This window comes from Haliotis asinina, chromosome 12 (assembly GCF_037392515.1).
Source record: "Haliotis asinina isolate JCU_RB_2024 chromosome 12, JCU_Hal_asi_v2, whole genome shotgun sequence".
NCBI lineage: Eukaryota > Metazoa > Mollusca > Gastropoda > Lepetellida > Haliotidae > Haliotis > Haliotis asinina.
Window position 1 is genome coordinate 2,447,449 of NC_090291.1, and position 288,358 is coordinate 2,735,806.

Below are 288,358 nucleotides of genomic sequence, written 5' to 3' on the forward strand. Positions count from 1 at the left end.
GCGATATGCTGTCTATACATCCACCACAGATGAGTTCACGCTGCAAGATCCGATGATCAAAAGGGGGATTCAGTAAATACTGTTGTACGCCGCATCTCCAAAATGGGCATCCTCCGATCGGCACTAAGCCTTGCACACTGTGGTTACCCAAAGAATGGTTCCTATGTCTTAGTGTCTGTTATGGACAAATAACGTTGTGAAAAGATTTTTGCAAACTTTAATTGCAAGAACAATTACAATTTATACGTTTAAGTACAAAAGAACAGGTAAATAAACATGAACTTGTACACACATAGTGAATGAATAACACCATATGTGTTCAGATAAAAGACACAACAAAAGGGACATTGGAATGAGATGAGTGTTTACACGATGAATTATAACAAATATCTACATACGTATAACAACAACGAAAGGCTGATAGCATGCCAGATCTCGAGTCATCACGTTACATCAAGGTATGGGTCGGTAACCATGGAGACGGACTGGTCGAGTGACTTAATAAAATCGAGTTGGGAGTCTTTGTTCTGACAGTGTTACATCAGTACGTGGGGCCATCGCTCTGGCTTACTCCGCCACAACGGGTGCTTGACAAACCTTGTCGGTGTCACATGGCAGCATTTCAGCTTCCATATGAGGTATTGAACAAATTAACATGTGATGAAATGTTTGTGGAATGGCACGCCATTGTCACATCAGTCCATACAGGTCTCAACATAAATACTATCCAGTTGGTCATCCCTGAGCTTCTGGACATTATCACAGATACATGTTTCTGGCTACTTCCGTCACTAAAGGTTCACCGCCTCTGGCTCTGTTTGTAATCTTTCACCAGTCTGGACATTTCCTCCAATCCTTCGAAAAGACCCTCCCCGGTCGTTGCGCATGTCCCCTGGATATACCACTTCCGGTCCGTCATCTTCTGAAGGTGAAGGGCGTCCACAACCTCCGATAACTTGGCGGCACCTTGAAGAAACAAATGTTGAGGTTAGCAGTTTTCTCGTCATATCTATATCAAACTTCTAAATGCCTATAAAGTATTTCATAATCGCCCGTTCCATCATAGTTACCGTCACAGCAACAGTAGTATCACCATAGCATCGGCACGGAAACCCCGCCCCTGAAAGCGTCTATGCTGCTAGTACAAGGATGGCTAGATATATCTTCGGTCATGTCCCTACCTGGCAAGTCTTGCTTGTTAGCCAGGACGACCACAGGAACGGATCTCATCTCGTCGCTGTCGATGACGTTCTTCAGTTCTTCCCGTGACTCGACAAACCTCTCCCTGTCGTTGGTGTCAACCACGTATAGGATGCCTGTAATATGCAAGATGATATTCAGAATGAAAATAACGGCCGAACACTTCTCCACCTGGAGGCTCAGCCACTTTCACAATAAATATAGCTATGTAAGACCATAGGTGGTATAATATAGAAAATATCAGGGTTCTAGTACATTGACTCTATATTTACTTTACTGACAAATCACACAGGAACACATTGTCGGTCATTCATCAATACTAAACAAAGCCTCCTCAGCCATGTGAACAAGAAAACGAAAAATAACAGAAAAAACACGCTCCAACAAATAAACAACAAATCTCACCACTGCAGTTTTGGAAGTAGTGTCTCCACAGGGGTCTGATCTTGTCCTGACCCCCTACGTCCCACACGGTGAAACTGACCCCCTTGCAGGGGCTGACGGTCTCCACGTTGAAGCCGATGGTGGGGATGGTGGAGACTACCTCATTTAGCTTCAGCTTGTACAGGATTGTTGTCTTCCCTACAACATACATCCATACATTCACTATTGCTGTAACTTACTGTATGGTGCAAGTTCGTTGAACGAGAACAAACACTCTCTCTTTTTAGTCTTAGCCATATAAACAGTGATAAATATCTCCGGTTAGTAACATTTAAATAACCAGTTAATATAAAAATAGGTGTATTTGTAATAACTTGTCAATGCATTAAGATACGCACATCTCTGTTTGAAAACTTGAACAAACTATTCGAGAAACGTAAAATTTTGTTCAAATAGGTTACGTAAATTTTCGAAATGTATCATACAAAATTTCACAGAAATATGAAATCTATGTGACATAACAATTGGTGAAATAAGCAATGCATAAAACATTAATGAAATGCCAAGTTTGTAATTTAAAATGTGTATGATACATATCGTTCTAACAAGTTGTGCAAACATACCGGCAGCATCGAGTCCAACCATCAGAATTCTAGCTGGGTCTCTGGAAAACCCGGAGAACAGACCTGTAAAGTCAGCAAGTTTATCCAGGATAACACCCATGATTTGAGCAGGTTTGACACGAGAAGTCAATATTCAATATGTGAGACAGTGCTCTGTGGTAAAGATAGTTCGCGTTAATGTGGTCTTGTTTTGTGACTCGATCACAGCTTGAATGATGCGGTATTATTAAACCTGGTTTATATAGTGGACGAGGTTCCAGCGTGGAGAGATATGTTTATGTTTCGGGTCGTGATGCAACATGGTTTCCGCGCTGTCATATTCTACACGCACACCTGCTGACGAAACTCCAAACACCTAGCACAGAACACGCTGGAGAAAATGACGTCACGGGAAACCGGTCGCGGGTCACGTGACGGGGAATCCCTTCTAAATATAGCTGTCTGCGCTGACGGTTACTGTTTTGATTTGCCGATGTAGGTTAGTTGATTGTTTCCAACTGTCTCTGATGATGTGTGATTGGATTTGACGAACGTGATGCTGATTACTGTACCTACGGGTCACAACGCAACCCAGGCGTGTCAGTTTCTAGTTCACGCTGTCAGTTCTCCAATAACCTTCACCTTACAAATGATACCGTTCCATTCGTCACCACTCGTTAATTTCCGTAATCTCCGAGACCGATGAATGGTTTCTGATTGATGTGAGCTACGTCAAACCGGTCAGAGTTAGCGGAAGGGTCCGAGGTACTTTCATAAGAATAATTCTGAGAATATTAATCGGTTATGGCAGTATGTGTTTGTCCAGAAAATCGGGGGAAATATGCAGCGTAATTCTGACACAACAAATAATGATATAACTAGAAGAATTGTTTGGCATGATTTGAAGCGCCAGAGCCATAAACAGCGAAACATTCAACTACGCACGCGGGTGTTTGTTCACACAGAGAGACTATAATTATATAGATTATCCCTGGTTCACATAACTGTTCATGTATTTTCACTTATTGCCATGGAGTGTTTTCTGTTGAGATTCTATTTGCGCTTGCTGACATGATGCTTGTTGATCTGATTGTTTTGAAAGTTTATCTAACTAATATACTCACTTCCATATGTTTCAAGAGGTGATAAATATTTCTAAGTAGATGTGATTGTGTTGGGGACTTTTTGATAATGCAGTTATTTTTCTATTACAATTGCACATTTGTACAAACATCCAATTTAGTTTTACCGTCTTAATATATGCACCTAGAAATGTAAAGTGAACGGCTGGTAAAAATTGTGTTTTATGCATGCATTTCTCTGAACTTGTCTGAAGACGGTTTATGAATTGTAAATGGGGTTATTTTCTTGACTGCTGAATATTGACTACCGGGCATAATTCTTGTACATCACTCCCTTAGTCATAAATGAAGATCAGTCCCTATCATCAAAGTGCCTCAACCCTCATGCGCATTCTGACACACGGGCAGTATTGCTGAAAATGATACGTCCTGGGTCCAACAAACCTACACTGATATCCATATACATATAAAGAATGAAAGGCACACAAAATGAATGAAACGCGCACAAAATTGTCAAACACCCCACTCTCGATTATCGGCGAATTCTGAGTGGAAAAGTTGTGGAATATACAGCCGCGATTCTTACTGAAATAAGGCCAGATAAATTCCCTTTCGAATAAATCCAAAATTATCAAAATCGGTGCGCTATATACCGAGTAATTTTGCTTGGAACTCGGGAAAAGACAACTTTTTTCATTTGTACGCCAGAAACCTGCGTACGAAAAACTCATCGCCTCTCGGAGAAGAAATATAAAATGTATTTCACTTTAAAACACCCGATCGGCGAAAAAACATAACCTTTTCGTAATCGCTAGATGTTCCGTTTTCGTTCTTCAACCTCTCAAATGAAATAGGTTATTCTATTACGTGCAATTGATGACTTCATTCATTCATTAGCCATATCGAGTGATCAAGTCCACCCAGGATCCAGGACAATATTTTCAGCAATACAAGTCCTGTGCAATCTGACAGGAACGTTGTAGTTTCGAATATCCGTAGAGGGAATTTGAGTTCACAGAAAACTGGGAGTGGTGATGCCTGACGTCAGAAGCCATTGCGCTCCTGAGCTATTTTTGGAACTCCACGTGACCAGAACTTGACAATTGCATATTACGCCGACTAGGTTCCTGAATGTGACGTGTGTATTAATCACAGAACGTGGTGTATGTGGTCATTATGACAAGGGTCAAGCGGACTGACTAGACTGGGGATAACAACTGGTGTTAATACAGAGTAGAAAGGTACAGTAGTGTTACAACCTACCAGGTTCTGTGTGGACAATTTTGAGGAATATTTATCGTATTGAAGGACTTTTACGACATCGTCATGGGCTGGTCACTCTCAAGGATAAAGAGAATCCCGCATGAATTTTCATCGGCAAAAGCTCGTATCCTGATGCTTGGGTTGGATGGGGCAGGTAGGCACTTGGATGTTTGTAGGTTTGTTTGTTTGTCTGTCTGTTACTCGACGCACTAATCACAATCCCAGCTATATGACAGCGTTCCTTGAATCATTCTCCGTCTCATCGCCGGATCCATTTAACCTTAACTATAGGTTTGGCTGATGAAGATCAAAGTGGAATGCGGATTTTCTAGAGACATGGTTTTAAAGTATGATTATTTCTTTATGGTCTAAAAGCAGTATTAAGCGTTCATTGTTTACTGATCAATGTACCACTGTTGTTGAAAACCTATTATACAATTCAACGCTGTCGTTCTCCCAGGTAAGACGACGATCCTGTACAAGCTGACGCTGGACAAGGACGTCCCCACCATCCCCACCATCGGCTTCAACGTGGAGACCGTCAGTCCCGAGGGTTGCAACGGGGTCACCTTCACCGTGTGGGACGTGGGGGGTCAAGAGAAGATCCGACAGCTATGGAAACACTACTACCCCAACACACAGGGTAGGTCTACATATTCATAGCACTACTACCTCCACACACAAGGCAGGTCAACATATCCATAACACTACTACCTCAACACAAGGTAGGTCAACATATTCATAACACTACTATCTCAACACACAAGATAGGTCAACATATTCATAACACTACTACCTCAACACAAGGTAGGTCAACATATTCATAACACTACTACCTCAACACACAAGATAGGTCAACATATTCATAACACTACTACCTCCACGCACAAGGCAGGTCAACATATTCATAACACTACTACCTCCACTCACAAGGCAGGTCAACATATCCATAACACTACTACCTCAACACAAGGTAGGTCAACATATTCATAACACTACTACCTCCACACACAAGGTAGGTCAACATATTCATAACACTACTACCTCCACACACAAGGTAGGTCATCATATTCATAACACTACTACCTCAACACAAGGTAGGTCAACATATTCATAACACTACTACCTCCACACACAAGGTAGGTCAACATATCCATAACACTACTACCTCAACACACAAGGTAGGTCAACATATTCATAACACTACTACCTCAACACAAGATAGGTCAACATATTTATAACACTACTACCTCCACACACAAGGTAGGTCAACATATCCATAACACTACTACCTCCACACAAGGTAGGTCAACATATTCATAATAGTATTACTACCTCCACACTACCTCCGGTTTAGACAGCGTCCACTCTACTTGAATGAATACCTACGATTTAGGTTAGGGACACTGAATAAATACCGCCAAGAGATAGTCCAACCAATTAAACGTGATTTAGACATTTTTTTTTATTTTCCCCAAAGGTCGAACCCATTCACTGTCCACTAAACCCTGATTTGATGACAAAAGGATAATCGTGTCACATAGTGTGTGTTTGTGTCAAACTTTATCTCCAAACATGCTGAAGTAAATTTATAAATTATCTCCAGGTCTGATCTACGTGGTGGACAGCGCAGATCGTCTGCGCATGAAGGAAGCTAGGGCGGAGTTCCATGGGATCTTCACTTCGCCGGAGATGGAGGGGGTGCCTGTGGTAGTGATTGCCAACAAGCAGGACCTGCCAGGTGAGTAGATCAGAAAAGTTCATAACGACCGATAGGGCAGAATCAGACCTACAGCAGGTAAACTAGTGGTTGATTCTATAAACAGTGCGACAGGGAGAAATTGTTCCAGGGCGTTGGGAAAACTTAATTACCAATGGGTTTAACGACATGTCCACATTTATAAACATGTCTACGTGAAGGGTTTTGTAGTAGTATAAGTCATATTCCTCTCATAGGCTAGCATACGGTACAGAAGGGGACCCTGAGGAAATCAAATCAGCTTCATCTGTGAGAAGCTAACACATGCACCACATGGCCACCCTGCCGCCACTCTTTTCACTATATTAAAGATCAGTTGTATACAGTCTCGGGACCACTTTTATTACACTGTTGCAGGACATTGGTATGAATGCAGTAATTTGTAAACTATATTTGTGTTTGTGGACATAGGTGCCTTAAAGCCCTCCGAGGTTGCTGAGGAACTTGCCATGAGCGATCTCAAAAACCGGAAATGGCACATACACGGCGCATGCGCACCAAATGGAGAAGGGTTGTTCGAATCGATGCAGGAAATGTCACGCCTTGTGAAGAAGAATGGTCGATGATGAGTATGGTTGCTGCACACTATCTAGTATACTTAGGATTGCCTCCTGGGCAATACTGTCAACAGTACCCTAGTACTAATACATATTGTATGGCTATCTTCACTTGAACAGTTTCTTTGGATGCCATCTGGACCGTTCATCACAGTGTTTCAGAGACTGGCACTTTTTCAATGCTGCTGATACAACACAAAACTGCAGAAAAGCAAACAGGAAGTCAAATATACCAACTACTGGAAAGATGAGACGGTGACAATTCCAGAATGCTATTTGTTTTGACTGTAGACCCTGAGAACAACGAAGCTACAGCCTCTTAAATAATCGACTATTTCCTTGGACACTGGAAAACCAGGAAGTGGGCACTGTTGCTAGATTTCACTGGTGGTTCCTTCAGTTTTCTCACAGTGAAAACATGCGACCATCCTAATGCCCCTCCTCCCTTGCGGCGTAATTGTGGCGTAATTATTGACTTTTACATAACCATAACGTTAAGCAAACATTTTTCCATTCACTTTTCTACAGTGTTAGTACCTTGAAATGTGAAATCCGTTGTGTTTTCGCAAAGCTGTGACATTATTATGAACCTTATAGTAGGCTTTTTTACAAAACTGACCGATTGCGTTAACTCCTAAACTGTTCAGGATATCACCATGTCCTGAGCAGTCTATGTAGTCCAGAGAATGGGCTTTTACAACGATGTATCAAACACGATGGTACCCTTCCATGAGACGTCTAAACACTGGCACCGTCAAAACTTGCGGACATGTGAAAAATTGTACAGTTTGTGTTTGTGTCGTAATAGTGACGTCAGTATTGAATTTTGCATAACCATGTACCATACGGTGAAGCAAAAATGTTTCCCATTCAAATATCTAGTTTGAAATCCTAAACGGTTAAATTTATTGTGTTTACGCAGACATACGATATTTCTATGAACCCCGTGAAAACGCGTCATGAAAAAAATTACCAATTTTCAAGGGCAGTAACTCCAAAACTGTTCAAGATATCGATATTCCTTCAAGACATTAAGCTTTCCTGAGTATGGAATTTCAAACGGCGTACAGAACACGACTATACTATAATACCGTTCTAGAGAAGAAGATTTTCAAAGACAGGCACCATTAAAACGCGAAAATCGGCAAGCTTTTCAGGGTTTTTTTTTCAAATTGCGGGAAAATCAGTCATGGCGGCCAACTTCCGCTATGCGTTGAATCAATAGACAGTGATGTCTACACTGAGTATTTTTGGGCATGTTCAGGTCGAAGGATTTTCACTTTTTGGGGTATATACCCTTACCGGAAGTCGGGATTTATTGTTCATTGTATACCTTTCAGCATACAAGCTATCATCCTTGAAAGTTTTATCGAAATATCCCAGTGGTTTGATCATGAGAGCTGGTTTAAAATTTGTCGAAATAATAATAAGAATATTCGGATAACAACAGTAGGTTTTGCAGATTTTCGTCTGAAGACCTAATAAACCAGTCAACGCCGCCTAATGGACAATTATGACGGGCACGGGGACCAGCTCTCCCGTCGGATGTAGTGCGAGGCTTCCTTTACGTCTGGATCTGACACAGATGATGACGTCATAGCTGTACCGGGGTCTGTCAGGATGCCCACCATCACATATGTGACTTCCTACGACAGGTCGAGACACGTGATGCTGTTGTTGTTCAGGTATCTAACAACGCACACTGAATAGATGGTGAAACCAACGACATGTTCTTGTGAGTGAGTGAGTGAGTGATGTGAGTGAGTACGATGCGTTCGACGCTATTCATATGTACCCTACTGACTAGAATCTTTATTAATTTGTTGTATAATTGTAAATATTATGTAAGTATTGTTTGTTTGTTTGTTTTATATAATAAACACGTTTTGCAAAACCTGGTACCCATGGTTTTCTGGACACACAAATATCTAGTGGTGTTAGCTCATGAGTCAGTGTGGACTCTTAATCACGTTCAGGATGGATTGAACATCGTGCTTAAGTTTGTTGGATTGCCTGGTCCAGATTGGATTATTTACAGAACGCCGCCATGTACCCGGCATGCTGTGGCATAAAACACAAATAAACTCACTCACTTAAGTGGAACTGGAACATATGTTCAGTGAAGGTTTGGCTGTGGCCTCATAACCAAGGCGTTATAATGGTGGGCAATCCGTTTGGCGTTATTACCTGGGAAGATGGACTCTCTTCAGGTTTTATAATGTCACAATCCAATCTCCATCGAAGTAGATTATGAATATTAGGAAAAGCGTCAAATTTTGCCGTTGAAGTTACAATATATCAACAATTTGTGCTGATTTGTGCAGCAAACAGTTTAGTTCAGTTAAGTTTTATGCTCTCATTCAGTTAAGCAATACTTGGACAAGTTATAAAGGGACAGATGTCTCCATTTTCAGTGAACGCTGTTCGTACTGTCGCATTGGGTATATCCGGTTACATCACGTAGTGTCACCTGGAGGTGCTGATATATACCCTTTACATCAGGGTATGTCACCTGGAGGTGCTGATATATACCCTTTACATGACGGTGTGTCACCTGGAGGTGCTGATATGTACCCTTTACATCAGGGTGTGTCACCTGGAGGTGCTGATATGTACCCTTTACATGACAGTGTGTCACCTGGAGGTGCTGATATATACCCTTTACATGACGGTGTGTCACCTGGAGGTGCTGATATATACCCTTTACATGACAGTGTGTCACCTGGAGGTGCTGATATATACCCTTTACATGACGGTGTGTCACCTGGAGGTGCTGATATATACCCTTTACATGACGGTGTGTCACCTGGAGGTGCTCATATATACCCTTTACATCAGGGTGTGTCACCTGGAGGTGCTGATATATACCCTTTACATGACGGTGTGTCACCTGGAGGTGCTGATATATACCCTTTACATGATGGTGTGTCACCTGGAGGTGCTGATATATACCCTTTACATGACGGTGTGTCACCTGGAGGTGCTGATATGTACCCTTTACATGACGGTGTGTCACCTGGAGGTGCTGATATGTACCCTTTACATCAGGGTGTGTCACCTGGAGGTGCTGATATATACCCTTTACATGACGGTGTGTCACCTGGAGGTGCTGATATATACCCTTTACATGATGGTGTGTCACCTGGAGGTGCTCATATATACCCTTTACAACAGGGTGTGTCACCTGGAGGTGCTGATATATACCCTTTACATGAAGGTGTGTCACCTGGAGGTGCTGATATATACCCTTTACATGACGGTGTGTCACATGGAGGTGCTCGTATGTACCCTTTACATCAGGGTGTGTCACCTGGAGGTGCTGATATATACCCTTTACATGACGGTGTGTCACCTGGAGGTGCGGATATATACCCTTTACATGACGGTGTGTCACCTGGAGGTGCTGATATATAGTATTCCCAGAAATTATTGAGAATCATGTTGCGTCATGTAACTCATTACGTTTATTAACTTCTGGCGTTTTACTTACATAAACATGTTAAAACAGCATCCTTTTACAGTCTCAGTCTTGTTTTAGTACTTTGTTAGACCTCCTCGCTCAGCAATGCATGCCTGAATACGCCTAGGCACACTACCCATCAAAGTTTGTAGGTAATCGTGTGACAGGGTATCCCAATATTGGACCACCTCGGCCTTCATATCTTCAATATTTCTCAGTCCCTTTTGGTTTATTCTGTCCTTCATGACTCCCCACACATTCTCAATTGGGTTTAGGTCTGGGCTGTAACTGGGCCAGTCTAAAACTTGAACATTTTCGCCCGACAACCACTATTTGTGTAGCGCGCAGTGTGTTTTGGGTCATTATTATGCTGGAAAATCCAATCATCTTCATACAATGTTTGTGCTGTCGGAAGAAGGTGACCATTTAGAATGTCAACGTATCTTTCTTTTGTCAAGTTTCCCGTGAAAACACACAATGGCGTCACTCCGCGAGTCGATATGCCACCCCACATGTGAAACTTCGGGCTATGTTTTGGTCGCTGGTAGATAGGTTTGACAGTATCTTTGGTCCAAATTTTCACACAATTAGGGAAAAGTCAAACAGAACTTTCATCCAAAAAGAAAGCATTATCCCAATCTTGATTTTCATGAGCCCGACACCAGTTTAAACGTTTTTCCTTTTGTGCATCTTTCATCAACGGCGAGGGAATTCCACGTTTTTTCACCCAATTAAGTCTCTGTAATTCTTGCCTAACTGTTTCATTGCATACCTGAGGACTTCCTCTGCTAATCATTTCATTTCTGATGTTCTCAACACTTTTCAATTTGCCCCTACTCACAATCTGCCCAAGTCTTCGGCGATCCACAACACTGAATTTCCTAGGTCGACCTGCCCCTGCTTTGTGCTCTATCCCGGTTCCTGTTTGAATATTCTTCAAAGTTCTGTATACTGTAGACAGAGGAATACCATGTCTACAAGCTAACACTTTAGCATCAGCCTCACCCCTTTCAAAATCATCTAGAATGAGCTTTCTTTTCTCTCTTGCTGTAAATTCTGCCATGTCAACACAGGAAGCCGTCTGCTCAGACAAGGGAGATAACTCTTGACGTAATGAGCTGCCTTCTAAGCCTTCAAGAGTTGTCTCCCTTATTTAGTATGCTTAGTGCATAGTGAAAGCCCTTTTTCCAATCTTAGCATCATTAGAAAAAAAACAAAGATTTTCTCAATAATTTCTGGGAACACTGTATACCCTTTACATGACGGTGTGTCACCTGGAGGTGCTCATATGTACAGGTACATCACGGTGTGGTACCTAGAGGTGCTCATATATACTCTTTACATCACAGTTTGTCACCTGGAGGTGCTCATATATACCCTTTACATCACGGTATGGCACCTAGAGGTGCTAATATATACCCTTTACATCACGATGTGGCACCTGGAGGTGCTCATATATACCGTTTACATCACAGTGTGGCACCTGAAGGTGTTCATATATACCCTTTACATCAGTGGCACCTGGAAGTGCTAATATATACCCTTTACATCACAGTGTGTCAACTGGAGGTGCTCATATATACCCTTTATATCATCACAGTGTGTCATCTGGAGGTGCTCATATATACCCTTTACATCACAGTGTGTCATCCTGAGGTGCTAATATATACCCTTTATATCACAGTGTGTCAAATGCAGGTGCTCAAAGTGCTAACTTTCACATATATAGAAAACATGTTCATAATGCATTGCTATTGAACAGGTAGGGTTATGGATGCTGAGATAGAGTTGGAGCTGATTTCAGTCTGTGGCGGTATTGTATTCTAAGATCTTCCACCACAAGTCTTGAGCTTGATGTTGGGATCTTAAGGAGCACTTGATGTCTGGAAAGAGAGTTCTTGTAGGGACAAGGCCTTAAGGTACAATGGAGTCTATCTTGTGACCATCAAATCATACACTGAACAATGTTAAGTAGTGAACATATTTATTGGTAGAAATGTTCAAGACATAGTATACTTGATAACCAGCATAACAGTGGTTTTGTAAAAATGTAATAAACAAGAGTAAGAGGAAAATAGATATAAAACAACACAGAACTAACCCAAAAGTGACAATATAGAAACCTGATACGTCGCTATGAGATGAGACAGGCACCTTGGCACATGGACATGTATTGCTTAGAAACAGTATTAGAAAGCCACATACGTGTATGTGTATTGATTCTTTCCTAGGGTAGAGTCTCCACACCTATGGCCACACATAACATGTGCACCTTGGAATCTGGAAAGGTCACAGACATGAGATAATCAGGCCCCCTACTACAGTCTGTGGTCAAACCTGCTGGCAACATATATGTTGCCGGGGCAGGTATAGCTTTGTTGAGAGAGTGGGTCTCTGTGGTCATTAAATATGCTTTCAGGACAAAAGTGGAGCGCGCACCCCTGCACCACACCTATGTGTTGCATAGTTGCACCTCACCTGATGGCATAAGACAACATTTGCATAACACATTAAGTTCCACCCTATCACTTGGTGATGGAGGAAATACTTAGTAGTTGTAAAGAATTAAAAACAAGAATCTACTATACATAAAAAGTGTCATGCAATCATATTCTTCCAGCTTCTAAATACCCTTCAAAGACTGCCAGTTTTATCCTAGCTGACAGCAAGGAATAAGGCTTGCTGTTACAGAGACACAATCGGTTGCATAGGTGGATCCTGAGGGGGTGCAGAGGTTCCCCCTCTAACACTTTTTGTCCTGAAACTTTGTTAAATGACCACTGAAGCTTGAATGAAATTGAAGTGAGAACCTCCTCCCTTCTTTCTCAGTAGTGTGCACCCTCCAACCCCTTTTCTCAAACAGCTGAATCCCTCCCCTGGGTTATGAACACTTCACTCAGTAATACCACAGATATCAAACCTACATCTGTGTTGCCAAGGCAGAATTGTCCTCCATCGTTAAATAGATGAATGACTTTGGTAGGCACTTCTATGAAAAAAGATATTTATATAAAATGTTTCGAAATGTTTTTTACTAGGATATGACATCCTTGCAGGAAGAGGAAAATCTGAAGTAAGTGATGAGTGAATTAAGGACACAATGATTTTTGTCTGTGTGTGTGCAATCGATCAAAACATTGTAAACTGAAGGGATTAATTTTTCAGTAAAATATTTACTTCAAAACAAATTACACAATGACCAATGTCCACATTCTGTAATATTTACGCCATTTATGTAAAGTCTAAAGTTCTAAATTCTTTTTTCCTTAGAGCTCCTCATAAGTGCAACACCAACAAAAATATTTGCAGCAAATTGAGGCACCTTAGACACCCCGTGGCCAATGTGTCCCTGTAGACATCACAGATTGCTAGGGTCTGACTCATTTGCTGGATCAAATACAAACACACATAAAAAGACCCACCAGAGGGTCTATCTTCAACAACATATCAACACTTTAACAAAACATGCATTTCCATAAAATAACACTGATATTTAAGCTGCTTTACACTCAGTAAAACATGTTCCATGCAACAGTAATCAAAATAGATGCCAAAATATTGTTCAACAAATTATTAAAGCTTAAATGTTACACATAATTTGAAGTCAGAATGTCTGTCAAGTTTAATAACAAATAGCTTAGAGCCATTTTCAACAATGTCCCTGAAAATACCAAAACCATTCACAAGCTTTAACGAAACACAAGATATTCTTATACAACCTAGAGCAGAGTGGTAGCCTAGTGGGTAAAGCATTTGTTTGTCATGCAGAATTCCTGGGTTCAAGTCCCCACAGGGGTAAAATATGTCAAGCCCATTCACATTCACACTTACAAAACCACGTATGCCCTGAGGCTGATAAAAAAACATATACTGGCACAGTGACAAAATAACCTAGAACACTCTCAAATATCACAGCAATAGACTATATAGACCCTTGACAGGAATCAAACCCAGACTGGCTGTATGACAAGCAAACACTGTGTTACTCTCAATAATTCTTGAAAAATAAAAATGTAAAACAGTAGAGGGAGTAGAAAAGGAATTGAGTTTCATTCCTCTACCAATCTCATTATGGGCTGGACATGAGTGATATGTAGGTCTGTACATTCAAGTCACTAGGGATTCAGCAGACGTCAGGAGGGCTTCTCGTGCAACTTCCTGTTGAGCTCACACAGCTGTTTTAGAAAACCATCATTGGGGAAGATCTCTCGCTTGGCTCGAACTAACTTAACCGCCTCCTTCAGAGGCATATCTCGCTTCAACATGAGAAAAGCCAATACTGTTGACCCTGAGCGGCTTATGCCCTGCATGCAATGGATGTACACCTTCCCTGGAAACAGAACACAGACAGACTGAAGAACACAGTGATTTGGGTGGACATCGGTCTTATCATAATTTCACTTCAAATGATTTATCCAGATCTGCTCCATGTCTCCAGTGAAAGTTCCAGATAAAAAAATCCCAATGCATCAAAAGGTTAGGAAGTATGACCATGAAATTCTTTTTTATCCCAGTCACAATTTTTATCTATGGGTCCTTAGGTTTGGATCCTGTATAATTTCCTGGTTATGTCAATTGATGCAGGTCTTTGATGCCAACCACTTTCATGGAGTCACAAGGAAAGCATTCGATTTGACCTCATGATGTTTGGAACCAGGCATGTCTAAGGAAGATCACTTCTAAAACTGCCTCCAGACCCACAGTCTTAAACTATATCGAAAACTGCAGCAATTGTTATCAGTAACTACTCCATGTTATTGCTGAAACTGAATCTAAGAAATCCTTTTTCAAGTAAGTATAGTCCTAATCATTCAGGGAGACTTGTGTTCCTCTGATAACAGGATCATTACAGATGAAGAACATCAAGTTAATATCACTTCATTGAATAACATGTCATGATGAATGAAAACATGAATGAAAAACACAATAAAAAAAACATTTTTAGGAATTTACCTGCTGTAGGTGCTTGGTTAGAAATCCCAAAAGTAATGCCTGACACAGTACAACCCAAACTATGTTCATATTCACTGAAAACTCACCATTGTCTTTAAGAGCTTCATCAATGAAATCTGCTGCCTTCTCAAAGTGCTGACTCAGGTTGTATGTAAAAATGTCCTTCCCAGGGAAACCAAAAAACTTGATTCCAACATCACGAAAATATTCAGCACTTGTGTCAATCATATTGAACTTGGCTCCCATGCAGGTGTTGACTACATGTGTTATGCCCATTTCAATCAAGTCTTCCTTGCTCCGAGCTGCCGAGCTACAACACATCACAGAAAAATACGACCATAAGCATTATTTTTGTGTTTGTCCTCTTGTGTAAAACATTCTAAATCATTTGTGGAAGCCAGAGTTGAAGAGTGGGATAGGTGGCTGACTTTGTGTGCAGGTGATTAGGTGCCTGACTGTGCCTGTTCTGGTGTGGGTTCAAATCCCAGATGGGACTCAACCCAACAAAAGTTGTAGAATCTGTAGTTTACTGGGACAGTGTAATCCCAAACATATGTGTTTCATCATAGGCAGGTAATTTTTCTTACCAAGAATTCCCATCAGAGAGGAGACAAAGACACTGAAACATGAACACAAGTTTACTGTGACTTACTGGTCACCGAGGACAATCCCTGGGTACACTTCATCGTACTTGTGTTTGGGGGTGGCAGGGAAACTGAACAGACTATAGGCTCCCTGGGGGATCGGCTTGGAGGTCATAGCATCGTTGTTGGAATGAAGATACTCTCGCACCTCTCGCAACAAGTCTGGATCATGTGACGCCATTGCAAGGCAAACTGGAAGTATATGTAACAATACTATATATGGGTGGTGGACACATCTTTTACTTAGTTGTCATACATCACCCTGGTCAGGAAGAGGGAATGGTAGATGGTAAACACCTACTTTGGTCTAAATACCCTCAACAATATTTGACCATGGAAAACCAAATCCATTCAGAAAATGGAGAATAGTTACACTATTTAAAGGTACATAACTGCAATTGGTATACTGCAAGTTTAATGCAGTCAGTTTAGCTATTCAGTTTAAAATTAGGATCAGTTATGACAATCAATCACCAAAATATTCATTGAATGGAAAGTGAAACCTATCAGTCAGCAATAATTTGATTAACTGCCCTTAATACTGACATTTTCACCATTTTCAAAGCAGTTGGAATGTCCATATTTCATTTGTACTCACAACATAGCTTCTCAGGACTTGGCAGCTGAACATATATAATAACACTTTTTGTGTTCAATATCTAATCACACTGAAGGCAATTAATATTTATCTCTGTAAGTATACAGTTACTGGTAAACTGACTCAAGGCCTTGAGAAAAAGAGGGTCTCAGCTGTATGCCTAGCTAAGATACATAGCGTTCACTACATGTATCCCCAACGCACCCACACATCACCAACACCACATCCTCACTCATAGGGGCATGTCACGTGTAGAAACAGCATTAGAGAGATAAACAGGCATATAGACCCTACTGTATTACTATATTAAACATGAGAAATAGTTAATAGGATAGGGTCTATAAGCCTAGGTATCTTTTTAAAGTTGTAAGCCTTAATGCCCCTTGTGCACACAGGTACAGGTAAATACTGGAAAACCGAGTGATATATACCTTACAATATCATCATAATATGCTTATATAACATTATCATTACAGCAAACAAGCTAATCCTTAGTGATGAATGTTTGTGGACAATGGGCCACATATATTCCATAACAACACACAGAGCTCATTAAGGGGTTTGTTAATTGCTGCAGAATCGTTGGATGTGGTTCTGTGGTGAGTCAGGTACTGTTTGGTACACAAAACTGGATAAATTATGAATGTCATGTCAATGTTCCAATGAATATCGATTCCTTTACATGTAAGTAACTGAGTGAAGACAGTAGAGCCCACACGGTACCTCCAGACTGTACTTTAAAAACACTCCCCCAATCTGTAAACATTCAAATGTTAACATTCGGCTGAAAGTCGCTCTTAGCCCTACCTGGGTTTACACCGGTTTAGCATTTATGATAAACTTTATCTTTAGATGAAACATTCAAGGATCTGTTCACAACGCTGTCCTACCTGGCGAGTCGTTTGTTAGTGGGCTATATATAGCCGCGGCTTCGGCTGACTGCTGAGCGATGCTGCTCTTCTTCACGATGAGATTCCTGCAAGTCTTCTCTGTTTACTTTCTAAAACTGTACATATTCTCGCCGCTGCCGGTCTCTTTATACTTCATACGCATTTGTCACAGTAGTAACCGTTGCTAAATATAGAACACACCTGGATAGTTCTGTAGTTATCGCGCCATACATGGTCAATAACAATCTACCTTCGAGTGATAACACATACCAAGGTAAAGTTATTGCACCACTAATGACTCAGTGTAACTAGAGTTACGCCCCTTAGATCTTAACAGTCACCAAACCTGACTTACAGATAAAAATAGAGCACAGTGGCTACTAACTAAGCTTCCTTTGGGACTACCCCTTTTCTTTCTTCTCACTGGCGACGTAACTGAATATTATCGGTTTCCTCTTTGTTATTATGCTCTCCAAATACGTGTGATATTTCTAATGAGCGATTCTCAGCCTCAGTATTTACCAAACATTTAGTGGAAAAAGCATAGTAAATAGTGGCAAAGTTGTAGTAGCAGACGCCATCGCCGCAACTGCAGCAGCAGTAGTAGCAGCAGCAGCAGCAGCAGAAGTAGTAGCAATAGTAACAGCGGCAATAGTAGTATAGTAGCAGACGATATCGCCGCAACTGCAAAGCAGCAAGAGCAGCAGTAGTAGCAGTAGCAGTAGCAGTAGCAGTAGCAGCAGTAGCAGTAGCAGTAGCAGTAGCAGCAGCAGTAGCAGCAGTAGCAGCAGCAGCAGCAGTAGTAGCAGTAGCAGCAGCAGTAGCAGAAGTAGCAGCAGCAGTAGCAGTAGCAGTAGCAGCAGTAGCAGCAGCAGCAGCAGTAGCAGCAGTAGCAGCAGTAGCAGTAGCAGTAGCAGTAGCAGTAGCAGCAGTAGCAGTAGTAGCAGTAGTAGCAGTAGCAGCAGCAGTAGCAGCAGCAGTAGCAGCAGTAGCAGCAGCAGCAGCAGCAGTAGCAGTAGCAGCAGTAGCAGCAGCAGTAGCAGCAGTAGCAGCAGCAGTAGCAGTAGCAGCAGCAGCAGCAGTAGCAGCAGTAGCAGCAGTAGTAGTAGCAGTAGCAGTAGCAGCAGTAGCAGCAGCAGCAGCAGCAGTAGCAGCAGTAGCAGTAGCAGTAGCAGTAGCAGTAGCAGTAGCAGTAGCAGTAGCAGTAGCAGTAGCAGCAGCAGCAGCAGTAGTAGCAGTAGCAGTAGCAGTAGCAGTAGCAGCAGCAGCAGCAGCAGCAGCAGCAGCAGTAGCAGTAGCAGTAGCAGTAGCAGTAGCAGCAGCAGCAGCAGCAGCAGCAGCAGCAGTAGCAGTAGCAGTAGCAGCAGCAGCAGCAGCAGCAGTAGCAGCAGTAGCAGTAGCACTAGCAGCAGCAGTAGCAGCAGCAGCAGCAGTAGCAGTAGCAGTAGTAGCAGTAGCAGTAGCATTAGCAGCAGCAGTAGCAGCAGCAGCAGCAGCAGCAGTAGTAGCAGCAGCAGTAGTAGCAGCAGTAGCAGCAGCAGTAGCAGTAGTAGCAGTGGCAGCAGCAGTAGCAGTAGCAGCAGCAGTAGCAGTAGCAGTAGCAGTAGCAGTAGTAGCAGTAGCAGTAGCAGTAGTAGCAGTAGCAGCAGCAGTAGCAGCAGCAGTAGCAGCAGTAGCAGCAGCAGCAGCAGCAGCAGTAGCAGTAGCAGTAGCAGCAGCAGCAGCAGTAGCAGTAGCAGTAGCAGTAGCAGTAGCAGTAGTAGCAGCAGCAGCAGTAGCAGCAGTAGCAGCAGCAGCAGCAGTAGTAGCAGTAGCAGTAGCAGTAGCAGCAGCAGTAGCAGCAGTAGCAGCAGCAGCAGTAGCAGTAGCAGCAGCAGCCGTAGCAGTAGCAGCAGCAGCCGTAGCAGTGGGAGTAGCAGCAGTAGCAGCAGCAGTAGTAGCAGTGGCAGTAGCAGCAACAGTAGCACTAGCAGCAGTAGCAGTATCTATCTATCTATCTATCTATCTATCTATCTATCTATCTATCTATCTATCTATCTATCTATGTAATACTAGCTTACTGAGAGACCATGCCACAGCTGAGCATCAATACCCTACTCCGACATAATTATCCGAGCCGACCAGTCATTGTAGCCATGAATGCCGAGCGACAGACAGGTACCAAAAAGTAGTATTAACAGTAGTAGGAGCAGCAGCAGCAGCAGCAGCAGCAGCAGCAGTAGTAGTAGTAGTAGTAGTAGTAGTAGTAGTAGTAGAAAAGGTGGTTCATAAATACAAATTCTTTTATGCTTTTACCATAAACTTCATATATATAGTGGTTAAAGCCCTGCTGATGTCCTGAGTTCGATTCCCCACATGGGTACAATGTATGAAGAACATTTCTGGGTTATGGGGTGGATTGGCCGTGATATTGCTGGAATATTGCTGGACTATTGCTGGAATATTTTCAACCAATGGATATACTTGTGAAAACATCTATTGTACATATCCTGTATCCCAAACGTCTTTGAATCTTTAGAAATTACTGACACATATCCACGATGCCATGGGATATCCTGGAAGATTGACACAAGAACACTCTATTTTCCTCCGGATGGTATCATAGATACCACAAGATTGACACAAGAACACTCTATTTTCCTCCGGATGGTCCATGATACCATGGGATATCCTGGAAGATTGACACAAGAACACTCTATTTTCCTCCGGATGGTCCATGATAGCATGGGCATATCCTGGAAGATTGACACAAGAACACTCTATTTTCCTCCGGATGGTCCATGATACCATGGGCATATCCTGGAAAATTGGCACAAGAACACTCTATTTTCCTCCGGATGGTATCATAGATACCACAAGATTGACACAAGAACACTCTATTTTCCTCCGGATGGTCCATGATACCATGGGCATATCCTGGAAGATTGACACAAGAACACTCTATTTTCCTAAAGGATGGTCCATGATACGATGGGCATATCCTGGAAAATTGGCACAAGAACACTCTATTTTCCTCCGGATGGTATCATAGATACCACAAGATTGACACAAGAACACTCTATTTTCCTCCGGATGGTCCATGATACCATGGGATATCCTGGAAGATTGACACAAGAACACTCTATTTTCCTCCGGATGGTCCATGATACCATGGGATATCCTGGAAGATTGACACAAGAACACTCTATTTTCCTCCGGATGGTATCATAGATACCACAAGATTGACACAAGAACACTCTATTTTCCTCCGGGTGGTCCATGATACCATGGGATATCCTGGAAGATTGACACAAGAACACTCTATTTTCCTCCGGATGGTATCATAGATACCACAAGATTGACACAAGAACACTCTATTTTCCTCCGGATGGTCCATGATACCATGGGCATATCCTGGAAAATTGGCACAAGAACACTGTATGATCCAGCAGATGGTCCACGATACCATGGACTACAAGAACCCTGTATGATCCTGCAGGTAGTCCCCGATACCATGGACTACAAGAACTCTGTATGATCCTGCAGGTGGTCCACGATACCATGGACTACAAGAACTCTGTATGATCCTGCAGGTGGTCCCCGATACCATGGACTACAAGAGCTCTGTATGATCCTGCAGGTGGTCCCCGATACCATGGACTACAAGAACTCTGTATGATCCTGCAGGTAGTCCCCGATACCATGGACTACAAGAACTCTGTATGATCCTGCAGGTGGTCCACGATACCATGGACTACAAGAACTCTGTATGATCCTGCAGGTGGTCCCCGATACCATGGACTACAAGAGTTCTGTATGATCCTGCAGGTGGTCCCCGATACCATGGACTACAAGAACAATATACAGTTCGTTTGTTGACAGTCACCATGCATTGTCAGTTGCTTGAATCGGCACCCACCTACCGATATTTGAAGCCTGGGGCTAAATCAGTACAGTGGCGCATGACATGTGCAATATTACGGGTTGTATCAAAAGGACCGAAAAAAGGTCCAAAGGGCAGAGGCTAAATGTCAAATAGACCGAAATGAAAAGTCAAAAAGACCGAAGAAATGGCCGAAAAATAACATTTTGATAAATTACATAGTAAAATAGTGATGGTTGATGTGGTTTTTAGCTGGAATTTGAACATGACTATTCCGGATGAGATGTTTGTTTTGGTTGTTGTTGTTTTTTGTTTTTGGTGTTGTTGTTGTAAGTTTTTTTAATCCAAATCTAAGTTAAACATAACCATAGCCACTCAGAACAGGCAGGCAATCTTGTTTCTGTCCAAGTAAGAGGTGAGTAGTACATCATATTGATTGATGCCTCATTAGAAGTTAGTTAAATTGTTAATTGAACCTCTTTAATTGTTGTTTGAAGATGTTAACGGATAGAATTGATTCTTAATTAGATCAATCATCTTTGTTGTTATAGGTTATAGGTTATAGGTTGTTATAGGTTATAGGTTGTTTTAGGTTATAGGTTGTTATAGGTCAGGAAGACCGCAACTCAAGTCTGCAAAGTCCGACATATCATTATGAATGAAGAATGAAGTAGTGTAAATTATAATTGAATGAAGTTGTGTATGAACGAGTTCTCTAAATCAGGAACTTGTATACATCATGAACGAATGAATTTATATAAATTATGAACGCATGAACTTACATAAATTAATTGTTAATAATGAAAGCTTGTGTTAAGTGAGTGAGTTTTAGTTTTACGCCACTTTTAGCAATATTCCAGCAATATCACGGCGGGGGACACCAGAAAATGGGCTTCACACATTGTACCCATGTGGGGAATCGAACGCGGGTCTTCGGCGTGACGAGCGAACGCTTTAACCACTAGGCTACCCCACCGCCCTTGTGTTAAGTAAATTATGAACTGTATGTATTGCCTTCACATGAAATTTGGCTACATGTCTGGTCATTACCGCCAATACTATCTTATTGATACTATGATGATATTATATTTTAATGCTATGTGTGTCAATAAATAATGTAAAACCTTTCTAAACCCTTTTCTGTTCGGCATAGTTCCCTTTAGACTTTTTGTCACGGCCCAATTGATTGTCACCTCGGCCCTTTTGGCTTTTTCCTTCAGCTCTGTTGACTTGTCACTTCTCGGCCCTTGTGTCCTTCGGTCCATTAGTTCTTCATTCTACAGTACGTAAAATGCATGGTCACGCCACAGTATGTTTTTTTCATACTGTGTAGCGAGATACACTGCCGCATGTAATCTGGTAACACATCTGGTGGAACTGTGATCAGATGAAGATGTTTTATGTATTTATCCAAATTATACAAATACTATGTATAAATGTGATTACAAACATGACTAAAGTTTGTATTGGTTCAGAGGTATTCAAGTACATTGTTTGGATATCTACATTCAGCTTCAGGAAACTGATAATATGTTTTGGTGACTATTGGTATTTACATGTGCAAGGAAAAGAGGTGGTGTTCAGTAAGGTGTTGGTTTTTCTTGTGTTCCAGTCTCTGTGTGATCCAGTCTCTGATTGGGTTTAATATTTGTCGTGCATATTTATTAATATTAGTGTCTAAACGCGTGACACTTTGCACCAAACCTCATCTGTCAACACTGCACCTCTAACGTACTACACAGAATGCAGTAAGTTTAAGCCTTTTCCATAAAACAGTAAACTGAGGCTAAAGGCTATTCAGATTAATATTGTAATAGATGAACAAAATGTATGCAATATCATAAATAATCAGTCCATCAGTTATTTACACGGTAACATTTTAACAGGTTTAAATATGTATGCACCTCCGAAATAGAAAGGGACTTTGCATTTCTTAAACATACACTAAAAAGTGTTGGAAACACATTGTCTGCTGGAATCCACCCTCCCAATTGAGACACCAAAGTGTATTAGAAGTTGTACTTTACAAAGTCAGTATACTCCCAAATACTGGGCAATTTGACACTTCCGGTAATGGTGCGGGTACTGACTTTGGGATAGAAACGGCTACTCAAATTATTGCTACTCACGAACAGACATAACAGTTGTCAGTAATACACAAGATATTTTTCCGAATTGTCATGTACAGTTTTACCTTGACACCAAAAATCGAGACACACACAGTTTATTATTAGCTCATACAAATTCGGTTTTTATGAGGATTTGTCAAGTAGTTAACATCGGGAGGAGGTATATATATGGCGTTACATTATAGTAACAAGTACCGACCAGTAAGTTACCAGTATTGCAGGTATCTGGCGTGAGGACCATGACAATTTGTACCCTGAAGTCAATGCAACTCCTTCGTCCGTTCTCCCAAAACCAACAGCCAGTTGCATTTCAGTGCGATATGTTTCGGGTAAAGAGCCGTAAATGTTTATGTTTACGACTCTATAAAGTTTTGATATTAAAAACACCACTGAAAATTGCATTAGATGTAAATACCAACTTTGTGTGCTATTTTAATATTTTAGAGATGTTTTATGGTGCCATTTTGCTGAAAATTGCTTGTACCAAGGTGAGTTTTCATATTTTTTCTCATCATTTCTTAGATATGAGTTAACAGGAACTGTTTAATAATGCAGGTTTTCTTGAATGATTATACTGCCATAAAGTGAAAAATACACTGAAATTGGAATCTTATTTATTTTTAAGATTTTATCCTCACTTACACCTGTCCCACAGACAAAATGTCCTTATTGTTACCAGAAGGAAAAACAATTTAAAAATGATACATCCCCAGGTTAGGTAGTAAAGCCACTTGCTCTCCTCAACCTTCCACTTCATATCTTTAAAATGGCATGTAACATGTTTTGTGTCCTCTGAACACTTAGTCATATTTTGATCTCACGTAAATGAGAGTTGATTTATGAAAAAGATCAATTTGCATGTAAACTAATTCGTTCTTTAGTCCCTGTTAACATGTGCCTTTAGGTATTTGAAGGGAGCATTCATCAATTCTTGAATAATTTCTTAAACTGGCCCTTACTGTTACTGTCCTTGCTGTTACTGTCCTTACTGTTACCGTCCTTACTGTTACCGTCCTTACTGTTACCGACCTTACTGTTACCGTCCTTACCGTTACTATCCTTACTGCTACCGCCCTTACTGTTACTATCCTTACTGTTACCGACCTTACTGTTACTGACCTTACTGTTACCGTCCTTACCGTTACTGTCCTTACTGCTACCGCCCTTACTGTTACTATCCTTACTGCTACCGCCCTTACCGTTACTATCCTTACTGCTACCGCCCTTACTGTTACTATCCTTACTGTTACCGACCTTACTGTTACTGTCCTTACTGTTACCGTCCTTACCGTTACTGTCCTTACTGCTACCGCCCTTACTGTTACTATCCTTACTGCTACCGCCCTTACTGTTACTATCCTTACTGTTACCAAACTTACTGTCACGATCCTTACTGTTACTGACCTTACTGTTACTATCCTTAATGTTACCGATCTTACTGTCACGGTCCTTACTGCTACCGCCCTTACTGTTCCTGTCCTTACTGTTACCGACCTGAATGTTACTGTCCTTACTGTTACTGACCTTACTGCTACCGCCCTTACTGTTACTATCCTTACTCTTACCGACCTTACTGTTACTGTCCTTACTGTTACTATCCTCACTGTTACTATCCTTACTGTTACCGACCTTACTGTTACTGACCTTACTGTTACTATCCTTACTGTTACCGACCTTACTGTTACCGTCCTTACTGTTACTGTCCTTACTGTTATTGACCTTACTGCTACCGCCCTTACTGTTACTATCCTTACTGTTACCGACCTCACTGTTACTGTCCTTACTGTTACTGTCCTTACTGTTACCGACCTTACTGTTACCGTCCTTACTGTTACTGTCCTTACTGTTACTATCCTTACTGTTACCGACCTTACTGTTACCGTCCTTACTGTTACTGTCCTTACTGTTACTGACCTTACTGCTACCGCCCTTACTGTTACTATCCCTACTCTTACCGACCTTACTTTTACTGTCCTTACTGTTACTGTCCTTACTGCTACTGTCCTTACTGCTACCGCTTTTACTGTTACTGTCCTCACTGTTACCGACCTTACTGTTACTGTCCTTACTGCTGCTGTCCTTACTGTTACTGACCTTACTGCTACCGCCCTTACTGTTACCATCCTTATTCTTACCCAACTCACTGTTACTGTCCTTACTGTTACCGTCCTTACTGTTACTGTCCTTACTGTTACTGACCTTACTGCTACCGCCCTTACTGTTACTATCCTTACTCTTACCGACCTCACTGTTACTGTCCTTACTGTTACTGTCCTTACTGTTATCGACCTTACTGTTACCGTCCTTACTGTTACTATCCTCACTGTTACTATCCTTACTGTTACTATCCTTACTCTTACCGACCTTACTGTTACTGACCTTACTGTTACTGTCCTTACTGTTACCGACCTAACTGTTACTGACCTTACTGTTACCGTCCTTACTGTTACTATCCTTACTGCTACCGCCCTTACTGTTACTATCCTTACTCTTACCGCCCTTACTGATACTGTCCTTACTGTTACCGTCCTTACTGTTACTGTCCTTACTGCTACCGTCCTTACTGTTACTGACCTTACTGTTACTGTCCTTACTGTTACTGACCTTACTGTGACCGACCTTACTGTTACTGTCCTTACTGTTACTGACCTTACTCTTACCGTCCTTACTGTTACTACCCTTACTGTTACTGTCCTTACTCTTACCGTCCTTACTGTTACTGTCCTTACTGTTACTGTCCTTACTCTTACCATCCTTACTGTTACTGTCCTTACTCTTACCGTCCTTACTCTTACCGTCCTTACTGTTACTGTCCTTACTGTTACTGTCCTTACTCTTACTGTCCTTACTCTTACTGTCCTTACTCTTACCGTCCTTACTCTTACCATCCTTACTGTTACTGACCTTACTGTTACTGTCCTTACTCTTACTGTCCTTACTCTTACTGTCCTTACTGTTAACGACCTTACTGTTGCTGTCCTTACTCTTACCGTCCTTACTGTTACCATGTACACAATTAACAGCAAGGACAACTTCAGCAGCTCTACGGAATTAATCTTTTTAAAAAAGGATCTTAAAGACAGATTTGTCACTGTGTTTTGAATTCTTCACTGTTATTACTTTATTACATTTGAAAAAACTTGATTATTGGTATTTTTAAACGCATGGTAACTGTATGGACAAACTCGGTAACAGTATAGACAAATGTCTACAAAAAAACACAATCATTGCTATTTTTTACATTCAAGCTATGTATGATTCTTTGTATAATCTTTCATATGCCGTTACCTTACAAATTAAATCCAAACTTTTTACTAACTTTCATTTATTTATCTACATATGACTTGAGACTCTAAAAGATAATGGACCATGAAAAATATATTTTAGAGAACATAATCGTTAACTTCCCTGGCAGATTTGCTATCTATTCATATGCTAAACCCAGCTGTTGCCTAGAATTCCATGTTTACGACAAATTCCAGAATAAATGATTTTTGGTCTTACATGCTGCAAACTGGAAATTGAAATTATTCACTGAATATTGCATTCCAACAAATGTAAACCGTCCAGTGATAAAACAATCATGGGTGTTGCATTGGTTTGCTCTAAGGTTCATGTGGACATGGTTATGTTTTGATGGCGTTGTTCTGCAAATTGGTATTGACATCTCGAGATCGGAGAAGTCTTAAGTTCATACCAATGAATACCGGACGGGAATGGTTGTCAAAATGTGGCACGACGGTGGTATTCAGTAACACCTGCTGATAACGTTGAATCAGTGTCTCAGATACTGTAATCCAATGTAGTCATATCAAACACATGCCCACACAATCACTAATCCAAACAGCACAGCTGCCTGGATCATCTCCTCGTTTCACACGGGTCATATGTTCTTAGTACATCAGCACTATATGATGTAGTTCATATATGATGTATATATACATACACTGTACCCAGTGTCCACACAGTATTGTACAGTGTTCCTTTGCCCTGTAAACTAGTGCCGTTAATAATGGACATAAATTAAGGAACTAATACATAAAGACTTCTTCACACACTTACGTTGAATATGGATGATATGGGATGATTGTCCATCTGAGGCTCAGTATTACTGAAATGATATTGGAGTGAGTGGGGCTAGTTTAGGGTCACTTTAACCAAGATGACCACAATGGACATCACACACACTCATCACGTCATGTGGGGAATTGAACCTGGGTCTTCAGCATGGTGACTGAACACTCTAGCCACCAGGCCACAACTGCAACATTGCCCCTCTTATATAAGAACTTGCAGAGTAGGTGCATTTGTGTGCATGCAACGGTTCACCATGGATACCCTAATCAGGCGTAGTATGTTGACTCTCGGCCGACTGGTTGGCCCTATGCTGATTCTCAGCCGACTGGTCCTTATTTTCAAACGTGAAAGGCAGAGTACTAAGAGGTATCACCCTTTACACATTTCTGCTGTTTTCCTGCCAGATGCCGAATAATGTAATTAGTGTAGTATTAACTGCATTACCAAAACAAAAGGCACAATGAAGAAATATTATTTATTGCCTATTGGGTTTACAAAATGCATTAAAAACATGATATCAAAGAGATCTAAATAAATATAGTTTCACTGTATACAGAAGTCAAGTGATCTGTGAATACCATCTCCCATCCAACTACTTATGTATCAATATTATGACAAGTGGCACTCAGACAGACAATCCATAGGAGTCTATAACAAAGACATGGAGTTCAACTAGCATTTTCTGTGAAATAAATCAAAAATATATTTATTTCAACCATTCTTTCCGGACTACAAGTCAGCATGCAGGATCTATATACCAGACCCAGTGCTCCCAGCCTGGCAATACAGATTTACAAGCAGTAAGTAACAATCCACAAGCTCAAAGACACTTGTCAGGGGAGTTGAAGCCACTTCCTTCCCAAAGGGGTGTGTATATTTGAAGTGTTGTGAATGAAGGCTTTAGGAAGGACATATAACATGATTTCATGAGAAAAGGGAGAAGTGTGGCCACTGAAATAAACAGCAGCAGCCACGATAGATGGATGCGTGAGCAAAGACAGGGGGAATGTGGGGGCGTGATTGACAATGTGATGATTGACACCATGACGGCTGACAGAGGTATGATTGACAGTGAAAACAGACTCAGGGGTGACTGGCTGGCAATAGATACAAATAACTGACTGTGACAACTGACACTGATGATTGGCTATGACAACTGACACATGATTGATGGTGACAACAGACAGTTGGTTGACTGCAACAACTGACACTGATGATTGACTGTGACAACTGGCATGTTTGCCTGTGACACCTGACACATGATTGACTGAAACAATGGACATAGATGATTGACTGTGGCAACTGACACTGGTGATTGCATGTGACAACTGACACATGATTGACTGCAACAGCAGACAGATGACTGATTGTGACAACTGACACTGGTGATTGATAGTCATGTCTGAAACAGGCATGATGGACAATGGCGATTAACTGTGACAGTCAGTACAACAATGGCTGACAGTTACAAATGACATTTTAGCTGTGTTTAAATGCACAAAGATTCAACTAGCGTTATATTTGTACCCTGGGTATATGCAGATGACTTACACATGAATGTTTGACAATGATGATTGACTGTGACAATCAACACACTGACAACTGACACCATGGTAGACAGTGACAAATGCAATTGACAATCAACACTGAGACAACTGAATGAGGAGATTGAGAACTTCAGCAAGAACACGGTACTGTAGTTGCTTCCTTCAATGTAAACATACCTCAATGTTCAGACTCATGTAAGAGTGTTGTCATTTTTCAATACTTCACAGAATTAATACCTCCACTGATAAATTTAAAGACATTTCCAAATACCAAAACACTACTCCACTTTCGATTATGTTGTAATTCCTGAATCAATTAACTGACTGTCAAAGGTCAAGTGTATATTTACAGTTATCTTTGTTGTCTCAAACAAAAAGTATGTAATAGGTTATATTTCTAAATGCATATCTATGAGTATATGAATGCATGTTTAAAAATATAATCCAAAAACGTGTCTTCCATCTCTCATTAATTCTCACTGCAATAGATCATGTAGTTTTACCTGATACATAAAGGGAAACTGTGCTGTACAACAAAAAATATTTGAAGTGTGGTATTTAGCAGTCAAATTAAAAACTGTTGAATAATTAATTTCCGAGATAAAATTATATTTTACACATAAAACAATGATTTAGCCAATAACCTAAAAACATTTTCAAATGAAAAACATCTATTTTATAAAAATGAAGCAGGCTGGAGATGAACAACAAAGATACATCATGTCACACATTTATTGATTTATCCAACAGGTGTCTATTGATTATCATAAGCTGACAGCAAGTATTATTACTTTCCTCATTAATGACACTAGGACATCGTTTCTACAGAGTCACGCTTGACACAATATGTTCTGATTGTGTTGCCATAACAGCCAGTCAACTGGCAGCCTGTTATTTATTTGCTGGTATCACGCTGTATCAATCACCTACAGCACTGAGATCAAAGTGAGTATGGTTCCATGCTGCGTTTAGCAATATTCCAGCAATATCAAGGTGGGGGACATCAGAAATGGGCTGCACACATAGTACCCATGTCAGAAAGTAAACCCGGGTCTTTGGCATAATAAGCAAACGCCTAAACCACTGTGCTACCCCATCTCCACTGAGATCAAAGAAATGATTGAGCAAAGACTGAATAAGTAGCATGTTCCGCAGGTTTTAGCAACGTTCCAGCAACGTTCCAGCAACGTTCCAGCACCATCATGGCAGAGAAGTAACAACTGGGCTTCACACAATGTACTTATCTGGGGAAGTGAACTCGGCATGACAAGTAAACGGTTCTACACCACTTCTAGCAACATTCTAGCAATTGTACCTATGTGGGGATCCAACCTGCTCTGATTAAGGTAAGACAGCAGTTTTGTCGGGGTCAGAGTACTCAGGTTGTCACTTCATATTCCAGGCCCCATATCCATATGCCTTGTAGCAATACAACCTTGAACAACAAACTTTCTACGGATATGGGCCGAGCACATACTGACAGTGAGTAAGTGAGTGAGCTTGAGCCTCTCACCAGTCCTACAACCCAATCTATATAATTTGGAGGAATGCATCGCCTTCATGTTGATGTAAAACCATGCAAGTAAGGTTCCCATTAACAGCAAAACAATCTCCTCCCTGTACAATTTGTATCTATGCTGGTTAAATGAAGCTGAGAAACAATCAAGGCAAATCTTGAATTCGACCCCATGATAACAAGATCCTGGCACACAAAGAGAAGCAACTCTAAAGGGTAATCACTTTAGTTTTCAGTCATTGCTGCCAATATAGTGGATCATACAGATCAGCCATTATGTACATACTTGTTTGACATGTTCTCAAACTCAAAATAACTCAAGTGTCAAGACCCAGCCTTTCTAAGGACACAACAACATATCAAACAGCAGTACTTGAGATCACTTTGTTCATGAAGATATAAATAGAGTGGGCAATGATGACACATGATGGCAACAATCCAGTGCAACGGCACTGAAAGCATATTTTTAACTGACAAGTTAAGTCTCCGAGAACAAAATTACTCCAACATTCAAAGAGGGAACACAATCATTGGCGGCTTTGACAGGTAAAAAATACCTCTCCTGAGTAAACAGGTAACAAATACCTGTTTGGGGATATCAGTTGGTTCACATAGGTAACAAACACCTCTCTTTGGATAATGGGTTCACACAGGTAACAAATACCTGTCTGTGGATAATGGGTTCACACAGGTAACAAATACCACCATGTGGATAATGGGTTCACACAGGTAACAAATATCTGTCTGTGGATAATGGGTTCACACAGGTAACAAATATCTGTCTGTGGATAATGGGTTCACACAGGTAACAAATATCTGTCTGTGGATAATGGGTTCACACAGTAACAAATACCTGTCTGTGGATAATGGGTTCACACAGGTAACAAATACCTGTCCGTGGATAATGCATTCACACAGTAACAAATACCTGTCTGTGGATAATGGGTTCACACAGTAACAAATACCTGTCTGTGGATAATGGGTTCACACAGGTAACAAATATCTGTCTGTGGATAATGGGTTCACACAGTAACAAATACCTCTCTGTGGATAATGGGTTCACACAATAACAAATACCTGTCTGGGGATACTAATTACACAAGTCTCAATTACCTGTTTGAAGCTGATATACATTGAAGGGTTTGGGACTGCAAAACTTGTCATAATTATATATGGGTCCAGGAAATCATGTTTTCAACACAACAAAGACAATAATGCATGCTTTCTGGCTGTTTTGCTTCAATGGTCCCAGTACCAGTGGTCCCCAAACAGGGCCTGACGTATTGCACAAATGGCCCCTGTGAGCAGCAGTGATGAATATTAGACTTCATGTCATACAGGGAACACACTCACTCAGTGTTTGCAATACTTCTATTTGACATCTGACCATCAGGGCCTGCAGGCTTTAAAATCTACCGGCCCTGAATGAAATCTGCAGGAAAAATTTGTTTACGTCAAAACAAATTGTGTCTAAACAAATATTATTTGATATAAACAAATGATTTCTCATAAAGGATCCCAGTGAGATGTGAGATTCAGAACCTGAGGAAATCTTGAAATACTTTGATTAGGACTTTAGCATTAATGGGTGGGTGGATGAGAAAGTAACGTGGTTCAGGGACAGAGTAAGATTCCTGTAACCAGTCATTAAGATGTACCAGACATACACACACATGACTACAGCACATCATCAGAGGAATTTACAATCCTCTTTCTGACAAATCTGAAGTTCTACAGCTCTGTATTTAGTGCCTAGTTTTCATACAGCCAAATGTTATGTTAAATAAAGAGAAGTGCAACTACTTCAACCAAAGTCTAAACTTGGTAACGATGCTGAAAATCAATCTAGATTTCTAGTGACACTACTTTTACGAGAACGCAGTGAAATCTTGACAACGTAACAATCTTACTTGCCATCTAAAACAGATTGCCTTTAGTCTTCATATCTAATCTGAGAACATGTGCTAGTGCCAAAGAATCACTTTGCCAAAAAAAAAGAAAACATTTAACCAGCATTCGAAATACCTGCCTACCTGACCACCTGGGATGGGCAACTTTTAACACAGACTGCCAGATTCTCAACTTCATCTGCCTGATGGTCGGACAAGTTTACATCTAACCAGCCCTATGGTCTGGCTGAATTTGGGGGGAGTTTCATAGCCTGATTTAGCGCATGGTGGTAGACACACATACAGTCAAGTCTCGTTTATCTGACCTCCCTTTACCTGACAATTGGCCTTATCTGACGCTTTTGTTGGTAACAAATTGAATAAACGTAATTTAGTCTCATTTGTTTAGTCTGACATCCTTGTTAATCTAACAATTTGCTGTCAGATTAATGACACCTGACTCTGCTCCTGTTTAAATGTTTTTCAAGTATGAATGAAAAGCAGGCATGTTTCAACTTTCATATCAGCAGTCAATCAGTATTCAGAATTCTGACTTCATATTGGTCCAGTTGAACTGCACCGCGCAGGTTCATTGCCATTATTGGTAGGTATTCAAATGTTGCCATGGCTACATTATTCAGTGATGAGTAACATGGCAACAGACGGCACCATCTGTTACTATGGTGTCAGTAAAAGCTGAGGAAGTGGGACTGTTGGAGATGACAAGACACCTGTAAGTCAACACAGAAGACTATTTTAAGTTAACTATCTTCAGGAAACCAAGAAATACATCCATTTGGCACTATGTTAGGATAATTGAATTTGAAACTAACTGGGACACAAGTTGACAGTACAAGTAACATTGGGCAAAATCATGTTTCAGTGAAACACTACAATCACCTGCCAGTGAATATTCTTTAGAAATTTGAACATATTGAACAGACCATGACATAATGACATTACTCCATTGTACAAACATTAACATAAAAACCTTATTTTATTCTTACTAAATGCAAATTGATGATGGTTTGAACAATGCGCAGCAGTATCTTGGGAAATATTTTCAATGAATACAATGTATTATCTTTATGTTTCATTTCACTGACTGGGGCAATTTTTGAAACTATCACCTGGCATTAGTCCTATGTTAGAGTCAAACATGTATGCTAATATACAAGTGTACATGACATGACACACTAAATACAAATTCAACAGCTTCAATCAGTTTATTAATTCTGAACTGTGAAGCAGCTGTTCCCCAGACTGAACCACACAACCAAACAATGTCCTGGTTCCAAAAGAATCATTCATAGAGTCATTACATTCATAAACCAATGGTAACTGTTAAGTATTCTTTGTGGATCAGGACCCTGAATAATATAAGCCAGATATGTTTTGGCACATTGCCAAATATTCCAAATCTCAAGTCTTCCAATTTGCCCGAAGCAGTGAGCATGATTAATTTTTCAACCACTGTTTTGTGCTTCATAAAATCAATACATATGCTTTGGAGTCATTAAAATTGAAAAATGTTCTGGGAATTGCCTGACTTATCGAACACACATTTCTCAAAGCTGGATCTCTGAATCTAATTAGTACCTTAAAAACACCATGTAGTCTAAGACAGTGACATCACTGGAAATTCATCCAACAAATCACAGAAACTCAATAAAATATGAACTTTTCATACTACAGCAGAAGATTAATAAACTGATTGTTACCATGGTTACGACAACCATTTTCAAAATGCCCAGAATCATCCATGTCATTTTCATCACACAAATCAATAAACAAATATCAATGATTAACCATGGACAACAAAACAGATAAGAAAATAAGTGATACAATGCATCAACAGTATCTAGTCTATCCATTCTGTAAAAATATAACAATCATTCCTCAATTACACACTCTCTGTTTTCCGCCATTTCCTTAAGTAGTTAACAATGCCAAGAGCTCCTCCGATGCCAAAACGAACAAAGTTGTCACTGACAAGCGGTCCAAGGGCAAAAAGTCCTGGTTCATAGACCGATTCATATGTGAAGGGGTTGATTTGAAACGGGTTGTGTTTACTGTCAATTTGCCAGTTCTGAACCACCCCCAGATTGCGTCCTCCATTCGGCAAGAATGACAGGTCTGACCTTGATCCGATCATTACAGCAACCATCGAGGTGTCAAACGAGGAAATTGTGTCACCCTGTACTGACTGAATCAGAACTCTCTTGTCATACTTAATTTCCACAACTTTGTGTTTGGAATACGGTTTGTATAACTCAGTCTGTGTTTTGCCCCGCATCATGGAGTGCACCCGGTGATATTCGGGATACATGGATGCTGGCAGTTTCCTGAAGATCAGAGACGGATCATTAGACCCACGACGGAATACATGAATCACAGGGATATTGTACTCAGTTGCCATGAGAATAGTGTCTGCTGCACTTAAACCGGCACCAATCACCAACACAGGGTCACATGACCCAGTAAGCTCCCCTGATTTCATGATCTTCTCGAAGTCTGGTAGGGAATGTACCACATGGGGCAAGGTCTCTCCTGTAATTCCAAGACGGTTTGGAATGTCGTATGTCCCAGTGGCTAGTATAACATAATGAGACACAAAACAGAACTCCTCCCTAATTGTGTTGCCATTTTCAAAGTCACTATCTTCAGCAATTAGTCTGTAGCCTCGAACCTCCCACAGGTAGCCATGATTCTTCTTGACGTTCTTACAACATGGTTCTATCTCACCACTCTCGCTGTCGGCACAGGCTCGAACCTGGAACACCTTCTGCACAGATGTTACAGTGTGATAGTCATAGAAGTGGCGTTGCAGATTCTTTTCCTTCACGAACTCGGCGTAATAATCTTTCACGTCTCCAACGGTGGCTCTCCTTGAGTGATTACCCATATGTACAGATGAACTCTTGCGATTGGCCAGCCACTCTCGGAAGGGAACTGTGGGTAATTCCATCCAGTTGTTCTGGCTCACTGTTTGCATGCTGCCATCCATTCGCTGGAGGATAGAAATTATCTGTACTAAAACTTTTCAAACATTTCAATGACAAATTTCAACACAAGACAGAAATATTTGCTTCTTCTCATTATAAACTACAGAATGCTGCAATTGAAACCAGACCATAATCTTTACCAGTCAGCAAGAGAGTGAGTGAATTTAGTTTTATGCCACTTTCAGCAATATTCATGCAATATATCAGTGGGGGACACTAGATATGGGTTTCTGAAATTGTACCCATGTGGGAAATCACACGCTTAGCAGGACTAAACAAGTCAGATTATATATTTTCAGTTTAAAGGACAGAAAACAAGGCAAAGAATATGTACCCCAAACTGGCAGACTAAGTATGTTTATTTGAGAAACTGGAAGATGTTTGGAGTTGTACATATGGATATGTCCAGGCATACCTGCCATGATCCCCCTGGACGGGTTTTGCCAAGCACTGCATGGGGTACTTCATACTGCTCCTCATGCTTCCAGTCCAAGACAGTGGAGTTATCTGCCCCTAGATCTGCTTCTGGGTGAGACAGGGCATCGAAGAGTAAGGCCACAGGGTTGGGGGATCTGCCCTCCAGACCCTCGGAAAGAAACTCCAGGTCCTGGAAAACAGAGGAATACGTTCACACAGAAAAAGTAAAGATATGACCTCTTGGCATTAAGCCGTCAAAAAGAGTTTCTTGATTGGATGATCTTATAATGGGCACACAGGTGAAAATGCAGGGTAATGCATGCTCTCAATACTTAAATATACAAGAGCAGTACTATGTTGTACTTGAGCCATGAGATGAGCCGCTATACCTGATCTACAATGGAGATGTCCTTAGATTTCTGCAGCTTTTTGGTGAGAATGTCATTTGGATGTATTGCGCCATTGAAGTAAGGCCGGTTCCCAGAAAGCATGAATGACAGACTGATGGCTGACGGGCCATTTCCTGTAAGAAAGAAAATATCATGAGTGAAACCATACACTGATGTACAGTACAGTGCTCACAGTGTAAGAAGCACATGGCTTGCAGTTGATGCCGCTCACAGTGTAAGAAGCACATGGCTCATAGCTGATGCCGCTCACAGTGTAAGAAGCACATGGCTCATAGCTGATGCCGCTCACAGTGTAAGAAGCACATGGCTTGCAGTCGATGCCGCTCACAGTGTCACAAGCACATGGCTTGTAGCTGATGCCACTCATAGTGTCAGAAGCACATGGCTTGTAGCTGATGCCGTTCACAGTGTCAGAAGCACATGGCTTGTAGCTGATGCCGCTCACAGTGCCAGAAGCACATGGCTCATAGCTGATGCTGCTCACAGTGTCACAAGCACATGGCTTGTAGCTGATGCCGCTCACAGTGTCACAAGCACATGGCTTGTAGCAGATGCCGCTCACAGTGTCAGAAGCACATGGCTTGTAGCAGATGCCGCTCACAGTGTCAGAAGCACATGGCTTGTAGTTGATGCCGCTCACAGTGTCAGAAGCACATGGCTTGTAGTTGATACTGCTCACAGTGTCAGAAGCACATGGCATGTAGTTGATGCCTCTCACAGTGTAAGAAGCATGTGGCTTGTAGGTGATGCCACTCATGTGCTTCTGACACTGTGAGCGGCATCTACTACAAGCCATGTGCTTCTGATGCTGTGAACTGAGATCTGAGTCTGCCACACAAATTCTGCCCTCTCAAGTTAACACTTCCACATACATTAAACCCCCTGTTTTAGTTTTGGCCTCTGCTGCTACACATACAGTAAAGTTCACTTATAACATACATGCTTTCAACGAATTGCTGGTTACAACAAACAAATTCAGAAGTCCCGACTGCTTTCCTATATATTGTTATGAATTAACTACCGTATACACCGAACACTGATACTACGAATTATCTGTTACAACAAACAAATTGACAGGTCCCTCTGTTCTATTTCACACATTGATTGACATGTTTACAACGAACAGCTGATCTGAATCCACTTGCATGTCATCTCACATGTCACCAATTAGCTTGTGAAATCAAACAGGTTTCCTCACATGGTATCAAGCTGATAATAAAATAAACTTACCTGTGAACTTTTATCATTTATTTAATCTTGTTTATCTTGTTAACATTTCAAGGCATAAAAAGTGATGCATAATAAAATACATGATCGATGATGAAATGAATGATCCATGACAATTATATGTTCGTTGGTTTTGTCTTATTTTATTTCTGTGTGAACATGATCTTGTCTGAAACCAGTGACGTGGTGACGATTGTTCGTAATTTCCAAATATTCCCGAACATTCCCGAACCGCTTAGAACAAACTTCGCTTACAACGAACTGAAAACAACAGTCCGTTTGAGTTCATTATAAAGGAATATTACTTTATTCTAACCTTCATTTTCACTGTGATTTTCCTCCCCTCTCTGACAAAGGTCAGTGAGTGAGTTAGTATTTAACGTCACATCGGCAATATTTCAGAAGAAAAACCAGTAAAACAACTAGAATATCACTATTTAAATTGAAACTAGCATGAAAAGTTAAAAACTAATATCACTATTTGGACAATGCAACATAATCAGCTCAAGGGAAAGAGATGCCAGTAGTGACTAAGCATAAAGTAGGGCTGGAACCTGAGTAAGGACATAACCTGACACTGATGCAGTCTATTGAATTTAACCTAGTGCAGAGGACATAGTGCCAACTAAATACCACGTATACAGCATTGCAGGGAAACTAGTGCAAAGTTATGCCATGTATGCTGCATTGCACGGAAGCTAGAGCACATATAGGCAGGTGACAATTCTAAGACTGAGCCCAGGTAGGGCAAATATACCAATAACACACCGATGTTCATAGTTCTAAAGAATTGGGTGGTGTGTATATTTGAAAATAACACTGCCATGGAAATAAAAGATTATACGAATTCCTCACTCATATGACTAAGCACATTCTTGCACAGCATTTTTCCACTACGTGTAGTGAATAACTAGAACATTCTTGATGACTCAGTACAAACAACCATATTTACATCCACCCTCCTTCCATCTAGCCATAGATGACCCAGGTTTGTCTTGCATCATTAAACAGGACATTGCAATAGGTCACACCATGGCAGATGACAAGCGGTGCCAACTAAATGGGTGTTCCAGTGGATGGCTTTCATAAATGCTCATGTTTTTTTTTTCCATGGCAAGGTTTCTGGCCTGTAAAGATAAGCATGTACTTTAATGTTATCAAATACAGACATCTCCATGCTGTGTCGTACTATAGAACATTGCAAGAGCTAGCAACTCATAATCACATGCAAATTACTGGCTAAAAGCATGCAAATCCATGTACAGCCATTTCAAATGACAGTTTTTTAATGGACAAGGAAAGATGGTAAATTTACATGTTTTCATTTTTGAACAGCTGAGTCAGAATGACTTGCATCTGCAGCATTACACAGCATTCCACTGACATCCTGGGAGGTCATTAAACACAGCCCAATGTTACACGCTGGGTAGTCAAGCACATATCTGTGTCACTCACTACAATTACTTCCACAAAGAAAGAAGATACCTTTCACTGAGGATGGGTGTCTCAAACTTTACATGTCTTATATTGAAATCTCTGCACCAGCTAAGCTGGTTATACTTTCTCATATCATTGTTAACAGGTATTTCAGCTAAGGTGAAGAAAACAAGGAAAAGAAAAAAAATAGAAAAAGACAAATATACTTGTTTAGGCTCACACATTCAGCAGTTTAGGGTGTGCATTCAGTTGTATAAGCAAAACAACACCTTTAGAAAGTTGACTTTATTTCCAGTACACAGAATACTATAACTTAAAAGTACAAATACAGGGATTTATTCATGAATCCATACTGAGGTCTTTAGCTGGCGATGTATAAAAATACTATCATTACACTCAACTTGGTCATTAACAATCAGTGACCTGTACAAAGCTATATCAAGATGAATGGTAAAATTTGTAATTCCCATTTGGAAGTAATTATTGACATTTACAGCAGACTGACAATCCCTGGTATACATGTTAATTTCACACAGTTCTGTGTACGACTATATGATGATCAGTTTGGTAAGACTTGATTACTTCCCCGTGTTTGTCATTTTGACATTAAACCACACACAAACTCATGATACAGTAGCAGCCACCAAATTTCCGAGTCCTGTGCTGGGATTCAAACAATGGGCCTTCCGATCCGAATTCAGATGCCTTGTCCACATGACCAAAGAGGTAAACCCTGTCCACAAGCTGACAAGATAAGGATGTCATCTGTGCAATGATTCCACGCCCTGCTACAATACTTTCAATACTGCCACATCATGATGTAACTCCACCAGCCCATTGGAAGAATGTGGATTTACTCATAGTTCAGATGAGTGGTGTGCTCTTGAAACGTATAGCTAATACACACTGACGAAGAATGATTTCATCAAGAATGTTGTTCTTAAGCTGCCCAATTTCCCAGGTTTACATGCAAATCATTTACTACACTGTGGAAGTGGCCTCGCAGTTTCTCAGTTGCCATGGAAACCCTAATTACGGCATAATTTTCCAATCCATTACCACAACAGCTGGTAGGGGTTTTCTTTCATGTTGTTTCCAATTCTCATAGATCTGATGTTGAAACATAACGTTGGTTTTGCACCTTTTCTCCAGTTATATGCTAGGTTCCACAGCTCCCAATCCATGTGAAGATCTGGACTCCACTTCACAAGGCAATTCCTAGACTTACGACAGCTGTAGCGCTAAAATCGCTTTATGAAATGGGTCCCGGCGTTAGGGCCAGGTGGTCAGATACCTTGACTTGATTGATGCATAGAATAGCAATCAGTTCCATTCTGGATCATTCACAGCACTAGTCAACAAACTGACATAACCGAAACTCGCATTGTTCTGTCTGGTTCTTACAGTTTACAATGAATGAACATGCAAACAAATCTAAAACTACTATACTGATGGTGACATATGGTATAGGCTATACTAACCCAGGTCATGTTAACCCAAGCTAGGTGGTACAGGCTATACTAACCCAGGTCATGTTAACCCAAGCTAGGTGGTACATGCTATACTAACCCAGGTCATGTTAACCCAAGCTAGGTGGTACAGGCTATACTAACCCAGGTCATGTTAACCCAAACTAGGTGGTACATGCTATACTAACCCAGGTCATGTTAACCCAAGCTAGGTGGTACAAGCTATACTAACCCAGGTCATGTTAACCCAAGCTAGGTGATACAGGCCATACTAACCCAGGTCATGGTATCCCTTGCTAGGTGGAACAGGCCACACTAACCCAAACCGTGTTAACCCAAGCTACGTGGAACAGGTCATGTTAACCCAAGCTAGGTGCTACAGCCTAAAGGCCATACTAACCCAGGTCAGGTTATCCCATGCTTGGTGGTACAGGCTATACTAACCCAAACCCTGTCAACCCAAGCTAGGTGGTCCAGACCATGTTAACCCATGCTTGGTGGTACAGACTATACTAACCCAAGCCATGTTAACCCAAGCTAGGTAGGTCCAGACCATGTTAACCCATGCTTGGTGGTACAGGCTATACTAACCCAGGCCATGTTATCCCATGCAGAATGGTACAGACTATAGTAACCAACAACATATTATCCCATGCTGGGTAGCATAGGCTATATACTAACCCAGGCCATGTTATCCCATGCTGGGTAGCATAGGCTATATACTAACCCAAGCCATGTTATCCCATGCTGGGTGGTACAGTGTTTAATAATTTACTCTGTACCATAAGTACTACACAACAATAAGCTAAACATTCTCAAGCCTGAACCAGCTAGTGCAGTGAATTGAATGACTGAATTAATATGTCTGTATATGCAAAAAATGTCAACATCCCCAAACATATCCATCCTAAAAATATATATTTGTTTGACTATGCACACCTGAATTGGAAAATTAATACACATATCCTTGACTTGAAAACTACAAAGTGCTGAAGCTCATTGCTACTGCATGAAAAGGTAAATAAAACAGATCTTATGGCAGGAAGTGTTTATCATCGTGTCAGTGATCGTGGGCTTGCAATGAGAATCAATACTATCAGAAATCAATAATGCAGTACATACCGACAATGACAACATCTGTGTGCACAGACCCGCTGACGTAGCAAGGCGAGGTTGAGGTCATCTTGGTGCACGACTACCCACGATGCAGTACCAGCAGCACCTCACCACGTAGCACCTACACTGTGGGCCCAACGGCAGCTGAAACAACCCAAACTGGCATAAGTTATTGCAGAGAGTTCTAATGAGCACAGCACAAACTAATGAAACATTACAGGCAATGAGGATCCAACAGCGTGACCCATCTTAAACTGAGCTGCAATTTCAAAATGTTTTTTTTTTTTTAAAAAAAAGTGGGACACACTGTTAGTGAAGAAAATGCAAAGAAAACATAAAATATTTATCAAATTAGAAAGTATGTCTGCAGTAGCTTTCCAACAGGGCTGTGGTGTCACCAAAACCTTTCAAGACATATAATGTAACTTGGTGGTAAGAAAAGATGAAGATCTTTCATCAAAGACAGAAACGTTTTACAGCACATTACATCCTTCCAGTAGGAAAATGTTTTGCCACACCCAAACCATAACAACTTCGAAAGTATCAGATTCTGAAAGATGCAACACTACTTGGCAAAGAATGCCAGAACCATTTTTCACAATAACCTCTACAATGACCTTGACCCATAGAAAGACAAGACCACATGTAAAGTTTCAAGTTAGTTAAGGGAGTCATACTTGCTTAAACCAACAATAACATGCATTTTTTATTTTATATATATATATATATATATACTGGCCACGACCTTTGACCTACATATTCTAAGGACCATCCTCTAAGTGGTGGAAACCATGTCTAACAACAATCTGAAACTTTCGGAAAAGTCAACACAAAAATGTTGGTGCGTTTGTCAACAGCTTGTGACCTTGACTTTTGCTCAGTGATTGGTTTCAGTATGTATGGTGAACTTTAATACGCATTAATGGAATATAACCTCCTTTGCTACACAAACAATTTTGTCTTGTTTTTCTCTTCAGCAGAGCTGCCTATGGTGGCCACTCTTATATGAACACACAAGAATATATTGTGTATCAAACAGCACTGACTCAAGTCAAGCCACTAAAATCATCACAGGTACAGTAATGAGGACCAAGTCAAGCCACTAAAATCATCACAGGTACAGTAATGAGGACCAAGTCAAGCCACTAAAATCATCACAGGTAGACGGATCAGGACCAAGTCAAACCACTAAAATCATCACAGGTAGACGGATCAGGACCAAGTCAAACCACTAAAATCATCACAGGTAGATGGATGAGGCTTTGTGTTTGCTTTGTTTGCTGTTGCATGCTTCAAGGACCATACATTCCAGTGAATCATTTTCTAAAAAGCATTCATGTCACTGTAGTATTAGAATGCTTTCACTCAAGTAAACAACTCCAGCCAACTACATATTTTTTATCACCTGTTACAACCAGTAAACATTATTGGGGACCAATCGTACATGTTGTATCCTATAAGGCCCACAGATAGACATACTGTTGTAGATCTGTGAAAATACAATGACTTATTGCGCATAAGGTGATTGAGTTTAGTCTTTATCCACCTGAAGCAATATCCCAGCAATACCATAATGGAGGACACCAGAAATGGCTGCACACACCATACACATGATCAGGGAATCAAACCAGGTCTTCAGAATGAAGAACTAATGCTTCAACCACTCAGCTAGCCCAATGGCCCAATCAAGTCACAGATGGTTAATGGGACTAAGAGTTTAGTTTTACACAGCACTTGGAAATATTCCAGCTGCAGTGGAGTCTGGACCAGACGATCCAGTGATCAACAGCGGGATGTCAGTCAACCTAGTCAGCGAGCCTGATCATCTGATCCCATTCGTTGCATATTACAACAAGCATGGGTTACTGAAGACCAATTCTAACCTGGACCTTTACCGTTTGAGGCTAACACAGCTGATATATTTACAAATGTCCTGAGATTCTAACTTTGATTAACAAGAAGAAATTGGGGTACTATCAACAATAGCTGCAAAAACTCCATATTTCCTGTCCACTGTGACATTAGTGCCAATTTCACAATTTCATGGAAATAACATAATTAATTCACTTGGATCAGAAATGTGATCTTCTTGAAGTTTCTAGGTTATTCTCAGAGTACCTATCTTTTGGTTGTCGGCATTTAGATAGGAATATATGAAGAATTTAAAAACACTGAGTAGTCTTCCAAACTAAAATATCTTGCATGAATAGAATACAAATAGCATATAATTATAGCATTACTTAAGTTTGCATTTGACTATAAAAACATTATGTGCATTTCAGCTATCAATTTGTTATACGGTATAATTAAATAAACACCAAATGTGACTTTAGGATATGTTTAATTCAAAATCTAACAATTTAGCGCAGCTTTAAACCAGCTGCATAGTTGTCATGTTTATCCCTATCACGGTCAGCATTATGACCCGGTCAACCCCTTATCACACCCAGCTGTCCTGACGCTGACAAATCCCATACAAGAGTCTGTCTTAGATCTCAGACCAAGGACAGATACCATTGTGGGAGTGGATGACGTGAGCAGTATTCCAGACACTGGGTGACTAGAGCATGTACTGACATGTAAAAATAAATATGCACTTACTTTTACCACACCTAGTAACTTTCCACTGAAGTAATTGTCCATAAACTAACACTTGCAATTACTGTCCATATAGTAACACAGAGAATAATTGTCTGTCTACTAACACACTGGGAATAATTGTAATAGTTGTCCATATACTAACACAGGTAATAACTGCCCATACAGTAACACAGGTGATAACTGTCCATATACTAACACAGGTAATAACTGTCCATATACTATCACAGGGAATAACTGTCCATATAGTAATACAGGGAATAATTGTCCACATAGTAACACTGGTAATAATTATCCATACAGTAACAGTGGTATTAACTGTCCATAACTAACACAGGGAATAACTGTCCACATAGTAACAGTAGTAATAACTGTCAATATACTAACACATTAATAACTGTCCATATACTAAATGGGGAATAATTGTCCACATAGTAACAGTGGTAATAATTGTCAATATACTAACATAGGTAACAACTGTCCATATACTGACACAGGTAATAGTTGTCCATATAGTAACACAGGGAATAATTGTCCATTTAGTAACACAGGTAATAACAGCCCATACAGTAACACAGGTGATAACTGTCCATATACTAACACAGTGAATAATTGTCCACATAGTAACACTGGTATTAACTGTCCACATATTAACACTGTTAATAACTGTCCATATAGTAAGAGCCGTAACTGACCTTAAACTAACACAGTGAATAACTGTGCACATATACTCTTTAAAAACATTTAGGGGATCTTCATTTTCTTATTTATTTACAATTAATAATATTTAGGAGATTTATCAGAGTCAATCAATGTTGATGTGATATTATTGAATGTTTTGAGTGTGCATCACAATTTGCACTTCCTTACAACCATAGTTATTTGGAATGTAGTCGCCTTTGAAAAATGATTGGTGTTTGGCATGTAATTTGCATGTATTTTTATAACATTAACAAACAACTAGAAACAAACACTAACAAATGTGTGATGCAAGATGAATGTCAAAATTAATGTTCTCAGTGATTTCTCGACCTTCTTGAAAGAACATCAACATCAAGAATGCACGTGTGTGGGGATACTGCGTTATGCACGTGCATAGCATGCGTTTAGGGGTCGTAATAGAGGGAAATGGTGGTGCGTTCATAAGATTCTGTCCTTGAAACAATTCTTGATGATTGCACATCCTATCCAAACTGAAAGTTCATTATCCCTTTTTCTTTTTAGGAGTATAATAACACTGGTAATAAATTTCCATATACTAACACAGGTAGTGATTGTCCATATACTAACACAGGTAACAATTGTCCAAATACTGACACAAGTTATCACTGTCCATATAGTAACACAGGTAATAACTGTCCACATACTTACAGTGCTAAGGACAGTCTGGGTGGCAAAACCAATATCAATGTACCAGAATTTTCAATCATGAGTCATCTTGACTGGTAGATTGATAAGGCACAGACGGCAGCTGTACAACTGGGATTAACAAATAATTAATGTGCTTGAATCAAAAGAATTTAACAGATGACAAAGTATATACAGTTGTACGGAAAACAACATCTTCATGCTTAATCTTTGCCCCTTGATGATTGGTCCCTGTCTCTTTTCAATTCTTACTGGCTCTTTTGTGAGTGGTTCCAGCCTGAGACAGGTTGCTAAGGATAAGGCACTGTCTTAGGACAGTCACATACTGAAAGATATTACCTCCTACCTGTCAACTCTCATCCACCTTACCTCAATGTCACACACTCAGGCATTACCCCTCTAAAACCATGCATTAGTGAAAACATTTATAAGCTCACACCAAGTGATATAAAATCATCCTCAAATAACCTAAAACAAAAACATTTTTCTTTGGGGGTGGTGGCTGTTTGGGTTTTTGCCCCTTGGGCCCCCAGCTTCTCAATATTACTGACTGGAACTGTTGACCAGGGGCAGACAGCTATGATGACCTTCCAGACAGTCAAGATTGTATGAAATACAATTATTTGCACAACACATTTTATAAATACATGACAGTCAGCTGAAGTGATATGACATGACAATGTTTCAGTACTGAAATAATATCATATGACTTAATGTTCATGACGTTACAAATTGTTAAAACAACATCACCATAACAACAGCCTGACTTCAGGTCTATTGGGTAAATCTTGTAAATCTTGGTAAAAAGTGTTTCTTATCATTTTATTGAGTAATACATAACATCAAGTACATGAAACTGAGATTGACTGTCAATGAAAGCATTGTTCATGTGGGCATATATTAAATGACAATAAATATGTCAAATCTAAAATAATAATACAGATTTGAATAATCATGCACATCTGCCTTCTCACAAAAAATCAATGATTTTAATTAACATCATCAGGTATTGTCGGAATCCTCTGCCTCACATCACACTTCAGCGAACCCATTCAGTCAAGAAACCTAAGACCACAACACATTTGAACGCTTTTCCTATTTTTGTGAAAATGTCATCACGTGTAAGCCCAAACCACAAACCATGCATGGAATAAATAGTGGCATTTACCTGCGATTAAGCACATGATAAATCAAGCTATACCCAGGACTACTGTCCAAACAAACAAAACACTGTCTATTAATACGTTACAAAACAAACCTCTTAACTTCTACTTGAACATTAATTCAAGCCAATACCAATTCATATTTAACTTCTGTTGAATCTTCAACCAAGCCAATACAGCTAAAGGTTTGTCTGGAGTGCAATTGCTTATGCATTCAATGCAGCACAAATTTCTGGTTAAATTTCCCCTTAAAAATGTCATGCTCATTTAAAAATTAAATCGTACAATAATGAGTTACCATGTTGCTGACAAACAAACAATATAATTAAAATGTACTATTAATATGTATGTCAGATATTCTTTACATACATCTGGATATTAATAAGTGCTGGTATCATTTATCAAATAGATACCTTACCTCCGACACAAGTGGCGTTGCGTATCTTGTCAGACAAGACACACAATCACAAACTGAAGACAAGTTGCCTGCACATGAGGAATATATTCTGGGTTAATTATCATGTACACAACTCCCTCTGCTCTCACAGGAATGCTGTCTGCCAATCAATAGCTGATGCCAAGCAACAAACCCCGCCTTCAATAGTGATTGACATAACCGATCCTCCTTTCAAATCTGCTTACTCATGTTTTACCACTACACCTAGTTCACAGTGAACATTAAACACAGATAAGCCAATCTAAGAGGGGGTTTGAATTAATTTGCCAGGGAGGTTTAGGCTCAGGCACTAATCACTGTAGCATAAACATTAAACTCTATAAAATTGTAAAACAGCTGCCTTTCTCACAACATTTTTATGTCGCAAAAAAGGTCAAAATCAATCTGCAGCAGTTGGCTGTAAATCACTGGACCTACCAGTGTAAAATATACATTTAGACAGTAGGTTAATTTTCGCACAAACAATGTACCATAGAGGATTCCTTAAACCTCCTTTCAGATTGGATTGGGTACATCAACCCATGGGCCCCTGGGAACCGGTGAACAATGTATTTATCTTACTGAACATCTCAATGTCAATTTTTAACTGTTTATAGCATAAATATCCGATCGTCCACCTCACCCATCCTGTGTGAATCAAACGATTCGAATCTTGCATCTTGCTCATTTTCCTGCGGGTATTGTCATTGTAAAATCACAATGGTGTAACTCCTCTTCTTAATATTCACAGTGATAATTTTAACGTTTCGACAAAATATATTTATTGGAATATGAGGCAAATCTTTTCATAGCCATCACTAGATTTTGTAGATGACACAAGAAAATAAAATTTAGAGTTATCTCTCTTTCAAGCAGGGTATATTGAAAGTACCAGAAAAGCACTCAGGCAATCACAAAATGAAATTTAATTGAGAGGTAAGAAGATTGACCATACAGAATAACTTGTCTCTATAATTAGTCTCTGAAATGAACATACATTACAGAACATATGAACATACATGACAAAAATACAATTTTGAAATTATGAATAGTGTGACCTATTCATTCAGTGACACACTGATGAAATAGCAATCATAAATACACCAATATCTCTAACATAAATGGTCCAGTTTATAATGAATAGGAGCTCTGAGCCTTTCTTCATTTTAATCTAGACTTGGCAAATTTTCTTGACTTGCATGGGCATTCTTGGAAGTATCTGCTTCAAGGTCTGTAATGACAGTCTAAAGTTGATTATACTTACTATGATTAAAAAAGTTGGGTTACCATGTGCTGTCTAACCAAGTTAACTGTAAAATGGTTTCTATTTGAGAATCTAAAGTTGTTAGAATTATTGTACAAATCTATACTTCTCTATTGCTTGGTCTTGAACTGTTTTCAATCTAATTACTAGTTTTACATTTTCAGTGATATTCTAGTTGGTTTTACTGTCCTTCGCTGACAGGTTTTTATAATGTGCCGTTGACTAATGTGTAGTTTTGTATCTAATCGTTCTTGTCACAATATGGCAGGAATATTGCCAATGTGACGATAAATTTTAACTCACTCACTCACCCACCCAACCACCCACACACACCCCCCACTCTCTCTCTCACTCACTCTTGCTTGGTGACTGTTGATTACTTCATTGTTCATTGATTGGCTTTCTCTGTTGGCTTTCATAACATGATGTCACATCCTACTTTAACACTCTCCTTCCCCTTGTGAACCTTTCATAGCCATAATCTCAGAACACACTACCACTAGTAATGTCATCACTACATACAACAACCTCCTCAACTGTGTCAACTCAATTATCCTTTCTGTATCGACTGTCCTTGATCATAATCATCTATATCATATGCTTGATAACAGTGAGTGAGTGAGTGAGTGAGTTTAGTTTTACGTCACACTTAGCAATATTCCAGCTATATGGCGACGGTCTGTAAATAATCGAGTCTGGACCAGACAATCCAGTGATCAACAACATGAGCATCGATCTGCGCAATTGGGAACCGATGACATGTGTCAACCAAGTCAGCTAGTCTGCCCACCCGATCCCGTTAGTTGCCTCTTACGACATAGTCACCTTTTATGGCAAGCATGGGTTGCTGAAGGCCTATTCTACCCCGGGACCTTCACGGGTCCTTGATAACAGTGTTGGCATGTACACTGAAACAAGGCATCTGTTACAACAAAGAACTTGACTGTCCATATAAGTTGTTCCTCTTCAACAAATTTCAAAATCAGAGCTACAAGGTGCTGTCCTAGAACAACCTTAATCGTGATGACATAATGGTAGGTATGTTTGAAGCCTGACTGGAATTCTCTGTGCAACATCTGAAAACACCATTAAAGTTTCATCTCGATACCAAGCAAAACTAGAAAAACTTGGTTACTTCAAAATCAGAAGTTATTGCTTGATAAAAACTCAAAATATACGCAAAAACATGCATCAAATATTTTCACATTTACAGCTGACTCATTGGCAAAACTGAAATTTTCAAGATCGTAGTTCCTTTGCAGCCATACAAGTCAGGTCAGCTGGAATAATTAATAATGAGCAAGAATGATTTCATGTCACTATCAGCAACATTCCAGCAATATCACAGCGAATGAAACTGGCAAAGGGCTTCACACAGGGTTTTCAGCATGATGTTGAACGCTTTAACCACTAGGCTACCCTCCCACCCCAAGTTAAAGTAAGTATGACAGACAGACATATACACAAAATATTTTACAGCATGTGTGTCCTGAAATGTCGAAGATCTTTTCAAGGGTTGATTTTAGTTCATTTTTCCAGACTTCTATAGAGCCAAATTATCCATGATATCACAATAATGCTCCAAGAATTTGAATCTGTGCCCACACTACCCCTATATATAAACTAAAAAGGGCGCGGCCCAAACCAGAGCAAGAATTCAGGCTCTTTAGGTATGAATACTACATTCAAAACCTATTCAGTCTGAAAATGCTTATTGAGTCCTACACTACCTACTGCCTATTTCCCCGAAAAACAACTTAACCTCTATCATTTCGTCCGCTACATGGGCACACCAATACAAGTATGAAACTCTCATTCACCAGCATTAAATGCGGACTTCTCAATAGTGTTAATTTTCAACCATCGATATGCTGTTATTATGTCAAAGAAAGACACAGTTCTCTGAAACATTCACTTGTAAACATTAATGTTTTGTTATGGAACTCCACCAGGAAGAAATATTCCTCGTATATTGCTTACATAACACAGAACCTAGACGCTCCAGTTTGGCTGAATCATTGTTTGAACAATTATCCTTGGCGGGTAGAATGTAAACATGTGCAAAACTTCACGACCCACTTGTGTAGGTTTATATTTACTCAACTGGGTCACTTGCTATCTCCCCTATTCTTGACACATTTCTAGGAAACGTTGGGCAGCATGTATTTAAAGATGCAATGTCAATATCTCTACACGTAACGATCAAAGGTCTTGGCAAATAATTACATCATGTGAGGGCAGGTGTTGCAAGTAACAAATGTACTGACACACTTAGATAAATGAGTACTGCAGGTGATTTAACTGCCCATGAAATTTCTGGATGTTCCTAAGACAAGAAGCACTCTGAACTGAGGCACCAATGAAACTCACAGTGGGACATGTTAAAAATGTTCCAGTATTTTTCTGTCTGTTGAGTACAATTTTCAAGCAAGAGGGTATTGTTTCATGCCATTTTTAGCACTATTCCAGCAATATCAAGGCATGTCATATCGATGATCATGATATCAGTCACTGGATTGCTTCACATTGTTGCTTAAAGACAGTTGTGGTACAGCCACAATAGTACTTTGTGTGGTGTTAAACAATAAACAAAATATTGACATAGTTTAATGCCACTATATGCAGTATTCCAGCAATAAAACCAGAGGACACCAGAAATGGGCTTAACACATTGTACCCTGGTGGGGAATCGAACACAGGCCTTTGGTGTGAACAACAAATGTGCTAACCACTAGACTACCAAACTGCCCCTTTAAAAAGAAAGACTACTGCAAACTACTACAATGATTCACAATGCTCAAGTTATACAATACAACTTACAAACACAAGTACACGGGAAACAAAACCCTTTCATATTCATTTTAAAATATACTTGAGAATTACCATGTAACCAGTCTTAACTTTTCATTTGGCATAAATGAGAAAAGACAGTGAAACTTACAGATAGGTCTATAAAAATCAGACCCCAAAAGTTGGTGAAAAGGTGAGCATGTCCTGTGTGACTGCTTGCACCAAATACTCACTGCAACCTCATACCAAAATCAGCCCCACAGTGTACAAGACCATGTCTAACATGGTGCTGAAATTTCAGAATTTACGAACAATAATTCAGTTAAATGTTATTCATAATCATGAGTTACTTACCAAACGAAAGTGTACTGTGTTTGAGTGTTGCAATGATACAGGACACTGACACCATCAGTGTAACTGAAGACTTTGAACCTTCCTACCTGGTCCTTTACAGCTCTAGACACAAAATAACAATGGATCACTGTCTGACCAAGGGCCCCTTTTAATAGTCCCTGACCTCAATGTATGAGCCATCATGACATGATCTAGTTATTATTAATGTCCTGCCTCAGTAAAGCAAATCTGTGGTGTTTATTCACAGACATCTCCAGCAGACATTAAGCTTGTATGTTTCGTTCATTACCCATCGTCTCCTTTATTACAGGTTGACCCTCAAGGATGACCTGGGTTGAATGTGTCACTGTGTGTGTGTGTGTGTTATAGTGAGGGGGAACCTGCTGGAAGGACCTGTTGTAGAGGCTAAGCATGCTCTGTCCACACTGTGAAGAAGTGACCATGATTCAACAGCTCAAATGAGGTCACAGGACAGGTCCAAAACTACTTCAGGTGTGACATCTCTCTGGCAAACAAGATCTGTTCTAGATTCTGTGACTGAGAAAAAATGTGGGTGTGACTGAGTCTGAAACTAATTGTGAAAGCCAATGAGAGAGTGTCAGCTTTATGTTGGAGAATTTGAGGCAGCTTTCAGATACTTTCCACTTTGGTTAAATCCACAAGCATCAATGTGGAACTGAACATCTAAACATGTAATCAAGTGGCATTTTTCATCCACAATCAGAGGTTCCAGTAACGTCTAGGGGATGTAACTCTGCACAGCCTCCAGTGCCACTTGAAGAAGAAGGATATGATGCAGTGTGAAAACAACTTTGATTTCTTCCAAAATCTGGAAGTCTTTTTGTGGTATTGTAGCACTGCTTTCAAAGTGATTTAAACTCCGTGTTTTGCATGTTATCAGTGAAATAACTTATCCTTGCAAAAGGAAAACATTACTTATAAATACATGAAGAAGTTATCAAAACCTAAATTCAAACCAGTTTACACTGTAGACCTGGGTGAGAGTGAATGAATTGGATTTTGTGCTGAATTTAGCAATATTCCAGCAATATCATCACAGGGCTGAAATGGGCTTCACCCATGTGGCTAATCAAACCCAAGTCTTTGGCAAGACAAGTTCACGCTTTAACCACTAGACCACCCCACTGTCCCCCTAGACCTGAGGCTGAATATTGGCCTTGATAAATGCTAAGAAAAACAAATGTGTCAGACATGAGGTTTACGTGAGATGAAGGTAGGACAAGGATACAAACGAATGAATGGTGTTTTATGCCACAAAGTCAACAATTCTACAGCTGTGTAACAGCTTCATGTAAGCAATCAAGTTTGGACCAGACACACCACTGACAGGAACCTCATACAAAAATGACAAATATCAGTCCCAAATCCTGATAGCCTAATTCAAGAAAGATTCTGGATGACAAATATGATCTCATCTTCATGTCAGTGAACTCGCTATCTTGCAAATCAATACCAGTACAGCACCCTGATCAATGCCATCTCCTGACTCACCAACACATACAAAACACTGTGACATACTGTGCACTTTACAGTGAATAAATTTCACCACTAAGGAGGGAAACAAAATTCAAATCAATATTCAGGTGAGGGCATGTATGCAGCTAAGCATGCTGGACAAGGTATTTCTCACACCTTGTAAATTAGTACATAAGATCAGGCTTAAGTTTATTATAAACAGTTTTTTGCTAAAGCAACAGGTTCACATGATTATTTCAATTAATTCCTGCTCAGTGCACAAAATTAATACTCAAAAACACATCCTGCATATTCATGGACATACGTATTTTTGTACATAATAACAGGAGATAATGACTATCTAAAATATATTTCATATCACACAGACGATGGAGTCTATTACTGGCCTGCATATCAGGTTTTACTGTTATATGATTGAAGGACCTGTATGTTTGATTTCACTCACACTGGTTTTCTCAACAGCTTTCTCCAGCTGTATGTGTGACAAGAAACAGGCAATACCAAACCATGATCTACAGACTTATTCACCTGGGTCTAGGGCTAGAACGGGTAACCCAGATATCAGTGACAAGGAGGGAATGTGTTGGAACCTTGTACCCGCCTCAATACCTGGGCCTGTTATGATCATGAGGCTAACAGACTGAACAATGTAATATCTTATTCTTCCATGATCGAACGCATGTATTGCCTTTGATGATGCCGACATGATTTAGCAACATCTGTTTTGAATATAATACTTGGCTAAGATGTTGAACAAGTTGAAATTTTAGCCTAGGAGCTGAAGAGTATGTTGACATTTCTTACAAATTTGATGTCAGGAATTGACATAACGGATATGTTTGACGCAAGTGAGTAAACTTGCAGGACAGCGTTTAGTCCCTTAGCTCCAAAGCTCAACTGTCACACATCCACATCCAACATTAAACCTGAAGACAATCCTTGTTTTGTCACTGCCATGGCCATAACAGGTTAAAATATATTAAACAGAGAGGGTAATCAATTCTTAACTTACTTTTTTTTTTATAGTATCTTTGTCTGACGTAACATATTGTACTAGCTTCTGGTGACAACACTAGATATGGGCTTCACACATTGTATCAAACCAGAGTCTTCAGCGTGATCAGCGAACACTTTAACCCAAGGCTAACCTACTGCCCCACCATGTTTGAGAAAGGAGACTAAGGGAATATGGATGTAACATATTGTACTAGCTTCTGGGGACAACACTAGATATGGGCTTCACACATTGTATCAAACCAGAGTCTTCAGCGTGATCAGCGAACACTTTAACCCAAGGCTAACCTACTGCCCCACCATGTTTGAGAAAGGAGACTAAGGGAATATGGATGTAACATATTGTACTAGCTTCTGGGGACAACACTAGATATGGGCTTCACACATTGTATCAAACCAGAGTCTTCAGCGTGATCAGCAAACACTTTTACCCAAGGCTAACCCACTGCCCCACCATGTTTGAGAAAGGAGACTAAGGGAATATGGATGTAACATATTGTACTAGCTTCTGGGGACAACACTAGATATGGGCTTCACACATTGTATCAAAACAGAGTCTTCAGCGTGATCAGCGAACACTTTAACCCAAGGCTAACCTACTGCCCCACCATGTTTGAGAAATTAGACTAAGGGAATATGGTCATAGACTGCTTCACCTTCATAACCACACATCACGACCCTGTGAGGTGAATCATCAGTCATCCTTTATCAAGAATCCCAAGAATCAGGCACAGCTCAGTCGAATTTGGGCACCTACTACAACTGTTGTTAGATTATTTAACAATAATTCTTGTTTCGTTTGATAGTATACATCAACAACAGGTTTATGGAGTCAGTTTTCTACTTCAAGGTTACTAATCTTTAGAATCCCTTCAGTTTGACAGAAAAAGAAGGAATAAGAATCGCTGGGCAAGAAAAGGGTGATACTGCAGGTGAAGTTGAATACTTCCTAGTGGATATAAGTATATTCTTCTCCAAGAATATTCAAAGGTGCAGGAAATAGAAATGTGAAAGTTATAAAAAAATTCAAGAAACATCATGTAGGGTATGGGAATTGCATATACAGGATTTTTTTGCAAGATCTTGTAAGATAATGTTTGTGTCTTTAAAGTCAAGGTATCTCCACATCAATCAGAAAACGACTGTCATGTTTCTTGGTGTTTCTTTGTACACCATCATCAACTCATTTAGTCTCTAACAAGCACGAACGATAATTATGGTGTCTTGTAGAACCATGATGTACGACTAAGACCAGTATTAGAAATATGACTATAAACAGTGACTGATCACCGATCTGGCAAAAAAAATAATACATTTCACGTCACAAAACCATCGATGATCGATGGTCTGAGTAGACCGTTAATTCCTTGTCAAGCACCCAGAGACTTCAGAGAATCAAAAGTCGTAGAGATCCAGTTTGACGTCATGCTTGACAATACGATGAATTACCTATGTTCACTGATTCAAACTCCTTCAATACCAACACATGCCGTGGTACATAAAAGTGAAGTGTGATATTACACGGCGACATCACTCGAGCAACCATCTCTGTCAGTCAGTGATAACTCTAACCTCACCGCTTGAAATGTCAGTGAACCACACGTGTGTGTCCATGTGTGGAAGCCCTTATACATATCTCATAACGTACGCAGCAGCATAAACCTTACCAGCGAGTCACTCGAACCCTTTGTGTCTGTACGCGTCACATTATGCCGGATACTCCCTTCCACCCGACCAGAAAAGACACGCCGTACCATCGGAACATTGCCAAAGTATATGACTCTGCAGTATTTATAACTATCGTGTGCGATGATTGGTCAGTTTTTCACTGCCTGGTTGTATCGGCGTAGTTGATTGGCTGATACATAGTGCCTATACTCTCATATCGCCCAGCGTGCAGCTCTTGCACAAGTTGCCAGCACAAATTGTTTCCACTCCAGTGAATGTAATTACAGTCACATCTGCCAGTTGGTGTAGTTAGTTAAAATTCAGACATGTTTTGTATGGATTTATGATACCATGGAATCGTAACTTGAAACCGAAATGAAAGTTAGAACGATTTGATATTGCCATACAAATTGCTATTTCATCACATTCTAAAATTCGAATTCCGTCACTTGCCAAAACCCTTGCCTCAACTTTTGATTTACACATCCAATAAGTCGTAAACCAAAGTAAATACAGTTCATAATTTCTGCTTATGATGCTAAGGTTAAAATGGAATAAAATTGCTACATTTGTCGTCTTGACCTCTTTAGTTGGTATATATTTACATAAAATTCAGATTCTTTAGTTGCCAAACTCTACGTCCAGATCTGAACCTTTAAGATGTGTACTTACTTAATTACTGGATAGTAAACGTGGAGGAAATGTTACACTAGATTATTTAGATAAAGCCTCGCCTGGGTAAACAACGATGTGTGATATTGTTGCTATATCGTATATTGACATATATTGAGAATAAGATTGATCATTGAGACAACGCGTTACTGCAGGGCTAATATTTGTCACTATTTGCAATTTTGGTTCTTACTTGATGAATTATGCTTTTTGCTTGCCCTGCTCGTGAACCGTATCTTTCACCCACCGGCCCTATACGGTCTGTACGAAATGTGGCCCTATACGGTCTGTACGAAATGTGGCCCTATACGGTCTGTACGAAATGTGGCCACATACGGTCTGTACGAAATGTGGCTCTATACGGTCTGTACGAAATGTGGCTCTATACGGTCTGTACGAAATGTGGCCCTAAACGCGGTCTGTACGAAATGTGGCCCTATACGGTCTGTACGAAATGTGGCCATATACGGTCTGTACGAAATGTGGCCCTATGCGGTCTGTACGAAATGTGGCCATATATACGGTCTGTACGAAATGGATGGCTCTAATAGTTGCAAGTCTTTGTTGTTTTGGGTTTTGTCTCTCAGAGTTTTGAATTTCAAGAAAATAATTAAGCGCTAATCTAGTTGTATGAGCAGTATGCGTTGATGGGGTGAGGTCGCCTTGATTTCTCTGCGACACTTTATAGACTGCGCATAAACTACTTGCATGCAGTTCTCAATTGTGGTTATATGAATATTAAATAATGTAAATTAGTGCAAAACGTGCCTGTTGGAATCCTGCATAATAACTTATACGTCATAAACACGTGAGCGACACCGGTTGCGTAGGCTCTCTTGAGACGGGTGGCGGAGTAGCTCAGTGGTGAACGTGCTCGCTCGCTCGTCATGTCGAAGACCCGGGTTGGGCTCAGTGTGTGAAGCCCATATCTGGTGCCCCCCGCCCTGACATTGCTGGAATATTGCTAAACGCGGCGTACTTTGGTCATTTTGCACCTGTATTGATGCCATTTGCTAAATAATATAGACTTGCTCGGGCTTTTTGGATTACATTTGTATGAATGACAGACAAAAGTACGATGTAAGAATATTTTGTAGCATGCTTGCTGAGAGCGCCTTCTGAGGGGCGTGGCATTGTTGCACCACAGCTGGAAATAGACGCCAATCCTCGCCCTGACCTGCAGGTAGATACAGGTGCTCTTACCGTATAAAGCATAACAACAGGTGCAATACCCATTAAGTAACTCCTTCACAACTTGTCCGAGTACAATGTACGTTCCATTACCTCCAAACGTTTCACTAGGTTAAATAAACTGCTTCATGTCATTCGGGAGAGAGAAAACATACATACTCTCTTGGATGTTGAATAAATAGGAACAGGCACATAAATATTTCCTTTAATTAAATGAAATCTTTTACCATTCAGGCACTGAATAATCATGTTATAAAGAATATGGCAAATACTTTGCTTCCAAAATGAACGGGAACTACAGGATTTGTGAAATGTTATTAACCTGAACTCCAGCCATTAATATACCCAATAATGGTCCCTATGTACATCCATTCATTAAACCATGTCACTTAATTAAACACTGTCAGTTCAATTAAACACTGTCTTCTCAATATATCCACTCAACAATGTTACTTCAGTGTTTCGATATATTCACTGCAAAGTATTGCCTCACATGATATACACATCTCGATTGAGTTCAACATCTCAATATTTCATTCACAACGCAGGGTGTCAGTATGACGTGGGAGACTGCCCATGCGAATCGCTGTGCTGACTGTCCAACCAACAAACCCTGGCTTTAGAAACTTTAGGCAGCGGATCCTGGGGCGATATTACGGTGAACTTGTTCACAGAGTTTTATTTATGTATACATACGTTCGTTCATTCATATCTTTATCTATTTGGTTTAATTTTTACTGTAGTTTTTCAGTTGGTGGTGGTGGGGGAAGAGGGGTCTAAGGTCTAATCCTAGGATTCATTATAATAGGTAGCGGTAGATCTCATTATTGGTATACTACTGAGCCGCTGGCCTATGCAACGGTACATGCCTGACAAGGGTACACGCTGACAAGGGTACATGCCTGACAAGGGTACATGCCTGACATCGGTACATGCCTGACAACGGTACATGCGTACACGCTGACAAGGGTACATGCCTGACAAGTGTACATGCCTGACAAGTGTACATGCCTGACAAGGGTACATGCCTGACAACGGTACATACCTGACAACGGTACATGCCTGACAACGGTACATGCGTACACGCTGACAAGGGTACAAGAATCTATTTCGAAGCGTCGTACTCAGGAAACGAACGACGTTGTTATTGTACATCTCACTTCTAAAACGGCGGTCAGGGATGTTGTCTGATGGATGTTAGCAACCATTTCATTGGTCGTTTCAGCTTGATTTTGTGAAGCCTGGCTTCGGTTCACTCCATATTGTAATCTCGTCGTTCATACAGAACCCCTGACCAGGATCTTTTGTCAACAGTTGGGGTTTGTTGATACCCGTTCCAAAGTTGGACAATCGCACACTGTGAAACGTTGAACACATATCGGCCACGAAACGCTGACTTCTACAAGTTATTAGCATGGCAACAGTCCATAGACACCTGGAGCGTTCCGGACGCCTTATCAGTAGTGCAAGCAGAACAATGGACGAAATCAAGTAAATTGTAACTGGATGATAAGCAAATATCAGCTAGGGGCATAGAAATAATGGTCCTCAGAGATTAATCGCACATCCTTGTGAAATCAGGAATGCTAGCTACTGTCGCTTGTGGCGTATAACTGCATGCGTGCGGCTCGTCGAAAGCAAACGGTGTTGTTTTGGTGTTAGCAAATGAGTTTAGCCTTATGCCCCTTTTAGGAATATCCCAGCAATAACATGGCGGGGGACACCAGAGACGGGGGTTATGCATTGTGTCCATGTCGGGACTTAAACACGGATCTTCGGGGTGACGAGCGAAACCATGTTCCACTAGGCTACCCCATCCTGTTTTAGTGTTACATTTCGCTGAGTGAAACGGTCTTGTAAAGGTCAACAAGTATCTTCGTTTTAGTATGTGATACCAACAATTATGTTAAATTATCCCGTACTTAAAGAGTATAGTATGTAATGTATACTACCGCATCGGTAAACTAATCACATGTACTTGGCATCACGATCTGAATCATTAGAAATAAGTTTATTAGGAAAAGTGCAGTTGGGTGGCCTAATGATTAAAGCGTTCGCTCGTCACTTGGTATACTCGGGTTCGATTCAATACATGGTCACAATAGGAGAAGCGCATATCTCGTTTCACGCGCTATGGTATTGCTGGAATAAGGACAAAAGCGGCGTAAAACTAAACTCACTCAGCAATCAAGGACTACTTTCATACTCTCGTTTCAATTTGCTTAGTAATATACATACCAACTTTCCCAAACTAATGAAGGGTCTTACGATATTGGGTTATAATGCAGACAAACTAACACGGCCCTTAAAGCTTCTTGTTGAATAGTCGACTGCCGAGTGCGACCCTGTGATCGAGAACTGCATGTTGTTGACAAAGTCCAAGGATTTGTCTTCCTGCTAATGAGCATTACATCCACCTTGCACAACCGTCGTGAAGTATCATCCGCTATTTGCACAAACATGTGTCTTTCCTCGAATACGCCATGGTTTTCCTGGATAATTTACAAACCAGGGATTTGTGTTGGACATTATGCCACCAGACGATAATAAGCATTGTCTCAGATTGGAGGATTTTAAGAAAACACACCGCCTCAATCGAATAAACGCTATATTGACCAGAGCGTTACTGGAAACTAATAAACTCTTTCAAAATAACGTTACTTTGATCAGTGCGCCCTTGTGCGATATAACATCTCATTCCATAAAATGTTACTCTCTTTGACCATTGCAGGACATCATAACAGTCTTAATGCTTACACGCTAGTTTGACCAGAACGTTACTGGGCTATATACTGCCTTATTACCATTAACGCTACCTTGACCGTGGAATAGATTTGCGAATAAACCACCTGACCCGAAATATTGCACTCTTATGGGGGAATAATGGAACAATATTCTCGGGTACTACAATAAATACACTTTCATATGTGAGTGAGTATGGTTTTACGCCGCCTTTGACAATATTCTAGCAATGCCACGCCTGGGGACACCAGAATGGACCTTGCAACTATCACTCACTCATCATTTGTGTACAACAAACTCTTTAACATCTTGGCCAGTCCCAAACTCTTTAAGGTAGGATAATAGGGGTAGAGTACACCCATGGAATCGGAAGATGATAAATGAGGGTGTTTTCAAACTTATTATCACTTTAGCAAATCTCAAAAATGAAAGCATGAATATATATCAAGATGTATACACTGGAGCCTGTTAGACACTTTGAGTGACAAACGACAGCTGTTATATTTTACCATGAAAAATTCCAATAATGAATTCTGTAATTCTGACAAATGATATGACGGAAAGAGACACCAAAAAGGCAGGATTAACTACACCAGCATGTGATGATCAACGTGAAATACACTCCAGTTTGACCTACCTCAACAGAGAACGGTGTCCGAGTGTCAGGGTGTTAAGGTGTTCAGCAGTTCAAGTGCCTAACGGTGGTTCCTACTGGGGCACAGCATAAGAACATTCTAGCAACAGTTCGGAAACAATAGCGCTTTCACCTCTACCGGTAAGAAATTGCACGCGACGTCGCAAGGGCGCTATTACACCTCTCATTTCTGAGAATGTGATCCGGATATGTACGACAAGAGCCGGAGGTAGTTTGGTTTATAGCCCAGGAAAAGGGGATTTCCATTAAGTGGGTGACGTAAGCTGTTGACGATGCCTATAAATAAAACATACATACTATGATTGGTTACAGTACACCTGTTGTTATTTATCATAGTATATCTGAAGCGTACCCGCCATTCGGCGCTTTAGGCACGTGTCTACACTTAGTTCAAGACGAAACTTCCACCCACCATGGATGATGTCCCCATATCAACACTTGTACTTACCCATGACCACAAAGACATGACAGTAAACGCAGACTTTGTCATTAAGCAATTTGCTGCTCAGAAGTCAAATGCTTCGATTTCACTTTAAAAAGTACAAAACATGCCGACAACAATGTTTACTCCTCAGAGTACTGGCGTTTTCTTACTGATCCACTCGAATGTCATTTGTTCAAATTATGTTATGTATGATAAAGTAATCAGGAGCAGGCATTTTAGTATCCAGTGTGTATTAACTACACGCAACACTAGATATAACAATTAACTTCAGCCGATATAACAAGCACTGGGCTACATTCTTTTCCATATACACATAAAGTAGGTACTGACTACTGTTTCACCCCCACCCCTCCACCCCCCGCTAACCTACACACGCACACGCACACGCACACGCACACGCACACGTCCCCCAGAAAACGCATGGAAAGCTGTCGCTTGTTTTTTTAAGCACATGTATATAATATTATATAGCCAAATAGAATAATGACTTTTGCTGAAAGAGCAGTTTTGTCGTTGCTTAAGTATGTTATAAAATATTTGTTAAAATACTAAATTTATGAGTTGTATTTCTTGTAATACTTTTTTTACTTTTTTTCAGGAACATATAGCAGCAAACGCTGTTAAAGCAACCATTATTTCACAAATTGAAGGGCGGGATATGCGGACAACCCCCTACTTGAAGTCTTGTTTGCTACCATGTATACCAGACACTTCCAGTTGTGTCTTCTTTTCTTTCCAGGGTACCCCCCTGTATATACCTAATGCTTGTGGTATGTAGTAATGCTTGTGATTCAGGAAGTGCGTGTGTCTGCATGCCTGTGCGTGCGAGTGTGTAGGAAGGAGAGAGATAGAGAGAGAGGGAGTGTGTGTGTGTGTGTGTGTGTGTGTGTGTGTGTGTGTGTGTGTGTGTGTGTGTGTGTGTGTGTGTGTGTGTGTGTGTGTGTGTGTGTGTGTGTGTGTGTGTGTGTGTGTGTGTGTGTAAGAAGGGGTGCGCGCGCGTGTGATACTAAATATTAACAATGGGTTCTTCCAGCGTTCACGGCCCGTGCTGATCGTTGGCCCGGCGCCTGCATTCCTGAGTGTCAAGTAAACCAGTAACAATGTGAAACGGCCGCTAATAATTACGTAATTACTGCATACATGAATGGATTACTTGAGACCGATTTCGGACTATTATTCACCGACTGGCACACCGTCCTATGTCAAGCGAGGTACTGTTAGTCTGACGTAACGCGATAAGTGTTCAGGTAGCAGGCCAATGCAGATATGTAATCATGCATGGTTCGTGATAATGCATGTTATCCAGGTATTACTGATATATCAGCTTCATGTTGACATAGCAGACACTAGGATTCTGTTCGCGAAGCTTGTTGGGTCTCCGAAACCGGAGATAATACTGAAAAATCGTCTCGTGTGTTCACAAATAGGGCTAGCTTGAAACTTATGGTAGCTACATTGACCTGCATTTCTTCAGGGCAGTCATTGTCGTAGTCTTCTATATGCATGTTTGCCAGTCCTTAGATAAACTGTACACAAAATGCCTTGTAGTTTATTTTACAACAAGATTACCATTCCCATATCTCCCCCCAGGACCCATGTATCCGACAGGTTGCTCGGTTTGATGTTTGCCACCGCATTTAGACACAAACCAGCTATATATCGGCGTTCTGTAAATAATCCACTCTGGACCAGTAAACCAATGATCAACAGCATGAGCATCAATCTACGTAACTGGGATACGACATGTGTCAACCAAGTGAGCGAGCCCGTTAGTCGCCTCCTACTACAAGTGTGGGCTACTGAAGATCAGTTTTACCCCAGATCTTCAGGGGTTTGTAGCTGACAGTGGACATGGGACCTGTTATTCTGGAATGTGCATGTGCAGGCGATGTATAGCACCAGGTGCCATGAACATGCAAATGCTGGTCCCTTCAGGTTTGGACCTCTTAGTACCCTAGGGCAGGAATAATGTACAATCTGTTAGAGTCCCCCTATGTCATAGGACTGGAATAATGTACAATCTGTTACAGTCCCCCTGTACCCTAGGACAGGGATAATGTACAATCTGTTAGCGTCCCCCTATACCCTAGGGCAGGGATAATGTACAATCAGGAGTCCCCTATACCCTAGGGCAGGGTTAATGTACAATCTGTTAGAGTCCCCCTGTACCCTAGGGCAGGGATAATGTAAATCTGTTAGAGTCTCCCTGTACCCTAGGGCAGGGATAATGTACAATCTGTTAGAGTCTCCCTGTACCCTAGGGCAGGGATAATGTACAATCTGGAACCTGTTACAGTCTGTTAGAGTACCCCTGTACAGTCTGATAGAGTCCCCCTGTTACCGTCTGATAGAGTCCTCCTGTTACAGTCTGTTAGAGTTCCCCTGTTACAGTCTGTTAGAGTTCTCCTGTTACAGTCTGTTAGAGTTTCCCTGTTAGATTTCTCCTGTTACAGTCTGTTAGAGTTCCCCTGTTACAGTCTGTTAGAATTCCCCTGTTACAGTCTGTTAGAGTTCCCCTGTTATAGTCTGTTAGAGTTCCCCTGTTATAGTCTGTTAGAGTCCCCCTGTTACAGCCTGTTAGAGTCCCCATGTTACAGCCTGTTAGAGTCCCCCTGTTACAGCCTGTTAGAGTCCCCCTGTTACAATCTGTTAGAGTCCCCCTGTTACAGCCTGTTAGAGTACCCCTGTTACAGTCTGTTAGAGTTCCCCTGTTACAGTCTGTTAGAGTCCCCCTGTTACAGCCTGTTAGAGTCCCCCTGTTACAGCCTGATAGAGTCCCCCTGTTACAGCCTGTTAGAGTACCCCTGTTACAGTCTGTTAGAGTTCCCCTGTTACAGTCTGTTAGAGTCCCCCTGTTACAGCCTGATAGAGTCCCCCTGTTACAGCCTGTTAGAGTCCCCATGTTACAGCCTGTTAGAGTCCCCCTGTTACAGCCTGATAGAGTCCCCCTGTTACAGCCTGTTAGAGTCCCCCTGTTACAGCCTGTTAGAGTCCCCCTGTTACAGCCTGTTAGAGTCCCCCTGTTACAATCTTTTAGAGTTCCCCTGTTACAGTCTGCTAGAGTTCCCCTGTTACAGTCTGTTAGAGTACCCCAGTTTAGGGAAACTGAACCAGGGCAGTTGGTGAGAAGAGTCATTCATTCCAGTATCGCCACTCTGAGTCACTGAGTGAGTGAATGTTGGGTTTCGCCACTTTTGTTGGGGACAAAGCTGGGCTTCAAATGTTGTATCCCAAGGGAACGAGAGACGTGCCGGTGTTTTGCCACTGGGGTGCCTAAAAATTGTACCTTTGTGGGAAATGGCACACGTTAAGCTATGGTGTGAGCGGACATTGCCCAATTAGCATCTTGCACAGCTGACCAGCACAAGTGACTCGCAGTGAGGTGCTTCATATATGTGTACCTTATCATTTCATGGCAATGAGCTGGGAATGACCTGTCAAGGTCAAGGCCAAGGCCAAATGTCGACGTCAAACGACATAACTGGACTGGTACTGATAATGAGAATTTTATCAGTAGAAAATACACACACCCTGTGTATGTACGTACATTTTGTACTCCATGATGATTTTCATGATAATCAATTTCATTCTCACATCGCCGGAAACACAGCTGTAAATAAGAAAATCCACTGCTTTAAACAGCCAAAAAATAACCAGTAACGCATGCTGGAATTTATTGCTTCGTAATTTCAAATTATTTGCTTGGAAATTCTATCCTTGGGAGTGAGTGAGTGAGTAAGTTTAGTTTGGTGATAAACCACAAGTAAAGTGTTACCTTGACTATCCGTATCACAGTCTGTCTCGAAGTTCAGTTTAACGGACAAGGTGGCTGGGCTGGGCGGCTTGGGTTTTGCGTGGCATCGTGCTTCCCGTCAGTCAGTCTTGGTGTGATGAATACACACATATTCTGGTTGTCCGGCCCAGACTCCATCAATCACAGACCGCCGTAAAACAGCTGGTGCAGTGTTGACCACAAAGAAAGAAGGAAAGGCCTTATCTTCCTCTGGAACCGAAAGTTCTTTTGCAGGCATTCAACATGTCACCCGGAGTTGCAGGGAAACAGGCTGGATTAAAACGCAATGATTTTGAAACAACCCCCTTAACAGTAACATGTATCATGGAAGATTATCTCCCACGAATCAAAATGGGAAACAAATATGCAGTGCAACAACGTGTGAACCATTCCTCTGCTGCAAGTAATACAAAGCTTTAGATAATACAAAAAACTTTTCGAGGTCCCTCCTCGGGAATATCGATGAAAATAGTACGCTGAAAATGCCACCAAGTGTATACTGGCACAGATCTACCATACAAGAGATCGTCCCGTCATGGTTCACATATCTGAGCACTCTAAAATTAGACCGCGTCTGTACAGCGGTTGCGCCCCGCTGTTTATAGGACGGGCACCCACTCGTTATACTCCAACGTTATCTATAGTATGGGGGCAAATGAAAACAAGGAACTCCATTTAGTTCATGCCCCATCTAGGCGTGTCACATATTTACGTTGGACATCCTTTAAAAACCACATCGTCAAGAACACGACCTCTGAAACCTCTACCTCCTCAAGTTTAGTTTAATGATGGAGTAGACAGTCGAGTAAAGAAAATCAGTGGATTATGAATACTTATTTCTAAATTTGTTTCTAGCAACATTCCAAGAACATCCCGACGGGGGACGTCAGAAAAAAGGGCTTCACAAATTGTACCCATGTGAGGCATCGAACCCGGCTAGACAAGCATAAGCTTCAGCCACTAGGATATCCCATCGTCCCATGCTGATTATTAACGCTGTCGGGAGCGTTATTATTAATACTTGTTTGAACTATATCTATGACACGTATTAATTCATAACTTGAGGAGGGGGGGGGGGGGGGGGAAGATACGTTAGGAGCGCTTATATCTGCAGATGTATTCATACTGTGGATTGTTGTTACAGTACTAAACCGCCGTATATGAATCGATATCGTACACCAACAACGGAGGTCGGAGATCTTAACACATTACACATTGCTACAAATATGTGATGTATGTTTCTAAAACAGATTAACAACTGTTTTGATGCGACCACTGGAATTGGATTTTAATATTTTAATCAGTCTCTATTGAAAAACAATCATCTTGGTGCGAGTGATTTGTGAGAAATATAATCATTTCGGTGCGAGTGATTTATGAGAGAGCGTGTAAAACATGCTATTAGACACCCATCAATCGACAGTTTCTATGGAAGTGATTGCAAACAAGGTGTACGAGAAGAATGAAAATGTCCTCGACGATTGACCCATAAGAAGTTGAGTGAAGTTTTCCGAGGATGAAAATAACAAAGTTTCAACCATCAGTGAAATTTAAGTAAGGTTCTAAAAAGAACTGGTAAATATTTCACGAAATTCTGATAATGAACCCAGTACTGACAATCATTTAAAGAAATACGAATCTTGTAAATACGAATCACTAACTGGGTCCTGTGATATCAGTTGAAGTGGTTCAGCGTAACAGAAGCGGACACAAATATTATTTAGTATTGCATAAGTGAGAGACATGTTGTTCGTTAAAATAATGTTATGATTTTTCTTGTGAAGCTATTCGGGGACAAATACAAAATAATACAAATGTATCCCATTAATAAGAATGCATGGTGATAATGAAATAATTTACTTATTCGGGTATGTCTATGACTTTATATTGCTTTCACAGATTTTCAAAAATAACTTTTTATTCAGTGCATCGCCTATGCTTCGACATCGCTTGCATTCAGCTGGTGTAAATAAAAAATGTTTAAGTTATTATTTATGTAAATACGAAAAAATATCACGAAAACCCTTAGTTTTCACAGTGGCACCTATGTTGCCGTCAAATAGCAATAAAATGTACACCTAAATCAGTTTAGCTTACGCTATGGATAAATTTAATCTCCGTCAATAATTTAATAGCAAATCTCACTTTTAAAAAGACTGAAAACCGGTTTATTCATGGACGCAACATGGCGAAAACGTTTACTTATTCTGTAATACTGTTAACTATGGCTGTGGGACTTAAAAATGGCGGCCATTTACAAGATTCTGGCATACACCCCTCAAGAAATTAATCAGCCGACCACAATGTCAGTAGTACGTGGTGTGCCTCCACCAACTGCAACAACGTCCCTGACACCCGTTGACTGTATCAGTCGATGTATTCCATATTTGGTGGAGTGCTTGACCTAATACATCAAGACCTCTGAGGGGTATTCTGCGACCAATAATGTCAGAGACATGCACTTTGGGATTGAGATCTACTGGCTGGCCAAGGTTGAATTACTAACACCTCTTGGCGTGAGAAACCCTGATGTCGCCCAAGAGCAACTGACCTTGTTGTTCAGAGGATGGTCACAAAGATGAGGAACACTGTCTAGGATGGGAGTTGTGTACCCTTGTCCATTCTGAATTTTTCTGATCGAGAAAGGCACATGACCACCATCAAAGAACCCCTGCTAACAAGTACCTGTTCCAAGATATTCCGTTGTGCGCATACCGTGTTTCTGCAGAGCGAACCAGGCACGAGCTCGTACTTCACCGACGAACAAACGAAATTGACTCGACCAGTGACGTGTGTTAGGGACACTTCCCCATGGATGACGTCAAATTGACTCGACCAGTGACGTGTGTTAGGGACACTTCCCCATGGATGACGTCAAATTCCAGTGACGTCGAGCTGGACACAAAGGTAGTTATCCTGCTCTGTGCTCGTGCACAACATGAATGTCTGATAGGTGGTCGAACTTATACCCAGGCCGATTTTAGGCCACTTTGGACTATTCAGAGTGGCTGTATCCGATGACGTTTCAAGCTATCGATCTGTAAGAACAGTTAACTGAAACTTGATATTTGCTTTTGTGCGGTTACACGTATTGCACACATTCCTCAACCTGAAACGCTTGTCTAATAATCAATGTATGGTGCTCCCGAAGGTTTTAAATAATCATAAAAACAAACATAATAAAGATATGAAAATAAATGGCTGTGTAGAAATTCAATATAATGGGTGTTGTGATAATTGTAAAAGCATGTGAGAGAGGTATGTTAGATTACTGTTAGTGTCTAAGTGGATTAAGGCAAGCTGCAATGGTATTTCCACGTTCAGTCAACACACTCCCATGGAAAACTTTAACAAACGGAAAACATGCAATGCAATTGTGTCTGGACATATGATAAAATCTTACTTTTGCTTGCTGGCGATGTCAATGTGTCACACGTGTTATATTTCGGATTCCACTTTCTTAGCAAAGCGCAGATTCTAGTACTTTTAGTGTTGGGTTGAATCCCATGCGAACCCACACCCTCAGCGTTAGGCACTTAATCGCCAGCACACAAAGTCAGACAGAAAGCTATGAATGCACAGTGCCATTTAGGGTTGAGTTGGGTTTTGCGTCACATCGGCATTATCCCAATCATAAAGACATTTAGAAAGCCAATTTACATTTATCATAGGGGTACACAAGGTCCGTGGTATAGACTGCCAGTTGTCTGACTTCCATTAATGTTGAAGCCCCTGTGGCTGGTGGGTAGGCGTCTGACTTTGACGGCGTGGGTTCGAATCCCTGATTTCTTATCAACCAAACAAAAGTACCTGTGTTGCATTTCACCACTTTCTGAATGGCATTGTGCATTCGATGCCAATATGGCATCTCACGCAATGTGAGAATTACAGATACAACGTCGCACTGTAGAACTGCATGAAGATCTCGGGGGTACAAGACAGACAGAATTGTTGCCTTCAGAAGTAGGTGACGCTTATCAGCAAAGAAATGTCGTTTTATAAAATGAACACAACACCCTGTTTTTACTTTCGCCCTACCCTTATCGAACAATTGTTTGATTGTTGTTTATGAAGCAAGTCAAGTATTTTCCACAAATCGACACAGACACGGAATCTATCACTATGGGCACTTGTTCAGTGATGTTTGTGTTTCTATCGAGATTATATAGTCGTAGAGAAAATGTTAGTCTTCGGTTGATACCCGAAAGAAACATTCTCGAAATTTGTTAGTTTGGTGCTGTGTAGTGCTGTGTAAGAAAAACTCATTCATTTCCACACCAACGTTTGTAAGGTAAACAGCTGCCCTGCCCTTGCATATGTTTGTGACGCGTGCCATAAGCGAAGCAGGATACGCCCGTTTTCACGAACACCTGGTGTCATCACTGTCACTGAAAAAGTCTGCTTTACGTATATATATGTTTATGGGAAAAAGTTTACATTTCATAACTGTATTTCTTTATCATTACTCTTTGCTAATGCTGATTCCTCTGTTTGGTTACTTATAACTGTACTCTCCATCCAGTCAACCGTGCGCACCTCAGAAACCACCCAACCGTAACCACAGAATATAAAATGACAATATTCATTACGACACATCGTTTCTAAAAGGTCAGATACAACAGAGAGAGAGAGAGAGAGAAAGAAAGAAAGAAAGAAAGAAATGCGTGTACAGAGGTAATCAGGTAATCAGGTACCTTCGTGCAGGCAGAACGGACTCTCGACGACGATTCGGCCGGACAGTCGCGCTCGTCTGGTTGGCACTCGCCTTGCCAGCTGCCATGTCTTGGGTCAATGGCAGCCAAGTACACTATTAGGTCACTGACATGTGGCACTCCCGATATATTTACAGCATGATGCAAGACCACACTACACACACGCTTGAGACCTTGGCCGTGCGTAGCTTTATCGACTAACAGTTGTTACAATAGTCACTCCGGTCACTACACATGCATTGATCGAACACGTGATCTCACTTTGAATGGCCTTTGAACTTTCACAGTACTGTCATTTTCAAGCGTCGGACAATATTTCCATAGCTTTTGTGCCATTTGAGATAAAATGACTGAATTTGAGTATATACGCTGGTCTATCTATCTATCTATCTATCTATCTATCTATCTATCTATCTATCTATCTATCCAAGAAGACCTGTGGAGGTGCGGGTTATGAGATCCATATTTATCGTAAGTCGCGTGAGATCGTACCCTATTTACGTAGATCGATGCACATGCTGTTGATCACTGGATTGCCTGATCCACTGTGGATTATGTGCAGACTGCCACCATACAGCTTTAAAACACCAAACAAGCAAAACATATCGATCATGAGTGGGTGTGTTTAGTTTTACGGCACTTGTTAGCAATATTCTAGCAATATTACGGCGGAGGAACATCAGAAATGGGCTTCACACATCGTGCCCATGAAGGGAATCGAACCCGGAGCTTCGGCATGGCGAGAGGCCATCAGGCCATCCCCCCCCCCCCCCCCCCACACACACACACACACACACACCACACACCACCCCACTTTCCCCTCTCACTTAAATAGTGATCTAAAGATTATACACTGGTACACCACTTAATATAGGCGGTGACATGGGCACTCAAAATGTAACGTGTTTCAAGTCTTTTGTAGCGGAAGTCACTCAATGTGCCGTTACTAAACTTTCAAAAGTACCTATCTGTAGTTTAGATGTGTGACTTGTATTGAACCCATGTTCCAAGGCACTTCGTACGCTATGTTAACAGACCTTGTCGCTATGTCCAATGCATATTGCGATGGCACTTTCGTAGTTAGTTTTCACGATTCACAGTGTGCACTGACCCTACCGAGGTTATATTTATAAGATCTATTTTAATATCTTTCAGGATACCTGGTGAGGCACTATATTGGGCATGTTGATTAGGAATCTTGATGCAGTTTCTTTCCAAGTGCAAGACTATATACCTACACTACAGTCTGTGTAACGGTATCCGTGCGAAAGAAAGATCTAAAACAAGCGAGACTGTAATAGATAATCGGTCTGTCTGACTGTCTGCGACCGAGCGATCATCCGACCGACAGTAAATTGACCTCCCACTCTATAATATGAAAAAAAAATATCAAATTCCCCGGAATCAACCTCAGGCCGTATCAGCGAAGTCAATTGCTTCCTTCCTGTGTCAGTGGGATGAAGGTGTTACGAGATTTGAGTTGTTATTATTATTGTGGTAGTTGTAATTGGGTCACAATATTTAAGGTTTTAGTGTTAGTTATTATGAGTCACATTTCCTACAGAGAAATATTTAAGCGGCACGCCTCTAAGGCAGTACTTCAGAGTTACCTCCCATTCAAAATGTAAACACGAGTCCTCTACTGTCTAGAGCCAGTCTAAGTAAACTTATCGTCAGTACTTTTCGTTACACTCCACTACTGAGTCTAACAAAACCATATGGGAGGTCGTGTCAGGTAACCTTTGAGATTGGCCAATCAGAGCACAGCTTACCAAATCGCGAAAGTGCACATTCGCACATACCTTTAGAACTTTTTATCTCGAAAAGGTTCGTACCCGAACGCTTCCGAATGCTATTTAGCCTTCCGGGTGATGGACACGGCGTACGTACAACTATGACAACGGTGATCGAACAGTCGCTGAAAATGGTGTTTTTGGTAACATTCAAGGATGTTATCTTGCGGAAATATTAGCTAATGGTAACCATGTCAACAGAAACCCCAAAGCGTATATACTACAGGTCAAATAACTGTGTTATATGCGGATTTTTGTTTGTGGAGAGATCTATGTCAGGGAGCTCAATATTTTGGAAAAACCTCCGATCTTTTTAACTGTCTCGCGTTTGATTCGACGGTCTTTGGTCGCTCAAAGGTTACCTGACGCGACCTTCTACTAGGTTTTGTTAGACTTAGTGGTGGAGTGTAACGAAATACACGAGACTAAGTTTACTTAGACTGGTCTAGAGCATTCCACGTTAGTGGCGATGGTTGTATGTGCTCGAACTTTCAGGAAATGACTGAATGTATATACAAATGCTAGATGCCGTGTTGTCGACGGACACGGACACGGACACGGACACTGACTCTGGGGTATATAGTCCTAGGCCAAATATTAGAAAAGTCCCTATCTTTTAGGATCTCTCAGCAGCAGTAAACGTGTTATTCAGTAATTAGTATGACACCTCCCACCCTCCAAAAATTCTTGTTGATGTGGAACTAGCAACAGGAGATATCAGGTTACTAAAAACTAACTGGGTTCAGTCCACTGTTGAAACAGTGTCCACATGTTCATAAACAAACTGCTTGAGAATTGATCACATTGTCTAATGTGTGGTGACAAGCACTGGTGTTCAACATGGTCAAGATATGCAGTATGGGTGATAAGGCTAGGTGTATCATATTACCTGATTTTCATGATATTTCTACATTTGGCCTAGGAGTATATAGGCCTACATCTTCAATATCCGTCAACGTAGTCGCTGCCAGACCGCTCGTTCTCAGTAACTGTCTCTCTCTCACACTAAGACTTTGGTGAGTTTGCTATATATTTTGTGACCCATTGCGTTAGATTTTGTCTCATTTGTATTGTATTTGAAATCGGTATTATGAAATTGACTTGTGACTTTGTATAACTTGCTCTGTTTACTTATTAATACAATATTTGAATATTTTAGACTTGTCTTTGTTCTGTTTTGCTGGTTCGCAGGGGATTTCTTACACCTTTTGTCACGGCAAATTGGGGGGGTCGCGGTGGGCGAGTTGTCTAAGGCGCCAGGCTACTAATCCAGCGAGCTTGGAGGTGCTAGGATCGAGCCCACCTGTGACCGGGTGTAAAAAACCTTGGGGTCAACTTTGTGTGCAGACTCACACAAAGCAGTGTTGTCACAACCCCTAGTGTGCACTTAAAAGAACCCACGAATCCGTTGGTAGATGACCAGATGGTGGCCACATGAATACGTACAAACACCTAGTTGCGGGTACAGCAACGTGCAGTAGACATGGACAAAGTATCGTGACTATGTGTCCCAGTCCACCCAGCTGTGAATGGGTACCTCGTAATGATGGGAAAGCCACATTTACTCGGTGCGCCTGGTAACTCTGCAAGAGTTGTATGATCCTCAGGGAGTTGAAATTGGAAATACGATGTCCGTTGTTATGGACATCCAATAATCGAGGGAAAAAAGCGCCCTTGAGCAGTTGAACTAACTGGATATCGGCGCTATACAAATATCTAGTTGTATAGTTGTATTGTAACAAAGGCTTCAGGTAGCGGACAAGCGAAAAATAACAAGCAACCTAAGCACTTGGTATCAACATTCCCCTTTCTAACGTACCATTTGTTCATACACTATTACACTTTAAAGAAAAAAGTGTTTAATGACCGATGTGTCTAACTTTGTGACAACAACACTAGATTCAGTCTATTTTTATGTTCTGCTGATTTTGCTTGCAGTGCAATCTGTGTAAGAGGTTCTAAATCTCAAATTTGACAACTAATGATTTTTGCTCCATGTATTTCACAATTCCTGAATACCCAAACAGAATAAATAATTAAGCAGAATCCGATTTACAGATGTGTGTTGTTTGTTTTTTTTGGTATTCTGTTCTGATGCAGTTATAATTACTTTATTTATTGTAAACCGACCGACTTAAATTTAGATTAGGATTGCCTTGTGAAACGCATAAAATGCTGCCCTAATATATGTCATATGTTAGAACTTTCTCCACGTGCACCATTACTGGCGGATACGACCGCACTCAGGCCGGAACAACGATGACTTGACATTATTACAAAAATAATTTACATATCACGTGACCTTTTAACGTACATCGCCAAGGCTTGGATGTCTCTGTGGAGCTGAACAGTCACCGTCCAAAATGAATAAATACGTAAACAAAATATGTTCTGTTTTGTTTTAATATATTTTTTCAAAGAATATTAAACGTTTCGTGAATATGGTTTCCCAAATGTTCAGAAAGGTAAAACTCATTGTAATCTGTTTAACTGACTTTATGAGCTACAGTGGTATGAGCCGCGACAAACGGAATCTGTGATAGATGAGGTATCAGATGGTCTGTAAACGTGGGGAAGACACGCACCCGGACGGGTATTAGAGCGGGAACACACACAGTCTGGTGGGCGAATGGCGACACACACAATCGGATGGGAGAATTGCGACCCCCACAATCGAATAGGAGAATGGCGACCCACACTGAGTGGCCAATGATTCCGATGTGGAGACCAGCTCTGTCACTTACACACATTCAGAAGTTCGACGGCGATTCTTCATCGTCGACGTAGTCGTAGGTGGAGCGACGGCCTTGGCCGAAACCCCGACTAGTCGCACAATCCGTCCACTTCTCGTTTCTCTGACAGGTCTCCTTGGTTGGCCTCCCTGGTTGGTCTCGTCGGTTGGTCTCGCTGGTTGGTCTCGCTAGTTGGTCTCGCTAGTTGGTCTCGCTGGTTGGTCTCGCTGGTTGGTCTCACTAGTTGGTCTCGCTAGTTGGTCTCGCTAGTTGGTCTCGCTGGTTGGTCTCACTAGTTGTTCTCGCTGGTTGGTCTCACTAGTTGGTCTCGCTAGTTGGTCTCGCTAGTTGGTCTCACTAGTTGGTCTCTCTAGTTGTTCTCGTTAGTTGGTCTCACTAGTTGGTCTCACTAGTTGGTCTCGCTAGTTGGTCTCACTAGTTGGTCTCACTAATTGGTCTCGCTGGTTGTTCTCGTTAGTTGGTCTCACTAGTTGGTCTCGTTAGTTGGTCTCACTAGTTGGTATCACTAGTTGGTCTCACTAGTTGGTCTCGTTAGTTGGTCTCGCTGGTTGGTCTCGCTGGTTGGTCTCACTAGTTGGTCTCACTAGTTGTTCTTCCCCACTGACTATATCAGTCAGGGTTTTATACACAGGGCCATTACGCCACATTGTGCAAGGTCTCTGACCCATGCACATGTACATACGTAAGATTTGGCAACTTAAGGGGTGTTAATTGACATGTATTGATAGCGTTTGAGAATTAAGGGTCCTGCCCGGAGGGTTTTATGATAAGAGGGGATACACCGTCTGTTTGGTGAATACATTACATAGACGAAGGAGATAGAATTTCGGTGCATTTTGGACATAAATGGAAACAAATAGATCATTTGAATAAATGAACTTTCAGGAAACTGAAATGGCATAGTCTATGATACAATCGAATAGGAGAATGGCGAGACACAAATAGACGTGGCAACAAATACACTCGGATATTCAGTTCAGTTTATATGTTATTAACCTTAAGTTGTTCAAAGTATCCATGGTATTCGAAGGGCGACAAACACAATCGGGGGAAAGTGAGCCAGCAAGCAATTATCAAAAGTATTTGTACTTGATCTGACAATAATCTCTTGCCAGAGATAATGTATTTTCCTGTTTCGAAAAAAGTTGAAAGGTCACTGAACTGAAATGGATGCTGTCATGCTGATTACTGCCGGCCCCGTCACCCCGCACTGAATGCATGTATCCGCAGGAAGCTGCAGCAGCCACGAGATCACCCCTGCTTTGTGTGTATGCTGTACTGTTGCCCGGCAGCCACGAGAGATCACCCCTGCTTTGTGTGTATGCTGTACTGTTGCCCGGCAGCCACGAGAGATCACCCCTGCTTTGTGTGTATGCTGTACTGCTGCCCGGCAGCCACGAGAGATCACCCCTGCTTTGTGTGTATGCTGTACTGTTGCCCAGCAGCCACGAGAGATCATCCCTGCTTTGTGTGTATGCTGTACTGTTGCCCGGCAGCCACGAGAGATCACCCCTGCTTTGTGTGTATGCTGTACTGTTGCCCAGCAGCCATGAGAGATCATCCCTGCTTTGTGTGTATGCTGTACCGTTCCCATCGTCGTATAAAACTCACATACACACAATCAGGTATGAGAGCGGCAAAACACACAATCAGGTGTGAGAGAGGCAACACACACAATCAGGTGTGAAAGCGGCAACACACACAATCAGGTGTGAAAGCGGCAACACACACAATCAGGTATGAAAGCGGCAACACACGCAATCGGGTGTGAGAGAGGCAACACACACAATCAGGTGTGAAAGCGGCAACACACACAATCAGGTGTGAGAGAGGCAACACACACAATCGGGTGTGAAAGCGGCAACACACACAATCGGGTGTGAGAGAGGCAACACACACAATCAGGTATGAAAGCGGCAACACACGCAATCGGGTGTGAGAGAGGCAACACACACAATCAGGTGTGAAAGCGGCAACACACACAATCAGGTATGAAAGCGGCAACACACACAATCAGGTATGAAAGCGGCAACACACACAATCGGGTGTGAAAGCGGCAACACACACAATCAGGTGTGAAAGCGGCAACACACGCAATCGGGTGTGAAAGCGGCAACACACGCAATCGGGTGTGAGAGAGGCAACACACACAATCAGGTGTGAAAGTGGCAACACACACAATCGGGTGTGAAAGCGGCAACACACGCAATCGGGTGTGAGAGAGGCAACACACACAATCAGGTATGAAAGCGGCAACACACGCAATCGGGTGTGAAAGCGGCAACACACGCAATCGGGTGTGAGAGAGGCAACACACACAATCAGGTATGAAAGCGGCAACACACGCAATCGGGTGTGAAAGCGGCAACACACGCAATCGGGTGTGAGAGAGGCAACCCACACAATCAGGTGTGAAAGCGGCAACACACGCAATCGGGTGTGAGAGAGGCAACACACACAATCAGGTGTGAGAGAGGCAACACACACAATCAGGTGTGAGAGAGGCAACACACACAATCAGGTATGAAAGCGGCAACACACGCAATCGGGTGTGAGAGAGGCAACACACACAATCGGGTGTGAGAGAGGCAACACACACAATCAGGTGTGAAAGCGGCAACACACACAATCAGGTATGAAAGCGGCATCAGACACAATCAGGTGTGAAAGCGGCAACACACACAATCGGGTGTGAGAGAGGCAACACACACAATCAGGTATGAAAGCGGCAACACACGCAATCGGGTGTGAGAGAGGCAACACACACAATCAGGTGTGAGAGAGGCAACACACACAATCAGGTGTGAGAGAGGCAACACACACAATCAGGTATGAAAGCGGCAACACACGCAATCGGGTGTGAGAGAGGCAACACACACAATCGTTGTGTGAGAGCTGCGACACACACAATCAGGTATGAAAGCGGCAACACACACAATCGGGTATGAAAGCGGCAACACACACAATCGGGTATGAAAGCGGCAACACACACAATCGGGTGTGAAAGCGGCAACACACACAATCAGGTATGAGAGCGTCAACACACACACGATAAGTCTGAGTCATATTAGTTGTAATAAACATATGTTTTTACAGTTGTTACTCCCTGGGTGTTCATCTGTTTATATGGGTTCACTGGAGTGTGGCGAGGTTTCGGTTGATATCAAATCATATTCAGATTTGAGGTCGTGGTCATTGTCAGTGAATATAGCTTTACGCCGCATCAGCTGTATTACACAAATATGACTGGGAGACACACTACAAATATGCTTCACTCACGCACCGATGTAGGCAGTCATATCCGGGTCGTTGACGTTACTAATGAATGCTTCAAGGTCACATGCAACGTAAAACACAACTTTGCAGATTCTTATACCTCCCGGTATGCACTTACAGAAAGAAATCATCACGCATGCGCAGTGTATAGGTTCGCGGACCTTGAAATAGTATGTCTGCCCGGAGTATGAGGTCGTCAACAGTCGTCTAATCTTGGTTGTGTACGAAAGCAAGTAAATAATCTTCTCGTTGCATAAAAAACACGAAAAGAACAAACAATGCAAACAAACATGTTGATTGTGATAAGCTGACTATGTCAGAGGGAAAACACAATCTCTGGTTTATTGACACCTATATGTCTGCCTGTCTTCTGCTACTGACAATATGCAAAATACACATCTTCAGTCATTGATTGCGATTTGGAATTAACGCCCATCGGGCTTGTAAGCCGTAAACAAATAGCCGGCTCAGCCTATTGGAAAATGAGCGCACACCCACCCATTCTGCCCGGATTCTGTCTCTCGGGAGCTTCGTTTTGACGGAAGTTAACCCAAGTACAAATATTGCATTTTTGATTTGCGATTATACGCTTATATTTTTGTTTTTGTTTCTTAATCAGCAATACCTTTTTTGTCATGAATAACCGGTGAATGTGTTTAATTACGTTTGATATTTGGGTTGCATGTGACCTTTAACTCTACCGCCCCAGTACGAATAACACTGGTTTTAAAATCAATCAAATTGTTTCTTCTCCCATATGATGCAGACAGGTGGATGCGGTATCGTGTTATGATGTCTGACTTGGATGAGATTGTTTGAATACTGACGCGTGGCGACCCGGGGTAGAATACGCCTTAAGCAAACCGTGCTTGCCTCAAAAGGCGACTATGCTTGTTGTAAGAGGCGACTAACGGAATGGAACAGTCAGGCTTGCTGATTTGGTTGACATCGGTTCCCAACTGCGCAGATCGATGCTCATGCTGTTGGTTGTCTGGTCCAAAATCGATTATTTACAGACCGCCGCCATATTGCTTGAGTATTGTCGAGTGCTCACTCACTGACTCACTAAAATAATTTTATTATCATTCAGTTACTGCATAATTCATCCGTGGAGGATTCTGTGTCACCCGATCACATAAACCAGTTTTCCGTTAACGTTCAGCTCAATGTATAACAGTGGACAGTCGAGACTGGTTATTTTCGGATCTTGGCGTTTTAAAACGAGTGAATGATTTGGTTTTATGCCGCTTTTACACTGCTCCAGCAGTACCATGATGGGGAACACCATAGGGGACACCATGGGGACATGAAGGGAATCAAACCCGGATCTTCAGTGTGACGAGTGAAAGCTTCAACCTAAACCAATGCAAACTTTGGTCAAACAGGGTTAATCTAGGATAACAATACCCAAACTAACAACCATAGAATTTAACCACTATAATAATGCAAAGTGGGCGATAGGAGGAGTAACAATCCCATTTACAGTCAAAAGGAGCCCCAGTCAGTTGGGAGATTCAGGAGAAATCTAGACTTGCTTCATTTAAGACTCTAGCATTTTATTGCAGAGAGGGCTAAACAGGGACAAAAGTATGGTTTAGGGATTGTGAGACAGACTAAGCAGTCACGTGCATGACTAGGCAGTCACGTGTATGATCGCTTTACGGTATAGCGATCGTATTTTACTGCTTGACAAAGCTCCGATTATATATTCAATGCATGTTTATAGGGCAGATCGAGCTTCAATAACGCACAGAGTGTGAACGAAGCTATCCGAAAGGGATATTTATTAAAATACGTATTCGCTATCGATAGCTAAATAATAACACTGATCGGTATTCATAACTGAATGAAAACTGTAACGCCCTTTAACGATGACGTCACATATATAAGGTCACGTGTACTGAGGGTTCAGAAACTGTGGACAACTGAGGTCAACTGAGCTATAACATATTACAGTACCATGTGCATACACTGGTCAGCTTGAGTTATACCAGGGTCAACACGAGGTCAACTCGGTATTTAAAAGAGAACACAGTGACTGTACTCATTGCGCAATATAAAGCAGGGACGTAGGCTGGGCACGTCACAGCACTACCCCAGCTAGAAGCCTTGACCTAGCTATGAGTACACAGTGACTAGGCTGTTTGGCGTACACATACCTACTCTGTAAACACCCTGCTATAGTAACTGCACTGGGATTTGTTGACGCTACACTCCTTACGCTCGTATCTTAAAGAGGTTAATGTACGGACATCCTCTATATCACTAAGGATAACATGTCGGCAAACATACAATAACGTACGAACGAAGGTGGACTGATCAGGTGTGCTGTATATAACTCAATTCTCGATGTTAACTTCGAGTCGCTGTCTACCCTATGTATGTATGTATGTATGTATGTATGTATGTATGTATGTATGTATGTATGTATGTATGTATGTATGTGTGTATGTATGTATGTATGTATGCATGCATGCATGCATGGATGGAGGATGGATGGAGGATGGATGGATGAATGGATGGATGGATGGATGGACGGATGATGGATGGAGGATGGATGTGTACCGCACGTAGTTTCACACAAGATGGCATTTTAAACAGAGAGGTCGATTAATCTCTACGAAGCATTATTTCTGTTGACCTTACTGATTCTGTTTATCGTGTAGTTGTTACTTATTGGATGATGTGCGTCTACGGGTTACACTATCAAAAGTCAAGGTTACACAATCTGAATATAGCAACCAGGTGTATACAGACCAAACGTGTTAAAAATCGACCCAGTTAATGACGTCACACGAGTACAGCGTCGACTGACATAAACAGAGGCTGTATGATATCCAGCTAAAAGGGCGGATCAAATTGCTGAATAAAGTTTCACCAGTCGCCTTGAGTAAGTGTGACGGGTGGATCGTCCACTTGTAATGCATGGCCATGGTCATGCAGGTGTTGTATTACAACCTGACATACTGGCATAGTGGCATACTGGCACTAGGCGTAGAGGATGTGCGGCCAAACTTAGTCATTACATACGCCATGTTTTCAGACGAGTCCAGATTTCGCTTGCGCTTCATTCGTGGCGACGTCGGAATGATCTTCTAGCCAACGTCAGCCCCTGGACTGAGACCTCATTGCAAAGGTGTTTGTAGAACGAATATGCTGTGGTATAGATACCTTTCGTGCAAGATTTGTGTGTTTGTTGGTTGGTTGGTTTAACACCATACTCAGCAGCCTTATAGTTGTATGATAGATGTTTGTAAATAATACAGTCTTGACCAGACAATCCAATGATTGCCATTATGCGCCTCGAAATGAGTAATTAAGATGCGATTACATGCACCAGCAGAGTGAGAAGGGGATCCATATCTCGTAAGTCGTATGGGTTTGGGAATCTCAAACCTGATGATGATCGTCAAGAGTATTATTATTGGAAGTCAGCCGTAGAGTCACACGCACAGGCAGTAATCGGCGTAGGCATTGGTGAGCCGATGGCTTTGACCAACACCCCGACGAAGCTCAAAGTCCGTTCGCTTCTGTCTATGATCTAGGTCCGTCTTGTCTCCCGACTGGTCTCCGTGATCGATCTCCCTGACTGAAAATACCAATCAGGTTTTGTACACAAGGCCATTACGCCACGTTGTGTAAGGTCACTGACCCAGGCACTGACATGAACATACGTAAGATCCACCGACGTAGGGAGGAGTTAACTGACATCTTTTGATAGCGTTGGGAATTAAGAGTCCTGTCCGGAGGGGGCGTTTTGATAAGAGGGGATACACGGAATGTTTGCTGAATACATTAAACGGACAAGGGGCTACGTTATAGACAGCTAGATGGGCGGGCTACTATGTGAATACATGGGAAGGGTCACAGCAGAGTTCTATCGACAATACATACTGTTGTCCCGTTTCCAAAGCATGAGGATCGTCTTTAATCGACAGATCAGTTCCAGGGTTGTGGTTGAGCCGTGCATTGAATCTACGACCAGTGGATCCTGATATGAATATACACATGCACAGCAGTTAAGCGCCACTATTTTCGTAGTGTCTTGATTTCACCACTGGACATCAGAAATACAAACTATAATTGTTTATGACTGAATTAGCCTTCCATGGATTCTTGAACCCAAGATTGTCAAGACATGACACGGAAAACATACTGCAAGTGCAACTCCATTTCCCTACCATCTGAATCTTGAAAATCAAGTTTCACACACTTGGTTTCACGGGTCTGTTGTGAGATTCTCCTTTGACTTTAGAGTTAGAAAATCAGTCATGATGAGAAGAAAGTTAACTACCGCTGAGAGATGGCATGTGATAGGCATGAAAACTCTGGCATGTCATGCAGGGCCATTGCAACGGAAATGGGTCGTCATCACAGCGTCATCACCCGTTTAGTTGCCAAACATCATCAAACCAGTGACGTCAATGACAGTCACAGATCTCGTCATGATAGTTACCAGTGAGTGTCCAAAGCAGCAGAACACAAAAATAGTGGGTGGCGCTTAACGTTTGTGCAGGTGTATATAAGGGACGCAACTCTAGCATAGGGTTGCGACGTTTCTATGGATGTCTAATTCTACGGTTCCTTGGGTTGAAAAAAACGTGTTTTTCGTAGTTTCAAAATGTGTTTAAAATAACGCTGCAAACAACATCCCTCCACGTTCACTTACTTACTCACACACTCACGCACTCTGAAGTGATACAACCACTACGTACAGTTTGGTATAAATTTTCTTCTTTGTTGTGTTCATTACCACCCTAAATAATATTGTGGGTATATGGCGGTGATCTGTACATACACGAATCTGGGTCAGATAATCCAGAGAAGGACATCGATCAACACATCGGTGGTACGTTGACATGCAATCGCTGATTACTTAACTGTATCTTCACATATGGGTGATAGTTTTGTTAGCCTTTTCATTATCAGGAACACAACGTTTGGCAGTATATTCTTGCTTCTTCGCCATGCAGGTGTTCACGTACTTTGTGGAATCAGGCGTCCAGGTCATACAAGTCACAGCGCCTGGTTTACCAATTCAGTGTGTGGTCTCACACGGAAACCATCTTTATCCCCTAAGCCCACTTAATATGTTGTAAGCAGACAAATGCATTTGGTATCAGCAATAATAGCTCACTCTTGGTTTGCGGTCAGTCCTATATTTTACACGGCTAAAACAATCGCTAGACAGCACGCTGACAGGTTGATGCAGGTCAAGGCCAGGTGCCCAAAGCGCCAGCGCCACAGCACGTGCCTGGGACATTTTACAAAGGGTATTGTATTTATACATTCTGCATGTGAATAATTAGACTTACAGGAAGAGCCAACGGATTGTCGTAAGTTCTTCTTTAAAGAAGGAATATTTCGCCGACAACGTAACTTCAGTGTGACCTTCAATTTCACAGAGGCACGCCACAGAGGCTGCGTAGATTGGAGTTCATGCTGTTAATCCCTGGATTGTCTGGTCCAGATCGATTATTTACAGGCCGCCGCCATATAGCTGGACTATTGCTGAGTGCGGTGTAAAACTAAATTCACCCACTCACTATCCATTACATTACCTCTACTTCTTTCATGTATTTTACGTTGTTTCTCATTACAAACAGTTAGCTCAACATACTTTTGGATATTATGTACGTGCCGCCAAGTTGCTGTGGGATTCAAGGCGTGACATGATCAGGAAAAAAGGTACATAATACCTACTTATTGTTATTGAAAACCATATGAGTAATAGCCAACTCGATGTTGCGAACAGTTGAATTCCAGTGTTTGCACATGCATGTATAGAAACACATGCCATTTACCAGTGTACTGCAGTACCTGTGTAACAGCTGGCATGTAGACACATATGTATCATCATCCAAAGGTGTGTTGGTATTTTCATAATTTTTCGCAGCACTTCGTTCGGTCATCATCAACTGTAACTTAGGCTAATAAGGCTATTTGTTCATCGATTATTCACTTTATCGATTATTCAGTTTATCGTTTAATCATAATGTCTCATGATGTGAAAGTCGGTTTAATTGACTGGATCGGGTAAACATGAGTCTTGTCTCTGAAAAAATAACAGTTGTTAAATTAGCTAAATGTAATAAAAAAACAACCGACAGCGAGGCTAGCTGAGTGTTTTGGTAGTTAACTAGTAATTGTAGGTTACTGTCACAAGCCCTTGAACCTGCCGTTTATTTACGACAATGATATTTGTTACCTGCATTTATTTATGCACTGGTGATTATTTACCTTGAGTGACATGCCTTGGCTGTTGTCTTTGTCGGTAAGAATATTTCTAGGAATACGTGTTCTAACGTCAGTTGAAACGTCTGTTGGAACGTGTGTTGTTGGAACGTCAGTTGAAACGTCTGTTGGAACGTGTGTTGTTGGAACGTCAGTTGAAACGTCTGTTGGAACGTGTGTTGTTGGAACGTCAGTTGAAACGTCTGTTGGAACGTGTGTTGTTGGAACGTCAGTTGAAACGTCTGTTGGAACGTGTGTTGTTGGAACGTCAGTTGAAACGTCTGTTGGAACATGTGTTGTTGGAACGTCAGTTGAAACGTCTGTTGGAATATGTGTTGTTGGAACGTCAGTTGAAACGCCTGTTGGAACGTCAGTTGGCTCATGTGTCGAAACGTCTGTTGGAACGTCTGATGAAAAGTCAGTTGGAATGTCTGTTAAAACGTCTCTTGGAACGTCTGATGAAAAGTCAGTTGGAATGTCTGTTAAAGAGTCTGTTGGAACGTCTGATAAAAACTCAGTTGGAATGTCTGTTAAAACGTCTGTTGCAACGTCTGATGAAAAGTCAGTTGGAATGTCTGTTAAAGAGTCTGTTGGAACGTCTGATAAAAACTCAGTTGGAATGTCTGTTAAAACGTCTGTTGCAACGTCTGATGAAAATTCAGTTGGAATGTCTGTTAAAGAGTCTGTTGGAACGTCTGGGGTGTTGGGTGGGGTGGGGGTGGGGGGTGGGGTGTCGTTAATGGCACCGACCTCACACACACGAATCAACATTACATTAAGATGGTGGTCAATAGCAAATTGAATGCATCTCACTGGTTTGTCCAAGACGTATAGTTACATGCATCAGTAGTTTATGTGTAGATCTGGTATACCACTGCGAGAGAACTCCCTCCCACCGCAACCTGAACATCGGATAATCATCCCTCCCTCCCACCGCAACCTGAACATTGGATAATCAACCCTCCCTCCCACCGCAACCTGAACATCGGATAATCATATTTAATCTAATTGTTGTCAAAATCCTTGCTAAAAAGACAAGAATCAAATCTGGGACAAAGGTTGATATGATGAGCATCGCCAACGGGATACGATGTCACCCTAAGCTCCAAGTCGGACTTCCCGAGCTTGCGGTGATCATACTGAGTGTGAGAAAATTATAGTTTTACGCCGCACTCAGTAATATTCCAGCTATATGGGTGCGCGCGGTCTGTGAATAATCGAGTCTGCATTGAACCTAACGTATCCTTGTATTTAATAACTGATCAGTCCTATTGTACTGAACGTATTCTGACGTACAATGTTGTCCCGGCCTTATCAGCAATCCCAAAGGAACAGGTACCGCATCTAATTAAGTGTGATGCATAATCAATTGCCATCTCTATCCAATGACCCAAGGTCTCGTGGCTGTGTTCTTGCCGATATGGCGAGGCCTTATGTAATTTTGTAAAGCTGATTGAGAACAATATAGCGAGGTTGGGAGAGAGGGTAGGTGAAACGGGATTTAGTGTGAGTGTATGTGCACGTGTGTATGTTTTTCTGTGTCTTCGTGTGTGCGCACATGCGTCTGCCCGCACTGGGCCCGACAATTACCGGTTTTATTGCTATATTGTTTGTTCAAGAGCCATGACACCCGCTCTTATTTTATCCGTTTTCATGGTATAACGTTACGCGATACCCCTTTTCGTCTTCCGGTATGACGCGACTGTGAATCGAACACCGACCTTCTCCACTCCAGACAGGCACTCTATCCACTACACACAGATGTGTCCCCGGACACTGACCCAACAGACCACGTGGGTCAGCCGGAACCAGTGGATAGCCAGATGGTGGAGCAGTTCATACAACATGAAAACGAAATATTCTTCCCAGCCTGGTTCCCCGACACTGTCGGAACGTAGCGCAGACGCAATAGACCCAGGGAACCAGACAGTATTCTACCATGACATCAGTAAACACTGACTTGTGATTGGTTGATAAATGTCATTGGTTTTCATGTTTTAAATCGTAATAACGTGGTTATGGCAGAATAGAGATAAACATACAGTGTTTGAAAATCAGTGGTATATAACGAAATTATAATAGCTCTATTTAAAACCTGATTTTCAAACATAGTGTGTTATTCTCCTAAATTATGTTGTCTCATAGTCAATATCACAGGAGGAGACGAATATGTTTTAGAAAATGATTGGTTTGGTAGCCGGGTCAAGGTTACACTCCTATTTCGGTTGGGCACGATGAAAAGGAATATTAAAAAAATTGACAACATATTCTTATCATGTTAACTACACAAGACTTTTTTTCAAAAAGTATAAATGTCTGTGTTGGTATTTGCACATATCAAGTCAGCAACAGCAATGTCTGTCTGCGGTAATATCCACTTGAGTTTTTCAACTGTCTTTTTCCAGCTTTGTAAACGTCCAACTTCCCGGCATAGTAACTTTTTAAGGCTTCGCAAATATTGGCCCCCAGTTTAGTTTGTTGAATCAAGGAGTTATTAATACATTTGTGTATATACACACGCATGTATAGTGTGATTCAGTTGTCATTGCTGAACCTCAATACTCTCAGTTCAAGGGCGGAACTGAAAATAGAACTTCGATAGGTACGCAAACACTGGATATATTATCCAGAGCTCGCATTTAGGTAAACGTTCAACCATTAAGCTGCCACAGGAACCCTCAGACTTTAGAAACACTGTGGAACCCTCAGACTTTAGAAACCCTGAGGAACCCTCAGATTTTAGAAACCCCGCGGAACCTTCACACTTTAGAAACCCCGTGGAACCCTCAGACTTTAGAAATCCTGAGGAACCCTCAGATTTTAGAAACCCTGAGGAACCCTCAGACTTTAGAAACCCCGTGGAACCCTCAGACTTTAGAAACCCCATGGAACCCTCAGATTTTAGAAACCCCGTGGAACCCTCAGACTTTAGAAACCACAGGTCCTGATCAAAACATTCAAGGTCATAACGACCCAAGCATATTTGAAACTACTGGTCCGACAAGAGATTGGCGTGCCATGGGCCCACGGGCAAGTATTTATTTCGAGCTCTGGGTAACGGTCCTCACTGACCAGAAGCTTGGTTATTTTATGCACAGAATTTGTTGCACCTCTGGTTTAGACATACACCCTATGTCAACAGATATCCTCTAGATCTCATGTGTTTAGATAAACCTGCAGCTCTATAAGCTGGAGATTTAGAAGTAGTCTGACATGGGCGGGTATATTACTGCATACAGCATCTACATCTCCAGAGCTCCCATATTGTAAACATACAATGACGGGTGTTACACATATAGGTTGTATTGTATACATAGTTTCTCAATTCTCAATGCTAACTTCGAGTCGGTGTTTACCTCAGCGAATTCATTCACTATAAAGGGTTAATTACAATTAAAAGTTATATGACAAACACCGTAATGTGTTATATGTTTTCAACAGTAGGGTGGAAGTCATGTGCAGTTGTCCCAGGCACTTCCCAGGATTACTATGCAGAGTTGCGTGCCTTGTCACAATATTCCATAATACTGCATGGTTCTGTGCCTCAGTTACGGCCCTTGATATATCAGCAGCATACTGGCACGAAGATCACAGACAGGACATGAAACAGATACGTGATGCGGGCACACCAATTAATTCTGGGGTCGATCCCCCCCCCCCCCCCACCCCCCACCACCACCTTGATGGGTTCAATTCCAAGTCGAGTCATACCAAAACATGTTTGAGTGATCGAAGTCTTTTAATATTCCACGGCGGGGAACACCAGAAACGGGTTTTACACGTTGTGCCCATGTGAGGAATCGAACCTGGATCCTTGGCGTGGACAAACGCTTTCAAATCGGGCTACCCTACCTATACTGTGTGTGAGTGAGGTAACCATGTTTAACTATGACATATGTCAATGGACATACTTTTTAGAGACAAGAACCACTATTCAGCCATGGGGTCATTCAGTACAGCATTGGAGCACGGCTAGCTGAGGGACCGATTTCACGTGACAAACTTCAGTTTTCACTCAAAGCTCAAACTGAATTTCTTAATTTCAAACAGCTAAATTTATAACTCAATTGCATTTTTCAAATAGAAAAGCCGAAACAACTTGTGTAATCTATCCACCAAGCTCAAATTGTCTACTATAGTTGAGTTTCATACCCAGTACAGTTCTTTCTGTGAAGTGCATTTTCCTGCGGTTCTCAAATTTGAGTCAAACTTCAGACTTCAGTTTGTTTCGAGAAATGGGGGCCAGGTCCTGTAAACACAATATGTTAATAATTACGTATTTGTAATGATGTAGTCAAGCTTATGTTGAAACAACAAGGCATCAACGTCACACTCGTCAGCATCGTTATCTCCCGTCGTGCAAATGAATGGCTGTTTGCTGATTCACCATAAAATCCCAACATTATCGATCATTATCCATAGTTTTAATTTTCACATCACGCATTACATCTAAGTGACAAACGCGATATTCACCCACACCCTGCTTTAAGTTTGGACGACAGGTCGTGAATGTTGACGCTGTCTGCGCGTGGTATTGACTGCTGGAATGTGTGTGATCTGAGGTAAGCACATCTCTGCCAACCATGCCTGTTAACAATCTTCAACCCTAGTTACCCTTTTGTTTTATCAATAAGACCTGTGAACAGTATTCTACATAATACATATAAGAGCAACTTCGCATATATCGAACATTTAAAAGTTTGGAATCTGACCGTTGAATTGAGTAGGTCGATGCTGATGCTGATAATCACTGGATTGTCTGGTACAGTTATTTACAGTCCACCATCATCAATCAGTAATATTCCGACTGCGGTGTTCAGCAACAAACAAACATGTTCCACAATCTTTTATATTATTACCACCATTAAGCTAACCAACCATTAACCCACATGCAGCTGAAAGTGAATGATCATTGTTTCATGTCACTTATGCCAACCTCCACCAACAACGGTCTGTCTGGCAGCTCAGTCTTTAAACACAGCCCCGATCTACAATACGGCCAGAGAATCGCGTGGACCGTAAACCTATGTTTATCACTGTAGCTTCGATCGCTTTCTGAAACCGTGCCCAACCTATTATATTTTAACTATCACATAAATCAAATGCGACGGAACGTATACCTGTAAGGAAGCCGTTTAGGGCCACGTTGCGCTATTATTCGAATTTTTATATCTTGAAAATTCGACATTCTTTCTTGAAAATTCAACTTAGTATCTTCAAAATTCCTTCACCATTCTAGCGTGGCTCCAACAGGCTTCTGTATATCTGAGATAAAATTGATGTTATGTACATTTCGCTGCTTAATTTTCTGTATGTGACCGTACGTCACGGTCAGAGAAACACGACAACCATATGTGTATTCAGGGAACAGTACAATCCGTTCAAGTGTCCGTGGGTATAGATCGTCCAGAACCCAGTATTGTATAACACACAACTATGAAAGCTAGCAAGTGTTTAGTGACTGACAAACCTGCAATGACACTATTTCCATTTACTGAATATTAACCGAATTGCTTCATATCTCTTATGTCGCCCATGCCAACTAAACCCTCGAGACTGGTAACCATGGCTAGCAGACTCTAGTTGACGTCTTCGCTATTAGTTGTATTTATTCATTGAATCATGAGTAAACGCATGGTAATAGCTTTTTTCGTCTCTGCAGCCCACCAGCAACCTTCCGGGAGTGCAAAGGATGACTTTCATGGAACTGCGTTTTGATGCTCTACCACTCCGTCAGGAACCTTCCTCTATCATTTGAGCCGGTCATAAAACCTTTGGCTTCGTTTCCCCTTTTCGCGTCTTTGCACCCCCTGATGTACCCGCCAGCACCCTTCCGGGGGTGAAAAAAAAATGACTTTCACGGAACTGCACTTTGACGACCTAGCACGTCCTCTATCATTTGAACCGGTCATAAAACCTCCAGCTCCGTTTCACCTTAATTGAATAGAAGGCATCGAGAAAGCCGTGATCTCAGAACACAATATAAGTTAGTAGGGGGATGTATATTTTTGAGGCGCTTCTATCGTTCAACTCATGTTCCCCATGTCCTTTCACGATGGTTTCCTGAATTGTGTCTAAATTCCTAATTCTGACATACACAGATGAGAAAATTCCTCCTCTCATTTACGGCGGGGAAGTGAGGTAGCCTAATGGTAAAGCGTCACGTTGAAGACCCAGGTTCGATTCCCCACATGGGTACAAAGTGGGAAGCCTACTCCTGGTATCTCCCGCCGTGATATTGCTGGAATATTGCTTAAGTGGCACAACCAATTGATGTAAAAGAGAATCACTCAGGCACGTATCCGGCCAACCGAGTTGTCAATGGTAACATCAGGTTACCTCTAGAGAGTACATCATTCTGAAACATACAGACGGAAGTGTGTGCCTTATGTACAAGCAGGGAGACTGTATGAAGATTATGTTGTAGATTATCCTCGGTACAAGAATATAAGGCTGGTGTATTTCTACTGTATTCAGGCAGTCTCGTCCTATGACGAAACTATAGTTTCACATCATTAGCGAACTGTAATATTCGGCACGCATTCATTTAGAATATTCCAGTCGAGTCTGTGCATATTCGACAGCATGACAACGTGACGAATAGACTTTGTGTCTAAATATAGATAAACGTGATAGAACAAACAATTTCTTTGAAAGTGAAAAGAAGCCCAAGTGAAAGGGAGACCGGGGAAAGTCTGAATTTGCCTCAATTTGGGCTTTAGAATTTAAACATTGCAGAAAGGGCTGGCCCGGGCCAGGCACACACCGCGACAACAGCTCCAAATAAGTACCTTGCTGATTCACTGTACTTACATTTTTCTTTGTTGATTTTTAGGTAAATGCAACAACAACCAAAACAAAAACATCACCGATTAAGTTTCGCACACAAGATGTGAAGGCTGGCATTCGCAAATTTTCTAGCGGCTGTAGTATCATAAAGCAACAGGTTGAAGAGAGTGGTCTCCCTTAGGACGATGCCCGATTGACAGTAATCATTTGGGGTATGTTTTTTGAGGCGGTTACAACGTTATCTCTTGAATGAAAGTGATAATGACGAGCGGACCCTGTTACAGTCTCAGGGGGTCCAAAAGTCAAAACGATTCACGTGGAGTCGGCAGGGCGGCTGTTGACAGCGTGATCAAGTCTTGAAGACTTGACTGTTGAACCCTCTCAGTTTGAGAGATTGATTAGCCTTATTGTTTGTGTTGAGAACACGACTTAGTTATGTAATATGACTGGTCAAATACTTTTGAACAGACAACACTGACCACATGGTAAAATATTCGTGGTGTAGTTAGGCGATCACAGAGTGCGAACGGCAGTGTTTATTCGTGTTAAAACGAGGGGTATTTCCCCAGGGAGCCTACCAGCGATGTTGTAGATAATCCCTGCTCAGACAGACATTATAAATCCTCAGTGATAGTGTGTGTACGGGACAATGTTAAATTTCATGGACTAATGGCATGTTTTATAATTTTTAACCGTGTGATTAGAAAGAGGGAAAAGACGAAACCTATCAAAAGTGTCCAAAATCTCACATTTCAAGGATTTTTGTGGGAAATGAAGACGGCCCTTTATGAGGAGAATGTGTGCGTGGTTACTGTTTACTGTGTGTTAAACAATGGTAACTATTGAAAGATGAGTTAGTTTGATTGCAAAAAAATACACAACAGAAAAAATGGACATATCCAAGCAGTTTAACAAAAGCAGAAGCTGATCTTATTTCTCTGTAAATCTGCCAATCCACATTTAAATGGACTTTATTTATTTCCCACTTTACTTACTCAGCTGATTGACAGCATATCCACTAACAAGGAGGGTTTTGGACTCACTGAAAATAGTGACTATCTGCTAAAGGATGCATATTTCTTGACAGTTGATTTGTAACCCCCCAAAATGGAAGTCTGCCAACTGGTAGTGTAGATCACTTACAGCGGTACCGCTCTGACAAGCGTGAACTGACACAGCTTCTGTGGTCAAAGCTATGGATGTATATTTGTGGGTCAGTTAAGTCACTTTGTGTGCTGGTGATTAGGTGCCTCACCCTGAGAGTCTGGGTTTGAATCCTGGATGGGACTCCTCATAAAAAGGCACTAGAACTTGTACTTAGTATGTAATGGAATTATCAGCTGAAGAATATGTTAATGCCACTGACATTATGATTGACACTTCCATTAAATTGGAAAACTTTGGGGTTATTTTAGAAACAGCTAAAAGTACAGAACTGAATATGAGGGGAAAATCTACCCAAACACATGCCTAATGATATGGTTTCATAGTTAAATAGTGGGGTAGTCGCTCATCACACTGAAAACCTTGGTCTGATTCTCCTCATGGACACAATGAAGCCCATTTCTGGGGTTCCCTACTGTGATGTTGCTGGATTATTGCTGAAACCAGTGGAAACCTCAATTCACTCACTCGTAGTTAGACATGACTATAATGAAGCTTACAGTATTTTTCTTGTCTTTCAGGATTTGGACATGGAAGTTTTGCATAGGGCTATATGTGCAGGGCAGATTGATGAAGTAAAGAAGCTGATTGAGTCAGGTGTTGATTTCAACCATGTGCACGGCATGCAAGGAACAGCACTGTGTAATGCCATCGCTTCACATCAACCACACATCGCAGAGTATTTGGTTGGAGCTGGCTGTGACGTTAATGCTGTTGATTATGATGGTGAACCACCATTGTTGCTGGCCTTAAGGAAAGAAAACTTAGCAGTTGCAAATATTTTAATTGATGACAAACTTTGTAATCTTGACAATGTTGACCCTGTGACAAAACAGACTGCTCTCTGCTTTGCTTCATCAAACGGGCTGGTTGACACTGTAGTGAAGTTGGTTGAAAGTGGTCACTGTGACGTGATGAAGTCTGATGCTGACAATAACACTGCGATGCATCTCGCAGTGCTCAAACAGCATCATGATGTTCTGAAAATTTTGTCAAGAATCCCAGCCCTGAAGAATCTGCGGAATAAGGCTGGACTCGCGCCACTCCACATTGCTGCACTGAATGGTGACCTTGAAACCTTGGAGCTACTGTATCCAAGCAACAAAGGAGCACAACATACTCTGATGGAGCCATTGTTTGGAAAGGTGGATTTTGAGACCAGTAAAAATCCAACAAAAGATCTCAGCATAAGAACTCGCTACACCAATGATACCCCATTGCACTATGCCGTGAGAGAGAGTCATCAAGAAATGGTTGAAGCTCTCATCAAAAGAGGTGTTGACATCAATGCTCAGAACAACGTGGCACAGACACCATTGCTGATTGCATGTGGGAACAATGACCTTGACATTGTCCTGCACCTGTTGGAAAACAGTGCCGAACCAAACACACCCGGCACACTCAGCAACATCACAGACTCTGTAAAAATCCTTTTAATGAGAGATCGACAGATCACCCCACTGGGTGCTGCAGCATACTGTGATAACCTGCCTCTGGCCGAAACTCTTGTTCATCATGGAGCGGACATGAACAAGAAAGATGATCGAGGGCAGACACCTCTCTTTGTTGCTTTCATACAGAATTCTCCTGACACAGCCATGTTCTTGCTGTGCACGGCACTGGAACAAGCTTTTGACATCTCAACTCACAGTTACTGTGGTGACACTCTACTCCATGCAGTCGTCCGGTGCACAGAGAAAGCTTATGAGCTGGCATGTTTCCTCATCGGATTGGGATGCCCAAAAGATGTCCGGAATCGTCTAGGTAACCTGCCAATCCATGAAGCTATTGCCCATGAGAATGAAGATGTTGTGCGGGCTATTGTCGATGAAGGTGGAGACATAACAGAACTTGACAGGAGTGGGACTTCACCCATGCACTTAGCAGCCTTAGTAGGAAATGTAGAAATTGCTAAAATTCTCTTATCTCATGGAGCAGACATCAATGAACTGTCAGACTGTGGCAAGACCCCTCTGTTCATGGCTCTTGAATCAGAAATGGTGAAATTTGCACAGTTCCTTGTCCGGAGTGGATGTAGACTGAGCATGGAGAGGTATCTGTACGAGGATTTTGATTTTGATTACAGTGATGACGAGGACATTCCAATGATTCTTCTGGAAGATGAGGGCCTCCATGAATGGCTGAAGGTACAAGCCCGAACACCACAGAGCCTACTGACTCTGAGTCTGGAGAGAATCAGGGATGTGTACAGGAAAAATCCAAACACCTTCATCAACATATTATCACTGCCACTCCCAGCAAAGCTGGTTGACAAATTATTGTACCGAGATGTTTTGGTGGAGGAGGATGTGTAGATCTGATATCATTTCTGAAGTTCAAGCTAAGCTGAGTGACAAATTGTTGTGCAGAGGATCTTGTACAGCACATGAAGATCTGATATCACTCACTTTAATGCTGGTTTACAATCTGTTATACACAAACCGTGTTGTAATGACGAAATATAATTCTGATATCAGTTCCTCCATGTTGAATTTTGCTTAAGAGTTCTATTTTCATTGGGTTTCTGACTTTGAATGATTCTTCACAATCATTTTGTTACAAGTGTGATATTGTTTGTGTTGACTGGTTTTGATGCTTTTATTACGTTTACCTTGTTGGATATTTACAATTGATGTGCTGTGATTTTAAGACCAGCATGCCTTATTTGGACTTCTCGATCTGTGATTTATTATCATGTTAACTTCAGATGCCAAGGCCCATCATTTGGTAAAGAATATCAGTCCATTGTCCTGTTTGTTACCGCAATTGTTACCAGTGGGATCTATTGGAATCATGGCAACATGGTGCTTCCATATGTTTCTGTCGCACTGAGTCTTCCTACTTCCTGACTTAGTTTTTAACATCTGCCTGTTTATAAGTGTATTATTGTAATGCACTCATTGGTCATGCTAGTCACTATGGCCTTCGCCTCCTCAGTCATGACTTTGCATTATGTGACTGCCACAGGCTAATTTGCATAATTTGTGACAAGCCCTTTCCCTTTTTGTCAAACATGAGCTTATCCTGAAATCTGATTCACAGATTGTTTTGATCAGAAAGATACATGTGAGTGCAGCAGCAAAAGTTTGAGCATGTGGAGCTGTTTATCCAGTTTGTAGAAAGGGTATTTCATGAATGGAAATACATCTTTATTTTCTAGTACATTTTGTGTGAAAAGTAACCATTTCATAACATGTTATCTATGTTATCTATAACATGTTATCTATCTTGTATGTTATCTAAATAGTTTGTCAACAAAGACTAATGGGTTACAACTTGTTGAATAGACTGTGTATTTGTCTACTTGTTGTTTGAAACCACACTCAGCAATATTCCCACTATATGATGGCAGTCTGTAAATAATCAAGTCTGGACTAGATAATCCAATGATCAACATCATGGGCGTCAGTCTACATAACTGGAACAGGATGCCATGTCCACCAAGTCAGCGAGTCTGACCACCCAATCCCGTTAGTTGCCTCTTTTGATGGCCAGTGGCAGGGATACCAGGTTCATAGCTCGACAATCTGAGTAGGAGAGTCTGTATCTTCTTCTCAAGTCATGAATGATGTTTTGTATTGTGATTGTATAGTCAGCAAATTATACAGAATACATGTACATGCATGATAAAGAGATGCCAACCATCCCGAATTTATCAGAATCATCCCGAAAATGCATGTTGACTCTGCCATCCAAACAAAGTGAATTCACTCCGATTTTTTAAAATTATAACAAATATATAGATAGTCTTAGGTAGGATTGTCTTTGACTATAGTTAATGATAATTAAATAAATGCAACACTATATTTACAGAAGGTCTCAAATTGTTTACAAATAGAAAGTAATCTGAAAGTTGAGCAGGCTTTCTGATAAATTCCATGCACTGTTTATTACATTCACTTACCATTCGCAAACACTGCTTCCGAGTACTGCAAAGCGGCTTTAGTTGTAAAAGGATCTCTACATGTACAGGCATTGAAAAGTTCATTGAGTGCAATTAGTTATATGGATCCCTAATTTGTTGAGGACGTTACTAATTTTTTCAATCTTTGGGATCTCGGATTCCTACTTGGGGTTGGCATCTCTGATGATGCATGTGCATTTCAATATCAATGTTGTGTTTGTGCAAATTCTTTCAGAAGCAAAACATTTCTAACAGTCACAACCTATACTTTATTGGGCAAAACAGGCTAAATGACCATGCTTAGTGTTTTCCCCAAAGTTGATAAAAATGCTCAGCTGATACTTAAATGTGATATCCCAAATAATGAAATTTCTTAGTTTTACCTTTCAGTACACTTTGAACATTGCCCTTGTGTCTTAACTAATGTATGTCATAGGTAGGTTATATTCAGGCTTTTGGAAATGTGTTGACTTTGTCCTATCTGATGTCAGCAAATGTTACATGAGAAACGGATTTGACATGGCCTGTTACAAGATTTGAATTCTTTAAACTCCGTCCTTTTCTGTGTCCTCATCAGCACAAGAGGATAGACATGTACCTCAGCAGCATTTACATGTTGTGTGGCTAGCATATTTTACTTTTGTTGTGTTTTGCGGTGCTGCATTGACATATGTGTACCAAATGTTTATTTTATAAAACTTGGAATTATTTTTGGAAATTATCAACACATTTCCTGTGTGTGTGTCCGGACATGAGGTGTTGCCATGGTTATAATCCACCTGGAGCCATTGTGTGGGAGAATGTGGGGTTGCCATGGTTATAATCCACCTGGAGCCATTGTGTGGGAGAATGCGGGGTTGCCATGGTTATAATCCACCTGGAGCCATTGAGTGGGAGAATGTGGGGTTGCCATGGTTATAATCCACCTGGAGCCATTGAGTGGGAGAATGTGGGGTTGCCATGGTTATAATCCACCTGGAGCCATTGTGTGGGAGAATGTGGGGTTGCCATGGTTATGATCCACCTGGAGCCATTGAGTGGGAGAATGTGGGGTTGCCATGGTTATAATCCACCTGGAGCCATTGTGTGGGAGAATGTGGGGTTGCCATGGTTATAATCCACCTGGAGTCATTGAGTGGGAGAATGTGGGGTTGCCATGGTTATAATCCACCTGGAGCCACTGTGTGGGTGAATGTGGTGTTGCCATGGTCATATTAACGTATAATCCACCTGGAGCCCCTGTGTGGGAGAATGTGGTGTTGCCATTTTCGTACCCCCGGCATGTAATGCAGCATGTCAATACAGTTGACGCCTCGTCTGTCTCTCTGTCCACCCGCCCGTCCATACGTAGTCATTTTGTTTCCAGAGCATAAGACAAAAACTCTTCAATTTTTTTAGACCAAAATTGATGGACTGAATAATCTGAACCTATGATTGTGCCTGTTGCTATTTACAGATTTTTGTAATTTTTAAATTTTTTTTTGTTTTTGCACGGAAGTGATTCGGACCTAGTCTCAAAAGGGTTGAATGAGCTCAAAAAAAAACTTCGGAATATCTTTCAGCAAAACTTGCCCGATATGTGAGGTAGACCTTAAAGTGGTGCCTTTTGCTATCTGCAGATTTTTGTGATATATCATTTTCCCATTTTCCATAGCAACAATTCTGACTTAGTCTCAAAATGGAGGGATGGGCTTCGTTTCCAGTGCACAACTTGAAAACCATTTCATATCTTTCAACAGATCTCGGCAGATGTATGAGACAGATCTTGAAGTGGTGCCTTTTGCTTTTTACAGATATATGGCATTTATATTTTTCATGATTTCCATGGAAACGATTCAAGCTTAGTCTAACAAGAAGACACAGTCATCGATATCCCCCGCATTACCTCAGATTTCAGTCATACTTGTTGCCATGGAAACACCAAAAATATTTTATTCAGAATTCCAAAACTATCAAAAGGCACAAGTACACCACTAGACTAATCTATGTGTCAAGTTTGGTGAAGAAATATTGAATGGTTTTAGAGTTCTGCTCCGGAAAAGATAAATGTGCACGGACGGATGGATGGACGGATGCACGGACGAACTAGATGCATTTTAACACCCCGTGCAAGACGTGTTGCGGGGGATAAAAAAACATTAAGTAACTGTCAGATGATTTGTTATGTGGGGGTTGGGGGGATATGTCATCTTCTGATGACTCTTGTCATTATCCACCTGGAGAAACTGTGTGGGAGAATGTGATGTTGCCATGGTTATAATCCACATGGAGCCACTGTGTGGGAGAATGTGATGTTGCCATGGTTATAATCCACATGGAGCCACTGTTTGGGAGAATGTGATGTTGCCATGGTTATAATCCACATGGAGCCACTGTGTGGGAGAATGTGATGTTGCCATGGTTATAATCCACATGGAGCTACTGTGTGGGAGAATGTGATGTTGCCATGGTTATAATCCACCTGGAGCCACTGTTTAGGAGAATCTGGGGTTACCATGGTTATAATCCACTTGGAACCACTGTTTGGGAGAATGTGATGTTGCCATGGTTATAATCCACCTGGAGCCACTGTTTAGGAGAATCTGGGGTTACCATGGTTATAATCCACTTGGAACCACTGTTTGGGAGAATGTGGCGTTGCCATGGTTAAAATCCACCTGGAGCCACTGTTTGGGAGAATGTGATGTTGCCATGGTTATAATCCACCTGGAGCCACTGTGTGGGAGAATTTGGAGTTGCCATGGTTATAATCCACCTGGAGCCACTGTGTGGGAGAATTTGGAGTTGCCATGGTTAAAATCCACATGGAGCCACTCAGATCAAAACAGACAACACAGTGAATATCTTTTATTTTATTGCAGTGTCTGTCACCTCTGATACCCAAATATCCTTTATCTAAGGTAATGGCATCTCACATACTGAATGAAGGAGCAGTACATTTTCTATCAGTGAAATATACCTTACATGGAGCTGTGTCAGTTGAACATACATCAAGATTTAATACATGTGGCTTGTGGAATGCTGAGAGTGAAGTTTGGAATCACAGATTTGTGAAAAACAAAGATTCATTGATACTGACATGATAAAACCACAAATATCACAGATAATGGTCACTTCAAATGACGCTAAGCCTCTGGCTCAGTAATCTCCAGCCAGGTTTTGCCAGGGTCTTGGAGTCTACAGAACACACACAGAGTCAGATCACGGAAGTTGTCCAGCTGAGCTATTGAGAAGGGCTTACCGCATGAAGAACACTGAAACATAATAACAATGTCATTCATATTGTCACTGACAATTACTATTTCCTGCCAAGAGTTGCTAGCTTCTTTCTTTGTATGTCTCTGATAGCATGTCTCTTGAGTTATTAAAATATCTCTGCACAGAAACCAAGGCAACCATCTCACGTGAAGCATCCTTCTTGGTACCCAACAATCACCAGGTTACACCATTATGATTGTTTAGAGTACCAAACCATTTACAATTTCCCAAATTTCACATTGACGAAATGATGGTAGACCTGTTACTGAATTTAGACATTATATTCATCAATTACTCCTTATTTCTTTTGCTATTTTCTTTACATTTTGAGAAAGAAATCATATATTTCTTGTTTTTAAAGGATTTAGTATGAAATGAAATGTTTTTGGATATCATGACCAAGAGTGCCATATTACCTTAATGACCTTGAGACCTATGGACCTTCTGTTCTCAAGGACAACGGGGATCTTGTCTGTGTTCTCAACATTCCACAGGCGGACAGTCTCATCCTACAAATCATACATTGGAGTCAGTGACACTGCGCTAGTGTAGAGGGGAGTAACACTTTAATCTGAATACCTAAGTGACCATTAATAATTTATGGCTAGGGGGTGATGATGACTTGTATGGAGAAGTATGTACAATGTGACTAACCGCCACAAAACATAACCACAAAGTGACTCCTCCCTACATGTCATGTAGTAAATCAATTACCCCATCCCTCATCCATTATTTTAAGCATAATTTTAAAATATTTTTATGGACAACATGTGTACAGAATTGATGACTACCCCTCCCTCTCCTAAACAATATGGGTGACCCTCTTAAAACCATCATCATCCCTCCCCAGCCATAAATTATGAATGGTCCCTTGAGGTGTTCTTGTGGTCCCATTTCATCAAAGGCTGATTGGTAGTGCTTCTGTCAAACACCATTTCCAAAGATGTTGTTTTGCATCAGACAAGCACAGAAGAACATCACATCTGCAGTTTCTACAAATACCTTTGAGCAAGAAAGAAGCCACTTCTGGTCATCGCTGAAGCAGACGTCATTCACCCAGTCTGTGTGTCCCTGTTGAGTTGACAAGTATGCATTTCAGCTTTGTTATGTTGATTAAACTATTTTGTGTGATAGAGAACAGGAAGAGGAAGTGTGAGAGATGGGTTTAATGCTGGTTTGAACAGTATATCAGTGAATTACATGTCATCAATTTATTATTAGGCCAAGAATATGTATACAACAATAGTGAAACCCAATAACACTGGTATGTGCTGACAAAGACCTTTCATCAGGGCCAGTACTGGGTACACGCACACACTTTTCTGCTGATCCTGTCCCTGCCAAGGGATGTGACTCTGCAGAGCAAATTAAGGTACTGACCCCTCACACAGATAAGAACACAACATTTTTCTAAATGTATCCCAGGAACTTAATGCATTTTTGTTCATTTTTAAATATGCTGTGACATACTCCAGATAAGAATGCTGAGCTCATTTGATTTCCTCATTCATATAATGCTCCTTCATTAACTGTGAGCAGTACAACTGCCCTGAGATGCGACACAACTTTGATAGCTTAGTTCCAGAGAGAGGGAAGTCAGCAGTGGTCATGCACCGTGTTCAGCACATTTGATATTTGATTTGAGTGAGTGAGTAAGTGAGTGAGTGAGAGAGAGAGAGAGAGAGAGAGAGAGGGAGATGTAAGTTAGCACTGAGTGTGTGATAGTGTTTATAGTGTGTTATAGATTCCTCCCTGGTTGGGGTAAATGCTGCTTTGCACACCTAAATTTCAATCAGTGCACATCAAACCTGTTGTGAGTTTGCAGACATTATTTCAAAACAATGACTGTGAACAGGACAAATCGTGGCTCTGCCCGATGTTGTACTGTGGTACTGTACCTGTAACTTGATCTTCTGTACGTGGTTGTCTGTGTCCCACACGACCACACTCTGATCATACGAACCTGTCACCAGCATCAGCCCTGAAAACATCAAGCCATTCAACCACAGGATAAAACAACTATTTTTAATTAAGGTCTGTTTTTCCAATGAAATGTGAAAAATATTCAACTTCTGTCTATTGTTAAGTCTGGGCAAGACGATCTTGTGACTGATGTTGGGAACACTGATCTCCAGCATCAGTATACAATAACACACTATTAACTAAATCATCAATCCTGTTGTTTTCAATTTCAGATGTTGTTGTTGTTGTTTAAAAGGTTTATGATAATGTAGCAATCACTGCGCACCACTTGGAAATTACAGCTCTTCATATAAACACAAATCAAGTTTCAGGCACATGACCTCACAATTTTCACACAACAAAACTCTACACTGACCAAAATAGAAGCATCAAAAGGGAGTTTCTCACCATCTTTGCTGAAATTGCAGCAGCTGACTGACCCCTCATGCTGGCCCTTCATACACACAGGACCCTTGGACCTGGAAGTATACTCACAAACGTAAGTGTCATTGTGACTGACTGGCAATATCATTACCACTACATGGCTAGGGCAATGATACTTACTGTACATGTGGTAATGTCATCACTAGTACATCACCGTGGCAATGTCATCACCAGTACATCCCTGTGGCAATGTCATTACCTGTACATCCCTGTGGCAATGTCATTACCTGTACATCCCTGTGGCAATGTCATTACCTGTACATCCCGGTGGCAATGTCATTACCTGTACATCCCTGTGGCAATGTCATTACCTGTACATCCCTGTGGCAATGTCATTACCTGTACATCCCTGTGCTAATGTCATTACCTGTACATCCCTGTAGCAATTTCATTACCTGTACACCCCTTTGGCAATGTCATTACCTGTTCATCCCTGTGGCAGTATTATTACCTGTACATCCCTGTGACAATGTCATTACCTGTACATCCCTGTGGCAATGTCATTACCTGTACATCCCTGTGGCAATGTCATCACCAGTACATCCCTGTGGCAGTGTCATCACCAGTACATCCCTGTGGCAATGTCATTACCTGTACATCCCTGTGGCAATGTCATCACCAGTACATCCCTGTGGCAGTGTCATCACCAGTACATCCCTGTGGCAATGTCATTACCTGTACATCCCTGTGGCAGTATTACTACCTGTACATCCCTGTTGCAATGTCATTACCTGTACATCCCTGTGGCAATGTCATTACCTGCACATCCCTGTGGCAATGTCATTACCTGTACATCCCTGTGGCAATGTCATTACCTGTACATCCCTGTGGCAATGTCATTACCTGTACATCCCTGTGGCAGTATTACTACCTGTACATCCCTGTGGCAATGTCATTACCTGTACATCCCTGTGGCAATGTCATTACCTGTACATCCCTGTGGCAATGTCATTACCTGCACATCCCTGTGGCAATGTCATTACCTGTACATCCCTGTGGTAATGTCATTACCTGTACATCCCTGTGGTAATGTCATTACCTGTACATCCCTGTGGCAATGTCATTACCTGTACATTCCTGAGGCAATATCATTATTACCTGTACATCCCTGTCGCAATGTCCCACTGCTGTACTGTTTTGTCCCACGATGTTGTGGCAAATTTGCGCTCATCATACGAGATAGCACAGCTTGACACAATGTTGAAGTGGCCCCTGTTACACAAGAGAATGGACTGTGAAGTAGTTTACTCTGTAAATTATTATCTACAATGTCTAATTTATGGTTTCAAGGGTTCTTCGAATGACATGTAGACATAATACACATAAAAGTTAAAATGCATGATGTCAACTTCTGTCATATGAGGAACATGTTTTCAGAGCACATTCTTACTCCTTCATCACTACAAAGTAGATATAATGTAACATATGTCATATTTGGGATTACACATTCTAAGTAAAGTACAAATTCTAGCGCTTTTTCGGTTGAGTCTCATCCGGATTTGAACCAGCACCCTCAGAGTCAGGCACCTAATTGCCAGCACACAAAGCAGATAGCTTTGTAAGTACATGAGAGCAAGAACATTGCTAGACTGGCTATGGTGTGCACTTAACAAGGGAAGCCAACAGTTAACTGGTGCTGAATGACAATGGCAATGAACTAGTAGGATCCTGGAGTTTATTCCATGGTAATTAGTCTGGATAGGACAAAGGGTCAATAAAAACACATACAATGTTTTATGTAACGTCAGTATGTCAGTTTGTTTCTTCCCTGCTTCAGTCATCTTGAATTCTTTATAGGTTTGTAGATGCTTATTAATGCCCTCCCATCACCAGTAGTGAGGCAGGTCTATTTTTAATCGAGTGTTGCGACAAGTCAATTAACATAAGTTACATGAATCCTGAACAGAACAGACAGTCATGAAGCTGCTCCACAGAAAGTTATTGCTGTTGTGATTTATATGCTCACTGATCATAGCACTCACAGGTTTTCTTACACAGTAGAACAAAGTTTTCTGGCACAAAAGAACTAGGTCTTCTACACACTAGAACATTCCTTCAATCACTGGCTCAAAACACTGACTTCTATAAAACTGCCCTATGCAATAAAAGGTGACGAGCAACATAGAGTTTACAAATGATGTATTAAGATGGGCTTCAGCCAACAAACACTTTCTCACTCTGCCCCAACTCACTCCAGCTGAATAGTAGTTGTACAAGTTCTGAGATCGAAGAACTTGGTTGATCTGTCCATGGACGTTGTGATGACTTTATCATCCTTGGGGGCAAAGATACAGCTGGTGATAGTGCTGGAATGGTGATCTGGAATAAGCAAGGAACTGATGCAGAGTTCAGACTCCAAGACATTTGTCCAGTGCTATCTCCTACTGGTTCCACAAACACATTATTAATATATTCTTAGTCTTATCAACTCAACAGGTATTAAGGTTCAAACATTGTGGTGTTATTGTCAACAATATGAAATATAATTTAATCATCTAAAGTTGTCATTATACAGCCTGAGTTGGTGATGTTTTCATCGAAAATCAATTGAGTAGATCTATTCTCATGCTGTTGATCACTGGATTGTCTGTCCAAACTTGATTATGTACAGATCGTTACCATAAAGCTGTAACATTGCTCAGTGCAGTGTCAAACTGGAAACTAACAAACAAAATGGTGAATTAAATTTGTTGAACACTGCTTTTAACAATATTCCCATTTTCACAGCATGTGAGCTTGCTGTAGGATGGAAGCCTGAAGTAATGAACTATTCACACGTGAACCACTTTGGTAAAACCCATCCATCGTTATGGTATTGACAAGCCTGACAGTGATCTGGGATTCAATTAGATGACACTAGTTTCTGGTGCATCTAAGGGATGCAACTATGAAGTATCAGAACATCTGAGATGACTGCCTCTCTTTCATTCCGATTTCTAATCGTTCACAAGTTGAACATTTATACACATGAAGAGGAACACCTTATGGATAGACAACTTCTTTATTGTTACATATGTTTCCGTGTACATGCTTAAGCAATGGTCTATTCATAAGAAGTGTTTGTCTACATTATACCAAGTTCTAATGCCACTTAAAGATTTATCCATACACAAAGCACTGACTAGTAAGATGAGATGACCCAGCCATTGCAGTTGAATTTCAATGTAGTGTAGAAATAGTCATATGCTACCTTTGAGGTTGTGAATTATCTCCCCTGATCTGGTGTCCCAGATTTTCAGGATGTTGTCCATGTCAGAACCAGAGCACACCATCGTCTCATCATGTGACAGTTTACAGCAGGTGACCACCCCGCCATGCTTCCCTGACCACTGAACACAAGAGAATAAACTTTAGTGCTCTTGTACTTCATCAGTACATCAGCCTTCCTAATATATCAACTTGAATATTCTGGAAGTTCCTCCTCTGTCAAAATGTATATGCATGAAAAAGTGTATGACTGGACACTACTAAGGACATGAACATGCTGTTTTCAAAGGACTGTCAGCAAAGTTAGCTACTTGTCTGAAGCTCAGGTAATTTTTAACGCAGTGCACAGTCCTAAGTAAATATTTCTTCAAATATTATAGGTCAGTATTTGGAAAACTTCAGAGTACATTTAGAGTACTGTATGGAATTTAATAGTGTATCATTAATCTTGTGTTTCATTTCATATATGCACCACAATATTGCTACTCCTGTGTAAATATATCAATAAACAATAAAACAATAATTTTTCAGATAAACATGTCTGCTATGTGATTCTAAGACAGTACACCATTGGTGTGGTGTGTATCTGCAATGTTTCATAAATTATTTCCTACTGTATTGTGCATATTTTTATCCCTACATACGCTGATACAGCCCCTATCTGTAGCCCTTAAGGCTATATTGGAAATTAGATTCTTACTGATGAAGCTGAGGGCCGTCATCATTAGTGGGAACAAGTATGTGAAGTTTCAACTTTATTGTTGCACTTACAGCAGTTTCTGTGGAGATGATAAACCACTGATAACGAAGACACGTCATAAACAAACTAAAACTGCCGGCTGGTGAGCAAAACCTGCTGACATCATCAAACACTGTTTGGGATTCTCATACCTTTTCTGCAACAATCTGAGTGTCCCAGAACTTGACCTTTTTGTCCCATCCACAACTCACAAAACTGGAAAAAAATCATATTGTCTAAAACAATATTCACATCTCTGTACAAGGAGCCCATTTCTGACAAAACTGATCCAGTTCATTGTACCCTGTGCCATGCCATTCTGTCATAAGATGGTGAATTACTATGTGGGTAAAGAGTTCATTAGCACTACAAGATTGTAAATGCACATGAATGCACTTTATTCTGGTTTCTGATTAACAGTAGAAATGAGATGAAATATACTCTTCAAAAAAGTTGGGGATCTTCATTTTTTAAATTTGAAATAAAAATATTTCAAATTTAATATTTAAAAATATTTAGGAGATTTATCGAAGTCAATCAATGTTGATATGATATTACTGAATGTTTTGAGTGTGCATCACCATTTGCACTTCCTTACAACCATAGTTATTTGGAATGTAGTCACTTTTGAAAGATGATTGGTGTATCATCGGGCATGTAATTTGCACGAATACGATTTTCATTTTAAAACATACAACTAGAAACAAACACTGACAAATGTGTGATGCAAGATGAGTATAAAACAACCCTGTCAAAATCAAGAATGGGACCCCATGCACATGTATGGGGCTCCACGGTTGTGCAACTGCATATCCTGCGTTGTGTTTATGGGTGGTAATAGAGGGAAATGGTGGTGCGTTCATAAGACGTCTGTCCTTGAAACGTTTGTTAACATTTAAACTTCCTATCAAAATTGAAAGTTCATTATCCCCTAGTATTTTTAGGAGTATACATACATCAGTTCAAGGAATAGTGTGTTTCTAAACATCAGTGCAGTGGGGTACCCTAATGCATCCACTCAGAAAGAAGAACCGGGTTCAATTTCCCACATGGGTACATTGTGTGAAGCCCATTTCTGATGTCCCCAACTTTGACATTGCTGGAATATTGCTTAAAATTGTGTAAAACCATTCTCACTCACTACAGAATGTCTGTAATACTGGGTTCCTGCTGCAGATTACCACTGAATGAACTACTCTCCAGCTTCATCTCTCTAACTGCATCTGGTCATAACCTACCTTCTCCCATCAGATGTGATCCTGGCTTCATTGACTGGCATGTCATGTATATTGTCCAGGCTGTGCAACACTCCCCCAGACCCAAAGCTCCATAGCTTGACACTCTTGTCATCTGATGCTGTCACAAATTTAGTACCACCATCGAAAAACTGACAACTGTTTACTCCCTTTGAGTGTTCCCTGAGAACTCGCATCCGTACCTATGAAACAAAAGACACAGTGATGTGGTTGAGCAGTATCAGGACTCAAATACTGTCAAGTGGTTTGGCAGAGGCAGATTTTAACATCCTTATTTCGTTTCATATTTTATCAGTAATAATTATTTTCCATTTCAAGTATGGAATAAGTTTTCTTTTTGGGTGGCAGGGTAGCCTAGTGGTTGAAACATTCACTTGTCACATCAAGGATCTGGTTTGATTCCCCAAATGAATGAATATGATCAATATGTTCATGCTTGCAGCATGCTACAAGGTCAACAGCATTTTCAGTCTGCTAATATTATCTGATGAAGGTGAAGAAAAAGAATAGGAAGAAATATTGGTGATGGATTTTTATTACAAGAACTGAAGTCTCATAAGATGCAGCAGACAGAAACTGCCTATTATGGAAATCAATATAATGTTTACACAAATGATATATTATCCATATATATATGGGCTGTGACATTCACACTCAGTGTCTGTCTGTTAACATAAGTGCATGTTTATCAAACAAACACTTAATATATTTTCAAACATTTGTCTTTTTTAGAAACAATACATTTCAACAGACAGTAACACTCATACATGAATGACTTGCACAATATCTACGGCTGTCTCCTATTCTTGAGGGTTTCCTATTCTTGCCGTAAACTTGCACATTTTCTGCCGAGATCACGGATGCGTGATACTTAACGGTTGTTTACATCACTAACCGGTAACTAGGAAGGGGCTCAAGTTTGTGAATTCTCAAAATCTTGCAATACAACGAATATTTGTGAGTTTTAACCAACTTGGAAAAATTGTAACTTTTCCCGCCCTTTCCGACAACATTCCCCTTCCTTACACCTAATAATGTTACTTTCTCGTTATGCCGCGAGAATAGGAGACGCTCGAAAAGTCAGCGGCAGATGACCATGTTTTACATCGAGCTCAAGTGCGATAATACACCTGATGGATCAAGCAGTTGATAAATGAAGATGTTTGAGGGGGAATCTCTTCATTTAAAAACAACAAGCATACATATAAAAAGAACTGTTTGTACTATTTTTCAGCCAATATCCGTAAGTACCGTGAGAATAGGAGACGCCAGTATAGTAGCTATAACCATGCAGCTTCCTAGAGCAGGTTTCTCTCCTCCCACATGCATACTTAGCGTCCCTGTTTTTGTGGTGTATAACAGATTAATGCAGAGTCCAGATTGTTCTTTAAAAAGTGATTATACAAAATATAAATTTCATTGGTGTCAAGCTGAGAATGTACCTGAGCTAAGTCTTCATGTTCCCACACTGCCTTGTCTTTTTGTGCATCAGTTTGTGCCGCAAGATTCAGATCTCGACTCAGCTCCAGAGCCAAATCTAATTCATCTTCTGCCATGTTTTCTAGTTTGTATGACTACTTTCTTTCATGTCGTCTGGTTTGGGTGTACTGTTTATATATACTGTTCACAGATCTCACGTACTATGAGCACAGAGTAACCTCATTCATGTTTCTGACTTCTTTGCGTCTATCGTTACCAACCGGAAGTCTGTCGGTGCGAGTCTATGTGTGATTGTCGTAATAAAAGGAAATACCCTTAACTAATTTAATAAATAGATGGGAACTAATGTTTCTATCCTAATTATCATGTATAAAGATAACATATGCTCCAATAATCAGTATGATACTTTCTGTATCTCTCCTTGGGTGACGGCGTAACGACATTCCCTCCAATATGGATGACCAAGAGGGACAGCCAGGTAAAGCCTGCCACTATTTTCGCTATTTAACTTACAATCTGGATAGTTTGATGAAGGTGTATGAAATATCAGGATGTAATAACATCTGCTTTTCATCTGTATGTGCCAGCTACTTATACACGATCCATTGTTTTCCAACACATATTTGTTTACCTGATGATGGTGCGAAGCGGAAAGTTTATGTTTGTTTGGTGACAAAATGTCTGCAAAAGCAGCACGTAGCAGTCTTTTCGATTGAAAAAGGCTGTATTTGTCGTTATTTCTTACAGTTAAAATGCGGGGACAATGTTATATTCGTAAAATTCAGAGTAACACAACATCATTAATGCCACTATTTGTTCTAATCAGTTCCTGTCAGTAATGGATTCAAGTGGTTCGGGCATATTTGTATATGGTCCCAGAAATGTTACCAGTTGTATTGATGCAGTTGTTGTTATGAGGCCCAATCTGCGAAGACTTTTATATTATAATGTTAATGAAGTATGTGATCAAATGTGTGTTCAGTTATCCTACCTGGCTTGGATACAGTACCTCACTTTGATCAATAATACCCAAATTCAAGAAATAACATTCTGTGATGAATATTAGATTCTAGTGACATAATTAAGTTCATGAAGGGATATACTTCAATTCCACAATATGCAAGTGAGACATAGCAGCACTTCTGTGTAAGGTTTGCTGACATGATAACAGACATGTGATAACTGTATGACAGGGAAATGTGTAATTGTCTTCTACTCAAATTGTGAAATGTTGAAATCCAGTTGCCATTGCTTTTATCAGTATGTGAAATAAGATTTCATTCTGAGAAACTTGTTGATAGAGAAATTATGTTTCAACACAAGATTCTTTTCTTTTGAGATGTAGGGTTGATTATTGTTTCCCGTGTGACTGGGACTTATCTTGGGTGTGGATGTGTCCTGAGTAGCATTTGACTGGATGCCAGTTGTTCCTACATATAGTGAAATTATAATAGCAATACAAGTTTGTCTGAAAATTGATAATGGCCGTCCTTTATTGTTGAGTGCATGCATGATGCAAGGGTTTGAGCACACAAATGGTCAATACTGACAGAGTTCAGGCCAAATGCTTTCATTTCATGTGTTTTGTCATAGCATGAAAACAAGATCATGATAGTTTGCTTCTGACATGCCTTACCCCACGGGTATCAGGGTTTTTTAGACAAAATGTATTGCCATTACTTAACGTAGATCGATGTTCACTTTGTTGATCAGTGGATTGCCTGGCCTATGTTCAGACTCGATTATTGACACTATACAGCTGGAATATTGATGAGTGCTGCGTAAATTAACCTCATTCACCATTCCTTGTGTACATTCTGTTTATAAAATTAGTAAGCCGGTATGTTATTAGAAGAGCATAATGAGAAAATAGGGCACCAGGTACCCTTTTTCAGTCTTCAGTAATTTCCACATGGAGTATAGATGATTTCTTTTGGGTGTTTAGTCTGTGTATTCTCCAGCCTGGTGTAATGCAATGCATAGACATACATCAATCCTCATCAGACCCCTGTAGTGTCATGAGTCTAGACTGTGCTATCCATTCAGTATTCTTAGCCATAACTTATTTTGACTAATGTGCTTGAATACTCTATACACATGGCAAGTTACTATGTAATAACTGATTTACTAATTCCAATTTCTCCAACTTGGTGTTATTTTATTTTCAGATATATGTCGGGTCTGTCGCTGTGAAGGGACCCCCGACAAACCTCTCTATCATCCATGTGTGTGTATGGGCAGTATCAAGTTCATCCATCAAGACTGGTGCGTGTGCTTTGCTATTTTTTTAAAGCATTTTATATAACTATATTCACAGGCTGTGATCATATTTTGTGTAAATGTAAGGAAGTATTTAAAGGGGCACTGATGCGGAGCAATTTCCGTGGACTGGTGTAAACATTTGTTATTGTTTTTCTCCCGTGAGTACCCGGATGATGTCCCAGAATTTGTGACTGGTTTCGTGACCTCTTCTGCGCAGTCCGTATCCGCAATTGATAGTTTAATTATAGACAGATCAACTGAGGTGAAGTCATTTTTACTTCATTAGAAATGTATTATGAAAACAAATGAAACACTTTGAAGGTTAATCATCTGCCAGTGGTAGAAATGGTAAAAAAATTATTAGGACGGAAAAATAGTGAAGCCAATGTACATCTCTATATTTTGTCTCATAACCCTAATTAGTTTATTGTCATATTTGTGTGATTTTGAAAATGAATAAAAGAACACACGGTCTGCTTATACTCATAATAAATTTCTAACATAACAGCAACATTTATACATTGTATAGATTGCCAATGTGGATCCTATTTCACACACATGCGCGATCTAGTGTGTGGTTTCTGTCATATAGATTCTGCTGAATGCTACAACAAATAAATTAAAACAAAATGCAAATAATGAATGTAAATTTTATAGCAACAATGTCAGGCTATTACCTTGTTCAGGAATGTATCCATCAATATCCACGTAAAAGAAATCGTATTCCATTCATCTGCAGCTGGTAAATAATCCTGCTCTGTGTCGCGTGTCTTACAACTGTCTAATTTGCGAAAAAGTAACACATCGTTTCACGTTTTTCGTTGGTGAAAACCTGATAAACCTCTCATTGGTCACCCAAGTTAGCACACCTGGCAACTGATTGTATGATGTCCGCTATTCTAAGTAATTTAAGTAACCAATAATGAGCAATCAATCAATCAATGCAAGGGTGGTTAATTCTTTGAAGGGAGGATGTTGTTTTTACACTCGCACTTTACGACAGGGCGTAGTCATCTACACACACTGCCTTTTGACAAATCCGCTAGGAGATAAAAGTAAGTAATCAATCAGTGTGTTATAGGTTAATCTTTTGATCGGTGTTTGTTTTTTGTAACTCAGCTGATAAACCCTCTTGCATCACTTACATGCACATATTACAAAACATACAATACATTTGCCATTACAGACCTTAATTTATAATGCTGTATTTTTACTCCAGACAGGAGAAATGCAAAATGGGAACCTTTGTTGAGTAACCGAAGTGGTGTTGCTACTAATTATACCTGTTATAAATTCATTAATTGACCATCCAGAGAATGATGACAAATAACACGTGTAGGTTTACACCATAAAACGCGAGTTACAGCAAGAAAGATGTAATCTCTGTGTCGCATACAGCCTGAAAACACTTATGGGCCGAAACTGTTTTGAGGATACCAACGGAATTTCGTTACTTAAGGAATACATACAGGCATTTGCTGTGTACTTGGGTAAATAGGTGTAATAAGGGGTTTTTTAACGTAAGAAAATTTTCAGATTTCTCTACCAAAGGCAAAATCATCGTTTTTTGTTTACGAATTCAAATAAATCAACTGTGTGTTTTTATTATCATAAATAATAAACCATTGTAGCTACCATAGCTACCGAAATTTACGTATGGTATTTGCTATCACAGCTGAACCAACACTCAAAACTACCTAAATATAAACCTTTGCATTCTTTCGGGCTGAAACAAATGGCTTGCTACGTGCCTGTAGACATCATATTTTCACGCAACATGATTAAATATCGAGTTTAGAAACACAGAAATAGGTTCAAACTGGATCAGTAACTATACCATCCAAGCATCCGAAAAAACCTACACTGCTGGAATATTTTGTTACGATCAGACAAAGAATAGCATGGATATTTTCAAATAATGGCATATGATGGGCATCCGGCCTCCTGACTGTTTAGGTAATGAAATTCTGCTAATATGACAGGAGCCCAGTTCCATTGTCTGTCACGGTCGAGGGAGTGGGCGCTGACCAATTTACAGTTTGGTTTCGTAATTAGACCATTGGCGAGAAACATTATTCGCTCAGCATCAGTGCCCCTTTAAATGAATGTCATTTCATTGTTTGGATCAGTGGTAAAAATTTTATTTTAAATGCCCTTGCCACAGGGCAAATGACTTTAAGAAAGAAAGATAACTCTGCTCTATCACTGCAGAATTTAATAGCTACATTTTGAGCGGATGTGAAATGAAATCCAAGTCTATGTGCAGTTTAAAACATAAGTGGAAATTATCAAGTAGCCCACTGAGAAGTAAGATACCATTATTTGATAGCCGGACATTAAAACCAACTTGTTCAGGCATGGGACGATGGTATTTTTGAACCCCTGTTGGATGTAGATCTCAGGACTCTGACATATCATGACCCATTCCATGTGCGAGAAACACCTGTAAGCACAATTGTTCCTTCACTCTTTTCCACTGAATTCCAGGTTTCTTTACAAACTTTGTATTGCACTGTGGGTGAAATTCTGGAAACGAATAAATGAACACTTGTACTTTCATGTGTTCCCATTTTTGTTTGCATGAGTGTATAAACATTGATTAAATTGAAAGGTCTGAAGTACATTATTAAATGCACTTTGTCATTTTCATCATGAAAGAACCCTCTGTATATTTCTACATAGATGTCTACTAGAAACATGGAGTTAAAAAGGTAGAAAATCTGTTTTTCAGCTTCATGTGTCCACATATTCTGCTGTGTTTACGTTATTGTGTACTGGTAATAAGTCCCATGTTTTGCTCTTTCAGTCTTGTTCAGTGGTTGAAATACAGTCGCAAAGAATACTGTGAGTTATGCAAACACAAATTTGCATTCACACCAAGTAAGTAAATGTTGACTTTTCTGTTTTATTGAAATTAGTAAAGAATATAGTAAATGGTGCATATAAGTGTTGATGTGTAATGTGATTAGATATATCTTGATCATGTTGATTCCATAGTTATCATCATGTGTTATGTATCTTGACTATATGTAATGTGTACTATGTAATACATGTGTTATCATGATTATCCTGTTACTTTGAAGTTTGCGTGCATATAGCATCAAGATATATGTTTGGATGTGTCCTTTTGGTGGAACCAGTGTGGACCTTGTTTTGGGGGTGGAAATTAGCATAGGGGAAATATGGATTCACAGACGACCAAGAACGAAGTGTACAGAATTTTGTGAAATATATTGTTGTTATCTGTTATCTCCTTTCTCCAGTTTACTCGCCGGACATGCCGAAGCGGCTTCCTATCAAAGACATTGTGAGCGGTCTGTTGAAGAGCATTGCGCGAGCTGTCCGATACTGGTTCCATTACACCCTGGTGGCCTTTGCCTGGCTGGGAGTCGTGCCGCTCACAGCATGTAAGTTACACTAGTTCTGTGAACATAAACATTTTTCTCATTCTTTGTTGCCCACCCGAGTTTACTGGATTAAATTAAAATATAGGTACAATGAGACGTCATGGTAATGTCCAGATGCTGAAGGTCACAGAAAATGCAAAGACTTAGTAAATATACATGATACATGACATTGCACAATTATCTAATAGCTTTGATAGCATCTGAGATCGCTATACATCTAACATACAGTTCTAGCATTAAACTCTGGGTTCCCTTGTGAGTGTTGCTAAAACATTGATTGTTTCTAGACTTGAAAGGTGTTTGAATTATATCTATTTCCTTGTTTAAATAGCATTATCATGTACTGAAGCATGGTGTGGTTGTTTTTGCAGGTCGTATCTATCGCTGCCTCTTCACAGGGTCCGTGAGCTCCTTGTTAACGCTTCCTCTTGACATGCTGTCAACGTAAGTCTCACTCTCCAGTGCTACATGTCTCACTCTGCAGTACTAGAGGTCTGACTAACCAGAACTATAGATCTCACCAGTACTACCACTGCCACAGGCCTAACTCACCAGTACTACAGATCTCACTCACCAGTACAACACATCTCACTCACCACTACTACAGATCTCACTCACCAGTACTACAGATCTCACTCACCAGTACAACACATCTCACTCACCAGTACTACAGATCTCATTCACCAGTACTACAGATCTCACTCACCAGTACTACCACTACTACAGATCTCACTTACCAGTACAACATATTTCACTCACCAATACAACACATCACTCACCAGTACAACACATCTCACTCACCAGTACTACAGATCTCACTCACCAGTACTGCCATTACTGCAAATCTCACTTACCTGTGCAACACATTTCACTCACCAGTACAACACATCTCAGTCACCAGTACTGCAGGCCTAACTCACCAGTACTACAGATCTCACTGACCAGTACTATAGGCCATAACTCACCAGTATTACAGATCTCACTCACCAGTACTACAAATCTCACTCACCAGTACTACAGATCTCCTTCACCAGTGCTACCACTACTACAGATCTCACACACCAGTACAACACATTTCACTCACCAGTACAACACATCTTACTCACCAGCACTACACATCACTAGTACTACAAGTCTCACTCACCAGTACTACAGGCCTAACTCACCAGTACTACAGATCTCACTCACCAGTGCTACCACTACTACAGATCTCACTCACCAGTACTACAGATCTCACCAGTACTACCACTACTACAGATCTCACTCACCAGTCCTACAGATTTCACTCACCAGTACTACAGATATCACTCACCAGATCTACATATCTCACTCACAAGTACTACAGGTCACATTTATCAGTACTACAGATCTCACCAGTACTACAGATCTCTCAGTAATATGTGTCTCACTCACAAGTACTACAGCTCACATTTACCAGTACTACAGATCTCACTCACCAAAACTACAGATCTCACTAGTACTACACATCTCACACGCCAGCACTACAGGTCACACTTAACAGTACTATAGATCTCACTCACCAATACTACAGTTCTTACTTATCAGTTCTACAGGTTTCACTTACCAGTACTGCAGATCTCACTCACCAGTTCTACAGGTCGCACTCACTAGTACTACTTACCACAGGTCTCTCTCACCAGTCCAGTAATGCATTTGCTCTGCAAGACTCCAACACTTTCATATCATTATGAGCACCATGAAGGATTGTACTGATATTGCTCTTAAGCAGCCCATGCTTTTTAATACGAAACATGCCTCTCAATTCCAACTGCATTGACTAGCACCAGTATAGCTAGAAATACACAGACCAACATTTAAGATACATGATATCTACGAACAGAGCAAATTACTTTTAGTACTGTTTGTATATGTGTATGCTGGTCGATGCAGTGATTGTCTGTTAGTGGTCTGTAGTGAAAATGTGGCCTCATTATTCATTGACTTTCTATACTGTGGGGTTGTGTGTTTCAGAGAGAACCTGGCATCAGATTGCTTCCAGGGCTGTTTTGTAGTGACCTGTACATTGTGTGCGTTCATCAGCTTGGTGTGGCTCCGTGAACAGATCCTTCATGGGGGAGGGCCAGACTGGCTGGAGCAGGACAATCAACCTGGGGGAGGACAGAGGGTAGGTGGATACAGGGGTGTGACAGTCAGGTGGGGACAGAGGGTAGATGGATACTGGGGTATGACAGTCAACCTGGGGGAGGACAGAGGGAAGGTGGATACAGGGGTGTGTCAGTCAGGTGGGGACAGAGGATAGATGGATACTGGGGTGTGACAATCAACCTGGGGGAGGACAGAGGGTAGGTGGATACTGGGGTGTGACAGTCAGGTGGGGACAGAGGGTAGGTGGATACTGGTGTGTGACAATCAACCTGGGGGAGGACAGACAGTAGGTGGATACTGGGGTGTGTCAGTCAGGTGGGGACAGGATAGATGGATACTGGGGTGTGACAATCAACCTGGGGGAGGAGAGAGGGTAGGTAGATACTGGGGTGTGGCAGCCAGCCTGGGGGACAGAAGGTAGGTGGATGCTGGGTGTGGCAGCCAGGCAAGGGGACAGAGGGTAGGTGGATACTGGGGTGTGGTAGCCAGTTGGGGGAGGACAGTGGGTAGGTGGATACGGGGATGTGACAGTTACATGAGGATACTGGGTAGGTAGATACTGGGTTATGACAGGTAGGTGGGGACAGAGGGCAGGTGGATACTGAGGTGTGGCAGGTAGGTGAGGACAGTGGGTAGGTGGATACTGGGGTGTGTCAAGCAGATGGGGACAGAGGGTAGGTTGATACTTGGGTATGGCAGGTGGGGTGGGGCATTGGGTGGTTGGATACAGGGGTGTGGCAGGCAGGTAGAAACAGAGGTGGTTACTGTGGATAATAAGTGTGGTATTTTCAATATTAAGTATGTTTAACAGTTTCTTGTAACAGAGGTTCACCTGAAGATGTGACATTATGACATGTTTCAGAACTTCCTTGATGGGGGTGCCATGAATAATCTGATTGGTGGGTTTGCTGGTGGCAACCGAGGTGGAGTCAATCAGAATGATGGTAACCCTGGGAACCTTGGGGGTGATGATGACAGGGGCGATGAAGGGGAGGGAGAGATGAACGCCAACAATGTTGCTCAGGGTGAGTAGTTGTCGAGGGTGATGTAGTTACAGAAGAGGATGGGAGTTAGTTGTTTCTTTCTTACCTCCAGAATTAACTTTAGAGTATTATTCATCAGTTGATCTGGGTATATCATCCTTTCACGAGTCTGGATAAAAAAGGTATGATGAGGTCAGTCGATAGTATGATACGTTATGATATTATGGATATGCTGCAAATTATCCTGATGTAGTATTTATATTTTAGAAGTGAATATGATTCAACATATTGAATATTCACAAACTTTGAACTTTCAGTAATCTTTAGCTTACCCTACCATAGGTTTTATGCCTATTACCTCAGGCTCTGCCTAAGAGAGTGAGTGAGTGAGTGGTTTAGTTTTTATGCCACACTCAGCAATATTCCAGCCATATGGCGGCGGTCTGTAAATAATCGAGTCTGGACCAGACAATCCAGTGATCAACAGCATGAGCATCGATCTGCGCAATTGGGAACCGATGACATGTGTTAACCAAGTCAGCGAGCCTGAGCACCAGATCCCGTTAGTTGCCTCTTACGACAAGCATAGTCGCCTTTTATGGCAAGCACGTCTTCCTAAGAGATCAGGCAGCCGTTGATTCGCCTTTCTCTGGAATAGCTACCTCATGTATCAGTGAATATACAGGAATAGAAGTGATGTGATCTCCCGTCCCACGCAATCGTTTTGTATCCCAAAAATTCACTTTTACTTGAAGCATCTTGTGAGTCAGATGTTTATTGTTTTGCTAGAAGAAAATATATTTACGTCACCAACCTGGCTACCTCATGTTTCTCACCTTGTGGGGTTGGGGAGGTTGTGTGTATTCCCAGCGTTGTTAGTATCGCTTCGCTTGGCTTATGTGGTGCTTGTAGTCTCTTATGTCTTTTTCGACATAATGTCCTTGCTTGCTTGTGTGTTTGCTGTTTTATACTCTTGTTCATGTTGGTTTTCACGCTCTTCTCAGTACAATGAGGGCAACCATTTTGGGTGTTTACTCTCAACTGTTTTTCCTGCTTGAGCGTGCCCATTTCTTCTGCAGGGTGTTTTCCATTTTTTCTGTAGTTTTTTTTATTCTATTGGTGTTTATGTATTATTTACATTTGACGTTTTCTGTGTGTTATGTATGATACCACATTTCTGTTGTATCTGCAAAGTGCAAAAATCTGCAAATCTCTGCCTCGGACACTGGACAATCGCTCCTCTCTATTGACAGCTCAGTCGTCTAGTCAAGGTTCTACCCCTATGCCACCTGAACCTCCTCGGATGCCTTCGTCCATGTATCTCACTCAGATATATTTTTTCATCCGGAGGCACAGAAGTTACTCTGGACGCTCCTCTTGCTTTCAGTAGTGGTTTCTCAACACAGGGCTGTTCCAACGCTGATGCCCGTGCCGACTTCTGCTTCATTTACTATGCTGCCATTGCAGACGCCTCTGGATCCCCACTCTGACGCTATTTAGCAGCTGCTTAGACCATCGCCAATGCCGATGCCTCTGCCTCTGTTTGCAGAATACAGAATCCATAGGTAGGCACCTACCTCTACGGTCACTCATGAAGAAGATTTACAGTGGTAATTATTGGAGGAGCATTCCTGGCACCTGTAGGTTGAGTGCTCATGTTGATCTTGAAGATGTCAATCTGGCTAACCCAGGTCTTTTTGCCTGGTAGATATAGGTCTGCGGGTCATCAAGTTTCCACAAGATCACTCTATGACGATAAGTGGATGTCTTTTGAGAAGTTTTGTACACTGAAGTCCAAGGACCCAATGTCAGCTTCTCCTCAGTTCATCGCAGAGTTCCTCCTTTTCCTTATGTAGTCCCGGCATCTCAAGGGCAGCACTGTAGGGACTTATTTGTCAGCTCTTAACTCAATTTTGGCAGTCAAGTGCGAGAAGCAGATATCAAAGATGTCAGAGCTTACAGCAGTGCTCAAAGCATTCAAGCTGGAGTATCAGAAGGTCAAGTTTCATCCTCCTGCTTGGGACCTTAACATTGTCCTTGAGCATATGCAGGATCTTCTTTATGAACCTTTGGACACTGCTTCTTTTGAGAATGTTTCCAGAAAGATAACTTTTCTCCTGACACTGGCCACGGTGGCTAGAGTTACCAAAATCCATGCATTGGATGTCACCAGGGTGCATTTTGAGCAGTCCCGGCGTAGTCTTTTTAACTTGGGACTTCTTGGGGATTTCGTGGCGAAGAGTCAACTGCTGGTCTCTATCTCTCCATTGTCTTCCATCTTACAATGATGAGGAACCACTGCTTTGTCCTGTGCAGGCTCTTAGGATGTATATTGCCAAGTTACCACCCATGAGGAAGTCTCAAAAGAGATTATTCCTCACGTTTTCCATACTATATCACTTTGGCAATACGACCGCTTACCTTAGCCACTTACAATGCACAAGATCTTCCTCATCCTTCAGCCAGTAATCCTCACAAGATTAGGGCCAACGCCTGACCATGGCTCTCCACAAGAATTGAACTGTTCCGGCTATCATGGGGAGGTGTCTGTCGAAATCCTCTACGGTCTTCACCAGTCACTATCCGTGGGATCCAGTGGTTGAGGAGGTGGAGGGTCTTCAATCTTTTGGTCCCTTGGTGGTTGCCCAGCATCTCACCCGACCTTCCACCTATTAGGTAACTACTTCTCCTTACCTTCTGGTCTTAAGGATAATTCATAAGTGGGGCGTGTTTGTTTTCCATTGGGTTTCCATGGGTTACTATCTGTCTCTTGTTCCAAGTGTTACCTGTGACAATCCGCCGTTTCACTTAGTCGAATTCCCTTTGGCATGTGGTCTTGTTGTTGGTCATCTGGAGCCCAACACTGCCGTCCAACTGTTGAATCCATACGCATTAGAGGTATGGTAAGCTAAGTTAAAATTTTATTAAAATCTAAATATTTTAGATATTTAAATACTTACTTTATCAATGAGCTGTAACTCCATGCCAGCACTGGATGCTCCTCCCCTCTCTGGGCTCTTTGGACCTGTTCATTGAAAGTGCATTTTTGGGATAGAGGAGATCATGTCACTCACATTCCTGTACATTCGTTGATACATAAGGTAGCCATTCCAGAGAATGGTGAATCAACGACTGTATGATGTCTTTTATGCGGAGCTTGAGGTAATATGTATAATACCTATGGTAAGGTAAGTATGTAAATATCTGAAATATTTAGATTTCAGTAAAAGTTTAAAAGTATGTTTAGAGTTTTAAATCTGTCATTATTCACATTATTCCTATTACTTAGCTAGTAAGTTCTGCATTATATTGTGGGTCTCATAGAATATTGTATTGCTCAATTGTTTCACCCTCTCATACTTTCCCTCAATCACTTACTCTTTTGCTCACTCACCCAACTCCCACTCAGTCACTCACTCACTCACTCACTCACTCACTGTTTCAGATGACAACAACTGGAATCCCATCGAGTGGGATCGCGCAGCTGAGGAGCTGACATGGGAAAGGGTAGGCCGGGTTCCATCTTTGCCATCTCTTTGGTCAATAATTCTGCATAATTGCCCTATATCTTCTGAAAATGATCAACTTCCCTCTTCATTTTAAAGTTTTGTCTTTCTAAAGGTGACTTATGTTTGACTGGTAAAAGGTCCATAGAAAAGGAAATGTTTAAGGTGCTCAGATTTAACTTGACACAGAAGCCGATGTTTAGCTGCAGCCTTGAAATTCTTTTGAATTTAGAAAATGTTCTCTTTAATAATATCCCGTTCTTTCTTCTTTTGCCATAGTTTAGAATCCTAGCTAATCCATGGTTAGTGATTTGCCAGTTCTTTGTTTCAGTTACTTGGTCTTGATGGGTCCCTAGTGTTCCTGGTAAGTGGATGAAACTAGTCAGGTGATCAGGCAGTAGTCTGTTAGTTCAGTCTTGCTAGTCACATGTGTGCTAGAGAGACTATTGTTATATTTGTAGAAAAAAGATTATTGATATAAAAATATTTCGAGGAAAGCTGTTAAAATGGTTAGTGTCAAAGCTTCATTTATATGTATGGATAAGTGTTATGGATGAACAACTTCTTTATTCAGATAATGCGATGTTTTGTCACAGATTCTTGTATCGTTGTCAAGAATCTGTGTTGAAACATCGCATCATCTGAATAAAGAAGTTGTTCATCCATGAAGCTTGTCCATTTATTACTCCCCAACTTGTAAATTCAAATAAATTTTCAGTTATATGATGGTATGAGTGAGAGAAAGAGGGAGAGAGAAAGTAGGTGAGTGAGAGAATGGGTGAGTGAGCGAGAGAGGGAGCGATAGGGGGAGGGAGAGAGAGAGAGACTGAGCGAGAGAGAGGGAGGGAGAGAGTGGGTGAGTGACAGTGAGTAACATTGTACATTCTTCAATTTTACAACAAAAATGTCTTTGTTGCAGGAACATGTGTTCTGGGTAGTCTCACTCAACACACTGTTTATTCTTGTCTTTGGTGAGTACATGCTTGTTGAAGATCAATACTGCTACAAGAACACTGATGGCTGTTACACAGAACTCCATAAATACTGTAATCATGAAACTGGATAAGATATTGTTGCCTTTATATTACTGCCTCACATATAACACCCCATGATTGAGAATTGTTGAAGTTACGCCAAATGTCAGACTGTGTCCTTTCGTTTCAGCTTTCTGTCCATATCATATTGGACATTTTACTGTGGTTGGATTGAAAGCAGAGGATGCTGTAAGTATACCTCAGTTAGACATAAATGTGGTTACAGGCATATGGGAGCTGTTGGGTCCTGGGTCTAGATTTTTTAAGCTCTCATAGAGCTAAGAAAGTGAAATACATTAGTATTAAGCTAAGGGAGACTGGAAAATGTACTCTGTGGTTGTTAAAGAGTCCACTTGACTTGCTGAAGACCCAGTTTCACTACATAGGTATGATGTTGGGTGCTCCTTGCTGTCATATGGCTGGAATGTTGCTGAAAGCCCTGTTATACCAACACACTCACTAACTCCCATTGCAACTAACAGATATGGATGGGCATATCCGTAAGGTTTGTTATTGTCAAATGTCTTGAAAGACTTGTGTTCATCATTAGGTTCTTAGATACGCACGATCAGCCATCCATAAAATCTACCATCCCAAAACTTCACATATAATCATATCTCTCCTGTTTATGAACAGCCAAGGGAGGTAACTCTGTATTACACTTCTAGTTACAAGTTGGCCTCTTCATCCCTTGATATTTTATTAAGAGTTTTTTTAGTCGTTTAGTTCCACCAACAATGACTACAATGGTAATTCTCTTCCGTAATGTGAATAGTGTCAGTGGATTTGTGCAGGTAGTGTGTGGACTGTATCCGTTGTTCCATTGCATGCTGTTCAGTCCAATGTTTGCTGACCATGGCACTAAATACACACTTTATCACTTTTCCAGATTATGTCGTCCCACTTTGAAGGTTTGCTGACGACATTAACTGGCTATGTGGTGATCGCACTCTCCTTGTTGGCGCTATATGTCATGTGTTCTGTTGCCAGGCTAAAAAAGTAAGTTTCACGTCACATTCCTGCAAGACAATGGTTGTTGTTATCCATAAATTTGTCTTTATTGTGTTCATCCAGCATGGGATGTCATCTGATCTTTGTGTACTGCTAGCGAGAACTAGGATATGAATTTAATGAGATTTATCAAAAATATTTCTTGGTTTTATTTCTTCATGATGGCCATATATGGCTTGTTTCTTGACAATAGTCAACAAAGTCATGAATTGTTAAAACTGTATTAAGGGATATCTAGTACAGTTGATAAATCTTTATAGGATGTAAAGTCTTCTTATTGTTTCAGTTTAGATAGGAATTTAGAGAAGGTTCAAAATAAAAACCTTGAAACTAATAACAAATGCATGGGACTTGGATTTTGGCACGGTGATTTGGCATTGTGTTCATTATATCAGTCTGCAGATGCTCCAGACCTTGTAGTTAATAGTTGTTGGAGTGCAGCATAAAATAATGTTAAGTCAAACCCACATGTGTGTGTAGACTCATTCTGACACTGTTTTACATGTGGCTGTAGACTCATTCTGACACTGTTTTACATGTGTCCAGGTTCCGCCGTGTGTTAGGCCTGTGTTATGTGGTGGTGAAGGTGAAGTTGCTGGTTGTCGTGGAGATAGGGGTATTTCCACTTATCTGTGGCTGGTGGCTGGACATCTGCTCTCTGGTGAGTCTTGACAAAACCCTCAGGAATGAGGGTTTAGACCATTCTGTAACATATCTCATTGATACAAAGCTTTTGTATAATGTACTTATGAGCAGACTCCCTTTCCTGCTCTTTCCCATTATCAGTACTTCTAGAGTTTGTATAATGTACTTATGAGCAGACTCCCTTTCCTGCTCTTTCCCATTATCAGTACTTCTAGAGTTTGTATAATGTACTTATGAGCAGACTCCCTTTCCTGCTCTTTCCCATTATCAGTACTTCTAGAGTTTGTATAATGTACTTATGAGCAGACTCCCTTTCCTGCCCTTTCCCATTATCAGTACTTCTAGAGTTTGTATAATGTACTTATGAGCAGACTCCCTTTCCTGCTCTTTCCCATTATCAGTACTTCTAGAGTTTGTATAATGTACTTATGAGCAGACTCCCTTTCCTGCTCTTTCCCATTATCAGTGCTTCTAGAGTTTGTATAATGTACTTATGAGCAGACTCCCTTTCCTGCCCTTTCCCATTATCAGTGCTTCTAGAGTTTGTATAATGTACTTATGAGCAGACTCCCTTTCCTGCTCTTTCCCATTATCAGTACTTCTAGAGTTTGTATAATGTACTTATGAGCAGACTCCCTTTCCTGCTCTTTCCCATTATCAGTACTTCTAGAGTTTGTATAATGTACTTATGAGCAGACTCCCTTTCCTGCCCTTTCCCATTATCAGTACTTCTAGAGTTTGTATAATGTACTTATGAGCAGACTCCCTTTCCTGCTCTTTCCCATTATCAGTACTTCTAGAGTTTGTATAATGTACTTATGAGCAGACTCCCTTTCCTGCCCTTTCCCATTATCAGTACTTCTAGAGTCTGTATACACTATATTCTTGATTCATCCAAGATCAAGAAATATTGGTCTGATCATTGCTGGATTCTGTTTTGTATGAACCTTGTTGTAGTTACATCTAACCAGCAAAAGTGTTAAACTGCCCCACTTTATCATCTGTTCTACAAGTTCAAAATGTATGTAACAGTGGATTATTATCCTCCACCACGCTTTTAGCAAGAAGTGGGGGATATAGTATTAGACTGTGTCCATCCATCCATCTGTACGTACGTAGGTAGATACAGATTGGAATATCTTAAGAGCCGTTGACTAGATTCTTTTCATTTTTGGTATCTAGGTTTATCACAGTAAAAGAAGGGTCTCAGTCAGGTTTGGTGGCCTTGACTGTCATCTCAAGGTCATAAGGGGACTTTAGCATTTTACATTGTCAGCGAGATATCTCAAGAACCGTTTGTTTCCGAACTGTATTTTCTTAATATTCACACCAAGCTTTATCCAGGGAAGGTGCAGGGCCCAGTCGATTTTGGTAACCTTCAGTTAAATTTCAGGTTCATGGCAACTGATTTTTAGGAGTTTCATACACTGGTCAAGGTCTAAGTGACTCTTCAAAATGTTTTTGTGTTTGAACAGCTACAGTGCAAGATATGAAAGAGACTTTGAGAATAATGTTTTTGTTGACATTTTACTTCATTTTTAACTATGACTTTCATTTTCATGTCTTTTGGATTTTGATTTGGTAATATGCAGCGTGGGAATATGCCACCTTAGTGATAATGCTTGTATCTTCATTGTTTTTGGTTCAGTTTGGTTTCCTTTGTGAAATATCTCCTCTGTTCTGGCAGTCAATGTTTGATGCAACGCTCAAAGATCGTAAGACGAGTTTCCACCTGGCCCCTGGAACGTCGATGTTCATCCATTGGTTGGTAGGCATGGTGTACGTGTTCTACTTCGCATCCTTTATCCTGCTGCTCCGGGAAGTCCTGCGGCCGGGGGTGCTCTGGTTCCTCCGAAACCTCAACGACCCGGACTTTAACCCCATACAAGAGGTGAGAAAAATTTTACAAACTCATCACAGGGCATGGGGTTTGGTTTAGGGGTTACAATGTGTGTATGTCAAGGCTTTCTTGTGTCAATAAATAAAAGTTATGTGGCTGTTGTATTGGATATTTTTCCAGTGCCCATGGAACGTTTGTCAGTATGTGTGTAAGTTAATGTGGAGTGTGTACATTTGTAAATAGTGTTCTTGCATGTTTGTGGGCAAGCTGTCTAACGTGGCAGGTTAGTAATCCAGTGAGCTTGAGAAGCTGGCATTGAGCCCACGTGTGACCAGGTGTGAAAACCCTGCCGTCAATTTGTATGTGCAGACTATCAGTGTTGTTACAAACCTTAGTGTACAGTATATCAACCCTGTGCACTTAAGAGAACCCATGAATCTGTTGGTATGTGACCAGGTGGTGGACACATGAATACGTGCAAACACCTAGTTCGGCTAACTCTGACACAGTACTACGACTGTTTCCCAGTCCACCCAGCTGTGAATGGGTACCTTGTATGGATGGAAAAGCCACATAAAGTCGGTGCGCCTTTGTGGCTGCAAGAGTTGTATACTCCCTAGGGAGTTGAGATTGATAATATGATGTGCCACTGAGACTGACATGCTGTGATCAAGAGAAAAACAAAGTGCCCAGCTGGAACTTGGAACCGTATAAATAGATTATGATAATAATACAATGTGTTTTGTTGCAGATGATTCATCTCCCTGTATACAGACATGTCCGCAGATTTGTGGCGTCTGTGGTGAGTTCACCTGCATTCATACAGTCAGAATGCTTCTCTTAATGCTAAATATTATCTTAGTGAGAATTTCTACTACAACAGTCTACTGCATGCCTGCAGGTTGGATAGATTGGACAACACAGTCTGTGTGGTAAGCATGTCATGTCTTATAAAGCATGGCTGATAGCATTTACTGATTTAAAGCCAGTAAAGGTGAAGAAGTTTCTTGGAAAAGATCAGGGTCCTGTTGTAAGATATCCTGCTTTGTACCATCACACTGCATGTCTTCAGTGTAAGTATTATGGAGAAAATGAGAACGATAACTTAGAGTATTCACACATAAATGGTAGTCTGTGTCTATCTTTGCTTGTATGTTTTCAGATTATATTTGGCAGCACAGTGCTGTTGATGCTATGGCTGCCAGTGAGGGTCATCCGGAAGCTGTTTCCAACATTCCTGCCGTATCATGTCATGCTCTCCAGGTCAGTGTGACCCAGGCTGATGTCAGTGTGACCTAGGTTCATGTCAGCTTGATCCTTGGTCATATCAGTAGTGTTAATGACTCTTTTATTTATGAAATCTGGAAATATGTTACTCCAGCCCTCAATGACAGACTATGTCATGCTTTCCCAGTCACTGTGACCAGGTTGATGTCAGTGTGACATATGTTTCTCAAACCCTCCATGACATGCTCTCCAAGTCAATGGCAGGTTATGTGTCGTGTTGCCCGTGACATCTACCTGCTGTGTTGTAGTGATGCTCCTGACATCTACCTGTTGTGTTGTAGTGATGCTCCAGTGAGCGAGCTGTCCCTGGAGTTGCTGCTGCTGCAGGTGGTGTTGCCAGCCCTGCTAGAACAAGGACACACCAGACTGTGGTTGAAGGGTCTTGTGAGAGGGTGGACGCTAGGGGTGGCATACCTCCTCAGTCTACGGTCGTATCTTATTGGAGACATACAGTTTCAAGAAGGGGTAAGCAGCTCAGATTCATATTTCATCTATTGTGGTATGTTAGGATTACCTTTGTATGTACGAAATCAGTGACTAAAAGAATGATATGTGTGAAGATCAAGGAAGAACTGGCTAACCATTTGGCTGGTCACACTTACTGACTTCGTTGAAACATGTCATAGTATCTCAGTTGCATAGGTAGATGCCCATGATGTTAATCACTGGATAGTCTGGTCTGTTATCTCATTATTTACAGACCATGTAACAGGGAGTATAGAGTTAAACAATAAAACCATGAGAGCAAACAACAGCGTTTGGCCTTCATATGGCTTGAATATAGCAGAGTGATGGATATAAGAACATTCACTCAATCCTCACTATTTAATGCTGATGTGGATGAAATGACACTCACACATTGAGTTCCTCAATAACTAAGGAAAGGCGCTCAGCAACAAATGCTGGTCACTAAAGGCAGATGTATGAATCAAGGCCCCATTCCACAATGTGATCGTAGTGCTGCGACAATCTTAAGTCTATGTTAAAGAATGGGAGTTAAATTCATCTAAGCTCTATGATAGTTTTGGGGAATGGGGCCCAAGTTGCTATTCTCTGAAGTTTGGTTCATTGCGTCATGCCTTTCTGGTCTAGCCCAGACTTCATTATTTATGTGTCATGCCAGCGGAATGTTGTTTCTTTGAACAACCAGTTTATGGGCTGATGACTTATGCTGCTGTTGCAGGATGACGTTGTTCATGGAGATCACCCTGTCCCACCTCCCCCTCCCCCTCCTGCTCAGAACAATGCTGCAGCAGCAGGTGCTCCCCCCCAAGCCCCTCCCCAGCCACCCCAGCAGGTTCCAGGGGAGGGTCTGGGTGCAGCACACCAGGCCATGCTCCAAGGGGGAGGACCAACTGGTTTCCAGCCTTACATCAGACCCACGCTCTTTACTGTCAAGGTGAGTCAGTGAGGAAACCTGTGAACAATCAGGTATATATTGCTGGATTGATGCTTACTAGATAGATCCCCACTTGATTATTTACAGACTGACACCTCATGGCTGGTATATTGCTGAGTGTGGCGATAAACAACTAACAAACTCACACATGCAGAGACATCCATATATAATTATTTTTTCCTGAGAATAGTATTGCCATTCTAAATGATCCTGTGGTGACACTTGTCGTGACCATTATTCATTGCACTATTACAATACATTTCTGTCAAAGAAAATGAACAGTAAAATACGGTGATTACATTAGTAACAGTTGAACATGTTGAACATTCCAAATAATAAAGTTACTGATTATGCTGTCTCAAAAAAGGTCAGCAAGTAATCTCTTACTCGAAATAATACCCTATAGTTGTTATATCACAATGATATTGGAGTATTCCTGTGCTTATAATGCCTCGTTTTTGCCAGTAATATTATGTGGTGTTATCACATGGATAACAGAACTACTTTTGATGTTCTGATTAAACTGTACGGAAAGCCATTAAACTGGCAGATATGTTTTAAATAGCTTAATCGGAAAATGTCTCAATGTGGTTCAGTGTCACAATTCCCTGTGCTTTTATAGGGCCTGGGTGCAGGTAATACACATGTACAATGTGTTTCATCAATGTGGTTATGTTTACAAGAAATGTCAAAGGTTCGGTTTTAAGCATTGAAGTTCATAAAAGAGGAATGCTGTGGGACTGAACCTCGAAGTGGGCAAGAATATCAGCCTTTTATCCCAACATCCTCTGTATCGCAGGAAAAAAACATCTTCAATAGAAGTTTTCTGAGTTTCAGGACAACAAATACCAATTGTTTTTCATGACTTTCAGAATACTAGTACTTTTTGCCTTATGCTCCTTGTAAGGGCAGATAACTCTTTATCGACTGCTGCAGTATCACACCAGCATAGTGTTCATACTGTTTCAATAATTGTTTCCCCAGATTAAAAAAATGTCTGAAATGTGTCTTACTTTTACAATGTAATATGATATGGAGATACACATTGTTATGTTTCCTCATCATAAGCTGTATATCAGGAATAGAAATCCATTATCCACGCCGAAGAAATATGATTCCTGTATACTGATTTGAGAGATCTGACGAGGTGACTGTTGTGTTTCAGGTCATCTTGCTGGTAGTACTTATGTGTGTGACACTGTTTGGTGCTAGTCTTGTCTCACTTGTTCTTCCAGGTAGGTCCACAGGCTCCTTGTCTGGTTACAATCTCCAGGGTTGGGGTGGGGGTGGGGTAGCCTACTGGTTAAAATGTCCTCATTACACAAAAGACCTGGATTCAATTCCCACATAGGTACAATGTGTGAAGCCCATTTCTAGTGTCCCCGCTCAGTGATATTGCTGGCATATATTGCTGAAACCTGTGTAAAACCATACACACTGACTAACATGCTGTAACAGTCTCACTGAGACGAGTGGAGCCAGTCTTGCTTATAGTGAAGTGCTTACAGAACAATGCTCCCCTCACCCAACAGTGGGAAGGTCTGGATGCACCATAAGTCGAGTAAGGTCAATGCTGAAATGACACTGTAACATTGCATCAAATTAGTTGTTGTCAAGAAATTGTGTACACCAGTACGTTGTTACCCATCAGCTTCTAGGAAGTAACCTGTGAAGGTGTTGGTTAGAATTGATCTTCAGTAACCCATACTTGACGTAAGATGTGACTAATGGGATTGTGTGTTGAGGCTAGCTGACTTCGTTGACACGTGTTTGTATCCCAGTTGTGCGGATCCATGCTCATTCTCTTGATCACTGGATTGTTTACAGAAAACAGCCATATAGCTGAAATATTGCTGAGTGTCTTGCAGAACTAATTTCACTCTAGGAAAAGTTCTGCATAAAATTAACGTTTGACTTGTTTCTGTCCTCCAGTATTTGTAGGTCGACGGTTGATGTCGATATGGATGGGCGATGCCAAGATTCACGAGCTGTACACGGCGGCATGTGGTCTGTACGTGTGTTGGTTGATGCTAAGGATCAGCACAGTCCTATACAATTGGATCCCTCAAGGGTCAGCAGCCATCTTCACCAAACTGAAAAACTGGGCATTGTTGGTGAGCAGATATGTCAACTACTCAACTGTGCAGATATGGTATATATACCATAAGGTCACTAGTGTTGGAAATTGGTTTACTAACAAGCAATCATCAAAAAAAAGATTGATTAGAGTTGTTTTTCAGATTTTCCTACCCAGGTTGATATTGCAGGTATGTATAACATAATGCAACATACTCCTTTGAAGTGATGACCAATATATCATGAACATAAACTTCCTGGAGTCTTCAAGAAATATTCAGTCATGACTTTTCAGTTAGTGAAGTGAGTTTTCTAAGAATTAAACACAAGAATTAAATGACAGTATGACTGTGTACTGAGTAGCTCATCACAAGTAAACTGGGTTGTAAGATCCTCGGGGAGCTGAGAATGAAAGTCAAGTCAAGCCTGTTCCAATGACCAGGATAATAATTTTTTAAGGTTCTGTAGTCACCTTGTGTTTGGAAGGTGGCGCTTTATTGGCAACATTATCCTTATTGTAGTGATCATGATGATGACGACCGCGACGATGACATGATAATGATGATAATGATGCTTGTGTTGTCACCTTTATTGTGAGATTTTAACTGTTACTGTTGCTAAAAGGATCTGTAAGGATCTTACAGTGCTACCCACATGTATAGACTGTACATGATGTATGTATTCCAGGCCTTGAAGTGTCTCCTCATTGCCGGTCTCCTCATCGGGATGGTACCCCTCCTGCTTGGGCTTCTGTTTGAGCTGGTGGTGGTGGCTCCGCTACGAGTTCCGCTTGACCAAACACCTGTTTTCTTTCCTTGGCAGGTAAGGATTCTTAGACTGATGGAATGCTTGTCTATTTGTTGTATTTGTTTTGGTGATGTAACTGATCTGTTGACATGAAATCATATTTGACCCTCTGGAGCCTTTTTTGCAGTGAAAAGAAACAAAATCAAAGTAGTGGAACAGCGTAATTGACTGTGATCAGAGTGTTCTAGTGCTCCAAGTGACTGCTGCTGGTCACATGTTGGCAGTTGTTAGTGGCAATGCTGATGTAGAACAGTCTGTCAATACAAGTTGTTGTCATATTCCAGTGTTTTGTTCAGTGATATTGTCAAAGTTTGTGTTTCAGGACTGGGCCCTGGGAGTTCTGCATGCTAAGATCATCTGTGCTGTGACCATGATGGGCCCACAGTGGTGGCTCAAGCGAGTTATGGAGCAGGTGTGGCCACATTTACCATCTACACTTAACATACATATTGCTCCTTGTACTAAACACATTACACCTTGCACTACACACATTGCACCTTGTGCTGCACACATATTGCACTTTAATCTACACACACATTGCACTTTAATCTACAAACAGATTGCACCCTGTCCTGCACACACATTGCACATTACTGTACACACATTGAACCTTGACCTATACACATTGCACTCAATCTACACACACAGTGCACCTTGTCCTACACGCACATTCCACCTTACTCTACACTCATGTTGCACCTTGTCCTACACACACACATCGCACCTTATCCTTCACACAGATTGCATCCTGTCCTACACACACATTGCACATTGTCCCACAGACATTGCACCTTACGCTACACACACATGACACCTTGTACTGCACACACTGCACCTTACCCTACGCACACATTGCACCTTGCTCTACACATTGCACCCTGTCCTACACATACATTGCACCTTGTCCTACATGCACATTGCACCTTGCTCCACACACGAAATGCGCCTTGTCCTATACACTATGCACCTTGCCCAACACACACATTGCACCCTGTCTCACACACTCACTGCACCTTGTTCTTGGCCTCTATGATTTTACAGAAACAAGCCATAAGAAACATCTTTTTCTTGTTATTATATTGGTTCAGTTTCTCTGTTTTCTGTTTCAGGTGTACAATGATGGCTTGCGGAACATGAATCTCAAATACATCCTGTTTTCCTTGTGTTTCCCCGTGGTATGTGTGCTTGGCATGTCGCTATCCGTGCCCTATGTCATCGCCAAGAGCATCGTACCAGCATTAGGTGAGAAGCACCGACAACTGTAGATTACCTTGCTGATGGTAGTGTCATATGTACCTGTTTCATGGTGGAATGCAGTTACCTGGTTTAACCTGATTGAACAACAGTACTTCCTGAAGGTTTCCCTTAATGATAAGCTGCTGCAGCTTCTGTGATGAACTTGTGCTGATTGGAAGTGCTGGATAATCAGATTGGATGCTCAGGCTTGCTAGATACATTGATGAATGGCAGATCAGTTTTGGAGATAGATACTCATGTTGTCATTACCGGATTGTCTGGGCCAGATTATGTTATTAACAATCAACCTTCATATGGCCGGAGTAGTGGTGATGAATGGGCACAATGGTATCACAACTATAGTTGAGAATAACTGACTCTCTATTTTGCAGGAATTGTGTTGTTATGCTTATAGAACCCAAAACCAAGGAACCAAATTGTGACATCAGTTGTACTAATGTTCAACCACTGAGTATGTACTGTGTTTGTGTGTGTGCAGGTGTTGATGAGGAGACACAGAACATGACAATGCGACGTATCTACCCCTTCCTCCTGACTGTTATTGTGATAGTGGCTGGCTTCACCTTCCAGCTGCGACAGTTCCGGAGGCTGTATAACCACATCAAAGATGACAAGTAAGAACTGACACTGCTTCTCACTCATTGTTAGGTCCATGTTTAGAACAGGAAGTCCAATCTGTCCAGGTGCTCTTCCTTTGCATCATTCCCCTTTTAGAAAAGGATCACGGCAGATGATGCTTGTCCACTCCCATGTTTGGCCCGTGAAGGTCCCGGGGTAGAATAGGCCTTCAGCAACCCATGCTTGCCATAAAAGGCGACTATGCTTGTCGACTGACAGGATCGGGTGCTCAGGCTCGCTGACTTGGTTGAGACATGTCATTGGTTCCCACTTGTGCAGATCGATGCTCATGTTTTTGATCACTGGATTGTCTGGTCCAGACTTGATTATTTACAGACTGCCGGCATATAGCTGGAATATTGCTGAGTGCGACTTAAAACTAAACTCCCTCACTCACTCCACTCCCATGTTTAGCCCCAAGCAACCTCTACGGGTTTTAAAGATGACCTCTGGACCTGCTGGTCAGACTTGACTTAGTCGATTGCCTATTACCATACCCAGATGGCGTGAATATTCTCTCCTGAAAACAATCACTGGATCGTCTGATCCAGATTTGAATGTTTCACACTGTTGTCATATAGCTAGAATATCGCTGATGTAAGTGGTGTAGGCATCTGATTCTGAGGTACAGCTACTGCCCAGGATAGAGTGCTTTGTGTGTCAAACTGAGAATAATGGTATGATTGGTTAGTTTGTGAAATGTGATAGTTTAGTATAGATTCCTCTTGCTACCAACCACTGCTCAAGCTTGTACTAAAATGATTTCATATAGAACAGAGAAGACCAATGTTAGATAATTTCCTGTAATCACCAGTGGTTCTATTATGTATTTTGTCTCTTGTCTCCTATGATGAAATAACATGGATCTTGGAAACCATTGTATATCATGGTCATCTGCTTCTCTTTAATGTATTAATCACTTGTACTACTCTTTGAAAGAGGCATTTTGATTGGTTATTGGGTCTTAGGTGTGTGGTCTATTCCTCCTTGAGATCTGGGTTAGCAGTGGCAGATGAAGTTGTAGTAGTGTTAGCAGTTGCAGATGAAGCTGTAGTAGTGTTAGCAGCAGCAGATGAAGCTGTAGTAGTGTTAGCAGCAGATGAAGCTGTAGTAGTGTTAGCAGCTGTAGATGAAGCTGTAGTAGTGTTAGCAGCAGCAGATGAAGCTGTAGTAGTGTTAACAGTGGTAGATGAAGCTGTAGTAGTGTTAGCAGCTGCAGATGAAGCTGTAGTAGTGTTAGCAGTGGTAGATGAAGCTGTAGTAGTGTTAGCAGCAGCAGATGAAGCTGTAGTAGTGTTAGCAGCAGCAGATGAAGCTGTAGTAGTGTTAACAGTGGTAGATGAAGCTGTAGTAGTGTTAGCAGCAGATGAAGCTGTAGTAGTGTTAACAGTGGTAGATGAAGCTGTAGTAGTGTTAGCAGCAGCAGATGAAGCTGTAGTAGTGTTAGCAGCAGCAGATGAAGCTGTAGTAGTGTTAACAGCAGCAGATGAAGCTGTAGTAGTGTTGGCAGTGGTAGATGAAGCTGTTGTAGTGTTAGCAGCTGTAGATGAAGCTGTAGTAGTGTTAGCAGCAGCAGATGAAGCTGTAGTAGTGTTAGCAGCTGCAGATGAAGCTGTAGTAGTGTTAGCAGCAGATGAAGCTGTAGTAGTGTTAGCAGTGGTAGATGAAGCTGTAGTAGTGTTAGCAGCTGTAGATGAAGCTGTAGTAGTGTTTGCAGCTGCAGATGAAGCTGTAGTAGTGTTAGCAGCAGCAGATGAAGCTGTAGTAGTGTTAGCAGTGGTAGATGAAGCTGTAGTAGTGTTAGCAGCTGCAGATGAAGCTGTAGTAGTGTTTGCAGCTGCAGATGAAGCTGTAGTAGTGTTAGCAGCAGCAGATGAAGCTGTAGTAGTGTTAGCAGCTGCAGATGAAGCTGTAGTAGTGTTTGCAGTAGCTGTAGTTGTAGGAGCGGCAGCAGGAGTAACATGTTTGTGAATCCTCTCCATACACTGAGCTAAATAATTCACTAAGACAAACTTGTTTATTTTCAGGTACCTTGTTGGTCAAAGATTGGTAAATTATGATCCTTTGAACAACGTGCTTCATTCACATACAAGTTCCCCAGAACAAGAAGCAACATGATTGATTAATGCAGCTCAGTTTCTTTGTTACGGAGATATCCATTGGTTGCTGTCACTCATTGTTGTCATGGAAACCTGTCCATCCACTTGCTACAGTTTCACCACCACAGGAGTTTGGACCCAAATAATGAAACAGTATGCACTTTTGTCTGTATATATGAAGAAAGAGGGCGTTTTAGAGTATCCAAAAGGCATACAATTGTTGTGCGAACTCTGGCTTCCTGTGGTATGACCGTCTGAGAGATGGCAGCCATTGTGGCTGTTAGCAAGGTGTCAGTGTTATGTGCAATTTGTTGGCTGCTGTAGTCATGTAAATGGCAGGTGTGATAGAGAGAGGGGTTGTTTCAACACTTTTAAAACATGAATCATATTTTAGTTGTTTCCTGAAAAATATGTTGACATGAATTTGGTGAAAATCTTACAAAATATCTTTTGTGGGCATGGTTTTGTGATTAAATGAAGGTGAGAAAGAACTGGGTTCAAATCACAGTATGGACATGACGTGAAGCCCTTTTCCGGAGTCCCATATGTGATGTTGCTGAAATGTTGGTGAACATCACATAAAACCAAACTCGGAAGCAGAGCTGGTAAAACTATGCTCCATTACAGATGTCTCCCAAATCTCCATCATGTCTGCACTTGTACAAATATAATGACATTGAAAGCACATGATACGGCTTCCAAGTACCCCAGACACACAAATCTACGCTGAATCTAATGATGTAGAAGTTTCAGAAGCTGGGGTTTCCGGACATATGACAGTGTTGCATCTGGACTGCGTAATTGCGTAATTTTCTCAGTTTCAGTTAAACAAAATGCTGTTTTAATTTTTGACGTGTCACGTGTCACGCAAAATTAATATTATGTATGCAGTTTAATACTAAAGAAGTGTAAACTTTATATTTACATTCTTACATGGTTAAATTTAGTATCAAATATTTGAAATGAAAGACCAACAAATTTAGGAAAAAAACATTGCTTGAAATAAATACAACCTTAATACATATCAAGAGGTAATAGTTCTGATTGGCTGTGAGATTTCACACTACGTGACCCGACCAATGACAGTGAGCAGAACTAATGGCGTTCTCAAACATGGCTGTCATGCGTCAGCATAGATAAAAAAATATTTCCGAAAGTTTCCATGAGTGAGACTTTGAATGTTTTCTCAATAGCAATGATGTGTGAGCCTTAGAATGTGTGATGCATTACTCACTCTTTCACTAAAGATTATGTAAAATTGAAATGCTGATATGAATGACGGCATGTTCTGATCGAAAATGGAAGTGTAAAAGATTGTGAGGTAGTAAATGCTCGAAGTCTGTTTTTGTTAAGATTCTTACAACTCCCCAGATACTGACATTTGAAAAGGTGATGAGTTGTATAACACACATTTGTTTATTCTTAGATGCAACACTGATATGACATATAATTGTGGAGAGGTTCCAAATATCAAATATTTCTTATCTATATTTTTCTTCTAAAAAAATTAGATAAATTAATTGTTTGTCACTGTGGTGAGAGATAGGGCTGGCTAAAAATACTGATAACCCGGAAATAGTGTCACTTAAAAATATCATTGATTATCAATATGAAAAGTTTGTTATTGATAATATTGTACATAAATGTTTGTGATAGAATATAGTTTTAATTTACTCAGTCATACACAAGAATAACTGTTCAGGACTCTTTTTGTTTTATCCGTACATGAACATGTCACCACTCACCTGTGATGTGAAGTATGTTCATTTGTTTGAATTTGGGGGCAGTTTTGTTTGAAGTTATGTCTCCAATAATTATCTATAATTGATCAATATTTAGTCAATGATTATCGCTTGCTATGGTCTTCATGGATAACCAGTCCATGAGAGAGAAAGGTGTTGAAACAGTCCTTATAGAGTTTCTGTGATTGGTTGGAGTGTATCAAGGTATTTGTTGTTTTGGGGTGTTGATTATATAATTCATAGATGCACAGAACTTTTCAAAGCAATTCATAATTGTGGACCGAACCACAGTTCAAAGGTCATTTGCTCCGTGGATTTGTATGAATTTCCCAAACATGCTCTGTGATGGAGGCAGAGAAGTATGAACATGCTAGTGTAGTTGTTTTATCATTTTTTGTCCAAAATTGCTTGAGGAACAATGGGAAAATATGAAACAGTAACTACAGCAATTTTTCTTGCTTTGATTGGTCTGTCTTTGGCTTGGGCAGGGTGAGGACATTTACTCTCTCTTTGTGTTTTGTTAACCTCAGCATTGTGTATTTGTTGTCATCAGATCAAGATAAAGACATCATTAGTCATCAAGTTATAAAAAAACTGTCAGATCAGTGGGGTTGTTTATGATAAATTTAGGATAAACGCTCCACCCCTCATCAGTTTGAAACAAGATGTTTGAGATGCATTTAAATTATTTTTGCACCAAAACTGTTATTTTCACGAGGTTACATTTCAACACAAATTGTATTCTGACACAACTATGGTGAGAATATTTGAATTTTCAAGAACCCCCTGGTTGCTAAAAATGTTTTAAATGGTAGTTTCAGACTTTTTCCTACTTTGAACAAAACGTGACTTGATTTGTATCACTCGTGTCTTGACCAGGGGGAACTGTCTCAAAACTTGATGGGCCATGTGATTCTTTTCCCACCTGACTTTAGTAATATGAAAGAATCAGGTGGTCCTAAAACTGAGTAGTATCTTTAATCAGATACTTACTGTTCAGACTGAATTTGTAATATATTGAAACACAAGTACTATTTTTCACCTGTTTTGAAATTGTGTTTGTGGAACCATCAGTGATACCTAAACAGAAATTTGCCAAAATTTCTTAGTAATTAACATACATGTTATATGTATATGTACATATGATGATAATTATTAGTATTATGAATGTGTCTTTTGTCTGAGGTATCCGTGGTATTGGTATTTTTTTCAGTTCAAGAGAAAATGGACACAACCATGTTTTAATATTCTGCCAAGACATTAGTCTTTCACCTTGTGTTCTTTTACGTCTTGATGTGAGTTTGTTGAAAAGAAGTGAATGTACGATGGACAATAACACTTATTGTTATGTAATCAGGAAGGTTATGAATCCACTTTTATTGTTGAAGTGAACATTCTGTGGTAGTGAGAATGTCTTGTTTGCTCTGCGCACGAATATGAGAGCAGAGAGTCATATCAAACCAGTAAGTCCATAGTTGTAGTTACCGGTTGGCTTTTATCACTAGCATGAACAGTATTTGACATACACCCAGTGCTAATTTACATGGATTCTTTACATGGCAACAATCTCTAAAAATTGTATGTACTGATGCCATTATATTAATGGTGCTTTAAGCCTCCCAAGTAGACTGATTGTATGAGTTATAACTAATAGAAGATGGAATAACTGTCTATTTTGACATTTTGTCAGTAGAACCTGAGAGCTGACTACACAGTGTAGTGCATGTAGTGGTGGCAACAGCTGTTTGCTGATAGAGACTATACAGGTGAACAAATTGGATAAAATTCAAGAATGATTGTTTATCCTTTTGGGTTCAGTTTAGAGGAAGCATGTCAGTAAAATATAAATTGGTACAATCTACTCATGAGGTACCGACAAAGATGCAGGAGGTTAGACGTGGATTCTGTGAAGAAAATGAGTTGACCGAGGCTGCATTGATCAACTTCCCTTACACAGTCATCTCCATGCAATCACTGGCAATGTGACACATTTATAAACTTCATTTCTTCTTCGGTAATGGTGTCAAAGTTGAGTTAAGGTCCCTGTGCCGTAAGATATAAACTGCATTGATAAAATGCACTTATTCGAAATATTACAAGAGAGATGTATTGAATACTTTCTCAGGTTATATGTATGGATTCAGTTTGTATGTTATTTTCTGAAATAATTTGTATGCTTATTTCAGATGGAAGTAAGAACAGGAAGACAAAGTGTACATTTAACAGAATCTGTAACATGGTACTTAGTGGCGGCTTGAGCAGGATTTAATTGTTTTACATTTAGTGTGTAGTATATTTGTTAGTGTTAACCCAGGGCCGACTACCTCTATCAGTGTTTTGGAATATATACAGTGAAGCTGTGGGCCCCTCCTGTGAGTGTTCTCTGTGTACAATGTAAGTGTTAATCTTGCCAAAGCTTGTATCAGGGTGACTGCAGCAGTTGGTGGGGCTGTTCCTCCACAACTGGTCATGGCAGGCAGGAAAATGGAGATACATGATTGTGGGAATATCCCGGTGGTGATCAGGTGAGTTACCATGGTTACAGGACATTCTGACTTATGTTTGCTTCTAAGGATGTCAATTGAGTATCCAAAGAATTACTAAAAGAATATGAAGTATGTATTGTAAATTGTTTATTATTAGATCATGGTATTTGAACAAAGAAATGTTTCATGATTTACCACAATAATCTTTGACGTCGTAAAGCTCCAAGAAAATTCATTAAAGATTAAATGATGGTTGTGTTTGACACAGAGAAAATATTGTAATTATGATAAGTTGAAATTTTCCACTGAATGTATAATTCATTAAAAATTAGATGGTCAGTGTCTTTGACAGAGATAAAGTAAAACCTTGTCATTGTAATATTCATATGTTGACTTTTTCCACTGAATGGTGTATATGTGTTTGACAGTTTGTGAAAGCTTGACCTAAGGAATAGTTAAACTACTCTATACATTCAACTGCTTAGTCACAATGGAGAGACGTCATCTAGGATCACCAATCATTTTGAAGGACGATAATGTCCATTACAAACAGTACGTCTATCTGATGACCAAACATAAACTGACCTGCATACTGATATGTCCATTACAAACACTGATTGTTGTTTAATCAATACTGTTACATTAGAGGAACATTCTGAGTGGAGGTCATTCACTACTAGTCCAGATTACATGTGTAATTGGCAGGAAACAAATTCAATGTGTGCTATTTATTCATGTTTGCTGTCATGTCATGAAACCTGTACATTTAAAAAAAAAATGGAATAAATCTGGAAATTTGTTTTGATGTGGATGTTGTTTTCTGTGAACAAAGACAATTACAGTGTGTTTGATACTCATTACAAAAATGTGGTGAGTAACTTTGTTATTCCCGAATCGCTAGAAAATACTCAACAGAACATTTTGAGGACTTCTTGTTTCCATCATAAATCGCATCATGTCAAATTTTATAACACTGATTCTTTCAGCATATTGTGGGACTTGTGAAAATCTGAGAATAGATGGACCTTCAGTAACCCAAGATGGTGTTTGGCGACCATCAGCTAGGCCCACTTGCACAAAGCCGTCTTAGCGCTACAATGATTGTAACTCCCATTTTCCAACATAGGCTTAAGATAGTTGTAGCGCTAATATCGCTTTGTGCAAGTGGCCCACGTCACGTTTGGTTGATGCTTGTCATCGTTATAGATCGATGCTTGTAATGTCTATCATTGTCTGGCCCAGAGTTTATTACAGACTGTTATCAACAAGCTGGAATATTACTGAGGGTAGCGTGGTGTTTAACAACACTGAACAAATCAGATGTGTCCTGTCAAGCTTGACATTTAGATAAACCCACAAGTACGCAGTGCTGCATTTGGCCCCTAAACTCAGAAATTGTGGGCCAATGACCAAAAAAGACAAAAATCTGTAATCCTTCTCCTTGACATTTTACAGCCAAAATAATTTGAGATATCAAATAGAGATCCGTACAGTGAAATGAGCTCCTTAAAGCAATTCATGTTACAGTTTTGTATGCAAATAGACATGCTAGCAATGTGCAGAGCTTAGGAAGCCTTATATAGAATTCCATAAGTTTTAATAGTTTGATTATAATTACTTTTAATGCAAATAGTTGTATTTTGAAATTAATCACATGTCCATAAGTAATAAATTTGCACCAATGTTGGCACCTACATTTATAAATGTAAACACCAAGGAGAGCAAACTTGGTGGGAATCCTGCTATCACGCAGACTGGCTGCAGCACTGAGTACTGGGAAATCCATCTTGGGACATGGGCATGTGACGCAAGTTCCCCATACACTGAGTGGTCTGAACAATTTCTTGGAAAACTCTAAAATTCTCAATTCATATCACGTAATTTTCTGATCAAAATTGATATTATATACTTATCCTGACTCATGCTTATTATGCTGTCCCTTCCTTCTATCCGAATTTAGTGCAACAACTTGAATCCCTTGAAATTCCCTTCATTGAAGAGGATGTATAATCAACACCTACAAGTAGCCTGCTTTTAGCCGATGCATTGGCGTCCAAATCGATCACATGACCAGCCATGCTTGTCACTCTCTCCATCGCCCAAAAGGACGGATGTGACTGCACCTGGGTCCTGATACAGCACCATATCCTTGTTCATATGTTCCACTATATTCCGATAGAAGGAGACAAACAAAATAAGCAGGAATCAGAATAAGGAAAGATAAAAAGATTAGTGTACAAGAAGTCTCGTTCCCCCCTTTAGCTTTATTCCTCATACAAAGTCATAAAGTCGTGTAAAAAGCACTACATTAAACAAACACAGCAACAAAGAATAACAAGATCAGCATCACAATCATGAATGTCATGCTCAAAAGGTCAATCTCAACCAGATGAGTAACTTTTACACTTGACAGTATTACACCAACATGACAGCAGTCTGGTTTTATGGAGTGCAGACCAGACAATCAAGTGACTGACTGGTGAGATTTGAAAATGCCCTTTGGGTAGAAAGATACACTGCCAAGTCTGACCATCTGATCTAATGTTTCTAGTAGCTTGGAATTAAGGTTTCTGTAGTTAAATGTGACGATCAAGTTCCCACATGTCATTTCTGATTTTCAACTTTCCAAAAGAAGGTAACCTTTTTGAGGAAAACAAAATGCATTTTTTCCAAAAGTGCATGCATCCTGTTGAAAGTAAAGATAATTTCCATTATGGCTTTGTGTTTAGACTAAAAGTACTGAATCAAATTTGACAGCTCTTTTTTTCTGAAAGATTTCCTGTGTGCCAACCTATATTTTTGCAAAATAGACTGGGTGGCGCTTAACTTTTTATTCACAGTATACATGTGACCAACCTGCTATCATGCTGCTGTCTCATCTGTCCCATCGATGTAAGAGATGGAATATTGCTGAGTGGGTTAGGAGTCTGGATAAACTTTAATTTAACAGTCCTCTATAAGCACATCAGGAACAGTTATTTTTTTTATTTAAGAAGCAGAGTCATCATATCTGTAACAATATTTCCTTTAATTGTAAATACAAACAATTAAAACATCCCTAAAACAGTTGCCAGATGAACTTTCTCTAAATACGGAATGGTCTTCACAACTAGTTCAGCCTAACATTTCCACAGCTTCACATCTTAGTTTTGAAATAGGCTGGCGCTTTACTTTTTCTTCTCAGAATATACTCACTAGAACACAATGGTCTCCAGCCATTGTGACAGGTGAGTTTAGTTTTACACTGCTCTTACAATATTCCAGCAATATTACAGTGGTGGACACCAGAAATGGGCTTCATATGTACCCATGTGGGGAATCAAACATAGACCTTGGGCATGATGAGCGAGCGCTTAAACCATCCTGTCTCTGGCTTTCTCGTCCAGACTGTTCTAACAAGACATACAGCTTCTGCTGATAGTCTTAGGAGACGATGCACTCTACATTTGGCATATCCAGGGAACCCATGATAGACTCAGGTCAGAGGATTTGTGCCACTCTCATGTATACCGTCCATGCCCATTTGTTTCTGTTCACTGTGTGACTTTCATACATCACCCCATTTTTGAAAGTCCTGGATGCCCATCTACAAGGCTCAGTGGTTCCTACTGGGTCAGCGTGACCTTACCCTACACACTGTAACACACTGAAACACACGTGTAACACTGACCTACATCAGTTGTAGAGCAATGTCTAATAATGACAGCTATGACTGTCTTGTGCACATGAACCAATGAAAGATACCACAAAATCATATTGTTTCTTTGTGGGAAATATGCGTCTAACTTCTGCTCACTGCATAAACAATGTAATGATTAAAATCCATGCAAGAGTACAAATATTTTGTTTTGTTCATATGTAGTTACATTTCTTAACTTCAAGAGATTCAAACATTGGCTTTGGTGATCTATGAATAGATTAGCAGGAAGATGCCACAGTGTTGGTTCAGCTCTTTTGAAAACAGGAAACAACTCAAACCATTTGTTGAATTGGCAAAAAGGATTGGAGCTGTAAAAATACATGAAAAATATTGCCACGGAAAGTCACAGGATCTGACACTCCTTTAACTGGAAACAAAATTAATAGATGAGGCCAGATGATTCCATTGTCTCAAAGAGGAACACCCTTTCAGGGGAAAATCACCTGCATGGAATCAACACTTAACAATGAGTGAGTGAGTTTAATGGCAAATTAACCAATACTGGAGCAACTTCATGAACACCAGAAATAGGCTTTGAACTCTGTACCCATGTAGGGAATCAAACCCAGACCTTTAGCATGATGAGCGAACACTTGAACCACTAGGCTATCCCATGACTTAACAAGGAATATTTGATGATGTCAATAATCAGCAACAGTGAAATTCATAACAATATCCTGCCAACATACTAGTTTTAATTTGTCTAAAACTGCATGTTAATACTACTGATACAAAAACACCATGTTTCATTTAAATTCCAAAAAAAAAGATCAAATGACAAAATATGTCCCTTGGTAAGATGTAAGTCAAACTGCCTTTACAACTGTCAACCCTTCATGCCACAAACTGATGCAATGAATTAACAGCTTTGATGGTGAGGTTTATGATGGGTAAGTCTATGGTGACAGTCGTTATGCTAAGGCAGCTTTGTGAAGCTGGGCCCCATCCTGAATGTTGGGACAGTGTCTATTGCAACAACCACTTTGTTTCAATCACTTATAGTGGAACTTGACCTTCAGGAGGTATCTCATCTTGATTTGTGCCGTGTCGTACACAATGAACTCATTGTAGTTCAGAGTGTAGCCATGAGGGTTTGTAGTCCCTGTGTCGGAACCTTTTCCAATAGGAACAGTTGTTCCACACGACCTGCAGAAGAAACAAAACCAGTTCTTTTAATTCACCGACAAAGGCACTTAATAAGAATGTTATGTAGGCTGAATTTCAACCAGTGGTACAGAGAGATTAAATTGCTTGGATTGCTAATTAATTTAAAAATGCACATTCACAAAATATTCCAGCAATGCTACTGGTTATTAGCAAGAACAAGCTCCACATCATGTAAAATCGTGGGAAGTGAATCTATCTTCTGAGAGATGAACCAACATCTCCCTTACCCTTTCCCCTATGTCAACATCTGACTGGTTGGTAAAATGAGGGACTGAGTGAATTGGTGTGCGCGTTTCCAGCGATATCACAACTGACAATCTAGAAATGGACACAACACAATGTGTCCTGTTATAATGGAAGCTGTGAGAGCCAAATTAATGCTAAAGGGCTTGATGAGAAGGATTGTGGCCGTACCACAATTAACTATACTACTACACACAGTGAAACAAACCAGTGTTTTCAACAACCACCTCTCCATCGCTCCACAACAGGATAGCCAACATCATCCAACCTAACACAATGCAAACCCATTCTCCTCTCCCTGGGGAGAATACTTACATTGTCTTATGAGTCTTGGGGTTCGGCGCTATCTTCCCTGCACCCTTCACACTGTGTTTCCCTGGCGGTAACTTGGCAGCATTGTAGTCAGCAGCGAGGAGTTCGTTCACCGAGCCAAGGGATACCTGGTGTACAAGCAAAAACGTTAATATTGATCCATGTTCACAAGTCTGTCATAGCAACAACATTCTTAACTCTCATATTGTAAAGGGAGTGTCCACATTCTTCAGTGTCATACCTTAAAGGAGGGAGTCCACATTCTTAACTCTCATATTGTAAAGGGAGTGTCCACATTCTTAAATGTCATACCGTAAAGGAGGGAGTCCACATTCTTCAGTGTCATACCTTAAAGGAGGGAGTTCACATTCTTAAGTGTCATACCACCTGTCATACCTTAAATGTCATACCTTAAAGGAGTGAGTCCACATTCCTGTCATATCTTAAAGGGGGTTTCCACATTCTTAATGGTCATACCCTAGAAGGAGAGTACACAGTCTTAACTGTCATGCATTAAAGGAGGGAGTCCACATTCTTAATGTCATACCTTGAAGGAGGGATTCCTTATTCTCACCTGTCATACTTTAAAGGGAGAGTCCACATTCTTAACTATCTTACCTTGAAGGCGAGAGTCCACATTCTTACCTGTCATACCAAAGGTTAAAAAATCCCATTGCCTGACGCCTGGGACAAGTCTGTTTTCATTTCGGGCAATCAAATAATGGTACATTACTTGCCAGTGCCCTACTACATAGTTTCCCCTTATGGTTTTGAAATGTTCAAATAAACTTGGATTTCATTTGATATCAGTTCAAAATGTAACTACGTCGCAATGATAAAAAGTAGAGTTATCTTTATTTGCTATTTATCACTTTTCGGTAATTAGTCCAGTCAACATTAACATCAAATACCACTGATGCTGATTTATTCTTTAAAATTACGGCATAAAGTTGGGGCAAGTGGAAAATTAGTGAGGACAAGTTAGTCTTTGCCCTTTGGCAAACAGCTTTTAAAATTTTCTGGGAACTCCTGCACACCTATATGGGATGTATCTATCTTAACTATCAAAATCAAACCAAAAAGAGGTATTAAAGACCTGGAAGGACAATTCTCACAACCATATTCTCCCCCTGACAACGATCTACAAGATCTGCTGCAGATGTGACTGTCTTGAGGCCCAGGCTTATTGACACGGTACGCCAGCTGCTACTCAATAATGAAGAACCAGCACATCACAAACTGCCCCCACAAGTCTCACAATACAAGTGGCTGACTGATGCTTTTTGATAACTATTCTCATCCAATTCAAGTATTCTTGAACTGCTATTCAAAGACATGAACAGAATTTATGTTCTTATCAAACATATTTTGTCAGGCATACATGAAATATCACGTTCAATGATATGCATCAGTGCCAGCTGCTTTAAAGTTTTCCCTGTGAAATGTGCATACAATATTCTCCAAAAAGTTCCTTTCACACTTACCTCACACAACAATAGCAGCCCAATATTTTTTGCTCTTGAAGTGAAGCAGTAGTTTGCACTCTTGCTGGACATGTCAGCAAAATACACTCCCTTGCCAAACTGGGGAAGAAAACACACGTGCCAAACTATATCACACATGAGTGAATGAATGGTTCAGATTGTACTTCTGATTTCAATATTTGTTAGCATGTGTGCAAGTACATGTGTATATATACATATTAACTGTTAGTAAAGCCAGATTTATGGATGTCAACTTCTTTATTGTGGCTTTCCATAAATCTGGCTTTTGTTATGCTTTCCACTACTGAATGCCCTTCAAAGATTTAATATTAACTGCTGTGCATACTGTGTGGTGGTGGGAGGGGCTGTGTGGTGGTGACTGGTATTCATGTTGATGTGTGGTGGTGACTGGTATTCATGTTGATGTGTGGTGGTGACTGGTACTCATGTTGATGTGTGGTGACGACTGGTACTCATGTTGATGTGTGGTGGTGACTGGTACTCATGTTGATGTGTGGTGACGACTGGTACTCATGTTGATGTGTGGTGGGGACTGGTACTCATGTTGATGTGTGGTGACGACTGGTACTCATGTTGATGTGTGGTGACGACTGGTACTCATGTTGATGTGTGGTGACGACTGGTACTCAAGTTGATGTGTGGTGACGACTGGTACTCATGTTGATGTGTGGTGGTGACTGGTACTCATGTTGATGTGTGGTGGTGACTGGTACTCATGTTGATGTGTGGTGGTGACTGGTACTCATGTTGATGTGTGGTGGTGACTGGTACTCATGTTGATGTGTGGTGGTGACTGGTACTCATGTTGATGTGTGGTGGTGACTGGTATTCATGTTGATGTGTGGTGGTGACTGGTACTCATGTTGATGTGTGGTGGTGACTGGTACTCATGTTGATGTGTGGTGACGACTGGTACTCATGTTGATGTGTGGTGGTGACCGGTATTCATGTTGATGTCCCCATAACCTTGACTGCCTCACATTCAGGTTTGTCCTTACAGTGAATGAGTTTAGTTTTGCGTTGTGTCTTGGCAATATTCCAGCAATAGGACAGGGGGACACCAGAAATGGGCTTCACACATTGTATCCCTTTGAGGCATCAAAACTGGGTCTCGGCATAATAAGCAAATGCTTTAACCACTAGGCTACCCCACCACCCCCATTTCAGATCCTGTCAATCATTCATCCTGATAGGCATGTATCTTCACATCATTCCTAGGAAAGTCAGGTAACTCTGGACAACATGACGTAACTGAAGTCTGTAGTCGGTCAAATCTGGACCAGCCACACCAATGGACCTTGACTAACAGGTAATATAACACAATGAGCTGAAAGTCAAGATGACAGACATAATGACAACATTAGAGTAGTACTCAGAAGCCATTTAATCCACCCAATCCCTACATTATGACTGTACATACCATGTATCCTGTGACAGGAGCTTCGGGTGGAGCGATGCGTAGACCCTGGCTTAGAATGCCGACCCAGTTGGTTAGCCGCGATCCATGCCACAACAGCATTCTGGGACAAGGAGGTCAAGGAGGTCAAGGAGGTCAAGGAACAGTTGAATACGAGCATACCAGGTCACATTGATCTGATGTCGAACTGCATTACTCACATGGACTTCATCAACCAATGATCAAGTTGAATGCATCAGTTTCCACGGATCTGGCTAAGGTTTCAAACAATAATCTGTACCCTTGACAGCCAGATTTGACTTCAGTATTTCGTCAGAATTGCAGACATTTAACATTGTACATTAATAGCACATTTAATACAATAAACTTGAACTGCTCATTAAAGATTTTAATTCCTTAATAGTGTTCACTGAATTAGACATCACCTCTTCAAAGCCAAAGTAATATCAGAGAAGGGGACAAATTCCACCCCTGTTGGGTATTAAATCTATGTCTTCCATCCTGATGAGTTTAATTAATAAGCCATCAATCCAATTCTCTATGATCCACAAACTAACCTGTTTCCATGGTCAATAAATTTAGTAGCCTCTCCATCCTTCTGGCAGACAAAAACGTCAAGAAGCTCCATCTTGTACATGTTGTGTGTGGAGGCGTGGGTGGTCTGGAGGTACTCATTTAGGAGCTAAAGTAGGAAACATTTGTGGGAATATACAAGATGGGATGACAACATTCATGCAAATATCAAAGCAGATCTGGGTCTCCTTTCACAAATCACCCAGGCAATTGTAAATCACTAAGGTAGCCTTAGCGCAATGTTAAGAATGGAAGTTAACGTTAACCTTAGTACAGGTTGCTTCGTGACAGGAGCCCCGACATATAGCTGTGTCTGATAAGTTTTGTTATAATCTTCTGTCATAACACTGAAGTAAATGATGCAAATCATAATTGAAGCTATTTCAGACAATGGAAATAATCCCAGAAGCCACTTCGGTAAATTTTGGTAAATCTTCCCTTGAAAAATCACAACACCAACAGAAGCTTGATGCTATATATTCAACAATATCCATCAACATGATGTTCATATAAAAATGATGATGGTACTTCCACCCCACAATATTCCACACCACAATACTCCGCCCCACAATACTCCACATCACAATACTCCACATCACAATACTCCACCCCACAATACTCCGCCCCACAATACTCCGCCCCACAATACTCCGCACCACAATACTCCGCCCCACAATACTCCGCCCCACAATACTCCACACCACAATACTCCACACCACAATACTCCGCATCACAATACTCCGCACCACAATACTCCGCCCCACAATACTCCACATCACAATACTCCACATCACAATACTCCACACCACAATACTCCGCCCGACAATACTCCGCCCCACAATACTCCGCCCCACAATACTCCACATCACAATACTCCACATCACAATACTACACATCACAATACTCCACACCACAATACTCCACCCCACAATACTCCACATCACAATACTCCACCCCACAATACTCCACATCACAATACTCCACATCACAATACTCCACCCCACAATACTCCACCCCACAATACTCCACCCCACAATACTCCACATCACAATACTCCACATCACAATACTCCGTCCCACAATACTCCACATCACAGTACTCCACATCACAATACTCCGTCCCACAATCCTCCACATCACAATCCTCCACACCACAATACTCCGTCCCACAATACTCCACATCACAATACTCCGTCCCACAATCCTCCACATCACAATCCTCCACATCACAATACTCCACATCACAATACTCCGCCCCACAATACTCCACCCCACAATACCCCACATCACAATACTCCACACCACAATACTCCACACCACAATACTCCGTCCCACAATACTCCGCCCCACAATACTCCACATCACAATACTCCACCCCACAATACTCCACATCACAATACTCCACATCACAATACTCCGCCCCACAATACTCCGCACCACAATACTCCACACCACAATACTCCGCCCCACAATACTCCACATCACAATACTCCGCCCCACAATACTCCACACCACAATACTCCGCCCCACAATACTCCCCACCACAATACTCCGCCCCACAATACTCCGCCCCACAATACTCCACACCACAATACTCCGCCCCACAATACTCCGCCCCACAATACTCCACCCCACAATACTCCACATCACAATACTCCGCCCCACAATACTCCACCCCACAATACTCCACATCACAATACTCCACACCACAATACTCCACACCACAATACTCCGCCCCACAATACTCCGCCCCACAATACTCCACATCACAATACTCCGTCCCACAATACTCCACACCGCAATACTCCGCCCCACAATCCTCCACATCACAATACTCCGCCCCACAATACTCCAAACCACAATACTCCGCCCCACAATCCTCCACATCACAATACTCCGCCCCACAATACTCCACACCACAATACTCCGCCCCACAATACTCCACACCACAATACTCCACATCACAATACTCCGCCCCACAATACTCCACATCACAATACTCCGCCCCACAATCCTTCACACCACAAAGGGGCATGCTTAAGCTGCACACAAACAATACACCATTATTACCCTGGATAACCCAAGCTGCCTGTTATGAGCTAGAAGGCTATAGTCATGTGACTGATCCCACCGGGTACCCATTTTCTGCTGTCTCAACAGAGGCAATCTTGAACAAATGCACTTACCTTGGTGAGACCACATGTATCAAATGTGTTTCATTGTTTGGCAGGTCTTAGAAACTCTCAAAAGACTTGTGACCTGAGCTCTATGCATAAGACCACACACCACCACGTATGAATAATCTACATCAGACTCTCCTAAGATCCAGGTAACTATAACACATGTTACTGTGGGCTACCAGTTCTATCAGATAAGTCCTAACATATTATTTTCACGAAACAGTCAGAGAGTTCTGGTTCCAAGTTGACCGTTTTGATCACTGGATCCTGATGTCTTACCACCAGAGCCATAATGAAATGACAGTTGAACATGGCAGCCAAATCATTCAAATCAGACTCACCAAGAAAGAAATTTTAGTTGAGCTGGAACTTACCTTGAAATCTGCATGACTCTTGCTCATTGGGTCAAGGCCACATTTGAGTGAATGGTAGTGTCTGTCCACGGGATTCTCAGACATGTCGCCTTCCTTTAACATCTTGATTGCAATCTCTATATCACTCAGGGCCTGAAGAACAATTAGATCCACAGTCACATGTAAACACACAGCACGAGATAAATTATCAGACACTTGTCGACTTAGTAATTTAGAGCAGTGTAAGATCATCCAGAGACTTACCTCCAACAGCAGAATCTTGTCCTTCACTTCCTGTTTGGTCCTGATGATCGGCGGCGTCTTCATCCTGTGTGAGAAACACGATGATGATGAAAACCTCACAGAACATAGGAAAACCCTTCACTGCTATCAGTGGGGCAGATTCCACAAACATGTTCAGAAGGTTGCAGTGTTTTAACAATACACAATTGGATTCCTACTGACATTTCCATGTGGGCACATATCCTGGTTCAGCCAGATTAATGAACAGAGAGGACAAGCATATTATATTTCCACCAGCCAGCACTAAGAAAGTACTTCTCTGTGAATATTACCATCCGCTGTCATTTGAAAACTGTCAACTACTAAAAATTGAGTATTTTCTATTGCAGAACCACACTGACAAATTTCACAGAATGTAAAAGATAATCAAATTCCAAGGGCAGATAACTCAGGATATGGCGACTGGTATTTACCCAAAGTTGTGAGGAATGCGAGTGTAGAAGTCGTTACAAGCATCTGTCAACTTCCGGCTCATGTCGCCCTTGTTGATCAACTCTTCAATGACTTTCAAGGCTGCATAACCAAACTTGATCTGGTTCTCCGTCAGTTTGCCTGCAACAACGCCACACCACTGATGCACATGGATACTAACACTACATAAAACAGTAGTATTTACCTATTGGCAAATAGCATTGGCACATCTGCAGGATATCTCAAAAACTTTGGCAAAAATACCTATCATATTTCATAAGCAAAGGACTGTAAAATCTTCAGGACAATCAACATAAGACATTATCCCTCGCAATGGCAAAATACTCCAAATGTATGTGAATGTTTTGGAGTGTATATGACAGATTGGAAGAATAGTATTGTAAGGTTTTAGAATAACTTCCATTCCAGAAAATAACACTAAGACCAAATTCAGTCGAGGTCAAACTTGTTGCCGATAGAAACACAAAAAATACCCCATTAGGGAATCAGAACCTACCAAAAGCCACCACTATACCACCAGACCGATCTATGTGCCAATATTGGTAAAGAAATAGTGAACGGCTTTAAAGGAGCACAACCACCAATTTCAGTCAAAGTCAAACTTGTTTTCATGAAAACCACAAACATTTATACAAACCTGTAGAGGTTATGAATTCTTTGAAGAATGTCCTCCAAGGGGTACATATATAGCATTAAAATGTCCATTTAAAATGCCTACGACAGTTGTAATAATATTGAATAAATATTTTACAAAACAAAAAACTCGTTTTTGTCTTGTGAGACCACCCTTACAGGGCCCCCACCCGGGCCCCTTAACAGCCAAGAGCAGGTAACTCTCCCTGTGTACCTCATACCTCACTTTTCATGCTGAGATTGTCAGACAGAATGTGGGGAGGCGGGTGGCCGTACCCCAAGGAGGACATTCTTCAAAGAATTCATAACCTCTACAGGTTTGTATAATTCCTTTTCAGAAGTCCTCCTTGGGGTACATATATAGCATATGGCAGACCCCCAACGAACGTGAGTCATGAGCGGCATTCTGTCTGCTAATGTGTACCCTGCACACACTCTCATACACTGCCAAAGCTGCGAGTGATAGAGAAATACACTTACCCAATCACCAAACCGCTGATGGCAATCAGGCGGGGGCGTGGCAAAATAGGGCCGAAAGAGCCAATCCACAACGACCCCCAAAAGGTTATGGACATATGACCACACCCCATGCCATATACTGTCAATATTCCCCCAAGCCAGCGAAGTAGTGCCAGGGATAACAGTGCAAAGGGGAATAAGAGCGTATGTCGACGCTAAAGTGGAAAAAAATGTCTATAGGTAGTTTGGGTTTTTTTGTTGTTTTTTTAAAATACCACCACCAGAGGGTACCCGTCACCAATAAAAAAAGTATGGTTTCGTGAAAACCCATCACAAGGAACATTTCAAACAAAGTCGAGATCTCATAAGCTCATTCAGTTAGGGGAATCATGACTCTGCCCACTGGTGAGAACTGTATGGCCAAACCGAGCATGTTCATGTGAATGTTTGTCCAGCTGGTAGTGACGGATAAACGTGCTCAGTCGGATCAAAATAGCCGCAGAGCAGATCTCAATGGGCAGAGCCGCGGCATAAGCCTGTGACGTAGCCACTGCCCTAACTGAATGAGCCTTTAACCCATTAAGTTCATAGAAGTGGGTGCTGATATATCCTTGGTGACATTGTCATTGGTGTCATTATTGAGTTGATTCATCTGTGACTCTGTATACTGATACCCAACCTTCCTCGAGCATTTACTTGAGAGTTAGAGCCTTTAAAAGAAGATTACCCTGCACAAATCATGGAAACCTCCAAAACTGAGTTTCGTGCAGTTATCAAGTTTGTCACTAAAGAAGGTGTGAATGCAACCGAAATCCACAAACGCATGATCAATGTGTATGGCGAGGAAGCCCCTCAATATTCCACTGTGGCAAAATGGTCAGCTGAGTTTAAGCGAGGTCGCAGCTCCTTGGAAGATGACCCACGGTCAGGAAGACCTTCTGAAGCCATTACAGAAGATACAATTGCCCGGATCCAACGCTTAATTATGTCTGATCGGAGAATAAAGGTGGACGAGATAGCTTCAGAGTGTGGCATTTCACATGGAAGTGTTTGCACAGTGATCCATGAACACCTGCACATGTCCAAGGTATCCGCAAGATGGGTCCCTCGTAACCTAAATGCACATGATCGTCACCAGAGAGTTGAATCCAGTCGTGAGCTGTTGGACATCTACAACGCTGATCCTGATAACTTTCATGCTCGTCTGGTTACTGAGGATGAAACCTGGATTCATCACTGGGATCCCGAAACCAAACAAGAATCCATGCAGTGGAAGCACAAGCATTCTCCTGCACCCAAGAAGTTCAAAACACAACCTTCTGCTGGCAAGATCATGGCAACCGTTTTCTGGGATTCAAAGGGTGTCATTCTCATAGACTATAAACCACCTAAAACTACGATCACAGGGGCTTACTATGCTGACTTGTTGAAAAGATTGAGAGCGGCCATCAAAGAGAAGAGGCGTGGGAAGTTGACAGCTGGAGTCATGCTTCTCCACGACAATGCACCAGTCCACAAGAGCCGTGTTGCACAAGCTTCTCTTCAACAATGTGGCTTCGAACAACTAAACCATCCCCCATACAGTCCAGATCTGGCCCCCAGCGACTACTATCTGTTTCGCAATTTGAAATCTCACTTGCGTGGAACAAGATTTGCCAATGATGATGACCTCAAGGCAACAACAGAGGCGTGGCTGAGGGACCAATCTGAAGACTTCTATTTCAAGGGCATAGACAGTCTCAAAGACAAATGGGCAAAATGCATTGAGGTTCAGGGAGACTATATTGAAAAATAAAACCAATATCACAACCATTGTGTTCTGTTTTATATCGAGTTCTATGAACATATTGACTTCCCCTCGTAAATGGCAGAGACAAGCCACCTAGATATGATTTGCTTGTTCGCTGGCAGACCAGCTCTCCCCCCCGCCATAACAACAAAACAACTGGTTATCTTTTCGGATATCAACAGTTCGTTTGATATAAGCCCTGAGGGTCTTACGGACATCTAAGACGTGAGCACGTCGAAGAGATGTAACGGACGAGGGAGTCTGCATGAGCTTAGGGAGTTCGATAAGCACTGTAACATGGTTCGTCCCCCCAGAGGCAAACAGATCCACCTGGAACGACCCGAACAACCGGGAGATAATCCCGAATATCCTTGGCCGGGGCCGAAGGATAAGCAGAGGTAAGCGCCAGGGGCCGTAAACGAGAAGTGTGAGGCTGTTCTAACAAGGGCTTGGATTCCTTGAAGGTAGACACAGCCTCCGCGGCCTCCCAGACCACCGATGCCGCTCCCGGGAAGAGAGTAGATCCAATCCGGAAGGGCAGTGACAGGAGCGCTTGTTGAATGGCCGGCGAACAGCGTGCCACGGACAGCCACAACCTACGGAGGCCCATAACTGCTGCCATCATCTGGCACGCCGAGGACCTGATCGAATCGTGTGCCAAATGAGACTGCACCTCCGTAAGTTGCTGTGCGAGTGTAGGAGAAGCACACTCCTCCTCGACACTGCCGCCATCCACAAGCTGACGCTGCAGCACCGAGGTGTATGCATCGTGTATTGTGACTTTGAGCTGCATTACGGTACTGCTCCTCAAACGACTGGTAAGCCGATTTGAGGGCAGTAACGTCAGACGTAAATGGAGGTAGGCACCGCCCTTGTTTAGCCGAGGCTAAAGAGCTGCCCGACGACCCCCCCACTTCCCGGGCGACCGATGCATAGATACAGTCGTCGACCACTGGAGGGCTATACAAGCTGAGAGGGCCATACAAGCTGGTGGCTGGGGATTCCCCCGGAAGCTGAATTCGGACACACACCTGACTCCGGACGAATGCCGATCTCCTGGCGGAAACCGGACATCATGTCTGAAATCAAGGTATGCACCAACGCCATCTGCTGCTGCAATAAAGACGAGATTAATTCGTAGGTTAAAGGTTGCGGGGGTTCAGTAGGAGGTGCTGCGGAGGTAGATGCGGCTGTTGAGTCCAAATATCCCCCCCTCTCCCCCCTGCCTAGATCAAGGATCTATAAAAGATCAAGTCCACATGTCTAGATTTTTTAAGCTCTAGGGGAAAGCTCTTGACAGATTGGGTATCCTTGCTCGTCGTGAGCCTCTTCTGCCAGGCAACGAAGGCACACAAGATGCGTATCCCGTGGGGGAAGTTTTGCGCTACAAGTAGCACACTCCTTGAACTGGAAAAAACAGAACCACACTATGACTAATACCAAGGCCCGTCAAACCAACAAACACATGAGTATTTAACAGAAACAATACTACGCACAGGTGACATTTAACTGTTAAATAATGAAGCTATTTACCAAAACATTCAATAGCATCTTTTTTACCATGGAAAAGAGGGGTAAAAACATACAAATATCCTGTTTACAACCACACCTAAAATTAGGCTGGAAAAAAATAACCACCAGGTACGTGCCGACCGCCATCTTGTCAGCCACATGGCTGAAGACCACGGCCACCACTCAAAGTTACAACATTTCCTGAATGAAAAAGAGTGAAATATGAATTCCTAATAGCGCCTGTGCGTTAAAAAGGCACCATACATACGGTTTTTGTAGCTTTCTCACTCATATTTCTCTTCAAACTCGTAAGCTTCCTCTAAATATGAGGGCTGCTGAATGGACAAGTGTCCTCTGTGACGACAACATGAAAAGTGAGGTATGAGGTACACGGTGAGAGTTACCTGCTCTTGGCTGTTAAGGGGCCTGGGTGGGGGCCTTGTAGGGGTGGTCTCACAAGACAAACACGAGTTTTTTGTTTTGTAAAATATTTATTCAATATTGTTACAACTGTCATAGGCATTTTAAATGGACATTTTAATGCTATATATGTACCCCTTGGAGGACTTCTTCTGAAAAAGAACATAATTCCCACACTGGTGTAACCCCTTAAAGGCACATCTAGGTTTGGGAGATCTGCTCCGGACAAGATGACATCCTCAAACCCACAGCCTCAAAGTTATGTTTCCATGGAAACTGCACACACACACACAAAAATAAGTGCTTGTCACTATTGTGGCAATATCCCTAGCAGCTAAAGCAGACTGTAATATTTATAACATATTCAATAGTTCCACCTTTTTTAACACTCAAGATGCATGAAATGACTGGTATCTGAACCATCACCCAATGTAGGTTCTCGACGAAAATTTAAGACATTGATTGCCATGTTTTATGAGATATAACATAAGCTTGAAAAGGGAAGAAAGTGTTGTAGTCACTTTGAAAATAACATGAAGGTCACCAAAATCAACTGGTGTCTGTGTAATCCCCCGCTGTGGGATGTCACCAAATTTGAAGACACAGGATAAAACAGTGCATGAAATATCAGGTTAACAAGAGCTTGAAAAGTGGTCAAAGAGTCGGGGTGATCTTGAAAATAAAGTCAAGATCACCCAAATTGACTGGTGTCTATCTAATGCACCAATGTGGGCTGTCACCAAATTTGAAGACAGTTTATGAGATATTGCGATAAAAACAGACGTGGTTACTTTGAAAAGAAGATCAAGGTCACCAAAATCAACTGGCGTCTGTGTAATTCCCTGATGTAGGCTGTCACCAAATTTGGAGCCATCATACCGAAGTGGACATGACACTATTCATGCAATGATTGGTTGTTTATTGTAGTCCTCAGCAATATTCCAGCTATATGGCAGCGGTTTGTAAATAATTGAATCCGGACCAGACAATCCAGTGATCAACAGCATGTGTACCGATCTACGAAATTGGGACATCTCTCAACCAAGTTAGCGAGGTTCACCACCGAACCCACCTCTTCTGACAAGCACGAGATCAAGCTGAAGATCAATTAACCTGATCTTCACAGGTGATAGGTACAATGACACTGATGGGAATACCATGGTTCTACATATATGGGGAATTGACAGACGTTTTCATCGTGAATAGTACACTCTTTAAACTATTGGCAAATAGTGTGGCGTGTGTTGTTGAACAGTCACTCTAATCAGACAGTATATCTTTCCCAAAGTAAGAATATACCACTGTCCTCTAACTGTGCTCAACAATCTTTTCAAAATTGAAACAAGGTGTGAGTGAGTGAGTGAGTGAGCTCGGTCTCATGCAGCTGTTAACTGAATATTTCAACATCACTGTGGGGAACACCAGAAGTGGGCTGCATACTTTATATTCAAGTGGGGAATCAAACCTGGGCCTTCGGCATGACGAGCAAACACTTTAACCACTACGCTACCCCATCGCCCCCAGGGAAAAGAGATATTCTTACCTAAAGGTGCCTTCTTGGCATCGTACTTCATCTCTACGACTGCATCCTCCATGGACTTGATGTCACATATTAGGTTGATGAGATCCTGCAAACATGAACCGAATATCAGCATGTCTTGTGTGGTGAAACATCAGATATATTATGTAAAAGATAGAACTCCATGGGGACAATGTTATTTTGAATACTATGCAATCACTTCCTAATTTCATTTGCATAAAAAAGCCTAGACTGAGACAGACATAGTGCTCTTTAGAGTGTGTGAGTGAATTATTTTTGGTTCTTGATTGACGCCAGCCATATGGCAGCAGTCTGTAAATAACTGAGCACGGACCAGATAATTCAGTGATCAACACAGGGATTCAATATTCTTAAAAGTCACTTGCCACAGGGCAAGTGACTTCAACAAAGTAACTTGTCCTGACTAATTTTCCACTTGCCCAGATTTTATGACACAATGTTTGATGATAATGTTTACTAAACTATTTATTGAACAGTGATAAATTTCCGAGAACGATATTATCTACTTTATTATTTCTGTGAAATTTATTATTTATTATAGCTACATTATGAGGAGATATGAAATTAAATCCAGCTTTATCTGCAGTTTGAAACCATAAGTGGAAATGATCTAGTAGTCCATGGACATATAAGATACCATTATTTGATTGCCCGTAATGACAACTAACTTGTCCCAGGCGTCGGGCGATGGGATTTTTTAACCTCTGCAACAGCATGAGTGAGTGGGTGAATGTTCTTTGATTCTCCAGTCAGCAATATTTAAGCCAAATCATGGCTGCATGTAAATAACTGGACCAATGGTCAACGCTTGATTGATCAATGATCACTGACTTATAAATAGCTCCACAAAGGGTACAAGCCAAACATGAAGACCAGAATATATTTCCCTTATGTTCATGACACTTTTGTTTACTGATAGAAAACATCATTGTGACAAATATCTTGCACATTGCCCATCCTGGTTTTCAGCTGAGACGTAGAGAGTTAGCAAATTATCAATTCAGTGTCTTACCTGTAGCCTGGTATCGAGAGTGGAGTCCGGTCCTTTTACACTGTTTTCCTTCTTAATGCTTGGTGCATCTACTGTGTCCTCTGCTGCCTGTTAACATGTAAAATATACTAAGTGGATCATATTTGGGCATCCTTTTCTTTCTGGTGGCCTGATAAAGCAATTAGTACTCATCTTTCCCCCATGAAAATGAGAAACAAGTCAGTTCTCACTTGTACAGCTATATACCAAAGACAGTGTCCTACTCACACCATGCATGCACGCATGCTAACACACCAGCCACTTCTCACCTCCCCTCCCATCAACCAGAGACAGTGTCAAGATTGTGCCTGTCCGGTCACCAGCCAGACACAGTGTCAAGATTGTACCTGTTCCGCCACCAGCCAGAGACAGTGTCCACTTCTCACCTTTCCATTCCCACTTGAGTAGTCCATGGTCAGCATGTCGTACTTGCCAGCCATCTTTACAAAACTGTCTCGTGATGCCCAGTCATTTCTGGTCTTGTCTGAAAATCTGAAACAGTTTGCAGCTATTAAAACCAAAACAATACACTGAGTCTTGTCTTCCCTCTCTAAACTTGCTTATATACAAGTGGCAAGGACACACCTGAAACAGGTGACATACATGTCACATACTGATACACAAAGGATTGGAATGGGTGACTGACTGAATGATTGACCCTGCCTGATTGACCTCTTGACCAGATGTATGCTCAAGCCTTTAGAGCAGCAGTTGGATGTCTACTTACTTCTTACAGAAGATGTTCTTGGCCTTGTCAAGATCGCCTCCGCAGGGTACAAGGTTATTCTGACCCTTGTAGCCTACACGCCCCCAACGCTGCCACACATGGTATGCCTTCTTACTATCTTCCTCCAGAATCTGGATCAGGTAATACTTGTTGTTGTTGTTACCCACATTAGTCTGAAACAAACAAAAACATTTACTGAACCTTGTTACACAGGTCCTGGTCAGTCTAGAACTTGCTAGTCTAAACCTTGTTGGTCCTGCTCACTGATTGTTGGCGCACGTCATTGTATCCCCACTGATGCTTGATTACTATACTACTGCCTGCGGTGTAAAACACAAAGAAACCAACCAATCTGGTCCCTTGTAGCATGGTTCCTGTGAGTCTGGATACTGTTAGCCTGGCTCCGTTCTGATATAAACATTTTGGATGTATTCACCACTGTGGCTTTGATACAGAAATGATGTAGGATTGCCTGCTCTGAATGGAATTTCAATCAAGGTAGCCTTTGTTTCCCACGCATTTATTACAACATAATCAAGATACAACAGACCTGATTAGTTGCAGTATATACACTATCACTTGTAATTATCCTCTTGACATTCACTAATCTGGAAATTCACCAAACTGGACATTCACTAATCTGGAAATTCACCAAACTGGACATTCACTAATCTTGACATTCACTAATCTGGAAATTCACCAAACTGGACATTCACTAATCTTGACATTCACTGGATATCATTGGGAACATCCTTTACATCAAAGTAACCTGACTTGACTCAGCATGCAGTCCTATACATCTTTTGTATCAAAGTAACCTTACTTGATTAGGCACACGATCTTTTGTAATCTCACCTGGTTCAGCATGCAGTCCCAGACATCCTTTGCATCAAAGTAGACGTGTGCTTTATTTACCAGGCTGCATTCTGGGTCAACAGGAGCTTTCCCCTTCACAACCACAGTCCTCACTGAAACACCGAGGTGTCAGACATGCCTTGACCATCACTTGTTAAAAGATTGTTAAAACAATTTGATAATTTCCAAACCACAGAACTTCTCCTCACCTGTGGACTTTTTAGGCTCTTCCTCTCCATCTTCCTCCTCCTTCACTCGTCCTGACTTGCCACGCCCACTTTTACCTGCCTTGCCCCCACTCTTGGCTGCGGATTTTCCTGTGGACTTGGCAGCAGGTGCATCTCCTGCACTTGACACTGATGGCATTTCTTCATCCTCATCAGCAACACCAATAGCATCTACTTCATCAACATCATTCTCTGCAGCGATGGAATCTGCATGATAAACATGATATTCTATGTGAATCTGATATCAGAACAACGTGGACGTCCCTGCACCTTATTTCACTCACTGAATACATCCACAGTTACATCCGAGTGATCCTACTGTAGGTCTATCATCAGAATAGATGGTGTTTACAAGTAAAGGCTAGGCAACATAGGGTCAGGCCAATATTTAATCATTCCGCAGGGCATTAAGAGGATTCATCATGGCATCCCAATGGCATCTATGGTATCATCTCATTTCTTTGATGGCAATACAAGGATTCTTCCCTGACATCACAAGGATTCTTGCAACACAAGGATTGCTCATGATATCACCAGGATTCCTCATAGCATCACAAAGATTCCTCATGACTTAAGATTCCTTGTCACTTAACTAAGATTGCATCACAAAGATTCCTCATGACATCACCAGGATATGTCATGACATCACCAGGATTCTCCATAGCATGACAAGGATTCCTCGTGACACCAACAGTATTCTTTACGACAGCACAAAGATTCCTCATGACATCACAAGGATCCTTCACGAGAGAACAAAGATTCTTCATGACATCACAAGGATCCTTCATGACATCACAAGGATCCTTCACGACAGCACAAAGATTCTTCATGACATCACAAGGATCCTTCACGAGAGCACAAAGATTCTTCATGACATCTCAAGGATCCTTCATGACATCACAAGGATCCTTCACGACTGCACAAAGATTCTTCATGACATCACAAGGATCCTTCACGACAGCACAAAGATTCGTCATGACATCACAAAGATTCTTTATGACATCACAAAGATTCTTCATGACATCACAAAGTTTCTTCCAGGCTAAGATCTTAACAATACACTTTAAGCAGTATGACTACACTAGTTCCTCTTCATAGGAGAGAGTGAGTGAGCTTAGTTTTTACGCCACACTCAGCAATATTCCAGCCATATGGTGGTGGTCTGTAAATAATCGAGTTGGGACCAGACAATCCAGTGATCAACAACATGAGCATCGATCTGCGCAACTGGTAACAGATGACATGTGTCAACCAAGTCAGCGAGCCTGACCACCTGATCCTTTAGTCGCCTCCTACGACAAGCATAGTCGCCTTTTGTGGCAACCATTTCTTCATAGGAAATATAGGTACATGATGGTGAATAGATGTACATTGCAAAAAACTCTACGGCATTTGACTGGCTAGGCAAGCAATGACTAGAGAAATATGTGCACACATCATATTGTAAACGCAATATGCCTGAATAAACATAATAACTGAGTCCATTCTGGAAAGAAAGACCTGTCACTAAAATTGCAATAACTTCAGACAGTAACCAATTTCTGAATCCACAATCATCTGCCGAAGGCCAGGAAGAAGATCCAGGCAGACTAATTAATTACGAGCACAGCAAATAGCTCACCTGCTTTCTCCCTGGCCACTTTGCGAGCAACTTTTGTTGTAGTGTTGATCTGTTCCATGGTCTTCAGATCGATGCTATAAGAGCGATGCATTGCCTCGATGTCGACCGTTTGGTCAGTGCCATCTCGCAGTGTCTGCTCCAACAAGAGACTAGTGTCAGCAGGATATGGGTTCCATTTTCCATGCTCATTCTCCCACTGCCACACATAAAAATCTGGAAGCAGAAAATACCGAAATACTGACAACTTGTAAACGTTCATGGAGGTAATCCTATTCAGTATTGGCGATACAATAGAGGTTATGAAATGGTATCAGTCCAAGTAAATTTAGGCTCAGTAATTACTACAGTGCTATACTGAGTAACAAACCCAAGTGGACTGTCATTTCAGCCTAACTTTGAGCAACATATGACCGCTCAATCAACACGAGGTGACTGAATGGGTTTAAAGAATCAGACAAATCAAGCGCATCACTATCTTGAGGAAAATAACAGTCAGAATTGTTTGAGTTTTGAGGTAAAAGTTTAAAAGGTATGTGTGAATGGTAATTTCTGGAATTTGGTAAGCTTTCAGATTGGTCAATTCAAAACTGTCCACTAGGGTTTGTTAGTATAGTAGTGAAACAAATAAAACTGTTTGCTTAGCCTGGATACCTTATTTATCACGATACAATATGCATTTTGATACACATTATTCACGTCTTGTCATGAAAAAACTTCTTGACAAAATCTCTCTGAGCAGGATCCAAAGGGAAAGAAAGATGAAACTGCACGTGGTTATTTCTGGCAGTGAATTGCAGTTGCTGATTACAGTTCATTTTGTGATAAGTGTCTGACAAAATACGGGATAGTGAATGTCATGTGAGTCATTTAGTATTGACATAATCATAAATAATATAATGAACGGTATTGTTGTAGGAAAATTCATGGTGCACTGCTGCATCTTCTCACTTTTACAGTGATGTGAAGGAACATAAACAGGAGGGAATCTATGTCAACATGTCGTCATGTGTCAGTGACAATCACTGTGTAAGAATATTTAAAAAACATAATACTATATACATTGATGGTCAGTCGCTGGAAGCATGTACTACATTTAGATTTGGGTTATATTTAGACATATATCTGGAAATGTACTATAAGATACTGTAGTACTGTCAGAAATAGAAAATAAACTGTTTTTCAAATTTATCTCTACAATTTACGTAGATGATATGTGAAAGTGGGAAATATCTCTTAAAATAAGTTCCAGTGGCTGGACATAGAAAACGTGAAAAAAGGAATTTACTGAGGAGAGATTGGTGCAGAAACGAGCAATGCTATTTTTCTGAAGTCCAAAGCAATATATTTGGAACAGACTATGGCTTTATGCAAATTACTAATTTGTGCACAATGATAGTGTATCACAAAGGGCACATTTTAAATGCCCATTTACAAATTAGACTCAGCTTCATCATTAATGATGGCTGTTGTTAAAAGTAATAACTTTCATGCTGAAACTATTAAAGACGTAACTATCAGTGTTTATAAAAAGTTACAGGTAGGAGAGGGTTGTCTCAAAAGCCAAACCAGGACATAGCAGATACGTACCACAGCAATGGTGTATGGTCTTAGTATCATTTTCGTATTTATCTGAAAAAGTATTGTTTTATGGTTTATTGACCTGTTTAAGCAAGAGTAGTTATCAGTCTAAGTAAACTTATCCTCAGTACTTTTCGTTACACTCCACCACTGAGTATAAAAAATACTTAATGGGAGGTCGCGACAGGCAACCTTTGAGACTGACCAATCAGAACACAGCTCACCAAATCATGATAGTGCACACTCGCACATCCCTTATGACTTTTTCATCTCGAAAAGGTTCGTACCCGAACGATTCCGAATGCTATTTAACACTGCACTGAAAACTGTTTAAGACTAAAACTGCCCACCTTTATGGCTATCAATATATTCAACTTGTACCTGTGCGTTAGCCATTTTGAGCGTTTCTTTTTATACTATGAAGCGGATGACAGTTGGTGAACGCTCGCTCAAGTTATGAGCGAAACAGGCTATAATTAACAGCTTTAATCCCTTGCACAACAAGACACTTTTGGGCTTTGGGCTATATGGGAATAGAGGTAGGTCAGTTTGGGCAAGAAGACACCTTTTCAGCAGCCATTCGTATTTTTTCTAGGTTTTGCCTGATTTTTATGAGTTTTATGGATATTCTCTTATCTATCCCACTGAATGGCCAGTTAAACCCAAATGAGTTATTTCAACATATCCTATTTGCACTTGTGTAAATTTTTAACATTTTTGTAAACTGTTTTTTTTTTATTTCTGACAGTGCTTTAGGCATTTTTGTTTACTGGTTTCAGACCAAGTTCTTCCACAGAATGACTGTCAGAGAAGCAGATAATAACATCACCATCAGAGTCGTCTGCCTTCACTGTCAGTCGGATTCGTCTCTCCCAGCCAGTCTTCTTGTTTTTCTGCACCATCTTCCCAAACTGAGCAATGAGTTTCACAGACTTGGAAACACTGTACTCATACTGGAACAGAGAAGGTGTCGTTACAGGATGTGATCACACATACATAGACTTGTTAGTCTTGGTAAAATTCACAATTCCAGCCTAGTTTGGCAACGTTGGAAACTGGACTGCTATGGTCAGTTATCTCCCTTAGGGAAGATGACATACACTGAATGATACTTCAGTGAATAAAGAAAGCTAAAAGCAAATTGACAATGGAGGAGTTGGTGAGAATGAAAATCACCTCTTTCTTTTTGCTGTTGAATGCATTTGTGACATTGAGATTGAGATTGTCTCCATACTGCATCCACTTGCCACCATCCCCCTCCCACTCCCATCGTACGGACACGCCCTTGATGCTCGCCTCATCATGACGTGCTTTCTTTGCTTCCTTGGGTGCATCACCCTCTGCACTTCTCTTCGCTGAAAATATTAAAGCAGAGTGTCAGCAGAAGACAAACGACAAATTAACAGCAATTTCCACGTCTTTGACCAACAAAGCACAAGAAGGAGAAACATGTCTTGTATTGCTGAAATAAATAGCTATTTCATTACAAAGTTACAACTAAACCTTAAGGATCTTAAAAGGAGTGTGTAGCACTAAAATGACTGCTCCAAGATCTATGATTGGAAAGTGAAGCTGAAAGGGACATGCAGTTAGATGAGATGCACAGCCAGTCGGCTGAACAAATAAACATTATGTAAACTGTGTATAATAACTGACAGTTTGATGTCATTATTGAGCTAATTTGTTTCCTACACGACCATTCATCTTGTTTTTTTCACGCCGAAAACACAAGCAAAGATAGGGCCACTAATAGGCTCTTTTATTAATCTCTGAAAACACTAAAGCACACAGTAATGATGTCAGCCCACCGATGATCACATGAAATTAGCAGCAGTTCAAAGAGTCAACACTGTAACCTTTCAAACGCACAATCACTTATCCCTTCCATGTACATGCGTATATTTCATTGTGTACAGAGATACTGTTATAGTTAACCCACGTGACAATCTCAAAGGACGACAACATGCGGTAATAAGATAATTGTGACATCCTCATAGTAGCAGTAAACAAAGAGCTTGCTTCCTGGTACAACTCTCATGGGCATTGACAACCACTTGGTCCACACTGACTAGGCTGTCATGGTGATATTGCTACAAAATAATGGACATTTTTTGGCATCGGCGCTTCCTGGCACATAATACCTGGCTTAGATCGCCGCCCCATGCTTGATCAGCGTGTCGAAACTCTACTAAGCCTCAACTTGCACTGAGATATTTATACCGACACTTGTGACAAGTTCCCACATGTGTATGGGTTATCTCAAAAGTAGGATCCTAATGCGAGATTTCAAAATCGTAATGCTCCCAGATTTCAAATTGTTCGTCTGTTTCTGTTGCTCTTGTAACATGAATACACTTATTTTGTCATAGTTTACATCAAACAGTAGATACTCCAACGCAATAACGTCGTTTATAGTATACATATATAAATATTACTGTTTCAAACGTACAGTCTCACTTTTATACGAAATTGTGCAATTTCCCGCCATGTGAAATGAAAACAACGTGACGTCAAAGGTCACGTGGTGTCAGCGTAGCTCAGTCTACAACTTCGTGGAGGGGTGTGTGACTTGACTAGTGAGTACACAGTTTTACAATTTGCATTATAATTGCTAATTAGCTTACGGCTCTGCCTTAATTGGCTTAGACGCTTGTGTGTTTCACATCAATCAGGTCCATGTCAATTCAGCTGGTTTTGAAATTAACACATACGTGTTCTGTTCACGGAAAACATGATGTACTGTTTACATTTGCGTTTGCACGAATCGCACAGAAAATAATTTGACCTGCGTGTAACAAACCTGTCTAAATCATTGAAGATTACCTTGTCAGTGCTGCTGAGAGAAAGATCATGTCACCAATACATGTTGCTAGATGTTACGTTTCGGATCTATGCGTGCTGTGTGGATTTGCTGTTTGTTTGTCGAGTTGAGTGACTGTTGAGTGTGTTACGTGTCGAGCTCAGTGATAGTGATTGGGGTCGTGATCGGGGCTGGCAGGGCCAAAGATGGTTACCTCAAACTCCTCACATTCTTGAAATTCCAGAACTATTTTGTCGAGACAGACAAATGGAAGTCGTGAATAACACGAAGGCAGTGATTTGTAAACTCAGCTTTCATGAAAATATTGATTCAGATAAATAGGGTATCATGTCAAATCAAGAGTTTAATTAGTTCAAATGCACTATAATAATGTCTGATTTTTGGCAAGACATCGTCACCAGTTTGGAGGGGTTTTAGAAAGGTACACAGGTATTCATTGTTTATCCTTTGAGTAATAACATCAATAAACAATAAAATTTATTACCCCAAAGCACAACATTGCAATGCTAGATTCAAGGTAACTGCAAATCATTTATTTGCTCAGGAAAGTTGCAGTCGCTTTTGTTAATCTGATCTGATATTTAATTGTTCAACAGGTGAATCAATTGAAAAAAAAAGATCTGCAGTTTATTTGAAAAAAAGATGTTTCCAAAAAAAGTGAATATGGCATTCTTATGTTAGCAGCTTGATGATTATGATATGGCATTCTTATGTTAGCAGGTTGATGATTATGTCAATATTTCTCTTAAGAAAATAATTATCAATTAATCCTTTTTGCATTTTTAAGAATTGAAATTTTATTTTGCTTGTTGCATCTTGCCATCTGTAACCACCCAAAACTCTATGTTAATAAGATAAAACAGTCTGCTGATGTTGCGAAAGGCTGACGTGTCTCTTGGTATTATGCAGAAGAGAAATGTTTAGCTAATTTTATCAGATATAGTTTTTTTTTTTGCATTGCACAGACAAGACCAAGTTAATTTGCAGCCATGTGTATTTTGAATCCGCGATTTGATTTAAAGGCAGCATTTTTTTCTGTGCAATTCATATAAGTTTTGGTCAGTCAGTTGGTCAGTTTACAAGAAAACATTTTTAACAAATATAAAATCTAGATATTTTCTTATCTACATCAGAAACAAATGCAAAAACATTTGTAAACTTTGATTCGGCAATGAGATATCTGTGATTGAGAAGGACAAAAGACCTGTCATTTAGAAAACTAATATGTTCTGTTTTCTTTGGTATTCGGGAAATAAGAAGTATACAGCAAAATCATTTGTTATCAAATTTGCAGATTTAGAATCCATTACACATATTGCACTGAGGGCAAAAGTAGCATAGAACATCAAAATAGATTGAATCTGATATTACTTTTACAAAGTTAGACAGCTCATTCATTCACAAGGTTTTGATTCATTAATGGCACAATTTCACACATTTTCAGCAATATTACTTTAGGTTCCTACTGATGCCATAAAAGACTTACTATCTCTTATAACTTGCCTGACTGAAATTTCAAGGTGAACACTTGCCATATAAGGAATGTAAACACCTGCCCCATGTCAAAAACTGCCATGTCCGGTGTTTCAGTGTTGGCTGAACTGGTTTCAATCACAAGTTTCACGTATGTTTTTGTGCAATACATTCAGTGGCTAAGTTCACTGAGTTCCGTCTCCAAGTCCAAAAGAGTTACAGGATACTCGTAAAAAGCGCTCCAAGGGACATAACTCAAAGGGGTTCGCTTGAAATAATGTTCAGTCAGTAGTTGGGGCTAGAGTCAATTTAATGCAACATTGCATGAATTCATTCAAACCTTTTGACTTAATCTAGTATTCTTAATACTGTTCCTTAAATTTTTTGGAATAAATTGCATGGTAGCTTCCCTGAAAGCTGAAAGTTTACTGAGAGAAATGAATTATTTATTTGTAGAAAAGTGGGGTCTTAAATAGTGCTCTAATCTTTGACAGGGTATTAATATTGAGCTACTTTTAGCAATATTCTAGCAAAATTGAGGCGGGGGGACACCAGAAATGGGCTTCCTACATTGTACCCATGTGGGGAATTGAATCTGGATCTTCGGTGTGATAAACTAAAGCAATAACCACTAAGTTACTCTACTGCCCCATGGTATATATTGGTAAATGATATGTTTGAAAGGAGAATGTTAATACCAAGTGCTTAGCTTGCTTGTTCATTTTCACTTGTCCTCTACCTGAAGTCTTCATCCCAACACTCACATAGGAAGGAAGCACTTGACCGAGTTGCTGATACGGCATGAGGTTGAGTCTTAATTATCACGTCAGTCTCATGATGATGGACATAGAAATAAAACAGCTGCCCTAACCATCAATAAAAAAACAGTGGGAGTTCAATTTCAGATTTCAATTTTATGTATGTTATCAGAGCTCCAGATAATTTTTCAAGCAATTGAGTAATTACTCCCATGTCTGTTTATGGATGAGTAATTGCATTTTTTTGAGGAGTAACTGGCATTTTGTATACTCCCACTAATTAGAGAATGGAGTTCTTTTACACAGAGTTAGGCTCACGTCGCCTGTCAGGCTGGTAGTTTCAGAGATGTGCAGGGCCTTATGGCCTTTTGTAAATTATCTGTCAATTATTTTTCAACTGGAAAGTTTCCCCTTTTTTCTTTATTAATGTTTGGGAATCATTGATGTTCGATCATGTTATGATAACATACAGTTTCACTTCTAATTGGTATTTCAGTGCTTTGGCACAGGAATGTCAACACCAGTCTAACAAATGAAAACTCCTGTGTGTGCCATGTGCTTCCCTTGATTTTGTAGAAACAGTGTGAAACTGTGTACAATGTTGTCTATTTTGTTCTTATTGATTTGACTTTAACCAAATGGGCCTGCAGATTTCATTCAGGGCCTGTAGATTTTAAAGCGCGCAGGTAGCAACAGGCCCTGATGGCTAACTGGCAAATTAAAGAATTGCAAACACTGTACTTAACTCTTCTAAATACATAAATATAAATGTTTCTCAATAGACTCAAATTTTTAGTAATTGCCATATTGCCAAAAACATTTGGCAGCCATTTGTTAATACTCAACATGGGAGTCATGTGACTATTAGAGTAAACCCCAGACAGTGGCTACGGCTATAACAGTACATGTATATATAGGCATGGCTTACCATTAGCTTATGCTGCTGTAGAATATGGACGCCACGACGAATCATACTCATGCCCATTTACTTAATTGTGTAATGCACGTGAGGTATCAGACCTATAGGGTTGTAAGTGATTCTTATGCATATTTTGTACTCCCAGATTTGTAATAAATTGAGCAATGTGATTTTCATTGAGTGAAATATGCAAATACGCGCCCTATCTGGAGCTCTGATGTTATTCATATGTTGTTGTTGTGCCCTTGTACAGGTATATCTTGCATTCATATTGTACTCAGGCCTGTGGCCTCTATGCTGAATACATTCGACTTCTATCCTTTTCACCAAATTCCCACATGAACTTAATTTAATAAAACTTTAATGTCAATGTGTTTTGAAAGTTTGTCTTTACCATTTTAGATCACCAGTATATGAGTTTCATCAGAGCCTGTGCCATTGACTCGGACAGTATTTTTAACCACATTGAATATGTGGTCACATAATATTCCTCTCAATGGGTATCAATATTTTTCTTTGGGTTACTTAGTGTTTATTTTTTGTATGTCAGAGGCGTACTTTTGTTTAGGTAAGTCTGATTGAAATGTTAAATAATCTCACATAATCTCACACTGGCAATAAAAGTGTCAACTTACAAGTCAGATATTGCATATTTTGTAGGTCTTGTTCATATGTACCGCGATGTGGAGCTTGCTCTCCATCAATCAACAAAGATCTATAAGGATGTATATATGTGACATGAAAGTATGCATTGTGTAATTATGAAGTTGTTAAACTTTATTAAGTGTTTTCCAAAAAGGTATTTTAGAACTGAAATATTTGGAAATGTTTCTGAACCACAATGATAAATCATTCACAATTTTTAAATATGGTATTCAAAGCAAGAGGAGATTTTCAGGAAACATTGAAATAAAAATCTAACACTCTCTGAAAAACACAAAGGCCATCTGTTACTGAGTACGTGTAATCTCCAGACAGGTGACAGTGGAGACATGTGCTCTCTACACTTCAACTACCAAGGGAAAATGTCATATCATCACATAATTTATGGACATATTGTATAAGAAGTAACTCACAACGGAGGCAGTGTTTGTGATTGAGTGACCTGTCATTGTTGAGCTGCTTCATCATCAATCAACAAGTGTTTATTACATTACAACATCAGAGAGGTGTATTGGCACTGATGGCTCTGATAGGCTATCCTGTCCATTCAGCCCGGATCATCCACAAGGTTTAAAAGCTTGTTTATCAAGCCTCACATCTGTGTTCCAGCTTGTGCTAGGAGCCGGGCTGTGTTGTTACAATGCATATCCTTTTAATCAAAGGAGTCTGCATATTTTGGCGTACAACTAATGTAACTTACACCAGGTGATAGGTAGCGGGTAGTTATAGACGGTAGAGATTTGTGGTGATGATAGGCCAGAATTAAAGATGTCGGCAATGGGGTATACTTATAGCATGCAAGGCAGGCGTTTGTCAGATATGTAGGCCATTGGAAGATTATTGTACAAAGTGTCTTCAATAATTTATTTTGGAAATTTGATAGGATATTGATGCATCTTTGATGCCCTGTTAAACCTGATATTACAGAGATGTCCATATAAATACGCTAGGAATGTTTTTTGTCTGAAGCAAATCCTTTTTATAGGGGAACTATTTGAACTATATTTGAGTTGTGAACCATACTGTTTTGACCAGACTGTTGGGCTATATGTTGATCTTTCTAGATGGATATGTCCTGAAAGATTGTCACTCAAGAGGTAAATTTCATTATGCCAGTTTGTGACTGCGTACCTGAAGCCATTGTACATGCAGATAATGACACTGTTCCTTTGAAAAGCCTTGACGTAGAGATTTTAAAGAATTTAATATACGAAGGCTACCCTCTAAAGAGCACATAGAATGATTGTATTTTCAAAATCAGTTACAATAGTCAATCCTGTTAAACAAGGAGAAATCTGTCTTTGTTATGTAAAGCGCTCATGTGCACCATTAGTTTTGTAATCAGTGCAATGGTGCATCAAGAAGTGTCACTACGGAGTATGCTCGAGTCCATTCATTATTTTGGTCAAGACTTTGTGATTCGAAAAAAGAAGAATGAATAGGTCCCATGTTCGAAGTAGCGAACATGAGATAGTACTTTCAGCTTTGATTTTAATTTTGGACAGTCAAACAAACTGGCTATGTAGAAATGGCAAATGGAGTTTGCAGGTACCAGTTTTCTTTTTGGGATCTGTAAACAATATCACAGTAGGGAGTGCATTAGAGATTTGCTGTAATTAATAATTATTGTATCTATGACAGGGATTGAACCCAGGTCTTCAGGGTGACAAGCAGGTGCTGTAACCACATTGCTGCCCAAGTGTTTCCAAGAGGTATTGTGAATAATGTTATGTTCAGACTGAATGGCAAATTTGCTGTTAACTTTGAGTTTTATTACAATATTTGTTCCCATCATTTTGGCTGAAGGAATGCCAGTGTAACATCAAATTCTCCTTCTCGATAGAGGTACAGAGACACATTTTGAACTCTCTCTCCTTAGAGGTACAGTGTCATTCTTAACTCCCTCTCCCTATAGGTACAGAGCCACATGTTGGACACTTTCTCCTTCTAGGTACAGAGCCACATACTGAACTCCCTCTCCCTATGGGTACAGAGCCACATGTTGGACACTTTCTCCTTCTAGGTACAGAGCCACATACTGAACTCCCTCTCCCTATGGGTACAGAGCCACATGTTGGACACTTTCTCCTTCTAGGTACAGAGCCACATACTGAACTCCCTCTCCCTATGGGTACAGAGCCACATGTTGGACACTTTCTCCTTCTAGGTACAGAGCCACATACTGAACTCCCTCTCCCTATGGGTACAGAGCCACATGTTGGACACTTTCTCCTTCTAGGTACAGAGCCAAATACTGAACACCTTCTCCTAGGTACCAAGCCACATACTGAACTCTTTCTCCTTCTAGGTACAGAGCCACATACTGAACACCTTCTCCTAGGTACCAAGCCACATACTGAACTCCCTCTCCCTATGGGTACAGAGCCACATGTTGGACACTTTCTCCTTCTAGGTACAGAGCCACATACTGAACTCCCTCTCCCTATGGGTACAGAGCCACATGTTGGACACTTTCTCCTTCTAGGTACAGAGCCACATACTGAACTCCCTCTCCCTATGGGTACAGAGCCACATGTTGGACACTTTCTCCTTCTAGGTACAGAGCCACATACTGAACTCCCTCTCCCTATGGGTACAGAGCCACATGTTGGACACTTTCTCCTTCTAGGTACAGAGCCACATACTGAACTCCCTCTCCCTATGGGTACAGAGCCACATGTTGGACACTTTCTCCTTCTAGGTACAGAGCCAAATACTGAACACCTTCTCCTAGGTACCAAGCCACATACTGAACTCTTTCTCCTTCTAGGTACAGAGCCACATACTGAACACCTTCTCCTAGGTACCAAGCCACATACTGAACTCCCTCTCCCTATGGGTACAGAGCCACATGTTGGACACTTTCTCCTTCTAGGTACAGAGCCACATACTGAACTCCCTCTCCCTATGGGTACAGAGCCACATGTTGGACACTTTCTCCTTCTAGGTACAGAGCCACATACTGAACTCCCTCTCCCTATGGGTACAGAGCCACATGTTGGACACTTTCTCCTTCTAGGTACAGAGCCACATACTGAACACCTTCTCCTAGGTACCAAGCCACATACTGAACTCTTTCTCCTTCTAGGTACAGAGCCACATACTGAACTCCCTCTCCCTATGGGTACAGAGCCACATGTTAGACACTTTCTCCTTCTAGGTACAGAGCCAAATACTGAACACCTTCTCCTAGGTACCAAGCCACATACTGAACTCCTGCTTCGAGGTACAGAGCCACATACTGAACACCTTCTCCTAGGTACCGAGCCACATACTGAACACCTTCTCCTTCTAGGTACAGAGCCACATACTGAACTCCTTCTCCCTATGGGTACAGAGCCACATGTTGGACACTTTCTCCTTCTAGGTACAGAGCCACATACTGAACTCCCTCTCCCTATGGGTACAGAGCCACATGTTGGACACTTTCTCCTTCTAGGTACAGAGCCACATACTGAACTCCCTCTCCCTATGGGTACAGAGCCACATGTTGGACACTTTCTCCTTCTAGGTACAGAGCCACATACTGAACTCCCTCTCCCTATGGGTACAGAGCCACATGTTGGACACTTTCTCCTTCTAGGTACAGAGCCACATACTGAACTCCCTCTCCCTATGGGTACAGAGCCACATGTTGGACACTTTCTCCTTCTAGGTACAGAGCCACATACTGAACTCCCTCTCCCTATGGGTACAGAGCCACATGTTGGACACTTTCTCCTTCTAGGTACAGAGCCACATACTGAACTCCCTCTCCCTATGGGTACAGAGCCACATGTTGGACACTTTCTCCTTCTAGGTACAGAGCCACATACTGAACTCCCTCTCCCTATGGGTACAGAGCCACATGTTGGACACTTTCTCCTTCTAGGTACAGAGCCACATACTGAACTCCCTCTCCCTATGGGTACAGAGCCACATGTTGGACACTTTCTCCTTCTAGGTACAGAGCCACATACTGAACTCCCTCTCCCTATGGGTACAGAGCCACATGTTAGACACTTTCTCCTTCTAGGTACAGAGCCAAATACTGAACACCTTCTCCTAGGTACCAAGCCACATACTGAACTCCTGCTTCGAGGTACAGAGCCACATACTGAACACCTTCTCCTAGGTACCGAACCACATACTGAACACCTTCTCCTTCTAGGTACAGAGCCACATACTGAACTCCCTCTCCCTATGGGTACAGAGCCACATGTTAGACACTTTCTCCTTCTAGGTACAGAGCCACATACTGAACACCTTCTCCTTCTAGGTACAGAGCCACATACTGAACTCCCTCTCCCTATGGGTACAGAGCCACATACTGGACACCTTCTCCTAAGTACAGACGCACATACTGAACTTCCTTTCCTTCTTCGAGGTACAGAGACACATTTTGGACTCCCTCTCTGTTGAGGTACAGAGCCACATACTGAACACCTTCTCCCTCTAAGTACAGAGGCACATACTGAACACCTTCTACTAGGTACCGAGCCACATGCTGAACACCTTCTCCTTCTAGGTACAGAGCCACACACTGAACTCCTTCTCCCTATGGGTACAGAACCACATACTGGACACTTCCTCCTTCTAGGTACAGATCCACATACTGAACTCCCTTTCCCTATGGGTACAGAGCCATATACTTGACACCTTCTCCTTCTAGGTACAGAGCCAAATACTGAACACCTTCTCCTAGGTACCAAGCCACATACTGAACTCTTTCTCCTTCTAGGTACAGAGCTACATACTGAAAACCTTCTGCTTCGAGGTACAGAGTCACATACTGAACACCTTCTCCTAGGTACCAAGCCACATACTGAACACCTTCTAGGTACAGAGCTACATACTGGACAACTTCTCCTTGGTACAGAGCCATATACTGAACACCTAGGTACCGAGCCACATACTGAACACCTTCTCCTTCTAGGTACAGAGCCACATACTGAACTCCCTCTCCCTATGGGTACAGAGCCACATACTGGACACCTTCTCCTTCTAGGTACAGAGCCACATACTGAAAACCTTCTGCTTCGAGGTACAGAGCCACATACTAAACACCTTCCTCCAGGTACAGAGCTACATACTGGACACCTTCTCCTAGGTACAGAGCCACATTCTGAACTCCCTCTCCCTATGGGTACAGAGCCACATACTGGACACCTTCTCCTAAGTACAGAGCCACATACCGAACTTCCTTTCCTTCTTCGAGGTACAGAGACACATTTTGAACTCCCTCTCTGTCGAGGTACAGAGCTACATACTGAACACCTTCTCCCTCTAAATACAGAGCCACATACTGAACACCTCCTTCATTCACCTTCAAGATCAAGGAACAGAGCCGTAGGCTGAACTTGCTCACCTTTGAGGTACAGCGCCTTAGTGAAGGCAGAACTCACTCATCCACCTACCTTTGAGGTACAGATCCTAAGGCCCAACCTTTGAGATACAGAATGGAATAATATCATCTATTGGGACATGTACAGATATATGGTACCCATGAAGATCTGGGTAGAATTGATCTTCAGCAACCCAGGATTGATGTTAGAAATGATTGAAGAGATCAGGTTGTCAGGCTCACTGACTTAGTTAATATGTCCCGTTAATACCGTTACTTTCATGGGCAGACCTTTTAATTGCCACCAAGCTATTTCTAAGAAGCCATCTGTTTGCCTTAAAAGGTTCACCTTGGAAACTTGAACTGACCAGTAATAAATCAATGCATACATTCCAGGAAATTTTCTGTGTTTTGATATCAATTGCTAAGTAGATGTTTTCCTAAAAGCAGATTTTAATAATGACATCATATGACAAAGAAGTTGCAGTGTATGTTTATTCCAGAATAGAATATGTATCGTGTTTAGCTTGGTAAGTCGTTTTTATATTGACGATCCCAAATGCTTGCATGGTAATGTCTATATATGTGCTGTTCTAGAAAACTAGAGAAATTGTATGCCATTATACATAGACTCCATTGTCCTGACTCATATTGCTAAAATAATTCTGCCTGAGCAAGCAACAACAACAACAACAAAATTTAATTATTTCTAAAAGCAACAAATAAAATATTCAAATAATGCCAGACAACCACCTGTTGTCTTCTAAGCACAAGCAAATGTTTGCAAGCATGTGGCAGGTTTTCATTTAGCTGGTGCCTTATTTTTGCTGATGAGCATATTTGTGAATAAATAGCCAGGCAAAATGAAAAGGATGTTTTCACTGATGCACACTGTGGCGGGGTTGTTTCGCATTTTACAGCAGTCTGTCACACCTCTTTAGCAGCCTGTTTCAGTTGCTGGAGATTATGTGTCTGGAATTCTTCTAAATTAGCATTTTCTGATGAAGGGGGTTATTGTCTGGGGAAATTCTATCCTAAAGGGCAGCTTTTCGTCTGAATGGTTTTCTATCCCGACAGCTACCCCTGATGAGGACATGCTGACTGAGTTACACTCCAAGACTGCCACCCATGGCAAAGCCTTTCATTAGCTGCACAATACAAAAATAGATTGTTAACGTGTTAAGTTAGACAGTATTGAGTGGCCGTCTGTGGTGTGTGCTTTCATTGTGTTTGTACAAAATTGGAAACTATTAGCAGTATAAGACTGTTACAGTATAATTAACCTGATCGTCAAGACCTGTGTGTGTGGTGTTGATGTTTTCAAATGAAATCTGGCTGGAGGCCAGTCAATTTATGCTTGTGCAAGCAGTCATGTTTCAAGAATAATATTCACTTTGTACCTGGCTGATTTATGAATGTAATCATCCTGAGACGAGGATTGTTGCTCGCATTGTCAACCACATGTTTTGTTTTGTTTCAACTGAATCTAGTTGTACTGTGACTTCTGACTGGGGTCACAATTTATCTAGACCTGGTAACAATGAGTGTAATACTGCAGCCCAAGTATGCATACCTTTCAGTAATAATTCACAAAGGAGAATTTAATATTTCCTGTTTCATTGTACTAAATGAATATGTAGCTGTTGCATGGCAAGGACAGCTGTGAACCAGCCCATTTGAACTCGAGTGTCATACAGGGCGGAATAGCTCTTCAAAGACATGCGACAAAATGTTTTGGATGTCAACCGTAACATTTTCCATACAGTGGAAGCTGTCTAATTTGGACTCGACTGGGACCGACTTTTGTGTCCGGATTATGAGAATTCCGAATTGGACTGATGAGAGTCAAGAGTTAGCTCCCTTGACCAGGAGATACGCATGCATGGTACTTTTACCATGGTGTAACATGTTTTCGGGGTAATAGGACAAAAGATGATCATGGAGATTATTGTGTATCAGTAGATTATCAAAACTGTAATTCCGTCAATAAATATCACCTCATCTTATATAAATAACCCCCTTGTACGGAAGCGCATGTGATTCAATCTTCTCCACAGAAATCAACAAATGGAACGTATCATTGGTTCAGGCATTTCGTCACTGATGAGAAATTCCTGGAGCATCAAGAATGAAGATTTTTAATGGATATCAACTTCTTTATTATGAGAACACAACGTTTTGGAGTTAATGCTTACTCCTTCATCAGGGGAATGAGGATGGGGTACAGAGCTATATTTATATGTACAGGTAAACAATAACAAAGTAACAAGTGGAATGAATTAGCGAAAGCTGGAAGCCAGTATAAACAAGCACTGATAGGAAGCCGACAGTTATGATAACAATGATGGAAGCCAATGGTAATTACATTACACATGATAGGATTATGCATACATAACACAGATTGAGGATTAAGGACAATGTACATGATTGGGGATTAAGGATGGAAGCCAGTGGTGATAGCATTACACATGATTGTAAATTAAGGATGATTTACATGTTCGGGGATTAGGGATGAAGGATGATGATGTACAAACACAAGTTGATAAGGATGTACAAGGGTAGATTGACTATATATTGGCACAATGTTGTGTAAACACTAATGAATTACATAGATAGAATGTACATGGATAGATACTTGGTAGGTACACTCCTTGGTCACAAGTGCCTGGGACTTATTGATAAATTAATCTTATCTAAGCGTAATGGCTTCCAGCTTTCGTTAATTCATTCCACTTGTTACTTTGTTGTTGTTTACCTGTACATATAAATATAGCTCTGTACCCTATTCACATTCACCTGATGAAGGAGTAAGCATTAACTCTGAAATGTTTTGTTTTCATAATAAAGAAGTTGATATCCATAAAAAATCTTCATTCTTATGTATTTCACTTCTAAATGCCCTTCAAAGACTTGATACTGGAGTATCGTCTTTTTTATAACAAAATTGCATACCATCAAAATGACACTGAGTGAGGCGTGTCAGCTTGCTGAAATTCTTTGTTAATTCCTGTTGTTAATTGATTATCATCACACCTGATAATCCATTTGAAGTTGGTAATCGGCTAACTACAAAGCACTTCCGCCTCAGCACTTCTGCCTCAGGCAGTCCCGCTAGTCCGAGTTAATTAGCGATGTTTTCGTAGTAAATTACCTAGAAAGGCCTAGATTTCAGTCCGAAGTCCGAGTTACATGAAGTCCGAATTAGTTAGCCTGTATGTAATGATAACTCAGTTAACTTCTGCCGGGACCAACAATTCGGTCCAAATTATATAGAAAGCCGAGTTACTTAGTGTCGAGTAAGACAGCTTCCACTGTATATTAGAATACCGACTTCTAAATGCCTGCTCACTATTCAACATGGCGGTGGGGTAGACTAGCAGTTAAAGCATTTGCTCTTCACGCCAAAGATCCAGGTTCAATTCCCCACATGGGTATTGTGTGTGAAGCCCATTTCAGGAGTCCCCTGCCATGATATTGCTGGAATAGTGCTACAAAGTGGTGAGAAACTAATCTATCTCATTCAAGAGCACATGCTTCTTGTGAGACGGAGATAACAAGATGAGGTAGCTAGGTTTACTGAAGTGGTAGCATTCAATTCCATATATTAATGCTCATGATGCCAATCTTTGGATTGTCTGATCCAGACAATTATTTACAGACCAAACAAACAAAACAGAAATTTAGTTGATAGCATGTCAACATGAACTGACATCCTGTTTTGATGGTTTTAGTATCAATCACTGGATTGTCAGGTTAGGTTTTGCAAAGGCCACCATCATATAGCTAGAAGGTTGCTGAGTGTGTTTTTCAACCCATAAACAACAAGCAGAGATAGAAAGAAAGAAACAAACATTAATTTCACTGGTAAGGCTAGCAGGAGCAATTGTGATTGACAAGGCCAGTGGAATGCTGCATACATGTTTGTGTAAAGTATAAGGAATATTCCTACATGCCTGCATACTGCGTTTACCTACATGGACAGGTAAGACAGGTGTGTTGTGTACCTACACAGCACCTGTATTGACACTGCAGTCAACGTGACTGAACTTGCCTCAAGTGTACCTTTTTCTGTTGATATACTTTACGAGAATTGTAAAGATGTTAAAGCATTAAAGTGTAAATGAGGTTAGCTATCAGTGACTGCTTTAGGACAGACAACTACTGTCTTTGTGGGGATCTGTTTTGTGAGTGTTTTATGTAGGTACGTGAGTGATCATTGAGCCGTGATCTGCCGAGTTGACTGACAGGTCGCTAAAGACGACAGATAGTTGGCGAGTGAATCACACGGGTATACGCTCACAACAGCGATTGTGTGTTTGGAATGTACTGCTGCCTTTTGTGGAGGGCTTGTTCTGTCGCTGCTGACTCTGAGTTTGTGTACTGAGTGGCAGTGTGGAGTGTGAGAGTGCTACCGGAGTGTCAGTCTAGAGTGTTACTCGGGCTGTCCGCAGCCTGTCCAAGTGAAACATCTGGGCATGTCAAGTGTTGTCCACCAGTTGTCCACAAGTGAGTCAGACTGTTGATTTTGTCTCATTTCCTTCCAAACCAAGTGTGTACAGCTCAGTACTGAAGCTAGGTGTATGCATTGTCAACAGTGATTTCTTACTGACATTGTTGTGTTACTGTTGAGTGCAGAGTTTCTGCAACATTTGCTGTTTAGTCACTGCTAGTAGTTATCACCTTGCAGCAAAAAGCATTTGCTTTACAGTAATGGGGGATTAGATTGGCATCATGCAGCTTACATTTACTCTTGGTTAAATGCACCAAAAGGGTTCTGATTCATGTTTATCAATATCTTTAAATGAGAACACAGTGATTAAGCAGTAACTGCTCAGAAGCTTATATCTGAAAATATCGTATAGGAATAACGGTCTTGATAATTATTCCTGATAGTCTAGAGTTTTACTCATCAGCACAAAATATTGCATAGGAATAGCAATCTTGTTAATTCCTGATACTCAAGAGTTTTACACAGATAGCCTTGATGGAATGTGCTGTAGAGGTAACATTGACAATGAAGATGACAAAGAAGAGGAGCTATACTGCTTAGATTCTTATTCCTGCATTGAGTGTAATTTAGAGAATTTGTGTTGAAATGCCCCCAAAGTGAAAAAAAAATATCGGGTTTAAAATCCTTTTTTTTGTAGATAATTGTTTTGCAGGTTTGCATGTCAAGGGGACAGTGATTAAATCCTAAAAGCAAAACAATAGTAGTATTCAGCTGGGAAGTAGGGGTAATTGTCTGTGTATACTGTATGTGCTGTGTGAGACTGTGAGTATAGGTACATGTTTATGTGGCTTAGAGATTCCAGAGGTCCATTAATCAGATGTTGCCTGAGGCAGTAGCTCTTTGCTTTGTACTTAATCCACCAATCTATCTATACCATGCAAGTAGGGGATATTCCATTTTGCGAGCATACCACTAGCCATTGCCAGTGCATATGAGAAGACGTAATAATATATCCATTCAGATAAAATATTTCCAAAGGAATGGAATAGATTGTCAAATTTTCAGTTAATTTCTCTTCGTCACCTGTTTCCTCCTTGGCTTTAGCACACAGTTTTTATCAATCTAGTAAATCCAATATCCCCTACTTTATTTTTTATGGGATATACACATATATATACATGGAAAACATCACACGACACCTTCATGTTAAGACACATTGAGACTCAGGCTTAGATTATATGTACTATCAGACTTTCCATAGCTGAACATATTTCCCATCCGACTTTCCATAGCTGAACATATTTCCCATCTGACTTTCCATAGCTGAACATATTTCACATCTGACTTTCCATAGCTGAACATGTTTCCCACCAGACAGTGTAAAGCTGAACATATTTCCCATCCGTCTTTCCATAGCTGAACATATTTCCCATCTGACTTTCCATAGCTGAACATATTTCCCATCTGACTTTCCATAGCTGAACATATTTCACATCTGACTTTCCATAACTGAACATGTTTCCCATCAGACAGTGTAAATCTGAACATATTTCCCATCTGGCTTTCCATAGCTGGACATATTTCCCATCTGACTTTCCATAGCTGAACATATTTCCCATCTGACTTTCCATAGCTGAACATGTTTCCCACCAGACAGTGTAAATCTGAACATATTTCCCATCTGACTTTCCATAGCTGAACATATTTCCCATCTGATTTTCCATAGCTGAACATATTTCCCATCTGACTTTCCATAGCTGAACATGTTTCCCATCTGACTTTCCATAGCTGAACATGTTTCTCAAAAGACATTGTAAAGCTGAACATATTTCCCATCTGACTTTCCATAGCTGAACATGTTTCTCACCAGACATGTAAAGCTGAACATATTTCCCATCTGACTTTCCATAGCTGAACATGTTTCCCACCAGACAGTGTAAAGCTGAACATATTTCCCATCTGACTTTCCATAGCTGAACATGTTTCCCACCAGACATTGTAGAGCTGAACATATTTCCCATCTGACTTTCCATAGCTGAACATGTTTCTCACCAGACAGTGTAAAGCTGAACATATTTCCCATCTGACTTTCCATAGCTGAACATGTTTCCCGCCAGACAGAGTAAAGCTGAACATATTTCCCATCTGATTTTCCATAGCTGAACTTGTTTCCTATCAGACATTCTAAAGCTGAACATGTTTCTTATTTGTCAAACTAAATCTGAACATTTACTAGCAGTCACTGTAAAGCTGAACTTGTTTGCTTTGAGACAAGCTAAAGCTGAGCATGTTTCCTATTAGAGATACTAATGCAGAACTTGTTTTTTATCAGACGTGCTTAATCTGAACATGTTTATTAGCAGACATCGTAAAGCTGAATGTGTGTGCTATCCGACAAGCTAAAACTGAACATGATTCCGATTTGTCACACTAAAGACATGCGGAAGTGAAATTTATTCCATGTTTAAAAAACAAAGCCTGAACTTCTTACTTAGTAGGTTTTTAATCCTCTAAACCCACTGAACGAGTTGAGGTACAGAAGATGTCTGAGTACATGAAGTAGTTGTCTGTCCTGTGACTGCATTGTTATAAACATAGTATGATCATCAAGGGCTGCTTGTGTCACGGTTAAGAATTTGCCGTGACAAACAACGTAAGAAACCCCCTGTGAACCAGCAAAACAGAACACAGACAAGTCTAAAACATTCAAATACTGTATTATTAGGTCTAAGCAAGAGTCTGAGAGCAAGTTATACAAAGTCACAAGTCAATTTCACAATACTGATTTCAAATACAATACACGTTAGACAAAATCTAAGGCAATGGGTCACAAAATGTAATATAGCAAACTCACCAAAGCCTTAGTGCGAGAGATGCAGAATGCAACACAGGGATGAGTCTGACAGCGGTTAATATAGATCAAACATAATGGCAGTGATTTATGATGCTACTCCAGTGATGTGTCCTAACAACACGGCAGCTAGCCTTTATATATATATTCTGTCATTTCCCGAAAGTTCGGGCACATACGACCATCACCAACACTGTAGAAATCTCCAGCAGTCTCCTGGAAGTAACAAATAGAAAATCAAGAGCAGATAATTTCCGGACAGCCTGCTACCAATATCTTAAAAATGCTGACCATCTATTATATGAAATGTGACCCATCATAATTATTATTCAAAACACTAAACATTGTGACCCAGCAATAATTATTACTTAATTAATAACAAAAATATCCAGAAAATACACACTCATAACACTTGTGATAACCCAGTGATTGTGTCTGGTCTTCCCTCACCTCTTCCTCAGTCTGTGTGCCATAAAAGGCGACTATGCTTGTCGTAGGAGGCGACTAACGGGATCGGGTGGTCACGCTGGCTGACTTGGTTGACACATGTTATTGGTTCCTATTTGCACAGATTGATGCACATGCTGTTGATCACTGAATTGTCTGGTCCAGATTCAATTATTTACAGACTGCCGCCATATAGCTGGAATATTACTGAGTGCGGCGTAAAACTCAACTCACTCAGTCTGTGTGAAGTGCAGTACTGACAGAAGGTGTAGAACAGACTGATGTACACATTTAAAATAAGTCTGTCTGTCTGTCTGTCTGTCTGTCTGTCTGTCAAGTCATGCAGTGGCTGTTGGTAATGAGCTGATTTTGAGTTATTTGTACACACTGACTACCATATGTCTGTCTATCTGTTAACTGCTACTCTTGGTGGGATGTGAAGTGGATTGACAGTTATGCACGTACATGTGACCATATGTGTCTGTCGGCTACAGGGCTGGAGTGACATGTCAAGGTTGACAACATGGTGGGAACTTAACCCAGATGATAATACAATGTAAACTATGGCACACTGAACAAACAACTACATCACGTCATAGCTCATCCTGCACTAAACACGAGGTCATTTACCCCAGCCAACACAGTCCACAGTGAGAAGCCATTTTTGAAGAGCAGCATGTTTCACATGTTTTCTGTAAGACACATGAATTCTGTTTTTTTGTATTACAGATTCTTTCCACCAAATTGACTAGGTTGGACAGAGGCCATATTATTGTCCCGAAAATTTAAACTTTGCATGGTTTATGAGATAAAGAGAGAATGTTTTGTTTCCCATGCCAGCACATGTGGTATAACCTCAACCACAGAATAAGTGTGGACAAATGACGGATTGAAACATTATTTAATTTTAACAGCGAGTATGAATGAGGAAGACAGTGACCGTCCAGTTGTGAGAAATTAATCAATCTGCTCAGTGCTTAGGTAATACCCATTGATTGATTAAAGGATTAGTTCGCTGTTTTCTTGACAGCTTACCTGAGAAAGCTTTGTTTTGTGATTTCACTCTATGTATTGTAAAATTGACTGGATATAGCCTAGTCATCAAAATGTCTCATATGTTATACCCTTTACCCTTTCATGCAACATTTTATCATCCCCTACCCCAACGTACTGTATATTTTTATGATTAAGACCTATAACCTCCATTCACTACCCAAATCTGAGCGTGAAAGGGTAGCCTAGTGGTTAAAGTGTTCACACAACATGCTGGAGACCCAGGTTCAATTCCTTACATGGGTACATTGTGTGATGCCCATTTCTGGCGTCCCTACCTTAATATTGCTGGAATATTGCTAAAGGGGGCATAAAATTCACTCACACACTCATCCACTCAAATCTTACAGCTGACTGACTTATTCGATCAAATGTATGTAGTTGTCATATTATTGCTTAATGCTTGTTCACCAAAACAACAATGTTGATCAACATGATCAGGACTGATCAGCCTATTCATGACCTAACAAAACGAGCAGGATGTTAGGCAACACAAACCAGGTATAAGCCCTGCCAGAAAGTCTTAGTGTCATGTTATGATAATCTAGATCAGAACAACAGCCCTACCCAGTTCCTGGATTTTGTATGAATTCTGACTTGATACATTGTGATAGCTGGTGACAATGTTATGTCAACTTATATATTACAGTTGATCATACCCTGTAACTCACAGCTAAAATACACACCAGGGTTGTCTCCCTTAGTTGTGACAGGTTCCACGGTACAGTGATTTCTGTATGTGGTATCAACTATGTACACTTGTTGAAAGATTCATAAGGTGGATTATGACTATCTACATCCTGGCTTATAAAGTTGACAGTTAGAATACTGGTGAAAGCAGTGTTCAACCTGCCTCTTTGACTGAAGGTATTCACAGTCATTATTCCAGGCCAGTTATTAAGTTGATTTAACCCTTTCACTGGAAATAGTACTTACCAGGCTAAGTAAGTTTTTCTGTTTATTTGCTATAAGGGTTGTTGGAAGTAGTAGGGTAGACGAGTGGTTAAATCATTGGACTGTCTTGCAGAAAGCGTTGGTTTCATTTTATTTGCTTGTCTATATAAATATGCACCTGACTGTAAGTACAGTAACCCTACATTGTGCTATTAACCGCTTTATGAGTGAAGACTCGAGTGTGACAAATAAAGGGGACCATAGTTGTCAAACCAACCAAGTTGTCCCCCATTGTTGCTGTGGATTGAGCTGCCCAATTGAGAGTTCTAACAGGGACTGCAAGCATCATTGCTTTGTAGATTTCTAACACTGCTCCGTTTGTTATAAAACCTTAAGGCCTCAATGCCAGACGTACTGCAGAAGAGAATCACGACTCCTCATCTGCTTTGAGTTGCTATAAATGCCTGTTAGTGATGGTGTGTGAATCTTGAGGCAGTAGTTTTCCTCCATGTGTTTGAGAGAGGCATTGTAAAATGACTGCAGCAAGCACCAGGGTGTCTGTTTATGTACATGTCTCAACTCCAGCAGTGGTGACCTCTGTTACAGGTTGAAGTAGGTAAGGGGAAGATTAGGTTTGTTAATACTAACTTCATTGTTTGATTGTGTGATATAAAACGACACCATGGTGTTTGTGACACCTTTGTTGAGCTGGTCATGTTCAGGGGTTTTAGGTAGGGTTCTCGCATGGAGCAACATGATAGTGCTTGTCATGCCTTTGTTGAGCAGTCATATTCTGGGGTAGGGTTTGAATATGAAGCGGCACCAAGGTATGGGGTATGGAGCAGGCCAAGATAACATATTTTGGAGTCTGAGTGACTACTTTCAACATAACATGCTGTAAAGAGGGTGGATGATTTGAAACAGTTCCGGCTTCATTACACAATGTGTAATGTCGCATGATATTATTCCCCACAGGTCTTCTAGCATTGAATTTTTATGGTGAGATCTGTATATTTGTGCAGTAAGTGAATATTGTTGATTACCCTATATCCCTCAGCATGATGTGACTGACGGAAACCAAAGGTTGACAGTATGCGGCCATGTCAAGGGATAGGATGACACACGTTACTCAACAGTATCATAGTCAGAGAACTTGATTCACATGTAAAACAAACCAAAATAACATGCACATTATACTTGGTTTGTAATTATACAAGTTGGTCTGAAGTCCTAGGCAGCAATCTGAATTAATTTTCTATCAAGCAAACTAAAATCTAAAGCTGCCAAATTACCATTTTGACTCCAGTTGAGAATGTCTGAGATGTTTGTCATGAAAGGTAAGAGGTGGGATCAGGTGTGCAGACTAATACTGTGTGGTAATGTGTCACTAGATTCATGTAGTGAGTGGATGAATTCAGTTTTACACAGTTTTTGGCAATATTGCAGCAATGTCATGGCATCGGACACCAGAAATAGGCTTCACACAAAGTGCCCATGTGGTGAATCACACCCATGTGTTTCGCATGACGAGCAAACACTTTTACCACTTAGGCTACCTCGCTGCCCCCTGTAAAATATCATGAGCCTTGCTTTCAGTATCAGTTAGTGGTCAGACTGGCACATCAGTTATAGATCAGTTATAGTTGGTGGTAAAGAGCTGGAATATTGCGGAGTCAGATAATTACAAACAAGTACACTGATTAAAACTCTTTTGGATGTGTCTCAATTAATCCTAATGTAATGTGGAACCAGATATGATGGAATTTTAGAGTCGATAAATTTGATTAAGATATTATTTTTGTCAAACTGCATCATTTATTCTTGTATATAATTTCTAAGTGAAGTTAGCCTGGTGATGTGCTATCTGCTTACCAGCTGAACACTTGTAAATGATACAAGTCACAGCATGAGATAAGTCTGATCTCATTTGTTTTCATGGCTGAATGTAGGTCACTGTGATAGTATCTTAAGTTAGTATGGATTCAGTCTATTATTAATATTTGGTGGGCAGTACTGGGACTCTCAGGTCAGTGGTGTTCGAACCTGTTGATGTGAGTATGTTTGGGGCACAAACAATTGTATTCCAGAAACTCTTTGGACTTGTGACTATTTGACAGAAGTAAATGCCTGGAAGAGGTTGTTAAAATTGGTCTTGAGCAACCTATGCCTGTTAATTGTAAGTTGTGTCCAAAGGGATTGGGTGGTTTGCGTGCTGACTGTGTAGATCCATGTTGTTGTATCCTATTGTATAATTGTTCTTTTTGTGATGTCAGTAACTCAGGTGTATGGTCCTGGCTTAAACTTTTCAGACTGCAGTCGCATAACTGGAATAGTCGTGAGTTGGTTGTACACAACCAACAAATGTTGATGTTATATTCTTGAAAAATAATGCCAAATACACAGGAATGTTGGGTCATACACTTTTGTAGTAATATGTTTTTGTTAGAGATAATATTTCAGGGATATTGCATACTTCTGTCAGGGAATATTGATGTCATGTGAATGGTAACTTGTTTGAGTGGTACTTTAAGAGTTGTCAGGTTTACAAATAGGACAAATTGTTATGGATAACAACTTCTTTATTGCGTGATTGCGACGTTTAATACAGATTCATTCCTGCTTGACAAAGGTACAAGAATCTGTATCGAAGCGTCACAGTCACGCAATAAAGAAGTTGTTATCCATAACAATTTGTCCTACATGTGAATGGTGTTGAAATAATACATGTTACATTCAGATGCCTAGTTTATACAACTTTTGCAAAGCACTTATATGAAACTGTCAGTGTAAGTTTTTTGAAAAACAGCATGATGTTAGCTGTCCATTTAGCATTTTATGAATAAACTCGTGAATAACTGACTCTGTCTATCATTGTTATTAATATTCTTATAGTCAGCTTTCATTATTATGATTTCTTTTCATTGTCCCATGTCTGCAGGATAAACATTTCAGTAGATGAGGCATTCCATCGAGCATTGTCATCCAATCTCTATTAGACATTCAAGAACATACTTTCACTCTAAGATCCATCATCTTCGATTTTCGTGAAGTATAGTCTTAAATGAACATTGAAGTGGCATATAGCTTGGGAAAGTTGAATTTCAGATTGTTGAGTTTTGGTTGGTTATTCATGGGTCAGTCAATGTTTGTGAAAGGTGGTTCTGATGTGACCCATAACGAGATGTCCTCAGATTTTTCTTTTTTAGTATCAATGATATGATGTTAGTGTTAACACGTTCATTATGATGCAACTAGTTTTCCGGATTTTGTTGCATTTACTGTGTTCAAAGACAAACTCTCTTTACAACCATTATGACTGATAAATCTCAACAGAGATGAGTGAACATTGTTTCCCTGTTCCTTATTTCAAAAGGGAGGGCATTTATTGTTGCTAAATTAACCTTTCTCTTTCCAGATATGGAGCCCTCGGTCAAGGAAGGAAGGCGGAGTCAATATTCTAGTAGTTGTTATGAATGGGGCAACAGAAGCAACAGATGCCCTTGATGTGGTCACCAAGGATACCAGGCGCAGGCGGTCTGAAGATGATGGCAGCCAAACACCAAGGAATTTCACATGAAGCCTGTGAAATGTGTTCAGGAAAGAATATCTACATAAATATCAGAAGCTGATAAGAAGTACCCCCATCTGTGGTAGCCCACTATTTCTTCTGTTTCCCTAGTAACAGATCTACATATGTTGACTGCAATGGAACTGCAAATCTTTTCCAGAAGCAACAGATATTCAACTGTGGTCGTCTACCAATGATTATCTGAACCCACTGTCCCATGAACCCGTCAGAATTTACTGTACAGAACAACCGTAAGAATTTATTGTACAGAAAGTAACTGATTACTTATGTTATTACCTCAAACATTCCTTTATACATTGTGTTGCTGTCCAGTGTCTACAGTCTACATTCCATGAAAGAAGATATTGACACATCATTACATATCAACGATTACATACTAGAATAGTGTCAGGGATTAATTTTTTTAAAATAATCATATTTCCATATATTTGCACACAAATCATTCCATACAGAAACATCAAACCCTCAGTCCGAGAAGTTTCTCTGGTCCTTCGGTTTATTCGTTTTCACAGATGTGTTAATTTTTAATGATTCCATGAGACAGAAAACTTCACAAAACAGTTGTCATTGATTGCTTTATGTCAACAAATTAACTGCACTCACCTGTCAGACCTGCTTGACAGATTACTACTTCTAAGCAGAGTTCATTAATCTTTTGATGGGCGAGTAATTGATCCCTTGGCAATACTCAGAGCAGTAGAGCTGCTGTTTGTTGAGGGGTTGTGTAATTCAACCGAAGAGATCATCATCTCTGCATTGTTCAGTAGGACCATCAGCTGGGTGTTGTGTGGACCTTAGCTACAGACTTAAGTTTGTGATTGAACACCCCTGTTTTACGATAGCCTTTATCAGACATAGTTGACTGTCCTGGTACTGATGGTTGACAGCTGTTTTCATGGGTTGCTGTGAGCGTTGATCATGGTTTGTGATGAGAGAAACTTTGTTGACTTTGTGATAAAAATGTGATAAAAACAAGCCATATCACTGACTCAATTATTGAACAAGCTCTTGTATCCGGCTGATATTATCCAAGTGCGTGTTTTGTTTCCTTGGAGAAATTTGACATTTGCAGATGAAACTTCGGGTGACTGACTGTGGATGAATTAATCGTAACTTAGGCAACAGTTTTCAATCAGTGTTGGCTGTTTGGACAGTGAGATTACCAGCACATGTGAAACAATGGTAGCAGTTTGTTTATGAGAACTGAACAGTACCATGCAGAGTACTGATATGGGGATTATATATGAAACCTGAAATGGGTGATAAAACAAGATAGTGTTTCATTGTGTTTCATATGGATTATACTGACAGCAGTGTATGTGACGGATTCACAGAAGATTGGTTTCGATTTATCGAATATATTTTCTGACAATGTAACTAATGTGACCCCATGGTGTATCTGTGACTTGATATGTTGGCTTCATGGAGTGTCATTGTCTGTCTTGGAGTTAGAAACACAATAACACTACAGAAGGCAGCGAGATGGTGATCCATTTACTGTGCAGTCAGACAAGACATACCATGAGGATAGTTATCTCCCTTCGTTCAAGTCTCTTCTCGGGGGCGTTGTGACAGTCGGCATTGTCATGAAGTCGTCACTTGTTCTGGTGGCGCTAGTGTCGGCAGTATTCTGCCGTTGTTTCCACAAACACCCAGGTAAGACTTGTTTTCTGTATTTTGCCCGACATTGTTATTATATCATTATACTAACATATTATACAAACATTTGTATAGCACTGATGTCCAGCTCAACCGCTCAAAGGCGCTTTGTTTTCCCCTCGGTCATTAGAACTAGTGAGTGAGTATCGTTTTACGCCACAGTCAGCAATATTCCAGCTATATGGCGGTGGTCTGTAAATAATCGAGTCTTAACCAGACAATCCAATGATCAACAGCATGAGCATCAACATGTGCAGTTGGGAACCAATTATGTCAACCAAGTCAGCGAGTCTGACCACCCAATCCTGTTAGTTGCCTCTTACGACAAGCATAGTCGCCTTTTGCAGCAGGCATGGGTTGCTGAAAGCCTATTCTACCCGGACCTTCACGGGTCTCAATCATTAGATGGCCATCACAACTCCATATCATATTTTCAATCTCAACACCCATTGTATCTTAGATTGTGCTTCCAGTAGAGGATCCCTGTAAATAGCTAGATTAGAACTGGTGTCTGGGAACTCATGCTAATTGTAAGGGTGAGTCATTGGTTTTACACCTTATCTAGCAATATTCCAGCAATATCATGGTTGAGGACACCATGAAATGGTCTTCACACATTGTACCCATGTGGGGAATGGAACCGGGTCTTTGGTGTGGTGAGCCAATGCTTTAGCCTTTAGGCTACATCATCGCCCCTGCTTAATGCAAGCGGTGACTTGACAACACATTGGGGTGGTCACACTCTGACTTGGCTGAAGTATATACCTGTTGTATTGAACAATGCTCATGGTGTTGATCTCTAGTCTTTTCCAGTAGTTTACAGACACTTGTCTTGTAGTAGGTATATTGCTGAATTCAACATAGTTTTTTTTAAAAATCTTATGCTGTAAGTAAGTTTTAGATATAGCAATGTCACGTCTATTGTATGTTGACCCAGGTGCACTGGGCACCGGTTTGTTTTTGTAACAGCAATGCATGTTTAAAAATTTGACAAGAGCACAAGCTTTCGCAAACTTGGCAGTAAGTATGTAATATGTGTGACACATATGCATAGACCAACCTATTCTTTTTTAATTATTTTGAATTAGGCTTGTGTTAAGAGCCATCAATTATTTGTCATAAAAGGGAATATATCCATTACTTGGCCCATTGTGTAGCTATCCACTTGCTTGGCGCAGCAATGGAGCCCTTCCATCTCTTGGCCTTACACTGGATCCATCAATTCCTTGACCTTACACTGGATCCATCAATTCCTTGGCCTTACACTGGATCCATCAATTCCTTGGCCCTACACTGGATCCATCAATTCCTTGACCTTACACTGGATCCATCAATTCCTTGACCTTACACTGGATCTATTTCTCCTTGGCCTTACACTGGATCCATCAATTCCTTGACCTTACACTGGATCCATCAATTCCTTGACCTTATACTGGATCTATTTCTCCTTGGCCTTACACTGGATCCATCAATTCCTTGACCTTACACTGGATCCATCAATTCCTTGACCTTATACTGGATCTATTTCTCCTTGGCCTTACACTGGATCCATCAATTCCTTGACCTTACACTGGATCCATCAATTCCTTGACCTTACACTGGATCCATCAATTCCTTGGCCTTACACTGGATCCATCAATTCCTTGGCCTTACACTGGATCCATCAATTCCTTGACCTTACACTGGATCCATCAATTCCTTGACCTTATACTGGATCTATTTCTCCTTGGCCTTACACTGGATCCATCAATTCCTTGACCTTACGCTGGATCCATCAATTCCTTGACCTTATACTGGATCTATTTCTCCTTGGCCTTACACTGGATCCATCAATTCCTTGGCCTTACACTGGATCCATCAATTCCTTGACCTTACACTGGATCCATCAATTCCTTGACCTTACACTGGATCCATCAATTCCTTGGCCTTACACTGGATCCATCAATTCCTTGGCCTTACACTGGATCCATCAATTCCTTGACCTTACACTGGATCTATTTCTCCTTGGCCTTACACTGGATCCATCAATTCCTTGACCTTACACTGGATCCATCAATTCCTTGGCCTTACACTGGATCCATCAATTCCTTGGCCTTACACTGGATCCATCAATTCCTTGACCTTACACTGGATCCATCAATTCCTTGGCCTTACACTGGATCCATCAATTCCTTGGCCTTACACTGGATCCATCAATTCCTTGACCTTACACTGGATCTATTTCTCCTGGCCTTACACTGGATCCATCAATTCCTTGACCTTACACTGGATCCATCAATTCCTTGGCCTTACACTGGATCCATCAATTCCTTGGCCTTACACTGGATCCATCAATTCCTTGACCTTACACTGGATCCATCAATTCCTTGACCTTATACTGGATCTATTTCTCCTTGGCCTTACACTGGATCCATCAATTCCTTGACCTTACACTGGATCCATCAATTCCTTGACCTTATACTGGATCTATTTCTCCTTGGCCTTACACTGGATCCATCAATTCCTTGACCTTACACTGGATCCATCAATTCCTTGACCTTATACTGGATCTATTTCTCCTTGGCCTTACACTGGATCCATCAATTCCTTGGCCTTACACTGGATCCATCAATTCCTTGACCTTATACTGGATCTATTTCTCCTTGGCCTTACACTGGATCCATCAATTCCTTGACCTTACACTGGATCCATCAATTCCTTGACCTTACACTGGATCCATCAATTCCTTGACCTTATACTGGATCTATTTCTCATTGGCCTTACACTGGATCCATCAATTCCTTGACCTTACACTGGATCCATCAATTCCTTGGCCTTACACTGGATCCATCAATTCCTTGACCTTATACTGGATCTATTTCTCCTTGGCCTTACTATGGGTCTATCATTTTTCCTTGACTTCACAGTGAGTCTGTCTTGGTACACCAGAGGGCTCATGCATTACATGCCTGTCCTCTGTTTCATGTGAATGAGTAAATGACAGATAGCAGTTGTGATTAGGTGAGGTTTTTTTCACATCTTGAGATGATAAAATGATCCATCATGTTGACTCAACCTCATGATAATTATATAAATAGCACATCACCTATTCCTCTTTCCCAGGCACAGAATGCATGAGATCTGCCAGAAAGTCAAGGAACTTCTGACTGTGTATGTCTTTGAGGATACAATAGATGCAGATGCACATTGATCACTGAAACATTACTTTTGGTCTTATAGGGCGGAAGGGTAGCTTAGTGGTTAAAGCATTCAGTTGTGTAAGGCCCAGGTTCTATTCCCTACACGAGTACAATGTGTGAAGCCCATTTCTGATGTTCCCCACTGTGATGTTCCTGGAATATTGCCAAAAGCAACATTCAATCCAAGTTACTCTTGGTGTCAGTATATTTTTGTGTACAGTAACTAACTTTGGTTGGTGTGACCTATCAAGTCTATGTTGTTCTGTATTGGTTCTTGTGTGCTTATGGTCACATGCTAGTTTTTAAATACATCTTTTCGATTCTCTAGTTGTTTTACCGACCATTGTCAGCTGGCGCTACAGTGTAAAATTTGTTTTAATCACCATTTGGCTGAAAATTTTTAATGACTTACTGTCACTGTTGGTTTAGTATGTTGTAATTGTCTTTATTACCCATGTGTTCATGTAATATTAGTCTGTTGTTCCATAAAAATTAAAGCAAGCTACAGAGACTTAATGAGCAGTTTTAGAGCGTAATCTACATCTATATCATCATGTTTCATAATATCTCTGTTTTGTCTGTTTGAATACATACCAATAAATTTCACTTTATATTAAAAAGTAAACCAGATAAAGTGAAATTAATTCACCTAATTTTACCTTTCCAACTGAAAATTTAAGTTTTAGAATAGGATTAAAGTTGTCTAACATACGATCATTGATCCAAATTGTTATTATTGGTTTGTATTACACTTTCAATGCTTTTCAAAGCACACTTGGTAAACGGTTATTGGGAATTGTATATTTTCACCATTGATCGTTGAATAGCTTTGCCTGCAGTGGCCTGGCTACCTGCACACTCTTGTAAGAATTTGACAAAGTAGTTTTGATAGCTTTGTTATTGTTTCCAAGACCATAGCTAGGTGTAGTGGTCATTACATTAGATCAGTGTTGATCAGGTTGTGTTTGATAACTTGGTTGATGCATGTCATCACAATCCAGCATATGGAATATTCCTCTTGAGGTTAACATCTCAGTTTCACAGGTTTGATTACAAACTGCAGAGATAAAGAAAGTGCTGTGTATAAGGCAACAAAGAAACAGTTGTATATTTTCTGTCACAACCTTTGTGTATTACCTCCCCTGGGAGGAGTCGAAGTACCGAGCAGACTCTGGTATAAGGCCTATGGTCAGGGTGGCCAGGTGGTCAAGTTGTTCCCTCATCATACAGAAGACCTGAGTTAGATTCCTTAAATAGGTACAATGTGTGAAGTCCATTTCTGGTGTCCCAGGCTGTCACATTGCTGGAAATTTGCTAGAAGTGGCGTAAAACTAAACTCGCACACTCCAATGGTCAAGTTCAGTGACCTAGTTTGTAGCACCCAACAGTAACAATTGTTGGTCATCTGTGACTAGATTTACAGGTGCAGAGTTGATTATTTATGGATCATGATCACAAGACATGAACCTGTTCCTGGTCAGTGGTGTGGGATTGTTTCTCCTGTTGTGTTGCTGGGCAGTGTAAGCGGGCAGGTGACAGCTCCACAGCAATATCAATAAATGACTGCCTTGTCATACAAAGACTCCTTGTTGTCAAGCTGCCCACAGCTTGGTAGCAGTTACACTGACAACAGTAACCCTGGCTTGCCCATCCTAGAGTTCTCAGACACTATCTGGTTGTTAACCTATGGAGACTGCGTGTCATTGTGTCTGAACTTGTTAATGCCTTTAAGGCTGTCCCAGTCTGCACCACTTCATTAAACACTTCCAGGCTGTCTGTGTCAACAACAGTCTGCAATGGTTAAATCATTAACCTGTTCACCAAAAACTACTGGAAATGCTATATGCAGAGTATAATCCCCAAGCTGGGTTTAATGATTTTTGCTCAGACTGCACAATGTGAACCTTGTTAATTTTCATGGTCATTACTGTTTTGCTGTTACCATGTCAACGCATTGGAACAATGATAGGCTCAGGTCTTTGGGATTGTTCCAACACTGTCATGATCTGGGTAAATCCCATACTTCTAATATATAGGGTTATGACAATGAAGGGGCAGTGCCGTAGCCTAGTGATAGCCACTCACCATGCCGAAGTCCTGGGTTCGATTCATCACATGGGTACAGTGTGTGAAGTCCATTCCTGGTGTCCCCCGGCAGTGATATATCTGGAATATTGCTATAAGTGGCGTAAAAACATACTCATAATAACAATGACTGATCAGTTATTGATATTCATGGATAAAGTGTTGCAATAGAATTGGTTTCAATTCCCCACATGAGTGAAAATACCACATTACATGAAAATCATTTCTGGTGTTCCATGCCATGTTATTGTGGGAATATTACTGAAGACAGCATAAAGGAATACTCACTGCGCACTCTTTTCCTCACCAATTGGGCCACAGTTAAGGGAGTACTCACTGCACGCTCTTTTCCTCACCAATTGGGCCACAGTTGAAGGAGTACTCACTGCACGCTCTTTTCCTCACCAACTGGGCCACAGTTAAAGGAGTACTCACTGCACACTCTTTTCCTCACCAATTGGGCCACAGTTAAGGGAATACTCACTGCACACTCTTTTACTCACCAATTGGGCCACAGTTAAAGGAATACTCACTGCACACTCTTTCACTCACCAATTGGGCCACAGTTAAAGGAATACTCACTGCGCACCCTTTTACTCACCAATTGGGCCACAGTTAAAGAAATACTCACTGCTCACTCTTTTACTCACCAATTGGGCCACAGTTAAGGGAATATTCACTGCTCACTTTTACTCAGCAATTGGGCCACAGTTAAGGGAATACTCACTGCTCACTCTTTTACTCACCAGTATTGGGCCACAGTTAAAGGAATACTCACTGCGCACCCTTTTACTCACCAATTGGGCCACAGTTAAAGAAATACTCACTGCGCACTCTTTTCCTCACCAATTGGGCCACAGTTAAAGAAATACTCACTGCGCACTCTTTTCCTCACCAATTGGGCCACAGTTAAAGGAATACTCACTGCGCACCCTTTTACTCACCAATTGGGCCACAGTTAAAGGAATACTCACTGCTCACTCTTTTACTCACCAATTGGGCCACAGTTAAGGGAATATTCACTGCTCACTCTTTTACTCACCAATTGGGCCACAGTTAAGGGAATACTCACTGCTCACTCTTTTACTCACCAGTATTGGGCCACAGTTAAAGGAATACTCACTGCGCACCCTTTTACTCACCAATTGGGCCACAGTTAAAGAAATACTCACTGCGCACTCTTTTACTCACCAGTATTGGGCCACAGTTAAGGGAATATCAAATCCAAGGTTTGACATAGATGTTTAAAGTACTGCATCTGTGACTGTTTCAGAGTACTTCCAGCACCGGTCATTGTATCATAATGAGAAGAATCTGTCCATCATCTTGGAGGGCAGCAACAGGTTCACCCATATGGTCGCCAACAGCATCCTCAAGATCCTCCTGGAGGAGACCATTGGCTACTCTGTCAAGGTCAACAACCAGAACTCCATCAATGCCACGCAGATACTCAACAGAATCACAGGATGCCCAATCCGTCAACAGTGAGATTATTTGGCTGTTAATGAATATTTTTGATGGTTGTACTAAGAATGCTTAGTACTGATACCCTGGTTTTAATGTCTTTTGAAACATTCCTAGTGTATCAAGTGCTTGTAGAATGTAGAATTAAGGAATGGTCCAGTTACTTACAAGGGTTGGGTGCTTTTGTAGGCAGTTTAAAAAATGTCAGTTCTATGTATATATATCCAAATTTTGGAGTCTTTTTTGTGATAAATAATGATGAAAAAGACACTTTCCTGAACTTTCTCTTTAAATTTGATGCATAAAACGTATACATATCTGTCCCAACCTATTAGCATCCCATACCCAAATGGAGATGTTCTTTTCATCAAAGATACTTCAGTTAGAAACTGGAAATGACATTCTCAGGTGAAATCTGCAGCATGTAAGTGGAGGTTGGGTGACCCAGTAAAAGCAGTTCGCTTGTCATGCAGGAGATGCCCAAGTGTGATTCCCAACATCTGTACTAACTGGAAACTAGGTCTGTTGCAGCTTGTGAAATTTTGATGACATAAAGTGATGAAGCTAGTCAACAAGTGCATCAGTCAAGGATATGGTTAACAGCTGAACATGGTTGTAAATTGAATTGATCAAGGATATGGTTAACAGCTGAATCAGATAAGGATATGTTTAAGAGCTGAATAAGTCAAGGATATAGATAACAACTGAAGATATTTAACAACTGGATCAGTCAAGGATATAGATAACAACTGAACATGGTTAACAACTGGATCAGACAAGGATATAGATAACAAATGGTTAACAAAGGTATCAGTTATGGCCATGGTTAACACATGAGTCAGTACATCACTTTATGTGTGATAGTCGTGACATCTGGAAGTTTGTCTGTCTTACCAGGTGCAGCCTGCAGCAGATTAGCAAGGACTCTATTCCAGAGACCATGGTCAACTTGGAGGTGTGGATGCCAGCCGGGTTTAATGAGGCACCGTGGATGAGCACCGGACAAGTGTTGGACTGTGGGCCGTTTGGGCCATCAGGGAGGAGGTGAGGTCCTGTCACTTAGGGCTATAGCAATGGGAATTACTATTTTGCCTGCTGATTCAAAACTGTAAGATGGTGTGAATTCTTAGACGTTAAAATATGTTACCCATTGGATATCGTATTTTACCCCTGGATGTCATATCTTACATCTGGATGTCATTTATGTCACATTTGTAGTGGTGTTCTGAATATCTAAAATAGTCAAAAATTGATTGAAAGAAGTGTTAGAAATAATTATTGATTGGGAAAAACATGTTTTCGTTTAATCAGAATTTTGTTGTATTAGTATAACACACTTGAAGTAAACTAACCATAAACTTTGACGACTATTCTGGAACACACATGCACTCAACAGGATACAGCTGAACGTATTGTATTCATAGTTCCATACTCATCAGTGCGGTAAATGTTACTATAGCCTCTCTATGAATAAAATTTGCATTTTTTGCAGGACAGTATTAGTTAAAGAAAACATTAATTAGAAAAAAATCTTTGAAAAACCCTTAGAATTGGTGATTATATTAAAAATGTATACATATTATTTGAAATCAACAATAGTTCACCTTAAGTGCCGTGATAATCGATAATGGATTTGGTGTCTGATTCCCAACACTAAACACTTGGATGTTGTGTTTGATCTGACACCTGGGCGTTGTTGTTTCAAGTGAATGTCGGGTATGATTGTGACACAGCTGGATGTAGTGTAGGAGGATGTTAAGTCTGCAAACTTGTTACACCTGGTTTGCGGTATTTTCTTAGTTTTCGGTCTGAATGAACATGGTGTTATTGTTCAAACTTGTTTGTTCCAGGTTGGGTTGGTTCATAGATTCTCACACTGTACAAGAGTTCTGGAAGAATGGTACCATCATTGACCACTGGAGGGCGCTGCAGCTCCCAATGGTTGCCAATACATTCCACTGGATGGACAAGTTAAATACATCAAAATATATAAAAATAGACCCTAAGAAAATATTTTTTGGTCCTCGTTGTCGAGGGAAAGGAGCAGGTCGTATCAAGTGCGCCACAATGTTTTCTAGTTATCAGGGTGAGTTGAATGCTTCATTATCATTGTACAACAATATTATGAGGTATGTCGTATGCCTTATGAAAGTCCATGTGCCATGGTAGAGGAGGCACTAAGAAAACAACAAAACAAAAGTATGAAGATTAGCTTGCCTCACATTTCGAATTTTCCATACTGATTGCTTCAGTGCCTTCTGTATTACAAAACTTACACTTCAAATCTGTAGGACTTAAGACGTCATTATAGTAATACACATAATTCAAAAATTACTGTGCAAAGGTCAGTTTTCTTCACTTAAAGGATACATGTGCCAAAATCTGGTTATTGTGTGTGTGTCGTGGTTCAAGCATTATTGTGAGAATGATAATTTGATACATACAGCAAGTGTTTAGACAAAGATATGCCAACCAATCTTCACTGATCCTAGAACCATTTTGACTCAATACCCAATGAATTGTGATATCTGTGTAGTTTTAGTAGTCTACCTTTGTCATTGTGTAGTGATAGAATTGGCAGATAAACCTAAAGTGCTTTCAATTCAGAGGTTTTTATTATGGATTCAAAAGTTGTAAATATCTCAAAAGGGAATTGTAGGTGAAGTGCCTATGGAAATAGTTTTATCTGCAAATTTACAAATCAACGTTCACTACGGCATTGAAATTAGAGTTATCAAGCGCCGTATCTGATATGATGAGTATTACAAGTTACTTTTTGATTCTTTTTCAGATTTAGCTGCTGAGGTTATTAAAGAACAAGTTAAGAGACTAAATTTGTTGGTGGATATAGTGTGGTTAGAAGGAAACCTGAATAATTTTGTAAAAGAACAGTCTGAAAAGAAGGCCCCACTGTTACTATTTAGTTGGCATCCCAGTGTCATCTTAGCTTGTAATAATTTCACACGAATTAAATTACCTCTATGTAAACGTGATGCCTTAAATTTACCGTATGATTGTGACTTTGATGTAAATCAACTTAATAAGGTTGTATGGCATAAAATCAAAAGCAATGCTCCTAAAGCTTATGATCTAATATCAAAAATGACATTTTCACAAGACGATTATGATCACATCTTACAATTACATAACCAAAACGTGACTGCAACAGCAGATGATATAGCATGTAGATGGATTACCCACCATAATTCAACATGGAAAGCATGGATGCCCAAGGATTTGTCCAATAAAACCAGAATCTATCTCGGAGGACTGTTTCCCATTTCTGGAGAGCTGTGGACGGCACCAGGCCTAGTGGAAGGTATGTTTGTCATGGACTGTAATGTGGGGACCAGAGGGTATCATAACATATGAACGGGACTATTATGAATTATGTTTAGTGAATTGTTTGCCTTTAAAGAGATCTGAATTACTACATTTCTGACAAAAAGTGGCATAGCTTTTCTTTTATGCATTCAATGCATTAAATAACTGGGTGTGTCAAGACTAGTGTAGCTGTCTGCTGGCTTAATTGCTACAGCTATTCTGTGTCTTCATATTACTGTATTATTGATAAAAAACTGAGTTTGCTTACTAAATTATTGTGGAGGATAGTGGCAAGGGGAGACAATTCAAAATTGGACTGATCAAATAAACACAAAAGCTAATACTAGTGTTCCTAAGGAAATGTTTTGCTTAAGAGAAACTATTGCATGTAAACTGGTACTTGGATCAAACTGAATCCCTCCACACAGAGACACTGCTGAAGAGTATTTGTAGTCAGATACAGTGTTGTATATACAATAGTGCCCGAATAGATAGTGAACTGTATATACATAAGGATTCTGTCCCATATGCATTGAGTTTTATGCAGCACGCAGCAATATTCTGGCTATGCAGCGGCAGTCTGTAAATAATCCAGTCTGGACCAGACAACTCAGTGATCAACTTCATGAGCATTGAGCTACGCTGTTGGGATTTGATGACATGTGCTAACCAAGTCAGCAGGTCTGACCACCCAATCCCTTTAGTCACTTCTTAAGACAAACATGGTTTACTGAAACTAAAAATGCTTTATGGTTCAACTTCTTTATTATACAAGGTCACAATGTCAGTTCCTAGTCTCTTTTTCAAGTGAAGTGGAGAGGTGTATAATAAAGAAGTTGAACCATAAAACATTTTTAGTTTGATTCCACCAACTTCTAAATGCCTTTGAAACAACTTATGGTTTACTGAAGATCAGTTCTAACCTGGATCTTCATGGGTCATGTACATAGTATTATAATGATCTGCAAAGAATGGACACTGCAGTTCATGAAATGCATTATGGCATTGGAAATTATTTGTAAGCAGAAATCAGACTCTTTCTTTATGTCAACAGAAGTGTTAAAAAGGGCTAATTTTACATGAACAGATTAGTGTTCTGATTATGAAGAGGTTATAAGTGTTTCCTCAAGATGACGCAAATATCTTTGTGAAGTATGCTCCTTAATTAAATCAAGACATGCAAGATATGTAAATAACCTGTGATATCTGCCATGCAAATAGGATCTCATGCATTCTGGCTAAAACTTTTACTGTTACTGAATCTGTTCCAGGGGGGCGATTAGCTATAGAAATGGTTAACAAAGACCCAAAAATTCTACCAGAACACCAGCTGGAACTGCTTGTGAGTGACACACAGTGTGTTGCTGACGAGGCCATGAGGGCTTTCATCAAATTCATCACCGAGAAAACACCAACTTCACCAATGGCGGGAATATTAGGTCCAGGATGTTCCGACACGGCGGTACCCATCGCTGCTCTCTCCAAACATTTCAACATGGTGTTGGTGAGCTACGGCGCTGAAGCCTCCTCGCTGACAGACAGAACCAAATACCCGTACTTCTTCCGTACCATCCCACAGATCAATTATCACAGGCAAGTACAGATGATGGTACTGAGAGCCATAGTACAGTCCCTGTCTTTGGGTCATGTACATTTAGTGTTCATGCAATGTTTAAAGATCATTTCAAATTATCTCCATAGCAATATTTCCTTAGTACAGAACTGTCTACTGAGCTAAAGATAAAGTGATGATATTTTGAGGCCGATGTGGTGATGATGATGATGATGATGATGATGATGATGATGATGATGATGATGATGATGATGACGACAACATTGATGCTGTCTCATGTTTCAGGTTTCTGTATGGGAAGCTCTTCAAGCAGATGGGTTGGGAAAATGTCGGAGCACTGGCTGAGAGTGGCCAGGAGTTTCCTGACTACCACATACAGCTCCAGTCCTACCTCCAGAAGAAGGGCATCTCTGTCATTGCCAAGCGGCAAATTGTCCGTAGCGGTAACAACATTGATGTCTCACAGGTCAGTCATCTTAATCCTTGCAATAATGTGAACATATGAACATTATATAAGTAGCCCTGTCATGTAAGGAACTGCAGTTTTGGAACCTGTGATTAGGAATGTGAATTTTAGATTTTCCTTTGGACTTTGCAGAATTGAAAAGTGTCAGTGATCTATGTCTGTATGTGTTTTCTTCTGACAATAAGCTGTTATAAGGAGATACAACTACTATATATACTGCAATTTTCAAAAGTAGCGTTAATCAAATTCACTCTCTTTGTGTGCTAGTGATTGGTTCCTTGGCTGTTGAATGAAGAGTGTTGAGCTGTATTTATGGACTGATGTAGAAAGCAATGTTTAATGATAGAGACATAACTGGGCTTTGCGAGTTTGTGTTGATTGAGCATATGGGTATAAGAGCATATTTTCGTGGTGTCACAGATGGGATAGGTTTGGACACTGTCTAAACTGTGGAGTTTATCAGAATGACAGCTTCTTTGTTTTTATCTTGTCCTCTTGCTGCTTCCAAGGCACGTCTGAGTGAGTGAGTGAGTGTGTACATTAATATGCCACCTTTAGCATTATTCCAATTATATCATAGCAGGGACATCAAACATTGATTTCACACTTTGTATCAAACACATGGGGAATCAAACCAGGGTCTTCAGCATGACGAGTGAACCCTTTAACCACTAGACCATCCCACCACCACACAGGCATGGAATGGTGTCATGTTTGAATCATCAAAATCTATATGCAAATGGCCAGGGTGTTTTTAAGGAATTCATGATGTTTTTATGCTTGCTTATGTACAAATGGTATGTTCGAACCGGTTGGCATTTTAGAATTATCTACTTTGTTCCAGATATTTGCTGAGTTGCGTAATCGCAATGTGAGGATCATCATAGCTGACTTTTACGACTCTGCTGCACGGGCTGTCATGTGTGAGGCGTACAGACAGGTATGGAGGACTCAGCATGTCACTCAAGTCAGTATAACTTTCAAAAAGAACAGCTCTTGACAGTGATCAGCTAAAGAATTGTTCATGTTTTTGTATTGTATTGTAAGAATAAAGGGCTGTACAGTATCTCAAACTGTTATTAATGAACAACCAATAGATTTCTCCTTGAATCCCAAGCAGCTCAGTACAGATCTCATTGACTGACGATTGTGGAATGCTACTATTTTGAAACTTTCTTAGATTGTCCATTTCCACATCACTACAGCAAATCTGCACATCATGCAATCACTTCTTGGCCAATCAGCATTGATGTCACTTTCCTTTGTGTAAAAAAGAGCTTGTTTGGGAAATAAGGGTAATTTGGGAAGATTTCCTGAAGAAGATTTATGCTGAGTCCTGATGGTTGTGTTTCAGAAAATGACAGCCTACGAGGGTTACGTGTGGTTCTTGCCTGCCTGGTACCCTGCCCTTTGGTGGGATGTGGACTACTACAATGGAGAACCCAATCACAACGAGCCAGATCTCCAAGAGAATGTCCCCTGTAATCGCAAACAGATGGAGACAGCCATTGAGGGTCATTTCATTCTATCCAAGGCGTACCCAGAGTCTGATGATATGAAGGAAAGCAAGGTGGCTGGAGGAATAACAGTCCGTCAGTACCAGGAAATGTACCAGAACCGAGTGGATAAGGCAGTGAGTACATTGTTAAACTAACACGTAGCCTCTGAATATAAATAACTTCAATAGAAATGAACAGTTCCTTTTGAACTGAAAAGGAGTTCCAATAAATGGGAGATTCATGATCTGAGAAAATCTGGATTTGCTCCATTCAGGGCTTCACCATTGCTGAAAGGGTTAAGCTGAAGTGAAATAACACAGCTCAGGGACCAATATCTGTAACAAGAGCCATCTGACAAGTACGTGGTGGTCACAAGGTATCCACCTCTTGTGTGGTACCAGAAAAGACATTAGTAACAGACTAATCTGTTGGAACTTGATGAAGCAGAGCTAAATGTTGTTTGTTGCAGGATGTAGAAGAGACCCCATTTGCCAGCTTCGTGTATGATGCTGTGTGGGTGTTCGCCCATGGGCTGGACCGCCTGTTTCGAAGCCAGCCCAGTGCTATCAGCACACTGCATGACAAGGCTACCACATTGTGAGTGACTTAATCAGCAAGTAAATTGTTTTGTCTGCAGTAGCGTCTGTTTGTATATGAAGTCAAGCTTGTCAGCCAGTCATGTGAGTAAAGTGTTGTGTTAAGGATAGTTGTTTGGTTTGCTTCAAAAATTGTAAAACAAAAACTAACATCATGATATTTGGTATGATTAACTGCTTCAATATATAAAATACACTTCCCAGTGCAACTTTTGGTAGTGATCATCACATATCATAAGGAGTTTTGATATACTGTACCTCTACAGAAGACAGTAAATGAACCTAGTAATCACCTTGTTTGTGTTTAGTTCAGAAGTGTTTGGAACTGGTTCAAATCTCCTAACTTATGATTGGTCCATCCTGACTAATCAACTGTCCAAATAACTGCCTAGGTTATTTATCAAATGTTCCTGTTATCTTTGTTGATGCACTCAAACAAAAAGAACTAAAGAATAAACATGTAATTCCTTGGATCTTTTGCAAGTTACACAAAATGCATTTGCAAATTTCACATATTATAATGCTAGGAATGTTTACTGAAGTCTAAGATAAATTCAGTTATGACTTCTACTGAGCATAACCCCAAAACCGTTCAATATCTTTAGACCAAAATTGATAGATATGATAATCTGAACCTATGGCCGTGTCTTGTGCTATTTACTAACTTTTGGCATTTCTATTTTTTTGTTTTTCCATGGACCATTTGGGTGTTCCTTGTTTCCAGAGCAGAACTCAAAAACTGTTCAATGTTTTTCTGCAAAACATGGTACTGGTAAACACATATAAGATGATCCAGGACCTGACAAATGACCCCAATTTGCATACTTGGGAACGCCCCACAGAACGATCCACTTGAAACAAGAGGGAGACAGGTTGTCTGATAAATATCGAGAAGTTCATTTTCCCCGTGTGTTTCACGCATGAATTGTTATAGCACACTTGATCTGGGAACAGGTACAATCCCAAAGAATTGAATCAACACAATATACTGAGCAAATATGTTTAGGACCACCAATCCATTTCACGAAGCAAATGACATTTTCCTGGGGTTTTTTTTAACAAAATTGTTGAATATCTAAAATGCTTGTCAATGCCGCAATCATCTATTTGTCTGTCTTAAGTAAAGGTTAGCGTGGAATATCAGTATCTTATGCCTGAAATTGCAGTCTTATCATTCGAAGGAATATGCGGTGTTGATTTTATGTCACGGTTAGCATGTATTGCACATGCATAATCGTCAAGCTACCTGTAGTAGCAAAGTGTACTCGCCCAATTCGTTGTGCCGCCTCTCTTGTCACAAATGCGTTTAGTACGCAGGATCATCTAATATGTGTCTAGCAGTAGATATATCAATCAGAACCTAAAGTGGTGCCTTTTGCTGTTTACAGGTTTTTATGATTTCTTATTTTCTCGGTTTCCTTGGAAACATTTCGGATTGAGTTTCAAAAGTGAGAGGTGTGTTTCGTTTCCGGAACAGAACTCGAAAACTTCTTAATGTCTGTCAGTAAAACTTGGTAGATATTTGTGACAGACATCAAAGTGGTGCCTTTTGGTATTTACAGGTTTTTGTGATTTATTATTTTCTCAGTTTCCATGGAAACGTTTTTTACTTAGTATCAAAATGGAAGGATGGGCTTCTTTTCTGGAGCAGAACTCAAAAACTGTTCAGTTTTTTTCTGCAAAACAAAGAGATTAAGTAACTGTCAGATGGTTTGTCCTTTCAAATATGTGGGGTCCGGGGGGATATGTCATCTTCTGATGACTTGTTCTATTTTTCAATTAACCAGACCACCACTAATGTACAGGTTGAAAACTGTTCTCACTGTCATTATGACTATGTTCTCTATAGTCAAGCATGTATTTTCACGCTGTTGCAGGAAGCTTATGGAAGCTCTGAATGAAACAAGCTTCCAAGGAGTGTCTGGACTGATCAAGTTTAATGGAAGTGATCGGCTGGGGAATGTGACTCTGCTGCAGTTTTTCAACAACGGGACAAAGGTGGTCGGCCATTACAATCCCCAGCAACTGGAAGATGGTGGGGTGCTAGATATTTACAAGGACAAGATAAGATGGCTGACCAGGGACGGTCGACAGCCTACTGACGGACACAGTGGTCAGTAGCTGCAGTTCTGCTCTCTCACTTGAGAACGGGGAAACACAGTGGTTAAAGGCACTGTATGACACCAGACTTTCATAGAAATAAATAATGCATTTCTCTCAATAATACTAACTATGAGCCCTCACGGAAGCTACCATTATAATTTATCCCCACAAATTATGTGATTAGATTAAAATATTAAATTGAAGTATGAATGAATTAATCCAACATCATATTAAATCAACTCTTATGCCCTCCACTAATGATCATTGTTTCAAGCAAACCACATAAACTTGCCCCTTGGAGCTTGAATGATCTTGAAAGTGTACGAATATCTTATGCACAGCTTGTGATTGAAACCAGTTTGGCAAACTCTGACAACAACAGTTTTCAATATACAGAGAAATTGTTGATATTCCTTATATGGCATGTATTCTCTGAGTGGAAGCAATAGCTAAAGTGCCCCTACATATATAATATAGGCCAAATATTGTCGAAAATGAATAACAGTTAGATGTTAGCTTGTCATTTTGAAGGTCTGGGTTGGATTTCTATACATTGGTATAATGTGTGAAGCCACTTCTAGTATTCCAGATTGAGCTATTCTGGGAGTATTCACAAATTGACCCACTCTCATCATCCCACTGATTGTAGGTTAGACATTGATTCCCCATAATCTGGCTGTTGCAATTAAATATTACATTTCTATTTCAGTTCCATCTGAAGATTGTGCCATTGAGCGTTTTCGGGCTGTCCTAGGCGTGACATCGTGTGAAATGGCAATCATCATCGCCAACGTCATGGGCTTTGTTGGCTTCATCATCATCACCATTATCAGCCTCATCGTCATCAAGTGCAGGTAGGTGTTGAGCCCCATCTTGATGTCTGTCCACATCCCTCACTAAACCACTCCATTCTCAGCCTCATCGTCATCAAGTGCAGGTAGGTGTTGACTGTCGAGCCCCATCTTGATGTCTGTCCACATCCCTCACTAAACCACTCCATTCTCAGCCTCATCATCATCAAGTGCAGGTAGGTGTTGACTGTCGAGCCCCATCTTGATGTCTGTCCACATCCCTCACTAAACCACTCCATTCTCAGCCTCATCATCATCAAGTGCAGGTAGGTGTTGACTGTCGAGCCCCATCTTGATGTCTGTCCACATCCCTCACTAAACCACTCCATTCTCAGCCTCATCATCATCAAGTGCAGGTAGGTGTTGACTGTCGAGCCCCATCTTGATGTCTGTCCACATCCCTCACTAAACCACTCCATTCTCAGCCTCATCGTCATCAAGTGCAGGTAGGTGTTGACTGTCGAGCCCCATCTTGATGTCTGTCCACATCCCTCACTAAACCACACCATTCTCAGCCTCATCATCATCAAGTGCAGTTAGGTGTTGACTGTCGAGCCCCATCTTGATGTCTGTCCACATCCCTCACTAAATCACACCATTCTCAGCCTCATCATCATCAAGTGCAGGTAGGTGTTGACTGTCGAGCCCCATCTTGATGTCTGTCCACATCCCTCACTAAACCACTCCATTCTCAGCCTCATCGTCATCAAGTGCAGGTAGGTGTTGACTGTCGAGCCCCATCTTGATGTCTGTCCACATCCCTCACTAAACCACACCATTCTCAGCCTCATCATCATCAAGTGCAGTTAGGTGTTGACTGTCGAGCCCCATCTTGATGTCTGTCCACATCCCTCACTAAATCACACCATTCTCAGCCTCATCATCATCAAGTGCAGGTAGGTGTTGACTGTCGAGCCCCATCTTGATGTCTGTCCACATCCCTCACTAAACCACACCATTCTCAGCCTCATCATCATCAAGTGCAGGTAGGTGTTGACTGTCGAGCCCCATCTTGATGTCTGTCCACATCCCTCACTAAACCACTCCATTCTCAGCCTCATCGTCATCAAGTGCAGGTAGGTGTTGACTGTCGAGCCCCATCTTGATGTCTGTCCACATCCCTCACTAAACCACTCCATTCTCAGCCTCATCATCATCAAGTGCAGGTAGGTGTTGACTGTCGAGCCCCATCTTGATGTCTGTCCACATCCCTCACTAAACCACTCCATTCTCAGCCTCATCATCATCAAGTGCAGGTAGGTGTTGACTGTCGAGCCTGTCTTGATGTCTGTCCACATCCCTCACTAAACCACTCCATTCTCAGCCTCATCGTCATCAAGTGCAGGTAGGTGTTGACCATTGAGCCTGTCTTGATGTCTGTTCACAACCTTAACTATACCACCATCAACTCCATGCTAGCGCTGGATAAATGCTAAAATGGACAAAACCTGTTCTCTCATTTTTGCACATTGGTACGGCTGGTACCTGCTACATTGTATTGCTTTAGTATTACGATTGTAGTGTTGGTTATTACTGTCCCACTCGGCCAGTAAGGATTCCAGGCAAACAGGTAAGCTTTGCTTGTTTGGGGAGATTACAGAAAATTGGATGTTTACTGGACTGTGTTTGTACTCAGTCTGGTGCAGACAATCTAAGGACCACATACCCATTGAATTGTGCTGAATGGTGTTAAACAGCGCACCGTCCGTCCCTTTTTCCCTCCCTCACTCACTTACTCACTCACTCACACTCACTCACTCACTCACAACCGTGTTTGTTGTAAGAGATGACTAATGGGATTGACTGGCCTGAACATGTTGGTAGACTATTGCAGAGTGTAGCCTTAAACAAACAAACGCTGTGAGCCACTCAGTTATTCAGTGTGGTTGTACATCTAGATTTTCATTGATTTGATCTTGTTAGTGTGGCTGAGCAGTGTTACTGTGTTTGCTGGTTATATCATGGCATGGGTCCATTCTCCATATATGTACAATGTGTGAAGCCCATTTGTGGGGGGCCCTGTCATTATTTTTCATCAGTATCACGCATTAGTTCACACAATGATCATAATAATGGGTGTACAAAATATTTAGCTTTGTATCATGCTTGATGAACATGAATATCTGATAACTCCAATACTCGTGGGACGTCACTGGACAATACTCATGAAACCAACTTCTTTCCAGATATGATGCGAAGGTCCGTGCGACACATGAGCGCATGAAAGAGCTTGGACTACTGTCACCAGACTACTCACACTGTCTCTCACTTGATGATTGGGAGATTCCTAAAGAAAATGTAGTTCTAAATCGTAAACTAGGTGAGGGTGCCTTCGGAACAGTTTACGGAGGTGAAGCTATCATTGACGGAACTCAGTGGGTGTCTGTAGCTGTCAAAACACTGAAAATTGGAGCTATGGTTGAACAAAAGGTAAATGTAATTGAACTTATTTTTTACTCTGTTTTTGTTCAGTGGACAAGAAATAAATAACTGAAGGACATTAATTCAAGCACAGTCTTTCCTTATATCATATTTGAACCTGTCCTTTCTTTGTCCTTTCTTCTGAGAACTCTACTGAGAATGGTGCATACAACTGGTGCATACACATAATGCCAAAGACTCACATTTGTGATTCCCAAAATGGGTACAATATAGGTTGTTCACTGGTCACGAGGGGTCCATGGGCTCATGTACCCTCGAGGTCTGTTTATAAACCCTGAGGGACCATTGAACAACATATTTATTTTACCGAACACCTGAATTTTAATTTTGAACTGTGTGAAGCACTTCTGTTGAATGTGATGCAAGTCGCCATTTTGCAGACGACACGAGGTAAACAGATTTAGAGTTATCTCCCTTCCATTGATTTTCAATCGCAAAACATAGGTAATTTCCTTGCTTTATGCATGATTCAATGGTATTCGAGACAAAGAAGTACTACCATTAAGTACCAGAAGAGTTCGGAATTCCCAGCGGTGTACATTGAAAATAATACATCGCCTGTAAGTGGGGTACATTGAAAATAGTAGAATAGCGCTTAGCCAATCAGAAAGCGACATTCATGTGTGAGGTAAGATAATGTGTGAGGCCTATTTGTAGCGCCCTCTGCTCTAATGTTGCTGGTATGTTGCAAAAACTGGCGTAAAACCCAACTCACTCGTTCCACACAAACAGTGCAAGATTCTGATTCCAGAACTGTTCATGATTTGTCAAGATTATCAGAATGGATGATGTGCTCTTTCAGCTTGATTTCTTCAGTGAGGCTGATGTGATGAAGAGGTTCTGCCATGACAACATTGTGCAGCTTCTGGCCGTGTGTACCCGTGGAGAGCCCATGTATGCCGTCATGGAGTACCTATTGCACGGTGGGTCGTCTGAGGAATCTATCCAGGTGTTAGCTTCCCTATCAGGATTCTGGGTTAGAATTGGTCCCCAGCCAGCACGTGTTGCCTAGGGGAGATTATGGGTCACACCGACATGGAGTCACCCAGAATCTTATGACTTTGTCGTCTGTAATCTTTTGAAATATTCTCCCCAACGGCAGTGTGAAAACATGATTGATTTTATGTTATCATGATTTATATGGTATTATCTGTTATTGATTTTTATATTACTGGTACCATGATTGATATTATATTATCTTATATTATCTTATATTATCTTATATTATCTTATATTATCTTTGATTATGACAGATCACCTGGGCCCGCTTGCACAGAGCAATCTTAGTTACAATCAATCTTAGGCCCCTACAATCAACTTTACAATCACCATACAATTGCTATAATCCACTTGCACAAACACGATCTTAAGACAGCATGAATTTAAGATCGCAATCTTAACTAAGATCGAACTCTTCAACGTTGGAGGTACAAATTTCTTAAACTCGACTCCTGTCTACAGTTGTCTTCAAGTGCGCATAGCATGCAGCGCAAATAAAACTGGTTACTGGACGCAAATGACACCCCTTCCTTAATCGCACCTTGCAGATTTTTCATGAAAACAAAACAAAACCCCCCAAAACCCCAACCCACAAATCTTTGAAGGAAATGATAACGTTGAAGAAAGAAGCGATAACGTGGAAGGTAACATGTATAATCACTCGTACCTCAGGGGTTATTCTCTAACTTTTCTACATTCTAATTTTTTTATGAACTAGACGTGATACTGCAACCACAGAAATATCATGTTTTATGCAAGTAATGAAATGCAAACAAATACGTTAACACACTGGGTCTTGAGTTATTGACATAATAATCATGAAATTAAAAGATAGCACATAAATAAAATTTACTTATGACATAACGCCTAAATGTACCATGATTTGTCAGTGGCTGTCAAACTATGTTCGGCATCTTGTAGGTGTTTTTTGGAGTAAAATCCCAAATATATCCCACAAGCATTAGATTTGTAAAGATATGAAAGTATGACATGACTGTTGGAGTGTTGTGGAAAATTCATAACAGGGAAACATGAAAACGTAACTTATTTCGTGTGTGTTGTATGTGCTGTTGAATGCTCATCCACAGTATATTAATTACTTTATGATATTTTGTTGGTAATTATTTTTTCGTTTTGTTAAAAAAACGTTTTATGCAAATTTCACATACCCCAGCATGTGTATTTTTCCCGTTTGAAGAATACTTGTTTAAAATGCATAGTTTACAACTCTTGTCTCTCGTCAGATTCAATTTTCACAACTAGAAAAAACATAATTCTGCACGTTATCCAACTGTAGATTATTTCACTGATAAACTAAGACAAAATCATTAATCGAAAAGAAACACGTGGAGATCTGTTCTTTCACAACAAAACATGCATTGTATTTAGGCATTGAGGATTTTACGGCAACGGCATAATATGCAAAGGGAAACCACTCCCATTTTGCGTAAAAAATAAGATTAGCTGCCCTTGAGTTATTGAAAAGGTCATGGCCACTGCTAATCGCATGCAGACACCTTTCGTTACTATCCTTTCCTTGTTTATCAAAAGGGCGTGGTGTTCATACTTTTTCCAACACTGAATCGGGTGAGAATTGTACTCTATGACATCGACTCGATATTTCTGTTGTTCACTACCGCTAATAACGATATTCCTGACGTTAAATCGATGTTGCATTCTCCGTGTCGCTGAAGTGTCGAGGCGAATCATAGTTTTATGTAATGTGAAAGCAATCCCCAAACGTAAAGCTAATTATTTGCGTGAAATTGACACCAACGTGAACGCCATTTTGCTACTGACTACAATGATCTTAGCTCCTTACAATTGCTTCCGACCAATTGTAAGTTTTGATTGTAACTTACAATGATCTTAGCCTACAATTGCTTTGTGCAAGTGGATGGCGATTGTAACCGAAGCCTAAGATTGCGATCTTAAGGATTTGCAATAATTGTAGCTCTAAGATCGGTTTGTGCAAGTGGGCCCTGATCTGTCTGATTAGCATTTTATCACCAGATCACCTGCAATCTTCACAAGTTGGCACAGAATACTCTTTTTCTTGAGTGTAATCTGGTGGAATGACTATTTCAAGCTGTTTGTTTCATGGTTCAGATATACATGTGTATGGTGTTTGTCATAAGCAGTGGTAATCAAGTTAACTGTACCTAAACAACGCTGACAAAATCCCATGTTATCTCTCCAGGTGATCTGAAGACATACCTGTTGTCTCGCCGCAACCTGGTGGGTCAAGATACACCTGAGGGAGAAGATGTCAGTCCCGTCAGTCTCACCAGAATGGCGAGAGACGTTGCCAGTGGTCTTCAGTATCTCCATGATCTCAAGTATGTCCACAGGTAGGCCAATCTCAGATGTGTCCACAGGTAGGCAGATGTCAGATGTGGGTTCAGGTACAGTCAGTGTGAGTCAGAAATGGATCGATGAATTGCCCCACCGCGACAGATAACAACTTTTGCGTTTTCAATGATGATAGTTTCAACATTTTTGTTTTGGTGGTGTCCGGAAAATGTTCAAATATAAAAATGCTGTTGGGTATTTGTAAATGGTGAACATGTGTACTATTTATATTTATGTGACAATTTTCTTCAGTGAAAACATTTGCAAATCATCAGTCTGTTTCTGACTCAAACAGACTGTAGGCAGATTTCAGATATGATCTCGGGGAGGCAGATCTCAAGTTGGTCCACATGTAGGCTGATATCAGATGTGGAGTTGAATAATCGTGCCATGATTATGGTTTAATTCAACAATGCAGCATGTCAAGCACAATGCAGTAAAGTTCCTGTGTGTAACATGTCATTATGGTGATAGAACCAAGTAAACAATCTCCTTGACGTAGTTGCATGACTGGATTCACCTCAACTGAATTCACCTTTTTGTACCACCAGTCTAGCCTTATGACTCATGTCTTTCTCTTGTATTGCAGGGATCTTGCCTGTAGGAACTGTTTAGTTCATGTCAACAAGACCGTGAAAATCTCAGATTTCGGAATGACAAGGCACACATATGATTCTGATTACTATCGCTTTACTCGGAAAGGTAACATTTCATAGCTTGTTTGTATTCTTGAAATATTTGCAAAGTTTAGGTCTGAACATTGCTTGTGAGGCGGAAGGTGCAACGTTCAAATTCTTGCCATGAGAGTCAAGTACAGTTTGGACAAGGGCCTCCTTTCACAAAGCACTAAAGTGATCATATGTCACTAAGGTCACTAAATCAATACTTGTTCTTCCCCTTGTCTTTTGGCACAGAGATTTTGGTGCCTGAGTGTCATTGTACCGAGAATATTTGGGATGTGCATAATATCAGTCACTGGATTGTCTGGTCCAGACTAAGCTATTACTGCCTGCCATCATATAGCTACAATTTTGCACAGTATGTCACTTGACAAAAAGCAAACATTTGAATTGTTTCGATGCCAACAGGTATGCTTCCAGTACGCTGGATGTCTCCAGAGAGTCTAGTAGACGGTATCTTCACGTCCAAGTCGGATGTGTGGAGTTTCGGTGTGCTCATGTATGAGATTGTCACGTTTGGCAGCTTCCCGTATCAAGGATATTCCAACAGCCAGGTGCTGGACTATGTCAAAGTCGGCAACAGACTTGCCGTCCCAGATAAATGCCCTAGAGATCTGTAAGTATTGAAAAAATGTCATACTTTTTCTAAATGATCTGCCTTGGTTTATAGTTGAGTCACACAAAGTGCAGCAAACCCATGAAATGTCATCGAATCCATTTGTTGTTTATGAGGCAACAGTATTCTTTATAAACCCTGAAGATTTGTAGTAGAAATGGTTTTCTTGCAACCCCTACTTGTCATAAGAGATAAGCTTCGGAGCCAAGTTGCTTGATGAATGTGTAAATTGATCACATGACGTCAGTCACTGATCTGTCGTTAGTAAGCGTGGCTATGAGGTAACATAGAGGTTAAGGCATTCGTTCATCTTACTGATCATGTCAAATAGTTGTTTGATTCCTCACAAGGGTAAATATGTGAAGCCCATATCTGATGTCCCCCCCCCACTGTCATATTGCTGGACTATTGATGAAAATGGTGCAAAATTAAACTCCCTTACGGGATTGCTGAATAGTATGTGTTTATATCTGTTGTCAATTGACTAGAATATTGCAAATTCCGTTTTTTAAACAATAACCAACCAGCAATAATTATTTACTCACTTGTATTAACTGATATCACTCAAAGTATGTTTAGTTGTGCTGAAGATTTCCGCGTAATAAGCTACAATACTGATCATAAGTCTTTTTAAACGATAGGTGTCACATGAGTCCCTGATACTAGTGCTAAATTGTTTTCTGGAAAACTATTTCTGTAAGTTTTTTTATTGTTTTGCAAGTTTTTCATTGTTTTGATTCTTTCCTTTTTGTTAACAGGACTTTATTCATCTATGAATGTATGTCATACCAGCCTAAGTCTCGACCAGACATCACCTCCATCATCAGCCATCTTGAAAATTACCCAGAATTCCTGGTTCCATGTTTAGATGCACCAATGAGAAGTGTCATTATGGAGGACACAAACTCACTAGAACTGGCAATGCCATCGGTTCAGAATACCATCACCAATTCTACACCAGTATCATTCCTTCACAGACGATCCACAGCTTCACAAGAGAAATTACCTCCCCTTCGCAAAACTCACACCAGCCAAGGATTCAAGTTCACACCACTTCGACACTCAAGAACATATTTATCAGCAGCAGACAAAAAACTGAGACGAAACAGTGTTGGTACTCCACAAGCACTTCATCGTGAGACAATATCATTGGCAGCTAACGTTGACTCCCCTCTTCTTCGGACGAATTCTTTTCAGCGCCAGCTGCCGTCAGTGACGTGTAGTGAGAGAGGCGAGAAAGACAACAGTAGTGACTATTTCAGTGATACGTCCAAAGAGCTATATCAAACCATTACGTCAGTCTGACGTTCAAACACTCACTGGTGCACAGCACACCAGCCTTCAGTCTCATTGTTAATGACCGAGAAGAAAGGTGTCAAACTGACATTTTTGTCCATAGAATCTCTGCCAAACCATTGCATCATGTACATGATATTCATTGAAATCTTCTGGAATATCGACCAGTCACAGAGCTGTGCGCCTTCAAGGAGCTTGGCTGGACAGTCTGTCGGTCGAATGGTGAAATGTGTGAGAAGTTTTGTCTTACTGTCCGTCAGAGGGTGAAATGTTCAAGGATATCTGCCAAACTGTTTGCTGGATGGTGTAATGTTGAAGGTAGACTGTCAGTCAGACTGTGAAATGTTCAAGGAACTCTGTAGACTGTCAGTCGGATGGTGAAATGTTCAAGGAGCTCCAAAGTAGCATTTACAGTACTATGATCTCAGTCAGACAACTAGTAGTATCAATCAGTGTGAATTAAGTAATATGAGATATTTCAGTATCATCTATGATATGGCCTTGCTTCAGTCAAGGCAAAAGGTGCGTTCACTATATCCAGGTCACTCGCTCAGTAACTCGTGTCTCTGATGCAGCAACAGATGGGTATCATAACAAGCCTGAGGATGTTGCTGTTGCTGAATGAGGATGTGTGATATGTGCTTTCCTGTGGTAAATGACAACCATCTTGTACAAGGAGCACCTTGTACATATCTGGCACATTGTGAAGATAATGATATGACATGTTTTAAGATGTGAAAAAGTGTATAGAACCAGGGGAGCACACATATTGAAAAATATGTGTGGCACCATTGTGATATGTTTTTCATAACTGGACAGCACATGCAATGAAATATTGGAAATGTGGTGTTTACTAGATGCAGGGAAAGTTTCCTGATGCTCCAGAAACATTGAATGTAGTTGTCATGATTGTAGCCTGTAAGGAATGAATGTGTTCAGAGTTAAAGAGAATCAATGCCACTTGACCAAGGATACTGACGGATGTTGTAGCCCACTTGGAAGTTCACTCAACATTTCACTGTCAAAAGAAATAAACATGACATGTTTGTTTCATGGATGTTACAGCGAATGAATGACTGTCAGTTTACATATTTTCAGCAAATGTGGTAGACATATGACCGTAACCATGATTACCAGACAGTCATATTAAAGTTAACATTACATCAGTAAGTTTGTGGTTATAATCATGACATTTGGAAAGCTGAATGATGTTAGCACCACACAACTCTAAGGTTGTTGGAAATCAGCATGACTTTTAAGCTTCGATGAAAGTTTGCATGTGGGTAATGTAAAATTGTTACCTTGATACTTCCAAGTCATGCCTTAAGGACAAAGTTCAAGGCAGGGAAATCTGGACAGTGGATGTGATCAAATGATGACAGCTTCCCTCTGAACCTTGGAGCTGGAGCCGAGTGGCGTTCAGGTGGAGACACAGGCATCATGCAGACACCAGTTGCGTGGTTCCAAGATGGCTGACAAGGACAGGGTAGCAAGTGGGAGCACTGTACCTGCTGTGACTGCAGTGTGTCTTCAAATGTGTTTCCCAGTGTGTTGTTGCTAGATGATAAGAGTTCCTACAATCCATTTATCAAGTGGTATCTACTTTACTAAGTGTAAGGTGCAACAAGGAATGGACTCTGTTGGTTCAGCTGTTTTGTGTTCTGTGGTGAACTGTTTCAGTTCATCAGGTACTATTGTGTTGAAAACAGTGGCACTCTAGGATGTTCTAGAAGAAAGAATGAAATTTTGTGAAATCAGGAAGTGTGATCAAGGAAAATGATTCCTGCAAAAGAGACGGGGCCAATCATTCCTGAGATATATTCTCTTCTGCCATTGTTGATTCATCTAGGGAGGGTTCTTACAATGTGACCCTGAGAGAGTTCATGTTGTGTGCTAGTGGCAGGGTCACTATGACTTTGACAAGGTTAATATACCGTGATACCAATAGGGATAATATACTAAGTGACAGTGACAGGGTTATACACTTTGACATTGAAAGGGTTGATATACTGTTGAAATGAAAGGGCCAATCCCTCATGACACTGACAAGGTTACTGTATTCAAGATAACACTGGCATGGTTAACGTACTAGGTGACACTACCAGAGTTAAACTCTGTGATAGTGAAATTGTCACCTATGATGTAGACACTTGGTGACACTGACAGTTAAACACAGTGACACTGAAAGAGCAGGTCTACAGTCAGTGTTGTTGGTTTGGTCATTATGTTAGAAGATCACAGAGTTCATACAGATATAAAAAGTGCTTGAATTATAATCCTTTGATGAAAAGTGCACATTTTTCGGTTTTGCTGTCAGTGTGCTTGAGTGGTACTAGATTCATCTTCAGTCCTTGAGATGAGAGGATTGTACCAGCCAATCACCTTCGGATAGCATATTGAATAATTTTTTAAGGATGGTTGGAAGGATTTTAAGATTTTCAAGATAAAGGCCTTAAATGATTTCTCTCCAGATCTGTATGAACCCTGGCAATATATACAAGTACCATTGTCTTCCACTTCTAACCAGACCTTGAGAGGTGCATATGTCTCAGACGTGTTGTTTCTGGAACCAGAAAAAAGTCTTTTGTTTCTAAGGCTTTATACATTCCTGTACCCCTGCCATAAACCAAGTTATAAATCATGACAAACGCAGATAATTCACCAGCCCAGTGGCACATAACTTGCATACATGTTCCACTGACCCCAGTGGCCATATCTTTTCACTAATGGCTAGCAAACAGTTATTGCAGTGTACCATGTATCACCAATACAGTATATTTTACCCATGGTATTTGACAACAATAAAGGATAGCACAAGAAATTTTTTCACGTTAAGTAATGTAATAGAAAAATTAAAGATGGAGTTATGAACACAAAACAAATTTTTGAAATTAGTTGGGGTGGAGGGGATGTCCCATGACCTACATGACTTAACATAAGTTAAGGTTCGCAAGGCTGTTTCTAGTTCCATGTCAGTCTACTGTAAAAGAAACACTCAGTCACACAATCAATCATTTGAGGTGACTGTATGATAAAGATATATATACTATTTGATGAATGGCAAAGGAAGTTCAGAATGTGGATAACTGTTACAGTTAGTTGTAAGGAAACATTTATTTATGCTGCTATGATTCCGTCCTGCCGCATCATATAAAAACATGATAAGAATAATTTTTCAAAACATTTATGAAAACCTATTTTGTAAATTAATGTTAAAAGAAATTCAAAGAACTACAAATTATGGAAAATCATGACAGAAAATCATGTGTTAAGAAAGGAAAGGGTTTAACTCAAGACTTGTTTCTTTTCCAATTCTTCTCACCTTTCCCTTGGCCTGCTTGACATTTGAGGATATAAAACAGAATATAAAAACTATTTTTAAGCATTTAGTGGACATAGTGACCATAATTTGGGGACCTCAGTATCGTTATCTGGGAAGCAGTTAGGGACAGGATATGTGGCGGAACCAAGTGTTTCCTCATACCTGTATATCTGAGATAGGCAGAAAATGTTGGTTCAAATGAAAACCATGAAACAAAAGACTTTTTTGTCGTTGCCTAATATTGTCATGACATTTGTGTGTAAATATTGCATTTGTGTCGAGGAAATACTGGATATTTCACTGTTACAGGAATGGCTGCTGACTTAGTGTGTATCATGCATTTTTGTTCTGAAGTGTTTACGTGGCTCAATTATGAAGATATGTACATATATTGTTTATTTACATATACCGTTAGTCCCAGTGGAGAGTGCTATGAAGCTGGATGTGACCGGACTGTGTCACATGTAAATACTATTTATTGACGAGTCTGTTCCAGGTTTCTAAAACCTGTCAGTCCTTCAACTACTTGTAATCATTGTCTTTCAACTGTTTCATTCCAAATACCTCGGATACTTTTTCACCAAAAAATTATTTTGATACCCTTTACAGATAGAATCTGTGTGATGAAACATTTGTGAGATGTATTTGTCCATTTGTGCATCCCAATGTCAGCGTCAGAACTAGTTTCAGATACTGCTTTTCATACATTTGTCCAAAACCAGTGGTGCCAGTTGACTGTCAAGGATTTTAAGCATTTTGTTTTGATTTCCACTGGAAAAACACAGCATATGAAACTCAAACCGATTATGATATGTTGATGTTAATGTGGTAGATCAGATCCAGCCTCGACCAAAGTAGGAACAGATTAACAACAGCTGTAGCTAGTGCTAAAATCACTGTGTACCGTTAGGTAATTTCTGGTTATTACTGAAAACTTTCAACGCATCATGCTAGATGTTCCACCAAATGTGATACCATGTAATTTTACTGTAGTGTTTTCAGCATTTTGTTTTAATAAATACTTCTACAGTTCAAATATATTTCTTTTGGTTTAGCATACAGGGACACTGTATAATCATGGGCCCTCTGTTATCACGGCATGTGAAAACGTCACGGAAGCAAGTACACCACGTCCCTCATCAGCTGTTTTCATTTGCAAATTCCGTAAGAATAGTTCCTCGGTCTTGGAAAGGTGATTTATTTCTTTGGAATGTCATGTGTAATTATAGAATTATTAAAGTATTCACCTTCGCATTTATGTCTGGAACATTCTGAAACTAGTAAGACTCCTGCCACCATTGCAACTTGCATGAATCAATTCTAACTTCAAGAATAATCCTGCAACAAATACAAGGTCATTTGCATAAACTGTAACAGGAAGTGATCTGTTGTGTAACCCCTCCATACAGCAGCAAATTGTAAAGCAAGTTTTAAGGCATTTCAAAAAATTCTTAAGTTTTGTAATTGTTTGCTTGCATCCAAATGAATAGAAGTTTCTGATGTTTTGGTTAAAAACATAATGATATTACTAATCTTAATTAAGTATGTTATAAGTTTTAATATGAAAAGTATATGGATTCATTATTTGTCTGTAGTAAAAGTTTGACATTGTCATTTGCTTGTACAATTTTAAGAAATTAACAATACTGTGATAATAGTGTTGCATCAATTTCAAGGTGAAACAAAGCAATCAGGATTGCCATGATCATATCGAATGAGTTGTGACTGTGTGCTACATTATTTGTAACTGAAATGAAGATTAACATCAGCCAACTGAAAATAGGCGTAAAATGCCAAATGTCAGTAGGCGTTCATAATCCCGATAGCAAAACATGAACTACTGTGATAATAGAGGGTCTCATGATACAAGACACACTGATGTGTACCAACTGAGCAATGTACAGTTGTACATATCACTCGATTCCTAGGCATTATTTCATTCCTAGGGTTCATTCTAAAAAGCTGTTGTGAAACAGTGTACTAAAGCACAGATAAGAGTTTGTCTCACTAGTTAAACCAGTCTAGGGCATGTTGCACAAACCCATCTTGGTGCAGTCATTCTGATGAGCTTATGCGGAACTATGCAAATTACGATCACATTGGTGCTAAAACGTGTTTGGAACAGAGCCATTGTGTTTAAGCTTAAAGAATATTCGCTCATTAGTGTCTGGTTTTGAAGGCATACATTTAAACTATAAACTTGCACATCAAACACCATAGAACGGTCCAGACTTTAAGTACAATTTTGAATGTGAAGTCAAACATATATATCATTATACCCAGCCCAACCTGTACAACCAACAGTCACCTCTCCCAGTGATCTTCTTTCACTGGTTCACCTACTTACTATGTGTTTGCAGGGGTTGTTCTACAGTCATTTCCTGATAGTTGAACCTGACCCTGTTGTACTTGTCTCAGTGACATCTTACTTTTGTTGCAAATACTATTTTCATAGGTTTATTTCCTAATTGTATGTGAATGAGCGATATTTTTGTATACTTCGCTTTTTATAGCCTGCTTGGCCAATTTAAGGTGATTGAACACTTCCTCCAGATCAACTTTTATTAAAGTACATGATGTATTGATGTTACCTTGACGTCAAAATTATAAAGCAAATTATATATTTTTAATTAACATTTGAAAAACAGTTTATGTTCCTGTTACCATGGTTACCTGAAGAACTGTGGCTGTGTTAACTGGCATTTTGAATGGAAGTGCTGTGATACTGTTTGTTGAGTTGAGCTTGTTGATGACATATTGTAATGTTCTGGTGCAGTTTGCATGCTGTCCACTGTGACACTTGTACCTATTGTTGTACTGTTTATTGATGCATTGTCTGTAAATGATCCATGCCAATATACCATGTAACATATCATGTGATAAACAACAAAGATGTTGTTGGTGTGGTTGTTCTGTTCATCCAGCGGGGTGCTGGTTTAGCTTTATGATTGAGGCGTTGTTCTGTTCATCCAGCGGGGTGATGAGGTAACCTAATGGTTTAAGGCATTGTTCTGTTCATGCTAGGGGTGCTGGAGTAGCCTAACAGTTAAATTGGTGTTCAGAATTGGTGTTCAGCAATATATGCTAGTTGTAAGAGGCTGCTAGCAGGGTGGGTGGGTGATCCCTAAGATATGTGTGCATATTGCCATTGTTTGTGACTACCTAATTTTGGTTCCTTCATGGAGTAGACACAACAAACCACCATGGATACACAATGCCATTAAGAAAGTTGTTAAATGTAACATATGTTATATTCTCAATTACACTTACTTAGTAAAGTGAGTGAGTTTAGTTTTACCCTGCTTTTAGCAGTATTCCAGGAATGGGCTTCACACACTGTACTCATGTGGGGAATTGAACCCGTGTCTTCCGCTCGACAAGCGGATGCTTTAACCACTAGGCTACCCCCACTGCCCTTACTCAGTTAAAAACAGATTGTAGTACCTTTGCTAGGTTAAGTTGACCCTCAGAGTCAAGCGTCTGGTTGCCACCACATAGTCGCCTTATCCGCCCAGTCACCGCAGCCTCTGAAAGAGCATGGGTCTGTCTCTCTAATTATTTAACATAATGGTCTGAAACATCTGCCTGGTAGGTTTTTCTCGGTTTAGTACAAGCTCGCACCACTCTCCGTCGATTTCCACGGATTGCGAAACTTTGGTGAGTGAGTGAGTGAGAGAGTGAGTAAAGTTTTTGCCGCTTCTAGCAATAGTCCAGCCATATTGCGCCAGAAAGGTACCCATGTACGGAATCGAACCAGACATTTAGGCGTGTCTAACGTACGCTTCAGCCACTAGAGTACTCCACCACCCGAAACTGTCGTGCCATTGTGTCTCCTTTGGAGATTTGATGCAGCCCTCCTCACACGTTCATATCCGAACATGAGTCCGCATTCAACGTGAATCTGAAAGATCACGCACACACGCACGCGCATATTTATGGGCCAAAATATTTCAGATTTCAGGAAATACCGAACTCAATTTCACCCAAGTTTTTCAATTAGCAGATCACGGTTTAAATTCCGTCTCATGTGGCTGCCAAGACTCAGTTTTGCTACCAGCCTGCAAGACATCTCAGGTGATTTGTCCATTCTTGACAACAGCAACGTTCGTCAACTCTTTCAAAATGGGCCTAAATATCCGAGTCGGTTAAGCCAGCATTCTGTCCTAACCAGCTGTCAGCCCAAGTCTGGCTGCCCGGTATGAAACGTTTGTAGTTATTCCCACTGACAAGGCCTCAGTTAAGAAAACCATTATGTGCAAACATCATTACATAAAATTTTTTAGGAAGCTAAAGAGTTTGGTGTACGTGACATTTCAAGTAATGCGACATTTTAGGCCAGAAATCGGCCAGTACCATTCAGCGGTGCTGTCAACGTCTGGCTTGACTCTAGGAAACCTGTCCATTCCTCTTTTGTACTGAATTCTAAAACTACATAAAAACCCGTACTCTGATTTATTTATTTCTTGTTCCAGCAAATGTACTGCCAAATCCCTGTCTTAGAGATTAACCGTATTTCTTTATACTTCAAAGGACGCACTTTCTCGATATTTACAGAAACGATTCCATGTGCATTCTCAAAAAATCAAAGGATTTGCTGACATTTTTAGAATCTCAGAAACGGACCGAGTTCAGTTCTGACAAAACAATTGATTTTTTGACAGTGCATACCTCCATCCCACACAACAGCTTTAAGAAATAAAACCCAAACTTCATTCCTTCATTCAAAGGTTTTTTGTAAACAAACGAGGTGAACAAAGATACACCTACATATCTAGCCTCAGTGATTTTAGGACAAATTGTCAAAAATGAAAGCTAATCGCATTAGAAGTTTACCGAGAAAACTATGTAAAATGCGAACGTTCTCAGTGATAACATCATTGTGGAATTGTAAAGCATTGCCCACCAAGAAGTAGGCTTGTGTACTAGCTGTGCCCTCCACATCAATTAAGTCCGATGCAATTCCCTATTTTGATCTACACCATACGTTCCCGAATTATTTCAGGTGAACTTGACTCCGCACATGTTGATGACGGGTGCCACCGATGTGACAGGATACGCTCCCGTTTTAGAGAACACCTGGTGTCATCACTATTTCAAAGTGATGCATATATGCTCTGTCATGGTGACACTCACTGGATTGGTTGGTTCACTCCCGATGTGTGTACAAACAACACCATACAGCTGTGATGTTGCTGGAACAAATATCTGCTCATGATAAAGTCACACTTGTACAATCGGCACTGCTTTGGCTGAGATTTCTGATGAATGTGGAAAGGTTTCGTCTCTTCTATTACCATTGAAACACTGTGATGATAGCCAGTCAGTCATCAAATTAAGACTTCTCGCCAGTTATCACCAAATGTGGTTGATTAGGAAAACACAAAAAACAGTACCCCGTTATGTACCACGTGCTGTCGTATACAGAACTCTTCGCTGCTTATCATACATAATGCTCCGGTTAATAGCAAGCAGAACGACACTCAATAACATACTCATTATTTTCCTGCAAAAACATAAATAAAATCTCAAGTGTTTCTATGAATGTAAATTGTCCGTGATGGAGGCAGGTTTTCCCATGCATTACAAACAGTCTGGTTTGTTTACAGACCGGCGCCATTTTGCAGGGTTATTGACGAGTGCGGCGTTCAACAACAAACACACATTTCAATAATGTTTCTTTTATATTTGTTCCACGTGGGTTATTAGTAAAGTATACATGATTAATAAATTTGTATTTATTCATCAAACTCGACATATCACTCAGCATATGTATATATGCAAAGAGAGTTCAATATTAGAAGAAACACATTTGGATCTGTGACCGTATAGTATACATGTTAACAGCTCGTTCCTGGTGTTTGACCGTTGTCCAGAGCCTCAGAACCCCGGCATATCTTAGGGACTTGTCAAGGCAAAACAACTGGAGTTTTATTTTTCTCTCATCTCCATATCCATAGCAACATATTCCAAATGCGTTCGTGTCTTGGAGAGGTTTAAAGATTAAAAACATATTGTTTTTGAGATTACCCCAAATCAAAATGCTCCAGAGTACAATACATCATGATGTGTTGTACTGTGAGACATTTCGAGTCGTGGGTCATCTCGGGTATAATCGGGGTTATCACTCATATAAATACATAACCCTCACAAAGACACGAGGTGATGTGCTGATACCCTGCTGGTCCAGTGTGGTGCTGTCAGTCTGCTACCGTGGCAGTTGGCTAGCCTAGTGGTTAATGCGTTCGCTCGTCACGCCACAGAGCCGGGTTCAATTCCCCAGATGGGCCCATTTATGGTGTGCCCGCTGGAATATTGCTTAAAGCGGCGTAACACAATACCCACTCTATCTTCTGCTGAGGCTGCTCAAATTTATGTATCCAAGGCAACGTAACAGCAGTTGGTATTCGTACATGACAGAACTAACAAAATAGCTGCCTCATTTTAGTATATATCGAGGAACTGATACAAGTGCTTTGAAGTAGCTTTGGAGAAACGTTTATAATTGTGTGGGCAAAGTCATTACTAGACACACTCATAATCAACTGATTAATCAATACGGATGTGATGGTGCATTCTCAATATTAGTTGAACGAATTTGGGGGTTATTGTAAATGTGATGGTTCGGGCACTTTGATTTTGCGATTTTTGAGAAAAGGTTTACAGACGTAGCCGTTGTCAACGCCAGACAAGAAGCCAACGACATTGGTTCACTCGACTTTGACAGAGATGTGCTCAGCATTCTCTCTAACCCTTGGGGACTTGCCTCATCGTGAATAATTGATTGCGTCTGCTGAAGATAACGTGGTCATGGCTGGTGACGCGGTTAAGGGCGTCAAATGGTGTCCTGACGTGGTTGAGGACGTCAAATGGTGTCCTGACGTGGTTGAGGACGTCAAATGGTGTCCTGACGTGGTTGTACGCGTATAATGGTATCGTCACGTGGTTGGGGGCGTCATGGTGCCCCGGCATGGATATAGGAGTGGTCGTGGTCGAATGCTTATCATGGTGTTCAGGTGTGCTCGGGGGCGTGTTTTGGTGTCGTGGCGTTGTTTGTGCGTCATGGATTCCAGGCGGTGTGTGTTATGTGTGTAACAAGGGGTGTGTTATCGTACCTCAAAGTGTCATGGTATCCGAAGTGATTTGGTAAGTGGCATAGAGCCCTAGTGTGGTTGGGGGCCTGTCACGGCACACAAATGTGGTGCGCGGATCTGGTTTGGGATGTGTCATGGTGTTCAGGTGTGGTTGGGGGGCGTGTCGTGGTACCCAAAGCGTCTGTGGAGTGTCATGGTACCCCAGTGTGTTTGGGAGCGTGTTATGGTACCCTGATGTGGTTGGGGGCCTGGCATGGTACCCCAGTGTGGTTGGGAACATATCAAAATACCCTGACGAGGTTGGGGGCGTGTCATGGTAACCCTTAGTGGTTGATGGTGTCTCATGGTACAAGACGTGGTTTGTCGTGCTTTGACCCAAACTGTGGATACTGCCTGTCATGACAGCATCGGACAAGTCAGCATGACAAGCATCGGACAAGTCAGCGAACTGGTGGACGTTTGTGGAGTAGCCGACATGGACAAGAAACCCACTCAAAAACTATCTGTTTATTTGATCTTGAAGCTAAGACACAAAAGTGTCTTTCATATAATTCTGCAAACCAAGAATATATACAATTATTACAACAGTTTTCAAAAATAAATTGTACAGCGACATGTCTAGCAACAAGTGATGTTCGTTCTCCGCTCATTCTAGATCGCGACACAAGTATTTACACGTGGAATGACAAATAGCCCAGTCTGGCACACAGGCAGATGGTCATGATGTAACTATTCAGCGGCTTCTTCTAACCACTGGCAACAGATGCTTGTACTGGACTACTCGGTACAGGCCATACGGACATTAGTACATTACACAGTTTCTCAACAATCTATTGATTCATTGTCATTCAGTCTTCATACACCGGGCACTAAGCGTGTTAAATATGTTTTGTGATTATATTTCCCAATGGAGCAACAAATTGGGTTGATATACTTGACGTGAACCCACCTGCAACCATGTCCACTGTAACTAAGGTGACGCAGGTATTCTTATCCTTATTCTTCAACGCAAACACATTAATATGCAAATTCAGTGCATTTAATGTACTTGCACCCTCAAGGTTTATCAGTGTGGTGTAGAACTCTGACTGTACACTTAGAACAAAAAGTTCAGCGCCACCTAGCTTCTTTCGCCACTATAGGTTGTCTGACAGGAAATCCTTCAGAAAAATAACAATTATCATAACAGGTTTAGTACTTTTCAGGTTAAAAACAAAGATATTATTGAAATTATAGTTTACTTAAAACAGGATGTATGCGCTTTTGGAAATTTTCTTTTTCTCAAACAAGTTACCTTCATTTGAAAAGTGAAAATCAGAAATCATTTTCTGACAGGTGAAACCTAAGGTTAATAGTGTTGCATAAGCAGGATGGGAATAGTCACTTAGCTATAAAATACAGTACTATCATTTCTTTAACAATATTTCTTTTAATTCAAATACAGGTGATTATGATGTTCCTAAATCAATTACTAGAGGAACCTTCTCTGTATAAGGATTGGTCTTCCCAATTATTTTAGCTTAACATTTCCACAGCATCACATCTTAGTTTTGAAATAGGCTGGCGCTTAACTTTTTGCTCTGGGAATATATTCATGAAAGACTGCTAATTCGAGGGAAATAATCGCCAAGCGATGTACTTGCCGCAATGTATCACCTTAGTTACGGTGACCTTGATACATACGACCCACATCAATACTATATTGTTCACATACCACAGATTACTTAGCAAACAAAACGCATACTGGCATCATATATACAACGTGGATACGATTAGAGGTACAGAATTGTGAATCCTTCGATGACAGAAGAGAACTGTCAAGCCATACCAGCTTGGACTACGTCTCAGTCGACTTCCCCCGCACCACAACTTTAAAAAACGTCCAGTATCTTTCAACACACCATGGCAGATGTTTCAAACAATGGTGACTTTTGCTACTTGTTGATTTTTGGCAGTTATATTTTTCGTGATTTCCATGGAAACCATTTGGACTTAGTCCGAAAAAGTCAAGTTGGAATTTAGAAACTGTCAGATGATTTATTTTTTCAAATTTGTGGGGGCCGGGGGAGTTTGTCGTCTTCTGATGACTCTTGTTTATATGAGTTCAAAGGTGCCCCCTCAGATTGGAGGTATTTCCGTAAGTGTGTGGTTCCTGCCTTATTCGCTCCCACTTACACTACATGCGTCATATCTTGAGAGATTTAGACGCTACTTTAACAGCCTTTCAGAGCAATTAGAGTATCTCAGCTTCTTTGTTGGGAGAGGCCAAAGTGACTCCGGTGAGAAACATTTCACACAAGTACACACAAGTACGGACATTTTCAACAACCAAATAATCCTTTTACGAACAGTCGGATCCTGATATGGTTAAGGGACACTACACTGCATGGAAGGTTTCATCAGTGATCACCCCAACATTGGATGGACTTGATACGAAACACATGACAACATACTGTTTTTTCTGGAAATGAAATGCATGACAACATACCGACTTTCTGGAAACGGAAAACATGGCGATGTACTGTTTTCCTTGAAACGAAACACTAGTACACGGAAACATATCGATTTCCTGGAAACGAAAAATATGGCGATATACTGTTTTCTTGGAAACGATATACATAGCAAAATAAAGTTAGAAACTAAATGCTTGGCAAAGCACTGTCCACCTATCACGCGACTGATATCAATGACTTAAAACCATGACTAAAATGGCCACGTCTCATTCACAAACAATAAGAAACAAATTACAGGGCAACACAGGGAAGAATTCAAGGCTTTAGTACACATGAACCTGTCATCCGTCAAGGCGGTAGCTTATTACCAAGACTCTCAGTGACTGAGTGAGTGATTGAGTGACATGACAAAGGTGACAAGGCCTCTACCACTCAGGTGAAACCCACGAACACCTGTACTGGGATGATAAACCAAGAAACATTGGAGGCGAGCTTGTATTCGAACACGTTCCTGACACGCACGAGGGAGATAACTCCGCAAAGCTGCTATGAATGGTATCGTATGGTTGTTGATCGAGGATTTCCAGTTCTTTTTAAAGGTGTAACAAATTTCATTGGTCACAGTGCAAACTGGAGGATAGGCAGACAACAACAGGGAATATATAGCTGATGAAAAATATTTTGCAAGATTAATAGATATAGCAACGGATCTAAAGCCTGATACGAATCATGTCGGCAGAATATGACAACGGTTTCATGGTTAGATAAGGAAGATAAGGCAGACAACAAAACAACTTAGGGAGTGTGGTGAGCGCAATCGGGAGCATAGCAGAGAGAGAGAGGGAGAGAGAGAGAGAGAGAGAGAGTGATATGATCTATGATCTAAATGTAACCTCAGGAAAATGGATATGATCTATGATCTAAATTAACCTTGTCGATCGCCATTTCATGGTTATGACCATAAATATCGGAATAAATATTGAAACTTTAGTGTCCTTTAGACAATTAATACATACACATTATACGCTAGGTGTATTCGTCCAGTCGCCATGACAGAGAGAAGCGTGACTGAGAGTGAAAATGAGGACAATGACGGCACGTTACAGTGGTGGCTATGGCGTGATGTAGATGTTGTACCCTGTCTGTTACCTAGAACCAGGCATTCGTCAAGGCACGCCGGTCTAAAGTGACACCACATTTACCTAACACATTCATATAAACACATATATCACTGGATGTATGAACAATTCAAAGATGGTAACATATAATTTAAGTTCTCACTTCACGACTTCATACCAATAGACTGGCTAATACTGTAGTTATCGCTAATGCTCTGATTCTCAGCACTACATAAAGCAATAAATGCCAGATTTGATTTGATTGGTTGATATATTGCGGACATAATTAAGAATCTAAGAATCTAGAAAAATATAAACACTACTCACAATTCGTGATATTTACGTTTTCAAGAAAAAAACCTCCTAATGTATACTACTGACGGAGACTGTAAAGCTTGTGGTTGTTTTTTCTCAGTCTAGTTATATTTAGCTTGTGGATAACAATCTGTTTTCTTCTGCAATAACTGTACATATATTTTTTTTTCTCGGAAACGTAAAATAAACTCTTAACAAATTGTAAAACTGTCTAACACGTTGACTCTGTCAGACATGGGACCCGTCGTGTATCGACTCGTGAGAATTCATGCTGGTCTCGCGGAGGTTGACTAGTTCTGTTTTCTTGCCGTTCTGGTTCTGCGACAAATCCGTAATCCCATACGAATTAAGATCGTACTGCAACGAAATAAAAGCCTTAAAAAACAAACCAAAACAAAGGACACGACAAATCCGCAGTCCAACTTGAATACCACATGTTTCTTGTGTAACTCCGCACTCAGCAATATCCCAGCTATATGGCGGCGGTCTGTAAGTATTCGAGTCTGGATCAGACAATCCAGTGAATAACATCCGAACATGGGTGTACGCAACTGGGATACGATGGTACGATGTTTACCAAACCAGCGAGCCTGACCACCCGATCTCGTTAGTCGGTATCAGGCTAACTGCTCCCCGGACAACTGCCCCCCGACAACTGCCCCCTAGCTATTTGCCCCCATACATTGTGCCCCCCGGACAGCTGCCCACCGGTTTAATAGCCCCCCGGACAACTATCCCCCCACCCCACCCCACCCCCTAACAAAACACAAAGTAAATGTTAAGATGTTTTTTATTTATAGCACTATATAATACCACAGCGCATCATCTTTAAATTGTGGATCTTGATTCAGGGATGATAGCTGTGTGAAAAACTGCTCATAAGTTCACACATTCATGGGGGGCAATTTAGCCTAGGGGGCACAATGGACGGGGGGCAGATAGCCAGGGGGCAGTTGTCGGGGGGGTGGGGGTGGGGGGTGGGGGCAGTTGTTTAGGGGACAGTTAGCCTAGACCCCATTAGTCGCGTCTTACCACACGCATTGGTTGCTGAAGGTCAGTATTCTAACCTGGTTTTTCACGGATGCACCACCCATGTATTAGGTTCATGAGATGGTTTGACACGTTTGATATCCCATTGTCACAACTGTTAGGTGTAGCACGAAAAAATATTAACTAATGATATTGAGTACAATTACTCACCTTTTTGTCTGTCTTGGATCTGCAACAACTCAGTATGTCATAATAGGTGTCTCTATCCACGTATCGCTTCTTATTAAAACCTAAAAATAAACATACAGGGAAAACTTAAAACTGAACACGAATGATTGACATTTTTATTGACGATGCATATGCAACAGTATAGTAAACTGTGACAATTACGGGCATACGACAAACCCATCCCCTGCTCGCATTACAAGCTTTGATCTTTTGAACACCATGTGGCACCCTGAAATGTACAACTATCTGCATGATATCCGCTTCTCTGAGCGCATGCGTACGAGTGTAAATACACGACGTCAACTCGAAGACGTCAACTCGTATTGGGAGACTAAAAATAAGAAAGAGCATTTAATCAAGCAACACCAGGGGAATCCATGGGAAATTTGTGAAATGTTGGTACAGGCTGGCGACTTTAGAATGGGATTGCACATGTAAAAATATCTAAGCCATATCTTAGGTCGCATGTTCACGGTGCTTTTAAGGCGCTAGGCAGATTGAGTTAAAACTGCATAACGCCAGTTTGTGCACTAGATTTTCTTGGGCTTAAAGATGACATGCCATTACGTGTTCTGGCAGAAAACAGGCGACCTCAAGCTGTTGATGGCTGCATGAGGTACTTATGTGGTCGCCAGTTGTGATTCATACTATCACGGGGCGGCGGGGTAGCCTTGTGGTTAAAGCGTTCACGCCAAACACCCGTGTTATATTCCCCACATAGGTACAATGTGTGAAACCTATCTCTGCTGTCCCTCGCCATGATACTGCTGGAGTGTTGCTCAAAGCGGAAAGCCAGCTCACTCACTAACAATAAATATTTTTAGAACTGTATATCAATCACATTTATGGCGTAGTAATGGTGACTGTACATTCTGTCACTGTTAATTAGTGTTCCTCTCAAACTGAAAGTAAATTGTTTACCAGCTTGCAATTTCAGTTTTGCTTTTGTTTTAATTAGCGTAACAGATGTCAAAGTTACCATTTGAATACGTGGGGTTTTCAAAGCATATAATGCAGTATTTTCATACTTCTATAAAAAAAGAGTGGGCGGTGCATGATTAACGTTAATGTGTATATAAGAAACGGTTACGGTGTTCGCTATTTACTATCATTCGATACCGAAGACTTGAGAATGCTGTGTGACGTTCTGCCGCTGCCAACGAGTAAATCGGCCACACCTGACAACTCGCTCAGATAGACAGGAACCCAGTCAAGTCATACAACAAAGATAACCGTTTTAAGATCGCACAGTGTCCAAGCTACAGGAGGGAGGCTTGTAAAATAATCCTGTCTTGACCAGACAGTCTAGCGCTTGATATTGTGTACTTCACACGCAACTTGTAATCTAGACTGACGCTTCGTCTCCGAATATAAACGTTATTTAAATTGAAAAGGAGTCCCAGTAAAAAGGGAATGTGAGGAAATTAAGACTTGCCTCATTTAACAGGACTTACGCATTGCACGAGGTGCTAAGTAGTAGGGGAAATATTGTGATTTTGGGACTGAGGCACCAAAGTAGACGCAATACAAGTTCCATTTCAACAGTCAATTTTTCCGTGGATGTCAATAAATGTTGCATACGTTATTCATGTCGACACACACATTCTGCCGGGACTGCAGTCAAATACTTACTCTCAAATACTTCCGGTTATAAATGTAGAACCTTCTAAGCATCTGCATCGACATATACGGGGGTGTTATGCTCAGTGCGAAAATATGCTGGTTAATGGTTCTAGAGTAGTTATCGAAACATACTGCTAGTATAACATATCCTAGAGTGCCGGGGATCGCGTGCTTCCGTTAACTTGCTCTCACCTGTACATGCGGAGACGAGGACTCCTACCAGGACCGACACGGTGAGGGCTAGTGTGGCATAGTGGAGATAGGACAGACTGTACCACTTGGACAGGAACGCGTGCAGTCTGTGGATGAACAGGTACAATGGTTTGAACCAACTTTCATTGAGAGAATAGGTCGTTGTGCGAGTGTGTGCTTGTGTGTGCGGGAGAGTGTCCTTGCTTGATTGTGCAAGATGCTTGGTGGTTGTTTTACGCCGCACTCAGCAATTGTCCATCAATATAGCGGCGGTCTGTAAATGATCGAGTCTGACCAGACAATCCAGTGATCAACATCATAAGCATCGATCCCCATAACTGGAAAGCGATGACACGTGTCAACCAAGTGAGCGAGTCTGACCACCCGATCCCGGTATTTGCATCTCACGACATGCATGGGCTACACTGTACGGTAAATGATAAAAAGGGCATACTTAGCCATAATATAGACAACATTTTATACATTCAGCAAACCTGTTGTTAACCTGCACGTTCGGGTGTACTTGAAAATAATGGTTTGTATAACATAAAAAAGTAACGCCATATCTCCATGCTTGAACTACATTCGCTGTGTTGACAACAGTGGAATTTGATGTCACGATTTAAGCGAAAATTTATACGACCCTTTAAACTTTTACATACCATGATAATACAAAACATCTACACAGTGTGTCTGATGAATATCGAATTGTATGTGACCTAAGTGATACCGGTAATCACATTTAACAGCTGGGTAGTATATTAAGCACATCTCGTGACTTCCACCGAGTGACCGGAAGTAAATCATAGTGAGGCAGGGGGACTCGTTTCACATAGCTATCGTAGCGCTACGACGCTCGTATCTCCTATATTTAAACACAGTTGTAGCGCTACGACGCTCGTATCTCCTATATTTAAACACAGTTGTAGCGCTACGACTCTCGTATCCCCTATATTTAAACACAGTTGTAGCGCTACGACTCTCGTATCTCATATATTCAAACACAGAGTTACGACAGTTGTTTCGCTACGACTCTCGTATCTCCTATATTTAAACACAGAGCTACGACAGTTGTAGCGCTACGACTCTAGTATCTCCTATATTTAAACACAGAGCTACGACAGTTGTAGGGCTACGACTCTCGTATCTCCTATATTCAAACACAGAGCTACGACAGTTGTAGCGCTACGACTCTCGTATCTCCTATATTTAAACACAGAGCTACGACAGTTGTAGGGCTACGACTCTCGTATCTCCTATATTCAAACACAGAGCTACGACAGTTGTAGCGCTACGACAGTTGTAGCGCTACGACTCTCGTATCTCCTATATTTAAACACAGAGCTACGACAGTTGTAGGGCTACGACTCTCGTATCTCCTATATTTAAACACAGAGCTACGACAGTTGTAGCGCTACGACTCTCGTATCTCCTATATTCAAACACAGAGCTACGACAGTTGTAGGGCTACGACTCTTGTATCTCCTATATTCAAACACAGAGCTACGACAGTTGTAGGGCTACGACAGCTTCCCGAAACTGCACCTAGTCCCGAACAGATAGCTGAGCCAACCGGCAACATGGGTCAAGCCCCCAGAAAGGAACAGAGAGGCAATACTTCATCTTGAGAATGACTTTTGTGGGTCTGATGAATCGTGGTGAAACTGGCAAGTTTGTTTTAGCTGGGGAGTCAAACCGTGGTCTTCTATGGTGTAAATCAACGCTTTAACCACTGAACTACCACGACGCCCCAACCCGGAACCGACACCTCGACAGTGAGAGATGCTAAAAACCGCGGCGATGTTCAAATGGTAATTTTCACCTTAGAGCAAGGCTACCTACCCTGTTATTGCTGCGTCGTCATCTACACCCGTTATGTTCGTTGGCGACGGAAATGTCGTCGTTATGTCGGTGACGTATTTGGCTGTTGAATTACCCGACGTACCACTGACATACAATGATGTGTTTTTGTTGACAAATTGTAAAACGGTATTGGTTGTGTTGATGGTGGTGTTGGCAAGTGTGACGACGCTGGTGCTGTTGATAGAGTGGGCGCTGATGACATGTTGTGCTCTGTGTATGGCTCCTCCAATCCCCAGCCACAAGCACACTGACAAACTGCACACAAGTCCTGAGGCAGCTCCCTGTACAGACAAGATAGCGGACAATATTAATAAAGTTATAATAAGACTTATAATTTGACCTTACTGTACGATCCCATATTTTTACTTCCCTTTCGGAAGTAGGACATAATACAATCATATTTCACAGTAATATTCGTCACCAGAGCCGTAGTTTTCTTAATAAGCGTGTGCCCGCGTGTGTGTGTGTGCGTGCGTGCGTGCGTGGGTGGGTGGTGTGTGTGTGTGTGTGTGTGGTGGGGGGCACTATCAACGTCAAGGGTATCTTATGTCAATACTTTGATGCATAAAGTAACCTGTAAAAAATTCTGGGGGGTGGAGCGCAGATATTAGTTGCTGGTCTGATTTCTCAGTTTGCTGAGCAGGAGGTATTTGGATTAAGAGGGGTCAGTGTGTATGGTATACTTAAGTGTTCAGGGGCCACTCTGGGAAGGGTCGATATCAAGAAGTGAAACCTGAGAGAACAGACCCCACAGGTCGTGGCAACCCGTGCATGTAAGAAGTGACTAACGGATGGGTGGTCTGGCTGCTGACTTCATTGACAGGTATGTTGGAACCAAATGTGTAGATCGATGCTCATGATGTTGATCATTGACTTGCTTGGTCCAGACTCGATTATTTACAGATCGACGCCATAAACCTGGCATATTGCTGAGCGCGGCGTAAAACTGACCTCACTCACACTCGTTTCGGTTTGAAGCAGAGCTTCTGGTGTTTATGGAAATTGTTGCTTCAACAGGTGCATGATGCATTTGTCACACCACCAGCCACATTGTTGACTTCAAATGACGGGACGGCATCAACAGCATAATCGAGCAACAAGAATCGTACTTGTATATTTGACGTAGGTTCAAACGCTGGTTTATAACATGCCTATTGAGTCTAATACATGAGATATGTTGATACTAAACATATTCATATCTAGATGATTAGTACATTGTCTTACTTGCGGTAAGTGTCAGATTTCAGGATAGAGAGGTACATCGGATGGTCTCACGCAAGGAAGTTTCATAGCTTATAAAGAGGGCTAAAAAGAGGGCTAAAAAGAGGGCTGTAATCTCAAACACTCCTCTGTAATCTCACCCAGCCCTGTAATCTCACCCACTCCTCTGTAAACTCACCTACACCTCTGTAATCTCACCCAACCCTGTAATCTCACCCACTCCTCTGTAATTTCACCCATCCCCTGTAATCTCACCCACTCCTCTTTAATCTCACCCATCCCCTGCAAAGTCACCCACTCCTCTGTGGTCTCATCCACTCACCTGTAATCTCATCTACTCCTCTGTAATCTCATCTACTCCTCTGTAATATAACCCACCCCTGTAATCTCACCCACTCCTCTGTAAACTCACTCCTCTGTGATCTCACCCACTGTTCTGTAATCTCACCCACCCCGTGAATTCACATCCACTCCACTGTACTCTCGCCCACTCCTCTGCAATCTCACCCACTCACGTGTAATCTCATCCACTCCTCTGTGATCTCACCCACCCCCTGCAATCTCATCCACTCCTCTGTAATCTCACCCACCCCCTCCAAATTCACCCACTTCTCTGTGGTCTCACCCACCCCCTGTAATCTCACCCACTCACCTGTAATCTCATCCACTCCTCTGTAATCTCACCCAACCCTGTAATCTCACCCACTCCTCTTTAATCTCATCCATCCCCTGCAATCTCACCCACTCCTTTGTAAACTCACCCACTCCTCTGTAATCTCACCCACTCACGTGTAATCTCATTCACTCCTCTGTGATTTCACCCACCCCTCTTTAATCTCAACCACACCTCTGTAATCTCACCATCCCCTGTAATCTCATCTGCTCCTCTCATCTCCTCTGTAATCTCACCCACTCCTTTAATGTCACCTACCCCTGCAATCTCGCCCATTCCTCTGTAAACTAACCCACTCCTCTGTAATCTCACCCACTCACGTGTAATCTCACCCACTCCTCTGTAGTCTCACCCACCCCCTGCAAATGTACCCACTCCTCTGTAGTCTCACCCACCCTCTGTAATCTCACCCACTCACCTGTAATCTTATCCACTCCTCTGTAATCTCATCCACTCCTCTGTAATCTCACCCACTCCCATGTAAACTCACACACCCACCTGTAAATCCACCCACTCATCTGTAATCTCGTTCAGTCTTAGGTAATCTTACTCCCACTGTAATTTTACCCACTCATCTGTAAACTCACCCAAGCATTGACACAAGGGAAAAACATCCCATTGACGAACATCCCCAGTAGTGGCCCTCCAACCATGCCGAATATGCTGAGAGCGATTTGCAACACTGTGGAGCCAAGTTGACCAGCGAGGTAGGCCACACCTGTCGTTATTACACCGTAGCTGATAGCTGCAAAGTAGATGGCAATGGTCAGCATAGGGCACATACCCTGACTAATCTCTCCTTGACATGGCCTCCACCAGGATGGTCTACTCTCTGACAAGGAAACCATCTGGAAACCACTCCATGAAACAGCCTCCATCTAGATGTCTACTCCCTGACAGAGCCTCCACTAGGAATGAGTACTCCCTGACAACCATGAATATTTACACTCGAAGTAAAAAAAGAAAACATACTGACAAATATCACTGTGGTCAAAATTGAACAAGATATCCACAAAAGTATTAATTAAGCACCAAACACGAAAATATTGCATGTGTCAAAGCTTAGGATGGTGAAGACTGGGAGTAAGTTGTAACTGGCTGGACCTACCAGTGACTAGGGACAGGATGGCGACAAGTCGAGCAGAGGTCCTGCTGGATCTGAATCTGTCCAGTGCGGGCTTCACAAAGTCCACGATGGTGACAACAGCCAGAGAGTTGATGCCTGAAGACACCGTGCTACAAAAAGCAGAAACTGCCATTAACTACAACAAGCACTGGTTGCAGGCATCGGGGAGACCATGGTTACATTGTATACAGCTACATTCCTGGTTTAAATGTCACTACTGTCCCTTTAGAAACGTTTGTGGATTTGAGCTGTAGGATTTACATCATATTTCTATGGTAGCAATATACACCAGTACCACGCTGTATTTTATCTCCGGTGACCTCTGAAAACAGACTCCTGATAAAAAAACGGTTATGTTCTTGAGGAAGCTTCTTTGCCATCAAGTAGTTTGCCTTCCACACAGAATATAATTGAAACTAAATGTATTGGGTGTCTTTCGTCAGTTCGTGATATCTGTCCACTGTAAATCCTAGACGGTAGACCGCGCATGTTAAGACTTACATCACAAGACCAAATAGCCCTTAAAAGCAAAGTATAGAAACAAGTTGATATGCAAGCCACAGTGAGGCAGATACGTTAACCTTGGCTAGTACAACTATGCATGCAGTGAGTATCGTTTTAAAACATGGGGAAACTATTCCGAGGCGGAACTATGTTTGGCGGACTTTCATTCAGAAACTGACAATGGCTCTGCCAGTCTGCAGTGGCCTCACCTCAAAGCTGCACTGAAGACACTGGCAACGAACAGTCCGGTGAGGCCAGGGATGAAGCCCAGGGTGTCCATCATGAAGAACGGCACAATCTGTAACATACAGAATCATCATGTCAGTCGATACTCAATCGGTCCTCTTTAACTTTGTCTGATCTTATGGAAGTGCATGTTTACCCTGTAATGTTCGGCATTCCGATGGAAAAGACAAGGGAATTTGGAAATGTTGGTAACTGGACCATGTTTCCCAAAGCTCTAGTAAGCCTCAGATCTTGTAATGTCTTAGCATCCTACCTCCTGTACTGTAACACTGACTTACTATAGCTTTGTGAAACAGGGTCTTGTTCTTTTCTGAATCCTCCTATGAGTCAAATTCTGTACGTTTGTTTCGGCATGATTATCTTCATAGAGATAGGCATTCAAAACATTTTCAGCACAAGGAACTTTACAGGGAGACAAGCATGAAGTAAGGGGACACGCTCAACCCATAGATCAGCAGGGTGATAGACAGCCCGCAGAGGTTAACAGACAGTAGTGTTCACCTGGTCAGCCTTGGTGATGCTGCCGGTCTCTAGGGGGTCCTCCTTGTAGAAGCGGGCATAGATGACAAATCCATTGAGGCAGACCAGCGCCAGGAAGATCTCAGCAAGGGGGAGATTGAGGAGCAGAGACCTGAGAACACGGGGAATATACATGGGAATTCAACCAGTAGCGAGATATATACTACCATCAGATGTACACAGTAGCGGGATATATACTACATTTAAACTACACTGAGATAGACGTAACGTTACACACACACACACACACACACACACACACACGCACGCACGCACACACACACACACACACACAGAGACACTTATATACACTTTAGTGTGATTACATTAATGGAGATACATATCCGTCCTCATGTCTCATGATACGAGGGGATGTCAATACGTTTTGAGCCTTGAGCATTTTTCATACCCAGGTGTCACAGCCTATGGTACGACATTGACCCTTGTGGTGTAGCTGATGTGATATATAAGTTTTGGTATCCTACTCTCAGAAGTTATTGAACAACTCACATTGACAGAAAGAGACACCCCTCACGGCAGTGAAAATGAATAAAATTGAGTATAGAGCAGTGATTAAGTTTTTAGTTCTTGAAGGAAACTCGGCGAAGAACATTGAAGAAAGGCTTTCAGCAGTTTATGGGAAGTCATCTGCAACCATCAAATGAAGGGTCAATGAATTCAAGCATGGTAGAGAGAGTCTTGAAGATGACTCCAATCCACGTCGCCCAACAACAAGCACTAGTCAGGATAACTTTGACAGAGTGCATAGACTTGTGCTGGAAAATCGTTGAATCACACTCCACGAGTTATAGGTGACCACAGGCATTTCACACGGATCCATCGCGACAATTCTTCGTGAACATGTCATCGTGTCTAAGGTGTGCGCAAGATGGGTGCCAAGAATGCTAACAGATGAAATGAAGCAAACAAGGGTCACCATAAGCAAGTCCATGCTAACCAGACACTAACCAGGGAATATTACGCTAACTTGTTGAGGCAAGTGCGACAGTCAATCAAGGAGAAGCGCCGGGGTAAGATCAGACGTGGTATTCTTCTACATCAAGACAATGCTCCAGTACACACCTCTCGCGTTGCAGCCGCTGCTGTCCAGGAATGCGGGTACAAAATCTTACCCCTACTCTCCAGACCTGGCACCAAGTGATTACCATCTGTTCCCAAATCTCAAGAAACACTTGCGTGGTCGTAGATTTCAGGATGATAATGAGCTTATTGCTGCTACTGAGGCTTGGTTTGAGGACCAAAATGGCGCTTTCTACAGAGATGACATCAGCGACTGGCAGAAAAGATGGAACAAGTGTCTTGACTCACAAGGGGACTATGTTGAGAAATAAATGTGATTCATACCAATATTTTGTGTTTTTCTATGCAAGGCGCAAAACTTATTGACATTCCCTCGTATATGTGCAGAAGCATAAGAGCACGGATAGGGTTTCTACAGTCCATACGAAGTTCAAAGTTACACCTGAAGAAAACCCTATTACTGTGCCTACTCCAAACGAGTCAAACTGGATTCTAATTTATCCTAAAAAGGTAATTTCACTCATAATTTATGCCATTCCAGTTAATTCACCTGCTGCTGGAAATCAGAACCTCAAAGTGTATTAAGGTAACATCCTAGTTGTGTATCAAGGTAACATCCCAGTGGTGTATTAAGCTAACATCCTGATGGTGTATCAAGGTAACATCCTGGTGGTGTATCAAGGTACCCCCCCGGTTATGTATCAAAGCAACTCAAGGTAACACCCCTGTGGTGTATCAATGTAACATCCTAGTGGTGTATCAAGGTAACATCCTAGTGGTGTATCAAGGGAGCACCCTGGTGATGTATCAAGGTAACATCCTGTGGTGTATTAAGGTAACATCCTAGTTGTGTACTAAGGTAACATCCTAGTTGTGTATCAAGGTAACATCCTGGTGGTCTATTAAGGTAACATCCTAGTGGTGTATCAAGGTAACATCCTAGTGGTGTATCAAGGTAACATCCTAATGATGTATCAAGGCAACATCCTGGTGGTGTATCAAGGTAACAGCCTAGTGGTGTATCAAGGTAACATCCTAGTGGTGTATCAAGCTAACATCCTAATGGTGTATCAAGGTAACATCTTGCTGGTGTATCAAGGTAACAACCTAGTTGTGTATCAAGGTAACATCCTAGTGGTGCATCAAGGTAACATCCTAGTGGTGCATCAAGGTAACATCCTAATGGTGTATCAAGGTAACATCCTAATGGTGTATCAAGGTAACATTATGGTGGTGAATCAAGGTAACATCTTGGTGATGTATCAAGCTAACATCCTGGTGGTGTATCATGGTAAGATCCTAGTGGTGTATCAAGGTAACACCCTGGTGGTGTATCAAGGTAACATCTTGGTGATGCATCAAGCTAACATCCTGGTGGTGTATCATGGTAAGATCCTAGTGGTGTATCAAGGTAACATCCTAGTGGTGTATCAAGGCAACATCCTAGTGGTGTATCAAGGTAACATCCTGGTGGTGTATCAAGGTAACATCCTGGTGGTGCATCAAGGTAACATACTAGTGGTATATCAAGGCAACATCCTAGTGGTGTATCCAGGCAACATCCTGGTGGTGTATCAAGGTAACATACTAGTGGTGTATCAAGGTAACATCCTGGTGGTGTATCAAGGTAACAGCCTAGTTGTGTATCAAGGTAACATCCTGGTGGTGTATCAAGGTAACATCCTAGTGGTGTATCAAGGTAACAGCCTAGTTGTGTATCAAGGTAACATCCTGGTGGTGTATCAAGGTAACATCCTAGTGGTGTATCAAGGTAACAGCCTAGTGGTGTATCAAGGTAACATCCTGGTGGTGTATCAAGGTAACATCCTAGTGGTGTATCAAGGTAACATCCTAGTGGTGTATCAAGGTAACATCCTAGTGGTGTATCAAGGTAACATCCTGGTGGTGTATCAAGGTAACATCCTAGTGGTGCATCAAGGTAACATCCTGGTGGTGTATCAAGGTAACAGCCTAGTGGTGTATCAAGGTAACATCCTAGTGGTGCATCAAGGTAACATCCTAATGGTGTATCAAGGTAACATCCTAATGGTGTATCAAGGTAACATTATGGTGGTGAATCAAGGTAACATCTTGGTGATGTATCAAGCTAACATCCTGGTGGTGTATCATGGTAAGATCCTAGTGGTGTATCAAGGTAACACCCTGGTGGTGTATCAAGGTAACATCTTGGTGATGTATCAAGCTAACATCCTAATGGTGTATCAAGGTAACATCCTAATGGTGTATCAAGGTAACATCTTGCTGGTGTATCAAGGTAACAGCATAGTTGTGTATCAAGGTAACATCCTGGTGGTGTATCAAGGTAACATCCTAGGGGTGTATCAAGGTAAGATCCTAGTGGTGTATCAAGGTAACAGCCTAGTTGTGTATCAAGGTAACATCCTGGTGGTGTATCAAGGTAACATCCTAGTGGTGTATCAAGGTAACAGCCTAGTGGTGTATCAAGGTAACATCCTGGTGGTGTATCAAGGTAAGATCCTAGTGGTGTATCAAGGTAACATCCTAGTGGTGTATCAAGGTAACATCCTAGTGGTGTATCAAGGTAACATCCTAGTGGTGTATCAAGGTAACATCCTAGTGGTGTATCAAGGTAACATCCTGGTGGTGTATCAAGGTAACATCCTAGTGGTGCATCAAGGTAACATCCTGGTGGTGTATCAAGGTAACAGCCTAGTGGTGTATCAAGGTAACATCCTAGTGGTGTATCAAGGTAACATCCTAATGGTGTATCAAGGTAACATCCTAATGGTGTATCAAGGTAACATTATGGTGGTGAATCAAGGTAACATCTTGGTGATGTATCAAGCTAACATCCTGGTGGTGTATCATGGTAAGATCCTAGTGGTGTATCAAGGTAACACCCTGGTGGTGTATCAAGGTAACATCTTGGTGATGTATCAAGCTAACATCCTAATGGTGTATCAAGGTAACATCCTAATGGTGTATCAAGGTAACATCTTGCTGGTGTATCAAGGTAACAGCATAGTTGTGTATCAAGGTAACATCCTGGTGGTGTATCAAGGTAACATCCTAGGGGTGTATCAAGGTAAGATCCTAGTGGTGTATCAAGGTAACAGCCTAGTTGTGTATCAAGGTAACATCCTGGTGGTGTATCAAGGTAACATCCTAGTGGTGTATCAAGGTAACATCCTAGTGGTGTATCAAGGTAACATCCTAGTGGTGTATCAAGGTAACATCCTGGTGGTGTATCAAGGTAACATCCTGGTGGTGTATCAAGGTAACATCCTAGTGGTGTATCAAGGTAACAGCCTAGTTGTGTATCAAGGTAACATCCTGGTGGTGTATCATGGTAAGATCCTAGTGGTGTATCAAGGTAACATCCTGGTGGTGTATCAAGGCAACATCCTGGTGGTGTATCAAGGTAACATCCTAGTGGTGCATCAAGGTAACATCCTGGTGGTGCATGAAGGTAGCATCCTGGTGGTGTATCAAGGTAACATCCTGGTGGTGTATCAAGGTAACATCCTAGTGGTATCAAGGTAACATCCTGGTGGTGTATCAAGGTAAGATCCTGGTGGTGTATCAAGGTAACATCTTGGTGGTGTATCATGGTAAGATCCTAGTTGTGTATCAAGGTAACATCCTAGTGGTGTATCAAGGTAACATCCTAATGGTGTATCAAGGTAAGATCCTGGTGGTGTATCAAGGTAACATCTTGGTGGTGTATCATGGTAAGATCCTAGTTGTGTATCAAGGTAACATCCTAGTGGTGTATCAAGGTAACATCCTAGTGGTGTATCAAGGTAACATCCTAATGGTGTATCAAGGCAACATCCTAGTGGTGTATCAAGGTAACATCCTGATGTTGTATCAAGGTAACATCCTGGTGGTATATCAAGGTAACATCCTAATAGTGTACCTGCATAAGGAGTGTAAAGGAGACTTACAGTTTGGCCTGCTTGGTGGTGGGGAGACTCATGTAGCGCTGTAACACAGCCTGGTTAGCGGCGAACACCGTCAGTGACGTAAAGAAGCCGCCAACAGACAGCGTCCAAAAGGTGTGACGAACAAACGGGTCGGGGTTCCACCTAGTGGCAAGGATAAACAACTGACGTAAGTCTCTTCATTTTCATTCAAACAAACAGAATTTTTCTGCGCATTTTCAGGTGCTACAATGTGCTTATGTCAATACGTAAATAACAATTTCATAGTCAACAGATTGGTACTGTATTTAAAGGCAACGGATACATTCAGATTTGGTAAGGGTGACATATCCGTACATGTATGTATATACTGGTAAGAATATTTTCCATAAATATGTTTCAGATATCTCCATTATGTGCGATATTACAGTGTTTGACGTGTTGCGCAACTTATCACCATCAGTGTGTGTATCATATGGCGATGGAATCCGAATTCGGAGCAGTGAACCATACATACTAAATAAAACGGTTTATAACACATCCACCAGTGAAGACTGTGTGAAGCAATACCCACCAACCATGACAAATCAGCTTTTCAGTTGGTGATCTAAACTTCTTTAATTTTGAGTAGTATGCTATAATAGGTTGATGTCAAAATTTCCATCAGGTTCAGACTGTATAACTGTTTGACATAAGTATGCGTTGGTAAAAACATCCCCACAATGCCATAAATTACAAAATTATACTGACTCACTAATTTTTCTCAAAGTTCACAAGCATCCAAGTCTTGGACCTCGATGTAATTAAAAGAGAGGACTTTACACAAACTTAAGTTTCGGGTTTTTCTTCATTTTTATTTTTCTTAATCTTGTCCAAATTGTGTGAATCAAAAGTATGCTATTTAGAAAACTGGGAGTACATAAAGGTTTCTTTGCCGTGCATTGATTACGAGACAAAAGCGAAAGTGTGTTTAGAAACATTCAAATTTTTCAAGTGGAAAACAAACGTTTTTCCTTCGCTAAACAGGAAAGAAAGCATCCAAGTAAATTATTTGATTGTTTTGACAATAAACCAAAGTGAAAAACTATTGGGTTTCCGCTGACTGAGCGATCAAACACGGGAGATTACGCAGCTGGGAACAGTCTCGTGGAGTTTCTACGCCGACATTATGGAAGTGAAGTGAAGCCTCCGTGAATATTTGCTCCCTGTTTAAAACTCTCACGACTTCGTATTGCTGATGGATTAAGAAATGGAATTATTTTGAAAAATGACAAAAAGTATTTCCAGGTCGCCTGACACAAAATATCATCTGAGTGCAGCTCAACAGAGTTCTACCCTTTATCGTAAGTAGGTGGTCTTGTCAAATTAGCGAACCATGGACAAAAGCACACCACCAACGAATCACGTAAATGTATTTATAACATGCCACTGGATGCAATGAATGGGTACCCGGTGGGACTGGATTGTGAATGTTACTCCTCTAGCGCCTCACTGACAGTTTGGGCTGTATGTTCCCCAGGTAGCTAACATAAGAATGATTGTCGAGTGCACATTGACCTGAGTAGAGATGACAGACTCTTCAGCATGCGTCATGTAGTAATATAAGCACATGCACTAGTATTTAATCGGTCCTGGTCATCCAAGTTACATTTTACACTAAGATAAATACGCATACTCATACGGTAACTCTGAATGTGATGATACCTGTTCCTTGATTCAACAATCAACGGATCCTGGGGCAGTCAGGAGAAGCTATTCGATAAATTTCAGTCACGAGATTTAACTAAAGACGACTTAAAATACGTCAAATCATTGTAAAAAACTAGTATGGCCGGTGACCTTAAGTTCCATAATACTTTGGTACAAATAACATAGAGAATGACTTTTGGTTGAAGTGACTTCATACTGAGTGACTGGTTTCCTAATGTCCGGACTCGAACCTCATCCACACCTAATTTCCATGTTATTTAAAGGAAAATTACATCTTATTGATACATAAAAATACAAAAAAAACCCAAAAAAACCTACTCAAAATAAGGCAGTTTTCCTCCCTCTCGGACCCTGTCAAGCACAACTTGCCACCCTCCGACACTAATGGCTCCCTGTATCATCAGGGCCAGTAGCCCCGCCGTGATGATGCACATCTGGAAGACGTCGGTCCAGATCACAGCCTTGATGCCGCCCTGGAACACACAGACACGTCACTGGAGTCGGTCACATTAATGGCTGATATTCGCACAGACTAATAGGTTTAGTCACGATTTAGTGTCACTAACAACCCCGATATTAATATTATTGTATTAATGTTTAGCTGTTGATTCTTTCATCGTGTTTGTTGGACGCCGCCAGGGTGATATCTGACTCAGCAGCATACAGAGGTCTGTCTTACTGTATACACTGTTCAATGCCGCACCTCAAATACTATTCTAGCACCTCAATTTTAGCGGCGATAACCAAACTACCAAACTGCAATAACATATACTAAGGTCATTGGTAATAGATCAACTCAAGGGAGAAATTAATGTCTCGATTTTGAACATAGTGTGGATAGCACTAGCCCCTGTACAATCTCCCACAATGATGAAAATCTACTGATTGAACTGATCCTATGTGTCTAAAACCCAAGGCTGGACATAAAAAAAGATGTATAGACTTTCAAAGGACGTATGGTAGCCAAGTGTTTAGAGTGTTGGGTCGTCACGCCGAAGGTCCGAGTTCAGTTCCCAAATGCCAGCAGGTGAAGCCAATTTCCACCGCCGTCATCTTTCTTGAAGCGATGCTAGGTTATGCTCTCTCATTCCTTCCTTTCCTCCCACTCTGTGTTTGCAATACTTTGATTTACCAGCTGGCCATCAGGGCCTGTTGCAACCTGCAGGCTTTAAAATCTACAGGCCCTGAATGAAATCTGTAGACCCATTTAGTTAAAGTCAAACCAATAAAAATAAAATAGACTACACTGCAACACTTTCACACTGCTAATGAAGAAAAAACAGTATAAGAACGATTCCAGTTGAGAAATATGACAGTTAATTTTTCTGAAGGCCTCAACGGTCTGCAACTATTGGAAACTGCCGGTCCAACAACAACAACAACCGGCGCTTATTTCTGACGCTGCCTACGCTGTACGACATTAAAACTGAATACCGCTGTAGGACATTAAATCTGAATACCGCTGTAGGACATTAAAACTGAATACCGCTGTAGGACATTAAATCTTAACACCGCTGTAGGACATTAAAACCGAATACCACTGTAGGACATTGAAACTGAATACCGCTGTAGGCCATTAAAACTGAATACCGCTATAGGACATTAAAACTGAACACCGCTTCAGGACATTACAACTGAATACCGGCTGTCATTCTAAAATCCTTCATAAAACACCAGGGACACTGGAGTTACTCTACAATAGTATGTAAAATGCATATTCGAAAGCAGTGAATTACAGTGAACAGTGTTCGTAGAGGTTAAACTACACTAAATTAGATTCGGCAACTTAAGAAGCACTTTCCGTACGGAACCTTCAGTGCAGTATAAGTCATTCGACTCGAAAGTGCGACTTGGCTCATATAGTTTAAGATTTGTAAATGTACTTTCATCCAGTAACTAAAACTGTCTAAATTTTAAACATTTGGTGCTGTATTTTCTCCCACGATGACTTCAGCTGAATGAGACCAAATGTATTATTAAGCGGTTGACGTTTTCCGCGGGACAAGGTTTTGAGTGCTCCTGCACCTGGAAAAGGAACTGATTCGGGTTGTCATTTTCATTGCGTCTCTAACATCGACCAACCGTAAGCTGTAATCAAACCAAGAAAAAGCACTCTCATGTGTGATTGCCAAACAGGCTAAGGACAAGACTACAATGGTTTTCTTTAGCAAGGATTTTGACATGTCTGTCCGAAATACTTAAATTCCCATGCTTCAAAAAAAAAGATCAACACGAAAACGTGTTAGCGTTTTGACGTGTAACACTTGGCTTGTCACGCTAATTAGCAAGAGCGACCCCTTTCATCAATCCTTCTACATAGTTCTAATACCACGCCATTGACTACAAGAGCCTTGGTGCTAGTTTTTAGCATTACAAGCCCGTGTAGCTCGGCACAGACGACATATTGACATCTGCATCGTACTGGAGTGCGCGATGAGGCACGTGAGCTAATGGGATTGAGAACGAGGCTGAAAATTGACTGTCACGTAATTGTTTGATTGGCATTCTAGAAACTGATTTTGGTGAGTCACAAATGAAACATAAAAGCTTGAGAACGGTGTGCATCGAAACGTCGCTCTATGCAATAAACAAGAAGTTCTTATCAATAAAGTTGCATGTTTTCATACTGATTGACACAAACGGACATGACTTTGAAGCGGAGACTCAAGACAACCATCTCTCACAACGCAGGTTGTCCATTAGCCTAATCACAGTCTAGTCTTCACTGTAAAGAGTTTGATATTGGGCTGTTGGGCAAGACGTAAGATGGGACAGTAATTGTGGCTACCTCTGTCCTCCCTGTTCAAAGTAGTCCCTGACATCTGGGCGTGATGTAAGTTTTTGACTTTGGTAAGATGATTTTTTTTTAAAGAATAAAAAAATGGAAACGCGATCCGAATCTTAGTAACACTGATAAATATTTAAACAATGTCAAGTCATAACACAGTTGACAAGTTCTTGAGCACCTCCCGTTGATTTTGCTATTTACATATCTCAGTTTGAACAAACCTCTTACTCCCACAGGCAGAATATCCACGAACTTTCAAAACTTTTGAAAGCAGTTTCAAGTACAAATTTAGTAAAGCTAAAATTTCACTTCATTGTTCAGAGTTCGATTTGAATTTTATCGGAACTGTTCTTATTCAGTAGAGGGTAAACTTCTATTCCGGATATTGCAATAATTAACCCGCAAACATGTCACCTTAAATACGCGTTCTCATCACATTTGGCGGTGTAGAAATACCTGAAGATTGTGTGTCTACACACCTGTCTCCGTCCCTGGTGCCCGTGTGTACAGGGGGATCGATTAGGTCAACAGGTGAGAAGCTACTGTATACACGATCCCCCTCTCTCGGTCTCACCTTTTCCTGGCCCCCATTTCAACCTCACGGTTTAATTAGCTGGAGACACAGGTAAGACAGATTGTTCCATTTTCACAAACTGAAGTCTGATATAGATATGGAGAATAATTAGAATTTATTAATATTCATACCACAATGTCATTCTAAACACAGGCAAAGGAACTGTGCATGTATAATGAGTGAATCGTGACTGAAGTGAGTCGACAGTAATTATTTTACGAAGGGCCACGTTTTGAAGACTGACATGATTGGAATCATATTTGGCTCTGAGACCACTCAGTTGTGACTTGCTTTGGCATAACACCATTTTCAACAGCATTTCTCTCATACGAGAATCATTATGAAACCCTTTCATTAATGACAGATCCTTGACTGACACTGAGATCATATGAAATTATGGCGCCACGACTCCTACTCGTACTTAATGTCGGGAATCGAACTCGGCAATCTGTGGGTCAGCCATATAAACGGGAGCTGAAGGAATGCAGTTTATTGGACTGAGTGAGTGGATTGAGTTCTATTATTGCAGGTTTAATGATAATTTTTAACTCTCCAATAAAACACGATCCTCATAAGAAATGACCTGTATCATATAAGGCATCCTTGTTTTCCCTATACATCTACTCAGAATGACGCATCTAGTTATATCTAATTATACGGCCTACTTGTTATTACACTGGTTTCGATTCCTGGTGCCCCTTGTCGAAATAATTCTGAAATGTTGTTAAAAAGCGGCGTAAAATTAAACACACTCACGAGTGCAACCCAGACTTACTATTGAAGTGTAGAAAGTGCAGACCAAACCCATGATGAGGATAGACATCTCGGTGGAGAATGACGTCACTAAAACAAGAAGCCATGGTCGTTACATAACGACTAGTACGCAAATATAGGTTGAAGACAGAGATTTATCTGTTCAACAGATCATAATGTGTAAAATAAAAAAACTGATATTTAAACGAGATGATGTTAACAAATTACAGAACTGAGATATATACTGTAGACTTCAAAATTAGCGGTTTGTAGGATTCATGATTTGGGTTATTGATGTTACCTTGACTGAGCGCAAGTGCCGGGGCATACATCACAACGCCCATATAGATCACCTGAAATGTACACAGTATGTTACCTTCATTCCATGCCTGAGTTTCATTGGTCTGCAGTTCAATACAAGAAGATAAACATGTCTAATCATGCTCATAACAATCGTTTGTATAAATAGGAGTGAAATACAGTCTGTAATATATACATTGATATATGACATTTCTTAGGAAACCGTTTAGATCCGTGAGTAACGGGATCAGGTGGTCAGACTCGACTCGCTGACTTGGTTGACTCGTCATCGCATACCAATTGCGTACATTGATGTTCATGATACTGACCACTGGACTGTCTTGTTTAGACTCAAGTATGTACTGACCACTACTATACAGCTGCAATATGGCCGGGTGTGGCGATAAACAATAAATAAATCGGGTCTCACCATTTCAAACGTAAAGGTGGCTGAACCGAGAACCCGGATGTAACCGTTGAACCGACGCTCCAAATACTGAAAGCCGACAAGAATAGTTATCACCATTACTTGTACCTCTGACGGTAGCAGTCTGTAACTGAAGGCTGGCATGTTTCCTATTAGTTTCGTGACACACAGATGGGGAAGGGAGTCCCTGGCACCAAGTGTAGCAGTGAGTTGCGGGTATGATCTGGTCATTATTAAATTGCTCATATGTAATATTGATAGATATACTATTTCTTGTATTAGGCGATGTTTAGCAACCACATGTACACATTTAATCGTAATTGAAAGCACAATCAACAAGACCACATCGCAGTTTCTGAAATGCCTCCAGATTCATTATGACGACATGCTATCGTTAAGGTTCGCTCACAGTCAAGAACCTATTTGCCATTCGGGCACTCTAGCAACTGAAACAGACATAACCGTATATGTCACTGGGCAAAACTTTATCAAAATTATATGTAAACTATAACATGGTTTAAGTTGGAGAGACCCGTGAAGGTCCCGGGGTAGAATAGGCCTTCAGCAACCCATGCTTGCCATAAAAGGTGACTATGCTTGTCGTAAGAGGCGACTAACGGGATCGGGTGGTCAGATCAGCTGACTTGGTTGACACATGTCATCGGTTCCCCATTGCGCAGATCGATGCTCATGTTGTTGATCACTGGATTGTCTGGTCCAGACTCGATTATTTACAGACCGTCGCCATATAGCTGGAATATTGCTAAGTGCGACGTAAAACTAAACTCACTCACTCACTCATTAAGTTGGAGAGAATTTATACAATTTGGTCATGACAACAGCTAGAGTAAAATAATACCCTAGCAACTTGGAACAAAGTCATGAGGTTTCCATGACCAGTTGTTCGATAGGCTGCATATACGTTTCCCCATATGCTTGTGTGTGTGACCTACGCCATATTTAACTCTCTCTCTCTCTCGTAAAGCAAAATCCAGGAATAAAGATTGTATTCTACTCTCTGCCTCGTAAAGTAAAATTCAGGAGCTCTCTCACTCTCTCTCGTAATGTAAAGTTCAATAAAGTAAAATCCAGGATTAGGAATTATACACTGTCTATCTCGTAGAGTAAAAGTACGATATAGTGACATCCGTGAACAAGAATTATATATTCTCGCTATCCCTTTCTCATAAAGTGAAGCACAGTAAAGTAGAATCCGGGAATAAGTATTACACACTCTCACGTTCTCGAAAAGTGAAGTTGCTGTGAAGAAAAAAATCTGGGAATAAGAATTCTATATTGAGAGGCGTTAAAAACGCATAGCGGGCTCCGTAAACTAAGTCCGTTCAAGAGATGTTGCAGTTTCAAAAACTACCATATGGTAAACACATATGGTTAAGAAATGCACAGCTCTGCTGTTTACGTTCGAATCCCCCGTTCTCAAATCACAGGGGCGTTACATCTCAAAGCACGTAGATAATTTGCCATGACAACGCAGCTGGATGAACAGAAAATCCGCGTGCACGTACAACATGCACTCACCTCCAGTAAAAGCACAGTTACAGAAATGGTTATTATTCACATTCACGATGCCACGGTTGACCAACGTCCAAAGGTACTAAGCGACTGGAATGCCGCATGTTGGCCAAACACAGAGAGATGCTGCTAATCACTTCCACGCCCACCAGATGACCGTTTCGAGGCTGCAGCAACATCATAGGGCAACCGGAAGTGGCCAAGACATCCACGTCCGGGAGCGCCTCGTCCGTACATTGTCGTCATGCCGCCGTCTTCGGAATCGCTTCTGGTTGTGCTTATCAATGAATGGCAGACTCCGAGCTTGCATGGCTGCCCAAGGAAGACACACATGGTATCAAGATGTGTCATTTGACAGTTGTGTATTCTCGTACCACCTGTTTTGGAAATGCTCGCAAAGACAACATTGCATCCGTAATCCTCAGCAAACACTGCAGTACTGTACACTGTCGTCATAACGCCATTTCCTGTACCGTTATGTGTAATTTGGGGATTCATGATAAATATATCGGACATTTATTCCTGATGTGTGACACGTGAAGGTCCCTGGGTAGAATAGGCCTTCAGCAACCCATGCTTGCCATAAAAGGCGACTATGCTTGTCGTAAGAGGCAACTAGCAGGACCGGGAGGTCGGGCTCGCTGACACGGTTGACACCTGTCATCGGTTCCCAATTGCGCAGATCGATGCACATGCTGTTGATCACTGGATTGTCTGGTCCAGACTCGATTATTTACAGACCGCCGCCATATAACTGGAATATTGCGGAGTGTGGTGTAAAACTAAACTCAATCAATCACTCCTGGTGTGCGTTTTTATTGCATCTCAGAATACATTCTCGCTCTCCCTCCTGTAAAGTGAAGGACAGTAAAGTAAATTCCGTGAATTAGAACTAGCCTCAGTCCTATATATTTACTCTAGCTGTTGTCATGACCAAATTCAGACTGAACAAGGACTCTGTCTGTATGGGGACGTCGACCTCTCAGAAACTCCAGCGTTGTGATAGATCGATGTTGATATTTACACTGTTCCGTGTTTTGTCAGGCACATACATACGTTCACTGATGTTGTCACATATGCTGGCGTACATGTTACCGTTATTAACAGCGTGCACTCGCCGCAGGTCAACAACACCAGTCTACATCTGACTGAGAGCATGTCTACATGTTATGCGGTCACGATGTCGTTTTTATGTAAATAGCTTCGTAGCTACGTTTCAGACGTGTCTCCAACTGCAGCCCGGGAACATATTTCCGACTCGAGGCTTTCTAAAACAAAGTTAAATGTGTCACATTGCACCTAGACTGGTGTTGTTAAGCAGTGTTTACCTAAACATCCCAAGGTCATTCGCGTTATATTCGGATAATGCTTAAAGTTACTTACACGAACATAGTTCACCCAGGTTTACGTTTGAAGCTGTATCATCAGAGCATGATGCAATCATTTTCATGAATAAAATATATTTTAACATTGTTCTTCCACAACATGTTTATTAGTTTGGTATGATGCACCGAAAATGCTAGCAACCACTGAGCATTACGGAAAAGTGATTACATAGATCGGTTCCACTAACTGGGAAGTATTATCCAATAGATGTGCAAATGAGTTCACCAGGCGGGAACTACTTTTGAATCCGTGCATCGATACCAAGTCTTGTAATCAATGAAGCAGTGTCTACAGTTCCCAAGACAATCTGAGGGAAGCCACTGATGCAAATAATCCTGAGGCAGTTCACTTAAAAAGCGTCCTTTTTGCAAGGTTTTCTCCCCATTGTGAAAACCTGTGAAGATCTGGGTTTGAATTTGTCTTCGAAAACCGGTCCTTGTCGTAAGGGGCGACTAACGGGATCGGGTGGTCAGGCCCGCTGATTTCGTCGACACATGTCATCGTATACCGGTAGCGTAGATAGATGCCCATGTTGTTATCACAGGATTGACTGGTCCAGACTAAATCAATGAAAGACCGCCGCCACGTGGCTGGATTTTTACTACGTATAAGACAAAACTCACCCACTCACTCATTACAGTGAATTAATGACAGAGTAGCTTAAGAAGAACTGTCTATGATGAAGACACAATTACCCATGTGGGCTTCCATGTAATAGCATAAATGGTAGAAATGAAACTTGATGGCAAATTTCTCAACTAGTTGCCATCTAAGATACATTCAGTAGAAACGTCGATGATTCTGGTTGAACTGGTCTTCAGCAATCCATGCTTATTGTCAGAACCGACCAGTGTGACCGGCCAGTCAGGGACGCCGAGCCGCATGGTAGCTTTCATCAATCCCAGCTGTCTCGATGCTGTCTCATGACGTGAATAACTGGAATGTATCGTCAACATTCACCTTTCAAGAAGCAACCTTTACTAAGGTTAACCTGAAGTCCCATATTTTAACACTGCACTAAGGTTACCTCAGTGACTTACGATCATCTTAGTGCTATGTTAAAAGAGCCCTTGGGTGCCGTTGGACAAAGCGCTGTCACCGCTAAGGTGGCCGTAACTCCCACACCTTCACACAGACTTAAAGTAATCTTAGCGCTAAGGTTATTTTGTGCAATGGACCCCAGATCCACAAGGCGTGCATAGCGCTACGACATCCGTACGCCTCTGTTAAACCATAGAGTTATTACAGGTCGCAGCGTCAGGAAAGCTTTGTAGATTTGGGACACGAATTATTTACAGACCGAGGTCATGCACCTGAAATATTCCCGAATACAATAAAATCGTACAGACAGCGCGGAACATACTTGTGTCAACACCACCCACGAGGATGGGGATTGTGCCTCATCGTATTAATCACTTATTTGTCTTGTCCCAGTTCGATCACTTACCGGGGCGTGTGTAGCCAGCCTAGAGGTTAAAGCGTTCGCTCGTGACGCTGAAGGACAGGTTTCGATTTCTCACATGGTACAATGTGTGAAGCCGATTCCAGATGTCCCCCGCCATGATATTGATGGACTGCTGCCAAATGCGGCATAAACCATTCTCATTCATTCACGATCAGCTACGAGTTACGGAGCTACAATACTGGACAACTGCACAGAGGAAATCCTAAGTCATATATATTGGCTACAATGACACACGATTAAAACAACCTTTTTCGGGATTCTGTGGTCACTATAAGCAACAAACGTGGTGGCAAATGCTTAGCTATGCTGATTTTGAAGTTACTATGACAACGCAGGGGGACGGAAAGGTACAAATACAGGAGAATACAAACCTGATATCCGCTGTTGAGGTTGAGATTGGTGAACATAGGGACGAAGACAAAGGCACTGACGATGTAGACGGGGATGTAGCCGATGGCGTAGAGCCAGTAGATGCCGCCGTTGTTGTAGATTTCGGAGGGTATGCCGAGGATGAAGACAGCAGACATGAAACTGACACAGATGGAGAAGGTGACAGGGATAAGGGTCATTTTCCTGCCTCCCGTCAGATGGGTGTCCATGGTGATCGCCTTCCGCTTGGCCTGACATGCGTAGAAGACTCCAATGGCGGAGGATACGGCAAGCATCAGGATGAACAGGAGATAGTCTGCCCAGTGGAAGGTGCGGCTGGATGCCACCATTGTTCCGACCAGGAGCTAGAAGAGAAGCTGGAAGAAACTGAAACAATATTAATATGGCGGAGGGAAAGGAGACTTCCGCTTGGACATCGTTTTGAGCGGACAGGGGTGTCATGGCGACCTTACTATCAGAGGAAGACATGCGGACTAATGTGACAATAGTTAATGAAGAAACTGGGCCTATCAGTTTTATAACAGCTAATCCCAATCTTGTCCTTGTCTATGAAACACATCAGAGGAACGTGATGGTAGCCTACCAAAGTACCATGTCTACATTCTGTAGCGAGGAGGAGTCTGTCCAAACACGAATGGATTGATTGATTGCGTGTCCATTGTATGCTGTCCAGGTCAGGGACGAAACCCGCCATTCATAAGTAGACATGAGGACACTGTATGTATCTTATCAATACAGCAGACCTAGTTAAAAGACTGCTCTCCCTATCTGTATCCAAGACACTCGTTTACGAACAATACTGCTCGCTACGTACTCTGCCTATCTCTTTCCCAGACACATATGTACAAATCTGCTCGCAACATACTCTAAACATCTGCCCCACACAATGGCATGCGTGGAAACGTCGCGCGACGTACCCAACCTATATCCATCCCACACATGCGTGCAATAGTAAGCGCAACATACTCTACCTATCTCTGTCCCAGACACATACGTACAATAATGCTCGCAACATGTTCTGCCGATGTCTATCCAATACACAGTTACACCTTGTTTCCAGACATCTTGCAACATACTCTACCTATCTCTCAAGGGACTCTACATCCTCATCTCTATTGAAAACCAAGATTACCTAAATGCCTCTTTTCACACGGACTTTAGACAAGACTAAATACGGTAAGCACGTCACAATACGTGTCCACGCAGTAATAACTTACATTACGACGAGAGTCCAAGCACAAAGTCTATAATAACGAAAGCATGGCCGTTGACCAACAGCATTCCACAACGTGCCTCCACATATTAAGTGACGTGGTGATTTCCTGCGACGCTATCTGCAGCTCGCTCCTCCAAACACCTCAGTCCGATTATGTATTCCAAGGAATAATAATCGCCTTTTTACACGTTACCACGGAGAATTATTCCACATCGAAACCTGCAGAGAAAACAAGATGATTAAGGAGATTGGAATGAAAGCTCGGGCGGCAGTGAAACGACTGGGTCCAGCTATAGCCACCAATAGTGTCCGTGTGCACCTGTCATCCCGTCAGTCATACAACGACAGGGGTTATACACACTGGTAAATAAGTACGGTGTTTACTGCACCAGCTTCTGCCTCACTTCTAGCAACCAAACCATCTACGTACAGCATTCAGTATAGTGGAGTGAGGTCAAATGGGGCTCAGGATTATTGCACTTGTACAGAGACGCGTGTGTGTGAGTGTTTGCGTATACTAGTTCGGACTTCTGCATATTTTTTTGTGGTAGCCAACCGAGATGCTGCATTATGCCATAGTAGCCTATACATACTAGGGCCGAACAGTAATTCTGTTGTCATACCCTCCAAGTCGCGGGGATCGTGCGGTCAGGCTTGCTGACTTGGCTGACACATGTCATCGGTTCCCATCAATGTTCATGCTGTTGATCACTGGATTGTCTGGTCCAGACTCGACTATTTACATACCGCCGCCATATAGCTGGGATATTGCTGACTGCGGCGTAAAACTATAAAATCACTCACTTAAAGTCGCACACCAATTTAGTTCACACTAAGTATCGTATTTTAAAGCCTCATTTGTACAAGGCATCCACGGAACGAACAGCCCATATCGGGAAAGTGCTTTATCCACCAGTCCATGGAGGTTTTCTACATCCTGTTCGACATGAACAACACCAGTTCAGCTGAGGCCCACTTGCACAAAGCTACGATATCTTAAGCCTACGTTGGAGAAAGGGAGTTACATTCATTGTAACGCTAAGATCGCTTAGTGCAAGTGAGCCCAGGTGCCCATTAAGGTTGCTGATAAGGACTTGATAGCCTTGCTTCAAGGCTTTACGGAATGTTAAGCCAGTGGGTGTATAGTAAATCTATTCTTTAAAGAAGCAAGTCTAGATAAGCGGACGCCAGTCTGTTATTTTCAGTTTTTATAAATTACTTCCATTTAAACTATGATTATTTGATGACAGACTTTTGCAAGTATAAGGTATGGAAGAATGTGAATATTTCAAGCGGGATACTGAAGCGGAGTTGGGGATGCCGTAGTGTTATTTTATGAACTAAATGCTCGCGGGTTTCAAAGAGCGAGTGAGTGAGTGATCGCTACGATAGTCGTAAGCGCCATACGTTAACATTAACTTACGACTATCTTAGCGCTAAGATTGCTTCGAAAAATGTAGGCCTTGGTCATGATTATTTGACAAATTCAAGCAGCTGAGAATTAATTAGGTTGTGCTGATCATGTATCCAGAGACATCCCTACTATGTGAGGGTGGCCTGTCGATCATGAAGTCTGTACCAGATAATACACACCGTCCATTGACATACCATAAACCTGATGATAACCTTCAAAGAGTTATCCTACACTGTCTGTATATGTAGGAGATACGATCATCTTAGCGCTCTTGCACATCTTACGATCATCTTAGAGCTCTGCGCAAGGGGATCCAAAGCATCAGGGCAGAATCACCGGAGCCGCTGTGTTACCCACAAGGCAATAACAGCTTGCACGAGATGCACTCGATGTTTTATGTGTTTACTGTTTACCGGAGCACATTGATTGCATAGTAAGCAATAATCAGTCCGTATGACACCATTATATATATACATCGAAGGTACATCAAAACACAGGCAAAGTGTAGCGCAAAATGGGTTGCGCAGCAGAACGAAACTGACCAGTCTTCGTATATGCGAGCGAAGCGAGCAAAGGTTGGCAACAAACTTCCCTCGCTTCGGTCCGAAAAATATTTTTCATGTCAAAATAAAATATCGCCACCATCAAATATAGACACACATTTACTCACAGGGTTGTGCTCTCAGATTTCCAACCTCATACTTAACAATTACTCACGTGAAATATATTTTAATCAACGTTTTAGGCGCCGCTGGTGCTCTCACTGAGCGTTCTTCGCCTCCATTACCCCTGCCAGCTTCCGGTTCAGCGGAATGAAGGAACAAGAATAAGCAGAAATTAAGAGGACACATCATATTGCCCAAATTTCTCATTAAACTGTTCCAGATTATTTATCTGGTATGTTGTGTTTATTGTTAGAATTTTAGTAACAGTTACTCTAAAAAGGCTCACTCCTGGCGTAGCGAGTGGATGAATACAAGGGAGGTAATTGCGCAACTAGTTATTTTTGAGGGAAATACAAACACAGTAAAATGTGGCCATACGCTGGGACAGATGCCGTCAGCTGGTACGTAATATGAAGTAAAATTAAACTTATTTCTTTTCTTGTTAAGAAAAAGTGTTCCATGAGATCTAAGTACCGATTTGACGAAAAGCTATTCTTTTCATTTCTTGACCAATTCTTATCAATACAAAGTAGTTCTATTACAAAGCAAAAGATCGTTTTCACTGTAAACGAAAACCATGACACCTCACGACAAATCCACTTGATGACTTGAAATTTAAAAACAAAACATCCATACCTCAAAGTAAATGTCTTTCCTGTCCCGCATTGTCCTGTTACAAGGAGATTGTGACCTGCCTCAGCAACAGCAATGCAGTTCCTTTGCTCCTCATTCATGGTTAATATGCACGACGACTGTCATCTGCGAACTTTGCGGAGGACATGCGACTCGACAAGTGTTTTCAGAGTTACCTAACCTGTTCCTTCATTCCGCTGAACCGGAAGCTGGCAGGGGTAATGGAGGCGAAGAACGCTCTGTGAGAGCACCAGCGGCGCTTAAAACGTTGATTAAAATATATTTCACGTGAGTAATTGTTAAGTATGAGGTTGGAAATCTGAGAGCACAACCCTGTGAGTAAATGTGTGTCTATATTTGATGGTGGCGATATTTTATTTTGACATGAAAAATATTTTTCGGACCGAAGCGAGGGAAGTTTGTTGCCAACCTTTGCTCGCTTCGCTCGCATATACGAAGACTGGTCAGTTTCGTTCTGCTGCGCAACCCTGTGATCAAAATCATGCCTCGTTTAACACCAGAGCAGAGGGAGAGAGCAAGCGGTATGTTACAGATGGCACAGGCACAAAAGCATGTGGCTGGGACCAAGTGATGCTGCAAATCCACCATCGGAAGACTTGTCACACGTCTACGACATTCTGGCAGTACTGCAGACAGACCAAAGAGTGATAGGCTGAAGGTCTCTACCCAATACGAAGACAGGTATTTACGGGTGTCTCACGTGAGGAACCGATGCGTCACTATGACGTATCAAGCGCCAACGGCATTGGACATCCAGACTGTGGCCTGACGACTCCGCATTCATGTTCTCCGTGCCAATCCACCTTTCAAGGGCATGACGTTGGTGTGCCAACACCCACGTGCCGACTGAAATCAACCAGGACCGTGTCACACTGGCAGCAGCGAAACTGGTGCAGAGTGAACTTTGGCGATCAAAGCAAGTTTAAGCTCTTCAAGATCTGTCCCAACAGAGCACCTTTGGGAATAACTGGGACGCCGTATTCGGAAACGCCAAGATCGGCCATTGACGAAGAACACATCGAAGCAGCACCAGGAGGGCCAGGTAATCCTGGGACTCCACAACCTGGCTCTGTCTGCAAGTCTCATCAGAGGACTGTCTGGTCCAGATTCGAATATCTACAGACAGCCGCAGAGAGACCATATCGAAGAGCGGCGCTGCGCAAACAGACAAAACCAAAGAAAAGCCCAAGATCTCCTGAATTTGTTTAAACATTAGACAACAGATACCTTTAAAGTGCGTTAGGTTTTACGCTGCTTCTAATGACATACTAGCAACATCATGGCGAGTGATCCAAGAATGGCCGTTACGGGGCAACTCTTTAGTCACTTGAATACACCATCGCCCAGCATCATTCACGACAACGTATATCTCATATATGTCAGTGTTACTTGGAATTTCCGAATTTCAGCCCAGGGAAAATCACTGTTCTAGTGATGTTATATTTTATATCCGTATATACACGTACAATATTTTGATAAAACATAAAAGAAACAGAATTTAAAAAAAACTGGTCTACATTTTCAAAATTGAAAATTCTGAAAATATTTCTCGAGTGAATAAATGTGAATGTGAATGATAAAGATGACAGTTTAATTACTGCAGAACAAAAACTGTTGAGAGGACTGCGACTGACATCTAAGACAATGACTAAAGTTTCCACAGAGAGAATTTAGAGCGCCAAAGGAAAGGGTCGTCACTCTAAACCCCCTCGAGCTATACAAAACATTACATATTTCCATTTAACCTCCTGCACGAATATGCACACGTATAACATATTTTCAAGCATTGTCCTGATTAAATATGCATTACGTCACAACCCGGATTTCACGTGACAGTAACGTGTAAAAGAGATTTGTCTACGGTGACTGGAGTGGGATGTCAATTAAGAAACAATAAATTCCACCCAAAAACCTGTGAAATGTATTTCTGTGTGTGATATATTTTGAATTTTATACGAATCCAGAGTGATGGTTGATGAGGAAGGGCATACACGTACCTCCAGCTTCCAGGGAGTTGTAACTTACAAGAAACAGATTAAAACTTGCCACGCTTTGCGTAATGGAGCACTCTACCGATACACACAACATGCAACGACACGATGATTCAGAGTGGCTCCCCTTAGATTCACTTCTCGGGAAGAAGACGGTGACTTTTCACTTGCAAATATGGAATATCAGTATTTCAGTCGAATGACGACGTGGAATGTACCCCACCTTGACTGTACCCTCAGTACGAAAAGCGAAACCAGTGCTGATGCCATACAAGTATCGACATTCTCTGATTCAGCACGCGAGATCGGTCCCGTTGGGAAAGCATGTTTACCACTAGCATGGCAACTAGTAGGTGATCACGGTGAGATAATCACCCTATCACACAAAACATGCCATACGATTCCATGTCGGTTCAGATAGAAGAATCATATGAAAATAGCTGGGCAAAACACATGGGAAAATAACCGTCTCACACACCAACGAAAAGATATACTTACGCAAGTTATGCTACATCACGGTCATGAAGTGCGAACGTCGCTAAGCTGAAAACCCAGTTCATGAGATTATTCCGCAAGTTATGACAAAAATGAAAACATTTTCATATGATAAACCCTATTACGACATGACAGGATTATGACTTGTATGTGCCTGGTTAGACTCTTTTTCGTGATTCTCTTACGACGTTTCATGCTATATGTAAGGAATTTAGGGACTATTTTGTTCATTTGTAGATCGATCGCCACTGATGTACCAGCTGTGGCGAACCTACTCGACTGTTGAGTGTTTTGGTCTGTTTCAGTAAATGGAAAATTTCACGATCAAACGAACGTACAAGTTGATGGTAATAGCAATGCTGATTGTTAACAGTGGTTTTATTTATAACAACATTCTCAAATGTCAAATAAATTTATCAAACTTTAATCGGTTTTAAGAGATTGTTGTATAATTTAAAATTTAATGAAATAATACAAATGCATGCATGATTTAAAAATCTTAATAATAAAACATACTACATGTGAAATATAGCACCTAAAAACTTGAATTGAATAAATGAAAAAATAACTTGTATGGATTACAATTTAAGTAAAGCGGTTTTAATATATATCTGTTGACTAGATCATTGTATCTTCTTGTGAGATGACTTTTATGTTATCTGACAATATGCCAAAATGTATATCTTGATAAAGGCATAAACGGTTTCAAATTATAATTAACAACTTAGATAAAAAGACATATATTTCCTCTATCTTAGTATCCTTTTACAACTGATTTTGAGTTAAGAAAATATATTGTAGCTTCTACACAATTTTGTTTTTGTAGACTCTTAAGAACATCAGTGACTGATTGGGGAATTAAAGATGAAATATTCAATTTGACTTTTGAGTATATCAATATCATTCACCTACTGAAAGGAAGGCCTATGAAGGTCCCGGGGTAGAAATTAGGCCTTCAGGAACCCTTGCTTGCCATAAAAGGTGACTATGCTTATTGTAAGAGGCGACTAATGAGATTGTGTAGTCAGGCTCGCTGACTTGGTTGACTCATGTCATCGGTTCTCATTTGTGCAGATAGATGCTTGTGTTGTTTGTCACTGGATTGTCTGGTCCAGACTCGCTTATTTACAAACTGCCACCATATAGCTGGAATATTGCTGAGTGCCGCGTAAAACTGAACTCACTCACTCGCTCACTGAAAGGAAAGCCAGAGGAGGTTGAGTGGTAACAGCTAGCATCTAACCTAAGGTCAACTGAGCCATGCCATTTATTAAATATTTCAAAATTTAAAAAAAAACTATATTGTGTATCCATTCACCTTTTCATAAGGACATGGAGCATTTTTTGTGTCATAAATTCATATCATGTTAGACCAATCTCATTAAATTCAGTTCACAATTCCTGTAACCATTACATCAAATAACAAGCATATATCGCATAACAAGCATATATCACATAACAAGCATATATCACATAAGCATATATCACATAACAAACATATATCACATAACAAGTATATTTCACATAACAAGCATATATCACATAACAAGCATATTTCACATAACAAGTATATAGCACATAAGCATGCTTCATATAACAAGCATACATATGAACTGAATAACATGGTTATGTCAGACTACTTTTTATAGTCCAAGTATTTCCCTACCAGCAAAACTAAATATATAGTTGACATATTTATTGCATAGTACAAAACTTCATATACGCATGACAAATTGTGAAATACATTATGAAAAGGCACCATAACATATGATGTGAAGTAGATAATCAAATTAGCATCTTTTAACATATGACAGTGCAAACCTGTAAATTTGACCCAATGGCTCACAGATGTAGTCGAGAGGTTGAAACATTGCCGTGTCATGCAAAGGTTGTCTGACCAGTGTCCTTGGTTACCAGTAGAACTAACATGCCTATATCATGTCACTATCATGTCACTAGTGAGTATCACAATGGATCTGCTTATGAAAGGACCATTCAGATTTAATGGTTGGGGTGGGGGTTGTTTGATGATGATTCTAAGAGATGTGTGTGTGGGATCCATTTGGTCCTGGGGAGGTGGGGGTGTCATCTTTTTTTCACACATGTACTTGGGTGGGTGGGTTGGCACTAAGTGTGGTTTTTAAAGGTGAATATAGTGTTACGCTTTCAGTGTTCTTGGTTTGTTATACTAAGTACTGTGTTAGTGTAATGTTTCCTTGTCACCTGACGCTGCACATTTAATAATTTCAGGCTTTGAGAAAGCCAGAGAGCCTAATTCCTGGGCCAGATATCACAGAGGAAAGAAGTTTACGTGGTATGTGTAGTTGTTCTATATATCTTCCGCACTTTCTGTTTAATATAAACCTATACTGTGAGATGCTGATGATTCATGCTTGATGTCACATGTTTTGTAAGACACCTCTTTTCACAGGTTTTGTAGTCATCAATCAGATATTAAGTATCCATTTGCCTACATCTGTCTGTTTTTAATGATACTTGTAAATCATTGGAAATGGAAAAATACGTTACATTTCAATTTTGTCTCAATTTCAAACAGAAAATATGGTCTTGTTTTAAAATAGTATACCTATCAAATACTTAGCAGTTCAGTGGGTAAGAATGTACGGCTGAAGTCAGCTGACAACCAAATGTATGGTGAGCTGTATATATGATATTATCCTTCTTCACTGCAGAATATATAAATAGGATATAAACTGATATGCCTGAAACAACCCTGATGTGACTTCCATTTAAACCTACTCACTCGGAATAATGTAAATTATGTACAGTAACTGTAATTTTCATTCACCTCAATGATTTATGTTGTTTTACAAGAAATTAAATTCTTATAAAGTTGTTAATGAAAAAATTGGGTGTTGAATTATGTCTCCTGGCTAATTTGGTGTAACCTAATGATCGCTTATTTTTCATTCCAGACAATCAAAAGGGACAAAGGTTACCACTGAAATTTCTCAAAGTGTTACCATGGTTACTAGTGGAAACTACTGAACCACACAGCATCATGTGTCAGATGGTCTTGTGCAGTGATAATGTCCTGACAACATGAAACAAATTGTAATCACTGGATCAAACAGTTACATGGAAACTGAAGGTCAGCATGTATTTGCTTCAACTTGAGATACATCTTGAAGGCACTGTGAATGCTATGAAGTGACTGTCGAAGCTGACTACATGAGGCTGGAGTACCATCATGAGCAGTGCTGAGGCGGCCATCACCTTCCTCCTCAATGCCCAGTCAGGGGACATGGAGGGCGTGTGTCGGTACCTAGATGCTGGGGGGGATCCTAACTTCACAGCACCGCCGGTAGGATGAGATTTATACTTCATCCCAAAAAGTTCAGGAGATATCACAACAATAAAGTTGAATCATGATGTAACGACCATACACTTTTAGTGTCATGCTGGATCAGAAGGTCCATAGTTTCAAACTGTGGACCTTCTGATACAAAGTCGAACGCCTTGTTCACATGTCCAAAGAGGTTAACCTTGTCAGAAAAATGACAAGGTAACAGCAGTGTTGTCTCTAGGATGACTCCACACACTGCTGTACTTGGCAGACCATTGTGATATCATCAGTTGCCATTTATACAGTACCACCGGGAATACTGTACTATTTACACTGGATTCTGGGCTACAAACAGAACAAGTAGGCTGAATAATGTTGGCTGATAACTAAATCTCACTTTTGTGTCCTCTAAATGCAGATATCACACCGAAGACCCAGATTCTTCACATGGGTACAACGTGTGAAGCCCATTTGTGGTGTCCTCAGCCAACTTATTGCTGAAATATTGCTAAAACTGGCATGAAAACAAAGTCACTCACTCACTCACTTAATGCAGATACATATTGATGATAAAAAGAGTAGAACAATGCATCACCTGACTTGAGAATTTATTGACATCAGTTTGTCTTGTTATATTTGAGCTTTGGGCACACACTATGTTCAGATCACTGGTTTGCCAAACATTAAAGGAAAACAGAATAAAGAAATATTAGTATAAAAGTATGGCTCATTGTCCAGACGTGATTATTTGCTGATGCAGAAAAGCTGCTTCCTCCTTAATTCAGAGTGAAGGCTTTCACTGTAGAAATTACAAATGCTTTCATTTCAGAGAAATATGACAGCATTGTTGATGGCAGTGAAAGAAGGACATAGAGACATTGTGAAAGAGTTGCTGAGGAGAGGGGCAGACATCAACTGTAGATCACAGGTGGGTGCATTGAGAGATTGGACATCAAGATTGTAGATCAGAGGTAGGGGCAGACATCACCTGTAGATCACAGGTAGGTGCACTGAGAGATTGGACATCAACATTGTAGATCAGAGGTAGGGGCAGACATCACCTGTAGATCACACATCTCATCACATGTATGTTTCCTTGTCAGCGAGGGGTGACATGTGTCCACACAGTGGCTATGGTGGGGGATGAAGAGATGCTTGACCTCCTGCTGGAGCATGGCCTGAAGATCGACTCTGTCATGTCAATGCTGCATGTGAGTACCGACGGCATCATGGCTGGAATTACACTGACTCTGATGCAGATAAATATACATATTATCAGTCCATAAAAATGGTCTCTGACTCTGATTTGATGATGCAGGATTTGATGTTTTGTAAAGGCTTTGTTAAATGAAATCTAATTTCCTTGCAACATCCTGGCTTTGTGAGTTGTTGTCTATATTGATGTTACCCCACTGACAGACAAAGTACACGCCCCTGTACCTGGCTGCCCAGCAGAACCACCACAAGGTCATTGAGAAGCTACTTCTCCATGGAGCGGACCCTCTCTGGGAGATGGAGGTGATGTGGCTACACTCTCTGCTGATGCTTTATCCTGTTGTTGTTATATGCTCCTGTCTTCTTGTATATTGTAGTTACTTCCCTTGTTGCTGTGTATCTTGAAGTTACCTCCCCTGATGTCTTGTGAAAAGGAGTTACCTGCCCTATAATCCTGTAACCTGTAGGTGCAGTAGGGAGCTTAGTGGTTAAAGACTGTTTGCGTGTCATGTCGAAGACCCATGTTCGATTGTCCGCATGGGTACAATGTGTGAAGACCGTTTTTCATGTCTGTCACGATGATATTGCTGGAATTTTGTTAAGAGAGGCTAAAAACTCACTCACTCACTCTAACTTGTAGTTACCTCCCCTGACGTCCTGTCACATGCAGTTACCTTCTCTGTTGCCATATACCCTGTAGTTATCACCCATTGTCATAATTATATACCCTGTAGTCAGCTTAACTAGTCTCTGTTGTCCTCCATATCAGAACCATCCTGTATGTGTGATATCACCTGCAGCCTGTATGTTGTAGTTGCCTCCCTTGCTGTTCCTTGCTGTGTATCCTGTAGTTATCTACCCTCATTTTCTGAACCTAGAAGTTTCCGCTCTTTTGACCTCAGTCCTGTATAGTTACCTCCCCTGTTGTCCTCAAATACCACTGCCTTCCTGTTTGAGTGATATCAAATCCAGCCATATGTCTGTATTTATAAGTGGACCATCTATTGCAGGTCCCCATGGATGATGCGTCACCATGCTTGGCACAGTGTGTGAGTATATACTGACTACAGTTATAGCATGGTAATATGTACTGTACCCTGACAATACATGCCTGGACACAACTGTTGTAAACACCATGTATCTGTTGACTAGTAATCTGGACATGTGATCAACAATGATTAATCAGGATTACACAATGCTTATGTCTGCATGACTGCAGCTTCTCTTTGTACATTCAACTGATGAGGTTGGAGGAGGAGTCAGGTCTGTAATGCCATATTGAGAATAAACAGAAGATTTTGTCCATGGAATGTGTCATATTCATGTTTGTCCAACTTCTAAAAAGCCTTTCAAGAACTTGAGAGTTTATGTTGCAGAGGATGAAGGCTTCTGACATAGCTATGGTGTTGGGCAATGCAGAGGCTCTCAGTGTCTTCATCTTCTGGTGTCATCGACTAGGCCCATTTGCACCTGACAGAGTCCACAAGGTATGGGGACACACATAATCAGATGACCAGGTATTTCAAAGTGAGGATCATACTGGTGTCAGACATATGTTACTCTTGGAGAATTCCAATGGGAATTCTGCTTAAAACAGATAATTGTGCTTAAAACAGATAATCTACGGAGGTTATTTAAACAGAGGGTAATGTCCATTTAACTGCCAATTCCTTAAAAATAATGGAATTATGTCACAAATGTAATTTAATCTCAGGTAGCTTGTTCACTTGGGTGGCAAGGATATACATAATCTCTGGATGGTCTGATTACAAAAACCTTGTAAGCAAAATTTTAGCCTGTGGGCAAGATACTTAAGCTGTGATAGTGCTTAAAAACAAGAATCATTTTGAATTTCATCATTTGAGCTAAAGTGGGGATTGGACGTCATGGTTGTGTGGTCAAATCAGGTCATCATAATATCAGTCATTAGTTTGGCTGGTTCCTGACTCAAATAATTTACAGGCTAACAGCTACTCACTGACTGATGGACATTTGGACAGGCAAACAGAGAAACAGAGACAAAATCAATACAGAAATGACACAAAAATCATTGCTGCAATTTATTCAGGTTCACTGATATATTTAACTTTCTTTTAACATGTAACAAACGATAGTTTGAAGGAAACAGACAAAGGAATGAATAAATTCATCCAATCTACCCTGATCTTCCAGCTTGGGAACCACTCGCCAAGTACATCTGCCACCCTCCGGAGCAGCATCATGGACAAGCTGGAGAACCTGGCCACCATGGCACAGAAGCAGGAGATGGATGGCTTCAGCGAGGTACAACCTCACAAATACATTTCTCATTAATCTTTTCCCTAACATTTCTCCGCTAGTGTACTATCAGATTGTGTAAATAAAAGACGAACAACATCATGGACTTTGACAAGCAAAGGTAATAAGGCAATAAAAAGGACACCCTAGACAACTGGGTCTCAGACTTCAGTCGGCAAAAGTGGTGGATGGAATGTTTAGTGGTTAAAAAGTTCACTCATCACGACAAAGACCCAGGTTTGATTCCCCAAATGAGCACAATGGGTGAAGCCCATTTCTGGTGTCGTCCACTGTGATATTGCTGGAATATTGCTAAAAGCAGTGTAAAACCATACTGACTCACTCAGTTGGCAATACAGATTTATCTGAGATACTTCCATGTTTAACCTGACTTATTGGTAGTCATTTTGAACATTATTAAGTCAAGATTGTACTTTTCAATGCTTGTTTATTCTGATGTAATCCAGCTGCCAGCGTTACCTCTCAAAGACTTCATAAAGGCTGCAGAAGCCGGACAAACTGACAACATGGTGTCCTTCTCTAGGAGCCAAGATGTCAATGCCACCACACCAGTAAGTGGACTCATTCTGCTATGTACTTTTCATTGAAATTTCAGTTGAGAATGATTTTTCTGCAGAAAAAGTATTTGTAAATAAAGCTTTTTATATGGCGTGACTCTTTCAGAAATGACTGAACCAAGACTTTTGTTTGATTGTTGTTTGTTTGTTAGATAAGACTGTTTTCAACACTGTTTGTGTTTTATGCTTATTGTGAATGCCAGTACACCAATATGTAGTCATACCATGCATGGATCCTGCTTTTGTGTACAATGTGTGAAGCCCATTTTCGATGTCCCTAGCTGTTGCTGGAATATTGTTGAAACTCCCTCATTCACTCCCAGACATATTGTTGCGCTGCTGAAAGACTGTTATCCTTCACAAATTGTCTCTGTTATATGAAAACTTATGTTTGGCATACAATGCACATAAGGTTGCAAATATTCCACAACAGTCAGCTTAATACTAAAGAGCCTTACTGAGACTAAACACTAAACTGATGATAGATACTCACTCTGGTAAGTGTTGTTTAGGTGGGTTTGTCGGCCCTGCACTTGTCTTGTCTCCATGGAAACATGAACAGTGTCAAATGAGTCAATAAGCTTATGATAGATAATGTGGGTGTCGTTCAGGTAGGTTTGTCGGCCCTGCACTTGGCTTCTCCATGGAAACATGAACAGTGTCAAATGAGTCAGTAAGCTTATGATAGATAATGTGGGTGTCGTTCAGGTAGGTTTGTCGGCCCTACACTTGGCTTGTCTCCATGGAAACATGAACAGTGTCAAATGAGTCAGTAAGCTTATGATAGATAATGTGGGTGTCGTTCAGGTAGGTTTGTCGGCCCTGCACTTGGCTTGTCTACATGGAAACATGAACAGTGTCAAATGAGTCAGTAAGCTTATGATAGATAATGTGGGTGTCGTTCAGGTAGGTTTGTCGGCCCTACACTTGGCTTGTCTACATGGAAACATGAACAGTGTCAAATGAGGCAATAAGCTTATGATAGATAATGTGGGTGTCGTTCAGGTAGGTTTGTCAGCCCTGCACTTGGCTTGTCTCCATGGAAACATGAACAGTGTCAACTTCCTCCTCAACCATGGGGCTCGCGTCAACATCAAGACAGAGGTGAGACATGCATCACTTAGATATTTTAAACATGTTCTCAACAATATTACAGATTCTGTGCACATTCTAACTTTATTAAATGTTACGCTGTTTCACATCAAAACGTGTCTGTTCACAGTGTTTCAGGTGATTGTCTGGATACAGTCAGTATCACGTAGCCGTCCACAGGTTATCACCTGCCCTGCTTAGTTCAGCCAACTAATTATATTTGTCTTTGTAAGACAATATTTTCATAAGGTGCTAATATACTGAGAGGAACAAATACAGGAACACAGGAAATGTCAAAGGTTCCTTTAATTATTTCCAGTTTTCATCACCAGCTTTTAATGGGAAGGAAATGGGAGAATAAGTTGTGTTCCCGTATTTGTTTCAGTGTATGTTGTAGTCATGCTTCAGTATGTTCCCGTATTTGTTTCAGTGTATGTTGTAGTCGTGCTTCAGTATGTTCCCTTATTTGTTTCAGTGTATGTTGTAGCTGTGCTTCAGTATGTTCCCATATTTGTTTCAGTGTATGTTGTAGCTGTGCTTCAGTATGTTCCCATATTTGTTTCAGTGTATGTTGTAGCTGTGCTTCAGTATGTTCCCGTATTTGTTTCAGTGTATGTTGTAGCTGTGCTTCAGTATGTTCCCATATTTGTTTCAGTGTATGTTATACTTGTGCTTCAGTATGTTCCCGTATTTGTTTCAGTGTATGTTGTAGCTGTGCTTCAGTATGTTCCCGTATTTGTTTCAGTGTATGTTATACTTGTGCTTCAGTATGTTCCCGTATTTGTTTCAGTGTATGTTGTAGTCGTGCTTCACTATGTTCCCATATTTGTTTCAGTGTATGTTATACTTGTGCTTCAGTATGTTCCCGTATTTGTTTCAGTGTATGTTGTAGTTGTGCTTCAGTATGTTCCCGTATTTGTTTCAGTGTATGTTGTAGTCATACTTCAGTATGTTCCCGTATTTGTTTCAGTGTATGTTGTAGTCGTGCTTCAGTATGTTCCCGTATTTGTTTCAGTGTATGTTGTAGTCGTGCTTCACTATGTTCCCGTATTTGTTTCAGTGTATGTTGTAGTCATGCTTCAGTATGTTCCCGTATTTGTTTCAGTGTATGTTGTAGTCGTGCTTCAGTATGTTCCCGTATTTGTTTCAGTGTATGTTGTAGTCGTGCTTCACTATGTTCCCGTATTTGTTTCAGTGTATGTTGTAGTCGTGCTTCAGTATGTTATTGTCAGTAAAGGTGGATTTCAGACAGTGTTTCTAATATTCTTTGTTAAGTATGTTAGACTAAATGATGTGTATATTTGCTGACCAGGCTGGCTTCACCCCCTTGTACTTCGCTGCCCAGGAGGGCCATGAGGATGTCGTCAAGCTGCTACTGAAGGCTGGAGCAGATCCATGTCTGTCAGTGAAGGTATGTTGTCAAGTGTAATGACACTGCAAACCTTATGATGTTCCTCCATGAGAGTCTTAGAATAATACTGAGCAACCTTTAGCTACAATCATGTGCAATTTGTGTTTTGCTTTATTTTATCTTTGTGCTGTCATTATCATCAAGTTATCATGAAATGGCTGAGTGAGTGAATGAGTCAACCTTTAATGTCACATCGACAATATTTCGGCCATATCATGACAAAAACATGTGTGATGTTGAAATGGGATATATGTATATTATGAAAACCTGTTATCAATGGACAGTAAAACATCTAGAATATCACACTTACAATTAAAACTAGTGTGGAACGTTTAACCTAATGGAACTATTTAGACAAAACAATATAAAACAAAGATGAAACATCGCCAACAACTGAAGGTACGTCACCATACTAGGGACTATGGGGCCTTACATTACTTTTCCCCCAGCATGGACCCTCACTGGTTAACACCATCCCTTCAGCCGTTGGCGCTGGTAGGATGACTTAGCCAGAATTTTATATAACAAATATTACTGCAATTAAAAGTATGGTTGAGTAAAATTGAGTTTCAAAGTTTTGGGGAGTTACATGCTGTCTTAGGAGAACAATAACTTTATGCTACTTCAACCCCCTTTGAGGGTACAGCCACTAACAATCGCAGTTGCTAATTTATACTACCATGTTTAAAATACAAATTTTCTATGTACTAAACAGATTCAAGTGAAATGTGGAAACAAACTGTGGCAGTAACCATGGTAACATGAGACAAGGTTTCTGTTGCAGTGTGGGATGACTCCCCTTGGCATTGCTCTCAGTATGGAACACAGCGTCGTCGTAGCAACAATCTTGTCCCTGTGTCCTGCTGCACCCCCATTAGCCAACATCGACAATGACTACCTGGACACCAAACCAGATGAGATGTTGTTGCGGGCTGCCTACAGTGGTGACTTGGATCAAGTGAAGATGTGCATAGATGAACTGGGCTTTGACCCGAACAAAGTCACCAGTATTGTGAGTTTTGTCTTTGGGGTTATCATGATGGTCGAGAATAGAATTGCTCTTCAGCATGTCCTGCATGATATGGGTAGTTTGACTGACTGCTTTAACAGATTTGTCAATGTGTAATATAAATAGATTGATGCTCACGATCTCAATCACTGAACCCTCCTTATTTAATTGTCATAACAGACAGCCATAGCTCTAATAATGTTGAAGACAGTCTGATGCCAGGAACGAACAAGAATCAGACAGATGATATAGCCATATGTCTGTTTATAACCAGGATCAAGCTCACCTGTATTTCTGTTTACAGCAAGGAGCCAAGGCTATTCACCTTGTGTGCATGAAAGGACACACAGCAATACTGAATGAACTGCTTAGTCGGAATGCAAGCATTCACTACAAGTCAAAGGTAATAAGGTCAAAGTCAGAACTCATGTTCATATGATATGGTTCAGTGATGAAAGTTTCACAATTTGGTGTTCCAACCCCATTTTTGTCAGTCACCAACCTTTTCTCAGTGAATCTACATGTAACTGTAATAATAAAGTTGCCAGTTGTGCCAAGATATGATTTGACCCAGAGACGATGTTATCCGAGGTGTACATGGCTAAACAAACAACCATCTGCAGGATGACGATGCCCACAAATTAAAAAATTCTGGATCTGTCTTTGTGATTATGTTAAATTATCTTAGGCTGTGAATACTTTATGAAATGATAAAATTTTTATTGTTTTTCGGTTCAGTACTGAAAGTAACATAAGAATTGTGTTGTGTTAAGTTTGCCAACTGTTAACTGTTCCAGCGTGGTATAGACCCCGTGCATTGTGCTGCAAGGCACGGCCATGTTGATATCCTCGGGATTCTACTGAATCATGGTGCCTGCATCAACAACCAGTCCGAGGTAGGTCGTCATAAGGGGCAGACAACTCCCTTCCTTGGAATGGTTTCATCGTTTCCAGCTTGTGTTGTTAGTTGCTGTGCTGTTGTGTCTTAAAATGTATTCATGTGTATGTGCCTAGAGTGTGAAGGTGAATAACTTGTAATAGCAGTGACCTGAGTGTGTGTTTGCTTTGAAGTGTTTATTACAGAAATTTAAAGGACAAGCTTTAACAATAAGAAAGAAGAGAAATGATGATGATGATGATGATGATGATGATGATATTTTTAAGTTATTTCTTTTGTGTTAACCTGTGTCTCATAGGATGGCATGACTCCATTGTACATTGCCTGTCTGGAGAACCAAGCGTCATTCATCGAAACATTGCTCCTGCATGGAGCGGACCCTGACATAGCTATCAAAGTAAGTATGTGTTACACCGCCCTGACACAGCTATCAAAGTAAGTATGTGTTTCACCACCCTGACATAGCTATCAAAGTATGTTTGTGTTCCACCACCCTGACACAGCTATCAAAGTATGTTTTTGTTACACCACCCTGACATAGCTATCAAAGTAAGTATGTGTTTCACCACCCTGACATAGCTATCAAAGTAAGTATGTGTTACACCACCCTGACATAGCTATCAAAGTAAGTATGTGTTTCACCACCCTGACATAGCTATCAAAGTATGTTTGTGTTCCACCACCCTGACACAGCTATCAAAGTACGTTTGTGTTACACCACCCTGACATAGCTATCAAAGTAAGTATGTGTTTCACCGCCCTGACATAGCTATCAAAGTAAGTATGTGTTTCACCACCCTGACATAGCTATCAAAGTATGTTTTTGTTACACCACCCTGACATAGCTATCAAAGTATGTTTTTGTTACACCACCCTGACATAGCTATCAAAGTAAGTATGTGTTTCACCACCCTGACATAGCTATCAAAGTAAGTATGTGTTTCACCACCCTGACATAGCTATCAAAGTATGTTTTTGTTACACCACCCTGACACAGCTATCAAAGTAAGTATGTGTTTCACCACCCTGACACAGCTATCAAAGTAAGTATGTGTTTCACCACCCTGACATAGCTATCAAAGTAAGTATGTGTTTCACCACCCTGACACAGCTATCAAAGTAAGTATGTGTGACACCGCCCTGACATAGCTATCAAAGTATGTTTTTGTTACACCACCCTGACATAGCTATCAAAGTATGTTTGTGTTACACCACCCTGACATAGCTATCAAAGTATGGTTTTGTTACACCACCCTGACACAGCTATCAAAGTAAGTATGTGTGACACCACCCTGACACAGCTATCAAAGTAAGTATGTGTTTCACCACCCTGACACAGCTATCAAAGTACGTTTGTGTTACACCATCCTGACATAGCTATCAAAGTAAGTATGTGTTTCACCACCCTGACACAGCTATCAAAGTAAGTATGTGTGACACCGCCCTGACATAGCTATCAAAGTATGTTTTTGTTACACCACCCTGACATAGCTATCAAAGTAAGTATGTGTTTCACCACCCTGACATAGCTATCAAAGTAAGTATGTGTTACACCACCCTGACATAGCTATCAAAGTAAGTATGTGTTTCACCACCCTGACATAGCTATCAAAGTATGTTTGTGTTCCACCACCCTGACACAGCTATCAAAGTACGTTTGTGTTACACCACCCTGACATAGCTATCAAAGTAAGTATGTGTTTCACCGCCCTGACATAGCTATCAAAGTAAGTATGTGTTTCACCACCCTGACATAGCTATCAAAGTATGTTTTTGTTACACCACCCTGACATAGCTATCAAAGTATGTTTTTGTTACACCACCCTGACATAGCTATCAAAGTAAGTATGTGTTTCACCACCCTGACATAGCTATCAAAGTAAGTATGTGTTTCACCACCCTGACATAGCTATCAAAGTATGTTTTTGTTACACCACCCTGACACAGCTATCAAAGTAAGTATGTGTTTCACCACCCTGACACAGCTATCAAAGTAAGTATGTGTTTCACCACCCTGACATAGCTATCAAAGTAAGTATGTGTTTCACCACCCTGACACAGCTATCAAAGTAAGTATGTGTGACACCGCCCTGACATAGCTATCAAAGTATGTTTTTGTTACACCACCCTGACATAGCTATCAAAGTATGTTTGTGTTACACCACCCTGACATAGCTATCAAAGTATGGTTTTGTTACACCACCCTGACACAGCTATCAAAGTAAGTATGTGTGACACCACCCTGACACAGCTATCAAAGTAAGTATGTGTTTCACCACCCTGACACAGCTATCAAAGTACGTTTGTGTTACACCATCCTGACATAGCTATCAAAGTAAGTATGTGTTTCACCACCCTGACACAGCTATCAAAGTAAGTATGTGTTACATCATCCTGACATAGCTATCAAAGTAAGTATGTGTTTCACCACCCTGACACAGCTATCAAAGTATGTTTGTGTTCCACCACCCTGACACAGCTATCAAAGTAAGTATGTGTGACACTGCCCTGACATAGCTATCAAAGTAAGTATGTGTGACACCACCCTGACATAGCTATCAAAGTACGTTTGTGTTACACCACCCTGACATAGCTATCAAAGTATGTTTTTGTTACACCACCCTGACATAGCTATCAAAGTAAGTATGTGTTTCACCACCCTGACATAGCTATCAAAGTAAGTATGTGTTTCACCACCCTGACACAGCTATCAAAGTAAGCATGTGTTACAACACAGTGACATAGCTGTCAAAGTACGTGTTCCACCACCGTCTCAGAACTGATCTTCACCCATGTTCTTCAGGGTCAAAATCAGGACGCCCAACATGGTTGATGCATGTCACTGTGACCCAAACGTGTGTCCAAATACTCTTCATTTCTGTCACTGGATTGCCTAGCCCAGATTTGATTACTTACAGATATATGTCATATGGCTGGAATGTGACACTAAACAACTAAACAAACATTCCTCCAGTGTGCAGTGTGAATGAGGTCTGTTCAAAGTAACCATTTACTTTCTGGTATGTGAAAGTTCCCTCCCACCCCAAAATGAAATTTGAAAGAAGAGTTCAAAGGGTTCATAAATTCAACTGAATTATTAACTTAGCCCTTAAGCTCTAGAGGGGGATGCAGGGGTGCCCACCCCTCCTCTTGTCCTGGAAGTGGTTATTAAAACTCTGGCGAACTGTACACTGCACCTTTCTCAAAAAGCTGTATCTGCCCCTGCAAGTATAATTTCTTTGAGTAGCCTATAGAAGTAGGTGTGATGAACAACAATGATAGTTCTGTGGATATGCAACTTCTTTATTATATTTATGAGCAACATTTCTGTATATTTATTTACCAATGCCGTTATCAAGCGATAACTTATACCAAAATGCTGTTCATACTCTATGTCCATTGAGCTTACTCCATTGTCAGTCCGTAAGTATTTTTTCTTAAAAGCATTTGTGAAACACCTGATGCTGGTCCTGTGACAATTCAGTGATGACTGTCCTTCAGGGCGACTTCATCTGTGCTGATGTTGCCATGCAGGAGCGGTGTGTAGCTGCTCTCAACACTCTGCTGATGTGGTGTAACAGACTGGGACCCTTCGCACCATCAGGACAGGTAGGATAGTGGTCAAGGAGGAACAGGAAGTTAGCTGGACAGTGTTCAGTTTTTGTGATGCAGATGACTTGTTCTAGATATTGTCATGCATAATCACCAAAATAAATGAAAATACGGTTGTTCGATTGAAAACATGTTTATTTTGAACATCTTTTAATTGGTATTTTGAAAAAAAACTTTTATAGAAATAATTCTCATATTTATTTCTCTAATATTTGTCTAGTATTTGTTTGTGGATTTCTTGGACTGAGTAGTCTGTTGTTTGCTTCTTTATTGTTTAAAGTTGAGACGTGAGCTTCTGGGATGTTTCTGTGAACAGTAATCATATTCAGATAGGAGTAATTATTTCCAGAACATGAATTTTGTGGAAGAAATTGCAGAGAAGGTCCAGTCTAAGATATTGACAGCTATTGGTGAAGTTTCCCTCTCACAGCAGATGGAGGAGTTTTCCAGCATCCGGAAGGTAAGGGGCTTGGTAGCTTTATCTTGGTACTATAATGTTGGCGTTCCCTGTAGCAGTCAGGAGACAACACAATGGCTGGTGGCCTAGATACATGTAGCAGTCAGGAGACAACACAATGGCTGGTGGCCTAGATACATGTAGCAGTAAGGAGACAACACAAGGACTGGTGGCCTAGATACAAGTAGCAGTAAGGAGACAACACAAGGACCGGTGGCCTAGATACATGTAGCAGTAAGGAGACAACACAAGGACTAGCAGCCTAGATACAAGTAGCAGTCAGGAGACAACAAAAGGACTGGTGGCCTAGATGCATGTAGCAGTCAGGAGACAACACAATGGCTGGTGGCCTAGATACATGTAGCAGTAAGGAGACAACACAAGGACTGGTGGCCTAGATACATGTAGCAGTAAGGAGACAACACAAGGACTGGTGGCCTAGATACAAGTAGCAGTAAGGAGACAACACAAGGACTGGTGGCCTTGATACATGTAGCAGTCAGGAGACAACACAATGGCTGGTGGCCTAGATACATGCAGCAGTGAGGAGACAACACAAGGACCGGTGGCCTAGATACATGTAGCAGTCAGGAGACAACACAATGGCTGGTGGCCTAGATACATGCAGCAGTAAGGACACAACACGAGGACTGGTGCATTTGCATTGTGACCTATATCATCAGGCATTACACATATTCCAGAAACATTTAAGTGACCTGCAGAACACTTGAGTTTGTTTGATTTGGTTCATTATCCCCCCGGGATGTAATGCGGGGGGATATATTGCCTGTCTGTCTGTCCGTCCATCCATCCATAATCATTTTGTTTCCGGAGCATAACTCAGAAACCGTTCAATATTTTTAGACCAAACTTGATAGATATAGCAATCTCTGCCTATGGTTGTGCCTCTTGCTATTTACAGATTTTTGGCATTTATATTTTTTTTGTTTTTCCATGGAACATTTTGGTGTTAGTCTTATGGTGGGGTGGGCTTCGTTTCTGGAGCAGAACTCAAAAACCGTTCAATATTTTTATGCAAAACGTGGTAGATATATCTATCAGAACCTAAAGTGGTGCCTTTTGCTATGTACTGGTTTTTCAGATTTATTATTTTCTCGGTTTCCATGGAAACGTTTCGGACATAGTCTCAAAAGTGAGAGGTGGGTTTCGTTTCCAGAGCAGAACTCAAAAGCTGTTCAATATTTTTCCGCAAAACTTGTTAGATATATCAATCAGAACCTATAGTGGTGCCTTTTGCTATGTACAGGATCTTGTGATTTATTATTTTCTTGGTTTCTATGGAAACGCCGTGGACCTATTCTGAAAAGTGAGAGGTGTGTTTCATTTACAGAGCAGAACTCAAAAACTTTTTAGTATCTGTTAGATATGTGTGACAGACCCCAAAGTGGTGCCTTTTGGTTTTTAAAGGTTTGTGTGATGTATTATTTTCTTGGTTTCCATGGAAATGTTTCGGACTTAATCTCAAAATGGAGGGGTGGGCTTCGTTCCCAGAGCTCAAATCGAAAACCATTTCATATCTTTCAACAGATCTGGGCAGATATATGAGACAGATCTTGAAATTATGACTTTGCTGGTTACAGATATATGTCATTTATTATTTTCATGAATTCCATGGGAACAATTCAAACTTAGTCTAAAAAAACTCTCAGATTATTTGTCCTTTTAAACATGTGGGTGCCGGGGGGATATGTCATCTTCTGATGACTCTTGTTTGATTATGTTGATGGTTTTGTTTGCATGTGTGGACCAGCTGAGTTCCGATGTCCATAGACTCATCCTGGAGGAGGCTCATAAGGGCAACACTAGCTTCCTTCACACTCAGCTGTTGCAGCTCAACATGTCTGTACCAGCTGCAGTAAGTAGGCTCATACCAGCTGCAGTAAGTAGATTTGTCCTAGCTGCTGTAAGAATACTCTTGCAACTCAACACACCTGTACCAGCTGCAGTAAGAAGACTCTTGTTGTTGGTTGTTGAACACCCCTTTACCAGCTTTAGTAAGAAGGCAATTCTTGTTGGTCAAAGCTTCTATATCAGCTCTATTCAGTAGACTCTTCATGTTGGTCAAGCCAGGGCTGAACCAGCTGCAATAAGCAGATCCCAAGGTTTGAACAGAAGTGTTGCACCTGCTGCTGTGAATAGCTAGGGTGTCCATTTTCTTTTTGCCAAGATTTTGCCTTGGGAACTGAGATGCTGAATACAGTAAGTGTATCACCCTCTGACCACATGTTTCCACAGAGGCAGTTGACCCCACTCCACTGTGCCAGCTTTGGAGGTCATGCGGACACAGTTGACTTCCTGGTCCATGCCGGCGTTGACCTTGACAAACAAACCAAGGTGAGGAGACACTTTCAGTGTTAGTCTGTTCAAGGTTGTTTTCTAGATCTGTCTTGATTTCTTTTGATGTGTTGGAGAAATACCTCAAAATGATTATTCTCATTACTGAAATAGATATTGTAAAAACTTTAAAATATTCAGGTATTGAACTAGCTGTGTCCAGAGGCTGCTTTTGAAGTACTCAATATAAATGAGTAATTTCACAGGATACAAACCTGTTCAGTTTTTGTCAACATCACAATACTTTCCCCGACGTTACAGGCAAAGGCAACTTGCATAAAATCTTAGATAAATCCCTGTTCTTATCTGGTGTCTTATGTTCATATTCCAGATCAAATTCTGTAAGAGAGTAGACTCTCTTAAAAGTCTGACTGGCTTTACTGGATCAGTACATAAGTGTACAGTTTCATTTGATATCAAATTTCTCATCATGAAATGAGAAAAACTTTAAACTCCTTTTAACTTTAATGACAAGAAGTTACATACATCTGTGGAAGAGTAATGCCCCAAGTGTGAGAATCCTATTATCAACAAAACTGTTTGTTACAAACTGTTAGTCCCCATGGTCCCTGGTATGGTGATCTACCTTCAGTCATTGGCAATCTATAGCCCATTTTCATATTGTCTTGTCCGAATTTGAAATCCTATTTCAGAGATAGATGCAAGTCTTACTTCTAAAATACTGTGATATTGTAGTTGGTTTACTGTCCTTCACTGACAGGTTTTTATATTTTACATGTATTTATGGTGAATTTACAACATGCTTTAGTCACAATATGGCTGAAGTATTGCTGATGTGACTTTTTCAGTTTTTGAACACTAATAAATAGTGTTTTAAGCTAAAAGTGATCTTAGGTGATGTAATTTCATTGTGACATCATGGTTACTGACTATGTCACAATGGTCTCATGTGGCAGTGGTTAATGATCAATATTTAATTACAATGGTCTCATTTGACCCTGTGTTAGAGGTATTGAGATGTTATGTTGTCTGTGCTCCAGGCAGGATTTTCAGCCCTGTATCTGGCTTGCCAACAAGGACATGTGGATGTTGTGGAGTTGCTGCTGAAGATGGGGGCTGACCCAACTCTACACTCACAGGTGAGTCACCATTGTGACATGGCAATCACTCACTGGATGGTCCAGACTTGATTATTTACACACTGTAAATAAAGAATATTTCTTTTAAACAACTAACATACTGTAGCCAACAAACATACTGTAGCTGCCAATGTTGTTTTAACAAGTAACATTACCACAGAAAGTCTCTCATATCTTTTTATAGATGTTCTTAGATCCAAGTGCCAGACTCACCATGTATACAAGTCATGTGCGTATATATCTAAAATTATTTATGAGATGAACATACTTTCAATGTAGATTTAACTAGCAGAATTGCAAGTCAAATAAAAAGATTATGTGTCAGTGTGTGCAAATGTTAAAAATATGTTGTAAGTGTGGATTGATGCACTGAAACTGACACCATTGCTGATGTACTTGCAGCTGGGACTTACGCCTCTAGGCATCTCCATGTACACCAAACAGCATGATGTGATGGTAGCCATCTTGTCCAACACACCTGGTACCCAGCCAATCAGTCCCAGTGGGACCTTCTTCCAGAGGAGGGAGCACGTCAAAAGGGAGAAGAGGACTTTCTGTGTTATCTCTTAATTCTTTGGCTGTCCTGTCTTACGTCAAAGGAATCTGTTAGAAAATAGGCACAAAATATGTCAGTTATGCCAAATGTTTTGTGTGAACAAACCAGAAACAGAACACCCTGGACCCTGTTGCTGGTTGAAGGAAAGTAACTGTACCCGTGCATAGTTCCAAAAATAGATTTGAGCGCTACCACAGTATTAAGTCTATGCTCATATATAGGAGGTATGGTTCACCGAACCATGGATGACTTTGTGGAAGGTCCCCATGTTCGGATTCTTCAACTTGACTGATTGCATGTCATTTTAGCCAGATGGTTTGGAATGGCACTCATGTTTTCAATCATTGGTTTGACTGGTTCAGAGACTACAGGTCGCTGTCATGGATTATCTTTGACTGCAAACTATGTCATGCAGGAAGTGTTGAAGTCTGGTGATTATTTGCAAAACTCCCATGAAGAAGTCTGTGAAAGGGACGGACAGTGTTATTTAGGTAGGAATGAAAAAAATCATGTACTTTGGTGCCAATGCCTTATTTGCTCACCTGATGATGAGCTGTTTGAGGGTTTTCTGATGCCATGCGTATGCGTACATTCTAAGCTGACATTAATTTTATTTTCTGTTTTGCAAGGGTGACAAAGCAATAGAACATTTAACTCTAAGCTGATGAGCACTCTTGCCATTCACAGAGTGTGAAAGTTCTAGTCTGATTTAGCATACACCATGAATGTATACACTCATATGAGTGAAGAGATGCCAAGAGAAACGAGTTAGGCAAGATGCCTTGTGAGTGGATGTAGATGCTATCTATGATGAGCTGTAGAGCTCCGGGGTGGGTGGGGTGGGTGGAGACCCCTGTAGTACTAGATCTCCAGGTTTCTCTTGTTGAAGAAGGAGGCTTACTTGTTCATGCTCTTTTATTTGATCTGCAGCCTGGGATGTTCCAAATACTATCAACCATTTTTTGTCCTCCTCATGTTTGGTAATACTTAGTCACACAATATGTCATGGTGATGCAGTTGCAGTGTTATTGGTTGCATCACTGAACAGCATGAATAAGCTTAGGGTCAGTATTTTGGAGTGTGAGTTTGGTTCTTGTACATTCTTACATGTCTATGATGGAGAACAAATGTGACAATACCTGGTGCCAAAGGTGGGATTAAGTTTGGTCAGAGTTTGAGAAACTCTTTTCCTGATCGTAATTTATACATATGCTGTTCCTGCTTTCCTGGAAGGCACATTTTCTGGTGTCCCCCTGCAGTGATAATGTAGAAATGTTGATTACACAATGCCATTTAGAAAGTGGAAGTGGTGGCTGAGCGCGTTAAACGGCTGACTTTGTGTGCTGGCGATTTGGTGCCTGACTCTGAGGGTGTGGGTTCAAATCCCGGATTTGATTCAACTAAAAAAAGTACTAGAATTTTTATTTTACTAAGAATGTGTAATCCCAAATTTAACATATGTTTCATGTTGTTATATTCACTCACTTGCCTTTGTGTCGAAACTTTACGGCTCTGCAGTGTTAATAAACGGTCCTATCAACTGTTTATACCCGTTATTCTTATTCTACCGACATGCCCATTATACAGACATGCCCGTTATTCCCATTATATTGACATGCTCATTATTCTCCATATACCGACATGTGAGTGTTATTCCCATAATACTGACATGCCCGTTATACCCATTATACTGACATGCCCGTTATTCCCATTATATTGACATGCCTGTTGTTCCTATTCTACCGACATGCCCATTATCCAGACATGCCCGTTATTCCCATTATATTGACATGCTCATTATTCTCCTTATACCGACATGTGAGTGTTATTCCCATAATACTCACATGCCCGTTATACCCATTATATTGACATGCCCGTTATACTGACATGCCCATTATTCAAATTATACCGACATGCCCGTTGTTCCGATTATACTCACATGCCAGTCCTTCCCATCATACTGACATGCCCATTATTCCCATGATACCTACATGCCCATTGCACTGACATGAACGTTTTTCCCGTTATGTTGACATGCCCATTATGTCGATATGCCCATGATGCCGACATGCCCGTTATTCCCATTATACCAACATGTCCGTTTTTCACATTATGCCGAGATGCCCCTTATTCTCGTTATGTTCACATGCAGATTATACTGACAGGCCCATTATTCCTATTATACTGACATGCCCGTTGTACAGACATGCCCGTTATATCGACATGCCCGATATTCCCATTATACCGACATGCCCGTTTTTCCCATTATACCGACATGCCCGTTATTCCCATTATACTCACATGCCAATTACTCCCATTATGCCGACATGCCCGTTTTTCCATTTTTGGCGACATGCCCATTATTCCAATGATGCCGATTTGCCCGTTATACCGACATGCCCGTTGTTCACTTTATATTTACATGCCCATTATACGGACATGCCCGTTATTCCCATTGTACCGACATGCCCGTTATTCTCATTATATTCACATACAGATTATACCGACATGCCCGTTCTTCCCATTATACCGACATGCCCCTTATGGCGACATGCCCATTATAGCGACATGCCCGTTCTTGCCATTATGCCGACATGCCCGTTTTTCCCATTTTATCGACATCCCATTATACTGACATGCCCGTGATACAGACATGCCTGTTATCGCCATTTTACCGACATGCCCATTATACCGACATGCCCATTATGGCGACATGCCCGATATTCCCATTATATCGACATGCCCGTTATTCTCATTATACTGATGTGCCCAATATACTGACATGCCCGTTATTCCCATTACACCGAAATGCCCGTTATTCCCATTATGGCGACAGGCCCGTTATTCCCATTATACTGACATGACCGTTATTCCTATTCTACCGACATGCCCATTATACCGACATGCCCGTTATACAGACATGCCCGGTATTCCCATTATACTGACATGCCCGTTATTCCCATTATACTGACATGCCCGTTATACTGACATGCCCGTTTTTCCCATTATATCGACATGCCCGTTATTCCGTTTAATACTCACATTTCAATTATTCCCATAATACTCCCTTGCCCATTATACCGACATGCCCGTTATTCCTATTACACTCATATGCTAGTTATTCCCATTATGCCGACATGCCCGTTATACTGACATGCCCGTTATACCCCATTACGCCGACATCCCCGTTATTCCCTTTATGGCGACAGGCCCGTTATTCCCATTATACTGACATGACCGTTATTCTTATTCTACCGACATGCCCATTATGCAGACATGCCTATTATGCCGACATGCCCGATGTTCCCATTATACCGACATGCCCGTTATACAGACATGCCCGTTTTCCCCATTACATCGACATACCCATTACTCCCTTCATACTGACATGCCCGTTGTTCCTATTCTACCGATATACCCATTATCCAGACATGCCCGTTATTCCCATTATATTGACATCCTCATTATTCTCCATATACCGACATGTGAGTGTTATTCCCATAATACTGACATGCCCGTTATACCCATTATACTGACATGCCCGTTATTCCCATTATATTGACATGCCCGTTATACTGACATACCCATTATTCAAATTATACCGACATGCCCGTTATTCCGATTATACTCACATGCCAGTCCTTCCCATCATACTGACATGCCCATTATTCCCATGATACCTATATGCCCATTGCACTGACATGAACGTTTTTCCCGTTATGTTGACATGCCCATTATGTCGATATGCCCATGATGCCGACATGCCCGTTATTCCCATTATACCGACATGTCCGTTTTTCACATTATGCCGAGATGCCCCTTATTCTCGTTATATTCACATGCAGATTATACTGACAGGCCCATTATTCCTATTATACTGACATGCCCGTTGTACAGACATGCCCGTTATATCGACATGCCCGATATTCCCATTATACCGACATGCCCGTTTTTCCCATTATACCGACATGCCCGTTATTCCCATTATACCGACATGCCAGTTATTCCCATTATACCGACATGCCCCTTATAGTTACATACCCGTTGTTCCCATTATATTGACATGCCCGTTGTACTGACATGCCCGATTTTCCCATTATACCGACATGCCCGTTATACAGACATGCCAGTTTTCCCCATTATATCGACATCCCCATTATTCCCATTGTACTGACATGCCCGTTATACCGACATGCCCATTATCCCCATTATATCGACATGCCCGTTACTTCCATTATACCGATATGCCCGTTATACCGACATGCCCGTTGTTCACATTACATTTACATGCCCATTATATCGACATGCCCGTTACTTCCGTTATACCGATATGCCCGTTATACCGACATGCCCGTTGTTCACATTACATTTACATGCCCATTATACCGACGTGCCCGTTATTCCCACTATATTGACATGCCCATTATTCTCATTATACCGACATGCCCTTTATTCCCATTATACTCACTTGCCCGTTATTCCCATTATACTGACATGCCCGTTATACAGACATGCCCGTTTTTCCCATTATGTCGACATGCCCGTTGTTCCGTTTAATACTCACATTCCATTTATTCCCATAATACTCCCTTGCTCATTGTACCGACATGCCCGTTATTCCCATTATACTCATTTGCGAGTTATTCCCATTATGCCGACATGCCTGTTATACTGACATGCCCGTTATACCCCATTACGCCGATATGCCCGTTATTCCCTTTATGGCGACAGGCCCGTTATTCCCATTATACTGACATGACCTTTATTCTTATTCAACCGACATGCCCATGATACAGACATGCCCATTATGCCGACATGCCCGATGTTCCTATTATACCGACATGCCCGTTATACAGACATGCCCGTCTTCCCCATTATATCGACATACCCATTATTCCCATTATACTGACATGCCCGTTATACCGACATGCCCGTTATTCACATTATGTTTACATGCCCATTAAACCGACATGCCCGTCATTCCTATTATACCGACATGCCCGTTATACCGACATGCCCGTTATTCCCATTATACTCACATGCCAATTACTCCCATTATGCCGACATGCCCGTTTTTCCATTTTTGGCGACATGCCCATTATTCCAATGATGCCGATTTGCCCGTTATACCGACATGCCCGTTGTTCACTTTATATTTACATGCCCATTATACGGACATGCCCGTTATTCCCATTGGACCGACATGCCCGTTATTCTCATTATATTCACATACAGATTATACCGACATGCCCGTTCTTCCCATTATACCGACATGCCCCTTATGGCGACATGCCCATTATAGCGACATGCCCGTTCTTGCCATTATGCCGACATGCCCGTTTTTCCCATTTTATCGACATCCCATTACACTGACATGCCCGTGATACAGACATGCCTGTTATCGCCATTTTACCGACATGCCCATTATACCGACATGCCCATTATGGCGACATGCCCGATATTCCCATTATATCGACATGCCCGTTATTCTCATTATACTGATGTGCCCAATATACTGACATGCCCGTTATTCCCATTACACCGAAATGCCCGTTATTCCCATTATGGCGACAGGCCCGTTATTCCCATTATACTGACATGACCGTTATTCCTATTCTACCGACATGCCCATTATACAGACATGCCTATTATCCTGACATGCCCGATGTTCCCATTATACCGACATGCCCGATCTTCCCATTACACTGACATGCCCGTTGTACAGACATGCCTTTTTCCCACTATATCGACATGACGATTACTCCCATTATACTGACATGCCCATTATCCAGACATGCCCGTTATTCCGTTTAATACTCACATTCCAATTATTCCCATTATGCCGACATGCCCATTATACCGACATGCCCATTATGGCGACATGCCCGTCATTCCCATTATATCGACATGCCCGTTATTCTCATTATACTGATGTGCCCAATATACTGACATGCCCGTTATTCCCATTACACCGACATGCCCGATATTCCCATTATGTCGACAGGTCCGTTATTCCCATTATACTGACATGACCGTTATTCCTTTTCTACCGACATGCCCATTATACAGACATGCCTATTATGCCGACATGCCCGATGTTCCCATTATAACGACATGCCCGTTCTTCCCATTATACTGACATGCCCGTTGTACAGACATGCCTTTTTTCCCATTATATCGACATGACCATTATTCCCATTATACTGACATGCCTGTTATACCGACATGCCCGTTTTTCCCATTATATCGACATGACCATTATTCCCATTATACCGATATGCCCGTTATACCGACATGCCCGTTATTCACATTATATTTACATGCCCATTAAACCGACATGCTCGTTATTCCCATTATACCGACATGTCCATTATAATTACATACCTGTTATTACCATTATATTGACATGCCCTTTATACCGACGTGCCCGTTATTCCCATTATATTGACATTCCCATTATTCTCATTATACCGACATGCCCGTTATACAGACATGCCCGGTATTCCCATTATACTGACATGCCCGTTATTCCCATTATACTGACATGCCCGTTATACAGACATGCCCGTTTTTCCCATTATATCGACATGCCCGTTATTCCGTTTAATACTCACATTTC

General features: G+C 41.0%; 12 protein-coding genes across 16 annotated transcripts; 5 read left to right on the forward strand and 7 right to left on the reverse strand.

Annotated features, from left to right (window-relative positions):
* Window positions 1-201: 201 nt before the first annotated feature.
* On the reverse strand, window positions 202-2,840 carry LOC137257868 (uncharacterized). The gene is made up of 4 exons (XM_067795354.1): window positions 2,208-2,840; window positions 1,606-1,782; window positions 1,182-1,316; window positions 202-966 (listed from the first exon to the last, which is right to left on the reverse strand). The coding sequence occupies exons 1-4, from the start codon at window positions 2,305-2,307 to the stop codon at window positions 800-802; spliced, it is 579 nt and encodes a 192-aa protein (XP_067651455.1). The 5' UTR covers window positions 2,308-2,840; the 3' UTR covers window positions 202-799.
* Window positions 2,841-4,579: 1,739 nt separating this feature from the next.
* On the forward strand, window positions 4,580-6,871 carry LOC137258009 (ADP-ribosylation factor 6-like). Its single transcript, XM_067795542.1, has 4 exons — window positions 4,580-4,685; window positions 4,992-5,174; window positions 6,138-6,272; window positions 6,702-6,871. The coding sequence occupies exons 1-4, from the start codon at window positions 4,595-4,597 to the stop codon at window positions 6,854-6,856; spliced, it is 564 nt and encodes a 187-aa protein (XP_067651643.1). The 5' UTR covers window positions 4,580-4,594; the 3' UTR covers window positions 6,857-6,871.
* Window positions 6,872-12,274: 5,403 nt separating this feature from the next.
* On the reverse strand, window positions 12,275-17,710 carry LOC137257937 (dual specificity protein phosphatase 3-like). Its single transcript, XM_067795449.1, has 4 exons — window positions 17,393-17,710; window positions 15,913-16,096; window positions 15,347-15,570; window positions 12,275-14,637 (listed from the first exon to the last, which is right to left on the reverse strand). The coding sequence occupies exons 2-4, from the start codon at window positions 16,083-16,085 to the stop codon at window positions 14,441-14,443; spliced, it is 594 nt and encodes a 197-aa protein (XP_067651550.1). The 5' UTR covers window positions 16,086-16,096; window positions 17,393-17,710; the 3' UTR covers window positions 12,275-14,440.
* A 6,597-nt stretch (window positions 17,711-24,307) lies between these two features.
* Window positions 24,308-33,011, reverse strand: LOC137258653 (dentin sialophosphoprotein-like). The gene is made up of 4 exons (XM_067796349.1): window positions 32,967-33,011; window positions 32,557-32,615; window positions 26,033-26,381; window positions 24,308-25,738 (listed from the first exon to the last, which is right to left on the reverse strand). Exons 1-4 carry the CDS (start codon window positions 33,009-33,011, stop codon window positions 24,308-24,310), a joined length of 1,884 nt encoding a protein of 627 aa, XP_067652450.1.
* A 608-nt stretch (window positions 33,012-33,619) lies between these two features.
* Window positions 33,620-55,743, reverse strand: LOC137258433 (oxidative stress-induced growth inhibitor 2-like). 2 transcript variants are annotated; one of them, XM_067796111.1, is made up of 5 exons: window positions 55,645-55,743; window positions 41,500-41,637; window positions 36,224-36,357; window positions 35,833-36,024; window positions 33,620-35,422 (listed from the first exon to the last, which is right to left on the reverse strand). In XM_067796111.1, the coding sequence occupies exons 2-5, from the start codon at window positions 41,558-41,560 to the stop codon at window positions 34,316-34,318; spliced, it is 1,494 nt and encodes a 497-aa protein (XP_067652212.1). In that variant the 5' UTR covers window positions 41,561-41,637; window positions 55,645-55,743; the 3' UTR covers window positions 33,620-34,315. The 2 variants fall into 2 exon arrangements, with proteins under 2 accessions (XP_067652212.1, XP_067652213.1); XM_067796112.1 differs by lacking the exon at window positions 55,645-55,743 and adding an exon at window positions 47,041-47,095 and having other exon boundaries at window positions 34,231-35,422.
* A 35,118-nt stretch (window positions 55,744-90,861) lies between these two features.
* Window positions 90,862-95,136, forward strand: LOC137258184 (putative ankyrin repeat protein RF_0381). The gene is made up of 2 exons (XM_067795761.1): window positions 90,862-90,912; window positions 92,386-95,136. Exon 2 carries the CDS (start codon window positions 92,395-92,397, stop codon window positions 94,177-94,179), a length of 1,785 nt encoding a protein of 594 aa, XP_067651862.1. The 5' UTR covers window positions 90,862-90,912; window positions 92,386-92,394; the 3' UTR covers window positions 94,180-95,136.
* A 2,106-nt stretch (window positions 95,137-97,242) lies between these two features.
* LOC137258022 (WD repeat-containing protein 88-like) lies at window positions 97,243-108,367 on the reverse strand. The gene is made up of 11 exons (XM_067795558.1): window positions 108,077-108,367; window positions 106,617-106,816; window positions 105,531-105,594; window positions 104,623-104,761; window positions 103,625-103,751; window positions 102,531-102,644; window positions 101,397-101,467; window positions 100,925-101,007; window positions 100,029-100,097; window positions 99,443-99,535; window positions 97,243-99,022 (listed from the first exon to the last, which is right to left on the reverse strand). The coding sequence occupies exons 1-11, from the start codon at window positions 108,188-108,190 to the stop codon at window positions 98,894-98,896; spliced, it is 1,203 nt and encodes a 400-aa protein (XP_067651659.1). The 5' UTR covers window positions 108,191-108,367; the 3' UTR covers window positions 97,243-98,893.
* A 150-nt stretch (window positions 108,368-108,517) lies between these two features.
* On the forward strand, window positions 108,518-135,423 carry LOC137257604 (E3 ubiquitin-protein ligase MARCHF6-like). Its single transcript, XM_067794926.1, has 25 exons — window positions 108,518-108,552; window positions 110,243-110,339; window positions 113,143-113,216; window positions 113,600-113,743; window positions 114,115-114,187; window positions 115,736-115,889; window positions 116,733-116,895; window positions 120,299-120,360; window positions 120,691-120,723; window positions 121,279-121,330; window positions 121,524-121,582; window positions 122,283-122,392; window positions 122,951-123,065; window positions 124,737-124,940; window positions 125,641-125,691; window positions 126,052-126,152; window positions 126,458-126,641; window positions 127,360-127,575; window positions 128,741-128,810; window positions 129,508-129,689; window positions 130,339-130,473; window positions 130,781-130,870; window positions 131,568-131,700; window positions 132,194-132,329; window positions 134,361-135,423. Exons 1-25 carry the CDS (start codon window positions 108,528-108,530, stop codon window positions 134,449-134,451), a joined length of 2,754 nt encoding a protein of 917 aa, XP_067651027.1. The 5' UTR covers window positions 108,518-108,527; the 3' UTR covers window positions 134,452-135,423.
* Window positions 135,424-140,904: 5,481 nt separating this feature from the next.
* LOC137257605 (poly [ADP-ribose] polymerase 2-like) lies at window positions 140,905-165,512 on the reverse strand. The gene is made up of 18 exons (XM_067794927.1): window positions 165,398-165,512; window positions 164,433-164,611; window positions 164,086-164,209; window positions 161,679-161,891; window positions 160,040-160,264; window positions 159,831-159,943; window positions 158,976-159,148; window positions 158,635-158,740; window positions 158,231-158,317; window positions 157,201-157,285; window positions 150,826-150,964; window positions 150,374-150,437; window positions 150,131-150,262; window positions 147,562-147,686; window positions 147,008-147,107; window positions 145,567-145,665; window positions 144,086-144,210; window positions 140,905-143,506 (listed from the first exon to the last, which is right to left on the reverse strand). Exons 1-18 carry the CDS (start codon window positions 165,417-165,419, stop codon window positions 143,353-143,355), a joined length of 2,265 nt encoding a protein of 754 aa, XP_067651028.1. The 5' UTR covers window positions 165,420-165,512; the 3' UTR covers window positions 140,905-143,352.
* Window positions 165,513-165,770: 258 nt separating this feature from the next.
* On the forward strand, window positions 165,771-221,900 carry LOC137258130 (uncharacterized). Of its 2 annotated transcripts, XM_067795694.1 has the most exons (20): window positions 165,771-165,832; window positions 171,532-171,602; window positions 188,324-190,153; window positions 196,694-196,904; window positions 197,782-197,928; window positions 198,735-198,970; window positions 199,676-200,203; window positions 201,480-201,801; window positions 202,067-202,247; window positions 203,092-203,187; window positions 203,602-203,880; window positions 204,216-204,343; window positions 206,220-206,455; window positions 207,155-207,299; window positions 209,483-209,726; window positions 210,541-210,661; window positions 212,938-213,088; window positions 213,679-213,791; window positions 214,178-214,385; window positions 215,144-221,900. In XM_067795694.1, the coding sequence occupies exons 3-20, from the start codon at window positions 190,084-190,086 to the stop codon at window positions 215,688-215,690; spliced, it is 3,963 nt and encodes a 1,320-aa protein (XP_067651795.1). In that variant the 5' UTR covers window positions 165,771-165,832; window positions 171,532-171,602; window positions 188,324-190,083; the 3' UTR covers window positions 215,691-221,900. The 2 variants fall into 2 exon arrangements, with proteins under 2 accessions (XP_067651795.1, XP_067651794.1); XM_067795693.1 differs by lacking the exon at window positions 171,532-171,602 and having other exon boundaries at window positions 165,773-165,832.
* A 4,688-nt stretch (window positions 221,901-226,588) lies between these two features.
* LOC137258402 (sodium-dependent multivitamin transporter-like) lies at window positions 226,589-261,927 on the reverse strand. 3 transcript variants are annotated; one of them, XM_067796071.1, is made up of 15 exons: window positions 261,876-261,927; window positions 255,419-255,793; window positions 250,667-250,732; window positions 250,238-250,289; window positions 249,959-250,026; window positions 246,140-246,294; window positions 244,136-244,276; window positions 239,148-239,277; window positions 238,610-238,698; window positions 237,879-238,006; window positions 237,358-237,515; window positions 234,856-235,157; window positions 233,014-233,120; window positions 231,181-231,260; window positions 226,589-230,337 (listed from the first exon to the last, which is right to left on the reverse strand). In XM_067796071.1, exons 2-15 carry the CDS (start codon window positions 255,764-255,766, stop codon window positions 230,209-230,211), a joined length of 1,953 nt encoding a protein of 650 aa, XP_067652172.1. In that variant the 5' UTR covers window positions 255,767-255,793; window positions 261,876-261,927; the 3' UTR covers window positions 226,589-230,208. The 3 variants fall into 3 exon arrangements, with proteins under 3 accessions (XP_067652172.1, XP_067652174.1, XP_067652175.1); XM_067796073.1 differs by lacking the exon at window positions 261,876-261,927 and adding an exon at window positions 256,655-256,963 and having other exon boundaries at window positions 230,116-230,337; window positions 255,419-255,803; XM_067796074.1 differs by lacking the exon at window positions 261,876-261,927 and having other exon boundaries at window positions 230,116-230,337; window positions 255,419-255,826.
* Window positions 261,510-283,284, forward strand: LOC137258401 (ankyrin-3-like). The gene is made up of 22 exons (XM_067796070.1): window positions 261,510-261,726; window positions 264,123-264,186; window positions 264,809-265,197; window positions 266,009-266,107; window positions 266,283-266,390; window positions 266,599-266,697; window positions 267,405-267,443; window positions 267,771-267,881; window positions 268,567-268,677; window positions 269,139-269,243; window positions 270,255-270,353; window positions 271,654-271,752; window positions 272,537-272,764; window positions 273,066-273,164; window positions 273,559-273,657; window positions 273,958-274,056; window positions 277,161-277,268; window positions 277,621-277,731; window positions 279,500-279,604; window positions 279,985-280,083; window positions 281,085-281,183; window positions 281,586-283,284. The coding sequence occupies exons 3-22, from the start codon at window positions 265,084-265,086 to the stop codon at window positions 281,751-281,753; spliced, it is 2,199 nt and encodes a 732-aa protein (XP_067652171.1). The 5' UTR covers window positions 261,510-261,726; window positions 264,123-264,186; window positions 264,809-265,083; the 3' UTR covers window positions 281,754-283,284.
* The last annotated feature ends 5,074 nt before the right edge of the window (window positions 283,285-288,358 follow it).

Coding starts and splice junctions, on each gene's coding strand:
- LOC137258653 (XM_067796349.1), bottom strand. CDS start 33,011: ATGGCAATGAACCTGCGCGGTGCAGTTCAACTGGACCAATATGAA. Junction 32,616..32,966: donor TTCAACTGGACCAATATGAA/GTCAGAATTCTG, acceptor TCCGACCATCAG/GCAGATGAAGTTGAGAATCT. Junction 25,739..26,032: donor GTAAGGACGGTAAGAGTAAG/GTCAGTAACAGT, acceptor AAGGTCGGTAAG/AGTAAGGATAGTAACAGTAA.
- LOC137257604 (XM_067794926.1), top strand. CDS start 108,528: ATGGATGACCAAGAGGGACAGCCAG. Junction 115,890..116,732: donor AACCTGGGGGAGGACAGAGG/GTAGGTGGATAC, acceptor GACATGTTTCAG/AACTTCCTTGATGGGGGTGC. Junction 127,576..128,740: donor CCACGCTCTTTACTGTCAAG/GTGAGTCAGTGA, acceptor GTTGTGTTTCAG/GTCATCTTGCTGGTAGTACT.
- LOC137257937 (XM_067795449.1), bottom strand. CDS start 16,085: ATGGCGTCACATGATCCAGACTTGTTGCGAGAGGTGCGAGAGTATCTT. Junction 15,571..15,912: donor GGGATTGTCCTCGGTGACCA/GTAAGTCACAGT, acceptor GATGTGTTGTAG/CTCGGCAGCTCGGAGCAAGG. Junction 14,638..15,346: donor TGAAGCTCTTAAAGACAATG/GTGAGTTTTCAG, acceptor TTCTGTTTCCAG/GGAAGGTGTACATCCATTGC.
- LOC137258402 (XM_067796071.1), bottom strand. CDS start 255,766: ATGGTGGCATCCAGCCGCACCTTCCACTGGGCAGACTATCTCCTGTTC. Junction 233,121..234,855: donor GACGACGCAGCAATAACAGG/GTAGGTAGCCTT, acceptor GTTCATCCACAG/ACTGCACGCGTTCCTGTCCA. Junction 230,338..231,180: donor GATCCAAGACAGACAAAAAG/GTGAGTAATTGT, acceptor ATTTCGTTGCAG/TACGATCTTAATTCGTATGG.
- LOC137258022 (XM_067795558.1), bottom strand. CDS start 108,190: ATGGCAGAAGATGAATTAGATTTGGCTCTGGAGCTGAGTCGAGATCTG. Junction 105,595..106,616: donor ATCACATCTGATGGGAGAAG/GTAGGTTATGAC, acceptor ATTTTTTTCCAG/TTTTGTGAGTTGTGGATGGG. Junction 104,762..105,530: donor CTCAGATTGTTGCAGAAAAG/GTATGAGAATCC, acceptor TCTTGTGTTCAG/TGGTCAGGGAAGCATGGCGG.
- LOC137258009 (XM_067795542.1), top strand. CDS start 4,595: ATGGGCTGGTCACTCTCAAGGATAAAGAGAATCCCGCATGAATTTTCA. Junction 4,686..4,991: donor GCTTGGGTTGGATGGGGCAG/GTAGGCACTTGG, acceptor TCGTTCTCCCAG/GTAAGACGACGATCCTGTAC. Junction 6,273..6,701: donor CAACAAGCAGGACCTGCCAG/GTGAGTAGATCA, acceptor TTGTGGACATAG/GTGCCTTAAAGCCCTCCGAG.
- LOC137258184 (XM_067795761.1), top strand. CDS start 92,395: ATGGAAGTTTTGCATAGGGCTATATGTGCAGGGCAGATTGATGAAGTA.
- LOC137257605 (XM_067794927.1), bottom strand. CDS start 165,419: ATGGGGCGGCGATCTAAGCCAG. Junction 164,612..165,397: donor GGGGCGGCGATCTAAGCCAG/GTATTATGTGCC, acceptor TAATATTTTCAG/CGAAGAGAAGTGCAGAGGGT. Junction 145,666..147,007: donor CTCCTGTCACAGGATACATG/GTATGTACAGTC, acceptor TTTCTTCCCCAG/TTTGGCAAGGGAGTGTATTT.
- LOC137258401 (XM_067796070.1), top strand. CDS start 265,084: ATGAGCAGTGCTGAGGCGGCCATCACCTTCCTCCTCAATGCCCAGTCA. Junction 271,753..272,536: donor ATCCATGTCTGTCAGTGAAG/GTATGTTGTCAA, acceptor TTTCTGTTGCAG/TGTGGGATGACTCCCCTTGG. Junction 279,605..279,984: donor ACATGTCTGTACCAGCTGCA/GTAAGTAGGCTC, acceptor ATGTTTCCACAG/AGGCAGTTGACCCCACTCCA.
- LOC137258433 (XM_067796111.1), bottom strand. CDS start 41,560: ATGACCTCAACCTCGCCTTGCTACGTCAGCGGGTCTGTGCACACAGAT. Junction 36,358..41,499: donor CACAGATGTTGTCATTGTCG/GTATGTACTGCA, acceptor TCTTTCTTACAG/GAAATGGCCCGTCAGCCATC. Junction 35,423..35,832: donor GTCCAGGGGGATCATGGCAG/GTATGCCTGGAC, acceptor TCTATCCTCCAG/CGAATGGATGGCAGCATGCA.
- LOC137257868 (XM_067795354.1), bottom strand. CDS start 2,307: ATGGGTGTTATCCTGGATAAACTTGCTGACTTTACAGGTCTGTTCTCC. Junction 1,783..2,207: donor GGTTGGACTCGATGCTGCCG/GTATGTTTGCAC, acceptor TGTATGTTGTAG/GGAAGACAACAATCCTGTAC. Junction 967..1,181: donor TAACAAGCAAGACTTGCCAG/GTAGGGACATGA, acceptor TGTTTCTTCAAG/GTGCCGCCAAGTTATCGGAG.
- LOC137258130 (XM_067795694.1), top strand. CDS start 190,084: ATGAAGTCGTCACTTGTTCTGGTGGCGCTAGTGTCGGCAGTATTCTGC. Junction 202,248..203,091: donor ACAACATTGATGTCTCACAG/GTCAGTCATCTT, acceptor ACTTTGTTCCAG/ATATTTGCTGAGTTGCGTAA. Junction 214,386..215,143: donor GATAAATGCCCTAGAGATCT/GTAAGTATTGAA, acceptor TTTTGTTAACAG/GACTTTATTCATCTATGAAT.